The sequence below is a fragment of the Anabrus simplex genome, chromosome 1 (genome assembly GCF_040414725.1).
Source record: "Anabrus simplex isolate iqAnaSimp1 chromosome 1, ASM4041472v1, whole genome shotgun sequence".
Taxonomy (NCBI): Eukaryota; Metazoa; Arthropoda; class Insecta; order Orthoptera; family Tettigoniidae; genus Anabrus; species Anabrus simplex.
In genome coordinates this window covers 1,562,235,194-1,562,523,551 of record NC_090265.1, presented here as the reverse complement: position 1 = coordinate 1,562,523,551, position 288,358 = coordinate 1,562,235,194, and the positions used below count along the sequence as shown (strand labels likewise).

Sequence of the window (288,358 nt, the reverse complement as noted above, 5' to 3'; positions counted from 1 at the left end):
TAAAATATCAAGGAAGGTTCAACCTTTTCAATACAAAACGTGCTGTATAACATGTTCACAACATATTATTTATTAAATTATTAGAAACGGTTTCGACGCTTATTGCATCATCATCAGCTACAAAAGTCACAAATGGGCAAAGTACATATCATAAAAATGCATTAATAACTCTTGCATGGCTGAATACAAATAATAGACTGCTTTTCACCTTAAAGGCTAGAAGAAATTGGGTAAAAATATGATGATGTGATGTGACACATAAAAGCGTAGTAGTTTGATGGGTAAGTATTGTGCATAAAATTGATCTGATGCTTTGAACATAAAAGTCTGAATGTGATAATAAAACGATGTAGTAAAAACAATGTAGTAAAATTGTCCAATCTTCTCATGTTCAATTAAGACACATAAGTCCAGGTCCGTTGTTATGTGAGGTTGGCAATACCAACAAAAAGATTTTGTCGAGGCCGGGACACCTGATGTTAGCGATTGAATAAGGTTGATCTTCAAATTAGTCTCAGCTCAACAAGGGTGGTGAGTCTTAAAAGAAAGGAAAGAAAAACTAAGTTAGTGAAATGGAAGTCTAAATGGAGTCGCGGCCAAGGATGATAGGATATGAGACTCACCTTGTTCAGCATGCTGTGTGTGTAGTGTGAGAAGAGTTGTGGACAAGTGAGATGGGTGTGACTGGGTAGCGAAGGTAGAGTGAGAGGGGTGGAAAGGGGAGGGGGGAGGGGGAAGTGGAGAGGAGAGGGGTAGGGAGGCGGAGTTTAAGGTGGGACAGGAGGGCGAAGTGGTAGTGGTGTGGGACGTAAAAGAGTGCTGTGGAGAGCGCTAAAGATCGATTTTCCTCCCGTGGTTTTTATACCTCTAAAGACTTCGATTAGGAAGTCGAAAAGAATATTGGAGTTTTCTAAGATTTCGTTAAGATTTAAATTAGGGTTAAAAAAGTGGTCTAGGTGAATAAAACAGTTCTCCGTAACGTCGAGTAAAGGGCCTTTATTTATGTTTTTGAGAATTTCTAGGTCTTGTTCTATGGTAGTAAAATTATGCTTTAAGTCATGTATGTGTTGGCCTATTGCGGAAAATCTATTATACCGGTATCTGATGGCATTGACGTGTTCTAAGTATCTAACTTTGAAGCTGCGCCTGGTCTGTCCGATGTATGAGGAAAAACAGTTATTGCATTGAAAACGGTAAACGCCTGACTTTGCGTAAATTTCAGACCTGTTAACTGATTTGGAATTGTGAACTATATCTATGTTTCTATTGCTGGTTCTGTAAGAAATTTTAATATTATGTTTCTTGAAAACGTTCGTTACACTGTGTATGTTTTCGTTAAAGGTGAAGGTGGCGAATAGGGCAGGGTTAGGTCTTTCTTTGCTTAATGTTGTCTTTAGTCTATGTTTACATTTGTTAATGATGCGTTCTATGAATGAGGTGTTATAACCGTTGAATCTAGCAATGGCACGAATGGTGTTCAATTCCTTCTTTAGGTTTTCCTTGGATAACGGTATTTTTAGTGCACGGTCTACCATACTATAGTAAGTGGCGCATTTATGTGCGTGTGGATGTGTGGAGTCATTTCTGATAGTAGTCGCTGTTTGGGTTGGTTTTCTGTAGATATTGTATTCTAAAGAAGAAGGAAGTCTTTTAATTGTAAGGTCTAAAAAAATGATCGAGTTATTGGACTCGGATTCTAATGTGAATTTTATGTTAGAATCAATCTTGTTTAAGTTATTAAGGGTGGTAGCTGCATTAACCGTTCTGTCATCTAGAATGACCAGAGTATCATCGACATATCTAGACCAGAAGTGTATATTTGAAAAAGTGTTATTGGTATTAATTGCAGTGTCTTCTAGGAAATCTATGTAAATTTCAGCCAAAATTCCTGAGGCTGGCGACACCATAGCCAGTCCATGTTGTTGGTAAATGCATTTGTCAAATGCGAAATAGTTGTTATGTATTCCGAGTTTTAGGACCTGCATGAAGTGTTGGATCTCTAGTTTACTTAGCCCACTATATGTTTTTAGGTTTTTTTGTATTATGGGAAGGAGATTTTTGGTGTTGATACTGGGATACATGTTATTAATATCGAATGAGTGAAGGGTGTGAAATGGCAGTATTTCAAATTAATTCAGTTTTTCGATTAGTTCGATGGTGTATTTTACGGATTTTTTCGACTGAAATTTATAGTTTTTACTAAGAAATTTTTGTATGAATTGGGCCAATTTATATAATGGGCTAGGTCTATAGTTGATGATGGGGCGTATGGGGACGCCGGTCTTATGGATTTTGGGGAGAGCTTTAGCGGTAGGCAGGCCGCGGTTCATATTAATTAATTTCGTTTTTTCTTGGTCTTTAAAAAGGAATGATGTATTTTTTAATTCTTGTTTTAGGAGACGTTGGATTTGCTGTGTCGGATCTTTTTTGACTAAGGAGAAAGAACCATTATTGAAAAAACTTTTTGTTTTTTCGATATAATCATTTTTATCCACGATGACCGTTGTATTGCCCTTATCGGCTTTTGTGATGATAAGGTTATGAACTTTAATTTTTTCCGCGAGTTTTGTAATGTGTTCTCGTTCTGCGAAGGTTTTTTTATGTGAACTAATATTAGTGGGAGTTGTTTTGTTTTTTAGGTTATTGATTTTGTTTAAAGTTCGTTTGACATCCAATCTAACCTCATCTTGTGCGTCTAAAGGCATTTTATTTATGGCTGTTTCGGATTCTATGACTAGTGTGGTAGCGATGTTAACTTTATTTGGATTAGGCCAATTGTGTTTTGGTCCTTTTTCGAGGATCTCGTTTTCCTTGTCTGAAAGTGTTATTTCTGTTAAGTTAGCTACTGAGGGATGGAAATGTTCTATTAAAGACTCTAGGTTACGGGTACTCGATTCGTTAGGAATTATTGAAGTTGAACTATTTAGCCTTGCGTTATTCTTAAGGTTATTAAGTTTCTTCTCGTGTGTTGCTTGTTTTTGTTCAAGTATATTGAACAGTTTATCCGCAATTTTAGTTTGGAATATATTCCATTGAGCTTTAGAAAGTAAATGTGCTGTCTCAAGGTGCGTCTCATATAGTTTGTTATTTAAGAAAGATTTTTTTCTCGTATAAGAATCTTATTTCATTCTTCAGCCAGATTTTATTTACCTTGGCTTGGGTTTTCGAGTGTAGAGGAGATTTTCGTTGTATTTTTTTCGAGTTATTTTTAAGAAAGTTCGGAGTTTAATTGTATAATAAACATTGTTTTAAGAAACGAATGTCCTTGCCCAGTTTTGCGATCTTTATTCTTAGGCCCATGTATTGATGGGCTTTAAATTTTGCTTGGTTAGCTTTGTCATTATAAGTTAAAGACTTCATTTTCCCGTATTGAACTGAGATTCACAATTAAAATATCAAGGAAGGTTCAACCTTTTCAATACAAAACGTGTTGTATAAGATATTCACAACATATTATTTATTAAATTATTAGAACCGGTTTCGACGCTTATTGCATCATCAGCAGCTACAAAAATCACAAATGGGCAAAGTACATATCATAAAAATGCATTAATAACTTTTGCATGGCTGAATACAAATGATAGACTGCTTTTCTCCTTAAAGGCTAGAAGAAATTGAGTAAAAATATGATGATGTGATGTGACGCATAAAAGCGTAGTAGTTTGATGGGTATGTATTGTGCATAAAATTGATCTGATGCTTTGAACATAAAAGTCTGAATGTGATAATAAAACGATGTAGTAAAAACAATGTAGTAAAATTGTCCATTCTTCTGATGTTCAATTAAGACACATAAGTCCAGACTACCCTTGTTGAGCTGAGACTAATTTGAAGATCAACCTTATTCAATCGCTAACATCAGGTGTCCCGACCTCGACAAAATCTTTTTGTTGGTATTGCCAACCTCACATAACAACGGACCTGGACTTACGTGTTTTAATCAGAGCCATCTACAGTTAAAGCCGGAAGGTACGCTTGGCAACGCTGTATCTATCTGTCAAGCGGAGGCCGAGAGAAAAGGGGGCTTGTCCGACTTTGAATTGACTTCAATGATATTCAGCGCACTTAGACTAACAAGATGGTTATGAAAAATATACACACTGTGAAAAATGACACTAACAAACATACAAATCAAGAAATGCACTCAGTAAAGTTAGAAATACACATTTTACATGCATAAAAACAAAACCCTTTAAAGAACAGTACTCACAATGTCAATATTTATGGAGTGTTGACAGCTTCCTTCGTTTACTGATTTTATCATCACTGCTGGCATAACTCTTGTTCTTAATCTGCTTCCTATAATTATTCAATATGACGTTGCAAAATGTGGACAATAAACAGTTTATTAGACTATTATTGTCATGCCCACAGTTACCCTGTTCAAATCAGAACTGTTGATTTTCATCTCTCCCTAAAGCAGCTCTGGATAGAGAGAAGAGAACTTCTTTGTGATTTCCACAATCCAGGTAGTCTTCCTTGTAGTCTTCAGACACCAACAAGGTAAACATTCCTGTCACTGTTACACAGACACACACAACACAATCTGATGGCACCACTAACCCACCTCTCTGAAGTTCTTCAAAATAGGGGTCATCTGTTTCATTGCACTGCAAGGAGACCTAAACATGTGTCACAGCTTATCCTTTTGGATGTTACCCTTACTGCATACCCAGAAATGTATATTACACCTGACATCTCAAAATGCCCATCAGAAATGTCACATGATAAAAGTGAGTCGAACTTTTTTATCACTGCCATATTGTGCCTAATATCATCTGTCTTGGTGGAATCAGACATTTCTAACTGGCTACAGTCAAACTGCAGTTTTCCATACCTAGATGAGTGCAAGCCCAGAACACTCTTAATCCTAATTTTCTTCTCACTTTCTATAACTTGAAGTGCAGTAACATTGTAGTTACAACCACTAAGCTGTCTGTACTGACCAAAACTTCTTTCCAGATTGTCACTCTGAAACTTTCCTAACAGTAAATAATTTGGTTTCACAGTTTCAAATGAAAATTGGATAATTTTTAACAGGACAGTTGTGGTATGTACCAAAGCTCTTGAAGTGTCAGTTGTTAAGTGACCATGAACCAAATTTAAATCATCCCAACTGCTTACTCACTCACAGAAATGTTGAAGAAATTGAATGCGGTCATCATCTAGTTCAGTAAAAGGCATTTGATTGTGGTCCCTCTTGCAAATTCCTTTAGTTAAACTTTTGAAGTTTACAATACGCCACCACTTACTAATAATTTCTAAAAAAATTGCAGTGGCATTAGAATCTAGTTGACTGGTTTTTAAAGCAGCTATGGTGGTGTCATGGGACAGATTATCAACAAGTAACACTTTCTGCCTATCAAGATTGTTGGGATACACCGTTTTATAATTAAGTTTAAAAGCTATAGCAATCAGGTTGGATGCATGACTGTGGTACACATAAAGGTTCCTTAAATCATTAAAGCACGCCTTACGGATAATCTGATCTACTTCAAAATCAGGGAAAATAAAAGTTTTGTCTCTGTCTTTCTGATTCAGCCAGTTATTCCTGATGTTCTTAAATATATGTACAGGATCAACCATGAGAAATATCTGTAAATTCTTGTGTTAGGGATTTGGTACACAATATGGACTTTCACTTCCAAAAAATGAACACATGCTGCTAAACATATTCTTATTTATCCTATTGTTGTCACATATTATGCACATAACAATTAATCCTGTATTCTGAACAAGTGTCAGAGCATTCATTGTCAGGTTAAATAAAATATCTCCGGACTGTGCTTTCACTGGGGTGAGAGAGATAACTTCCTTAAAGGATCCAAATGCAGAATGCACCATGAAAGCTTGTATTGTTCTTGCTTCTTGTAAAGGGCTAATCTTGGCTTGACCAATGAGTACTCCGTTCTTGTACTCAAGAGAGGGATTCACATAAATTTCATCAAGATTAAAACTACATATTTTTCAATGTCTGATAAATTCCTTGTCACTCGGTAAAGACTTTTCCGAATTAGGTGACACTTGTAAATTTGCTGCTAATTTTTCAAGGTACTTAGGGTGTGGTAGTATCAGTGTACCACTCTCACGCAAAGAACAATAAGCAGCATGAGACTGACAGTTCAACATAAAGGCAAGAATCAATGTACTTTTTGAGTAACTCTTTTTCCTTTTAGTACAAAGTTCGAATTGTTCCCTTAAGAAAACAAGGTTAGAAGAGAAGTCTGTGCTTTCACTGCTAACCTCACAAAACTCTATGAGCTTGTCAAGCATTTTAAGTACCGGTACATTACTTTGTACACATTCAACACTAACACTACTAGCAGTGGCTCCTGTATAATTTAATAAATATTCATTTAGCTGAGACCACTTGGAGATTTTACCATCAGCTAAACATTTAATTTCCTTGAATGACACCTGATAACTATTAACATATACAGTCACATGCATATCCTGGTGAATTTTTAGTAAATCACTTACATTTGGCAAATCATCCAGATTTCATCTGTATATGCAAAGAAATTCATTACAGATACTGATCTGCCATACTGACATGTCAATTTTGGTATGAAGAAGGGATCTTAAATGATTAAAGTCAGCTATTAAGTCATCTTGAAGCTTTGATTCTTCCAAATCTGTTTTCCTCTTGCTTTCCCTACTCTTAATTTCCAGTCTCCTATCTTCAGGATCTTTTCATTTTACACTCTTTGATGACAAATATTTGGGCAAATTTGGGAAAATTGTTGGACATGCATTAGGAAGAAGTTCATTAGGTTTACGTGGTTGTACAGTTATATTGCCTTTACTATCACAAAACTTTTCCCTTTTTGAAAAACTATCATCTGTGAAATGTTTTATACACACGACTGAATCCTTCCCAGGTTCCCAATTATCCCGCTTAACTTGACGAATCCATTTTTGTTTTAATTCCTCATCAGAAGGAAACCTAAATGAGGTAACATAACCATCCTTTTTGATGTCATAGTTGCTACGACACATAGGAACACAACATTTTCTGGGCATCTGCAAATACACGAAACGTGTTATTAATAACCCAAATTCGGGCATGCCTTCACGTATTTCGATAATAGGTTCTACGTATGTCACTCAGTCACCTACCTTGTTACATATACTCGAACATATCCATGAAAAATACAAATAAACACAACACGAAGTTCACTACACATCAACATACACAGATAGCTCCCGCGCTTTCGCCTCCGCTTCCGCTGGACGTTGCCAAACTTACATGACTCCGGCTTGTAAACTGTAAACGGCTCTGGATGTGACACATAAAAGCGTAGTAGTTTGATGGGTAAGTATTGTGCATAAAATTGGTCTGATGCTTTGAACATAAAAGTGTGAATGTGATAATAAAACGATGTAGTAAAAACAATGTAGTAAAATTGTCCACTCTTCTGATGTTCAATTAAGACCAGAGCCGTCTACAGTTTACAAGCCGGAGTCATGTAAGTTTGGCAACGTCCAGCGGAGGCGGAGGCGAAAGCGCGGGAGCTATCTGTGTATGTTGATGTGTAGTGAACTTCGTGTTGTGTTTATTTGTATTTTTCATGGATATGTTCGAGTATATGTAACAAGGTAGGTGACTGAGTGGCATACGTAGAACCTATTGTCGAAATACGTGAAGGCATGCCCGAATTTGGGTTATTAATAACACGTTTCATGTATTTGCAGATGCCCAGAAAATGTTGTGTTCCTATGTGTCGTAGCAACTATGACATCAAAAAGGATGGTTATGTTACCTCATTTAGGTTTCCTTCTGATGAGGAATTAAAACAAAAATGGATTCGTCAAGTTAAGCGGGATAATTGGGAACCTGGGAAGGATTCAGTCGTGTGTATAAAACATTTCACAGATGATAGTTTTTCAAAAGGGGAAAAGTTTTGTGATAGTAAAGGCAATATAACTGTACAACCACCTAAACCTAATGAACTTCTTCCTAATGCATGTCCAACTATTTTCCCAAATTTGCCCAAATATTTGTCATCAAAGAGTGTAAAATGAAAAGATCCTGAAGATAGGAGACTGGAAATTAAGAGTAGAGAAAACAAGAGGAAAACAGATTTGGAGGAATCAAAGCTTCAAGATGACTTAATAGCTGACTTTAATCATTTAAGATCCCTTCTTCATACCAAAATTGACATGTCAGTATGGCAGATCAGTATCTGTAATGAATTTCTTTGCATATACAGATGAAATCTGGATGATTTGCCAAATGTAAGTGATTTACTAAAAATTCACCAGGATATGCATGTGACTGTATATGTTAATAGTTATCAGGTGTCATTCAAGAAAATTAAATGTTTAGCTGATGGTAAAATCTCCAAGTGGTCTCAGCTAAATGAATATTTATTAAATTATACAGGAGCCACTGCTAGTAGTGTTAGTGTTGAATGTGTACAAAGTAATGTACCGGTACTTAAAATGCTTGACAAGCTCATAGAGTTTTGTGAGGTTAGCAGTGAAAGCACAGACTTCTCATCTAACCTTGTTTTCTTAAGGGAACAATTCGAACTTTGTACTAAAAGGAAAAAGAGTTACTCAAAAAGTACATTGATTCTTGCCTTTATGTTGAACTGTCAGTCTCATGCTGCTTATTGTTCTTTGCGTGAGAGTGGTACACTGATACTACCACACCCTAAGTACCTTGAAAAATTAGCAGCAAATTTACAAGTGTCACCTAATTCGGAAAAGTCTTTACCGAGTGACAAGGAATTTATCAGACATTGAAAAATATGTAGTTTTAAGTCTTGATGAAATTTATGTGAATCCCTCTCTTGAGTACAAGAACGGAGTACTCATTGGTCAAGCCAAGATTAGCCCTTTACAAGAAGCAAGAACAATACAAGCTTTCATGGTGCATTCTGCATTTGGATCCTTTAAGGAAGTTATCTCTCTCACCCCAGTGAAAGCACAGTCCGGAGATATTTTATTTAACCTGACAATGAATGCTCTGACACTTGTTCAGAATACAGGATTAATTGTTATGTGCATAATATGTGACAACAATAGGATAAATAAGAATATGTTTAGCAGCATGTGTTCATTTTTTGGAAGTGAAAGTCCATATTGTGTACCAAATCCCCAACACAAGAATTTACAGATATTTCTCATGTTTGATCCTGTACATATATTTAAGAACATCAGGAATAACTGGCTGAATCAGAAAGACAGAGACAAAACTTTTATTTTCCCTGATTTTGAAGTAGATCAGATTATCCGTAAGGCGTGCTTTAATGATTTAAGGAACCTTTATGTGTACCACAGTCATGCATCCAACCTGATTGCTACAGCTTTTAAACTTAATTATAAAACGGTGTATCCCAACAATCTTGATAGGCAGAAAGTGTTACTTGTTGATAATCTGTCCCATGACACCACCATAGCTGCTTTAAAAACCAGTCAACTAGATTCTAATGCCACTGCAATTTTTTTAGAAATTATTAGTAAGTGGTGGCGTATTGTAAACTTCAAAAGTTTAACTAAAGGAATTTGCAAGAGGGACCACAATCAAATGCCTTTTACTGAACTAGATGATGACCGCATTCAATTTCTTCAACATTTCTGTGAGTGAGTAAGCAGTTGGGATGATTTAAATTTGGTTCATGGTCACTTAACAACTGACAATTCAAGAGCTTTGGTACATACCACAACTGTCCTGTTAAAAATTATCCAATTTTCATTTGAAACTGTGAAACCAAATTATTTACTGTTAGGAAAGTTTCAGAGTGACAATCTGGAAAGAAGGTTTGGTCAGTACAGACAGCTTAGTGGTTGTAACTACAATGTTAACTGCACTTCAAGTTATAGAAAGTGAGAAGAAAATTAGGATTAAGAGTGTTCTGGGCTTGCACTCATCTAGGTATGGAAAACTGCAGTTTGACTGTAGCCAGTTAGAAATGTCTGATTCCACCAAGACAGATGATATTAGGCTCAATATGGCAGTGATAAAAAAGTTCGACTCACTTTTATCATGTGACATTTCTGATGGGCATTTTGAGATGTCAGGTGTAATATACATTTCTGGGTATGCAGTAAGGGTAATATCCAAAAGGATAAGCTGTGACACATGTTTAGGTCTCCTGCAGTGCAATGAAACAGATGACCCCTATTTTGAAGAACTTCAGAGAGGTGGGTTAGTGGTGCCATCAGATTGTGTTGTGTGTGTCTGTGTAACAGTGACAGGAATGTTTACCTTGTTGGTGTCTGAAGACTACAAGGAAGACTACCTGGATTGTGGAAATCACAAAGAAGTTCTCTTCTCTCTATCCAGAGCTGCTTTAGGGAGAGATGAAAATCAACAGTTCTGATTTGAACAGGGTAACTGTGGGCATGACAATAATAGTCTAATAAACTGTTTATTGTCCACATTTTGCAACGTCATATTGAATAATTATAGGAAGCAGATTAAGAACAAGAGTTATGCCAGCGGTGATGATAAAATCAGTAAACGAAGGAAGCTGTCAACACTCCATAAATATTGACCTTGTGAGTACTGTTCTTTAAAGGGTTTTGTTTTTATGCATGTAAAATGTGTATTTCTAACTTTACTGAGTGCATTTCTTGTTTTGTATGTTTCTTAGTGTCATTTTTCACAGTGTGTATATTTTTCATAACCATCTTGTTAGTCTAAGTGCGCTGAATATCATTGAAGTCAATTCAAAGTCGGACAAGCCCCCTTTTCTCTCGGCCTCCGCTTGACAGGTAGATACAGCGTTGCCAAGCGTACCTTCCGGCTTTAACTGTAGATGGCTCTGATTAAAACACGTAAGTCCAGGTCCGTTGTTATGTGAGGTTGGCAATACCAACAAAAAGATTTTGTCGAGGTCGGGACACCTGATGTTAGCGATTGAATAAGGTTGATCTTCAAATTAGTCTCAGCTCAACAAGGGTAGTCTGGACTTATGTGTCTTAATTGAACATCAGAAGAATGGACAATTTTACTACATTGTTTTTACTACATCGTTTTATTATCACATTCAGACTTTTATGTTCAAAGCATCAGATCAATTTTATGCACAATACATACCCATCAAACTACTACGCTTTTATGCGTCACATCACATCATCATATTTTTACTCAATTTCTTCTAGCCTTTAAGGAGAAAAGCAGTCTATCATTTGTATTCAGCCATGCAAGAGTTATTAATGCATTTTTATGATATGTACTTTGCCCATTTGTGATTTTTGTAGCTGCTGATGATGCAATAAGCGTCGAAACCGGTTCTAATAATTTAATAAATAATATGTTGTGAATATCTTATACAACACGTTTTGTATTGAAAAGGTTGAACCTTCCTTGATATTTTAATTGTGAATCTCAGTTCAATACGGGAAAATGAAGTCTTTAACTTATAATGACAAAGCTAACCAAGCAAAATTTAAAGCCCATCAATACATGGGCCTAAGAATAAAGATCGCAAAACTGGGCAAGGACATTCGTTTCTTAAAACAATGTTTATTATACAATTTAACTCCGAACTTTCTTAAAAATAACTCGAAGAAAATACAACGAAAATCTCCTCAACACTCGAAAACCCAAGCCAAGGTAAATAAAATCTGGCTTAAGAATGAAATAAGATTCTTATACGAGAAAAAAATCTTTCTTAAATAACAAACTATATGAGACGCACCTTGAGACAGCACATTTACTTTCTAAAGCTCAATGGAATATATTCCAAACTAAAATTGCGGATAAACTGTTCAATATACTTGAACAAAAACAAGCAACACACGAGAAGAAACTTAATAACCTTAAAAATAACGCAAGGCTAAATAGTCCAACTTCAATAATTCCTAACGAATCGAGTACCCGTAACCTAGAGTCTTTAATAGAACATTTCCATCCCTCAGTAGCTAACTTAACAGAAATAACACTTTCAGACAAGGAAAACGAGATCCTTGAAAAAGGACCAAAACACAATTGGCCTAATCCAAATAACGTTAACATCGCTACCACACTAGTCATAGAATCCGAAACAGCCATAAATAAAATGCCTTTAGACGCACAAGATGAGGTTAGATTGGATGTCAAACGAACTTTAAACAAAATCAATAACCTAAAAAACAAAACAACTCCCACTAATATTAGTTCACATAAAAAAAACCTTCGCAGAACGAGAACACATTACAAAACTCGCGGAAAAAATTAAAGTTCATAACCTTATCATCACAAAAGCCGGTAAGGGCAATACAACGGTCATCGTGGATAAAAATGATTATATCGAAAAAACAAAAAGTTTTTTCAATAATGGTTCTTTCTCCTTAGTCAAAAAAGATCCGACACAGCAAATCCAACGTCTCCTAAAACAAGCATTAAAAAATACATCATTCCTTTTTAAAGACCAAGAAAAAACGAGATTAATTAATATGAACCGCGGCCTGCCTACCGCTAAAGCTCTCCCCAAAATCCATAAGACCGGCGTCCCCATACGCCCCATCATCAACTATAGACCTAGCCCATTATATAAATTGGCCCAATTCATACAAAAATTTCTTAGTAAAAACTATAAATTTCAGTCGAAAAAATCCGTAAAATACACCATCGAACTAATCGAAAAACTGAATAAATTTGAAATACTGCCATTTCACACCCTTCACTCATTCGATATTAATAAAATGTATCCCAGTATCAACACCAAAAAACTCCTTCCCATAATACAAAAAACCTAAAAACATATAGTGAGCTAAGTAAACTAGAGATCCAACACTTCATGCAGGCCCTAAAACTCGTAATACATAACAACTATTCCGCATTTGACAAATGCATTTACCAACAACATGGACTGGCTATGGGGTCGCCAGCCTCAGGAGTTTTGGCTGAAATTTACATAGATTTCCTAGAAGACACTGCAATTAATACCAATAACACTTTTTCAAATATACACTTCTGGTCTAGATATGTCGATGATACTCTGGTCATTCTAGATGACAGAACGGTTAATGCAGCTACCACCCTTAATAACTTAAACAAGATTGATTCTAACATAAAATTCACATTAGAATCCGAGTCCAATAACTCGATCAATTTTTAAGACCTTACAATTAAAAGACTTCCTTCTTCTTTAGAATACAATATCTACAGAAAACCAACCCAAACAGCGACTACTATCAGAAATGACTCCACACATCCACACGCACATAAATGCGCCACTTACTATAGTATGGTAGACCGTGCACTAAAAATACCGTTATCCAAGGAAAACCTAAAGAAGGAATTGAACACCATTCGTGCCATTGCTAGATTCAACGGTTATAACACCCCATTCATAGAACGCATCATTAACAAATGTAAACATAGACTAAAGACAACATTAAGCAAAGAAAGACCTAACCCTGCCCTATTCGCCACGTTCACCTTTAACGAAAACATACACAGTGTAACGAACGTTTTCAAGAAACATAATATTAAAATTTCTTACAGAACCAGCAATAGAAACATAGATATAGTTCACAATTCCAAATCAGTTAACAGGTCTGAAATTTACGCAAAGTCAGGCGTTTACCGTTTTCAATGCAATAACTGTTTTTCCTCATACATCGGACAGACCGGGCGCAGCTTCAAAGTTAGATACTTAGAACACGTCAATTCCATCAGATATAATAGATTTTCCGCAATAGGCCATCACATACATGACTTAAAGCATAATTTTACTACCATAGAACAAGACCTAGAAATTCTCAAAAACATAAATAAAGGCCCTTTACTCGACGTTACGGAGAACTGTTTTATTCACCTAGACCAATATTTTAACCCTAATTTAAATCTTAACGAAATCTCAGAAAAATCCATTATCCTTTTCGACTTCCTAATCGAAGTCTTTAGAGGTATAAAAACCACGGGAGGAAAATCGATCTTTCACGCTCTCCACAGCACTCTTTTACGTCCCACACCACTACCACTTCGCCCTCCTGACCCGCCTTAAACTCCGCCTCCCTACCCCTCTCCTCTCCACTTCCCCCTCCCCCCTCCCCTTTCCACCCCTCTCACTCTACCTTCGCTACCCAGTCACACCCATCTCACTTGTCCACAACTTTTCTCACACTACACACACAGCATGCTGAACAAGGTGAGTCTCATATCCTATCATCCTTGGCCGCGACTCCATTTAGACTTCCATTTCACTAACTTAGTTTTTCTTTCCTTTCTTTTAAGACTCACCACCCTTGTTGAGCTGAGACTAATTTGAAGATCAACCTTATTCAATCGCTAACATCAGGTGTCCCGGCCTCGACAAAATCTTTTTGTTGGTATTGCCAACCTCACATAACAACGGACCTGGACTTATGTGTCTTAATTGAACATGAGAAGAGTGGACAATTTTACTACATTGTTTTTACTACATCGTTTTATTATCACATTCAGACTTTTATGTTCAAAGCATCAGATCAATTTTATGCACAATACTTACCCATCAAACTACTATGCTTTTATGTGTCACATCACATCATCATATTTTTACTCAATTTCTTCTAGCCTTTAAGGGGAAAAGCAGTCTATCATTTGTATTCAGCCATGCAAGTTATTAATGCATTTTTATGATATGTACTTTGCCCATTTGTGATTTTTGTAGCTGATGATGATGCAATAAGCGTTGAAACCGTTTCTAATAATTTCATAAATAATATGTTGTGAACATCTTATACAACACGTTTTGTATTTAAAAGGTTGAACCTTCCTTGATATTTTAATTGTGAATCTCAGTTCAATACGGGAAAATGAAGTTGTTAACTTATAATTCCCCTTATTGTCAAGTCACCACTACAGCAACAACCACCACCACCACCACCACCACCACCACCACCACCACCACCACCACCACCACCACCACCACCACCACCACCATAGTCGCTACTAACTTCAGTGAAACAGCTGCAGCAGCTTACCACTCAGCTGTAATGTCTAGTTTTGCAGTCCAGTTTAAGAGGTTTTATCCACAGTCCGCTCCGGGGGAAGAACAAGCTCCATGGCGCCTTACTTTGGATCTGGAACCTGCCCCATCAACAGATATTAAAAATGCGCTGCTGCCGTCCACAGATGCCATCAATCAGCCCATTACCCCCCCATCAATCAATTCCTGTTTGCACCAACCTACCCCATCAGGAACACATTCACTTCTACTCTCCAAACTTGCCCCCGAGTTCCAATCTCCCCACGCCATTTTCTCCACCCTGTTCAGATTTAATATGCACCGTGAGGACATAGCGGACATCTGACGAACTACAACTGGAGTAATCATTCAAGATAATAGGGACACTGCGGCTACTCAACTCACCACTTCAATAGGAGCTTTACCACCTTGGGTCAAGTACCCCTCTTCAACTACTCCCACCTCAAACTCCCCCTTCCCCACCTTGTTACCGCCTTCTCAGCTGTGTAATATGAGGGGATGACCCCTGTATTACAGAAGAAACAAACTCCACATGGAAGGCATCCCAGTCAAGAAGACCTTCAGAATCGAAAACTCCACGGGTCCTACCTATATAATACAAATATAAATGGTCCGTTATTGGACATTATAAATTTTCCAGCTAACTCATTCTTGGTTGCCAGCGTTTCGCCCTCGTGTGCTAGGGTGGGCTCATCAGTTGGTACCTAGCACACCTACCAATACGCTGGCTAGTGCATACCATGGAGGCAACTGCGTAGGCTAACTGGAGCCACCGGCAGTGCCAATGTACTAAGAGACTTTGTCTCATCACTAAAAATTGATGCCTGCTTGGCCATCAGATGATATAGATGTTGATTCCCATAGGGAATCTGAAATATTTGTCCTGAATGAGTAAATTTATAATACCAATATAAATGGCCCGTTATTGGACATTATAAATTTTCCAGCTAACTCATTCTTGGTTGCCAGCGTTTCACCCTCGTGTGCTAGGGTGGGCTCATCAGTTGGTACCTAGCACACCTACCAATACGCTAGCTAGTGCATACCATGGAGGCCACTGCGTAGGCTAACTGGAGCCACCGGCAGTGCCAATGCACTAAGAGACTTTGTCTCATCACTAAAAATTGATGCCTGCTTGGCCATCAGATGATATAGATGTTGATTCCCATAGGGAATCTGAAATATTTGTCCTGAATGAGTAAATTTATAATACCAATATAGTCTCTTAGTGCATTGGCACTGCCGGTGGCTCCAGTTAGCCTACGCAGTGGCCTCCACGGTATGCACTAGCCAGCGTATTGGTAGGTGTGCTAGGTACCAACTGATGAGCCCACCCTAGCACACGAGGGCGAAACGCTGGCAACCACGAATGAGTTAGCTGGAAAATTTATAATGTCCAATTACGGACCATTTATATTGGTATACAAAGTCTCTTAGTGCATTGGCACTGCCGGTGGCTCCAGTTAGCCTACGCAGTGGCTTGCACGGTATGCACTAGCCAGCGTATTGGTAGGTGTGCTAGGTACCAACTGATGAGAACACCCTAGCACACGAGGGCGAAACGCTGGCAACCAAGAATGAGTTAGCTGGAAAATTTATAATGTCCAATAACGGACCATTTACATTGGTATTATAAATTTACTCATTCAGGACAAATATTTCAGATTCCCTATGGGAATCAACATTTATATCATCTGATGGCCAAGCAGGCATCAATTTTTAGTGATGAGACAAAGTCTCTTAGTGCATTGGCACTGCCGGTGGCTCCAGTTAGCCTACGCAGTGGCCTCCACGGTATGCACTAGCCAGCGTATTGGTAGGTGTGCTAGGTACCAACTGATGAGCCCACCCTAGCACACGAGGGCGAAATGCTGGCAACCAAGAATGAGTTAGCTGAAAAATTTATAATGTCCAATAACGGACCATTTATATTGGTATTATAAATTTACTCATTCAGGACAAATATTTCAGGCAACATCTATATCATCCTACCTATATGGTGAGAATTCTTCTGCCATCCCCTGAAGATGTCGACCGTGTTTTGACCAGTGGAGTCTCCATACACAGACACCCCCATAAAGTGGAACGATCTCGTGCCCCACCTCCGCAAGCCATCCAGTGTGAGCGCTGCCCCATCTACTATTCAGTGTACTGCCAAGACTCCTAAATGTGGACATTGCAATCAAGATCACTCTACACCCAGGTGTCCCAACTCGCATCAAGCCCCCACCCCAATGACATACCTGTGGAGATGATCGCGCAGTGTAATCTCGCCGCTGCCGTCGCTCTCCTGCACCTTCTCAAAATCAACCAGAACTCCCCCTATCAGAACCATTGATCCACCTACATCACCTAGCTGTTCCCTTTTTCAATTCATTTTGTCACCATTTCATTACTAAATATCCACCCCTACAGTAGACCCTTAGTACTCACTCACTTACAAGCCACAGCAAATCAAACATTCAATCTTCAGTTTCTAATCACTGGCCTAAATTCGCACTTAACTTTACACCATTAGACTGGGTGGGGAATGAAAAACTTTGTCTATCAGTCAGTCAGTCAGTCAGTCAAAACAGTTAGATCTTCCTTTGAAATCACAAATGGCTGTATTCTACAAGGTACTATTTTGGAATCTTTTCTCTGTCTTCTGTATGTTAAAGAACTTGTAAACTTCACCAATGTATCCTATGCAGATGTTTACTTGCCGAAAAGATAGGGAAACAATGGTACAAAATATTAATGCATTCTTAAAACATATAAATAGATTTTCCACTTCCAGTTTCCTTATGGTGAATCTTAACAAAACTAATGTGGTGAACTTTGCATTTTAAAAGGTATTACAATAATGATACAAATATTTAGTAAATGGCATGTACTGTGAAGCAAGTGCGATATCAGGTATAATTTGAAAACAATATTCTCCCACCCATGGGTAACTAATGTAGATATCGAGCTTGAATATTATTATTATTATTATTATTATTATTATTATTATTATTATTATTATTCATTCATTCAACTTCGCTAATCGGCCAACTAGGGACCACGATAAGCCTCACTTTACATTCTGGCATTTGTTCGTCTTTCGCTTGATCCACATCGTCTTCATTAGCTCACTGTGTTTAGCACGACGTTCTTCTGTCCATTTAGCACCAGTTGCCCGTTTTTCGTCCCGGAAAGTCCCAAAAGTCTTGATGGCTGCTCTGAAAAGATTTCAGTCTTGTGCATCTTCTGCTTGTAGGCCCAGTTCTTTAAGATCTTTCTTGACATTAACGTACCATGGCATTGCCGTTTTTGATTTTGCGTCAAATATACTGAAGATGCGTTTCGTCCATCGAGAGTCGATCATCCGTCGTATATGACCGTAGAAGCGAACTCTGCCTTTACGCATTGTGTCCGTGATCTTCTCTATCTTAGAGTATATTTCTTGCCTGGATTTTCTAATGTAGATGCCATTTTTGTAGTTTGGACCAAGTATGGTGTGTAAGATCTTTCTTTCTTTCCTCTCTAAATCCGCAAGCAAACATTTCTCGGACAGGATAAGGCATTCAGATGCATACAGTGATACTGATTTGATGACAGTGTTGTAGTGACGAATTTTTGTGTTCAGGGAAAAGCATTTTTTGTTGTAAATGTTGCGGGTGGTTTGGAAAGTTGAATTCCATTTTCTTGATTCTTGCTGCTATGGCCTCTTTGTCAAGTCCATTTTGCTGAATCCATTCCCCAAGGTATTTAAATTTACTAACACGGTTTATCATTCCATATTTGGTGTTTAGTTGTGCCGTATCATCTTTGATATTTGACATTACTTCTGTCTTTTGAAAGGAAATTTGTAAACCTGTTTGTTCTACTACTTCCTTCAACACATTGATCTGTTCTGTTGCACTTTCGAAATTTTCTGCCATAAGGGCTATATCATCAGCGAACGCTAAGCAATCTATTTCCACTCCATTTTTCTTTGTCCCAATCCTTACGGGTTTGTAAAGGTTTCTTTCTTTTAACGTCTTTCGCCACTCCTGTATTACCTTCTCAAGTACGCAGTTGAACAAAAGAGGTGAGAGCCCATCTCCCTGTCGAACGCCTGTCTTGATCTCAAAGGGTTCAGAGAGACATCCTTGGAATTTTACTTTGGATTTGGTATTAGTTAGTGTTGCCCTTATTATCGCCAGCAGTTTCTCATCGACTCCCATTTCTGCAAGGATATTAAGCAACACATCACGGTCGATGGAGTTGTATGCTTTCCTGAAGTCTACAAATGTAGATACATAGGTTCGACCTCTCAGCATATGGTATCTTATTATGGTTTTTAGGTTAATTATTTGTTCTGCACTTGATCGGCCTTTCCGAAAACCTGCTTGGTATTCCCCGAGTTTGTGCTCAATTTGCTGTTCTAGTCTTTCAAGGATGGATAGTGACAGGATTTTGTAGGCTACTGGCAGAAGAGAAATTCCACGGTAATTGTTCACATCTCTTATATTTCCTTTCTTGTGTAAAGGATAGATCAAGGCTAGCTTCCAGTCCTCTGGTAGTTGTTCTTTTTCCCATATATCTACAATGGTTTGGTGTAGGATGTCAATTGCTTCTTCCGGGGCATGTTTCCACAGTTCTGCAATCATGGAGTCTTCACCAGGAGCCTTGTTATTTTTCAGTCTCTTTATGTGGTGTTTGATTTTATCGCGATTTGGTGGAGAAGATGGCAGGTTTTGGCTCACTGGTTTGTTTGTTTTGATGGGGTTGGCTGGTTTTTCACAGTTTAGAAGGTCGTTAAAATACTTAGCTAAGATTTTGCAGTTTTCTTCATTTGATGTTGCAAGAGTTCTATCTTTCCTTAGAAAGCAAAGGGAAGGTGCCTTGTATCCTTGTACCTTCTTATTAAAATTTCTGAAGTATTCATGGGTCTCACCTCTATGAAAGTCTTGCTCAATCTTGTCCAGTAGTTCCTTTTCATACTTGCGTTTCTCACTGCGTATTATTTTTGCTGTTTGTGCTTGTTGTGTTTTGTACATCTTCCAATCTTCTTCTTTTTTCGAGGTGTAATACTTTTTCCAGGCATTCAGACGATCCCCTAAGGTCTTCTCGCAGTTATCGTTCCACCACGTGTGCTTCTTCCTCTTCTTGATTTCCACCACTCCTTTTGCAGCTTGTATCATCTGCTTTCTTGTGCTGTTGAAGTCTTTTTTCACTGGTTGGGCAAGTTCTTTGAATTCATTCTCTCTTTCTCTGAGCTTTTTTGTGTCAAAGCGAATTATGGTAGGTTCGTTCTTATTTTTGTTGAGAGGGATTGGCCGAAACTTGATTACTGATACATAGTGGTCTATGTTTATTCCCTTTTTTACGGTAACGTTCATGATTTCCGGACTGTATCTTCGAGATATAGCAACATGGTCTATTTGGAATTCTCCTATTGTTTTGTTTGGGCATCTCCATGTCATCTGTTTTCTTGGTAAGTGACGAAAGTGTGTTGACATCAGTTGGAGGTTGTGGTTATCACATAGTTCAACGAGGCGTTCTTGCATGTATAGCTGTGAAGTGTTACATCATGTTAGTATTTGTATTATTATTACGATACGATCGTATTGTGTGTGAGGTAATGAAACGTGTGTTGTACAGAGACATTTATATCAGTTAATGTAAATACCTGTAAATTAATATTATAATTTATTCTTACTTGTATATATAAATTGTAATCGGTAATTGTGAAACACATGTAACTTCCAGAATGGTAATAAGGCACTAGAACAATTGAGAATATTTTGTACACTATTTCTATATATTGGACACTCTGGAATATTCAAGAAGGTAGTTTTTTTTTTTGTAATGTATCTTTCTAGAAATCTGGCCAGATATATATATATATATATATATATATATATATAAAGAGACAATCTTGATGGTGAAGTTAGTTACTTAGAAGTGAAGCTTCCACGGTGTGAAGAATTATTTAATTTATTTTCCGGGTTGAACCGTGTTGTACTTGTACGCATATCACGTACAGTGTAATTTCTGCCTGGGAGACTGATTACCTCGGATCGAGTAGGGGTATTTCAGTCGCCTTGACAAAGAATACTGCAATGTATTCGAAACGTCGGCAAACTGTACGTGATATGCGTACAAGTATAACACGGTTCAACCCGGAAAATAAATTAAATAAGTTAGTTACTGTTGAGTTACTGAAGTTGTGGTTTGGAAGTTATTATTTAGTAGCACGTTGCTGACATGCCGAGTTAAGGCAGTCTCCATGTTGAATTGATTGGTAGTCATCCGTTTTCAATTGTGTTTCCAAATGTAACCTTGGTGGTATTCGGTGTCAGTTGTCAACTGTTTAAAGATGGCGTCTTTGTTGATATCCTACAAGTGAAGTGTTTTTGTTTTGTGATAGGGTGATTAAGATTATGGGTGTGTTAATTCGTGAATATGTAAATAAAAGAACTGTACCAACTGACAGCATCTTGTGTGCATCTGTGGGCTACGTTAACTGGAGACCGTGACAGGATTCTATTGAATCTATTGGACTCGAAAATGAAGAACCAGAGAACCGGGGTGATGTTTAAACAGTTCATTTCCTTGGCTAAAAACATCGAGGCCCAGGTAGGAAAACTTGAGAAGAACATCGGGGCTCGGTTGGGAAAACTCAAGGAAGACATAGGGCCCAGTTTGTAAAACTCGAGGAGAAAATCAGGGCCCAGTTCAAGACCGGATCAACGTCAGAAGAGGGAACCGAATACCCGACTGCTGGACTTCGTGGGCAGGAGATGGAAGTACGACGCAGCCCGCAGTCATGTTCGACCTGCGAGGAAGCTGTGAAAGAATTCGGCAGGCGAGACGGTGTCCACCAGCCGGGAGCTGACTGCCAAGTCCGGCTGCAGGAGGGGGCGCAGTGCGCCATATGCCGCGGGTGTTTAATGAGGAGACCAAACAACTAGATGATGCGACAGTGAATAGGCCGCACCAGCATGACATGAAGAGCGAGGTGCTCGACAGCCGCAGTAAGCTCCACGGCACCATGAACGGCCCAGGGAGGATGTTCAGCGTGGGGCAGAGATAGGGGGAGGCTCGGGCGATGTCCCAGGCGATGGAGGCAGCGATGGCAACAACACAGCCAGTGGGACCCCCTCCAGGTGATGGAGAACCAATGGTGTCCGAACCGACAACCACCAAATGAGGGTGCCACCTGACAGAAACACCAAGGTACCAACGAGGGGAAAGCCAGCAGAGCTTCGAATGCCACGCGATGACCTGCGGATCAACATCACCAGGAACGAAGACACCATCGACCGGACCAAGCAGACCCACCATTGCAAGGTTGTGGTCCCCGATGGAACCGCCGGGCTGCGAATCGTGGACTTTGACAGCGCCAACAGGAGGGCTGTGTGAGTGAGGTAACCTGTGTGTGGTTAAATAGTGAGGACAAAGGCAAAGTCGAAGAGTGTGACAGTGTGTGGAAATTGTTTCAAGTTATAGGGGGGATATTGATGCAAATGTGATATCAGGTATACCTTGAAAACAATATTCTCTCACCCATGGGTAAATATGTAGATATCGAGTTCAATTATTATTATTATTATTATTATTATTATTATTATTATTATTATTATTATTATTATTATTACTACTACTACTTGTATGTATACCTGTGAAGAGTTACATCATGTTAGTATTTATATTATTATTACGATACGATCGTATTGTGTGTGAGGTTATGTTATTAAGTATTAGTATTATTATTATTTGCGTAGTTGAATAATCGTATTGTGTGTGAGGTTACGAAACATGTGTTGTACAGAGACATTTATATCAATTAATGTAAATACCTGTAAATTAATATTATAATTTATTCTTACCTGTATATTATATAAATTGTAATCCGTAATTGTATGGTATGGGTAATTGTATGGAAGGGTATGTATAGGTATTTTAAGGCAGAAACAGGTTCCAAGAAGGACATTCCAGGAATCATTAATGAACAAGGGGAGTGTGTATGTGAGGATCTTCAATAGGCAGAAGTATTCAGTCAGCAGTATGTAAAGATTGTTGGTTACAAGAATGATGTCTTGATAGAGGAGGAGACTAAGGCTAAAGAAGTATTAAAATTCACATATGATAACAATGACATTTACAATAAGATACAAAAGTAGAAAACTAGAAAAGCGGCTGGAATTGATAAGATTTCTGGGAATATACTAAAGACAATGGGTTGGGATATAGTACCATATCTGAAGAACTTATCTGATTATTATTTGATCGGAGGAGCTATACCAGTGAATGGGGAGTTGCTATAGTAGCCTCTGTGTATAAAGGTTTTTTTTGCTATGGGCTTTACGTCGCACCGACACAGATAGGTCTTATGGCGACGATGGGACAGGAAAGGCCTAGGAGTTGGAAGGAAGCGGCCGTGGCCTTAATTAAGGTATAGCCCCAGCATTTGCCTGGTGTGAAAATGGGAAACCACGGAAAACCATTTTCAGGGCTGCCGATAGTGGGATTCGAACCTACTATCTCCCGGATGCAAGCTCACAGCCGCGCGCCTCTACGCGCACGGCCAACTCGCCCGGTGTGTATAAAGGAAAGGGTGATAGACATAAAGCTGAAAATTACAGGCCAGTAAGTTTGACATGCATTGTATGTAAGCTTTGGGAAGGCATTCTTTCTGATTATATTAGACATGTTTGTGAAATTAATAACTGGTTCGATAGAAGGCAGTTCGGTTTTAGGAAAGGTTATTCCACTGAAGCTCAACTTGTAGGATTCCAGCAAGATATAGCAGATATCTTGGATTCAGGAGGTCAAATGGACTGTATTGCGATTGACCTGTCCAAAGCATTTGTTAGGGTGGATCATAGGAGACTACTGGCAAAAATGAGTGCAATTGGACTAGACAAAAGAGTGACTGAATGGGTTGCTATATTTCTTGAAAATAGATCTCAGATAATTATAGTAGGTGAAGCTTTGTCTGACCCTATAATAATTAAGAGGGGAATTCCTCAAGGCAGTATTATCGGACCTTTATGTTTTCTTATATATATAAGTGATATGAGTAAAGGAGTGGAATCAGAGGTAAGGCTTTTTGCGGATGATGTTATTCTCTATAGAGTAATAAATAAGTTACAAGATTGTGAGCAACTGCAACGTGACCTCAAAAATGTTGTGAGATGGACAGCAGGCAATGGTACCGTATGTTGATAAACAGGGTTAAAAGTCAGGTTGTGAGTTTCACAAATAGGAAAAGTCCTCTCAGTTTTAATTACTGCGTTGATGGGGTGAAAGTTCCTTTTGGGGATCATTGTAAGTATCTAGGTGTTAATATAAGGACAGATCTTCATTGGGGTAATCACATAAATGGGATTGTAAATAAAGGGTACCGATCTCTGCACATGGTTATGAGGGCGTTTAGGGGTTGTAGTAAGGATGTAAGGAGAGGGCATATAAGTCTCTGGTAAGACCCCAACTAGAGTATGGTTCCAGTGTATGGGACCCTCACCAGGATTACCTGATTCAAGAACTGGAAAAAATCCAAAGAAAAGCAGCTCGATTTGTTCTGGGTGATCTCCGACAAAAGAGTAGCGTTACAAAAATGTTGTAAAGTTTGAGCTGGGTAGAATTGAGAGAAAGAAGGAGAGCTGCTCGACTAAGTGGTATGTTCTGAGCTGTCAGCGGAGAGATGGCGTGGAATGACATTAGTACACGATTAAGTTTGAGTGGTGTTTATAAAAGTAGGAAAGATCATAATATGAAGATAAAGTTGGAATTCAAGAGGACAAACTGGGGCAAATATTCATTTATAGGAAGGGGAATTAGGGATTGGAATAACTTACCAAGGGATATGTTCAATAAATTTTCAATTTCTTTGAAATCATTTAGGAAAAGGCTAGGAAAACAACAGACAGGGAATCTGCCACTTGGGCGACTGCCCTAAATGCAGATCAGTATTGATTGATTGATTGATTGATTGATTGATTGATTGATTGATTGATTGATTGATTGATTGATTGATTGATTGATTGATTGTGAAACACACTGTAATTTCCAGAATGGTAATAAGGCACTAGAACAATTGAGAATATTCTGTACACTATTTCTATATATTGGGCACTCTGGAATATTCAAGAGGATTTTTTGTTATTTTTTTGTAATGTATCGTTCTAGAAATCTGGCCAGATATATATAAGGAAATGATCTTGACGGTGAAGTTAGTTACTGTTGAGTTACTGAAGTTATGGTTTGGAAGTTATTGTTTTGTGGCACGTGGCTGACATGCCGAGTTAAGGCAGTCTCAATGTTGAATTGATCGGTAATCATCTGTTTTCAACTGTGTTTCCAAGTGTAACCTCGGTGGTATTCAGTGTCAGTTGTCAACTGTTTAAAGATGGCAGCTTTGTTGATATCCTACAAGTGAAGTGTTTTTGTTTTGTGATACGGCGATTAAGGTCAAGGGTGTGTTAATTCGTGAATATGTAAATAAAAAAACTGTACCAACTGACAGCATCTTGTGTGCGTCTGTGGGCTACATTAACTGTACCTTCAAACAACAGATTTTACTAAATTCTTGGGTATTATTCTAGACAGTCATATGTCTTGGAAGAATCATGTTAATTATGTCTGTAAAAAGTTAACATCTGGAATATTTTTATTATGTAGGCTATCAAAAAGCAATGGGACAGTTGTCTGGGGTTGTGTGGCAAATTAATATTTTGAACAAATTTTTATTCTACAAAAGAAAGCTTTAAGGATAATCTTTTGCATTCTAAAACAAGGTACATCTTTCATAACTCACAATATTATGACAATTTCTTCCATATATATTTATAAATCTGTTCTGTTTCTTAAACACAATAAAACATTGACTATGAGTAACAGTGAGATCCACTGTTACATTACAAGAAACAGAAATGATTACCACATGAGTTTCCACCACACTAAAAAGATGGATCATTGCCCATATGCAAAGGCTATGTTACTCTATAGCAAACTGCCTAAGGGTATACACAAACTGAATGGTAAAAAGTTTCAGGTCATTCGAAGATCACTTAATTAACAGGTGTCTGTATTCCATAAATATGTACACCAGAATGTGTGGTTTCCATTTGTACATAAATTAGAATATATGTTTTTTTTTGTATATAGGGTGCACTTTGATGTTGTCTGACAAATGTGAAATTCTATAGACAATAAATAAAAATTGATTTAAACTGAATTTACTGTACCTGCCTTTGCCTTTGCTGGCAGGACCTAGTGTTACAGTGCACAATGTCTTCTGGTATAGGCTAGAGTAATTTTGTTACTTTCATTGATCTGTCTCTGTCTTATACTTGGCTTTGACAATATGAAAGTGACTGAGGTATGATCAATGCTAGTTATGCCATTCCTTCTGCAGCCAGTCCCCGCTATGAATGGTGTGAAAATGTTGCTCATAGTGTCGGTTGGTGCATGCATTTCAGTGGGCTTGGCAGACTGATTTGTAATAGCAACTTCTGGCTCGGTGAGGAAAGCAACGGGAAACTACCTCACTCCTCATTTCCCTAGTACGCCTTTTCGGTGATGCCTAGGCTATCTATGACAGCTGATGGCAGAGCTGTTGAGGATCCAACTGGCCTTAGGGCTGAAGACTGAACATACATACATACATACATACATACTATACCTGCTCTAAAGGATTGATCATGGCATACAATGGGTATTTCCTTATGGCTTATCACTGTGAACTAGTAGCGGCGATAAAGAGGGGCGAGGGGGGGGGGGCAGTGGCCCCCCCACTTTGTGGAGAAGAATTTCATTTTTATTCATTTTAGACACCTCTGCGGAGGTTTGGACCTGCCTTCGGGCAGAATAACCCCTTAGCCACCTAAAACAAGGAATGATAAAAAAACAATGGTATGTAAACCCTGTTGTCTGTTACATAATTATTTTTAATGTCTTTAAATTTTAAAAAAATCTTTCTTTCTTTCTTAATCCGTTTAACCTCCTGGGTTGGTTTTTACCCTCAGACTCAGCGAGGGATCCCATCTCCACCGCTTCAAAGGCAGTGTCCTGGAGCGTGAAACTTTGGGTTGGGGGTATACAAGTGGGCGGCCTGCTATGCTGAACGGGGACCTTGTGAGGGAATGAGAAGATTAGAACGGATATAAGGGGAAGAGAGAAGAAAGCGGCCGTGGCCTTAAATTATCTTCTCGGCATTTGCCTGCGGGAGAAGTGGGAAACCACGGAAAACCACTTTGAGGATGGCTGAAGTCTGAATCAAATCCAATTTAAAAATTAGTAGGAATCCGCAGAACTTAGACATCTTCGTATAGTTTCCTCCCTTCTGTCATGGTATTTCTCATATATCTTAATTTTCTTACTTGTTCTTTCCTGTTTCTTCTTTTGTATTTAAATGTATTTTCCTTCGTTTATGTCATTTATGTAAATATATGTTATATAGTATTGTACAGCTTTTATTGTGTATATTCGTGTACTTTCATTTTAGATTAATATCGATTGTACATAGCTCGGATCTTTATAATTCGACGTTATGCTGTTGCTGATCCTGAATAAATAAATTTTAAAATGCCATTCGACACAGCTAACGGACTTTTCAGCGCCACAGCAAGTAGTGGAGACTCGCACAGCAGTGTGTAGAAGCGTGATCACTATCTGATGGCACAGAACCTTAGATGCGCACATTTGTAATTGTTCCTTTGATGAAAGTTTTATTGTATAGAATTGAATTAAAATGTCACAAAACTATTATTATCACAGTTAGGGTGCTAAACTGTCAGCCTTTACTTCTCTGTCGAAATCCGCTTGGAGAGCACCAAAACTTATCATTTTGTAGCTATTTTCTTTCAATTTTGATGTCTACCCCGCATTATATTCCCCAGACCACCGGTACATTTTGTTGTCTATAACTTTCCCTCCCCCCCACTTCTAATTCCCAATCACCGCTAAAGCTGTGGACTGTTTCTAAGAATAGCTTTGGAATCTTGGACAAAGCAATTCGAAGGTAAAGAGCTTGGCAGTACCTCACCTTGACCTGTTACAAGCTTCAGTATTGTCTGTGTTATCTGCCCTGTGAGCGCAAGTTTCTATGATGAATAAATGAACGACATTAAGTCAAAGAGAGAAGCGAGAAGTGTATGCTTATAAAGAACAGTATCTTCTTCCTAGCCAGCAGAACATTGTAAACCATTTTTCATTGCTGTGGGGTAAAAACTGCAAAGTGCTAAGTGTGAGAGCTAGAAGAAGCTTTGGTTATTTGGATATCCAAATTCAATGCTAAAAACTGAACTGCAACCGATGCAGTTATTAAGGAACAAGCAAAGCTTATTGGTGACAAATCAGGCATTACAGACATGGCATACATCAAAGGTTGGCTACTTCATTTCAAAAAATGCCATGGACGGACATAGGTTGTGAAGCAAGGTGAGTCAGCAGAAGTTGACCTGGTAGTTGTGCAAGAGAGCTGCAAAAAACTTTCAGCAATCATTAAAAATTGTGACACAAGTGATGTGTACAATATGGATGGAAATGCTTTATTTTATCGTATGCAACCTGATAAAACAATATCAAATGCTACTGTAAGGGGTTGCAAGAAACCCACAGACAGAAGAACCATTGTATTTTTGTACCAATGAAAGTGATGAAAAGAAGGTGACAGTGATTGGTAAGTCTGCTAAACCTCAGTGTTTCAAAAATTTTAACCCATCGGTTTACGTTTACTATAGGAACAACAGAAAGGCACAGATGGCCACTGTGAAATTCAACTGATGGATCAAAGTTTTCAACAATAACATGAGAATAAAGAATTGCAATGTGTTACTCATTCTTGACAATGTGTCATGTCACAAAATTCCAGGTAATATAAGCAACATCAGGGTGGAATTTCTTCCTCCCCAATGCACTGGATATCTTCAGCCTTTGGACGCAGGAATAATCAAGAGTTTTGAAGCATATTATAGGCGGTATCAAGTGAAAAAAATCATTCAACAGATCAATGATGGGGATTCTGTTGTCAGTTTGTTGTTGAAGCATGCTCTGTTCAACATCAAAGTTGCATGGGGAGAAGTTTTAGCTACAACAATAAGGAACTGCTGGATCCACACTGGAATTTTTACTGGAGCTGATTCATGTGAGGAAGACCAATCATTCCAAGCAATAGAGGAAACTCTTGAATGTCTTCCCAATGGAACAACTCTCACAGCAGAAGAACTTGTAGTAACAGACCAAGAACAGCCAGTGTTTTAGGAACTTCCCACTGACGACTTTGTTGACTTAGTGATACCATCAGGAATTTCACGCAACAGTGAAAATGAAAGTGAAATACCTGAGCTGGTGCATAAGAAAATCACTACTAGAGAAGCTGAAGTCAGCAGAAGTTGACCTGGTAGTTGTGCAAGAGAGCTGCAAAAAAACTTCCAGCAATCATTAAAAATTGTGACGTAAGTGATGTGTACAATATGGATGGAAATCGTATGCAACCTGATAAAACAATATCAAATGCTACTGTAAGGGGTTGTTGACCATCTACATGGTTATTTTGAACAGATCTCTTTCTCCATAGAAATGTACGATCACGTCATTGCCATCCATTCAGCTGCTTCAGCTCACAGAGAGATCCCTAAAATTCAGTCCAAAATCGGATCATTTTTCAATAGGATTTAACATGCAAGCACAGTGCTGTGTGTACCAGGTGTATGCATAAGTTTTTGCCAGTTTTTGTGGTAGAGAAAACACGTAATTTTCAAGGGAAATTCATTTTTTGTTTATTCAAAATATTGGTTGGCGGCTTCTACATACTTCGCCCATTTTTCAGGTAAGTTATGAATACCAGAAAAACTGCTTGTTTTTTTGCAGCAAACCATTCTTCAAGCCATTTTCCAACTTCCTCAATATTGCTAAAGTGCTGCTCTGTGAGCAAGTACCCCATTGATGCGAAGAGGTCGGGGGAGTACGGCAGGTGCAGAAGGTTGTCCCATCCAAGTGATTTCAAGGTGTCTTTCACCGGTTTTCCTGTGTGAGACGGCGCATTGTCGTGTAACAAAATCACTTTGCCATGTCTTCTGTCCCATTCCGGTCGTCTTTTGATGAATGCATGATTTAAATGAATTATTTGTTGGTGATAGCATTGTGCATTAATGGTTTCGCCAGGCTCAAGAGTTCATAATACACAACACCGCTCTGGTCCCACCAGAAGCGATTTGGCAAAACCATGTCTCACATGTTCTAATCGATGGAGCGTGTTCACCCTATGTTTCTACCTGCAAATGATGACTTTCCACAGCCTTTATTTTTTAATTAAATAAGAAGAGCAATTCTCTTTTTTAGGTACAAACGTCGACATGATCACTAAACTATACAACATAGACGCTAGTGTTTGGTGGACTCGAGTTGTGTGTGTTGGTAGGTTAGTATCAGATGAACAAACTGGCGTATGTGTCAAATTCACATGCTGTGAAACCAGAAAAGACATATGCATACACCTGGTATATCAGATTTATACTGCATATTCCATTGATATAATTGTTTCAGACCTGAATAAATGTACTTTACTGTGCATATGATAACTGTATACGATTTGCACGTACTCTAGTAACATCTGTCATGGTATTGCATGAACTGTACATTACCCTACCGCTCATTAATTTCAATAACCATGACTTATCTGTTATTTCAGATATGAACACAAAACGAAATTTATTTCTCCAAAAATATAATTTTATAAACTTAAGACATACAGAGGGTGCCAATAAAAATGTATACACATTTCAAGCAAAGAAAAAACTGTATTAACATAACAAAGCTGAATTCACACAAACCGAAAATGATCACCAACTAATCATTTTCCAGATACAACAGTTGCTTAAAATGCCCATCATCAGCGTTGATACACTTCTGAGTATGTTTAACTACTGATCGAGCAACGTTTGCTAAAGTGTCCTCAACAATTTCAGCACATGCTGTTTCAATTACTTGCCAATGTGCTGCCAGTGTAACTGGTTTTCTAAGAGTTCCCCATAGATAGAAGTCCAATGGAGTTAGATCCAGAGAACGCAGTGGAAATCGGACCTCTCCATCCTATCCAGTGCCCTGGAAGATTGCCATCAAGGTACACATGGACACCTCAGTGGTAATGTGGTGGTGCACCATCCTGTTGGAAGTAACATTCGTCATTTCCATAGAGTCTGCAAATGACGGATAAGACAGATGTGAGTATCATGTTCAGGTACACTTGGCCAGTTACTGTTCCTTCAAAAAAAGAACATACATACGAGTATATAATGTGTACACATTTCAAGCAAAGAAAAAACTGTGTTGCCGGGCTGAGTGGCTCAGACGGTTAAGGCGCTGGCTTTCTGACCCCAACTTGGCAGGTTCGATCCTGGCTCAGTCCGGTGGTATTTGAAGGTGCTCAAATACATCAGCCTCGTGTCAATAGATTTACTGGTACATAAAAAACTTCTGCGGGACTAAATTCTGGCACCTCGGCGTCTCCGAAAACTGTGCAAATTGTTAGTGGGATGTAAAGCCAATAGCATTATTATTATTATTTATATTATTAATAAAACTGTGTTAACATAACGAAGCTGAACCCCTAGATTCCCTATTAAGTGCAATCCACATGGTACTGTACGATACTGAAGTATGTGGTGGTAATGCTACTGGTCCATACATCCGTCACAATGTCTCCAACTTTATCTCCTGGAAAACACCCCCAAGCCATAATAGAACCCCCAACATGTTTAACTGTAGGTAGAACGCACAGCTAGGGCACCTTTTCTCCTTCACATTGGCTAACAAATATCCTCCTTCTGGTTCTAAAAATCTCAAACTTCAATTCATCTGTGAATAACACTTTCTTTCACTCTTCATGTGTCCAATTATGATGTCGAGAAAAATACAAGATTTTGTAATCCGTTTGTTGGTTATTGTTAAAAAGTTTTGATTGATGTTTATGGGCTTTAAAAGGGGTTTCCTTGCTGCCACACATCCTTCCAAGCCGGCTTCAATCAGTGTCCTTTTTACTGTTGCAACAGATATTTGTTTCCTGTTCATTTCTACCAATTCTGCACAAATTTTTGGTGCTGTTTAGAACCTATTTTCCTTACTAGTAATTTTGATGAATTTGTCATCACTTTTAGTTATTTTACATGGTTGTCCTGGTTGTGGTCTGTCCTTATTGCTACCTGTTGTTCGTCTGGAGGTGAAGGGTGTAACTGCACTCTCCCTATGGACACGCTTCACTGTTTTGCAATTTGACAAATTGATCAACCTACTTGTCTAAGTGCTACAATTGCAGCATGTTTTTCTATGGATATCTCCACTCTTGGAGCCATAATAACGATGTAGACACTGTCAACTGTTACTAAGGAACTGAAATGCAGGAACCAAATAGCACGTATCTTAGCAATTCTTGAAGTACACTGCAGATATCTCAACACTACAAGAAACAACAGAAACAACATAGGTGCGTTGAATGGGCCTTCAGTCATCAACTAGGTAAATAAACATAGCAGTTCAGTTACCTATTGTTTATGTACACAACATTCTTTTGGGGTAATATTATATCTAGATGAAAACAAACACATAAACCTAACATGTTTACAAGCATTGCACTATTCCCTTGCTTACTCAAGTGGCATTATACTGCATCAACAGGGAATTAAAATTACATGTAAATTATTACGTGTATTGAAATTAATGAGCGGTAGGGCAAATATTGAATTACTACTATTCCAGAAAATCCCTGTCACAACTTAGCATAAGTCATTTAAACTAAATTTTTAAAACACGACTTCAATTTAATGCCACCCTCTTTACTGCACCAACTACACTCTGAACAAATGATGGTGTTATAACAAGGGATAACTGTAAGCAGTTGTATTGGCGTTAACAAAGAAGATCCAATATTGAGGCAGGGAATTCTAAAATGGTTTTGCACATGGGTGTATTACAACATACATACATACATACATACATTATCATTATAGACTGTTATGCCTTTCAGCGTTCAGTCTGCAAGCCTCTGAGAATTTACTAAACGTCGCCACAATCCTCGATTTGAAACTAGTGTTGTGGCCTCATTTAGTTCTATACCTCTTATCTTTAAATCGTTAGAAACCGAGTCTAACCATCGTCGTCTTGGTCTCCCTCTACTTCTCCTACCCTCCATAACAGAGTCCATTATTCTCCTAGGTAACCTATCCTCCTCCATTCGCCTCACATGACCCCACCACCAAAGCCGGTTTATGCGTACAGCTTCATCCATCGAGATCATTCATAAATTAGCCTTTATCTCCTCATTCCAAGTACCCTCCTGCCATTGTTCCCACCTGTCTGTACCAGCAATCATTCTCGCTACTTTCATGTCTGTTACTTCTAACTTATGAATAAGATATCCTGACTCCACACAGCTTTCGCTCCCGTAAAGCAAAGTTGGTCTGAAAACAGACCAATGTAAAGATAGTTTCGTCTGGGAGCTGACTTCCTTCTTACAGAATACTGCTGATCGCAACTGCAAGCTCACTGCATTAGCTTTACTACACCTTGATTCAATCTCACTTACTATATTACCATCCTGGGAGAACACACAACTTAAATACTTGAAATTATCGACCTGTTCTAGCTTTGTATCACCAATCTGACATTCGATTCTGTTGAATTTCTTACCTACTGACATCAACTTAGTCTTTGAGAGGCTAATTTTCATACCATACTCATTGCACCTATTTTCAAGTTCCAAGATATTAGACTGCAGGCTTTCGGCACAGTCTGCCATTAAGACCAAGTTGTCAGCATAGGCCAAACTGCTTACTACATTTCCACCTAACTGAATCCCTCCCTGCCATTTTATACCTTTCAGCAGATGATCCATGTAAACTACGAACAGCAAAGGTGAAAGATTACAGCCTTGTCTAACTCCTGTAAGTACCCTGAACCAAGAACTCATTCTACCATCAATTCTCACTGAAGCCCAATTGTCAACATAAATGCCTTTGATTGATTTTAATAATCTACCTTTAATTCCATAGTCCCCCAGTATGGCAAACATCTTTTACCTCGGTACCCTGTCATATGCTTTCTCTAGATCTACGAAACATAAACACAACTGCCTATTCCTCTCGTAGCATGTTTCAATAACCTGGCGCATACTGAAAATCTGATCCTGACAGCCTCTCTGTGGTCTGAAACCACACTGGTTTCCATCCAACTTCCTCTCAACGACTGATCGCACCCTCCCTTCCAGGATGCCAGTGAATACTTTGCCTGGTATACTAATCAATGAGATACCTCGATAGTTGTTGCAATCCTTCCTGTTCCCTTGCTTATAGATAGGTGCAATTACTGCTTTTGTCCAATCTGAAGGTACTTTACCAACACTCCACGCTAATTTTACTACTCTACGAAGCCATTTCATCCCTGCCTTCCCACTGTACTTCACAATTTCAGGTCTAATTTCATCTATTCCTGCTGCCTTATGACAAAGGAGTTTATTTACTATCCTTTCCACTTCCTCAAGCCTAATTTCACTAACATCCTTTTCCCCCTCCCCATGAGCTTGGCTGTTTGCAACACCACCATGATGATTTCCTTTTACATTGAGAAGATGTTCAAAATATTCCCTCCACCTCTCCAGTGATTCCCTGGGATCTGCTATGAGTTCACCTGAATTACTCAAAACACTGTTCATTTCCTTTTTCCCTCCCTTCCTAAGATTCTTTATTACTGTCCAGAAAGGTTTCCCTGCTGCTTGACCTAGCCTTTCCAGGTTATTACCAAAATCTTCCCACGACTTCTTTTTGGATTCAACAACTATTTGTTTTGCTCTGTTTCTTTCATCTACGTACCAATCTCTGTCTGCCTTGGCCCTTGTTTGGAGCCATTTCTGATAAGACTTCTTTTTACGTTTACAGGCTGCTCTCACTTCATCATTCCACCAAGATGTTCGCCTTTTCCCATCTTTACACACAGTTGTTCCTAGGCATTCCCTTGCTGTTTCTATTACAGCATCCCTGTATGCCACCCATTCACTTTCTATATCCTGAACCTGCTTACTATCTACTGTTCGAAACTTCTCACTAATCATATCCATGTACTCCTGTCTAATTTCCTCGTCCTGGAGATTTTCTACCCTTATTCGTTTGCAGACAGATTTCACTTTCTCTACCCTAGGCCTAGAGATACTTAGTTCACTACAGATCAGATAGTGGTCTGTTTCATCGAAAAATCCGTGAAAAACTCGTACATTCCTAACAGATTTCCTGAATTCGAAGTCTGTTAAGATATAGTCTATTATGGATCTGGTACCCCTAGCCACCCATGTGTAGCGATGAATAGCCTTATGCTTGAAGAATGTATTCGTAACAGCTAAACACATACTAGCACAGAAGTCCAGCAAACGCTTCCCATTCCCATTAGCTTCCATATCTTCCCCACATTTACCAATCACCCTTTCGTATCCTTCAGTTCTATTCTCAACTCTCGCATTGAAATCGCCCATTAGCACTAATCTATCCTTGCTGTTGACCCTGACCATGATGTCACTCAATGCTTCATAAAACTTGTCAACTTCATCCTCATCTGCACCCTCACATGGTGAATACACTGTTACAATTCTTGTCCTAATTCCTCCCACTGACAAATCTACCCACATCATTCGCTCATTTACGTGCCTAACAGAAACTATGTTGCATGCAATTGTATTCCTGATAAAGAGCCCTACCCCAGACTCTGCCCTTCCCTTTCTAACACCCGTCAAGTACAACTCCTATCTCTTCCTCATTATCTCCCCTTACCCGAATATCACTTATGCCTAGCACATCCAGATGCATCCTCTTTGCTGACTCAGCCAGTTCTACATAAGCCCCATTAATATTGATAGCTCCCCATCGAATTCCATTTCGTTCGCCAAGTTGTTTCCAAGGAGTCCCTCGCCTGTCAAATGGGAGTGGGACTCCATTACTCCCATACGTCCGAGGCTTGCTTAAAGTGTTCTGAGCTCGGTAAATTCATGAAGCAGGATGCTGCCCTACTTGCACATAGTCCAAGTGAGGATCTCTCCTCTAACGGGTTATGGACCACCGGTGAATTGTATAGTCCCAGCCGCCTGAGCACAAGGAGGGCCACGACTCAGAATATGTCCGAAATGCCCACTCCCATTCCATAGCAACTGGTATCCCGACTCTCAGGACCACTTACTAGGCCACTCAGCCATTGCCCATGGTTCACGAACTAGGACGTGACTACAGTAACCCACAAACAGATTACAACAGATTAAATTAAATAATGCAACCTTTCGTCTTCTTCTTCTTCTTCTTCTTGGACCTCTCACAGCACTACATCCAGTCACTACTTTGTTCCTTTTTTTTTTTTTTGCAAGTTGCTTTACGTCGCACCGACACAGATAGGTCTTATGGCGATGATGGGACAGGAATGGGCTAGGAGTGGGAAGGAAGCGGCCGTGGCCTTAATTAAGGTACAGCCCCAGCATTTGCCTGGTGTGAAAATGGGAAACCACGGAAAACCATCTTCAGGGCTGCCGACAATGGGGTTCGAACCTACTATCTCCCGAATACTGGTTACTAGCCGCACTTAAGCGAATGCAGCTATCGAGCTCAGTACTTTGTTCCTAGAACATATTATATTTTATTTGTATTACTTGAAGCCGATTGTCATAACAATGGCGTGTGGCCTCTGGAGAGGCCTAGTGCAGGTCTTTTGTTTTGACACCCGCAGGCGACCTGTGTGTTGTGATGAAGATGAAATTATGATGAAGACGGCACATACACCTAGTCGCAGTGCCAGGGTAATTAACCAATTATGCTTCAAATTCCTGACCTCGCCAGGAATCAAACCCATGACCCCTGTGACCAAAGGCCAGCATGCTAACCATTTGGCCATGGAGCCAGACAGCAAATTGTTTCTGAAGTGGGAAGCTATGATAGTGGGAAGCTATGGACATCAGAATGGAACCTCTCCTATAACAATCTCGTCATGAAAAAACTAGAGATTTCCTCACTTCCATTTTGATAAAACAGCTTGAGTCCTGCACTTCATGAGAGAAATGTTCGTAAGATGCTGTGGTTCACACACGCACGCAGAGATTGTTGCATTAGAGACTATGGCTGCCGGTCTGGAGCCCCTCAAGTGAAAAGAATTCTTATCCCTATTATCATGTTAACTGTAGAAAAAAGGTCTACTAAACTCATTGTGATTCACCAAGGCTCTCTCTCTTGGACAGACACCACATAAAACTCTCTTAATTAAAGCTCCACATGTAACCACTTAAAACAACCTCCATGAACCACCTGAGGGTCTATCCTCATCTCAAACCACTCTTAAGTCCCATACGCTACCGAACAACCATGTGGCCACAACTCCTATCTCTTGCAGTACATCTAAATACACAACTTTTCAGCTTCAAAGGGAAATTATTTAAGCATATTTGAGGAACTACTATGGGCATCAGAATGGAACCTCTCCTATAACAATCTCGTCATGAAAAAACTAGAGATTTCCTCACTTCCAGGTCTCTACGGTCCATAGCTGAGAGGAGGTTCATTGATGATATCTTCTTCTCCTGTGGGACCATGATCCAAACCTCAATCTTGAACCACCTTAACTCTGAGTTACAGTATCTATTTCATCTGTCACTCCTCCCTTTATGTCTCTCTTTCCTGAACTTAGACCTGCACCTCCATGACAATAGAAACAACACTTTTGTGTATTTCAAATCAATTATTAACAGTACCTCTACTGAAAAAAAATGAAAATGAAAATCCACAGCCTGTTTCCAGTCATCTGACCGGGTCAGGAATAGAATGAATGAAGCCCCCATCTAGCTGCCGAAGCCTGTCACACTCCTCTGGGGCAATGATAAATGACTGACAGATGAAATGAAATGTTAATGGAGAGTGCTGGTGGAATGAAAGATGACAGGCATACCTGGCAACTTTACAAAACCAAAAATCAGGAAAAATCAGGAGATACAATTGGTCAAAACTGCATATTCTAGATGTCTTGCACAATACAGGAGTATTATGGTATATATTATAACACTTATTGTTTCAAAACCCGTCTATTGCTATACGGTGCTATAAGGCTAAAAATTACACATCTCTATTCCCTCACAGGAAGTATGTGAGTGAGATGATCGGTCTCTGATACGCCTTCCGAAAATAGTATGAACTCTTGCTTCACATGTGTGAACCCTTCATGCACTTAGATGCCATTACTTAGAAAATGCATACACTAATATACTGCATCAAGTACCCACGCGATTATGCAAAGCCCAATGCTATTTTTATCAAGTAAAAAATTAAAATTCGTCGGAATTGTCTCCAAATGGCTCCTAAAATTTGTAGAAAAGTCACTATTTGCTATCTTTGAAACTCTGTCACTAAATTACTAAAAGAGACTACAAATCTAGCAGCTAATTTCTAGAATAGACTAGACTGATGTGAACGAACAAGAACATAGCACGTGAGAATGAGAGATTCACAACATATATACAGGTTTCAATAAACATCGCACATTTCTCGTATTAATAAATGCTGATATTTCAGGTGAAAGCGGCCAATGTAAATCTCACTGTCTGTCCACCCCAAAATAGCCATTCTTTCCTTTCTTTTTCATTCTCATCTAATTTTGCAGTCTTATGGCCAAGGTTTTACACATTCCAATCTCTCAGTGCACATAGTTTGTGGAACAACAGAGTGGCCTAAGTACAATACAGAATGTCAAGCAAAATGAAGAAGAGCTGTTGTGTCCATAAAATAAAAAGGCGAAGTTTGTGATTATAATGAGTGTTTTTAAAAATCAAGTCATCAGATTACTAAACATTTTTTATTGCTATGGAGGAAGACAGTTAGTTGGAGAAACATGAAAGTAATTGTTCTGCCATAAGTTACCTGATTGTCATTACAGATGCAGTTGAATAAAATAAGTGAAAATAAAACTAGGGAGGAGACTTCAGCAAAAAGTAAAGATGAGGTACTGTCCATTTTGTATTTCTGTACAGTACTGTATACATTTTAATAGTTAATACAGTGTAAACAATTTGTTATCGTGTTCCACAAATGTTGTTTTATAATATTACAAATTAAGCATATAAGCCATATAATGAAGTAAAAAGTTTTATTTATTCTTACTTTTTTGCTAGTGGCTTTACGTCGAACCGACTCAGATAGGTCTTATGGTGTTGGAAGGAAGCGGCCGTGGCCTTAATTAAGGTACAGCCCCAGCATTTGCCTGGTGTGAAAATGGGAAACCACGGAAAACTATCTTCAGGGCTGCCGACAGTGGGATTCAAACCCACTATCTCCCGGATGCAAGCTCACAGCCCTGTGCCCCTGACCGCATGGCCAACTCGCCCAGTGGAGTTTAATATTTTAATTATGGTACTCTGATATTGAAATTTCATGCCATAAAATATACTGCCTGACACAACAACAACAAAAAAAGTTAAGCACCCAGAAGGAATGGTCCAATATTATCCCATTTTGGTGTACATGCATACCATTGATGTGTGAGTAAATGATTAGATTTACAAGGATCTGTTATGGGTAGAACGCCCACCAGAGTGCATTTGTAATGGCACCGTCCTGTTGTTGGTAAGTTGTTACCAGTCATCTGCTCTGAGTCAGACAGTTAAGCAAGACGTGCAGAGAGGACTACGTACAGTACGAAGCACCTACAATGCCTCACAGATGCATTAGACAGCCTATCTATCAATTGACAGCATTTGACAGAGGCTGCATGAGGCTGTTTGGTCGTATTGTACAATTGCCAAGCATGTGGGCCATTCGGATGTCACAGTGCCCCGTTGTTGGACTCAATAGGTACACGAGGGCACTCAATCACGTTGTGCAGGTTCGAGTCGACCGAGAAACACCACCCCGAGGGAGGACCGTGGTATGGTGCGCCAAGCATTGGGGGATCCCATAACTTCAGCACCCGCCATCCGCGAACATGTAGTGGAGACTTTTCAACATCCTGCAAGTCCCCACACAGTGTCTCGACGACTCACATCCGCCGGATTAGGGTCCTACCACCCCATGCGTAGGTTGCCATTGATATCAGAACACCAACGCCTGCGTTTGGAATGGTGCCTTGCCCGGGAGGCGTAGACAGAGGACGACTGGTGTCACATCATATTCAGTGACGAGTCCTGCTTCTCCATAACCTTCGGTAACCATCATGTGTGGGATTGGCAGCATCAAGGGCAGAGGGCAGATCCTGCCCATATTGTGGAAAGACACACAGGCGTAATTCCTGGAATCATGGTGTGGGGAGCAATAGGATATGCATTCAGGTCAACTCTAATAGTGCTACGGCAGACTTTGACGGCACAGCAATACATCACAAATATTCTGCGTCCGCACGTTCTACCCCTTATGGCACAGCATCCTGGGACAGTGTTCCAACAACATAATATACGTCCATACACAGCACGTGTGTCTATACACTGCCTAGAGCATGCTGAGGTCCTCCCGTGACCAACAAGATCCCACGACCTCCCCATCATTGAACACGTGGAGGGGATGACATTGGAAGGGGACTCCATCCCAGTACCAACCTGCAGGATCTGGAGGAAAAGCTGCAACAACTGTGGATGAACTTGCCTCAGGAGAGGACACAAGGGCATGCATTGCGGCCAGTGGGGGTGCGACACCCTACTGACCTGGCGCCAACAATCCACCTGTAACTGCCAACAGCCTTGTCTCTTTCATCCCGTATTGTAATCAGTTCGATAAAGGCACACAGTCCTTCAGCATATATAGTTTAATTCGATTTCAAACACTCCTTCTGGGTGCTTAACCTCTTTTTTTGTCAGTGTATATGACAGCACTGTAACAAGGGTTGACTGTACCATTGCACTAGCCAAATTTGAGTGTGCAGTGTAGCTGTAAGCTTGCATTCAGAACACGCGAGTGTGAAACCCACCCTCACATCCATGAATGTTTCCCATTTTCACACTACGCAAATGCTAGGGACATACAGTACCTTAATTAAAGCCAGAACTGCACCTTTCCCTTTTGTATCCCTTTGTCGCTTAAAACTTGAATGTGCTAGTGTGACGTTAAACACTCTTCCCCTCAGCCCAAAAAAACCTCTAGCCAAACTAATATGTGATTACTGAAGTATCTGCAATATCCTGGATATTCCTATCATCTTTCTCACCTGTTAAAGATTTCATTGCTATGTCCGTCAACATTAACTCCTATCTTTCCATCCTCTTGAACTTAAGAGACATCAGAGACCTTGTACATCAGTTGGTGTTCAAGTCAAGGAAAGCACCTGGTCTAACAATAACAAAAGATAACCACTCATTGTTTTCCATTCTCTTGTCTCTTCCATTCCCCTCTCCCTTTCAAAGTTTTTAACAACTTTCCTCCACTGATGAAACCTGCAGCAAGGAGTGCAAAGGATCGCTAAACATGGCTCAGTGCACCTTCCTGTGGTGCCAAGATCACTTTTCGAGATCTTCAGTAAATGTGTGTTTTCTTGACTGTTATGTCATCTGTTGGTGAAACATTCATCTTATATCAACTTGAATGTCTCTAGTTCACACTTATCACTATTGTCACTTTTGGTAGTATTTGTGGGAGTTTGTCTACACAAATCTTGTATCTAGCAGTTGTCATGTGACTGTAGTAAACAAACATGGCAGCATCGAAATAAAAAACACTGCGAACTGAATCAGATATTTTACAAGCTTTATATGAGGGTAGTAACTTTAATGAAATTGATAGTGATAATGATTCTGAGGACATTGAAAATCCAGGCGAGGCTGGAGGAAGTTTGGATAATTTCTCATATGACAATACACCATTGCAGATAACTGAGGAAGTGCGCTGTATGTGCAACGTCAGCAAAAAAGCGAGAGCGATCCAGTCATTGGTGTCCAGGCTGTAATGTGGGAGTCCATGAAACATGCTCTGGATCAATTAGATCACTTCTTCAGAGCAAGGGAACACAAAAGGAAGAAAGCCCAGGAAGAGGAAGTAGAATCAGAATAAGCTGCAAGCAAAAAGTGAATGTTTTCCCCCCTATAATTGTCTAGGAGTGCTAATTACGTACAGATTTTCTGGAAACTTTCAGGGTTATTTCAGCATTGTATGGGAAACATTTTGTATAGTTCTCTTTTTTGTTATATTGTTTGTGCAATTTCAATTTGTATTTTCAAGATAACAAAAATTCAAACCAACAAAAAGTTTGCTTTCTATAAAGGATCTTTAGTTCTATACTTTCCTTTTTATATGTATTTTTATCATAAACAACTCTTTCTGATTAAAATGGTGTATATATTGATTTATGATAATATTTACCAATTTTATAAAATATTTTCTAAACCACTACAGTTTCAGCATTAATGCATGGCACTACAGAATATAGCGTGGGCACTTGTAGGGTTAAAATGTGCTATCTCCGTGTGCTTACATTGTAAGTCACCACACTCCATCAGTTTCCAATGCTTACATGTTTTGCTTGTGTTAGCATTCTTACCATGGTTTTATTGTTCGTTTCGTATTCCCTACATAGCAATAAACCTTTTTGATGACAGAATGGGGAAAAAGACTAATGATTTGGAAATATTAAATGGATGAATGAGGAAACAATACAAAAATCAAATTACTGAATAATGAAAGGACTTGACCTGAACACCAGCTGCTGTACAAGGTCTCCAAAATACCTTACGGTCAAGAGGGTGAATGCTGATGGACATAGCAGTGAAAATTTTATCAAATGTGGTTTGGTGGAACAAGTAAGAAAGGTAATAGGAATATCCAGGTTACTGCAGATGAATGATTTAGATACGAGTCGTATGCGCGAACAAACGTCTATGTTACATTTTTATGGCATTTGAGATATTCACGGAATAAACATCTATGATGGGTCCTGGATATGTATTTGCAGGTAGTTTGAGCATATCTCAACAGATGGCTACAGTATTCCGGAAATTGTGAAGAGAAATGCACTTGAAAAATAATGGAACAAAAGTCTATGTTACATCGTTTCCCGCGCGAGCGCTCGACAATGTCACGAATTGAATGCAATGTAATGAACATATTCTAGTCCGGAGATTGTTCTGGTTTGTTCAGTCTTATATTACTGAGTTTATTTAGTTACTCATCGAAACCATAATCATGCAATCAGACGATAGTAGTGATCGTAATGTACTGTTGCAGCCAAGCAGTATACACAAGTTGACGAAAAACAGATGCAGGAAAAGGAAACGTGACCCTAGTGAGTGGAAAGATGTACGCACCAAATCATTATAATTAGGCTAAAACTTTAAAATAACAACACTATTCTCCTCTGCATGCATACATTATGTACGAATGAGTGAGCGCGTGCACTTATAAGCTGTTGGTTTACGGAACAAAAGTCTATGTTACATTCTCTCGCGTAGCCATGTCCCGCGATCAACAATTATCTTTATTGCCGTTTTTCTCAATATATAGGGAATGTAACATAGACGTTTGTTCGCGCATATGACTCGTATATTAAATGGAAAAACAAAGAAATGATGCAAAAATCAAATTACTTAATAATGAAAGGCCAATACTAGTGAAGTACTAAAATTTACCTATGATAATGAAGATATTTACAAAAAGATACAGCCAGAAAATCAGCTGAATTGATAAGATTTCTGGAGATTTACTAGACACTGGATTGGGATATAGTACCAGTACATATGTGATTACTCCTTGCATGAAGGAACTATACCACATTAATGAAGAATTGCTATAGCAGTCCCAGTGTAAAAAGGAAAGGGTGATTTTAAAAATGCAGATAACTACAGTTCGGTCAGCATGACATGTGTCACATTTAAGCTCTGGGAAACTATTTAACAATATTGTAGTGTATTGTAGTAACTTATTAGAAATTAGAGTGCTTATTCTATTATTTTGTGTAGTCTTGCAAATTTTCTACTTTCTTCACCAAGCCTCCATTATTCCCATCAGATTTTGGTGTAAGTAAATAACAGTAATTACGGAGGGTTGCCCCAGTTGATACAGGAAGCGACCTTGAGCGCATGTGTTGCTTCTGGAAGCAGCTGCATGTTATTTTGCTTGTTCTGTCTGGTCAGTGTGATTTAGAGAATTATCACAAACAGTCATATCATACCACTGTTGCCACATGGCCTGCCGAATTGCAAATATACGGTAGGGCTACATTGTTAGCCTTTCCGATGCTAATTTCTCATTACCAAGGATTCTACAACAGAGTAAACTGAAAGATCTCAACACTAAAATAAGTCATCTGTAGGGAATGTGATAAAACAACAACTTTGAAAAAACTGCCGCGGAAAAGAGTTTGATCCTCCAGGACTCCACACATCATTAAGAAGGTAAAGGCTGCTGTCCTGAAGAAAAATCCACCAACTCAAAGACACCTTGCCAGCTACACAAGCACATCTAAAGGACAGTCTACCGTTTCATTAAGAGATCTGAATCTGGTAAAGTGACAAAGCACGTGGACATGCTTTGAAAGCAAGGCACGTTAAAGAATGGTTCACCAATGCCAGAAAATTATACGAAAACTACCTAGTAGGGGATAAATGGCAGTCAGTTGTTACCCCGGATGAAGCTTTTGTTTATCTTGATGACACCAACAAACCCTGGGCTATTTACTATCGCCCAAAAGACCAAAAAGGGCTTCAAGCTTCGTCAAGGTAAACAAAGAAAAGTTTGCTAAGAGGGTCATGGTAGTGGCAGGATATTGTGCCCGGGGTAAACTCGCAATCCTCAGAGCCGAAAAATGCGAGGATAAATGCTACCTACTTCCAGAAGAATGTCATAGACCCCTATTTCGACGAAGATATCCCCCGGCTGTATGGTGAAGATGCTTCAAATGTCTGGATCCACATGGATACAGCAACCAGTCATACTGCCAGATCATCAGTCACCTACTACGAGAGAAAAGAGGCAGAGACAGGTGTCCGCGTCATATCATTTAGTGACATCCCTGCCAAATCCCTGGATGCATGGACATTGGATTTCTGCGCCTTTGATCTCCTGAAAAGCGGGCTTTCTTCTAGACATCCCACCCCTATTGAGGGTCTTTGGAAAGTGTGCAAGGACGTATGGGACAATATCTCTCTTCCTGTACTCCGTCGAAATCTTCCGCAGTGGAAACAAATGTAGAGCAATAGTCCGTGCCCATATCTATCATATCAAGCACAACCGGGTCTGGAGGAAAGGAATCACCTAGGACAAAAGGTACGTCAAAATAGTCCAATCTTAATTGGGGCAACCCTCCGTAGTCAGAAAGCTGTTTATTAACATGGTCGAAGTGAAGAAAGAAACATTTTAAATGAGTGTTTATGACTAAAATAATGCATATTTTTGACCTGAAATGGATTCTTTAACATGACAATCTAACAAAGATGTCCACACATGTAACCACACTTAAGTACCAATTAATTGCATCAGGATTTGATCCAGCAAGGAAGGTGAGTGCTTAAGCAACTGCACAATTCAATTGCTAGTCGAGGGATAAAGAGAAGGACTGTATTGGCTTCAAGAGAAACAATCTTAAAAAAATAAAAGACAAAATACACAGAAGAGTTTCAACTATATTTATTCTGAGAACTTTCAAGCAACCACAAATACATGTGGAATCCATTCACTCATGAGAAATCTCAACTTTAGCATAATAACCTCCAAACTACAGTACTTTAAATAAATTTGCATCAGGTTTTATGTCAAATATGGAAGCCTAGGAAGTCACTCACTTAACAATCTTTTAAAATATTTTAACACAGTTACCTAATTGAATTAGAAATGAATATATATGAAAGACAAACAAATAAAATAATAGATGTAATAAGGAAAAATACTTTTAACAATAACTGTACAACTTAAATGTATTTATTATTTCAACAAGCATGCACGACAAGGCATACTTTTATGAAAAGCAATATTGTTTGAACTTAGAGAAGCAGCTGGTACCACTACTTTTGCTATTTACATCTATAGAGGAATTCCACATCACATCACTATATGTCAATAAGTACAGCCAGCATTAATTATCAATCAAGTTTCATAACCTGGTCATAATTATTTATGAAGATTCATGTCAATCATCAAATCCTCATAAAAAGGATTATCACATTGATTTCTTGATACAGCTTTCTTCAATAGGACAAATACACTTGCTGACAGCAATGGGACATCCTATATACTTACAAATAGGATTGGGATATTGGAAACATTATACTTGAAGATTTATAAAGGCTATTAATAGTGAGGTATTGTGTTGATGACGTAACAGTTTATAAGCCAAGATTTGACAAATTGTACACGGTGGGAAGAAATTAAAATCCTACTAAACTACAATAATAAATAGTTATTCTCACAAAAGTATGCCTGAATATTGAATTAACAGGACAACACAGAAGTCATCTTCACAGGTTCTGCAACCACACTCTTGTACAAGCTCATTCTTGGTTGATTATAGCAACTTGATGTCCAAGAAAAAACTTCACAGCACAAAAGATATTTTTCTTCTTTGTCAGTCACAATATTAGCATTATTTTTCAGGTCACAAATTAACTTTCACAAGAAGACTACATTACAAACCACAAACAATGAATAATGTTTGCAAGCAGCTACAGTAGTTTACCATATGAAGCTCTCATACATTCTGTAATTCAAGTAGCAAAATGTTTTTCTTAGTTTTTTTTCTTTACTAATATCTATAAGAAGTGGAAAAACATATATACAAAAAAATACAATAAAAATATATGCAGGAACTAATGAATGAGAATCAATATGCTGGAAAACAAGTTTAATGCTCAATATTCACAAAATCATCACACATTAAGTCCATTACTAAACAAAGACTTCTTAACAATTCAACTTACTCATAAAGAAAATTTCAATAATCAACATATATTTTCTTGAAAAGCCTGATAATAATAATAATAATAATAATAATAATAATAATAATAATCCAGCCTTTTAGCCTTTGGTGGTAAAAGCAACAACGGATAGGTTTGAATGTTAGAAATAGGCTTTAGAAACATAAAAGTCAACCATACTTCAAATGTATTCTTTAAGTGAGAGAGTTTCTGAGGCCTGATCATTGCTGTGACACAGTTAAACAGCTATTTAAAACATTTTCTAATTATAAGCCAACAAAATCTATTTTATAAAATTACATGTCATATCAAGGTGTATAATGTAGAGTTTGAGGGATGTTTCACCATTCAACACATTGCAACAATCAAGGTGTTTCGTATTACTCTTAACATCCCAATATCAAGTTAGGGTCTATGAAAAAAGTAATTCACTGTTCCAGATGAGATTGTATAATGTTTGCCTTCTACTCTAAAAGAATAACTATAATAGGAAATAACATGCTCCTCTGTGTTTACACTGTGTGTTAAATTACCTTGAAATGGATAACAAATTTGGATGTTTACAACAAATTGAATTGCCAAACCTTTTCTTTTTAATTTAGCTGTTCTAATTTACAGGATTGCTGGAAAGCTGGACATTTAAGTCTATTAAATAATCAGAAAAATCATTTTGAGTCGGGGCTTGAGATTTGCTTTATATTTTTATGTGACACCATAATATTGCAAATATTTCATTGAATCCTCTTAAACTGTAACTTACAGCATTTCTTTTAATAAATGCCACATTAAATACCTTTTAAAAGGAAACTTTCATGATTATTTTCTTAATTATATTCAAGGAGGCATCCTATATTCAGTAGAAACAGGACAATTTAACATTACGGCACACAGTAGTGTTGTAAAATTCCATGCTTATTTGTGTGTTAACACATTTGCTGCTGTGATCGACCTTAGTTAATTAAGGTTTCATTGGCCAACCTCCCATGGTACACTATTGCTGATTAACAACTCATGGCAGAAAGTGTAGTAAGATTTTTGTTTTTCTGAATGTCTAACAGACAACACAACTTTCATTATTGAATCAAATTTCTTCGTTTAATTGAATTCAGGACGATTATTTTATTTGCTCATTATCAAAGAATTTGTGTACATGTTAGCCATGCCAAAATGGCAACAAAACAAGATGATGATTGTGGCAGAAGTAAAAATTCTAGAATTTCAAGAGGAAGAAGTTTAGAAGAAAAGGAAATGTGTTAGTTCATCCGGATTCAGATCACGAACTAATCCCATCCGATTACAGCAAGTGATACAGCCGGTGAAGGCGACAATGAAGATGGAACAAACATCAAAATGTCCAATCCTGATTAATGTCCACTTTATTGCTCTCACCCTTCTCCTTTCACTGGGAATCCAGGAGTAAATGACGAGGTTGATTTCTGTGAAGATATGACTTTTGGGACTAATTTTTACATGTTATTGATCAAACTAAACTTTGTGCAAATCAGGCGATAAGTGCTGCATCACTCCCCTTCACAAAGTATCCCATGTAACAGGTTTTGGTTACTGTGACTGGAAAAAAAAATTTAAGCCTGATGTTCATCAGTGGGATTAATCCAAAACCTAACTTTAGTAGGTTTTAGATTACAGATCCTGTACTTGAGTCGCCTAGATTTTCAAAAGTAATGCCTCGTAATTGATTTAAGATGATTCTCCTATTTTTGCATTTCAATGACAACAGTTTACATCAAGATGATTCTGGTAAGCTGTATAAAAATGAACCCATTCTGAAATTACTCTTGGACACATTTTTAGACATGTATATTCCAAATACGCAGCTGGCTCTGGATGAGGGGATGCTGGCTTGGCAAGGGAGACTGATTCTGGGTGTATAACCCATGTAAGTTAGTGAAGTATGGAATCATGATAAGAATAATGAGTGAATCCTTTTCTGGGTTCATACATTTGCAAGTCTACTGTGGTAGTGGTATGACTCTTGACAAAAGAGTTTTACATTTATTACAACCTTACCTTTATCGAGGGTATCAGACATACATGGACAATTACTACAACAGCATCGAGCTTTCCGAAGGACTACACAATATATGCTGATCGCAACTTGTGGTACAATTGGAATGAATAGTGGTCTTTCTAAACACCTGAAGAACCAGGTTCCTTCTGTTTGAAAAGGGGAAATAACATTCAGAAGAAATGGCCCGTTACTTCTTCAGTCGTACCATGACAAGAGAGTCATAAACATGGTGTCAACAATGCACTCAGCTGATATGATAGAAGTGCTAGAGAAGTAGGGCTGCAAAAAAAAGTGCTAGACAAGTATGGCTGCAAAAAGAAAGTCGGCATTGTTGACTGCGACATGCATATGCAAGTATATGCATGGCATGGACAATGTGAATCAATATCTTACTCTTTGTCCCTTCATATTAAAAACAGCCAAGTGGCCCGAAAAACTTTTTTTCCTCTCTCATCTTCTGCAATGCACACTCTTCAATTTTATTTTTATTATTATTATTTTTTTTTTTTAAGTCCAACCCAATTAGAAAGGTCCGCTTCCTCCAGTTCATGTAAGATGTATCCAGACATCTATTACCGGGAAGTTGGCCGTGCGATTAGAGGCGCGCAGCTGTGAGCTTGCATCCAGGAGATGGTGGGTTCAAACCCCACTATTGGCAGCCCTAAAGATGGTTTTTCGTGGTTTCCCATTTTCACACCAGGCAAATGTTGGGGCTGTAACTTAATTTAGGCCAAGGCCGCTTCCTTCCCACTCCTAGCTCTTTCCAATCCCATCGTCGCCATAAGACCTATCAGTGTCGGTGTTATGTAAAGCAAGTTGTAACAAAAACGACATATATTACAAGCATTAGAGATTACTGACAATGTAGCTTCACCTGCCTCAACATCGTTATCTATCACTTTCACCAAAATGTCAAGTGTAATACCCCAAAGCGAGCTATATCTGCAAGATCCTCTATCTAGGCTCGATGGGAAAATAAAAATATGTACTCCTGCATCCCCCCTCCATGAAGAGGGATAAAACTCTTAACAAAACATGTAGTGCATGCGTTAAGAAAAACGAAACTTCGAAAACAAAGGTGGTTTTGTGCAAAACATGGCATCCCATTAAATTCAGGAGTACGTTTCACCAGATTTCACATATTAAAACAGTATTAAAATGTGTGGTCTGTGTCAATTAGGAATTTGGTGACTATGTTCAACAGTTCACTTGTCAATAAATGTTTTGCCATTCTTTGTCAGTGTGTCATTCATGTAAAAAAATTTTAGTGTGAAATGTGTCGACACAGACTGCATTCGATGGATGGGGGAGGACAAGGCTGCATCTCACCGAGTATGCGTACCTGTTGTTTAACCTCTTCATGCCTGTGACACTCTTGCTTACACAGCTCAACAGCAATAGAGGTGGTTTGGCGCCCAAGCAAGCAATCCTTCGCAAACGTGCCCCAGGTTTGAGGGTTGATGTTTGTAACCCTCATGGTTTGTTTATCCTGGTTTTTATAATACTTCAAAGGGGCAACACGGGGTCTTGTGCCTGAAGAAAGTTCACCATAAAGTAGTTGGTGAGGAAGCCTGGGTCGCTCATACCGCACGCACACCCAGTCCACCAAAGCCGAAGGCCAATGATAAGAGCTTCTACACTGTTCATACATGCTTTCTCAAGAACTCCACAGAGCAATGAAGTGATGATGAATGCTTTATACACCATAAGCTTGATGCACGTCATGACTGACAGGGTCCGGGTTTCACATCCACAGAGCAACGAAGTGCTGACGACTGCTTTATACATCATAAGTTTGGTATGAACTGTTAAGTCTTTATTCTTAAAGACCCACTTGGACAGCCGACCATACCAAATGAGCAGCACAGAGTCAGTTTTCCGCATCCTCTTCTGAGGTGCATCATTTGGACAGGATGCTCCCAAGGCATGAGAAGTGATCTACCTGTTCCAGAATAATGTATGAGACAGACACATTGAACTCAGCAAGGCTAGTCCCTGGGGCAGGTTGTGCAAGTATCTTTTTGTCCCAAAATGCTTTTGAAGCTACTAACTAATTGCTGCAGGTTCTCAGGAGTACAAACAAGTGCTTCAGTATCATCAGCACACTGCAGTTCAGTTGGACAAATAAATTTGAGCAGTGTCTTTAAAAGTAGGAAAGATCACAATTTGAAGATATGGGGCAAATATTCGTTTATAGGAAGGGGAGTTAGGGATTGGAATAACTTACCAAGGGAGATGTTCAATACATTTCCAATTTCTTTGCAATCATTTAAGAAAAGGCAAGGAAAACAACAGATAGGGAATCTGCCACCTGGGTGACTGACGTAAATGCAGATCAGTAGTGACTGATTGATTGATTGATTGATTCTGGTCAAGTGAATTAAGCGACGTGGGCGAAGTCTTGTCAAATTGAAAGGACTTCTATTAAGACAATACCTTAAATCAATGCCAGAGGTGTTTGTACAGGATTAACCACAAAGTATAGTAGCCACATACAGAGCGTTGGGGCAAGTACACACCCTTCCTTCGGTTGATGTGTGATTGAAAAACAAGCATATATATTTTTCTAATAGAGAAACTGACCAGACATACCATCATGGAGTGCTCGAACAAAGCTAACAGAGTTTCAACAGTGCCTACATAACAGGCCCGAGGACAGATTCAAAGGCCTTTTCCAGATCATAAAACACTAAGTAGAGAGGTTGCTGCTGTTCTCTGCATTTTCTTGGAGTTTCCTTGCATAGAAGATCATGTCAATTGTACCTCTTGAGGCATAGAAATCACGCTGAGACTCGGGGAGAATCTTCTCAGAGATAACCTGGAGACGGCTAAGTAGAATACTTGTAAAAAGTTTGCTAGCAATGTACAGCAGGGATATACCCTGATAGTTGCCACATAAACTGCAATCGCCTTTCTTGAATATGCTATGAAAGTAGCATTCTTCAGATCACCAAGTACTCTCCGAGTTTCCAAAATGAAATGGCTAAGTGTGAAGAGTCTTGTCTTAAAGGATAAGCCTCCCACCTTGAATCAGTTCCAATGGAATGTTGTCAGGTCCAGGTGCCTTTCTGGGTTTCTTTTGTTAAGAGCCTCACAGAATTCCTGGTATGACTGTGGCACTGCCACCAATGCCTGAAGGAGCTCTTGAGGCACATCTCGGAGGAAGTCCTCAGCTATGGTAGTTGCGATTTACAAGAGTGGAGAAGTGTTTCCAGCACTCCAGGATGTCCTTGCTATCAGCAAAGGTAGTACCTTTGTCAGATGATTTCAGAGATCCTACTGAAGAACGAATTGGTCCATAAAGCTCTTTAACCCCTGCATAGAAGTTTTGCAGGTCTCTGGCATTGGATTATTATTACAACATGAAAACAAATATATACATTGCACACAACTTTGTTCACTAGGGCACTGAATTTGTGTCTTTTGTTTCATGTACACGTAGACTGTCTAGCTCTTATGAAGCTCTTTGCTTTATTTTTACTTAATTGAATGTTGAAACAACATCATGCAATACTTAATAGGACAGCCATAATTAGTTAATTACTTTTACTGTTGGTCCAGGGCTCATGTATTTTTTTGAAATTAAGAATTCTCAATAATTGTAATGAGATGTAGGGTATATTAACACCTGTGTTACATCTCTCTCAAATCTGCATCACTAAGCTGTCAAAGGCGTCTTTCTTAACTTTTACAAATAATATGAGCTATACAAATTGGTCATATACTAATTTCATTGCTCCCATTCTCCTCTAACAGCATTTCATCCTTGACCAATAACCTTCCACTTGGTTGGTGCAGTCACCAGTAATCGGATCGATGAAATTTCTGCCATGGTTTACAGTTTTGTGTGTGAATGGAAAAATTGCCCCTCCCTAAGTAGACAGTTTTGCATAGCCTCACCAACCATCAGGGTTATGTAACTAGACTATCTATGTGAAGCTAAAACAAGAGTAAATGGACAAAAATATTTAGACGTCACAGACACAAAACACTACGTTCTTTTGTACCAGCCCTGAACCTCAACAGGTAACAAAAGATAAAATGTTTAAAAAAGTACCAAGATTGTAAGATTTAATACTGATTTTGATGTTTTGTTAATAATAATATTTCCAAATTATTCCCCAAATTTACTTGTGTTTTAGCTTAAAACCATTAAGATAATCTATTTAAGATACAAGTAAGGATGAAATTTTTCAAACACTAATGTGGACCATAACACAATTTATAGATAAATATTAGAAAAAATGTTTGTTCAATTAACTAATGGAAAATATACTGAAGTTAAAAAATTAATAAGAAACCCTTACAATTCGATTTTCCTGTACTTTTCATAACATCTGCTATAAAAGAACTATACTGACATTTTTATACCATTTCTGTGCAAGTACACAAAATGACATGTAATGTTCCAAGCAGACCTGGCCAACAGCTGGAAACTGCAGATGATGATGATGATGATGATACACAATTCAATTGTCAAATCTTCATGGATACAGTTAACATATCTCAAAAGTTATCAGAATAGAAGAAAAAACTTGATTAAATAATAAAGTTTCCTATTTCAAAGACAAAAAAAAAAAAAAAAAAAAACCAATATTTTCAAGAAAATTATAAATTTAATACTGATCATTTATCCTCATGAGACCTGCCCTATATCAACATTGGTATTTAGAACCTCAGAAATCATATATATTTACTAATGCACCAAAACCGGTTGTGAACAGAAGAGGACATTCAGGGCTGACACCTGGTACAGTTTTAGTGCACTGCTTGTATTGGCAGTATTTTTTGGTCCATGTGAAGTGTGAGTGGCGTGAAAATAGCAACACGTAAAATCGGAGGTAATAAATCCATGTTTCTATTTAGTATTTCTAAATAATTCGAACAAGTATAATAATTACAATCATTTTTGTATACTTACTGCTTTGTTAAGTTAACACTGTGATTAATGATATTAAATGATAAAACTAAAATATGTCCAATTGAGGACATTCCTGAATGACATGTTTAACCTAACTTTTGTCTGTCAAAGCAATACTTCAGTGAAATAGAATACAATTTTTGTCTAATTAATGGAAGTAGAGGTAACTTGTAACTTAATATTAGGAAATCATTACAATATGTGTAGTTTGATCTAATCAGCTCACTGCAGGTCAGATGTTAAACATCATTAACAGTGGAGAAGTGTCAGATTTTGATAGTGACCTAGAGCAGGATGATACTGTGGATAACTTAGTTAATTTTGATGAAGTATCTGGAGAAGAAGGAAAAAGTGAAGACTTAGAACAGGCAGAAAGTGACATTGTCAACTCAGTTCCATCACCAGAAATACCAGTAAAAAGAAAGAAGTGGAGGAAAAGCGAATCATTTTCTTTGGACATACCTATCCATGATGAACCCATTACAGAAGCCAAAATTCGTAAGGATTGGAGACCACTACAGTATTTCACATGATATGTAAGGACTCAACCATTGATTATCTTTGAGTTAATACAATCATAAGAAGTGTACAGGAACAGGGAAAATGTTTGGCAGTAACAAACTTTCAAATGAAGTTTACTGGAGTGGGGCTTATGATGGGAAGTTCACATTAACCAAGATTCAGAACTCATTGAAGAACTGATCAGTTCTGGGTACAGCTCAGAAGAATCAAGTGATGACTCAAGTGAAGTATATTGTGAAACTAAGAGGAAGATTCAAAAGCTTCCCACTGTACATTATATAATGAAGAGAGCAAAATATCTTCCAGAAGTAAAAGAGCAGAGGTTTCCAAATTGTTGCAGAAATGAAGAATGTGCCCGGAAGAGCCATGTAATGTGTATGAAATGTAATGTATACCTATGTCTTACAGAGGACCGAAATTGCTTTGTTAAATTCCATTCACAGCAATAGATTGCTTACCTTACTTATAATGTTGTGTAATAGTGCAATTTTTGTTGTTAATCTTCCAATAAGATGATTCTAAAACCACCTTGACAGACAAGACATTTTTGCGACTTGTGACCTAACGTGCTCAATTGAGGACATTACAAAAATGTGTATTATATTCTATTGAAATGGTATACTAATTTTTAAGGTGATGTAGAACATTCATAGATCAATAAAAGATAATTTGATAAGTAACAATACATTTGTAACCAAAAAAAAAAAAAAAAAAATTCAGGTCTCAGAAGAGGATATGACCTTGTGCCCAACTAATTAATGTAGACAAGTTACATACCATTACAAAAATTGCTTGATGATGGTTGACTCTTACTAACCACCCACCAGCCGACAAGGCAAGTCAACTTAATTTAATCCATCTCTTTTCTGGTCTGAATTCTGATTAAGGAATCATTCCAATAACCACAAAATTACACAACTTATAGAATTTACCTATGAAGACCTAAATCAGAAATGCAGTGATAACCACAACTGAAAAATATACAGTTATTCTATACATAATACAAAAAAAAAAAAGGTTATGTTGGTTATGTTATACTTTACTGATTGTGCATATTACCAAAGGAAAAGTATCCTTCACGAATTTTGAACTGCATCTGGGTTTGTGTCAGTGTCCCGTATAAGAAACTGTACTCAAAAGGTAGCACTCAATACAAAAGAGCTATATGAGAGAATATCCAAGATCATATCCCATGATTTCTTGTATTCTCTACACATATACAAAATATCTTGCTATTGCATCTCCACTAAGTTTTATGCACTGCAATTTATATCATTTCTGCTTCAATGCACCAAATATTAAAAATACTCAAAAGTTATACATTTCTTTTGAAGTTGTTGGCTTCACAATTATTTTAGAACATGAACAAAATTCAAAGAAAAATGATTCACATTTTCATTATGTATATGAAAGGAACGGTAGCAACTCTGAAGACAACATGCCATATTTTTTTCAGGCTTTCTTATTCTGAATGGTTTAAAATATAACCTAAATATTTTTTTAAAAATGTAAATTAAATTGCAACAGATGCTCTAAGAGGTTTCCAGCTAAACACAATTCTAAACAACTTTTGTTTCACGTGCATGACCTAAAGCTATTCCGGCATTTTGCTGTTTAGACACACACCATCGCTCCCACAAAGCTACATTTTTTTTATTTTTTTATTTTTTCCAACTTTATTTTAGCCGTGGTAATGACTTATTTACTGAAACTATCTAAAGCAAACAGTATCAGGTTTTACCTAGATGCAGAAAATGAGTCTTATTCCATCAGCACACGACACAGATTTACATGTACTTTCCAAGACTGCTCTACAATCTTTTCAACTAATATACTTAATTAGCCATTATATAACAAAATTATTTGCAATAGCAGTATTATCACATATTACAAATGTAACAAAATTTCACTCCATGAAAAAAATTATAAAACTGAACTTGACATTATTGTACGACGTAGTCTGCTAAGTGTAAATGACGAACCACAATCCACAAATAATTCCATCCTAATTTATAAAGTATAATGTTATCCTATTCTGAAGAGGTTTCTATATCTCAAATGACTTTAGTGTGAAAGAAAAGAATGCAAGATACAGTTTAGAATACTAATAATAATTATCATAATATCTTCAAATGCAGTAATATAAATCAAATCAAAATTTTAGGTGAAAGGTTTGCTGCAACTATTACACAAAGCAATATATACATTTCAAATTACTAAAGATAATCTTTGTGGTTTTATTTTATAAATACATGCCACTTGAGTATATGAGCTATCTTCTCAATGAATGCAGATATATTTTATAGATAAGATATATATTATTTCTTCAGTTCCATTCTACATTTGGTAATACACATATGCACACACTCGTTCATAAATTCAGACACACATGGCTACAACCAAGATAAATGTGTATATGTTGAGAGCAGCTCAACTGTCCAGCTACGCACAAGCATGATCATTCAAAACAATACCTTCATTAACATCTCTCAAAACTTAAAATCTGATTGCTTTATTCTAAAATATCTTAAACCTTAAACCACAGATTATCTTAAAGTCAAATGAAAGGCTAAAAAAATGTTACAATAATTTTGCTTTATTTTATCTATGAAGGGTTTTGAAGCAATAACCGAGCCACACTTTCATGTTCTTTGCGTTTGTAAATGGAATGATAGTGACATAGTATGTATTTTTGTGTTTTGTAAAATTCAAGAGGCAAATCTATTGAGCAAATTAAATCTTGAGACTACCTGAATGACAGAATAACAAAATTGTACAAGTATGCCCAGCCCTTCATAAGAAAAATTATTCAAATTTGCTGAAACATAAGGAAATTAACTTAATAATAACAATTAAGAAAATTATACTCACAGATCATAACAAAACATGAATAATTAGTCTTTCAATAAGAAGATAAAAGTAGCTGTACTATTAACAACTAATGCTGGCACTTTTTATGAAAAAGTCTTACATAGGTTTATAGGTTTGATTGCAACACTATCCCCTGTTAAACTTTCATTTCTAGCACAGGTGATGGGCGTCAAGCCACAACTGGCTCTGGAGGGTTGAGCTCGCAAAGCTGCTGTTCAGACCCTGTAGACTGCTCGCCTGTCTCCATAGGTTCAACTGCATCACGACCCATTGTTGCAGGTTGTGACACAGATTCAGACTTGGCTGACCACTGTGTTGTGTAAGGAGCTGCCCGTGCTTCACGTCTAGCCCGCCTGCGGGCACGTCGCTCTTCCATGATCAGGCGCAGGTGTTCCATCTTTCCACGAGTCGCCTGATTCTCACGAGACAAGCTGCCTGATTCATCTGCACAACAAAATATCTCTTAAGATGTTAATCACATAAATTTTGCCATATTAAAACACCAAAAACCATACAAACTCTAGTGGCCTTAAGATCGAGACCTAAGCAGAGTATATGTAGCAAAGGCCAAAAATCAAACAGACAATAGAAATAAAAACTTTTAGGAAGTATAAAATAGGAAACATGGGCATATAACCCCAATAACTAAAATAAATAAATACAGAGATACAGAGCATCATTTTTAGCTTTTGACTGTAGCCGAGTGCAGCTACTGCTGGGCCAAAGCCATGAAGTTACTGGAGTATAACTAGAAGGTTTTTCAGTCGTTGAAGAGTCATCTTTCCAGGAAAGTTTATTCTTCAGAAGATTCCCTTGTCTGTATTAAAATCAAGGAAAATGTTTGCATTCTCCACAAAGAATTCAGTTTCGTTCTAATCTTGTGAATATGAATTAAAAGTGTGCATCATAAAGGCTGTGTCTATACTAATCGTCACACTATTATTATAATTGGCATGAACACTATTCCATTTTCAGTGGTTAGTTGAACCACTAGCCTACTGTGAACTGGTAATAACAAATTGTATTTACTCCAAGTTTGGACTTGGAGTCTGTTAGCATCCGTGCCTGAACTTCGAATTCGATGCTACTTCGCGGTAGAATGCGTAACGTCAACTAGATGCTGCCTGTACACAGAACAGTTGAGTTTTGGTCACCGTGCTGTGTGATAAGGGAAGAGAGAGAACACGGCGGGAACTGGCGACTGTGCTAGAAGAACCGAAGTCATACCCTCGTCCCGAAACAGGGTTTTGACCCTGGTATTAACCTACCGAGTTTGACTTGGTGAACTGTTAACATGTTGGATACACAATTGAATTAATTGGTGTTGTGTAGTTCATGCTGCTAGCTTGGATGTGGACTACCGACTGTAACTAGCCTACCATTATTTACTTGTTGGACTTTGTTTGATTGTGTCAATGCTTCGATATTTGGGTGAATATTTAATGTTGTTCTTGACTGAACGTTAAAAACTATTGGTAAATTTTGCTGTCGTGGTGTGTGGTGCCATATTATTCCATGACTGACTTATCGCTCGCAGCCTACGGCGTAATGCCAACGTAGCCGGATATTCTGGCAATAAAATATTGATTTTTTTTTTGCTTGCAAATATTTATTCATATATGTGGTTCCATAGTATAAAAGGATTTTGTGAAATTCAAAAGAGAAATGTAGAAAAAATATAATTAAATACTAGCCTGCAGTTGAGGAGTAGGCGTGGCATCATGACAGTTGTCACAATTTTACTTGTTTGATCTGAAAAATAAATCTGGACTTTGGTGCCATCTCTTGAGCATTCCAGGTATCTCTTGAATATGTATGTGTTCTTAAGAGAAGCAGGTATTTATTTATGCTCTGTGATCATAAGCTCTTTGAAGTCATTTGTAAATAAGCTTGTCAGAAGTGTGTTTTGGTGGTGTTATTTCTGTTACTCAGTGTTCAATCATGCCTAAAGTCAGAGGTAAAACTGCACTAAAATGGAGAGCAAAAGAAATGCTTACTAGGAGGTGATCTACGAACCACGTAGAAGAAACACCCACATGTGAGATGGAAGCAAATATTTTTAAGAGATCAAATGAACCTGAACATAAAGATGAAGGCCAGTATAGATTTGTTGATATGACTTCTGAGATCCCTGTATGCACTGTGTTGTAAATGTTTAAGGAGAGTGTACCTGCACAAATAAAAAATCTGTTCAGTTTTTTTATAAAAGTGGTAGTGAAATGTGAAAACTGTGGTTATGTTTTGAATAAAATCTACTCATGCTCTCAGAAGAAGAAATCTCAAAATAACAAGAGCATGTTTGACATAAACTAGAAAATTGTGGAATCTCAACAGGTTTGGTAGGAGATATGCCGCTGTGGAAATATGTTTGGGCATGGACAAACGCTTGCCACTTGCTGCAGCTGGTCAGCTGTCTGTTAGCTGATCACCGAAAAGAAAATCGGCAAGGAATTAAGTACTCAGAGACACCCATTTCCAATTGCATAGACAGTTTCAATTCTCTTTCAACACTTAATTCCATACATTTCTTTTTCTTTCACATTTCCTTTCATAAACTTCAGTGGAAAATTTCTAACACCCTCATTTTTCAACACATGAAGTCACCAATTCACCTCCAAAGCCCAAGAATTCAACTTTAAGTGATAATAACAACCTTTGAGAGGAGTTCCCCTCCTGGATTTTAACTCAAATATTAAAGTTTCTCCCAGGAAACCCAATAAATTTTTAACAAAAATGTCAAGTTATAGCTTGTTTGCCTGCGTGAGGACTGCCATTTTAATGCATTTCATAAGGGACTTTTTTCACAATTTATCCTCAAGATTTTCACTATCTACCAAAGGACTAAAAATGAAATAATATTTTACACTTAAGATACAACTTGTGGGGAAAAAAAAATAATTCTGATGTTGCAAATCGTTGATGATGATGATGATGATGATGATGCTTGTTTTAAGGGGCCTAACATCTAGGTCATCGGCCCCTGATGGTCCAAAATAAGACTAAATGCAATGACAAAATTAAATTCCAAAATCCTCCACTGACCAGAATTCAAAGTGAGAGGACAAAAAATGAATGGATGGATATGAAGTTAAAACAATCAGTGGGACCGACCCGCAATGCCTTAGTCTCAGAAACTGACGGAAAACAATAGTAATACTGACCAAGGGACTGCTTCTATAGCTCAATACTGAATCGATGATGCTTGCAAGCTAAAGGGGTCCAATATATAGCTCATCAGCCTCTCATAATGGTACTTATTGCTTGGAAAGTAGAACCATGGTATTTGACATGGTGCGGTACTAATCAAAAGTATCGTAGACTAGCGGTATTCCACACATTATGGTACTACTCATAGGTAATGAAATTGGCACATGTAATACAGACTTATGGTGTTTCACACATAGCAGCACCATTTACAGGCAACGCAAACCTATGGTTTTCATCACATAAGTGTACTAACCACAGGGACTCTTACTATCCCATGGTGTTTCTTATATAGTGGGTACTAACCATAGGCAAGCCAGAACCCTGGTGTCGCTCATATAGTGCTCCTAATCACAGGTATCATAAAAGCCTGACCGCACGGTGCTCCTGATTGCTACTAAACCTATTTGCTACCTAACATAGTGGTACTACGCACAAGTAATAGCGACCTATTATGTTCCCCGCGTGGTGGTACTAATCACAAGTAGTTTCATGGTTCTAATCCAATCATCCCTTAGTCGCCCCTTACAACAGGCAGGGGATACCGTGGGTATATTCTTTGTCTGCGTCCCCCACCCACAGGGGGTATGTTGCAAATCAATTTTTATCCTAAATGCATGTTTACCTTAGATTTAATAGTGCTCCACAGTGGCACATTCGACTGTTTCTCTTTATGACTAATTTATTACCAAAGACTTAAATGATAATCGTGTACATATCACGATATGTATACATGGAAAGAACATTTTAACATTGTTTTTGTACTTGATTTTAAAATAAATTTGTATCTTTGTACTATGGCTTTGTTCCACAATTGTATGTCTGAAGATGTCTCTAAATAGGAGATGAAACATCTCCCTGTATTGTTATTCTTAATAGAAGAAACAATTTGTAGTACTGTATAGGTGGGATTTTTGTCTTAAGCATTCCAAAATATTTTTGTCCCGTTCGAGTCAAATGAAGACCAACCTGAAGAAGTTGAACTTTAAAAAAGGAGTGAACCTACGAAACTACAGAACCTTACTACAAAGCATCACTGACCCCTTGATAGGTACTTAAGGCTACTGATGAACTTCTTGAAAAAAATTTGGACTAAATACCGACCTTTTCAATTCAATTATGATAGTCACATTGGGTCGGTAGCAATCTTCAGAATACACAGCTGCCTTGAAGCTTCTGTGCTTTCAATTAACTTCCATGAAATTTTATATATATATAATTATTTTGGTTATGGTACTCTTTTTCCTTGTGGCAGCCTGCAAATGACATAGGAAGATACTTAATTTTTTTTAATGTAGAAAGTAACTATAATTTTGCAATTTATTTCTTCTAGAATAAGATTATTCAAGATCTCATCCAAAAGTGAAAAGTTATTTTCTTATGTGTTTTTAAATTGTGGCAGACAATGTACAATTTAAGTAACTGGTACATAGCAAAATACGAGATAACTTCGGTATAAATTCCCTGGCACCGTTCCTTGACACAGACTAATGGCTCTCTTGACATATTGTATATTCAAAAATTCTGTATGTATTCTTCCTACTCAAAAACATGTACGCAGTAACCACTTGCAAGGAGACATTCGACTGTCTCTCATGAAGTTAGGCTGTTATCGTAGAGGCTGTGTGCTCTTATTAACTTGTAAATATGGATAAACAAAGCTCTTCAATAAAAGGAGGACACTTAGCACACAAATGTATATAACATTTCAAAAATAAACCTAATGCACAACAAACCTGGTGGACCTTGTCCTCCCAAGTGACTGTTGTTCAACCCAAAGGCCTGCAGATTACAAGGTGCCGCATCGTCAGTGAGACAAATCCTCTCAGCCATTATTTTTTGCCTTCTTGACCGGAACATTTGAGAAATGCATTCTTTCATACAGCCTCAACATACACATACCATTGATTTGGATATGTACTACAGAAAGTTTGAAAATACTGAGCTTCACCAACCCAACAGAAGGTTTCTCTTGTTTTTGGTCACCCACAGAGTTGTTAGGTGCTGGCTGGCATGTCTTACTGCATCCATCACTAGATATTGTCTCTTCCAACTTCTACCTCCAGTCTCTGCAGAACTGCCGGATGGAAAAAACTATCTGGTTCTGATATTAACAAATGGCTATGGACTAATATGAAGATGAACTCCCAAAAAGGGAAGAAAAATTGGGGACTTTGAAGAATTAGAATGCTTTGTCATATAAAATCTCTTTCTTTCCACTAAAAAAAAAAAAACCACTTCCTAAACAGGGGCTAAGTACTACAAGTAGAGGGAAGAGAATTAAAGATATTTTGAAATTAAGATTATAACAGAAAATATTTAGGTGGAAATAGGAGAGATTTTAGGCATGTCAAATGCAAAAGTAGCAAGTAGAAAATTATTGAAGAAAATAAAAATACAGAGGCATCTGCAAGAGTGTACTGTCCCCCATACTCCTCACCACAGTCAAAGATGAAATCCAGAAGTGTATAAAGCAGAATATGAGAAGAAACAAAGGCATTATTGTTCGCAGATGACATAGTGATACGAGAAGAAAGAAGTGGAAGTACAAGAACAAATTAATGTATGGATTTAGGTGATACGAGTTTTGGAACAAGAATAAAAATAGAAAAATGTCAAAGATGAGAAAAAGGGAAAATAGAAGTACATGGAAAGCCAGCAGAAGTTGTGGAAAGTTATGAATACGGTACTTGGAAAGTGTAATTACAGGAAATGGAAGATAACTGAAGAGATAGGAAAGAGTACATACAGCAAGCAAATGGCTTTTACCAGAGTGCACTTGACCTATTTTGTACAATTATTAACATAAGCAGTAGGTACATGGACAACAGCAAAATGAGAGAGTTTGGGCAGCTGGGACACAATGCCTTAGAGGTATCTCAGAAAATTTATCATATGGTAATACATCGCACACACAGTAAACTTCTTTTTGCTAGGGGTTTAACATCACACTAACACGTCAAAGGTTTTTGGTGACACAAGGATGGGAATAATACTTTAATACTTTATTAATGGTAATACCATTTTACACACAATAGAGAAAAATAAACAAGAAAACACACTAAATGGCTAAGATTAGGATAGCAGTGGCCGTGGCCTAAATTAAGGTACAGCTCCAGCATTTGCCTGGTGTGAAAATGTCAACACTGGACTTACGACAATGTTTTACTGGGTTCACGAAATAAGACATTTTAAAATATTAAAAAACAGAGTAAAACTAAACATCCTGTCTGAAAAAGATTTTTAAGTATGAGGAATCACACAGAAAACAAGAAAAGACAGATCAAAAATGAAGTGAATAGAAAGTGGATTTTAGTTTCAAAACTACACGGAATGTACATGACGGTAGAAACAAGTTAGCTGAAATGGTATGGACACATGATGCAAATGGGAGAAAACCAAGTTAAAAAGAATTTAGAAAGAAACCAAAAGGAAAGAGTCAAATTGAAGGCCTCAAAAGACATGCATGGATACAGCGAAGGAGAGTACATAGAAGGGAGAAGGAAAGAAATATTAGAAACAGGAAAAGAGTGGAGGAGAGAGAGGCAATGATAGATCCTTTATTCATAATGACCTAGGAGAGAACTGGAAACTGGTGACAGAATTTCATCAATTGTCTTTATGTAAGGAGAAAACGTTATTTAGAACAGCGGGATGACAGCTTTTAGATACATTGTATGCAACTGTTACAACTGCGCCATACATCTTGTCATTAACACCTGCAATACAAAGAACAAATGCACACAACTTACCCATGAAATCCATATTTGTCTGTGTTTTTTCAGTAGTATTTGTGGTGCTATTTTGCTTCTGTGTGTTACTGCTAGAAGCTTCAACTGTGATGGTATGTCCTTGCCGTGCATGACGCCGGTACTGAGGGGTAGCACACAGAAGATCATTTAGAATGTGGATGATAGTACTGATGTCACGCTTGGGTCGTCCAAATCGGTCCTGCAGGGCTGGATTCAGTGTACCTACATTAAACAATACAAGCATGATTGAGACCCTTGAAAGATAACTCTTTCACAAAAAGTTATAGCATAATTCTTCCTACAACTGGAGAGGTTTCTGCCAAATGAAAAATTAAGCGAGGTGTCATATCTTCAGTAAATTAAGACTTCCTGAGCAATAAACATTTTAAAATATGGTTCTTCAGAAAGAAACATTTAATAACTCACCTGAAAATGTTCCTGAATATACACCCTTGCCATGATGGTGCATCGATTCTATAATAGCACCTTGACGCCGACTCCTAGTACTATCCTAAAACACACACAAAAGAGAAGTGTTTACATGAGTTGTTAAACTTTATATAGACAACAAAACTATGAACCTACAGCCTATATAAATTCAACATTACACAAGGCTATTGTCAAGAAGAATACTGTGTACAAATCATTAAAACATACCATTTGTTTTCCACTGAATGATATACTTTACCGTAAGAAAAGGTAATTTGCAATTTATTAAAACAGAAACCTGATAATGGTAGTGGTGATAGTTTTAATGGGACAAAATAACAGGATTTTGGTACCAATTAAAATTTGTAAGACCCTGTCCAAGTCCCTATAACAGCTGCAATTTAGGCAGTGGGGTTAAAGGATGCAGAGTGTTGAACAAGTGATAAGTGGAGGAGGTACATATGCGGGTGCATCAACCGAACATGGGAATATCAATAGAGCAATATTGGTGCTCAATACAGACCAGACACAATAAATAAACATATCATACAGATGGTCTGTCAACTGGTCAAAGCAAGTGGAAAATGTAGTTAAGAAATCCTGGAGATTGTTGCATTTATTATGCGGAATCTCAAGGAAGCTAATTCTGGTGCTAAAAGTAAAGCTTATAATTACCTGCAACGGTCCTTGATGCATTCCTTCTGGTATCAAGTCATTTAAAATCATTAGTGCTAGTGTAAAGTGAAAAGTAAAAGTTGTAAATTACGGATACTGAATTTGTGATTTTCTGCTTGATTCAGATTTGTTGTACTCATGTTGTTGTGTAATTACCTATGTTTTTAACTTCACTTTATATCACTTGTAATGTGGTAAACTAGTAATAAGCTCAACCTATAATACTGTAAGCTGAAGTTTTATATAATTATTCTGGATTTAGAATGTTAAACTAGTAATATTTCTTGTAATATTTTCTGTCCATGGAATTGCTTGTACTTTTGTTGTTATTGTTGTTGGGTAATTATGTTTCAACTTTACCTTATTATCACACTACTTAAGTAACCATTGCCACCAAAATATTTCCCAATTGCAATGTATTTGTTAATAATAATAATAATAATAATAATAATAATAATAATAATAATAATAATAATAATAACAACAACAACAATAACAACAACTCTGAGCAGCCAATTGGTTTTTTCATTTCTTTCATTGACAAAATTCAGAATCCTTTTGGTCAATCTCCGATTACTCATTCTGAGGAATATGTCCATAAAATTTCAAACATCTTTTCCTAAATGTGTCTTTTTTCTCTTAGTGTTAGTACAGGTCATGAGATATCCTTATCATCCAAATTCCTCCTGTACAGACTGGTCCAAAAATTTTCTTTACAGTTTTTCTTTCTTGGTTTTCTACATCATTAAACAATGATCTGCCCCCAATGATCGGTGTTTCTGATGCATATAGTGCTTCAGGCTTGATTACAGTGTCATGTCTTAATTATGCATTTCGGGATATAGATTTGTTATTATTTCTGTCCCAAGCGAGTCTGTATGCTCTTTGCAGTTTAGAGACCCTTCAATCCTGAGACTTGTATGACTTCTCCCAGGTATTTGAATGTAGACACTTGGGATATTTTGCCATATTGGGTTTTGACTGGTTGTTCATCTAGGTACCGAAGAGATCCTTCCATGTAGTGAGTTTTCTGATATGAGATCTGGAGTTCTGGTCTGGATGCAATTTCATGGAGTTTTTCAATGGATGCAATCACATCCTGTCTGTTAATGGACAACACTGCTAAGTCATCAGCGAAGGCCAAACACTGCAAATTAATTTTGTTTCCACGTAATCTGCCAAGGGTTATTCCTTTAACTTCTTTTTCCCCAAGTCCTAATCACTTTGTCCAAAACAAGATTAAACAATAAATGGGACAACACATCCCCTTGTCAGAATCCTGTTTTAACATCAAATGGTTCAAACAATTCCCCTAAGAATTTAACCTTGGAAGCGGTGCCTGTTAGTGTTTCCATAATTATTTCTTTTGTTTTCCTGTCTAATTTGAATTCCTTTTTGAAGTCCACAAAAGTAATCACCGTTTGCCTGCTTTTACAAATTTGTAGTATGGTCCTGAAGTTAAGAATCTGTTCTGCGCACAAACTGCCTTTTCTGAACCCTGCCTGATATTCTCCAATCAAATGATTTGTTTGCATTTCAAGTCTCTTGAGTAGGAGTTTTGAAAGAATTTTGTAGGTGACTGGGCCTGTTAGGTTGAAACTTCACTGATAAGAGATAGGTGGTGATCATCGATGACACCCTTCTTGACTTTTACATTCATGATCTCTTTGGTCTATCTGAAATTCTCCTAAATGGATGTTCGGAGACCTCCAGGTTGTTTTCTTCTGCGAGCGTTATAGAAAATGAGTTGAAATTTTCAGGTCTCACAGAAGTTGATTAATCTTTCTCCATTTTTATTGGTTCCTTTATGGGCAGGGTAGAGTCCTACAGTGGCTTTGAACTTCTTTTCTTTGCCTATTTTTGCATTGAAATCTCCTATCAAAATGTTGACATGATGTTTAGGAATTTGGGCTACTATTTCTTCTAGAAGTTTCCAGAATGCTTCCACCTTTTCTGGGTCTTTTTGGTTGTAATTATTTGTAGGTGCATGAGTATTGATTAGTGAATAGGCTTTGTTTCCTGATTTGATTGCCAGCACTGAATTTTTTTTCAGAGGGAATGTGAAACTCATAACTGGACTGGAAATGCTGGTTTACCTTTGTATATTCTGTAGTTGCCTGACTCGAAGAGATTTTCATCCATATATCTGGTTTCTTGAAGAGCTAAAATTTGGATATTTAGTCTGTCCAACATGTCTGTTAATTGATTCAATTTGCCAGATTTGAGAAGTATATTGATGTCGATGGTGCAGAGAAAATGCTTTCATCATCATCATTAGTATTATAAAATTAACATAATCTGTAAAAAATATAAAAGTAATAATCAAGCAAGCATAAGCAATGGTTAGTATATTTTAAAGAAATATTAGGGGAAAAGATACATGGAAAATTAACAAAATTCAGACTGGTATACTTAGACATGTGGGGTACACTACCTATATTAGACGATCCAATAACAGGCGAAGTAGCAGACACTTTGAAAGTAAAAAAAAAAGGAAAGGAGGGTAAATCAAGTGCTGTTAATGGAATTACTAATGAATTCCAGAAAGAAATAGGTAAAAACAGTCAGATGCTAGAAATAATAACTAAAATATTTAACATCAGTTTTGATGGTAGAAAAATCCCAAGATCCAATACAGAACAATATGGGTATTACCTTGTTGGATACACTTGGTAACATTTATACAGTACCAGGATTCTGGCAAAAAGAATTATGAAATGGATGGAAGATTATTCTATACTCTCAGTGTACCAGTCAGGATTTAGGAAAAGAATGAGAACTACAAATAATATATCTGTAATTAAAACAAGAATAGATAAATACTTACAGAGGAAAGGTGGTAGACTAAATATCGCAGCGATAGACCTCTAAAAAGCATTGTATGGGGCAGAAATATGGGGCATTGAAGTAGAGAGAGAAAAAAAAAATTAGATGTAAGAAGTAACAAATTCATTGCTAAGATGGCCAGAATAAACTTGTCGAATAAAATGATTAAGTCAACAGAAGAACTATACTATACACAGTGGCAATATACACTATTAGAGTAAAGGAACAGTAGGAGAGAGACACTCAAATACTGGACTTTCAGGAGGGATGTAAATTATCACCAATATTGTCCCTACTTTTCATTAATGATGTACTGGATAATCAAGGGGAGGAGGATAGGACATGCCCATGTATGAATAATAAAATTCCTGGCCTAGTTTTCGCGGATGACATCCTTCTGCTCTCTCTAACACCAGGCGGTATGAAAAAGAGTCTCAATAAAAATGGTTTGAGTATTGCAGAATACGGAATTTGAAAATAAATATTAATAAAACAAAAGTAATGACGTAAAGAAGGAAATAAATTAAGAAAAATGAAAGGAATGGAGGTTAGAGGGTGCAGAACTAGAAGTTGTAAATAAATTACTTAGGAATTATGACGGCATTATTGAATGCAATGTGGAATGAGCAAATAAGACGTACTAAAATGAAAGAATTGGCCACTTTATCCAGCACAAGTAGGTTTTCCTATTTTTTTTCATTTTTTTTTCAGGTTGCTTTACATAGCACCGACACAGATAGGTCTTATGGCGACGATGGGATAGGAAAGGGCTAGGAGTAGGAAGGGCCGTGACCCCAGCATTTGTTTGGTGTGAAAATGGGAAAGCACGGAAAACCATCTTCAGGGCTGCCAACAGTGGGGTCACAAAGTGTTGAGAGACAGGAAGATACCTAATACTGAATGTAAGTTACATAAAAATATTTTTAATGCACAGGTGATATCAAGAGCATTGTATGGGGCAGAAATATGGAGCACTGAAGTAGAGAGAAAAGAATTAGATGTAACAAATTCTGTAAAATAATTATGGATCTTCCAGAATGCACAGCCAATAGCAGAGTTATAAGACTATGAGAAGATATAAGCATCAAAGCAGATATACAGTAGCTAGGAAAGTAATAAAAATGTTGGTTTAAGAAGGGGAGAAGGGAGAAAAATACTGAATTTGACATACCAACAACAGATGGAACACTAAAAGGATGATTACTGGCTAACAAAAGTGAAAAGGATGCTCGACAGAATAGGAACGGAAGGTTAATGGGGTAAAGAGATTCAGAATGAAGATAGGGAATTCAATAAGAAAGTAACGTTCAGAGTGAAGGATACTAATAAACAAATGATTACGGCACAATGCGGAACTGAAAGAACATTGCTGGAATTTTGTAAAATAATACAAAATATGTCAATAAGGAGAGAAAGGCTTCCAACCAGAGAAGTAAGAGGCATGGTGTGGTGGCTGATGGGGATATATAAAAATAAGAGTCAGATAGAAAGAAATAATGAAAATCGGTGTTTATTCTGTGGAGAAAAAATGGAAGAGGCACATCTATTAATATGTGGGGGAACTGACTCACTGAGAGTTAAATATCTGAGAACTGAATACAAAACAAAAACAAGAAGAGAGAGAATTATATACAATTGCAGAACTATTAAATAAAGATTGGATTACACCAGAAAGAATAGCAATATTGTTATAATCAACATAACAGCCCCCAACATTCTTATTAAAATCTCTTAAAAATACTACCTGTAATACTCTTACATTTTTGAATTCTAAATTCAATGCACTTCTCTGCCAAAGTAGTATTCGTATTTATCAGTCATATTAAAAATTATTTTGAATATTTGGTCCTTTCATACTAAAATATTCATTTTCTATAAAGATAGAAACAGACCTGGCTTACGCCAGTCTGAACTCAATCATGTAAGGATTTAAAAGTCGAACAGACTTATTAACTAAACTTCTACACCTAATCATATTTCTTAATCCAACATCGAGGTCGCAACCTTTCTTGTCGATATGAACTCTAAAAAAAAAAATTACGCTGTTATCCCTAAGGTAACTATCTTATAATCGTTATTAATGGATCAAATATTCATAAATCAATGTTTTAATTACAAAGAGTTACATTTATCTTTGTGTCACCCCAATAAAATATGGTAAAATACATATTAACAATACCACTAAACAAAATATGTATAATCCCATAAAAAGATCTATAGGGTCTTCTCGTCTTTCATATTCATTTAAGCCTTTTGATTTATCAGCTCTGCATTATCAATAATTTAGTTTGCCACTAGTATTCTATCTGTGCCAGCTTTCTGATGCACTGTCCCAATACGAGCATTAGCCTGAGGAATCTTTCCACGCGATGAATTTTGGTTAACTTCAAACCATGCTGCAAACACTGTTAGGAAGTTTTGATTAATATGGTAAATGCGATGTACATTAAATATTAAAATGATAGATAAGGTGAGGAATGAATAAATAGTGAAATATAACTCTCACAGGTTCTCTCCTACTACTATGGCGGCAACTATTCAACCAATATGATTAATAGAAGAATAAGCTATTAATTTTCGTAAGGAACTTTGGTTTAATCCTATTAAAGTCTAAAAAGTATGTGGCAATAGGAAATAAGAAAAAAAATAAGCATTAACGAAAATAATGAAGGATAAGGATAAGAAGGATAAAAGTACATGCTTGTCCTAGAGCAATGAATATAATTACTAGTAGGTTAAATAAAATATATAAATTTTTGTATTGTCATGTTTTTTCTTCTTCAATTTAATAATTAAAGTAATGCAGGTGAAATGAACAAGAACATAATTCATGAAACTCTCTCCCCAGTTGATGGTTATCCGTGAATGGGAGAGAGGACTTCAAATCCAGTCAATTCATTCATCCACTCAACCATCCATCCATTTATTTATTTATTTATTTATTTATTTAGACAGTCAGTACTTCATCAATAATGTTGGTGGTAGTGATTATTGTTTTAAGGGAAGAATAACTAGGTAACCATCCTCCACATAACACTAATCCGAGGGGAAAAAAGGAAGGGATTCGACATTTCGAAAAATGAAGATATCATCCTAAGAAGGACGAGGGCCACGAAAGGGGGTGCAAATGAGACTCTTTAGGGTTCGCAACCTAATACCGTCAGTGTCGGAAAAGAACAAAAGTTGACCAAGGGAGGTCAGACAGGATAGGTGCGCAAGTGCAACATATTAAAGAACAAGACTATCATGAAAAACCATACACCGAGATAATTTATCAAACACTTGACGCTGATTCTTTTGTACAATAACCTGCACAGTTTTTGTACCCTTAATAGCTCTCACATACTTACATTCGTATGTCCATTCATTGCAATTACGGTATTACTACGATATGAATTTCTATTCGAAGATATACTACTACAGAGAACAGGCGTAATACAACGAAATTTTCATAACTGTTTGACCAAACCTTTGCCCCAGTTTTGTACGGAATCGGGTATGAAGCAAGATGAATCTTCGCAGCAAGTTTTTACAACCAGATGCCCTTCCTGACGTAAACCTCATCGGAGGAGTTAATGAAATTAATGCCGGTGCCGGCACATAGAGCCTATTCCTATCGAATAACGCCAAAGAGTCTGTTCAATGCTAGGAAGAAAAAAAACACTCAAATAATTCTGCCTACATAGCCGTTTTATGGTTATGAATTTCGCGGTAATTGTACAGGCAAAACTGCCATTTAAAAAAAAAAAAAAACACATCTCTGGTAGTTAGTTTTAGCACAAGTCTAGGCCTCATGCCAGATTTCTGTCAATCATTATTATAATTTACGTACCGGTGTCCACAATATTCACAAATGCCAAGGAGTTTTCCGGCAGGTTTTACAATCCTAGTGCACTATTCGTTAATGGAATCTGACTGGTTCGCTAGGGAATGTAAAAGATGACAAGATATTGCACAGGAAGGCGGCGCTCCGGCTTTCCAGAAATCAATTGAAAGCTTTGAGAAGAGAACATGTTTAGCAGAGCAACAAAAGAGACTGGTAGCAGATGTGACTCGAGGAGAGAAGGGAAAGAAGAACTGAGGAGGCTCTTGCTGGAGACCCACCCGACTACATGATGGAGACTACGGAGTGTAATTTATGACCGCTCTCGCCAATGGCTTTTTTTTTATTTTTATTTTTATTTACGATATTTGTTCGAGACGTTGACCTCTTCAGATCTTTTCACCATATGATAGGAAGCTGCGTGTAAGTGTAATTGCGGAAGTGTAAAGTGTTGAATGTGACGAAAGGAACGTTAAGAACGACACACACACCCAGTCCCCAGGCTATGGATATTAATCATTTACAATTAAAAACCCCTTACCCGGCCGGGAATCGAACCCGGCGGACGCGTTGCCCCCTACACCGCGGGGCCGGACTCGCCAATGGCTTACGGCACAACTGTGTTCAGAAATGAGTTCACAACAATGCGAAATATATTCGAAATCTACTGACAACTAAGGCTTAATATCAGTGAGAACTCTTGATAGCGCTATCAGGGCCATAAATCGAAGATAAGTTCCTCCACACCACGAGTCTTCTTTATTCCATAAACGGGAGCCATACTGAACTCGCAAAGCTCTGAGAACTAAATATACCTACTCAAAACTTTCGCAAATAAAAATACACCCATGTTCATTTAAAAAACAGAACACCTTGAAAGACAGAGATAGGAAGTTCATATTCACACGACATGTTCATTGTATGTTCAGCAGAAACAATTAGTATTTCAGTCACCTAGGTTCAGCGTGTGTCCTGTTGCCTAGTAGGCACCGGGTCCTCCATGGGCACCGATAACTTATTCCATGCGTGATGGCATAAACGCGTATAAGGCGCGAATGGCGTCCTGGGGTATAGCCATGCATGCTGCATTTATCTGGTTCCACACTTCATCTTTGGTGGTTGGCACTGGGTCACAGCGCCGCACCCGTCCTTTCACGATATCGCACACATTTTCGACTGGCGACAAGTCCGGTGATCGGGTGGGCCAGGGCAACAGTCTGACATCCTGTGACAACAAGAAGGCACGTGTTCGTGCAGCAACATGTGGTCGCAGGATGTTTTTCACATAGGTCAAATTGGTAACAGTGCTCTGGACACGCACCAACTGTGATTTTTGGTTATTTTAATAGCATCCCACACCATAAGGCCTTGAGTTGCCGCTGTATGTCTTGTGTGAATGCAGTTAATGTGATGCCTTTCCCCCTTTCTGTGGCGAACCAAAATGCGGCCATCATTTTCAAACAAACAGAATCTGGATTCGTCCGAAAACACTATCTGCTGCCATTCCTGTCCCAGTAACGTCGTTCCAAATACCATTGCATTTTAGCTTGTTTATGCACATTAGTCAAATGTAAGCGGAGAAGTGGACAACGCGTCGGTAACCCAGACCGTAATAAACGGCGATGGACTGTCACTCCTGATAGTGTACGATGCGTTGCACTGTTCCGCTGTTGCACCAGAGCCGAGGACGACGCAGATCTGTCCTGCAATGTCATTCGGATGAGATTTCGATCTTCTCGGGGGGTGGTCTGGGTTAGGGATGTGACAAATTGTTACTTTGCAGTATCATGTTCCTGTGTATCCGCTACACTGTAGTATTAGGTTGGAGTATTAGAATTTAAAAGTAACATAATACAAGTTTCAGGTCAACTTTTGGAAGGAACATTCCTTACACCTGCTGTCTCTTGTAGCCCCTAACCACGCCTTAGTAAGTACTTCCAATACTTCGAAACCTTCATGTACAAAAAGCGCCGTAGCTGCTATGGACATTCGTAGATGTACAAGGATCTGTAGTTAAACAGACATTAGGACCAGACTTTATGAAATATGTTGGTGAACGAGTGCCATATACACTTCAGATGCCGCCGGAATGGGTCATGAGAAATTAGCCCTACCAGGTAAGACGTAAGCAGAGTTTTATCCAGTAACTTTTTGTTACTTGTTTGTTTACGCTGCACCGACACAGACTGATCTTACGGTAGCGATGGGATAGTATAGGACAGGACTAGGTCGGAAGCAACCCTGACCTTAGCCCATTCCAGTCTGGGCCTTAATATCCCTAACAAACGTTGCGCATAAACTTATATATCATAAAATATCGAAAATACAATATCACTTTCGTCAAGCACATGTTTGCCGCGAGAAGCCATGTCTGAGAGCTCACTGAGTGACAACATCTATTGATGCATGTTGGTCGAAAATATCGTAAATTCTCTGACTTAGACATATAATACTGCCATCTGCTTAAATAATCTCTTAACTAATACATGAAGAACCACGATGTAACCACCAGAATGCGTACATAGCTCGTTCTCGATTTTTAGTGAATTGTCAAACCTTACTACGGGCTATGCCCGCAGCGCGGCCTGAGCGTAATTTCGGCCGCTAGCTCGCAGTTAGACCGGAAAGAGTTAACTGAGGAACAGTCTCAGCATTTGTTTGATGTGAAAATGGCACACCACCGGAAACTATCTTCAGGACTGCCGGCAGTGGGGTTCGAATCCACCATCTCCCGAATACAAGCTAACAGCTACATAACACAAACAATGTAGCCAACTCGCTCTGTAAATCCAGCATAAAAGGCTCCAAAATCGGCATTTGTAATTTATAGAAGGTTGTGGATATGTTGTTAACAGTGTAGGTGACTTTTCCAGCGTTTCTTTTTTTTTTTTTTTTTTTTTCTGTATATCACTCCTCTTTTGTACTGGTAAAAAGAATGATAGCTTTTGCTGCACTGCCTCACCGGTTGCAGACAATGATGAAATTTCAGGACGCACAGATACGCGTGATGGGACTTGCGATAGCTTTTCAGGGCCTGATACTGAGTACCATGTACACTATCAGAACGATATGAACCGGTAGAATTTTAAATTCTTAAAAATTATTATTATTATTATTATTATTATTATTATTATTATTATTATTATTATTGGGTACCTTATTTCAACGCGTTTCTAAGATACCATTTTCCAGTAATTGAGTTTTTTCCCCACCTAAATCGTATAACACGGAGTGAAACTCGAGATGCAAGGTGGGAAGACCACATGTAACTGTGCCGAGGAACTACGATGCTACTGTATGTATTACCACCAGTAAGCCAAATACAAAGCACTTCGAATAACTAAATACTATCTGTAACCGACCAGCAAGTAACAGGATAGGAATATCGGTACTGCCACTAACCTGTTACAAAAGTATCGCTCGCACCTGCGCAGGAGTACACGCTAAAGCGAGCTGCTATGCTTCCTAATGCCCGTTAGCCAATCAGAAACTCTCTACCGTTCCCATGGTTTCGCTGAGACGGTTACTTTTGTTAGGGTCTTCGGATGAACATAATATTTCTGGAACGGTTTACTGTTATGGATTAGGATACAGTATCATGTTACATATGTAACTCCCATCTCTAGTCTGGGTGGTGCTACCAGGCCCATCTCGTCGTGTTCTACGGCCTTCTGTGAACCATTCTGTAAACACCCGTTGCACTGCCGACACACTTCGTCCCACAAGAGTAGCAATTTCCCAGACGGATGCATCACGTTCTCTCATGCCAATAATGCGCCCTCTTTCAAACTCTCTCATTTGAGAGTACGGTTCTCGCATACGTCTGCGAGGCATCCTGCAAGTCTTCAAGGCACACTGATCCATTATCTACGGTTTATAGTGACAACGAGAGCCGCAGGCACATTTTACCAGTCGGTGGTGGTGCGCCGAGATATCGATGTGGACCTTGAACCTGAAGGCCGACATGCTAATCGATTCTCCAGAACATACTAATACACATGTCCTGTGAATATGAACATCCTATCTCTAGTCTTTCGATAGTTTTTATGAACATAAGTGTACTTTTTATAGAGAATGTCAATGTTGAAGAAACCGAGCTACATGGTTATCAGCTTCGAATATTTGGACTGGACTAGACTGCTTCGTCAGATCGCGGTCACCATTACGGAGTTTAAACAGGAAGATAACAAATAAATAAAATAAATAAATAAATAAATAAATAAATAAATAAATAAATAAATAAATAAATAAATAAATAAATAAATAAATAAATAAAACCATTCAAGAAAATGCTAGGAAAACAACAGATAGGGAATCTGCCACCTGGGCGACTGCCCTAAATGCAGATCACTAGTGATTGATTGATTGATTGATTGATTGATTGAAGTACTTAAAATCAACTGATCTGTATTTAGACGGCAGTCGCGCAGGTGGCAGATTCCCTATGAATTGTTAAACTAGACTTTTCTTCAATGATTACTAAGAAGTTGGAAATTTATTGAACATCCCCTTGGACGAAAAAAGTCAACGCATCGATCACCACCTCCCTATCGATTCATACAACGCGGAAAAAAAGAAATTCATTTTATTCGTGGAAGAGGAGGGATTCGGATTAAAACGAGGTAATAACGACTAAAGGACACCCCCTACCCCCCCCCCCCACCCCAGTTCTAACAATGTCAAGGCTCTCGTGATTGTCCATCGTGCATTTCCCCAACTCTAAAACTTCGAGCTACTAGCACGTGATCGTTGGATCGTTATCCAAGCTACAACTACGATGGAGAGGGCAAATAATAATAATAATAATAATAATAATAATAATAAATTATTATTATTATTATTATTATTATTTTACGTCCCACTAAGTACTTCTGCGGGTTTCTGAGACGCCAAGCAGCTAGAAAGTTGTCCCGTAGGACTTGTTTCACGTGCCGGTGTATTTGAGCACCTGTAAAAACAAACCGGACATAAAATCAAGAATACTGTCGAGAACTAATCTCTATTTGAACTTGAAGTACAGAATAGTAGTCCAACAACATATCACCAACTTATGAGTTTCAAAGTGCCGTAAGATCGTCCATGTTAACGAGACGAATTCACTCATAAGGAAGTTAAATTATTTTAATTAAAACCCAACAGTGGTTACAGCCTGGAAGGATCTCCGTGACGCAAGCAAGAACTTAAAAATCAAATTGTAGGAATGGCAAATTACAATGAGAAGAATAAGTAAATGTTTCTCGGCAAGTCGATAGTTCATACAGAACGGAAAAAAAACGAGGATTTCGAGTTTTGAGATGATTTGAAGGCTGCTTGATGAACAATGAAAAAATGGGATTGGATGTTCTAAGCGACTGAATAGAGCTTAGCCGAGAAGTCGTGGCACTTGCGCAAAGGCTTAATTTTGGTCGGCGGAATGGACTCGTCAGTCACGATCGCCCTGACGGGTGTCTGTTCAGTCCCTGACAAGCTGTCTAGCTGATAACTTCACCGTAGATTACAGAGTTTGGTGTCACTCCTTTATCACTCGGGTGTACCCCCCCCCCTCCCTCTCTCTCTCTCCCCCCCCCCCCCTCCTGCTAGCCCAGCTCGCTTCCCGGACCACGACATCCTGACCCAGTTCTAAGTAACTAGCTGGATATGTAGTAAAATGCCCCGTTTCGATTCCAGTTGATTTTTCAAGGATTGGCAAAAATCTTGGCATACATGTCAATTGTTTGATACCAAGAGAGTTGGCCGTGCGCTTAGGAGCACGCAGCTGTGAGCTTGCAATCGGGAGATGTCAATGTAGAATACCTCTGGTGGCGCATTCTGCGTTTACCCGATAAAAACAACTCTCCTTTGAAACCTTTCAGAAGAGTTCCATTTCCACTGCTAAAAGGCAGTGCATTCGGAACGTCGAAACTGGTACGTAAGCTACCCAAATTGCACCGTTTCAAGTCTGCAATCCGATGAATGACTCCACAGGATCACAGCTTACCTGTTAACAAGCAAGATTTAGATGACCATACTCCGCATAAGGAAGTGACTGTTCATTTTAAAAATTCCAGAGGTATTGACCGCATTCGAACCACGGTCGGTTCGGTGAGATCCAAGGGCGTTTGTCACTATCACACCCACGCTAACCAGTTAAATTATCACTTCATATTCTCTGTTATACACTGGCGAGCAACTGAATTATATAGCTACCGTTTTTACAAAATGGCGCCGTAGTCAGTCCGGCGAGGCATCTGTTGCTATGTCGTCGGACCTCGCACTAATCGTGTGAGGTAACAGTACAGCACAGGATGGGTAAGACAAGCTCTCAACCCACCCGATCAGTCATATTTTCTGTAACAGACGTAGGAACGGGCCTTTCTAACTCTAAATAGGACAATCACTAGGCTTTTCACAGACCACTGTGTCAAGAGTGGGCCCTGAGTACGTGGATTCAGGCAAAACCACTGCCGCCAGGGTTAAGGTATGCGAAGGTACGGTAAGAGCGGATAGACCGGCTACAGTGCAGCCGACCACTCTCAGATTCAATGCCAGGTAAGTAAGTGTGGGCAACCACACCATCCAGACCCCACTTCCTCGCAATGAGGTACAGAAACCAATGCACCTCTGAGATACCTGTGCTCATCGTTCGTCACAAGGTACGACTGACATGGGTAACGGAACACGGCCATTGGACGGTCGAAACATGGAAAAAGGTCGTCTAGACGTATAAGTTTGTACGTGCGGAATGCAGGGCACAAGTGAATCGTCAAGCACACGAGGCAGTGAATCACTCTTCCCAGTAGGGTACAGTGCATGTCGATGTTAGTGGTATCCTCGTATGGGGACTGTTCATATGAGATGAAATGATACCCGTAGTACATCTGCTCACGTCCCTCCCCGCTGAACGATACAGGAACCAGCCGTCAGAACATGTCCACCCATTTGGTCAGCAGCAGCACCCTGCAGGGACCTGTACCAAAACAATCGGGTCCATCGCTCCCGAATTGCAGCCGACTGGTTCGAAGAGCACTCCACGGACATACTTGCCTGGTCCCAAACGCCATCCGACCTCTGTCCTATTGAACACATCTGGGATGTTGAGAAGATTTTACGTTCCCTGGACTCTGCTCCGACTTATATCCATGCATTATGGGAGGCTGTGTAGCAGTCCTGGATCAGTCTGGCTTCCCAAAGCTTCTGGTGTTTTGTCGAGTCCTTGCCACAACGCACTGCCACGATCAGCAGGGCGAAACAGGGTGTTACACGCTACTAGCCAGGCATCTCTAATTCAATTGCTCATCTGTGTATTTTTGTACTTGGCCTTACCATCAGCGTATAAAGCAATATTGTCCAGCGCGAAAAGGGAAGACTGGAAATTCAAACTGCCTGCGTTCTCTATTTTTTATATAAATATTCTTCACGGAGCAAAGCTACCGGTATATCCCGGATACACATAAGTTGACCAATTTCTTGAACAATCGATTTAGAAGTTCAACGCCAAAAAAAATATCACCAATTAAAGAAACAGACATGGTTCAATAAATAATTTGATTCCGACTCCATTTTTTCCATCTCTAGATCACTTATCAAGGATACCCTTCCTGCAAACCTCGACTATCTTTTTTTCTTGAATGAACGAAAATATAAAATAAATAAACCCAGTTCGTAAGCGGTGTGTTTCCCTTTCTTTTGTCGAAAAGATAGATTGCAAACCTAATGCGAAGGATGCTTCTAACAAATACTTTATAAGAAGCCTTCGCACAATAATCACGCAAGACAACAGACTGCATCAGAGTGCCGATGGTGCTGGTGGTAGTTCATTACCGGTATAAGACTAGATCTGGCCCTTCTAGACAGCAGTGAATGGTATAGGCAAGAACAGTTCTTAACTTGATTCGAATATGACAGGGTTAGTTTCATGCCTATGAGGCGAATGCATATACCCGCGTATTCGTCAAATCTCCAGAGAGGATACATCGAGGGACAGAGAAACCTACTTCAGAGAGTATACATCGAGGGACAGACAAACCTACTTGTCAATTTCTTTTGCTAGTGGTTTAATGTCTCACTCACGCAGAAATGCGAAAGGGCTAGGAATGGGAAGGTAGCGGCCGTGGCCTTAAGGTACAGTCCTGGCATTTGCCTGGCGTGAAAATGGAAAACCACGAAAAATCATCTTCAGAGCTGCCGACGGTGGGGTTCGAACTCACCATCTTCCGAATGCACCTCCAAGTACTGAGACTGCCCTGATGTATACAGAACACTACAACAAACCTGGTACATACAATTTTATATTAAAAGAGTTTACTAAAAACAGCTTTGGCAAATCCGCCCGTCCGTTCTACTGGACAGATATGCCTCCTTTTTCTTTTATTCTGTCCGGAATTACCTGCCGGTAAATCATGAGGCATTGATAGGTCTCTAAATTTGGCCAACTTTGAGTAATTCCAAAATCAAATCATTAAATGATCACTCCAATAATTGCAGGCGATGGCTTACCCTAACACGCAATACATTCTGTACTTAGCAGGTTGCTAAGCGACCTACATTTTCATTTCTGATATAGGTGATTTTCATCCTTAATAATGTATAATGTGAATGCATGCGGCCATGTTTGATTACTACCTGTGAAGCCAGAGAGCATACACTTCCCCTGATCATGGAAGAATACTATTTTCTGCTAGATACTCTTTGATTTTCTAACCTCTCCCAGCTTCGACTGATTGATTGATTGATTGATTGACTGATGTTTGTTGTTTAAAGGGGCCTAACATCGAGGTCATCGGCTCCTAATGGCACGAAATGAGATGAAATGACAACTTAAAATTCCAAAATCCTCCACTGACCAGAATTCAAAGCATGAGGACGAAGAATGAATGGATCGACGGATATGAATTTAAAATTTAAAATGATCAGTGGATCCGACCCACAGTGCCTCACATGCACAGAAGTTGGCACAAAACAATTGTATTACTGACCAAGGGACTGCTGCTATAGCACGATGCTGAATAGATTATGCCTATAGTCGAAACGGGTCCAAAATCCAGGTCGTCAGCCCCTCATAATGGTATTTATCGCGAGTAAAGTAGAACCATGCTATGTGTAATGTTGCGGTACTAATCTAAAGTAGCGGAGACTCGCGGTATTCCACACATTATGGTACTATTCACAGGTAGTGTAATGCGCATTTGTGACACAGACACAGACCTATGGTGTTTCGCACATTGCGGTGCTGTTTGCAGGCAACGCAAACCTATAAAGGCAACGCAAACCCATGGCGTTCCTCACATAATGGACTAACCACAGGGACCCGTACTATCCCGTGGAATTCCTCACATTGTGGGAACGGAACATAGGTAAGGCAGAACTATGGTGTCGCTCATATAGGCGTACGAATTACAGGTACTGTAGGACCCCCATCCTGATTCACAAACTGTCGCTACTAATCACAAACCTATTGCGTACTTAACAGAGTGGTACTACGCGCAAGTAAATGCAACCCTTGGTGTTCCCTGCGTGATGGTACTAATTACAAGTAGTTTCATGGTTCTAAGTGGATCATCCCTTGGTCGCCCCTTTTAGTCGCCTCTTACGACAGGCAGGGGATACCGTGGGTGAATGCTTCGTCTGCCTCCCCCACTCACAGGGGGTGTGCGTTTGGTCCGCGAGAGGTATTTTATTTCCCTCAAGTCCGCCGGCAAGCCGGTTAGGACCCACCTATCCGCCACCTGGGACGCGCCATGTGGGGGTATCACCTCTCCCCCTGCTGCGCCTGCGTAGCAGGTTCGTGGTCTCCCAGCTTCTAGATGGCAGAGCGTTCCTAATAACTTAGATGCTGTCGAGAGAGAAAATTGTACAGACCCCATAATGACATACGCCTTAGACATTATCCGGAAACACCTATCTAAGGGTAACCTAGCTACACTAGAAAGCGTGAAGGCTATGTATCTTAAGAGTTCTCTGCCTGGCATAAAAAACGCTCACAAGACATCCGTTATATAAGTTATAGAAGAACTGCGATTTAAAAAAACATTGCCTTCTACGACAAAATACCAAGCTTTGCATCAAGAATTGCAGGATAAAAAAGCGAATACAGTATATGGATAGACTTTTACCGAACAGACGGCATGACGTCAGAATGCATAATTCTGACTACGAACTGCAGCATTCCATAACGCGCTTCTTATTAAATGTTCATAAAACCACTGAAAAGGGAGGCAAAACAATATTACCACGAGTTATCTGACCTGTTTATAACGAATGCTGCGGAGCAGCACGGGTCCTCTCTTTTTGCTAGTGGCTTTACGTCGCATTGACACAGATACTCTTGGCGACGATGGTGTGAAAATGGGAAACTACGAAAAACCATGTTTAGGGCTGCCGACAGTGGGATTCGAACCCACTATATCCCGGATGCAAGTTCACAGCTGCGCGTCTCTAACCGCACGGCCAACTCGCCCTGTGCACGGATCCTCTAGTACAGTTTTAAGAGTATTTAAAACTACAGCCTTATTACAAATCCTTATTAATATATCCACGAACCTACTACGCTGGCGTAGCAAGGGGGGAGGTGATACTCCCACGTGGCGCGTCCCAGGTGGCGGATAGAGGGTTCCTAACCGGCTTGCCGGCGGACTTGAGGGAAATAAAATACCTCTCGCGGACCAAACACACTACCCCCTGTGGGTAGGGGACGCAGACGAAGAATACACCCATGGTATCCCCTGCCTGTCGTAAGAGGCGACTAAAAGGGACGACCAAGGGATGCTCAAATTAGAACCATGATACTACTTGTAATTAATACCATCACGCAGGGAACACCATGGGTCACTTACTTGCGCCTAGTACCACTATATTGGTTACACAATAGGTTTATGATTAGTAGCCGACAGTGTGTGCTCAGGATGTATTTTACAGTACCTGTGATTCGTACTACTATATGAGCGACACCATGGGTGAGCGACATCATGGTTCTGCCTTGCCTATGATCAGTACCCACTATGTGAGGAACACCACGGGATACTGCGAGTCCGCGTGGTTAGCCCACTTATGTGAAGAACACCATAGGTTTGTGTTGCCTGTAAATAGCGACACAATGTGCGAAATAGCATAGGTCTGTGTTACATGTGCGCATTACATTACCTGTGAGTAGTGTGGAATACCGCGAGTCTACGCTACTTGTGATTGGTACCGCAACATGATAAATGCCATGGTTCTACTTTCCTAGCGATAAGTACCATTATGAGGGGCCGATGACCTGAATTTTGGACCCGTTTAGACTACAAGCATCATCGATTCAGTATTGTGCTTTAGAAGCAGTCTCTTGTCAGTAGTACTATTGTTTAACGCTAGTTTCTGGGAAAGTAGGGCACTGCGGGTCAGATCCACTGACTTCATATCCATCCATTCTTCGTCACGTTTTGAATGCTGGTCAGTGGAGGATTCTGGATTTTTAATTGTCCTTAGATTTCGTGCCATTATGGGCCGATGACCTAGATGTTAGGCCCCTTTAAACAACAAGCATCGTCATCAAAATATATATCAAAATGATTTAAGTGATAAATCATTCACGAATATTTGTGCCAATCCATACAAATGATTCCTGAGGATGGTTATGGAACTCTTTCAGGGTGCTGATTGCAACGCCCTTTATTAGGCAGAACTGGACAAAATGTTGGGCGATGGTTTCTCTGAACCCTACCATGAGGCCAATTCCGAGGTATCTGACAGCTGATATTTTCCTTTAAAGTGGGGAATTGTAGCGTTGTAGATGCTACACGTCTTGTAAGCTTCAGCCGGTTGTTCTGCGTGGGCCTCGATCCTTGCTGTAGGGTCCATTCCATGCTGCTGTCTCGGCCCTTTTCGAAGATACCGTGGACTAGTTCATACACAGAACAGTTATTGCGCAGGGCTTCTGCAATTAGCGATCGCACTCGATGCTGTCTGGCGCTGCGCAGGGTTTCGCCAAGCGGGCAAGCTCCGAAGACGTGACCACGGGTTTCTTTCTCACAGACTGTGTCTGCAGTGGGTACCATCTTAAGGTCTGTCCGGAACGGCTCATACATTTCCTGGCGTCTTGAATGTTTCTTTCCATTCGCCGCTTGTTAAGACCTCAGCGTTATTTACCCACAAGTTAGCTGAGGGACATTCCTTGTATAGGACAACTGTTTTTGAGGCAATGAAGACCTATGCTCAAACTCAAGTTCACTGCGCAGTTTCTTAACTTCGCGGATATTGATATCACTATTTTCTGTGTCTATGCCGCTGTTCTTATGGATGTTGAGATTCTGCAGAAATTCTTGGATCTCGTGTTCATAAATCATTGTATTGTTAACGTAATTATTATTACATTCTTTCTTCTGGCAGGATTTTTATTTCCTGAAGGAAGGCTTCCCAAGACCTCTGTATTTTCTTAGTCCCCTGTGCTTGGATGTTGCCAGCAATCAATGGTCATCGAAAGATACCTACACTCACACCCGTACTTTTCGGCGGCAGAGACGCAAGAATAGTGCACCATCGCTTCGTTGAAAAGGCAAGTGTTGGCAGTTCACATGCCTAACGCTTACCTAGAAAATATCCTGGGCGACAGGCCTAACTATATGCAGATCATTGATGACTGATTGGATATACATTCTTCAGCGCAATACTGTTCAAAATCCTTGGATGCCATTATAATACCACCTCCACTCCTCTCTCCCATGACATGTTAGTAGCGTAAATGTTTAATTAGTATTTATTGTAATATTTTCTTTCCATGAAATTGCTTGTTGTACTCTTGTTGTTGTTTAATTATATTTTTATTTTATCATCACACTACTGTAAGTGACTATTCCACCGGAATATTTCCCAATTGCGAGGTATTTGTTAATAATAATAATAATAATAATAATAATAATAATAATAATAATAATAATAATAATAATAATAATAACAATATAAAACAGTTCATCTCGTTCCACTGATAATCCTGCAACAGAGTAACGTGTTCAAGAGGGACAACGCCGGCGCAACAATAACTCTGGAAGCGCTTAAAGTAATCGTATTAGTACTCCCGTCTCCTGCGTCTATTATGAACTCCAGATTTCTCACAAATGGCGCGCGCGAGGGACTTCATAGGACATCGACTCATGTCAAGGCTGAATTCACGAGTAGGCTGACTAGGCTACAGATCTGCATACTCACAAGTTAATCATGTTCCAAGTTAAAGTAGTTAACTATTAATAATAATCACTTTGAATATACAAATTCTTTAGCTGGTGGATTTTCTGCCCTCGCCCTAACAGAATAGAGTAAAAAAATTAGGAAAGGATGCATAAAAAATTCAAATTAATACAGGATTTTTAATGTTTAATCTTAAGTATCAAGCTACATATATGACGAAGTTTCAATCAATTGCTCGTGTGATATGTCATCTTTTCCTCGTTGTACTAATAAGGAATTGTTTTTCCATATCATTGTATCTACACAAGCACATAGATAATACCACACAAACCTGAACTGACTTGATACACTGTGCACAGTTAAAAGTACTGTGAAACTTTTTCAGCGGATTCATGCATTCACATAAAACAAACCATCTTCAATTTTCTATCATTAAGTTTTATTTTTTACAAACCGAAGATGATCAATAGCCAAAAACTTAAAGCCATTTCTTAGTTTAAAAAAGAGAATTGGATATTTCGTATAGGAGGGGCAGGAGGATGTGCACCACATCTTCAGCCTAGAGCCTCCACACTCCAAATCCGGCTCTGCCTGAGACAAGTAGAAACAATCATCTACGTCACGACGCAGAACTGCCATAGAACACTGTTGTTCGGGAGAGAAACCAGAGCATGTTTTGCTGCATCTTCTTATGTGCAATATTTAACTGCCGGAGGTTTATGAGCAAATTTTGGACACCTAGAGATTGTTTCTGAATTACGCGAGAACATTTAGCAATTGTTATACGTAACATTAGCCCAAAATTCATTTCATAACTTGTTTCCACTTGAATACCAAAACATGATTCTCCAAAGGATCGTTGCAGGAGTAAATGAAAAGCATTTAGTTTTCTGCTCTATATTTGAGCTTTCATGGTTTTCATATAAATCAAACCCACTGCAGCATATTGCGGAGATTCCTTACGACTCTTCGTTTTATGCCCTTTATTACAAGACTAAGCATCCTAAATACAATTCAAGAAATGAAATGCAGGACATATTTTCAAATGTTTAGTTGTAGATGTTCTCTTTCATAATTTGACCAGTTGGTATTATTTTCTTTAACATTGTCAGGTAATTGATATAAAGCGAAATTTCAACTGTTCCCATTAGAAACAATTCAATGAATACTGTACAATATTCCAGATGTAATTTTTTTTAACTTTATATCAACGAATCTGAAGGCCAACTTAAATATTTAGCTCATTCATTTTACACATGTACAAAAATCAAAAGCGGTTCAGATGAAATAATAATAATAATAATAATAATAATAATAATAATAATAATAATAATAATAATAATAATAATATCTGTATAACAGTAATGAGAGCATATCCTGGTGGCAATAGCTGAAACTAAACAGTATAGCACTGCTGTATCCCAGCAATTACTTTTACGGTTTTCGAAGCAGCTGAGATGCCGAAATTTTGACCCGCAGAAGTTCTTTAAAGTGCCAATACATCTACCGACAGAGGCTGACGAATGTGAGCACCGACCCACCGGATTGAGCCGGGATCGAACCCCGTCAACTTAAGCTCTTAAGGCCAGCGTCTGGGTTATGTTAAATAGAACTCGGTAAAAGTGAAACGTATTCACCAATTACTAATATAATAATTTTAATTATGAGAAATGCTAGGATGAACTGCGCGTGTTAATTCCCCCCCAAATTTTGTTCTATGCACATAGACGTAGGAATAAGCTTTCGACTGAACGGTGAATGACGTTTTATCACTGAAAGAACAGACCATCTTCAAATAATGATAACATCAAACGCGATTTTAATTTCGCACTTGCTCTTGTTTCAGTTGGCAGGCATGCGCGCTGACCCTCGTGTCCTGGTAACCTCCGTCTGCCTACTTCCAGATCTTGTCACAGAGAAGCGCTATGTTTAGTTTCAGCTGTTGCCACCAGGACATGCTCCCATTAGTCTCGTACAGCTAGTTATTAAATGAACATATTTATAAGACCAATTTTCCATTTATTAACAAAATTTAACACGTCTGCCTTAAAATAAAAGCAAAACACGATTTCCCTTATACTACGTAAAACTACATGACATTCATAATATTAATTCCTCTAAACAGGATTTATAAGCGATACCTGAAGTCACAGGGCCAGGTCTTCATGACACGTTTCCTGCTGTAAATATTTTTCAAGTTGACATTTAACAGAGTAATTAATAGTTAGAAAACCGTATAACTGCGGAGGTCAATTATTGTTAATCTGGAAGATTTGCATGGTATTATAATTTATTATCAGGAAAAGCGAGATTAATAGCATGAAATGTAAACAAAGATGTGCTAAACTTACCGCTGCTTTTCCTTAAAGAAATTTACGTTTACTGCTTATGACAGATACGAAATTAAACTGCCATTGAACGCACTTTTCAAATTATTATTATTATTATTATTATTATTATTATTATTATTATTATTATTATTATTATTATTATTATTAATAATAGACAGGAAGACCAGAGAAATAATACGGCACTCTCACGAATACGACTTCTAAAATGAAATTCCTTGCGGAAATTTCTGAACCTTTTGAAATATGTACGGACGTTTTATCAAGGTGACGGCATCTCCCCTATTCTGTTTAACTTTGTTCTAGACAAAGTTATTACAGAATGGGAAAGGGACGTCAAAGGTGTGACCATCGGAAACTTGGGAAGCAAAGTCAAGGTGAAAGGTTTACCCTTTGCTGGTGATCTACCAATCATTACCAGGGCCAGAGATTAAACCAGATGCGCCGTACAGAGATTACACAATATAGCATCAAAGGCAGACCTCCAGATATTGAACGAAAACCCCAGTTCATGGAAAATCTACATCAACATAGCAAAAAAACTCTGCTAGAGATGGAAAATTGCACAATTTCACAGGTGTCCTTCAAATACCTTGGTGAAATACTACCATCGGGACTAGGCAGTAGGGCCAACATAGAAAGAGCCACTAAATTCCACAAGGCGTACAGACTAGCGTAATGCAACGTAACGTATCGCGTAATACAAAATTATGACATAAGACAGTTTTGTCGGAAGCTTTATACGCCTCAGAAAAAATATCCCTTGGAAGTCACTCGAAAATTATGAAAATTGAAAAGGAAGGAAAATTCTCCAGAAAATGTATCGTCTCACGAGAGAAAATAGAATGTGGATTAAACGAACAACGGACCTCTACTCAGTAACTGACAGATTCACTGATGCCGTAGGCAAGAGACGCCTGAAATTTTACGCCCATATCTATAGAATGGACAGCGGCAGACTCACCCAAAGATTATTTAAAGTAATCGACTCAAAGAAGATCGTGGAGGCTTTAGTACAATACTAGCCAAGCACAAATTCATGGAGAAGCCTAAAAAAAGGACAACTGGTAGGAAGTGGTCCACAGAACGCGAGATGCAACACGTTGCATTCATGAAGAGATTTTGGGAGAATAAGAAGGCAAAAACCATCAGACCAGCAACCAAGTCTAAACGCGCCCTTTGAATGGGCATAATGAAGAAAGAAGATAGAATAATAATAAATCTGCATTTTTAACCAGGACAAATACGTGGGAATTGGAACTATCAATTATGCTAACTTCCCACGTAGGAAGCATCATTTCTGAAGGACATTACATTTTTTTTAATGTAAGGTAACTATCGAAAAAATGCAGAAATTTAGGCTCTATCGAACAAAATTTACTGACCATATCACCAGAATCAAGCTGTAAAAAAATAGTTTGTAATAGTACATATAACACACCCTCGCACTGTATTCAGAGGCAAGATATTATTATTATTAGTGTTATTATTATTATTATTATTATTATTATTATTATTATTATTATTATTATTATTGTATGGAGTTTCTCGCCCTTGCTGGCGAGATGTAGTGTTTATAGTGCACTATGTCTTCTGGTACGGGCTAGAATAAATTTGTTACTTTCATTGACATGTCTCAGTCTCATCCATGGCTTTGACAATATGAAACTGACAGGTTTGAACATGCTAGTGACCATTTCTTATGCAGCCAGTCCTGTTATGAATGGTGTGAAAATATCGCTCATAGGGTCGTTTGGTTCACGCATTTCAGTGGACTTGGCAGACTGATACGCAATAGCAACTTCTGGCTCGGCGAGGAAAGTAACGGGAAACGACCTCACTCCTCATTTCCCTAGTACGCTTCTTCAGTGACGCATAGACTCTTTATGACAGCTGTTGGCGGAGCTGTGGAGGATCAAACCAGCTTTCGGGCTGAATACCCAACATACATACATATATATATATATATATATATGGAGTTTCCCAGCGCTCCGAAAACTCTCAGTAAAAATCATCGAGAAAGGTTGCTCTATAGGTTCCCACTGTACAGTAATAGTACGGAAACTAATGAATAAATTTGAAAGATAATCCAAATACATATCCTAAGGCACTACAGTTAGCCTACATTCCAAGTCTGTACAAGCAGATAAACGCTAAAATGAGTCTGTGAGGAGAGTTGTGTTGACTGAATCCAAGTTTGCGGGGAAATGTCACAGTAAATCGCATTTTAATGTGACGGTAATACGTCGACACAGTCAGATAACAAACATGCATTTTTAAAAAATACAAATATACGTTGGTTGGCATTTTTAGTTTTAATGAAAATAATGACACGGGGTTAGTGAAGGATTGCCACTAATGCCGGTTTTGATTACGAATTCACTACCTCTTGTTTCAACCTTGCCTCATACATAGGAAAACCCTTTTGTTGGGAATCTACCCGGAACCGTTTGAAAATCGGTGTCTAAGAATCTAAGAACATGAGTATATGAGAGAGAGAGAGAGAGAGAGAAATGCATTTATTTCTGCTTCCCCCATTTGGAGGCTGCCAAAAAAGACAAAGTTTACATAAAATGTGGATTGAAACTACAAAGATCGTGTAAAATATTTTGTCGTTTAATAATCAGTGTACCATATTATACTAATTACTCCGTAAAAATCGCGTGAATGAATAATTTTAAAACTCATGAGGAACTCCTTATAGGACAAAGATATAGCTAAAAGTATAAATGATTTCTTATTATTGCTAACAAGCCTTTCAGGGCTGCTAACTCGATGTCCTTAATAAATTGATTATCCAGATTAAATTTCTTGCAAGTGGGTCACGGTGAATTCTGCTCAACACTGGATGAGAAAGGTGGATGATCTCTCTTTAGCAGATACCAATATGTGGTTCTTCCATTACCTATTCTCAATATGCAAGGGATTGCGTTCAGCCATACAGTCAAAAGAGTATATCGACTTATCAAAGGAGTCGATGCGTGGCCACGCCACACCTCTGATAATTTCTTTCCTTACGTAATCGTTTTTTTTTTTTCCTTCCCCCATTTCCCGAGGAAAGGTGGTCGACAAGTATTTGTACAGTGCTATGGCAGCCTGAGTCATATGTCAGTGGTTCATCATACTATTCCCAATAGCAATTATCTAAATTCGTAACTGATAAGGTGATAGGTACATACAAATGAATGGCCTAGAGCGCCACAAATTTCATCGCATGCTCCGGAAATGATAAGCAGATTAATACCGTGGGATATTGCCAAGTTAACCTTGGGCTGAACCACGATTACTCACAAAACGGCTCATCAATCTTATCGTACCGTGGAAAAAGCCTATCTACATTCATCGTATTCTGTACAACTACGATAGACTGATGAACTAATAATGTTCCCATCAATGCTAGAAGTGGAGCTATGACCAGTAGGCTTATTTTATTCCAATAGACAACATCTAAATAAATCTATCTATGCAATGCTTGTAAATATATATGGCTTTCTTCTCAAGTATTCAATAACTTTTGAAAAATTGAGTTCACATCAAATTTGTTTAGAACTAATTAGATAAAACAAAATAAAAGTTACTGATCTCTTGCCGATTTTATCGGTACTGTATACTGAAAAAATACAAATAAATACCGTGGGATATTACTTGGCTTTAAGCACTTACTAGAGTTACTCTTGCACATAATACGTTATTAAATTGCACGTTTCAGCATCATTCACGTAAGATTATTTTTAGACCAACTTTCATGGCTACACTTTTATTAAAGACTCCATCAACGTACCCCATAGATGCCCAGCGAGATTTTTAAGCTCAATCTAAGACTTCTAAGCCGCTTTGTGAATATTCCCAATCAACCACCCCTTACTACACGAGCGAGGTCCTGCGCGTGGTTGTTCAAGGGGATGTAAAAAGGTATAATGGGCGCACTGTTCCAAGTTTAAGCTACGGATTTCTATGACTTTTACTATTGTTTCATGAGGAAAAACAGTTTTCTACACCTTTGGACAACAATAAAAACTACTTTTGAAAGCATTACAGACAAACTTCCGCGTTTTACGATAGGGAGAGTAGATGTTACGTTATATCATTTACATGTATCCCAACTTATGTGCAAATCCCTGACCCAAAGTGTCTCTTCAGACCCGGTAACATACGCCAAGGACAGTTGCTCCTTTATCAGTTATCAAAATTATAAGATGATTTTTCCCAACTTAGAGTCATCTTGGAATTCTCCCACAGTACAAATGAATGGTACACGACGAATAGTGAAAACGATATTTTCTTACCAATCATTACTTTCATAACTGTCACAATAAGACGCACTTAATCCAGGATTGGGCCCAGGAAACGACCTGGGGGAGTCTCTACGAACATCTTGAGACTGGCTAGAAAAGGGGGTGTAATGCGAATATATGAATTCACCAAGAGAGTTCACTTAGCCTCTCACACCTCAATTCTCCAAATCCTATCTACGCGTGGTGCCCCTGTTAAGCTAAGCAACCCAGTGGAAGGTTGGGTTTTCAAACCCAGCGGGAAACTGGGTCAGTGAGGCAACAGGAGTGGAGGACAGTGGAAGGCAACGGGAAACCACCACTGTAATTTTCCCAAGAAAACCCCGTGGTTTTGCTCAATTCAAAATATTCCGGAGTTTCAAGTTCCCCAGTCGGATCTCCGGGGGGAACTACGTTGAGAGAAGCCTCAAGAAATGTGCAATGCTGCAAGGAACAGTACTGTTTAGGAACTTGGAATGTAAGATCCATGTATCAAGGAAAGCTGGATATAGTGAAACGAGAAATTAAGAGACTGGGCATCGATATACTGGGAATAAGCGAAGTGAGATTGGTATTGGTGAATTTGCTACAGATGAGTACATGGTCTACTATTCTGGACATGAAAACCAAAGGAAAAATGGAGTTGCCCTTATAGTTAGCAACAGGGTGCGTAACACTATAATCGGGTGGAATTTTAAAACTGATAGAATGATGTCTGTACGTTTTAAAGGCCAACCTTTTAACATCACAGTCATACAAATTTACGCTCCAACTACAGAAGCTGAAGAGGAAGATATTGACCAGTTCTATGAAGACTTACGAGAACTGCTACAGTTAACACCAAAGAAGGATGTCGTCCTCATTATTGGCGACTGGAATGCCAAAGTAGGAAATCAAACTGTAGATGGAGTAACGGGAAAATTTGGCCTTGGCACAACAAATGAAGCTGGACAGAGACTCCTAGAATTCCGTCAAGACAACTCAACTCACTGGTCATTACCAACATACTGTTTCAATTGCCCAAACGACACCTATACACCTGGACCTCGCCAGATGGTAAATGTCGGAATCAGACCGACTACATACTTTGTAGTCAGAGGTGGAGGAGCGCTGTACAGTCATTCAGAACAAGGCCTGGGTCTGATTGTGGATCAGATCACGAGCTCTTCATTTCCAAATTCCGGCTCAAATTAAAAAGGATTGGCAAAGCCAAACCATCAAGCAGATATGACCTAAATAGCATACCTCTTGAATATACAGTAGAGGTTAGAAACAGATTTAATGGATTAGATTTAAGAGATAGGGTCCCATAAGAGCTATGGTCAGAAGTACGCTGTATTGTTAAGGAGACAGCGGAAAAGCATATTCCCAAGAAAAAGAACAAGAAGAAGGCCAAATGGTTATCTGGTGAAGCACTACAAATAGCAGAAGAAAGAAGGAATGCAAAAATCAAAAGGAGAAAGATCGAAGATGTCTAAATTAAATGCAGAGTTTCAGAAACTAGCTAGAAGAGACAAGAATGCCTTTTTGAATGAACAGTGCAAGGAAGTTGAGGAAAATAACAGACTGGGTAAGACAAGAGATCTTTACATAAGAATTGGAGACATCAGAGGGAAATTCCAGGTGAAGCAGAGGAGATTAAAGAAAGGTGGAGGGAATGAGTAGGCAATTTGTATAGGAAAGATCGGAATACTCCTGATGATGAAGTTACTCTGTTGTCAGAGCCAGAACCAGATATCCTAGAAAGTGAGGTCAAGCGGGCCCTAGAAAGTATTGCAAACAATACGGCAAGTGGTTATGATGGAATCCCAGCAGAACTGTTCAAAATCCTAGGAGAGGATGCTGTGAAAGTGCTACATTCAATATGTCAGCAAGTATGGAAAAACCAGCAGTGGCCAAAAGATTGGAAAAACTCAGGGCCGATTGTAGAAACGGTATTTAGACGATGTCTACGGTTAAACAATGCCTAAGTATGGCTGCCGCATTGCAGAGACGTTATTTATCACTTAGACACTGTCTAGAACCGATGTACAACCGGTCATGTTTAAACACTACCGAGAGCACTGTTTAACCTCAAATGAGAGGACTGAATCACAATCAGAGGTTATGTACCATGAAACATATAATTTGTATTATTATGTTGAGACGATTCCGGGAAGAAAGGTTAGTCTGACGGCCTCTCTGTGGGTCGCCCCGTGCTAAATTGCAGCAATTCGTTTGACATATACGGGGAGAAAGATCTTAAAATAAGGTTTCGCTTTACGAGAGACTTGTTTCTTGAGACTGACAAAGGGACAGTTCGGTAATTGTCAACTTCAATACAATTCTTGGCAACCGATATATTTTATTATATACATAGGGTAATTTCCATGGAATTATGGGTCCCTTGGACTACATACATATCAGAATTACGTGTCCCGATCATCAGAGGGCTGTCACATACATCAACCGGGAGGGATTCATTTATATTTACTGCCAAATAAACACACAATAATGAAAACTAAAAAGTAGGTTGTATGGGGTTTATGTATGTATATATATATATATATATATAATCACATACGTTTTCGGCAACTATCAGATAGGAAAAGGCAAGTGGTGGTGGTGATGGTGGTGATTATTGTTTAAAGAGGACTGGGGAAGAAGAGTCGTGTCCATAATAACAGCCCTAGTATTTGCCTGGTGTAAAAATAAGGAAACTACGGAAAACAATCTTTAGGGCTGCCGATAATGCGTTTCGAACCTAGGATCTCCAGAATGCAAGCATCATCTACAGTATATGGCCCGTACAACACACTCGGTTACACATTACTATTACTTCATCCTCTCTTCGTCCAAGCTACCGTATTTATGAGTAGATTACACTCACTGTAACAACGCTATAATCAAAGCATCAAGGAAGGCACGGCTCTCAATTTAGAAAGACTTCGGAAAATAGTATACGACAGGAAGAAATCACGCACTTTGGTCTCTGGGGTCACGGAGAGTAGAAAGCGACTAAACGACTAACAAAAACAATCCAGGATTTAATTTCCTCCTCCTCTTCACGAATATAATCGTCCTTCCCACTCTTTAATCGGTAGAATTTGAGTTTCCTTAGCATATTCTTAGTAAGTTTTTATTTAAATCTGAAAAATGTAGAATGTATCTAGCAGAAAATCTGTCTTACCAGTCGTACTAAAAGCCGTGGAAGAGTAGTCTTAAGATGAATCCAAATATCTGTACTACTGTATATCTGAACACCAGAAGCAATTCTTGCCCATGTAAGTTATAGGTCTAAGGTTCTCAAAGAAAGTATGCATCAAATCATTACTTACGTGAAGAGAAAGAAAGCAGTGTTTAAAAAAAGCATTGTTTATACATTATAGAAACACGACTTTTACTAATTCAATACCATTCACTAAGTTCATTTTAAGATAAATGCTATACATGTGTTTCAACTCAATCTATGTACGGACATAGAAAGCCAAATATGAAAATAAAACCAATACGAACAGGTGCATTACAATTTACTGGCGACGATGGCCATTTAAATCTTTATAGTTCTGTACCGGGACAAAAGAGAATTCATGGTAGAGGAAGGATCTCTCTTCTTCCACAATTTTCTTTCATTGTCTTAATACAGAACATTCCAATCATGCTACGGAAATTACAAACAGCGTAAGACGAGGAGTTACACTCGTTCCCAAGATCGTGAAACACACACGATTTGACTGATGGGATTTGGCAAAAATACAAGCCGAGTGTCTATCTTTATTGGGCAGTTAAAAACTATACTCATGTTACTTCTCTCATTTGGTGACAACTTGTACATAGCCTCGCCTAGCCCTTCCGTAGTCAAGGCAGGAAGCATGCAAATGTTTTTCCATATTTCTAACCTAATCTGCAACGAAAACATTTGAGTTAATAAGCTTGAATCCATACAGAATAAAATCAACGTGAAAGGTCCTCTGTTTATCAAGTGCGCCACGTCAATTTGCGCGACTCACATACAGCTGATAGCCATGTAATTAGTGACTCATTAGGTAACTCTCAAGAGAGGAGTTACTTTGCCAAGTCAACATATCCCACTATCCGTTACAAAGTATGTCAATATTTGAATGTACAACGGATTAACTCTACAACATACGCTCCGAAGGGAGAAGACTTCTTCCGCAAGATAAACAAGAATAAGCTGGTAACCTGATCTTTCGCAGCCCGCACCTTTTCAAAGAAACGGTCCATAATTCCACACTACACATTACACTACACTACGAACTCATGGTAGGAGATGGCAGATTTTTGCTACTGTGATCTTGAGGCCAAATGCTATAAAAGTAAATCAATGTTATGATTAAAAGAATATCAGTGGATGTTTAATCCACAATAAAGAGAGAAACTAAGAACAAAATTTCAAATGTGTATACACGCAATACGAGCAAAATTACATTTTTGGAACATTCTTGTGTAGCCTATATGAAAATAAATACACAGTATGCAAGTATTTCATATTTTAGCACCGTAGATTAGGATATTACCGTTCACTTTTTTGGTTAATCATTAAGTTAAGAAGCATTCAATAAACTGTTAAGTGATTGATGTTTTAAGGGGCAACCGAATACCGAAACAATTTAGGTTTGGATATAATACTCGTATTACAAAATACATGTACCCATTATACCCTTAATTGTGGAAACCGTTATCATTACATGTAAAATACGCCCAATGCCGGTATATAAAAGGTTACATTACGGGTAAAGAATGAACAAATATAATCGCAAAGAAATCCTTTATCAGTGAATGAATTCATACATATGAGAGAGAGAGAGAGAGAGAGAGAGAGAGAGAGAGAGAGAGAGACGTTATCCAGCAAAAGACACAAATTTATTTTTCACATTTGTCTGGAGTAGCTGATCAATGTGAGTCTTGAAAATGAAACCCTTGTCTAGTTTGAATGACTAGGTAATTGAGATGACCATATCTTCGGATGACACATCCTGCCTTCCATGTACTGTAACTTTATTGTTGCGAGTAGCAACGAGCCATTACACGATTTCCCACACTTAATTGTCGAGCCATCTGTATTGGAAATTATGATTTTTTAACTTGTACAGGTAGGTCTAGGGGCATCCAATGTAATCCTTACCTGCCTGAAGAAACAGTTCAGACAGATTTTCGGGAAGCCAGTGGTGTTGCTCGATAGCGGAAAAGTATTTCACGTACTTTCTGGCGAGATGACAAAGGTTCATCAGTCATAGCAGCTAGTCTGTGTTTCAGAGTCTGGATATTACGTTAGGCCAATCCACTGGTCAAGATGATCTGGCGAGATGAACTTTTGGAAGACAGCTGCAGCTTTACAAAAGTTCTGGAAGTTTTCGCTTGTAAACATAGTTGCATAGTTACATAGTTCCTGTAGCACTTCTATGGTCGAAGAAGAAATGCAGACTCTGTACGGCTAGGCTCACTAGTGTGACCTATCCTCTCGTCGTGTAATACTTCGTTGGCATGTTATAATTATATATACCAAATGTGATAATATGACGATAGCTAGTCCATCGACGTAAATAATTTGAGGTTACCGACTGTGTATGCGTTCAGCGATCTGAAACCCCGTCATCTGAGAGTTATTGTGACTAAGGGAAGATAAAATGGTTTAATAAATGCAGATAATAGATTCTACTTAATGATACAAACAAAGACTTAATTTTTCAACACATATTGTTGTACAGCAGCGAACCTCTTTTTGAGCCCTGAGCTCCACAGTGCTGAATGGGAACTATAGGTGGGCCGGCACAAGGTTGCACTTGACAGTTTTTCATGTTGGTTCCACTACAAAAATGAAATGAAGAACGTCACCCGTCAATCAGAATCACCAATCTACTCCTTTTTGTCAGATAGAGTTACGCATTTTATTCATGTTAATCCGTATTTTATTCCGTATAGTGCTTATAATCTTTTATTTGATACACAAATATGAGCATTTGAAAGAAACATAAGGTTTAAGCGAGTCACAATATAAATACGAACTATTTTCAGTTGAGTGTTGTTGGCAATATGGGTAGTATAGCGGTGCCATCTATATCTAGCTTGACTACCGTATTGAAGTGTTGCCATTTTGTCTGTCGTCGCTAGCACGTGGTCAGGTGTCATTTGCACGTTTATGAAAGTTTTGTTTTCTTTGTGAGATAATTGTCAAATTTTATTTTAACGAAAGCAGTGCGATGTCACGGAAACGAAAGTTATGAACCGCGAAGTGATAATCCTTTGCGCCGTGGAGTGGCCCTTAATAGTCAGGCATCAGAATTAGTGCAGAGAACTCGTGAGTTTTACGAGAAGGAGAACAAATTCGTATGCTTGTATAGCCATCTCTCTGTTCCTGTAGATCAAGTTGTGGAACGCATATGTCAAACATTAGGGCTTTCAAAGCGTACTGCGATTCAGACAGATGTTCGCCTCCAGGAACAGAAGGAAAGAGGGACTGGGTAACATAGCAGTAGCGGAAAAAGAGCTGATAGTAGGGACTTGTTTCACAGCACTCCGGGAAAGAAACGAATTAAGCTCCTGAAACAGGAATTAATTCTTTCCAGGCTGATGCAATACGAAGACACGTGAACGATTATTACAGCTCAAAGTCCCTTTTGTCATTGTTATGGACAATTCACCTTACAACTCCGTTGATTTGCCTAGACGACGACAATAACAACGAAAGCGACGGTAGTATAGCAGTGATCTGGAGGGTATCGAGCCTCTACCTGTATGAATCAGGTATGAAAATAAGGTTTCTGAATTTTCGTAAATTTTAGAGAGTTTACTTGAAAACTTTTGTGTTAGCACCGATGTATATTATTCTAACATGTATTGGTGTATATAAAGTGAGGTTCTTGTCGACCGATTTTTTCCGTATATTCTAACATCGCGATAATAAGGAACTTCGTAGTATATGTATCTCATATCATTTTGTGATGAAATTTTTTATTGTAAACTTAATCGGTGTGATGAAAGTTCTATTTTTGTCGGCCGATTTCATTTGTATTGTGTATCATCGCGATGACAGTAAAAGAATTTCTCCCATATTTTTAAAAACTCGCGTGTCGTGCAGTCAGCTGTTGTTGCGGCGGCAACATCGCTTCGCGCGCCATTGCAGTGTGACCAACATTATGCGCAGCTGTCATGTGCATCCTTACGCCGGCCCACCTATAGGCCTCAAGAAAAGATTCGCGTACTATACACGCTCAGATCTTTATGAAATGTGCGCATGAAGCAAAGAGTCTGTAATACACAGTCTATAATAGATCCCGAATGTTAAATAAGGGAAGTAAAGGTTTAATTAGCATGTACTATGGAGTGCTATGATAACCAGATAACGCTTACGATGGATTAGTCCTTAAACACGACTTCTTTTATCATGTCACTGCGTAAGTTGCAACGATGAGGAGAAAATATGTACTTTAATAACGAAAATTATTTCGACACTTGCTAGTGGGGATGTAATTATCGTGCTGCTCACATATACCTCTAATTTCTTCCCAGGATTGCCCTAGAAATAAATTAGTCCGTATAAGGCTCGTACTGATGAACCATTTGGCACAGTTGAAGCAAAGACAACAATGATGAAATTCGTTGTTTCCGTTTTCTCCCTAGTGGTTTAATGTCGCACTAACACATCGAAGGACGCAGGGACGGGAAAGAGCTAGAATTGGCAAGTAAGCGATAGTAGCCTTAATAAGATACAATTCCGGCATTTGCCTGATGTGAAAATGGGGAAGGCACGGAAAACCACCTTCAAGGCTGTCGGCGGTAGGGTTCGAATCCATCTCCCGAATGCAAGCTCGCAGCTACGTGACCCGAACCGGGCAGGTGACAAGATACTATTTGATTTTTATATTTTAAATACAGTAGTACCATTTTTACTGAAAATGGCATTAATATGTAACGGTCAACAAATTGAAAAGAATTCGTGAACTTCTAATGAATGGGTTCGAATGACAAAATTACAATTTCGAAAGCCGAACAGGTATATAAGAGTTCACAGGCCCATACTAGATTCTTTAGTGTTTTCAATTTTATTTCAACTGCACATGTTCCTTTAGTTAGTTTCAATAATTTAAAATGCAAAATCTAGAATGCCTAGTTGATGCATGGATATCTTACCATCCAAATCTTTATTCGAAAATTATTTCCATCGGTACGAATGTTTGCGCCTTTGATAATCTTGAAGAGTCAGAAACGTCCATGCAGCAAAAGATGAATATAGCCAATAATCGAAAATGTCTATACGCAGTCTACATCTTCATTACAGATTGATCTGCCTTTTTGTAGACACGTCCTAGTTCGTGAACCACGGACAACTGTTGTGTGGCATCTCCGGCATTCTGAATCGTGGCCCTCTTCGTGCTCAGGTGGCTATTACTATCAAATCCACTGTCGTCCCTGAACCATTAGAGCAAAAGTCTCGCTGGATTTATGTGTAAGCAGTGCAAGTATGGCTACGACCCTACTTCAGAGAAATTTACAGAGCACAATCGGAATGTTTTTGGAAAGCCACGGACTTACAGGACTAATGGAGACCCCTCTTCCATTTGACAGGCCAGTGACTATAACTTGGCAAAAATGGAATTCGACGGAGTACTCCGCAAATATGCGAAAATTATAGGGAAGAGATCTGGTCTGTAGAGAGGTTGCTGAAGAGTTTCCCATCCAAATCTCCATCTCTGAAGAGTATTCCTCACAAAGTTGGCAGCGTGGGACCAGGTGTTGTCATGAGGAAGGATAATTTCGTTCGATAGCATGCCCGAGCTTGTGATTTTATGGAGCGGCTCAGTTTCTGCAGCTTTCACATTGCGCTGTGTATTGATTGTGACCCCATGCTCGAGATGAAGAAAAACTCGTGGATATCAATTTACATCGGACGACGGCGTGTGTGAATGGGTAGAGACGTGGTTCCGCCCACAGCCCGCCAGATGTTTCAAAAATGGGATTGACCATCTACATTTGAGGTACGAAATATCCTATACTTTTAGGCAAGTAACCCGTTTTCTTTTACTGACCCTCATAAAAAGAAGGTATATCAAAAATGGCTCCAAACAAGAACTGATGTACTAATCAGGGACTCAGAAATTTTCAACCGATCACTGTGTCAGAAAGTGTATCAACAATCATTCCCGCTACTTTCATGTCTGTTACTTTCAACGCCTGAAAAAAATACCCTTAGTCTACTCAGCTTTCACTGCCACACAGCAAAGTCGGCCTGAAAATATAGTGATGCAAAGATAATTTTGTCTGGGGACTCACTTATTGCTAACAGCATACCAGTGACCCAAAATGCGAGCTTAATGTACAGGATGCTAAAAAAACCATGTAGTGGAAATTTGACATTTGGAACTACGGCAGTATAGACTTATTTACAGGAGATGTTGGAAATGATGCCCTGCGGCTTCTAAGACCTGTCTACACACGACGCTTCATAATGTTGAACACTTTCTGGAGAGAGAAGTTGGAACCAGCCCTCTTGCATCTCACGCTCATTTGGAGTTGGAGCACGAAAAATTCCAGAATTTCGGTGTGGTAACGTTCTGCATTGATGGTTTCATGGAAGAAAATGATCTTCTGATAGTGTAGAGGCACTTTCTTCCACTCGTGAGGATTGTCGGTGCTCCAAATACGAGTGTTCTGGCTTAATGTATCAGGACAAATGTAACCATCATGTCACTGCTAAATTTCCTCTGTATTATGCTGAACTGCACGGTTACTTCTTGAACACCCTGTACAAGCTTTACTATATACATCATGAACTGTACTACCATCCTGGGAGAATACATATACAAAGTATTTGATATAATCCACCTGTTTCAAGTTTGCTATTATTATTCCCTACATGATATTCAATCCTCTTTAAGTTTCCTCTCCTTTCACATCATACTCAGAGCACCTCTCTTCAAACACCAAGACACTATACTGCAGAAACACATTTAGCCATTAACTCGAACCATTAAGATTAAGCGTCGGCATAACCAAACTTCTTACTACATTTCCACCCAAGCGAATCCTTCTGTGCCATTTTATACGTTTCTCTAAATGATCCATGTAAATTATGCATAATAAGGCTCCAAGATTACAAGCTTTATCTAATCACTGAAACTACTTAGAACCAAGAAGTCATGTTACCATCAATGCCATGATTCTAGTTTTCCAATTAGAAAATTTAACAAATGAACGGTACGAACTGACAAACTTCGAAATACTGTATTAACATGTTCAGTATCGTTCACAGACATGAAAGCGTTCAAATCGAAAATCTGTTTTTCTTATGTATCATTCGAGCTCCACAGCCGTGACACGGGGCTTGCCACATGAGTATGAAGTGATTCTACGAGGGTTGGAACTTTCATACTGGTAACTATTTAATTACAACTGATACAAAAGAGATACATGCTGCCAAATTTTACTGTCCTTCAAAGTACTCACCAGCATTGTGTATAACCCGCTGCCAGCGCTGTGGATGTCGTAGGATACCTTTAGCAGCGCCTGTTATGTTGAGAGTTCGAATGGAGCGGTCCACTGCCTGACGAATCTCTGGAGCAGTTCTGAAGCGAATGCCACGAAGTCACGAGGGCTTAAGTCCGGGAATGATGGTGGATGGTACAGCAATTCCCAACCCCATCGGCCGAACAAAACAGCCACAGCTTGTGGCCGAGCGTTGTTGTGCAAAATGATGGGTGGGTTCTGTAGAAAGTGTCGCCGCTTCTTTCTCAAAGCTGGCCGCAGGGAGTGTTCCAAAAATGAGCAGTAATACTGGGCACTGACGGTCTGCTGTGGAGGAATGTGATGTGTTAGGATAACACCACCACAGTCGTACACGAGAATAACCATAACTTTTCACATTGCTGGGGTTCTGACGAACTTTCGATCTTCGTCGTGAGCGTCGTAACCATTTCTGCGTTTCCGTCAAATCACGCGAAACTCATGATAAATTTTACTCATGCCCAGGCGTTTCTTCAGAATGCAAAATTATTAGGTTCCGTTGCATGGCGTCTGCTACAGTTCCAACCTTCGTATTATTGGTTTTTCCCTGCGAATTAATTTCACCGACCTCATGCGCGTGCATTACCCAGAAGTGCGTCAACAAGATTTTGCCCTCTTTTTAAGAAGATGGTCTACTCTCCAACAAATTACTGAATAGTTATCGAAGTCCGTGAAAGAAACTGAAGGAAAAGGAAAGTTAGGCTTGCTTAGATAAATTAATACTTCGGCACTGAAGACGCAACAAAACGTGTAATGAAGTAAAACCACGTGACGCTGAGAGGAAGTCGTGGGGACTGCGACAAGCACAGTGAAGTCACTCCAGTCTCATTGGAACAGAGTGGAACAGATAACTGTTTGTACAGTGTTTCCAAAATGATGAATCAGGTGTGAGAAGTCGAATCAAAGAATAAAACACATTAACCCTTATAAAATTAGCTGGAAATAAGAACGGCCTTCCGTTCACACACCTCATTAAAATTCATACGCAAGCTTCTTTTAAATCAAATTCGAAAGAGCTCTTAATATCCAACCAATTATGCATCTAAAAGTATAAAATCAGAATAATTTTACAATGATGTTGAATAATGAGCAGTTTAAAAATGTAGGCTGCCTAACCTCTTATAAATGCAGTACCTCAGAAAATCAGACATGTGTTCTGGATAACTGTGTACTTTTAAAGAAGAATTATCTAATGCTACGCCTATAACTTGTTTATTATGCGAGGAAACGGGTCCTCGAGGGGAAATTCACAAATTCTTTTCTTGAATACGAGACTTGCAATGTTAAGCTGAAGAATGATGTCAGAAGTCTTGTCTTGCTTTCAAAATAAACTAGTTTGCGAATGTTTGTGGTTAATGCTCAGAACTTTAAAAGCTGTAGTGACATACGAAGAAATGTTGGTTTACATTTAACCGAAATTGTTATCTTACATATTTCATTCACATTCTGAATAATCTTACATAACACAGGTCGCACTCAAGGCAAGTTTATTAACACGTACAAGACTCTTGCAATCATGTATCAAAAACCTTTTATATAGATACAGTCTGGAAAATATTTCCGAAGAATTCCAAACCAGAACTGTACGTTAATCTTTAGTGGCGACATGAACCCGAGCTTTTAACCATTATCTCCTTCCTCGGGTATGAACTATGTTCTATATATCAAAACTTCCCTGAAAAAAAAAAATGCTTTATAAAAATAAAATTCGTAAAGTGCAAGATGAACAACTCAAGTCGGCTTCCACAAAGCCGATTTAATAAAACCTGCAACCACACGAGCCGACATTGCTTCCCATCGTATCATACATCACGACCCTGAAAGATCATCCGTTATGAAGAAGCTTCCTAGTTTAAATAAGGGATTAATAAACACCGACCGTAACAAAGTACAATCATTACAATGGTAATAATAATAATAATAATAATAATAATAATAATAATAATAATAATAATAATAATAATAATAATACCACTTAACACCCTTACCATGAGGCGAGGTCTCCACTATATACATGATAGAGAGAATAAGCTGCAGCGCATAACAATGTAGGATGTGGGGAGAGTCGAAGAAATTCATTTTGCAAAGGATAAAAATAAAAACCAAAATACAGGCAATGATGTCGACTACGTAAGGGACCAGCCGACACTAAACTGACTGACCGAAATGGCATACGTTCTACAAGGTAGTTCTACGCGAGTTACAAGCGCATATGGTGGTTTATTATTATTATTATTATTATTATTATTATTATTATTATTATTATTATTATTATTATTATTATTATTATTATTGCAAGGAATGACAAGAATATTTACGTAAAACGGGCAAAGTAACAATGAATAGGTGTTCGATATATCCTTTCATTCGTTTGAGCGTGAAATACTGCTCCTAAAGCAATGACTACTTCACCTATATGGTACTAATATTACCATGGTATCACTAAGGTAAACATTTAATAATTACTAGCAGTTTCCCGCTGGCTAAGCCCACAATGTACAATGTATGGTGTTAATGAACGTAAGTTTTTGTGGCTCATTGTATTAACAAAGAAATAAATGAACTGGATTAAAGCCACTATATATATACACACATTTATGCCCTGATTAAGGCCAATGCAATTTGGCGGAAAGCTTGGCTTTATTATTAATAAATATATATATAGTGGATTTAATCCAGTTCATTTATTTCTTTATGTTAATGTATGGTGTTGTTCGTTACTATCCTCACGGATGTATTTGCAAAGTTCCGACTTAATGAAATAAAGCACATGATCTGCTGCGGTAACAGAATGTAATATTCTGTCAAGAAAACGTTAGAATAGGTTACTTTCCTTAAGCAGCAGAGGGGAAACATCACTATTTTGGACCGCACGGCTATGAATGTAGGTTTCTGGTAGCAACCTCCTACAATCGGGTTAAGTGACTGGCAGACCGCTGCTGACTTTCCAAGTCGGCGGGTTCGATCCCACCTCAGTCCGGTAGTACTTGAATGTGCTCAAATATGCCAGCCTCGGCGTCTTCGAAAACTGTGCAAGTAGTTAGAGGAATGTGAAACTAATTATAGTATCATTACAACCTCTACAGTGGAACTAATTTGGCAAAGGAATTTATATAAAGTTTGGTGGGGAAAGGGTGTTTGGTAACTGTTTCTAAAACGTCTGTGACCGACTGATTTAGACTAATTCGCCTCATAGTTGTCCACCTTAGTATTATGAAGTTAGCTCTATTAGCCGCCGTCCTTGGAAGCCCGAGTTCGATTCACGGCATTGTCAGAAGAGGACTGATATGTGGTTAAAAAATTGTATATGTAGTTCACCTCAAAAGCTAACGTGTCTAAGAAGAGCCGCATCACTATGGAAAGAGGAAACGAATTTAAAATTTACTTCATAGCTGTTTTAAGCACATCAATTAAATATTTAAAACAAATAACACGAGCAATTGGAATAAAAGTAAACAATCGCGAGGATGTGCATTATGAACGAGACAGAACTGTCGGTGCCGACTGTAGTGCTAATAAAATCGGCAATCTTTACAATTCTATTACCTATTGTTGAATACTGTTAACGGAGTGAGGCCGCGACCTCTGAGGTAATATCGTTCTCGAACTATTCGCAAGGAATCATTTCGTAACGTATCGTCTGCCTATTGTGTAACCCTGAAAGTATTATGCAACCCCAATTCTTATACACCGTAAACCAGCAGACATAACATACAGACCAGCCATGCAATGCTCACGGAAGACAGCAGCAAGATGTTCCGGGTGTAATTAGCGTACTGCTATTAATTTAACGTTCCATGGACTGCTAGTGGTAACAGATACCGGAGTGCTATAATTTGGTAGATACTGTGATTTTTGCATAGTTATGCACCCAAGGTGACCACATGTCCTAATTTTTTCGGGATGGTCCCGTATTTCGAGATTGGAGTATCTTCTTAGGAAGATATTCGACGGTTTCGGTAATCTATAATAATATGCTGCCCCGCTCCACAGCGAAGTGGTTAGCATGCTAGCCTTTGGTCACAGGGACCCGGGTTCGATTCCCGGCAGGGTCAGGAACTTTAACCATCATTGGTTAATTTCGCTAGCACGGGGGTTGGGTGTATGTGTCGTCTTCATCATCATTTCATCCCCATTACGACGCGCAGGTCGCCTACGGAGTCAAATCAAAAGACCTGCATCTGGCGAGTCGAACATGACCTCAGACACTCCCGGCACTAAAAGCCATACGTCATTTCATTTCAATAATATGTTACTTATGCTGCCATCTAGGTTAGAAAATTTACAACCTGGATATATGCCGAAAAATTATTGGCAGCACTGCTTGGCGCACCTATGTTGAAACTGGGTAATTTAAGTTCACATTAACGCTTAATGAAATATTCTATGCAATTCTAGAAATAATATACTCCTTTGCTGGTGAAACCTAGTCTTTACAGTGGACTAGGACTTCTAGTATGGACTAGATTATATCTGTTGCTACCATTAACCTGTCTCAGTCTCATCTTTGGCTTCAACGGGAAATCACCTCACCTCTCATTCTCTTAATAACCTACCTTTTAGTGGCGCCTAAGCCATCTATGACAGCTGATGGCGGAGCTGTTGAGTATCAAACCAGCCTTCGTGCTGAATACTCGGCATGCAGAAAGATAATGTGTTAGGAGGCTTACAGGAAAAAAAAAATATTTTTTTTGCAAGACTTGACATTTTAAAAACGTTCTGTTTTGTTTTACTAACTGAAAAACGTACCATTGCGTATATACAACAGGTGGTTATAATTAAACTGAGTGTTCAGAGTAGTACAGCACGGCTGCAAAGATTGTGAGTCTGAAACGTAGTACATGTGCAAATCAACAGGACCCGGCTTTTGATGACTTAATAAATGCCGAAAAATGACCTACAAAATTGCCTAAAAATCTTGAGGAAGACTTTTAAAAAACAGCGAGAAAATGACCCAAAAATATAAAGCCAAAATAGTAAATATAACTATGTGCATTATCCACATTATCTTTAACTCGTAACGAAGCGAATACAAATATCAAATAATAATAATGATAATAATAATAACACCTGAGAGAATATTTCAGTCCCTTTTTAAAAAAAATGCAGTTCTTACAAGCAAAGCAACTGAGAACCCACAAGTCATCTAGTGATATTCTGTGTGTCACGACCCACATGATGTTGAAAGGCAAATCTTTCATCTGCTACTCCTTTCACTTCATGTATTTCTCAAAAAGGTATCAGACTCGCCAAATTGTGACAGTTATAGCTGGTATCTAACGGGTAATCTCAGGAACTACTTGACCGGTTTTGAAATTTATTTCACCGTTAGATAGCATCATTCCGGGTAACAAAAATAATACAGGGTTCCCACGAGAACCGCGACTGAAGACAAAAATAAATCTGATAGTTTGCCGGTGTGTGTGTGTGTGTGTGGGGGGGGGGGTTGGTTTCTTCTCTTCACGTACAAGCTACTTGCCTGAAGGGACTTAAATTTGGCAAGCTTTTAGCTGTTACCTTTGCTTAACACATATGCTACTTACTATCACGCTATCTTTTAAGTGGGCTGTGTATGGAAAGAAAATTTAAAGCAAGCCAGAGGAAAACGTACGCTTGGGAATCTTATACGCTGTCTAAACGGTTAACCCTACTGAACAACGAAGCGCACCAAGAGCACCAAATGTACTTGAAATTCGATTTCCCAGGGAAAAAAAAGTTGAATTTCCTTCGTGTCTTCAATAGATAGCATTCGAGAAAAAAGATGTGTTGTGTTTTGGCGCATGCTTTATCCTGGGTTTCTGTCTTCGTTATGAATGTGTGTATATTCCAGCATTGCTCTCAACCAAACATAGTACACATATGGCTTACTATCTGAAAAGAAAAAAAATACTAAGGGCAAGACTCCTCTAACACCGTGACACCCTGGACGTCGTTTATGTCATAGTTCAGGCCCGGTCGGAATGAAGGTTGCGAAGGGGTAAAAAAAGAATATCTAAAATGGCCGAGATTATGGATGTATGTTTCCAGCATAGCTGTCAACTGAACATGGTGAACACATGACTTACTATACTATCTGGAAAATAAAATGTGCCTAGCAGAGGGGGATAACATTACAAAAGTCGAAAACGAAGGAGGGGGGGGGGGTGATAAAAGAAAATGTCAAATTGTCCGAGATTATGTATGTATTTATGTATGTTCCAGAACAGCTTTCAACCAAACTCGGTACGCATATGAATTACTATCTCGAAAAAATACTGTAGAGGTAAGACACCCCTAGGGGAGGGGTTGACATGTAAAATAATCAATCAACAACGGCCGATATTAGTGTCGAATACATAATTTTCGGGGGTCACACTCCGGATATCGTTTAAGCCATGGTGATTCAGAAGGGGTGAAAAATAAAATGTTCAAATTGACCGACATTAGTGCTGATTACACAGTTTTCGACGTCCCTCGGCTGATTGGTGACAGTCCCGGTGACAGCTGGAATCTTGTACATTATATCTATAATGCGATGCATAAATACATTATGCTATAACTTATTATTTGTCTGAAAGGATCAATTACTTCCCAGACAATCTGGGCTGCCACAAGGACTTTAATGCGAAACTAAATAATCACAACTCATAACAATATTTCTAAATCTACAAGAGAGTTCATAAACTATCAACGAACGTCACAATTAAGAAAACAAACATATCACTTCAAACAGGTAAAACAAATCCTAAAAGTAAAAGGTGTGAAAGAGAAAATGACCGAAATGATCGACATCGTAGATATATGTGCGTGCAATATCTTCCTGAATAGCTCTCACCTGAACTTCGTACAAATACGAATTAGTATCTAGAAAACATACTGGAGGGGTTAAACCCCCCCAGTAATCCTAGAGGAGGAAATAACGTACAAGAACAATAAAAAACGACCAATATTAGAGTCGAATCCATACTTTCCACGGTCGCTGTGATGAATAGTGACACTCCGGACGCCGTGGAAGTACCAATTCAGCTGTATAGGCATGGTGAGGAGTAGTGATGCGGAAAATGTCCAAACTGACATTAGTTTAATTAACGAGAAATAAAATAAGCTATAACTAAAACTTGAAATTAAACACACAACAATAACTCTTGAACAGAAAAATAGCTCTTAAAATATCAGTCAACGTCAAAATAAAGAAATATACAAAAATTCATTTCACACATAATTAACAGTTACTAAATACCTAGAAGTAAACAATCAATAACGTGTCCGGTCAGCGCTGGTTAATATAGCTAGTAAATAAATGCATAATTGTACTGCCTACGTATTTTGAGTACTTCGCTTTGTGTACAGTCGCTCAAAATTAGTATGAGCGCATGGTACTGTACGTTCCTCGCATTTGATATTTTACCAGACTTCACTTTTATCAAATATAATTCACCTCCCATATAGATATCCACAACGAACATTACAGTATATCTGTAAGTTCTAGTGTTTCAGAGAAAAGTGTATTTGAGAGGAACTTACATGATACCTTGTGCTCTTCTTTTTTTAAGTCACTGTACAAAACTGGGATGCAGTTATTTTGTACGCATGCAGTACACAGATCATGAGTACTCACAAAGTTAAATCTCACTTGTGGCAGAATGATGGCAAATGTGGTCACTGGAAAGCTGATTAGAGAGGAAGGCCTCATTTACTAATGGGTAAGTAAAGATGTTATTCTACTACTGTCACGTAAATTAATAATGAAAATGGAGAGCCACAGAGTATCCAAACAGTATGCCACGTCAGCAAGTGCTTGTAAGTGTAATTTAGGCATTTTCATCCGTAACTTTTGCTCATTGATGTATTTCCTACATTAGTGCCTGTTTCTTTTTAGGACCTGTGGTCAAGTGAAGGCGAAGATGGGAAGCTGCTCATGTTTTTGACGGACAGTGCAGCGTATATATTGAAAACTGGTCAAGCTTTGAAGATCTTCTAACTAAAAATTCTGTATGTTACATGGATTGTACATTGCATTCCGAGTACCGGAGGAAGTAAGATGCAAATCCTATTCTGTGAACAGTCTGATTTCAAGCGCCAAAAATACCTTTTGTGAAGGCATTTTCAATAGTTGCTCATCCTACACTCCCTCTACTTCATCAACCTGTGGTGACAAGTTGGGGTACGAGGCTAGTGCATCTCTCTACTATGCGGACAACATTAAATGCAAAGAAGTTTTTCTTAATATCAATAAGTAAACTTTTTATGTTAGGTGGATCTTGTGCTGTCTAAATGAGGCAATATGTACTGCCTGTTGAATCCAACATCATGAATTAGGCCTGTTAGTTTAGGTTGAGGACGTTTTTGACGCAGATGATTCCTCATATTGCCGATGCAAAAGTTTCCTTAGATGATCCCAAAGTGACTGCGGAACTTGTCCTAATAAGGACACATTTTGGAAGGATCTCCCAGACTTTAAAACAAAATTAGAGGCAAGAGCTATTACTCTTGTTACTGCTGCTGGATTGGTGGAGAAGGTTGAGTCAGGCCTTAAGGAAATACTGTACCTGGCGTATTAGGGGCGGAACTGCACAGTAAATGTGGAAATATATATTATCTGACCAGGAGCCCAGACTGGGAGCAGATGCATGAAGTTACGAAACTCTTCTCAGGTAATTATATTGTTGCACTGCCTTGAAGTATATCGACAGTAGAGATGGCATCATTGAAATACTGCCCTCTTACAACACGTAATGTGGAGAGGACCTCTCTGTACAAGAGCATCTTTACTGAAAATAGACATCCACTCACGCTGGAATTTATTGTAACATATGTGCACAAGATTAGGGCAGAAAACATTAATTGTCCTAGAAAATGACAAGGTTTTCATTCTAGTGTAGAAAACTATTTCTTTTTCTCAATGTAGGTATCCCCGATGTTAAGTTCCCCTGGGTCTAATGGAGAATGCGATTCCGGTGGTATACAATGGATTTTTATTATGCCAGGTGTGGCGTGTGTGGCTTTGGTTTTCGGATTGCCAACACAGAATATTCGACTCTGTTTGGTTAGACGTAAAGGCACGATGCGGCAGCTAGGCAAGACATCATTTACTTTTGCCAAAGGTGGAACCACCGCACTGCTGTCGTAATATTGGAGACATCCCCCCCGCCATTAACAAAATCGGGTTCTCCTGTAATCTCGTTATCCTTTTTTGTCTTCTGTGCCTATTTTCAATGTTTATTTTGCGTATTTTGCTTGATCTTTGTGCATTGGAATCCTCAGCCTACTAATAACAGAGCGGCCAATAAGCTACTTTTCCATCAGCAACTCCGATTTATGGCGTTCAAGTCGGGTACCATACTAAAGAGCAGAGTCAGCGTATTTCGCAACGCAGGTGTCTATTACCGTAACCACACGTGCCTGCTTCCTCACAACCATGCTCCAATGACAATAATATTACGTGAGCAAAGGCTTACACTCAGATAAATATACGAATGACAAATAAATAAATAAATCAAATATCAATGGCACATTACATTGTTCCTCCGTGTACCGACAATATTAAAACTTACCAGCATTGGCATGAAAACAGTACTTTCACCGCAACTGTATAGTACGGTTATCCTTGAAAATTTCGTGCTTCAACATTGTAGTACATAGGCGAAATAAATCCGAAAGACGAATATCTAGTTTTACTAGATGTGAAACGTTAATTCATATCACTACCACAATGTTTGCGAGCAAACAATATTTTCCAAACTGCCCTTCAAAATTAAAATAGTTCTCTAGAACCGCCATTAACAGGTAGTAAATGTCCCCCGATTTAGTAAAGCTGAACAATATTATTATAAAAATATCTTCATAAGAGACATGGCTTTCAGTGCTCAGTCTGCAAGCCACTATGAATCGAACACGCCTCCGCAATCGTCTATTTGCAACTACCTCTGTGGCCTCGTTCAGTTACACACCTCTCACAATTAAATCATTAAAACAGAGTTTAACCACAGCCACCTTGTTCTCCGTCTACTTTTCTTACCCTCCGTGGTCAAGTTCATTATTCTCCTAATAATAAAAATACAACCTGAGTCAAGTGACTAGCCATTTTCAACAGACGAAGGAATAGGTGATGAAATTCAAAATAAATCCAAAAAGGACGATCAACTGACAGAATAATCTTAAAATATCCACTGAACTTCATATATTCCATTCATCATATTCGCATTAACAGAAAATACTGTTGTTCAACTGAAGAGGTAAAATAAACAAGGCATTATCTCGAATCCGATTGTTCACGACCACATCAACTTTGTATCAGCAACATTCAGCACACGTCACAAATAGAACGCGCCAACTTGTTTGTATTCAACATTCGTAGCTGAATGTACAGTTCAGTCCTAACACCATCTAAAGCGAAAGAATGTATTGATAAAGCGGCTTACATAAATGACACATTTATCCCATAAACAGCATTTTATGTTAACTGGCTCCTTCAGAAAATAACATGGAAGGCAATGACGTTCTCATCTACACTGACTGACAGAGCAAATGCAACACCAAGAAGGAGTGGTCAGAACTTTATGCCAATTGCAGGGTAGACTGACGTCACTGAGGTATGCTCATGATGTGAAATGCGCCGCTGTGCTGCGCACGTAGCGAACGATAAATGGGACACGGCGTTGGCGAATGGCCCATTTCGTACCGTGATTTCTCAGCCGACAGTCATTGTAGAACGTGTTGTGGTGTGCCACAGGACACGTGTATAGCTAAGAATGCCAGGCCGCCGTCAACGGAGGCATTTCCAGCAGACAGACGACTTTACGAGGGGTATGGTGATCGGGCTGAGAAGGGCAGGTTGGTCGCTTCGTCAAATCGCAGCCGATACCCATAGGGATATGTCCACGGTGCAGCGCCTGTGGCGAAGATGGTTGGCGCAGGGACATGTGGCACGTGCGAGGGGTCCAGGCGCAGCCCGAGTGACGTCAGCACGCGAGGATCGGCGCATCCGCCGCCAAGCGGTGGCAGCCCCGCACGCCACGTCAACCGCCATTCTTCAGCATGTGCAAGACACCTTGGCTGTTCCAATATCGACCAGAACAATTTCCCGTCAATTGGTTGAAGGAGGCCTGCACTCCCGGCGTCCGCTCAGAAGACTACCATTGCCTCCACAGCATAGACGTGCACGCCTGGCATGGTGCCGGGCTAGAGCGACTTGGATGAGGGAATGGCGGAACGTCGTGTTCTCCGATGAGTCACGCTTCTGTTCTGTCAGTGATAGTCACCGCAGACGAGTGTGGCGTCGGCGTGGAGAAAGGTCAAATCCGGCAGTAACTGTGGAGCGCCCTACCGCTAGACAACGCGGCATCATGGTTTGGGGCGCTATTGCGTATGATTCCACGTCACCTCTAGTGCGTATTCAAGGCACGTTAAATGCCCACCGCTACGTGCAGCATGTGCTGCGGCCGGTGGCACTCCCGTACCTTCAGGGGCTGCCCAATGCTCTGTTTCAGCAGGATAATGCCCGCCCACACACTGCTCGCATCTCCCAACAGGCTCTACGAGGTGTACAGATGCTTCCGTGGCCAGCGTACTCTCCGGATCTCTCACCAATCGAACACGTGTGGGATCTCATTGGACGCCGTTTGCAAACTCTGCCCCAGCCTCGTACGGACGACCAACTGTGGCAAATGGTTGAGAGAGAATGGAGAACCATCCCTCAGGACACCATCCGCACTCTTATTGACTCTGTACCTCGACGTGTTTCTGCGTGCATCGCCGCTCGCGGTGGTCCTACATCCTACTGAGTCGATGCCGTGCGCATTGTGTAACCTGCATATCGGTTTGAAATAAACATCAATTATTCGTCCGTGCCGTCTCTGTTTTTTCCCCAACTTTCATCCCTTTCGAACCACTCCTTCTTGGTGTTGCATTTGCTCTGTCAGTCAGTGTATATATAATATATAAAAAGAGTTTTGTCTATGCATTGCTCAGAATTTAAAAAGAATGGTATTTCTGTATCGGTCGTATCCACAGTAACAAGGTAATACACTTTTTACTTTTTAATTGTCTGTCCGTATGTATGTACGGGCTTCAAGAAAATGGCTGAAGAGAATTTAATGAAAATCGATATGTAAAGTCAGGGAATGATGCACTGCAATCTAGGCTATAAATAATTCTATTCGCACTGAGTGAAATGGTAGTTTAGGGGAAGACATACAATTTTATTTCCCAAATATTTATGTTATTAATGGTCCTATCGATAAACACTACATAACTAAAGTTATATAGATTTAAATTTCCGATCATTCATGTTTTTACAGTACCAACTATGATAGAGATATTCGTAAATTTCGTTTTTTGTTGCTAAGTCCATATCAACGCCGAACCACGAGAAAATGGGTGAACAGAATTTAACGAAAATCGGTATGTAAAGTCTAGGAATAAGGTGCTACAGTCTAAGTTACAAATAATTTTCATTCACGCTGGAATATATGGTAGTTTCGGAGAAGGTGCCTAAAATTATTTTTATAAATACCTATCTTATTGGTCCTGTCGAAAAGTAGTGTATACTGTAACAAAAGTTATAAAGAATACAAGTTCCAATCACAATATGTCGTATGCAATTTTACCGTACCGACTATAATAATAGAATAATGAATTTAGACTATTGCTGCTTAGTCCATAAATGTTAAGATTATAAAAACAAAGATAAAGGAACGATCACTTGAAGAATAAGACAAGAGAGTTCTGAAACAGGAAGGACTATCTTTACAGAGTCTGATGGAAACTAAATGCGAAGGCCTAGAATATGGAAAGCTCATAAAACTGATAAAAATAGCATTACACTGACCACTGTTGTGATGTGACTTGTCTCTTCTGCTGCCACTCATCTCTGATGGATGGCATTACTGCTGCGTCCCGAGTAAAACAGCATTGCCTGAATATTGGCAGGGTTAGATATCTTTGCACGTTCTATAATTATGATTGTCCCGTCAACGACAGGTACTGCAGCTGGTCTGTTTAAGTTTGGGCCAATTACAGAAGTACCTACTCACGATTATGGGGCGGTCCATGGAGGAACTTTCCATTTGATCCAAATCCATGGAAACATCTTGAAGCGGACAATATTGTGCAATATTAACTAATTAGGTTTCATACATTTTATGTTTTAAAACATTCAAATATTCGTATTGGGAAGAATGTTACAGGAATCTTGTGACAAATATAGACTACACGTTAAATAAATTAAAAAAAGTAGTTTAACAAAACGAATTCTTGAATCTGCTGCAGAATTTCGCCAAGGATAGGCACTTTTATTTTTCTCTACATCAAGGACTGATGGCACAATAACTATGATGTGAGCATAGCGTCCGTCAAGGTTTCGTAAGCAGCGCGAAGCTGTCAACATGCGGAGAACGGTTAGAGCGTGGCCTGGCCTACTTTACTGACACTGAAGCGAGTACCGCTAACTGAGCACCTGTTTTCATGTTATCACTATATTGTCCCTAGTATCATCACAAGTTACTCTGGGCTGGGCTGACGGCCACGCCCAGTATAATTACCGCGGGGGCGGCAGGACAACGCCCGGGGATCGAGCGGCGGCGACGCGGCGCCAAGCGTCTCTAGGCAATCTTGAGCACAGGTTGGCACCGCCTTTCACAGGAACAGCTACGTGGACTGATAAATGCGCAACGCCGAACAAACAGTGCCCCGATGAAATCCACTGCGAGAGTTGTGTTCAAAATAAAATGTCCTGTTGCTCACACTGCCATGTGAGTGGGGAATTCGTAGATGTTAGGTCGAAAGACATTTTATATCACTACCGTACCACTACATTCTTTCGAATGAAAGAGAGAGGGAGAGAAAATTGATTTTTCTTCAAGAGTAGGCAAGTCAGGCAATGATACACCACCACCACCACCACCACCACCATGACGAGCCACCAAATTCTCACAATACACGCCCCTATTTCAAGATAAGACGGAAGTCGACCCGTTTTGTGGCTTCTAGACATGCAGTTTTCATTCTACCCTCTAAGAATATCACTTGAAGATTATTTAGAGTGGGCAAGTTTAAATAAACATTTCGAACTTTCGCACACTACTTCAACGGCAAGTAAACGTACAAGTAGGGAGGAAGTTGTTGCACTAGTTTTACTGAATGCGAGGAACAAAGGACAGAAAATTTAGAAACGCACAAGGCGCGTTAGAAGCTATCCTCAAGGTATGTTATACTCCCACGATTATATTTCGAGAGGGTAGCGTGGTCGAGGTCTCCATGTTTTCTCGTCGCCCGAAGCTGCTAAATATCTCTCTCCGGACAGAGTCCAACAAATTTAAAATATAATTTATATTATATCAATCAGAATGGCCGTGAAACCGTTATATCGAGCAAAAAGGTAATTATTTTAACTGCTTATAGTTAAATTTAATTTTTCATAATGATAAGAAAAGCCATTGATAAGTGTCACCTATACTCGACAACATTCGTATATCCAACATTCTATGAATAAGGTCATTCCATGTTAAGAAAACAGTATTGCTCTTATGGCAACAGAGTTGCCCCATCGAACAGCTCTGCTCAACAGCATCACGGGAAAACCGTGGCATATATATTGGTGAAACTCAGTACTTAAGTTTAAAATAAAATAAGGAAGAAACTACGCTCTTCAACAGACGTTTCCTTGGTTTTCCTCGTCATTGGACTAATACCGTCTATGACCAGCTGATCAGTCCTCCTCTGTCTGCATCTACTACACAATTAATGCCACGGAACAACACATTTTCCTCTTTACTCGTTCAAACCCCATTTTTACACGTAAGGTATGAATAATTATGTCCAGATAAGTAGTGTCATGGAGTACGAATTTGTTGCTTTGTTATGTACTGTTATCTACTTCCAGTTTATTTTGTGCTTTTTAGTGTACACTGTTGTACAAGGTATGCGATTGGGTTTGTAATTTTGACCTGTACTCTGTATTGGTCCAGCAATAAAGCATTTTGTTTTGGATGGGTTGGGGTATGAATACTTTTGTCCATGTCTGTACAAAACCTCAGTGTTGAAGTTCAAGGCAAATCGGGAGAAAATAAACATGTAATTTTTATAAGCTCGGGGTGCCGGGTGTGGTTTATTGAATTTAATAAATTCGCCCAGGCAACGCGGGTACTACTTTGCCGTCATATCGCCCCACGAAAAGAATGGGAACATTTAAATGCGCTTGTGAAAAAGTGATATAAATGTGGCAAAAATAAAATGCGCTTAAGAAACAAAAAAGCTAAATAACAAACCCAAGCACAGATACAAATCATAGCGAATTTCGGTACAGTGCAAGTCATGCCGCGATGTATCGCTGCACACCACAGCATCAAAATATTCAGTAATAACTGCTGTACAGTACATGAATATTAGAACACACACAAACAAACAGATGACTTATCTTCGACAGTGATAAGCTGCCGGCGATTCACAGCGTAACGGATAACCCGTTACATGTACGAAAGCAACTCAAAGGAAAATGAAGGCAACAAAGCGATGGCTGTTTCCGTCATAGTGCTTCCTCACTGCGAACGTATTTATTAAAGAGAATATTAAGTAGTTATATTAATAACTCATGGGCAAAAGCATGCCCCATCCATTTTTTTTCATAATACAATATAAAGTACAGTATAATATTCCTTAAACACGAGGAATTATGGGTGTCTAAGAGGAGGTGTGCTCACTCCTTGTAGGTCCATAATAGCAATACTGTTTTCTTAACATGGAATGAGCTTCACTGTGTTTTTCTTGTGAACAGAGAAAAACCTTGTCAGTCTAGAAGATACGAGCAAAAAGATTGATCAGTCTGCTCACATATAATCAATATATTATCATTCATATCACCTACACAGATTTTAAGGCACTGATGATTTCTGTCACATGAGCTAACAAAAAATAAAGTAAACGTGCAAGGGTTCTTTTTCTTAAAAGCAAAATTTATCATTTATAACACAACAATCTCATTTTTACAGATTTTAGTAATAACTTCAAAGCTGGCATCAACAATAAATACAATCCATGTTGAAAAATCCACAGTATTGAAAGGCAAGTCAGGATATGAGTGAGCAGGCAGGGGGTAAAAATAAGGCCTAACAATTCGCGGCAGACAATGCAATTTAGAAGCATAGACAAGATGCCGAAGAGTTAAACCGTTCATAATTTTCACCAATACCCGTACTCTTAATTAGCTACTCTTCTCCAGAGCTAGAGACACAGACTATCAAAATAAACAAGTAGATATGCAGATGTGATGTTACACGAGAAGGAATCTACAAATCTATTGCTAATTTACGAGTATTCCCGAACTAAAAATGTAAACAATAATATTTTAGCCGAGACACGCAGGGTAACGACCCTACATAGTTTACATCTTTAAATTCACGGCTCCTTCGGTGTGTGGAGATCATTGATAGCATATGCGAGTACTGTGTGATTCAAAGAGGGAAATTACTCCGAATTACTTGATCACATCAATTTCATACCTGCATACATACCATACACATTCCATAAAATTATAGTGTACATGCCTGACGACAAAAAGACTTGGGCGCAAATATCAAGAGCTAATATTTTTTCGAGTTTCACTCCTGAAGTAATTCTGAAATATATTATGAACTCACTATTTCGAACTTCATTTAAAATTAGAGATAATTCGGATTAACCCTTGATGGCACAGTAAAATGGCAATACTGTACTTTCTTCAGCTTGTCCCAGTTTATTGCTAGGATCGCTAGAGCCTCACCGACTGATTTTGGTTTTGGCCGAGGGTTTAAGACCGGATGCCCTTCCTGACGCCACGTGATTCTTGCGTTGAATTTCTTGACCCAGTATAGACCGGGATTCGAACCTCCGCCTTCTTGGTGGGAAGCCAGCAGCTAAGCCACTGAGCTAATCATTCCCCCCTTTTATTTGTATTTTCCAAAATCATTTACTATTAGTTTTGGAGTAATACAGGTACGGGGCATTATACTGGTGTTCGTTTTTTCTTCCTATGTTAAGTATTACATTGCACTACCACGTAACAAAATGCAACGGAGTGACGAGGATAAAAGGTAGATCGCAGAAAACTATGGTAAATATTCGTTCGTAAATCGGGGAACTGATGATTGTACTTCATTACCTGCAACTGTCTTAGAGCCTTTTTCCAAAAATGGACGGTGCTGCAAGAATAACTCCAGCATTCTGTAAATTGTATGTAGATTGTGTCATATTTTAAAGTAACACTCAATCTACTATAAATCGTAGTGGGTGGGGGAGGCAGAATAAAACCCACTGTATCTACCGACTGCCGTAAGAGGCGACTAAAAGGGGCTCCCGGGGCTCATAACTTGGGAGTGTGGGTTGGCGACCACGGGCCCCTCAGCTGAGTCCTGGTACTGTTTCCACTTGTGTCAGGCTCCTCACTTTCATCTATGCTATCCGACCTCCATTTGTCAACATCTGTTCTTTTCCGACCCCGACTATATTAGACCACTCGAGGCCTAGGGAGTCTTTAATTTTCACGCCCTTCGTGGCCCTTGTCTTTCTCTAGCCGATACCTTCATATTTCGAAGTGTCCGATCCCTACTATATTTACTCTTTGATTAGGGTTATGTAGAGGATAGTTGCCTAGTTGTACTTCCTCCAAAAACAATCACCACCATCACTACCTCTGAATTAAGGTGTATGTGAATTTGTATGTGAACGTGTTGTTTTTACAATGGTACCTTAAGATAAGAGTAAAAACAAACTACTTTTAAGTTTAATTCATTATCATACTACCATGACGAATGTAAGAACAAGTATCGATCAGCTGGTCTTAGGAATGATGCCAGAGTAAACGTATTGCTCCATAACTGGTAAGTATATACACTGTATTTTAAGAAACAATGAGAGATTACGATTAAAATACCACGGCAGGGGACAACGGAAAAAAAATCATACAAGGAAATAAGAGCTACGGCCTTCATCACATTTTGCGGAAAGCAAAGGTTACTGGAGTGTACATATAGAGATATGTAACACATGACTCTCAGCATATTAAAACAAACACCCATGAACTATTTAAAGGTAATACTCTACTTACAAACTCAATATGTCGGTTACTGCACTTTCGAAAGCTTGTGTGAAGATTTGGCGGATGTTCGAGATTGTAAATCTCGCCGGATTTCCTTCTTTCTGAAGAAAAATCGGCGCTTCAGATAGTGATAACAAGTCTGGGGATTATATCCATAACATGTTGCAGACAACAGCCAGCTCCTGAAGGATCGACTGAAATTTCTTCTATGGAATCCGTATAATCTTAAAAATATTTCGCCCCACATCGATTTTGAGTTCACCGAGCTCGATAGCTGCAGTCGCTTAAGTGCGGCCAGTATCCAGTATTCGGGAGATAGTAGGTTCGAATCCCACTGTCGGCAGCCCTGAAGATGGTTTTCCGTGGTTTCCCATTTTCACACCAGGCAAATGCTGGGGCTGTACCTTAATTAAGGCCACGGCCGCTTTCTTCCAACTCCTAGCCCTTTCCTGTCCATCGTCGCCGTAAGACCTATCTGTGTCGGTGCGACGTAAAAAAAAAAAAAAAAAAAAAAAAACACCATTAATTTACTTTCTCGGTCTAGAAAAGAATGTCACATACGCTTTTCGCAAGACGGGTTAAAACACTTCATTGTTGCTTGAACCATAGTCTTATTTCTGTGAGAACTGAAAATTTACTTTGATTATTCTCACGTAGAGAATGGACATAGGTCGAACACTTAATAAATTTATAAGAGTGATTAACAACGTACCCAGCCAGATGGTACACTAAACACTTTTTAATCAAAGAGTTTCGAACTGCGCTATCAAATTCAGGTACAGACCTTTCCCAGTCTTCGATATTTACTGCATCTTGAACCTCACGAGATATATCCACTTTTACCCCATTCGCTATAAAATGATCCGATTTTACTATGCAATCATCAGAAATGAACATGACACATTCTGCTATTAGGCGTTAACTCAGTATCCTTACATGGAATAGCTGGGACCCATTTTTCAAATTGATTTCTATCTTTCGGTGGTGAAAAAAATCGCATATCATCAACTACTCTACCATAGCCTGACTTACAGCCAGGCACCAAGCCAGATAAGGTAAATGCTTGAAGTACACAACACACAATGAACTGAGTTTAAGAACTAAAAGAAAAGATAATTCAACTTAGGCCTATTCACGGAAATATTTCGCACAGTAACGTCTCCCGCACTTTTCTATACCCAGCTTGCCGGAACTACTGGGGCACGTGTTGGATATAATCGTTTGCAGTGCTTGCAGTGGCGGGACCGCAAACTACCATGCTATAATGGCTGAGTCCTCACACTTCGTCTTATATTCGTCATGATACTACTGTAAGTGATCATTGCTACCGGGATATTTCCCAACTGTGATGTATCTGTTAATAATTTGAACCTGAGACAAACTTCCGACTGAGGTGTATGGGATTTACTTCGTACCGGTACTGATGCAGTCCAATGCATTTGCAGAACCATTACAACTTAACATTTATTTAGATTATATTCTGATTACATAGCGGGGTTCAAACCCCACTGTCGGCAGCCCTGAAGATGGTTTTCTAAATTCACTCTGTCAAAACTTGTATCTTGTAATAAAAGAAATGCGCTAACAAGTGAATATAATAATCCTGAGAGTGGTCTGTACTTTAAAAAAATTCAACCACATCAAGAGATACTACAGATGATAATGTTCTTAATTTTACGCAACGGTTCATCTCGTGATCATTTAACCACTGGACCTACAGGTATAAGCAGAATCCGAACCAGGGAAGTGATTCATATTTTTTAAATCCCACATGCATTGGCCGGGATTCGAAAGCCGGCCGCTTTGGTGAACTGCCAGCGAGTATGTAACTCTGATATCATGGATATGAGAAGTGAATTGAATTTATTGATAATTTACATGCCACTGAGGCTGTAGCGTCTTCATATAATAATATACAGGTTTAGGTTTATGAACACACTAACTAAATGTTTATAATATTAAAATATTAAATATTAGACTTTAAAATGAATTAAAATACAGATACCAAATCCAGTAAAATTAAAACATGCATTATATAATAAGAACACAAAACATTAAGCCTATTTATTATTTTAGACAACAAGAATCTAAAGCAAAAGCAGTGAGAAAAACAATTTTCTAATATTTATAGACAAGAATGCGAGATCTCAGCCCTTTCCGTACTCCTGCATGTCTATTACTGGGAGGAATTTGAGATAAACAGTTTTGAAAAAAGTCACGATGTTTTGGGTTGCTGGTTACCGATATTTCATGAACTAAGAATTAATAACTCAGAGCATGTATGACAAGTAGGCTTACCTCTGCTGGATCACTCCTGGACGTAAGCACTTCTGAGGAAAGTTGTTTCAGTGTCTGGGTTAAATTACGCGATGCCTCTGCAAGAGCACGGGTGTCCAAAGTTGGTTTCGCGGGTGGTTCGCACTTGCACGCCGTGGATGAACCGGTAGTAAGGGCTCCTGAACTAGAACAAGAATGGGCTGCGACGGTCGACGTCGAAGTCTGGCTATTACTACTATTACTACTACTACTGCTGCTGCTGCTGCTGCTGCTTGTAGTTCCGACCGCAGTAGTTCTAGTCAGTAAGTTAGCGGCATCCTCTAACGACTTGAGAGGCGACTGAGAGACAGGCACAGTAGTCCGTGGAGTATGTACTTGAGCTGGATCGGGCGAGGAGTAGGCGGAGGATGTGGACGTAGAAGGGGAAATTTCCTTACTATCGGTACTAGGGCTAGTTTCCATTGGCTTAGGAAGGAACGCCGAAAGAGGAGTTGAAAATTTGAACCGAGAAGAGGACGTTGTAGTGGAAGTGGTTGACGCTGCTGACACCGAGGTTCTTGTCTCAGAAGACAGCGGGATGAGCGGTGGCGGCTGTGGTGTTGTACTTGTGCTAGTACTGACGGGTGTAGACGATGGTGACGAAGACGACGACGATAATAATAAGGGACTACTACTTTTCGGTGACGACTGTTTCGGCGATGATGGCGACGACGATTTCGAAGTTGCTGCGGTGGCAGAAGTGGAACCTGTCATGACGGAGGACAGGGATGATGCTAGCGAATTCCTGGACGATGAGGTGAGGAGACTAGGTGACGAGCGTCGAGACGAGCTTGGAGTCACAGTAGACAACTGTAGCTGAATTAACATCATGTGGTCCCCAAGACGCATCGTGAGATTTAGCGGAGCCTTCCCCGACAAGAAGTCGTTCACCTGTAACCAAAAAATGGTTATCAGCAATTAATGGGATGGTGACATTATTCCACATGTTCTAAAATAATCAAAACAACAATATAGAGCAATTACATATGTGACTGAGACATTTGCAATACACTTCAGCAAGAAAACTTCTACGTAAACGTTGTGGTGGGTGTAAATTGAAAATTCTAATAGCATGATGGGATAAAGGAACACAGGGCAATTACAGTGATATATAAAACATGGCTTTAAAATATACTTAATACTTGGTTCCAAAGTTTCCGTGACTAAAAAATGCCAACACACTATTCGCGTGAACGTCTTTCTATGCATATTTCTCCGAAAGTTTATTTCGAATTCTGTTTTCTAAAATATTGTTTGGACAGGAAGATTTAATTGGCTCCATGAAAAGAAGGTATGTAAAACTCTATTTATAAGAAAGTTACAGGTAAAACTGTGGAGTATGACTAACCTCGCTATATGACTGGCTGACATCTCTGAAATTACATATTTCATACGGAGTTAGTTTACTGATTATAATTCTGTCATAACATTATTTTACTCATACAATTTTACAGACATCGATTTATTGCGGGGGGAAAAAACGGAATTTGAACTATCAATAATATTACTGCAGTTTTCTCACTTTAAATAACGAAAACTAAAATATAATGAATTAATAACTTACAATAATATTTTTAATATCAACAGATAATGGTAGCTGACTAGTGGCAAGCTGACATTGACAGACGAGCATAATGCTGCGTTTTATTTCTATTTTGTAATTTACGCCATAACCTTCTTCACTACATGTGCATGTTGATGAAGAGCGTAACGGCAACATCCGGGCACATGTCACTCAAAACTGCTGCGAGGAACGCTACCTAGTGCAATCTTTCAACGCATCACTTTATTGCCCGACAGTTTTTGTTTTAACTGCGAAATATGTGAATCTTTCTCGCCGATTGTACACACGAAAGATGTGCGTATTCTACAACATATTCGCCCAATACTCCTACATAACCATACTGAACTTTATGTGTGGCCGGAATAGCTGTAATATGTTGAAATCGTTTTTCAAGATACAGTATCTTTTTACCTATTCTATCGCAAACAGAGGTACCTTCTGAACAGTAATTTGCTTGGTCTTATTTCTCAAAAGCTTCAGCACTCTGTACCTTCTTTCCAGATTTCACAGCCACTGACGCCATTCGTTTTATTTGGCTAGTGATGGGATGATCGAATACTTTTAATAATCGAATGAGTTTCAAATACCATTCAGTTGTAGTGATGGCATAATCGAATAACTTTAATATTAGAATAACTTCCAACCGATTGTTTAGATAATCGAATAAATAATCGATTAAAATAATCGAATGAGTTTCAAATATCATTCAGTTGTATCGCATAGAATATTCGGATGAGTCATGAATCAATTTTTCAGTTTAAGTGTGACGGGGGATAATCGATCGAAATAAGCGAATAGATGAACTCTTATGAAAAATAGAAAAACGTCTTTTTCCAGACGTATCTCCAAATGTTTAAACTAAATGAGTGAGTTCACTGTCTTAATAACATCACTTTCCATTCGATTATTTCGAAAGCATTAATTCCAATACACTTTCAAATGAATAATCGAAAACATAATCTAATGGAAAATTCCATTATTCGATTGCCTCATTCATTCGAATGAATAATCGAAAAATAACCAGAGGGAAAAATCACTATTCAACTGTTTCATTCATTCGAATGGAGTTTCGAATGAATAATCGAAAAAATAATCGGATGGAAAAACATTCACTATTCGATTGCCTCATTCGTTCGAATTAACAATCGAAAAATCGAATGGGAAATATCGAATAAAATGAAATAGAATAACCGATTATTTTATATTCGATTATCCCATCACTATCTACAGCCCATTTTTCATGGTATGATTTGAAAAAGTTCCATTGAATTAAATTCAAATATGGCAGAAAGTAACGTCAAATTGATCAGGACCGGGCAAGTTGGCCATGCGGTTAGGGTCGCGCAGCTGTGAGCATCCATCTGGGAGATAGTAGGTTCCAACCCCACCGTCGACAGCCCTGAAGATTTTCCGTGGTTTCCCATTTGCACACCAGGCAAATGCTGGGGCTGTACTTTAACGCCACGGCCACTTCCCACTCCTCGGTCCTTCCTATCCCATCGTTGCCATAAGATCTATCTGCATCGGTGCGATGTAAAGCAAATAGCAAAAAACAGTATATTTATTCTTAAAATGGCTCGCTGCTCCATCAGAAAACAAGAAAACTACTTCAAGGTTCGGGACAATCTCCAACACGAGAGCAAATGACATCATCTGAACTTCGATGTTACCATTTCCTCTAAGCAAGTGGCTGGACTGAGGAGGTGTGCAGAGTATTGCAAGTGCAATGTCAGTCGTCAGTCATGGTGCCGTAGCGGGAAACTACTTCACTGTAGAAGAACATGTTCCAATGGTTACGTGCCAGATGCGACCGTGTCGGATGCGACCAGGCCATTATCGTGCCAATAGCTACCGAGTAGATAAGCATCGTGCCGCATGCGACCCATCAATCACTTACAATTGATATGCAATAAGGGCTGTCACCAAGTGGCAGATTGCTTATAAGTAGCTAACTTGGTATTTTCTAAAATAAAGGTCTGACACCGTGGTTAGCAGGTTCGAGTGCCGTTGGTCGAAAGGAAAATATAATAATGGCTTTACGTCCCAGTAACTACTTTTACGGTTTAAGGAGACTTCGAGGTGCCGGAATTTAGTCCCGCAGGACTTATTTTACGTGCCAGTAAATCCACCGACACAAAGCTGACGTATTTGAGCACGTTCAAATACTACCGGACTGAGCCAGGATCGAACCTGCCAAGTTGGAGTCGGAAGACCAACATCTCAACCGTCTGAGCCGTCTGAGCCACTTAGCCTGGATGAAAAAAATTTCACCATCAGAATGTTGGCCGGCAGGGTAGGAAAGTTGGTGGTAGATAGTTTCTAATCACTAGATTGCATGCCAAAAGCCTGGATTCAAATCCAAACCTTTTCGCAGTGTTCAAACGCAGTGAGGGGATATGATGCTGTTCATTGTGATTCGGCCGTCGGATGGAGACGTAAAGCATTGAGCAGACCCCTTGGTATTATTTGAGAGGAGTAGGCTACGTGCCGAAACCGGGTTTCATCTCTCCCTACTTCATTATCATATTCCCACATCCAGACGCACAGGCCGCCCACGGGAGTCAGGTAGAAAGACCTGCACCAGGCAAGCCGAACACGTCCTCGGACACTCCTGGTACCAATAGGACCGAGCTCGATAGCTGCAGTCCCTTAAGTGCGACCAGTATCCAGTATTCGGGAGATAGTGGGTTCGAGCCCCACTGTCGGCAGCCCTGAAGATGGTTTTCCGTGGTTTCCCATTTTCACACCAGGCAAATGCTGGGGCTGTACCTTAATTAAGGCCACGGACGCTTCCTTCCCACTCCTAGCCCTCTCCTGTCCCATCGCCGCCATAAGACCTATCTGTGTCGGTGCGACGTAAAGCAACTAGGAAAAAAAAAGGTACTAATAGGACACTATAAGTAAGTAGGCCTAAGTCGTAAATAATTTCAGAGAATTAGGATTTTTTTTTTTTTTGCTAGTGACATTACGTCGCACCGACAAAGACAGGTCTTAAGATGACGATGGGATAGGAAAGGGCAAGGAATGGGAAGGAAGCGGCCCTGGTCTTAATTAAAGTACAGCCCCAGCATATGCCTGGTGTGAAAATGGGAAACCACGGAAAACCATCTTCAGGGCTGCCGACAGTGGGATTCGAACTCACTATCTCCCGGATGCAAGCTCAGGGCCGCGCGCCTCTAACCGCATGGCCAACTCGCCCGGTGGGAAAAGACTTAAACGCATCACCATGTTTCGTGTTGTAAAACGAGTTTCCCTCAGAAGTGTTATGTAAAGTAGGGGCAGTAGCTGCTTATAGGACTTATTGAAATGGCATTGCACTTCGTTTAGCTTACCTTATCTTGGGTGATGACACAACTTATCAAGTGGCAATTTGCTTGTCAACGCCGGTCGCATCCAGCACGGTTACAAATTATGCGGTCACTAGTGGCACGAGTCGCATGCGGCACGGTCGCAACTGGCACGCCACCGTTCCGATACTATTTTGTTGATGAGGTGACGTAGGATCCGGAAGGAAATTTTATTCCCTGTGTAGACGACTTTCCCCATGTTTTTCATGAATGACTGGCTGACTGACCAGAATCTACCATAAACAAATAGTGTCCTTTCAAAGTACTAAGAGAATTAGGAAAATTATACTTTATAACAATATGCATACAGGAAAACTCTCATTTTGACATATAAAATGGCGAGGTTGAAAAAAAATACTTGTAAATATCAAGGTATGGAAAATAAAAGTTATTTGGTGCATTTCTCAGTGTGCTCAATATCACAGGATTTGATGTAAGATATGGGCTATTGCAAAATGTTTTTCCGATGTTTCCTTCTGTAATACACGAGATCTTAAACTATAAACAATCATAATTCTTTAACAAAAAAGTAATATTAACTAGGCAATTTACGCCTCGGTATGACATTTTCGTGTAATTATTCTATAATTAAATAAATCTTACCGAACATTAATGAAAATGCATACTTAAAGAGGAGGGAGTGTGGACAGAAAGAACATGGCGTGGAAAATACATCGATCAAATGGTACACAAGAAATTTCCAAGCGAAGACGAAGTTCATAATCCCTAAAACAACAAATCGCTAGGATGAGTAGGGGAAGATCAATCAAGATATCCGGTATCCGTTCTCAGTACAGTGTTTGAACCTAGACCTCCGAGAGATGCAGTTTCCTAATCCTGAAGAAAACACAAAAGATGAAGAATGGACAGTCTTCAAGAGAGAGATCAGTAGAGCTGCTGAAAAAAAGGAAGGAAGGAAGGAAGGAAGGATCAATGGATAACTCAGGAGATACTAGACCTGACTGACGAATGGTGAAAGTACAATGATGCAAAAATGAGCAGAGCAGAAGAGAATACAAGCGATTAAAGAATGAAGCAGATAGAAAGTGCAGGACAGCTAAGGAAGAATGGCTGAAGGAGAAGTACAAGGATGTTGAAATTTGTATGGTCGTAGGAAAGAGTTTTCTTTTTCAAGTTGCTTTACGTCGCACCGACACAGATACGTCTTATGCCGATGATGGGACAGGAAAGAGCTAGAAGTGCGAAGGAAGCGGTCGTGGCCTTATTTAAGGTACAGCCTGGTTTGAAAATGAGAAACTACGGAATACCATCTTCAGGGCTGCCGACAGTGGGGCCCGAACCCACTATCTTCCGAATACTGGATAATGGCCGCACTTAAGCGACTGCAGCTATCGAGCTTGGTCGTAGGAAATAGTGTTGGCTACTAAGTGTATGATTCGAAGCAGTGTATCGATTCATTCAAGTATCCGAGTGAATCGATTCACTTCAGCTGACTCGCAGCAGACAGTGCTGAGTAGCGCACTCACGGGTCAATAAGACAACACACACATGGCTCACTACCGGGACACTAGACATTGGCGGGGAGACATACATAGCCATGGCACACTAAAAGAATCGTACGCTTAACGGTCTCTCGCGCTCAGTTCATTTGAAAATACCCACTTGCATTCACTACCCTCTTCTAACAGGGAGGTTTAAATAATAGATGCATATATTTGCAGTGTTAAAAAGGTAGTTAAAAAATCCCAAGTACCTAACTTGTAAGTAGGTAGGCTATTAGGTTCTTCTATTTACCGAATTGGTTTAATCAGTATTTTGTAACTAGTTGACTTTCAACAATTAATTAAACTCAGCTCTCTATTCTACCCACCTGGCTGAGTGACTCAGACAGTAGAGGCGCTGGCCTTTGACCCCCAACTTGGCAGGTTCGATCCTGGTTCAGTCCGGGCGAGTTGGCCCTGCGCGTGGAGGCGCGCGGCTGTGAGCTTGCATCCGGGAGATAGTAGGTTCGAATCCCACTATCGGCAGCCCTGAAAGTGGTTTTCCGTGGTTTCCCATTTTCACACCAGGCAAATGCTGGGGCTGTACCTTAATTAAGGCCACGGCCGCTTCCCTCCAACTCCTAGGCCTTTCCTATCCCATCGTCGCCATAAGACCTATCTGTGTCGGTGCGACGTAAAGCCCCTAGAAAAAAAAAAATCAGTCCGGTGATATTTGAAGGTGCTCAAATACGTCAGACTCGTGTCGGTAGTTTTACTGGCTCGTAAAAGAACTCCTGTGGGACAACATTCCCACACCACGGCGTCAACGAAAACCGTAAAAGTAGTTAGTGGGACGTAAAGCCAATAACATTATCTAGCCTACCCTATGAGTCATGCTCATGACCACTCGAAAAGTCTGTTTTATATAGGGAAGAACCGCTCGGTATTCTCCCAGTTCGTATGTTGTATCATTCCACAATACTTCAATAATCGAATCACGAGATCAGCGGTGTACGGAGACAGTGAGTAAGTGATCCAACTGATGCAATAGCTTGAATAAAAAGATGTTTAATCAGAAAACCAGCGGACTACTGTACATCTCGGGTAGCCTATACAAAATGTGACAATTTAAGAAATCCTCTGCTGATAGAAAAAGACACTGTCAAAGAAGACAGAGCTAGTTAGCCGTGCGTTTAGGGTCGCGTACCTATGAGCTTGCATTCGGGGGATGGTGGTTTCGAATCCTACCGTCGGCAGCTGTTAAGATGGTTTTCCATTTTCACACCAGGCAAATGGTGGTGCTGTACCTTAATTAGGGCCACAGTCGCTTCCTTTCCACTTCTAGCCCTTTCTTATCTTTCTTACGCCATTAAGACCTATCTGTGTCTGTGCGTTATAAAGCAACATATTTGATTTATATTTAATACGTAGGCTACTTATTGTTGACAAAGGTATTTTTTTTACGTCTAATTCTGTATATATAATAGAGTTGTGACCTTCAGAAAACTGTGGTAAACCATAAGGTAGTGTAAAAAATTTCAGTTATGTCAATTATTATTATTATTATTATTATTCACTAAGGTTTTGTGCTGTATTATAAGCATGCACAGTACTGCACAAGTACCTATTTTTGCCTGCATTTCAATATTTAATTTGTTTATTTTGTATTATGAATATAACGAAATTTCCAAGTTCTTTGAAATAATTTAAGAAAAGACTAGGCAAACAACTGATAGAGAATCTCCCACCAGGGCCACAGCTCTAAATGCAGATCATAGATGATAGTGTGTACAAATATTTTTCATCTAATTCTACATAGTTATTTAATGAAGTTGTCGCTGTGAGGGGAAGGCTTTGTGACATCAAAACTTGATGCGAGAAGTCGCTGCAGGAGAAACGTGAATCTGAAAACGAGATGACGCACAGGAAAGCAGTTCATAGAATGAAGACCAGATGGCAGCAGCAAGCATTGAATGGTGTTGCTGCTGCTGCTGCTGCTGCCGCCGCCGCCTTGAGTACATACTAAAGAGGATAGAAGAGAACAGAGATGAAACTCTATAATAAATTTCGGTGCCAACCTACAAGGCGCTAGTAGTTTCAGTCCGCAATCAGAGATACCGCCCGAATTGTGTCACGGCCGCGATTGTGTGCAATACCTTACTATTATTAACAACAGATAGCGCAGAGAAGTACCTAACTTCCGGCGTAGTGATGCACATCCAGTTATGCACACTACAGCTCCTCCACCCTTACCCATAAACCCCCTCCCCCAACCGCCCGACGATTATAATGCAGTTCTACTATTTCCATTCCCAATAATTATAATTCACATGCTTTTTATTTTCACAGTACTATGTAGTAAATAATGACCTGATACCCCTAATTCGTATGGCATACTATGTTATTGAGAGCATAACCTCAACCATAACCTCTCACCTCATAGTAGCTTTACCTTGAAATGAATGACATACTACCGCAAAACTGATATTATGGCAAATAATGCATCCCTTCAAAAGCAATACAGCAGAGCACAGATTACGCAAGGGTATAATATCAGTATCCAAGTATCACATGAAAAAGAACAGAATTAATTGCACTGAGACAGGAAATACATAGAAATACACTAATATAACAATTCAGTTCCCAGCCCCTGAGGTGTACTCATACAGGAAATATAGGATTTCCGGAGCATTTCCGAAGATATACTTCTAATAAACAAGCACAAGGAACAAATTTACAGCAGACGCATGGGCACTTGAAATTCAAAAAGTGAAACAGCACCATGGAAACTATCGCTTAAAATCGATATGAATTCGATCAAATTTAATCGATTGGGTAAATTCTGTTTCGATGCAATCCAGCAATATTATCTCCATAATACTTGACGTTATATGACTAATTCTTTCTCAGAAGGGCCCACTGACTGAAGTCAGACATGAAATTCTTCACTTCGAGACAAACGACCTTTAATTATTAAAATCGCTCATCACATGCCTACTTGCCTGACGTCTACAGAACCGGCCTACAACTATCTACACATTGTGAATGACCTCCAGCGCCATCTAAAAACTGCGACTGGAAATACCTGAAGCTAGCTACAGATTGGAACCAGAAGCCCCATTGGACTTTTACCCGGGTGGTACACACCACACAGATGCAATTGGAACGGTGGCTCTCGGGCTCATTGTATCGATTCAGTAACGTGAATGGAACCAAATGAATCGATTCAGTAAAATGAATATCCCATCATTACCTGTCTATGCTAGTGTTGGCTACTGGGTGTATGATTCGAAGCAGTGTATCGATTCACATGACCGGCGAGCTCACGGCACAAAATTCAGCTGACTCGCAGCTGACAGTGCGCACTCAAGGATCACTGAGAAACAATACACACACGATTCATTAGCGGGACACTACGCACTGGCGGGGCACCAAACTTCCACTGCAGCGAGACATACAAAGCCATGGCACACTGAAAGAATCGTAAGCAGTCACGGATCAGTGACAACACACACACGGTTCATTATCGGTACACTTGACATTGGCGAGGAGCCGAACTTCCGCAGTAGCGATACATACAGAGTCATGGCACACTGAAAGAATCATTCGCTATAACGGACTCTCACACTCAGCTCCTTTGAAAGTAATAACCACTAAACAGACGGATCTATTTGCAGTGTTAGTAAGGTGGTCAAAACATAATTCCAAAGTACATATCTTTTAAGTGGGTAGGCTATTAGGTTATTCTACGCAGTTCAAAAAATAGAACATGTTTGTTAACGTATGCCATGCTCAACAAAACAATACCTCACACTCAGGTATATTACCAACTAAACCTTTATTCCTCACCGTTGAACTGTACAGAAGAACATCGATGAATTCGCGTTCTTTTTCAGGACACAAACGGAAATGTCCAAATAGGGGCGAAAACAAACTGATATCAGTCCTCCAGGGTGGATTTTTATCACAGGTGGAGAGCTTCAGTATGGTGTATGTCCTCCACGAGCATTTATCATAGCTTGGCACCTACGTGGCATGCTCCGTATAAGTCGACGGAAACCACGTTGCGGTATCAGGTCCCATTCTTCAATGAGAGCCTGTTCGAGGTCTTTGAGAGTCTGTGGTGGAACAGGACGCCCACGAACACTTCTGTCAAGCCTATCCCACACCCCCACACATGCTCGACGGGATAAAGGTCGGGACGCACTGATGGCCATTCGATCTCTTGAATGTCAATTTCTCGCAAGACAGCTCTGGTGATGCGCGCAACAGAAGCCCTGGCATTGTCGTGCATGAGTACGAATTCAGGGCCAACACCGTATGCAGCAACCAACACATGCTATAGTAGTATCTGCTCGATGTACCCCACAGCGGTAAGATTACCACGGACGACAACAAGATCCGTACGACCATCAATACTGATGCCACTCCGCATCATCACAGAAGCTTGTCTGAATCGGTCGCCTTCCTGGACATTTGTCATGTACTGTTCACTACGGCGTCTCCATACAGGGTGACGTCCATCACGCTGTGTCATGGGAAATCTGGACTCGTCTGTGAACAATACAGGTCTCCATTGGCGAAGTTGCCAGTTCACGTGGGTACGGGCAAGCAGAAGGCGAGCTGCGCAATGTTGCTGCGTTAAACGGGACACTCGAACAGGACGTCTGGGTCGTAAGGACACTTCTCTTAACCTGTTCCGTACTGTCTGGTCAGACACCGTAACTCCAGTGACCCTCCTGAGGCCTTGTTGCAGTTCTCTGGCAGTTGCTGAACGACGCCGCAGCGCACAAATGGTCAGACACCGGTCATCCTGTGGGGTTGCCATGCGTCCACGACCTAGTCCATCCCTGCTTGTGAACCGGCCTGTCTCATTGTAGCGACTCAACAAGCGCTGAATAACTGACGGAGAGACATTGAGATCCACAGCAACACGACGAAAAGTCTATCCTCATAGGATCAAAGTGACGGCCCTTGCGACTTGAACCTCGTTAAGATGTCTCATGGACTGTGCTGGATGACGTACAACGTGCTCAAATGACCGCAGCAGTCTGTGTACCTCACAACGACAAACGGACGCACCGCTATTCACTTTGTTTTGAGGGGGTCACCTGACAGTGTAATGCATGGCTACGCCTTCAGATGGAATACAACTTCGATTTGACATACCCTGAGTAGATGTCTCAAGGTATGCTGTACGACCATTGGATACCCATCTACCAAATTAACGTTCACATACCAGACGTTACAAAACATTTTATCCTATTTTTTTTAACTGTGCATTTACCGTGTTAGTTTTATCAATCAGTATTTTTATAACTAACTGACATTCGACAATTAATTACACTCAGTTCTGCAGCTTACCCGCCTGGCTGAGTGACTCAGACGGTTGAAGTCTGTCCTGACTCCAACTTGGCAGGTTCAATCCTGGCTCAGTCCGGTGGTATTTGAAGGGGTTCAAATACGTCAGACTCGTGTCGGTAGATTTCTGGCTCGTAAAAGAACTCCTGCGGGACTAAATTCCGGCACCTCGGCGTCTCCGGAAACGAAAAGTACTTAGTGGGACGTAAAGCCAATAACATTATCTAGCCTACCCCTGACTATGAGTCATGCTCATGACTACTCGAATTTGTCTGCATTATATTGGGAAGAACCGCTCGGTATTCTCTCCGTTCGTGTGCCCCACCATTACACAATACAGTAGAGTCTCGCTCATCCGACCTTCGCTTATCCGACATTCCGTGTTATCCGACACTGGTAGACTTAATTGGAACTTTTGGTGGAGACTAAATTCAGGCAGACCCGGTGTGGAGGGTGCGTCCATGGGACAAGCACTGGCCTGACCGCTGGCGGTAGGGCAGTTTTTTTTCTCTCAAGGACAGGTGCAGTGAGTCTTCAGTCATTGTTCATTGTAGTATTGGTTGGGTGCGGATGTTATAATTTTCATATCCTCTGTGTGTATAGCGAGTACATGGAAGAAACTGATTGTTTCTCTGGAAGACAAGTTGAGTGCATTTAAGTCACTGGGCAAAAATTCTTCAAAATGTTGCTTCAGATTATGGTGTTGGATGTGTTACAGTGGGAGACTGAAAAAAAAAAAAAAATCAGAGGGAAGAATTTCTAAAGTGGTGCTCTACCAGAGCAGAGAAAAACATTGAAAAAATGTGAATACGAAAAAGTAAGTGAAGCACTATTTCTTTGGTTATCTCAACACCGGGAAAAGGGCCTGCCAATATCTGGCCCCATTCTGCAGGAAAAGGCTGTGTATTTCCAGAAGAAGTTTAATTAAGGGGACCCTAATTTTCCTGCCAATGCTGGGTGGCTTGATGGGTAGAAAAACTGTACGGCATTATGCAGCATAATATCTGTGGAGAAAAGTTTCTTTTCGTAAGACATCTGCAATGTTTTCGTTCAATACTGTACAATTGAATTTATAATTCAATAAATAGAGTACCGTAAAACATGTCATTGTTTTAGTACTAGAGTATAGCCTTCCTCTTTGTTTCAGTTTATTTTCAAAGTAATTCTGTATTATCCGACATTTTCGGTGATCCGACGTACTCCAGGTCCCGTTTAGGTCGGATAATCGAGACTCTACTGTACTTCAATTATCGAATCACGAGATCACCAGTCTACGTGGACAGTGAGTAAATGAGCTGACTGATTCAATAGCGTAAATAAAAAGATGCTTAATCAGAAAACCAGTGGGCTACTGTACATCTCGGGTAGCCTATTCAAAATATGGCGATTTAAAAAATACTCTGCTGATAGAAAAATACGTTTTCAAAGACGACCGAGCTAGTTGGCCGTGCGGTTAAGGGCCGCGTACCTATGGCCTTGCATTCATCAGGGAATGGTGGGTTCGAATCCTACCGTCGTCAGCCGTAAATATGGTTTTCCGCGGTTTCGCATTTTCACACCAAGAAAATGCTGGGGCTGTACCTTAATTAAGGCCACGGCCACTTCCTTTTCACTTCTAGCCCTTTCCTATCTCATCGTCGCCGTAAGATCTATCTGTGTCGGTGCGACGTAAAGCAACTTATTTGATTTATATTTAATATGTAGGCTACTTATTGTGGACACAGGTATTTTTACATCTAATTCTGTATATAATTATAATATACTTGTAATTTCCAGAGAACTGTGAAAAACCATACGGTAGTGTATAAAATTTGAGTTATATAAATTAGTATTGTTCTGTGTTGCAATAAGCATGTATAGCATTCCACAAGCGCCTATTTTTTCCTGCATTTCAATTTTTAACTTATTTATTTTGTATTATGTACTTACCGAGAATATAATGAAATGTCTAAGATCTTTGAAATCATTTAAGAGAAGACTAGGCAAACAGGGAATCTCCTGCCTGCGCGACAGCTCTAAATACAGATCAATGATGATTGTGTGTGCAAATATTTTTCATCTAACTCTGTATACTTATTTAATGGAGTTGCCACTGTCGGGGAAAGACTTGTATGCAAAGAAGTGGCTGTAGGAGGACCGAGAACCTGAAATCTAGATGACGCATAGGAACGGAGTTCATAGAATGAAGACCAGATGGCAGCAGCAAGCACTGAATGTTGTTGCTGCTGTCTTATCAGTACACCCTATAGATGCAATAGGGTAGATGACTAATGAGCCGTGAATCGGCTCACTATCGATTCAGTAATGGGAACGGAATCAAATGAATCGATTCAGTAAAATGAATCAAAAATCCCATCACTAGTCTATGCTACAGTTGAGAGAAACGCGTCTTCACTCATTGGAAATAATTTTGTTATAATTTAACAATCATATTAATTAAGAATGAAATTTTAAAATATGAAATCTTCAAACGAGCATTATGCTAGCCGTGTCTTTTGGTATGTCCTAAAAATTAATTTTTTTAATGATCCACCCAGCCTCTGTGAGGAATATTTTAATAACTAATCTGTCCTCTTCCTTCTGACCTTTTGCCAGTTACCTGGGGCAGCACTTAGTACGGAGTTAGCCTTGTTTCGCGGCCGGATGCCTTTCCGAACACCAGCCCTCTGTGGAGGGATATATAACTATTGTATGTTTGTCGTGTGTGATGTGTTGTGTGTATTTGAAGATGCGTATGAATACGAACAGAAACCCGTAATCCCCGATCTACAGGAATTAACACACGCGATTCAAATCTCCCACTCAGCCGGGAATCGTACTAGGGCCCTCTGAACCGAAAGCCAATACGCTGATCATTCCGTGTTTGTGATTATTGTTTTAAGAGAAAGTACAACTGGCTAACCATCCTCTATTAACACTTATGAGAAGGAAAATGGAACAGACCCGACACTTCGAAGAATGAAGGCATCACCAAAAGAAAGAGAAGGGTCACGAAGCGCTGACCATTCAGCCGAAGCGTCGGAGGGGGCACATAACTGAACATGCATGGTTTATTACGATTTCGGGGAAGAGAAGCGATAATTAAGGAACAGGAATTTTGTTATTTTGACTTCTTCCTTTTCTTCTACGTTGAGTGAACTACGATGTTCCCCCCCGACAAGGAAGAAATGTTCAGAATCTCCTTAAAGTCTCTTTCACAAATGTATACATATGTATTAAATTAGTTGAACTGGTGGTCAAGCCTGTGCCAATGATACACTGAAATAATTTTCTTACGGGCTGAGTGCCCCAATTTGGCAGGTTCGATCCTGGCTCAGTCCGGTGGTATTTGAACGTGCTCAAATACGTCAGCCTCGTGTCGGTAGATTTACTGGTACGTAAAATAACTCCTGTGGGGCTAAATTCCGGCACTTCGACATCTCCGCAAACCGTAAAAGTAGTTAGTGGGACTTAAAGAAAAATATTCTTATCATCATCATCATCATCATCATCATCTTACAGCAATAAGAGCTGACTGGATTCGAAACTGATGGCCTTAAGTTTCAAGACTACCGCGATAACCATTACGCGACAGGCCCACAATTTTTCAATTGTGAAATTTATGATACTATTTAACAATACGGACCATCAAGTTTGAATGTATTACAGACCCTCAAGTTTGAATGTATTAGAGTTCCATATTTGTTGATATTGTTCTTTTCTTCTTTTTACGTCGCACCTACACAGATAGGTCTTACGGCGACGATGGGAGAGGAAAGGGCTAGGAGTGTGAAGGAAGCGATCGTGGCCTTATAAGGTACAGCCCCAGCATTTGCCAGGTGTGAAAACGGGAAACAACGGAAAACCATATTCAGGGCTGCCGACAGTGGGGATCGAACCCACATCTCCCGAATGCAAACTGATAACTACATGACCCAAACCGCACAGCCACTTGCTCAGTAATATTATTGGTTTTCCGTCCCACTAACATTCTAGTACAGTATTTGGTTGATTTCTTAATATAAGGGGCATAGAAGGTAACCTCAACACAGATGCGAGGTCATGACTATTTTAATACTTGCGGTCCTTACCAGTTCCCATGTCATTATCTTATTGGGTAATTTGTTCAGCGCATAACACTTTTCGTGGAATACAACTGCAACGAGAGATTATTTAGTGATACATTAGGTTTGTTCCAACACGAACAGGAACAGTTTGCAAACTGCCTGATGCATGCGCGGTAAGGAAATAGCGTTCCAAACAAACTTCAAACTCAAACGCGGACTGTTGAGTCTGTTGTTCCAACAGACTGTGGACCGTTCATGAACCAGTTTGCTGACTGGCAAAGCAGTTCGTGGTCCAGAACAAGAACTGTTCGTCAGTGACATGCGCAGTACACCAAAATAACTGAGCTGTACATTGTGGTCCACAGCCGTGAACAGCTGATCGATCATCATCATCCTGCGGGACACATTATGGGTTAGAGCCCTGCGCGGATATACAAAATAATATCCGCATCCGCGAATGGTTATCCGCATCCACAAAATAGTTATCCGCTGATAATTTAAATATTTAACTACAGTGTACATTACACCCAAGGTATTGAAACGGATAGATCTGTTGACAGAATACAATAGCTCTGATACCTGGCACCACAACTCCTAGTCACAGGCTTATGAGGGATTTTCTCTTGCTACCGACGTATTGACCTTTGACCCTTCCTTCCATTAATTGCGGGCAAAAGCCAGTTAGGTTTAGGGCAGATTTACGGCTTTTTGGTCTCAAGGCTTTTTATGTATCACTATTCTCCCATACCAATGTAAGGGTCGCCTAACCACAACAAAAATAAGAGTATACCTGAGTGAAAATCAATAAATATCATCATTTAGAAATTATCAGCAAAATTATCCACACTGCCATAGAGTTTGTATCCGCCAAAACACTAAATCCGCGGATATCCGCATCGGTGCAGGGCTTTAATTATGACTAGTTTACATCAAAGTTAATAAACAATGTTTTTTTTATAGTTGCTTTACGTCGCACCGACACAGATAGGTCTTATGGCGACGATGGGACAGGAAAGGCCTAGAATGGGAAGGAGGCGACCGTGGCCTTAAGGTACAACCCCAGCATTTGCCTGGTGTGAAAATGGGGAAACCACGGAAAACCATCTTCAGGACTGCCGACAGTGGGGGTCGAACCCACTATCTCCCGGATGCGAGCTTACAGCGGCGCGCTCCTAACCACACTGCATAAACAATGTTAACGAAACAAAGTTAATAAAAATTGTTAATGAAAACATTTCTGAAGATGTTAATAAACTTTTGTCAACAAACTTCTTCAACATTGTGTCCACACCAAAATAGCCGTAACATTCATTATTTTAGTGCCAAGTACAATTAGACAAAAGCACAGACGCGAAGTGTGGCAAAGAAAAACATTGAAAAAGCGAGTAGAATTACAAGTTTGGAGAGAACACTTATGTGAGAACTTTTAATTCATGATGCAGCAGGCTTTGAAAATTTTCTTGTGAATGCCCCCTCATGACTTTCAGTTCTTGTTGACAGTAATTGGGTCTGAAATTGCAAGTAATGATACAGATTATCGGAAAGTCGGCTATTTTTTTTTATTGGTATAACTAAGATTCCTAGCAACTGTTGACTCAGATTTTTCACATAGGCCTATACCATACCTATTTGTCTGGAGTATCAAAACAAACAATTTCAGTTATTGTGACTAAGGTGTTTGAAGCTTTATACAACAATATCAAGGAATTGGTAAAGGTACGACATAAAGAAAATCTTCATTTAACCTAGTTAGGATAGTGTTATTTTGAGGATATACAAGCGATTATGGGAGGTTAGGTTATTCAGCGAGGAGCGAAACTGGAAATGAAACTACAGCTAAAAGAATATCATACAGAATTAAACTTACTGGATATTAGAACTTTCGCTTGCGATTTGATAGTCAATTTTTAGAAGGAATAAGACATCATCGTATTCCGTGCCACGAATCTGCGTGCTCTAATTATATCCTTGCGCATGTGCGAAACGAAATGTTAAAGAAAACACGAAAAGTTAATGAAAAGTTTAATTCACAAAAGGTAAAGAAATTTTGTTTATCAACATGTTCGAAAAGTTAATGAACACGCTATTTTATTTATTAATATGCATAAATGTTCATGAACATTGTTTGTTAACAGTTAAACAGGTATTACAATTAAATGAAAGTACGGCGTTATTATACAATTAAATTAAAAAGTCATATTTGGCTACACACTAACAAAGTAACAGACACTAGGTAATAAGAATGATACATGACGATATTGAAGGCGATTCTGATGATTTTATGCGAAAAGTTAACTTTTCACTCCAGTGAAAATGATCTGGAGGGTACATCACAATTTCCCAAAAGCGAAAAATGATCATTATTTAGGCAAGTTATTAATATCTTTACTGGTTTGCATTTATGTTTAAATGATATGTTACAGTGAAATAAATAATTTGGTAATCAACAATCTCTTTCTCTCTATTATACACAGTAGAAGAAACAGTGCCTTGCTATGATACTGAAATGTTCAAGAAGCATTAACAAGCAGAGCAGAACAAGAACTGTTTAATTATCCTCAAACGTGATGACCACGAATCTCCCGCATAATTGTGAATGCATGCGCACTGCGCATTGTGGTTTTTCTTGACCGTTCACGAACCATTCCAAACAGGCTGCTACCGGGCGAGTTGGCCGTGCGCGTAGAGGCGCGCGGCTGTGAGCTTGCATCCGGGAGATAGTAGGTTCGAATCCCACTATCGGCAGCCCTGAAAATGGTTTTCCGTGGTTTCCCATTTTCACACCAGGCAAATGCTGGGGCTGTACCTTAATTAAGGCCACGGCCGCTTCCTTCCAACTCCTAGGCCTTTCCTATCCCATCGTCGCCATAAGACCTGTGTCGGTGCGACGTAAAGCCCCTAGCTAAAAAAAAAAAAAAAAAAAAACAGGCTGCTGTTCAGCGACGGTTCGCAACGAGCACATAACTCGCGCATGCGCTTACACCAGTCCATGAGTCGGTAAGAAACCGTACGCAAACTGCTTGTTGGAACAAACCTATCATACACAACACGCTACAAGTGGCAATGTGTTATTGAAGAGTTGGTCACACCAAGCCATGTAGGTGGCAGCTGAAAACCACAAGCTGTCCTCCGATATTGGCATATTCAAGTATTTGGTACAGCTGACCAGTAAGATTGCGCATGCATGCCTTCCCCCCCCCCCTTGTGCCACCTGTTCAGCGCTCTCGCCGTTCAGGCGGTCTTAAGTATTGGTGAGCGTACCGACCAATGAGAATAACACATTTTTCTTCAATAATTCAAATATATAGGCAATAAATGTTTATGCTTTTAAAGACACTGTGCAAACCTACAGGCCAAGAGCTTTCGTCAGAATGCTTTACGATGACGGCCGGTTCAGTCGGTTCAGCCACTCTCTCAAAATCGATGTTACAAAAATCAACCTAGTGTTTTAAACATATGGATGATAATAATAATAATAATAATAATAATAATAATAATAATAATAATAATAATAATAATAATAATAATAATAATAATTTGCATATTGAGTGGTTGTAGCAGTGATTATATGGTTATTTACTCATATGCTGTAGGCCTAATTTATTTAGGAAAGGATTATGAACGGGGAAAAAAGCAAGCAAGCTTGTAGTTTTAAGTGACCGCTGATATCGAAATAATTCACATGGAAACTCCAGTGTTACGTGGATTACGGACCACAGAGACACGATTTTTATATTTCGAGAACCTCGCATGTATTGGCCGAGATTAAGAATGAATTCTCCTTCCTGATTGCAGAAAGGGCTCCCAACATACATACTGGATAATGACAATGAAACCTGTGGACATTACACAACAGCCGACGAAGTTTGAACAGTGCTCTTAAATTACCTATACATTAGAGTTTGTAAACTGTAAAACTTTAAATATAGTTTCGTTTAAGGGCATAAGGATATAAGAGTCATTATCCTCACGTACTTGTTAGGGTTGGCTGTCTCTTTCAGTAAGTACGACAAATGAATGGAGTGGAAACAGCCAGGACAACAAGAACGCACCATAGGATATTAATATTTACAGTATCTATGAAAAAATGGTTTTAAGGACTGTCAACAATGGTATTCAAATCCACCTGACTATGGGTATTATTAGAACTACAGGACATGAACCACAGCGACGTGATTTTCCTTTTAAAAATCTCAAATTGGTCGGGACGTAACAGTCAGTGATGCCACTCCGCTATCACACCATTTTACGTCTACCGTATACTAAAAAAATTAATTCACATGAGGGAATAAATAATATATATACATGTTTAACTGGAAAGTACACGTCTAATTAAGATACCCGTCGCCTATAAATACCACAACATTGTACGATTATGTTAGGCAAGAAGCGACCTTGCTCCACTTTCTCCCAGAGAGAGCGAGCGAAGGAAACCCGCAAGAAGGCATTCAATGCGAAACAATTATCAACGAAGTCGTTTAACTAGTTGTCACAGTTAATTCATTCCTAATAAATACTGATAACACCACAAAGCAAGTAAGCACGGCGTACTACACGGCAGTGGGCATTCCCTACGCCGGGAAGTACCGTAGTTAACGAATTTTCATAAAAAAAGTAATAACCGTTTGACCAATTTTACGTCATGCTAGAGGTATCTTTATAAGGTACAGAACTATGTCTTAGATCAACAATGATCGAACAGCTTTAGTCGTGCCCGGGTTGGTTCACTTCATTATTTGACTTCCTGACGCATCTCCGTAACATTGTTCCATCTCAAAATTATAAAAATTTCGGATACAAAGTTAAAAGATGTCGATGCAAAGATGCTAAGTACAGGAGAGCTACAGTAAATCACTTTCTTATTCATACGTTTTCATATTGTGAAAAGAGCGGTATATTTTTGACATTCAAATGGATGTTATAGTATTTGTCTTTTAAGAAATGTATTTCTGGTATATTTCTTTACAATGCCATACAAAAATAATATTTACAACATACAGTACAAATTACTCGAGAATATAACAAAACATGGCCTTTTCCTACGTCACATTGTTATTCATACAGACGCCAGGTCTTCAACTAAACATATGAATGTAATGAACCATAGCACCAATCCTGGTACTTTATGGAGTAACCCTTGGCTTTAATGACAGCTTGACACCTACGCTGCACGGAATTTACTAGCCTCTTACATCTTTCATTGCTGACACTACCATTCTTGGGTCACCACTCGTTTTAACTCATCTTTGGATGAAAACTTTCTGCTGTGACTTAAAAAACGCCCATAAATGTTTAATAGGATTCAAGTCAGCAGACTGGGGAAGTGTTTAACTGTTCTGGAATGTTCCAAATTAATAACTCCTTGCTCAGAGCAGCGGTATGTTTGGGGTCGTCATCCTGTTGAAACATATAGGTCGGTAGCATTCTCAATTTGTCGGCACTTTGTTTTAACATTGTTCTTCAAAATATTATTGTACACTACTTTCTCCATCGTGCCTTCAATAAATTGAGTATTCCTCCACCTTGCGCCGACATACACCCCCACATCAAAACAGATCCACCTCCGTGTTTCACTGTGGGAATTGTATTGGCCACATCGTTGTCCGTATTGGTCTGTCTCCACACCCTGCGGGCACCATTGGAACCAAACAGGTCGATTTTAGTTTCATCGGAACAGATTACAATATTCCAGAACTCCTGGCCCTTGTTTTCGTGTTCTTTCGCAAAGAGCAGCCTTGCAGCATGGTTCTTCTTACTTAAGATAGGGCCTCTTCCTTTGTACACGGGCATGGTAAACGTGTCGATTTAAAACTCGCCGGACCGTGTAAGTAAACATTTTCTCCCCAGTAACAGCTCCCAGCTCTGCCCACAGCTTTGGAGCACTTATGAGAGGGCTGGATTTCACTCGCCTCACAGTAAGCCTTTCTGATTGTGGACTTAGTTTCTTTTGTTTGGATTTTCTTGGCACATTCTTCACTGACCGTACTTGAACTTATTCACGACATACTGAACAGTAGAATAACTTTCCTTCACCATGAGTCCTATTTTTTGCAGGGAGTATACTGTAAGTGCTAAATTGACAATTGTCTGTTTCAGCTCCTAGTCATGCTCTTTACCCTTGCCCATTTCTACCAGCACCCTCACAGGTCTAGGACGAACACAGCCAGCAACACCTCTCCTCGCACCACACCTACTTACGTAGGCCTATGCCCCGTTCAATGCTGTCTGATGACGCCATCTATACTAGTGTATGAATAACAAAGTGACTTGAAGTTTTAGGAGTGTATGCAGTTTTTATTTGTGTAAACACAAATTATTTGCACTCATAGAAAAAATTGTGCATTGAGTGGTTACGTCTTGTTATTATATTCACGACACACAACTATAACTCAATTTCCGTTAACTATACAGGCACATGGAACGCTTTATAACGAAATGGGTTGTGTATGAATAGGAAAGTGACATACTGTAGCTAGGAGGGGGCAATCCAGACCTGAAGGGCACGATATAATTGTTTTTAAATGCATACTTAACCAGGGCAGGCACTGTACAATAGGGGACGAGATGGTTGTTTGAGTCATCAGTCCATAGACTGGTCTGATGCAGCTCTCCATGCCACCCTATCCTGAGCTAACATTTTCATTTCTACATAACTACCGCATCCTACATCTGCTCTAATCTGCTTGTCATATTCATACCTTGGTCTACCCCTATCGTTCTTACCCCCTACACTTCCCTCAAAAACCAACTGCACAAGTCCTGGGTGTCTTAAAATGTGCCCCATCATCCTATCTCTTCTCGTCAAATTTAGCCACAACGATCTCCTCTCACCAATCCGATTCAGTATCTTCATTCGAGATTCGATCTATCCACCTCACCTTCAGCATTTTTTTGTAACACCAAATTTTAAAAGCTTCTATTCTCTTTCTTTCTGAGCGAGTTATCGTCCTTATTTCACTTTCATACAATGCCACGCTCCAAACGAAAGTCTTCAAAAACATTTTTCTACTTCCTATATGAATGTTCGAAATGAGCAAATGTCTTTTCTTAAGAAAGGCCTTCCTTGCATGTGCTAGTCTGCATTTTAAGTCCTCCTTACTTCTGCCATCGTTAGTTATTTTACTACCCAAGTAAAAATATTAATCTATTTTCTTTAAGACTTCATTTCCTAATCTAATACTTCCTGCATCACCTGACTTCGTACGACTGCACTCCATTACTTTTGTTTTGGACTTATTTATTTTCATCTTGTACTCCTCACCCAAGACTCCGTCCATACCGCTCAGCAACTTCTGCCGTCTCAGATAAAGTAACAATATCATCGGCAAATCTCAGGGTTTTGATTTCCTCTCCTTGGATTGTGATTCTCTTCGCAAATTCCTCTTTGATTTCCTTTACTGCTTTCGAAAATATAACCGAATGGAAAAAATAATCGAATAATCTATCATTTTGTATTCGATTGTCTCGCCAGTGCTACGAACGGCTTATTTCCCTCGACCACAATTCAATATGTAGTACACCGACCTTTGTTACGAAGAGATTTAAAGACACTGAGGGAACCTCAAAATAACACGCAGGTCGCAAGCATGTCCGTGACCTGAGACGACAGTCTGAGTATCGATGAAACGCAAGGTTAATGCCACGAATCAACAAGGTTTAACGCAAAGTGCTGACAGCTATAAAAAATACTCAAAGAGGGAAGGAAGCGGGCGTAGCCCGGCATTTGTGTGGAGAACAAGTGGGGAAGCATGGAAAACCACTTGAAGAGTTGAAGTGGGAATCGAACCCTCTCTACTCAGATAACCCCTTGTCCCAAATCTCCTGATCATTCAAATTATTGAATCCTATTACTTATCTTTAAAATTAAGTTTAGATGAAATCTATTTAGAAATAAAATGTAATCGGAGCTTTACGATTATTTGCTAACCTTAGGAATAACCCGGAAATATCGAAGTTTGAGAATGGGAATGTAACCACCTGTATGGTGATACAAGCAAGGTCAGGGGGAAACTTACTACAAACTCGCAAATGTGTGCCTGCACAAAAGGTGTTTTTCAGAATCACAAAACAGCACAAAGTGAGGGGGAGGCTGAAGACTGCACGTGGCTCCTCTATCCATTTCATTCGCTACGCCAGATGCAGGGAGAAATGTTATTTCTCTTTAAAGTGCTTTATATCATCTTAACATAAGATGTCCCGTAATTGAGAAATGACGCTGTTGATTCATTTGTCAGCTATGAACATAAATAAAGACTTCAAAATACTCTGGTAACTTGTTATGGTAGTCACTGTAGTACTGTGAGAGTCTAGGGTTGGGAATAGAGGTTTAACACTACATGAGCCATTAAAAAGTTTTGACGTTGAAAAACTTGCATGACAAAAAAATATTTCCCGAAAAGTGGTAAGGACTAAATGAGTCTACGCTAGCAAATTATTTTATTTTATTTTTGCTATTTGCTTTACGTCGCACCGACACGATAGGTCTTATGGCGACGTTGGAACAGGGAAGGAATAGGAAGGAAGCGGCCGTGGCCTTAATTAAGGTACAGTCCCACCATCTGCCTGGTGTGAAAATGGGAAACCACGGGAAACCATCTTCAGGGCTGCCGAAAGAGGGATTCGAACCCACAATCTCCCGGATGCGAGCTCACAGCTGCGCGCCCCTAATCGCACGGCCAACTCGCCCGGTCGCTAGCAAATTAGTCGTCGTCGGCCACTACTCGTATCCGAGTGTATGTTTTCCACTTGCAACTCATATACAGTCCGTTTTGTGTAAATGACGGTGATGACTCATCAGGCCAATTCTTGCATAGAACATGCGATCACATTTAGCACACCTGAGAGAAGGGGGTGGACGTGGTTGAGTGAGTTTTCTTCCAAGACGAGCCTCTGTTTGCAGTCTTCGACGCTCAGTTTCAAACTGCCATACAGCAGTGGATGTGACTGCGCGCCAGCAAGGGCGATCTTCAGCAAGTGTGTGCCAATCACTGGGGGTCAATGTTTGTGCTCTTCATTCTTCGAGCTGATCCTTGTAGCGTTACAGAGGTGCAGTACGTGGCCTCCTGCCAGAACCGAGTTCATTGTATAGTATCTGTCGGGGTAGCCTATTGTCATCCATGCGTTGGACATGACCAATCCATCTAAGCTGGTGACCAATGATGGAAGCTTCTATACTGTTAATCTGTGCCATTTCAAGTACTACAACATTGGAGACACAATCCTCCAATTTGATATTCATAATGATACTAAGCTTCTGCTGGTGAAAACGTTCCAATTTCTTGATGTCACAGCGGTATAGAGTCCATGTTTCACATCCATACAATAAAGTGGAGACGACAGCTTGGTACACCATCAGTTTAGTGGATATATTTAGGTCTTTATTAGAAAAGACTTTGCGGGATAGACGTCCAAAAGCACAATGAGCAGCTCGTATTCTATTTTCTACATCCATCTCCGAGGTTCGAGACGAGAAAATACTCCCTAGGGAAAGAAGTCTACTTATTCCAGAGATGTATCTGACATGGTAATGTTGAAGTCTGGCACACTAGTTCCTGGAGCAGGTTGTGCTAAAAACCTTAGTTTTCTGAATGCTGATAGACATGCCAAAATGCTCTCAAGCAGCCTTAAAGCAATCGACTGAAAATTGAAAGTTATCTGGAGAATGAGCTGGAGTAGCAATGTCATCTGCACATTGCAGTTCAGTAACCCGAGTGAAATAAGTCTTTTAGAGCGGAGTCTTGACTGATTAAAAATTCCTCCATCAAGTCTGTAACTAATTTCTATACCTGCACTGTTGCCAGATGTCTCAAAGCATAGCTGTCAGGTACAAGACAAACAGTGTAGGTGCAAGCATACAACCTTGCTTTAGTCCATTAGTAATAGGAAATTCTTCTGACACATTGTTTTGATAGAGAACCTGACCAACCATATCATCATGAAGAGCCCTGACTAGTCCAACAAAATGTTCGGGGAAACATTCTACAAACTCGCGAATCTGTTCCTGCACAAAAGGTGTTTTTCAGAATCGCAAAAGAGTCCGGGACAAAGCAGGCACTTTAGCAACTTGGTAAACCTCCATAAATGGACAGTGGTCTAGTTCGTTTCAACATTAACATGACTGCTGGATTTTGAACTAGAACTCCAAATATACTATGAAGTACAAACACGCTAACTTTTGATTTTCCATTACTGTATTTCATTAGCAACGCTATTTAGGTGATAATCCAAGAGATCTTACAAAAGAGTACACTACTACAAGGTCATGGACTAATAGTAACTCTTGTATCAGTTTATAATTTCTGTAGTATTGAGTCAATTAGCTATTATTTCATTAAGGAAAAATAGGGCACACTAAGCCTATGAAACCCATGTACTTTATGATGTATCTATTCAATGAGTGTACCAAGAGGTCTGCTTCACTATTTCCTGTTAACAGCTGCTGGTTCCTGGAAAACTTAATCATCCAAATCATTAAACAGGAATTAGTATATAGTAGAAACTAAATATATTTTCAGTCTTCGATCAACTGGCACCAGGGTGTAAGATGTACAGAGTGACAGGTGGTTGTGTTGGTGATTCATCTGTCACGGGAAATATTGGCGATCAGATGGCGCTCAGGAGGTCTGTCCGTGCGCACTCTGTTTTGACTCTGCAGGCAGTAACTGTGCTGAGGTTCATTCTAGGGTACAACCATGTCGCGCCGACGAGTACGTGCTCCTGTTGAACAACTGCAGCCATTTGAACGGGATCGCATTGTGGGCCTGCGGGAAGCCGCACATGTTGGGCACAATGTATCGGTGGTGCGCCGCTGCTTTCAGCACTGGTCTGTAGAACATTCCCACACCCGTAGACCAAGCTCCGGACGTCCGCACGTCAAGATCGATGCATTGTGCGAGCAGCGATGGCCGACCGAACATCATCCGGTCACATGTTTCACCTGCTGTGTCATCAAGACCCATTGGAAACCGTCTGCTAGTAGCAGGATTACCATCACGTGTGCCTCTGGCCACACCCCGACACCGCCAAGCACGGCTACTCTAGTGTTGTGGAGTTCTGTTGTCTTCAGTGACGAGCGTAGTGATAGACGTACACGTGCAAGGCGTAGGCCTGTTGAGCGGCCTATTCCAGAGCGCATTCGCCCGCGACACCCAGCTTCATGGTGTGGGGAGAGTCATCAGTTACAGTTGGTGTTTCTGCAGTGCCCGCTACACAGCACAGGTTGTTGCCCCCTGCTACTGCCATTTCTTCATCAGGGAGGTGATGTGCTTTTTTCAGCAGGACAATGCACGTCCATATACAGCTGATGCGACACAACGTGCCCTGGCCAGTACGATCACCGGATCAGACATGATGAAGCGGGAACTTACGTGCTGTCGTTTGCATGCGCGAATACACGCCTGCTTTGCCACCAGAGGAGGGTACACTGTGTACTGATGCGACTGTTTGGGCACTCTACTGTGGACGTGTGTTTCATTTGGTCTGAACTTGTAATCATATACTCCTGCAATGATGAATTGTCACATAGCTTGAGAAACCTTCACCTTGAGGATGTTGCACGTTTTTTCTTTCACTTTTTCTTTCAAAAGTGTATTTCATAAATGTCGGTAATGTCTTTGAGACTGAGCTACAAGCCAGAAGCCCAGCGGGCTTTCTTCTACACTCGTGCCTCCATGTTGTACGTGGCCCTTACCAAGGGCTGGCAGTATCCGTTGCAGCTGGAGTCTGCCACCGGAGATGAAGTGCTAGTGTTACCATCAGGGTTTCAGTTTCAAATACCCTCCAGAGCACCTGCGGTCAGTCGCGCCACGGCCCGCCGTGGCAGAGGACTTAATATTTCACACACACACACACACACACACACACACACAACTTAGTCGAATTAAGAAAATGGAAGAAAATGACGAGGTTTACCAGAAAAGGAAAATGTGGTAGGAAGAGTAAATGAAGTCCTAGAAGTGTACGAAAACTGATCTCAACGTCACGAAAGCATCGCTCAGCTATTAACAATGATCTAAGAATTAATTTGAAGAGAAGTGGAATAGATGTATCTGCTAGAACTGTAAGAACACTACAATAACTGATTGAAATCTAGACGACCCAGAAGAGCAGACACTCCAGGTATGGCAAAAAAGAAACTGGAATGGGCAAAGGGCCTGCAACATTGGTCTACAGAAGGTATGTAACATCAAAACAATAGTTATACAAAAATTAACTAATTTTATCATAGGTTTAACAATGTTCAATGAAAACTTACAAAAAAACTTATAAAATTGTTGCAATTAATGTTCCTTTATAGCTTGTAATAATGTCGACAATGCACTAGTAAAATAAAAACTTGTTTCTAGGTTTGCTTCAGGATGGATCGATATTTGAAGTAAGCGAATAAACGAGTCAGTACGTTCGTAAGAGGCCAGAAGAAGAGTTTCATCACCAGTGCGTACAAGAGACAGTAAAACATCCAACGAAGGTTATGGCCTGGAGTGTGATGTCAGTGTATGGAACCGGAAGATTATATATTATAGAGAGTACCATGAAGCAGGTCCAGAACATAAATGTCCTTCAGAAGCGTCTTTTACATCAAATAAGGGATTGGTTTGGGGAAAATCCTTGTGTCTTCATGTATGACTATACACCCTGTCATGCGGCCAACAAAGTGACTCAGTTCCTCACAGATGAAAACATGTCTGCTTCTTTTGCCTGGAAATAGCCGGGAGAATCTGAGGGCTAATGAGAAGAAGAAAATCAAGAAAGCCACTGTTACAACAATGGGTTGATTGAAACTTTGGTACAGATTTATCACCATGACAATGACATCAAAAACAGTTGCCATAACTCAATGAAAGTATACCAAGAAGGGTGAAAAGCTTATTTCAAACCAAGAGATGCATACAAAGTATTGAGGCACATGCGTGTTTAATTTTCATTTGTAAGGTTACCCAGAAAAATTAAATGTTATTTTCTAAGCTTTAGACTAATAATTTGGCCACCCCTGTGTGTAGTAAAGGGTTAAGAAGTGGATTTATGAAACTATATTTGATTTTCTTTGCAGCATGCTAAGTGTATAGCCTTTGAAACCAATAAACAGAAATGAGGATATTGTGGAAATTAAATATTCTATATTCAGTCTTCGATCAACTGACAATAGAGAGAACTATTTCATGTAGTAAGTGGTGATCTACCGTGTCTTGAAAGCTGCTTCTTTATACGACCTAGCCATTCCTATCATTTTTCGGAGAGTTAGGAACTTCCGCTAGGAAGGTTTTCTGGCTTTGTTTTCAAATACCAGAGTCCTCGTATTATTAGGGCGATGGCCATTTAGTTCCTATTCGTACAATCATACTTCGCTTCGCCAAACAGCAAGGGAGCCGTGTCATCATGAACACGTGGTCTCTCGTACACCAGCACTTTGCATTTCGGTAACATCGTGAAGGGTGAAATTCATACGTGGAACGTAATTTCAAAACCTAGAGAACTTGTAGATACATGGTCAGGGTTCTGCGGAAATTTGTTCACGCTTATCTGAAATACATTCTACAATTTTAAAATATTGGTATATGCAATAAGCCGGCCCCTCGAGAGATAGTGTGCCTGCCTCTCACTTGAAGGCCCTGGATTCGATTCTCGACCAGGTCCAGAAAACCGAATAACGGCCGAGAGGATTCATCGTACTAACCACACACTTAGTAATCTGCAAGCCTTCGGGCTGAGCATCAGTCGCTTGGTAGGCCATGGGGTTTGGTATATTAGTTCATATCCTTGTGTTAGATATTAAGAAAATAATTTGTCGCTGTGTGCTAAAGATTGGACGATCATTTACCATGTCTAGTAATAAATTGACATAAGTTAAGCCTTTTATCAGATTACACTGATTACTTTGGTATGAATGAAGGTACGGTCTGACATCCCATTTTGACTTTAAAATGTTCACCCAAACAGCAGCTGAATAAATGGTGTAATACATACAAGAAACAAAAGTATCCAGGTATAAACTCTGACCTGGCCGGGAATCGAGTCCGGTGCCGCCGGGTAAGAGGCAAGCAAGTTACCTCTACACCGCGGGCCCGGCAATGAAGCGAATATCATATCTGCTTACGTAAGCAGAAGGGGAGTAGTACGACGTCATCCAGAATGACTATGAACGTAGGAGTCAGCGGACCAACTACACCTTCCTTGTCTTGGCCTCGCAAGCCACCCACAGCGAGAGATGCCAACAGTGCTTCTCTCCGCTTTTACTTCACCTCGAACATTAAGGAACATCTTACAAAATTTCCCTCTGCGTAAAATCTCGCGCTGCAGATAATATCCTTGCGACCACGTTCTCACACACATAGCGACTAAAATAAAACTTTCCCTGTGTCCCCACTCCATGGCGTTTCTCTTTCCCCAAGTACAACCCAATACATAGCATCGCCGATCCTCTCCATAGCTTACACAACATTCAGCCCGCCGCCATCTTGTTTTCACTTTGATAAAATACTTTCGCCGGCCGCGGTAATGGCTCGCTTGCAATAGGCTGCCGAACTCTCACCTGGCTCACTAGCTTGCTAATTTCTAGACCGCAGGCGCTCAGTAACATTGAGCTGGCATAAACCAACTCTTCTTAGAGTTTCAAGAGATTCTTCACAAGAAAAAAAGAAAAAAATGTACGCTCACTACTCAATCTACTCCATGAGATAGGTAATTTTCGAATAGCGGTAAGTGCAGTACCGTATACGGCTGTAGATACACGCAGCAGCTGATTAATAAGAGTTGTACAATTAATTCGTCTGAAAATTAGACACAACATACCAATTTGGCAAACGCTCAAATAGTGATTTTGATGACTAAACATGAATCGCAATACTATGAATCGCAGAATAGTACAAGCATCGCCAGTTCAACTATATGTTGTCAATGATCTTGGAACAGTACATAAAAACCCAATTAAATAACCCAACATGACTGACTGTCATTATTATGTTGAGGACTTTGCCTTCGTTCATGGTACAACAGGAAGAAAATCCCCTCCCCCGCCCCTCTGATAAACAGCACATTGCATACATACATACATACATACATACATACATACATACATACATACATACGCCTTCCTGTCGTAAAAAGCAACTGAAAGGTGAATACTCCCCAAGAGCTCTAACTTGTGAGCTGAGATCACGGGACCCCAAGCTGAATTTGAGGTTTTCACATGCGCCAGGTCCTCGCTTTCATCTTTACTATCAGACCTGCCTTGCTCAATTCTTGTTCTCGTCTGATCCCTACGGTATTGGCTTTGCGAGGTGAAGGACGTCTTAATTGCTTGCCCTTCGTAGTCCTTCTTCCTTCGAAGGTTAAAACCAATAACATTATTATTAATATACTATTATGAGTTAAGATGGGATGGTTATCAAATTGTAGTTCCCCATAAAACAATCAGCACCATCACCGTAGTTGGGAAAGTATTACAATTCGGATGAAATCCCCACGATGATATCCGTAATAATTGCTGCTGATGATGATGCTTGGTGTCTGAAGAGGCCTAACATTTAGGTCATAGGCGCCTCCGCAATAATTCCTGAATCCTGAAACAATGCTCATGTGTTTGCATTTGTCGATGCAAGCAGGATGTACCATACCTGGCTTAAGCTTTTTTTTTTTTTTTTTCCAGGAGTACCGTGGGCCACGGCTGGGACTTACAAGTTTCAAGTTATCTACTCTAGCGTCCCCGAACTTCCTATCGTTTAAAACTTAACAGAATCACTTGAGAAAGTCCGACAGTTATGTTTCCTCCCGAAGAGAGAAATGCAATTTACTATTATGTTATTTTAATCATTTTTAGTGTACTTTTCTTCTTGTTGTGAGGCCCGCAATGGGCTGTATGCGCTAGTCAACAACAACAACAACAACAACAACAACAACAACAATAATAATAATAATAATAATAATAATAATAATAATAATAATGAAAACTGAAACTGAAAGAGCGAAAGATCCTCAGGATTATGGGTCCCATTAAAGAAGGAGATGGGTACACAATCAGGCACAACAAGGAACAGTACAGTAAAACAGAGAGCATTACAACAGCTATGAGGAAGAGAAGACTAATGTTCTATGGTCACAGTCAGGATGGACAGCCAGAGGCTCACTTCAAGGATCTTCAACACTGTATCTAGAGGGAAAGCTACAAATGCCAAATGGACGAATTTAGTTAGGAAAGACTTACAATACCTAAACATTGATCACATTGACATTTACAACCTAGATAAGTTCAGAAAGTTAATCAAGACATCTGACTCTTCAGTCATGAACAGCTAAATCACTGCGTCCAGGAGTAGGAGTGAAATTGACTCAAGAAAGAAAAGACATCCATAGCGCTAGAATGAAGGAATACTGGGCTAAGAGGAAGAAAAAAGCTCACCAGAGTTAAGAACCACGTGGTCCATCGTAGGCCTATAATAATAATAATAATAATAATAATAATAATAATAATACAGGCCTAATAAATAAAATTCCTGTGGAGGTCTGGAAATGTCAGGGGAATAGATATGATTTAAGGATTGTGCAAATTACAGAGGAATTAAACTCATGTCGCACACTACGAAGATCTGGGAAAAAGTTATTGGAGGTAGGCTTAGGAAGGAGACGAAAATTGGGGAAGAACAGTTCGGATTTATGCCAAGAAAAAGAACTACGGATTCTATTTTTGCTCTTAAGACAGATCATAGAACCGCACAGGGAAAAGCGGAAAGAACTACATAATGTTCATATCATAGACTTAGAACACACTTATGATCGGGTACCCCGTCAAGAAGTATGGAGAGGTATATAAAATGCAAGGGAGTACTAGTGAAGTATGTGCGCCTTGTTAAGGACTTGTACCAATGAGCAAAGACGCAAGTTATACTTTAGTTATGTAGTATTTGTCGGTAAGACCACTAATAACACACATTTGAGACACATTTTAGGCCTTCCCCTAAACTACCATTTCATTCAGCATGAATACAATTATTTATGGCCTAGATTGTAGCGACTTATTCCCGGACTTTACATACCGAGTTTTATTAAACTGTCTTCAGCCGATGCATGTACATACATACATAAATAAATTACGGAAAATTTAAAAGTGCATTTTCTTGTTACTATGGATACGACCGATACAGAAATAAGTTTACCATATGTTTTTTTAAACGTACAGACAAAACTCTTATTATATATAGAGAGAAGATATCTCCCAATGGGACATAACCAAAGGTCTCCGCTGAGAACGAATATCCACTGGCTGGAACCTTGTAAGGCAATGGGGGCATATAACCGCTTCCTTGGCGGTCTTATAAGCTAAATAGTTTCCCGCTATACCCATGTGGCTTGGCACGCTCAAAAACGTGATTCTGGAGTTAGCACCCCAACAGCCGGCCAGCAGGTCCTGGATCCGCCGCACCAGAGGGTATCGCAGGAAACATTCATCAATAGATTGTAACGAGCTCAAGGAGTTCGTACACAGCAGTAAGTGCTGACGCGCATTGAACAGCGCGTACCACAGAGTTTCAAGGATAGTATATAGCACTGCTGTGTACCCGCTATAGGTTTCCGGTAGAGGAAAAAGGAACCTCTAATTACCAACAACAAATACACAGCCTACTGTCTCTTCTGCCCTCGAACCATCCGTGTAAATAACAACTGAACCTGGACACCGGCTAACAACGGACAGGAAGAGCCTTCGATATATGGTGAGGCCCGTGTTCACTTTTGGGCCGGTGTGCAGATCCAGGATGATGTTGCGGCGCTGAATGGACTTTGTGATTTTTTACGTGTAGTTCGCCAAAAGTTTGCACGCTCATCCTAAAATATTTGAAAAACTTGCTCCCGTCATTTCCTAAATCTTCAAAAAGCACTAAGAATGCCCCAACCTCGTCAATTTTAATACTGATTGGATGAAACCACCGAAGTCGACTTCTTCACCTTTTCTTCAAACATCTATGCAAGACCATAAACGCTAGTAATTTACTGTGATCCATTCCAACCCGCGACGTTGAAAATAGCTGTTGAATTTTGACCTCCACGAAACAAAGCACACAGCCAACAATTTTATTTTCTTTCATTTCGTAGGTAAACATTTTTATGCACGCAAGGACATAAGTCTACCCACGTAATACACTCTACAAATCTCCTTAATTCTCAGTCACAACGGGTAGGTACGGTACATACAGTATAACAAGAAAACCGTATTCCATAATCCAGTGTGGTGGGTAAAAAAAACCGAAGTATTTGAAAAACAGTGTCTCTATTTGCTTATAAGCTATACACACTGATACCATATGCCTAATACCTCTAATACTTAAACGGAAAATATTGTATTAACGTCATTATACGGTGCTACAACGTCCGATACACTGTATACACCGCAAAGAAAAGTTTGGAAACAAGGATGCAAAGCAGTAATAAAATTACAAAATGTTTATTGTATCATAGAAACACAACCTGGAAATGTAAACTGTTACAAATTCAAAGGTTTTTTTACAACATCTGGCGCAAATAATAACAATGGAAAGGTATTTATACTGTTTTCAGTGAAGGTTGTCCCTTCCTCACACTGCCTTAGTACCGTGCACGGCCGCCTCTGGCACTGTTGTGACCTCTGACACATTGGCATGTTGTCCGGCTCCATGGTTAAATGGTTAGCGTGCTGGCGTTTGGTCACAGGGGTCCCGGGTTCGATTCCCGGCAGGGTCAGTAATTTTAACCTTAATTGGTTAATTTCGGTGGCATGGGGGCTGGGTGTATGTGCCGTCTTTATCTTCATTTCATCCTCATCACGACGCGCAGGTCGCCTACGGTGTCAAAAGACCTGCATCTGGCGAGCCGAACTTGTCCTCGGACACTCCCTGCACTAACAGCCATACGCCAGCTGGAGAAAATGTTGCCATGCCTTCTATAATAAAAAGCCTTTATAGAATTTATTTTTAGTACACCAACTCCGTTCTGTACTTTTCGTAACACGATAAGACTTAGTTATATTTAAAGTTTTTGAAAACGAGAATTTGTTTACCTCTCTCTGACCGTAGTCTGGATAACACCATTTGCTTCCATCATAAGAAATGTTAAAAGACACTTCACAAATAGCACTAACTGTAATACTGTCAAATTATTTTTAATATAACAAATGTAATTGAATTCAAAGAAAATTCTTTCTTCTTTTGAGGTATAACACCTAATGACATGCGAGGTTAGGGGGAGGGGAGGTTAGTCAACGCAGCAGGGCCAGGTGTGTGCTTTGCCTAGACAGCAAATCGCTCAATTTGAGTGTTCGGGTTTAGCTGAGGTAGGTAGAATTCGCTCAGTTCGCGTGCGCCGTTGAAATATTCCGCTCAGTTCGAGTGCGCCCCTTGAAAATGCTGGTACTTTCCGCCGCGTCCTTTTACGTCTCCCTATCCTTGGACGTCGTGTATCTGGGCAACTCTAAGCAGGTCTGCGAATGTCTGTAGAGGTTGTGGACAATCAGCCGTTTTCAACCTGTATCGTGAATGCTTAATGTATAGAATCGGTCGAAATGACCTTCATTGGGCACTATGCAACCGACTGCGTTCAGTTTGAGCAGATACCCTCAAAAAGTCGTTGAGCAATCGAAGTTGGTCTCCCCTGCGGTGTTACGCGGATATACCGGTCTTAACGTGGCCATGTCATCATCAGTCGACCTTCCCTCGGTCTGAGTCACGTCATTGGTCTCACGGTACCTTTTTCCACGTTTTTGACACTACATTTTGGGCGACTCCTACAATGCGTGATACTGCTGCGTATGTCCACCCCGAATCAATGCCACAATTCTGGCTCGAGAAAACTGGGAAATACGCATTACACATGAAACGTAAACACTAGCTACGGCTCGTACTGCACTCGTATACACTTATCAGTCTTCACCTGAAATGGCATAATTCACCCCAAGCTCAACACAAACCGTAGGCAGACATCTGCTGTATTAAAAAGCAATTTAATTACTTTTTGTTTACAGTGTTCTGTAACACATCAGGTCTACACACGCCCTACGACATAATGTGCCTAATCCCACAATATTCCAGATGAGAGGAAAAAAGCAAATGAGTAAGTTTAACACAATGGAAAATGTGAGAATTCTCTTCTGAACAGTTTAACAACTCATTTTTTGAAGACAGCGACGTGTTCATGGTGAAACCCTAGCTTTAATGAGAAAACCTAGCTTACATAAAAAACGAACATAACTTACAGGAATCACGGTTCCTGTTCGTTTTAGAATCGTAAGCCCAAAACTGATACTTTACATATACTGGTAATGCGTAATTTGCTGCACTGAGAGTCAAACAGCCACAAAAGAACTAAATGCTCGATACAAACAAAATAAATTTGTAGTAAGTTTTATCCCTGCAAGAAATACTTTGAATCAGAATACTGCATTTAAAAAAGCGTTAATATTAACTTATATAATCCTGTAGTTTACTCGTTAAAACAAGCGTCACAACAATAAAAATGCATTCGTCGCATGACGTTTCTCTATCCAACCTACACATTTCCGGCCCTTCTTCAACCTATACAAGCTAGAAGTTGGAAAACCTAGCATGGCAAGGTCACTTGCTCCACCTCCCCAAGGCTACAGTCCCAGTAAATTACATGAGAGCCGTGATAGAGTGATTCATTCCATTAGATCCAGCAGAGAATTCGAATTCACCATTTCGCCGCACGTGTAACTATTTTCAAGTAATCAAAATTCCAAAATGAATAATGAGTTATGGCTTAAACATAATTTAATATATTGAGGAAAGTGAGGTGATGAACACAGTTTTTTAAATTTAATTTCGTGTGGCAATTTCTAGAGTGCAGCCCTAGTAAGGCAGACCCTCCGATGAGGGTGGGCGGCATCTGCCATGTGTAGGTAACTGCGTGTTATTATGGTAGAGGATAGTGTTGTGTGTGGTGTGTGAGTTGCAGGGATGTTGGGAACAGCACAAACACCCAGCCCCCGGGCCAATGGAATTAACCAATGAAGATTAAAATCCCCGACCCGGCCGGGAATCGAACCCAGGACGCTCTGATCCGAAGGCCAGGACGCCGACCATTCAGCTAGCGAGTCGGACATGAACACAGTAATGCAGGATAAGTCACAATCCTCAATGATAAGAAACCAGAGCTGAAACGTGGGCGGCCCAACCCAAAAGAGGTTTAAGTAGTTAAATAACATTACAACATATCATCGCCGTCTTCAACGACGGCAAGGTGTGGGAATTTTGTTCCAGACGAGTTGTTTACATACAGATAAACCCAAGAGACTCAAGTTGAATTAAAATATCCCTAAACGCTTGCTGCATGATCCCAATCGCAACTCTGTATGGAGAGTTTGAATAAACACATTAATACACAAATATACACACCGTACTTTTATTTCTTCACTCCAAGTAACAGGCTCAATTTCCGTAGCGTTATGTAGTTTAGTTTTCCATGCATGTTTCCGATTACGAAGAGTCCGTTGACCCGGGCAAAATAATGATCAACGCCTACGGACAAGTTCCGGTAACATGGCGTGCATACAATATTACCTGTGTTCGACGAAGAAATGGGCATTTCTCCCTGATTAAATTTTTCTTCCTGCCTGAAATTAACACCGCAATGGAGGTTGCAAAGTGTTGGCTACGAAGGAATGCCGATGGAGATAAGAGAAATAATTGTCGTGAAAATCGTTTCAAGCCAACAAAAGAAATTTGTACAATTCTACTGTACCGTTTCGTAAAAGGTTTGGAAACTCTGCTCATGTCGTTTTGTTTCCTTCCGTGAGTACGATAAGACTGACATACTCTTCTGTATCGCCAACACACAAAAATATAGAACGCTCTCCTATGAGCATTGCAGTAAATAAATATTAATTATGCAGAGTAAGAAGCCTAACAGCGTAGACGAAAATCACTTAATTTGCTCATATGCCATGAGACGTTTTACAGCAAGTCATAATTACAGATAATATCGTAAATAAGAACATCATACAATTTGAAACTCGCAGCAACGTCGACACACATGATGATTATGGATATTGTTTAAAGTGGCCTAACAACTAGATCATCGCCCCTAATGTTACGAGGTGCAATGAAATGACACGATAATTAAAACTTAAAAATGTATCCACTGAATTAATCTAAAACGAATGATGAAAAAAATAACCATGAATCCAAAACAGTCGGTGGATCCAATTCACAATTTCTTATTTTCAGAGATTCTTGCTGTCTAAAGAGGTCCAAATCCAGGTCACCGGCCCCTCATAATAGTAATCGCTGGTAAAGCATAACCATTGTGTTCCTCCTGTAGTGGTACTAATCACAGGTAGCGTAGACCCATGGTATGTACACACAATGGCACTACTCGCGGGTAACACAAACCCATGGTGTTTCGCACGTAAGGGTACTACTCACAAGCAACGCAGACCCAAGGTGTTCCTTACATAGTAGGACTAACCACAGGCCACGTAAACTCATGGTGTTGCTCACATAGTGGTACTAATCATAGACAATCATAGACACGGTGTATCACACATTACGGTAACACCTACAGGCAAAACAAACCCATAGTGTTTCTCGCATAACGGTACGTAGATCCATGGCTTTCCTCGCAAGGTGGTACTAGTCTCAAGTAACGTCGACCCACGGTGTTTCGCACGTAATGGTACTAATCACAAGTAGCCTCATGGTTCCAATGTCATCATCCCTTGGTCACCCCTTACGACAGGCAGAATAGGGGGTCGACACACAGAGAATCTTTAAAATTAGGTTCGAACCCCTCTTGCTCAGCTTCCAACAATATTACTTCCTCATCAGGTAGAAAACAGCATTATACTTATTCAACACATGAAATATCTCAGAACAGGAAAACTCAATTTTATTCACTTCACAACAGACGCAAAAAGAACCTACGGCGGTAAATGTCTCATTTAGATCTTCAGATCAGTCGTATGTAAGAAGTGGGCAAGTGCTATGTAAATGCTATTAGCAGATCTATTTTCAAACCCTTCACTTCAATTTCAAAAAATGCTAAAGTAGTAATTTCTTGAGTTGCGACCCATTTCCTTCTTATTTTAGTCTAAAAAGGCACAAGTAACTATAGAAAAGCAACGTCATAACTATACTATGGTTTACCGTATTGAAAGATTAGCAAAACAAGACATTTTACACGGAAGTATACCGATCTTTAAAACTCTTATTATAGCAAACGAGAATTCCAAATAATCGATTTTCTCAACTTCATGAGATTGGTCTTCCGAGTTAAACGGCACGCACAACTCCGTGGACAATGATTGCTCTCGTCAATGCGCAAGTCACTGCTAATAGAGGCCTTACAGTACATTCATTCATTCATTCATTCATTCATTCATTCATTCATTCATTCCAAATAGTATAATGGAGTTGGTAGCATTAAAGTGGTGCAGTTACAAGAATAACGTCACAAGCGAGCTCATACACAGTCTACAGGCTTCGTAAATCACGTCATCACGCCGATGACCAAAATCAAAGCCAGCTCGCAAGTTCCTTTATAGTTTGGTCAGATTTGATGGTTGAGGAAAAGTCGGACTCGTAGGCTGTCAGTTCCAAGAGGAACGTGATCCTTTGGGATCAATCCATCTAGATCCACCGACAGTAGTTACGTGGCTTGGGTATAAAATGTTTTAACATTTATTAAATGAATTAATGTTTCCTGCAACGCCAAAATGCAAAACTTGGGAGTGAAAAATGAGATGGAGATATTGTGTACTACAATAAGCACACGCACATAATGGGAAAATGTGACTCCAAAGACGTATTTTTATTGATATTACATAATAGCCTAATTCTCGCACTCGAGCTCGGTTACGGAACAGTCTGCTTGTCAAGATACAATAAAATTATTTATTTTACGTCCCACTAACTACTTTTACGGTTTTTGGAGGTGCCGACGTGCCGGAATTTAGTCCCCAAGGAGTTCTTTTACGTGCCAGTAAATCTACCAACACGAGGCTGACGTATCTGAGCACCTTCAAATACTACAGGACTGAGCCAGGATCGAACCTGCCAAGTTGGGGTCAGAAGGCCAGCGCCTCAACGGTCTGAACTACTCAGCTCCGCAAGATGTAACTAGAATAACGCTCTGTTCAAATTCGTCCTTACTAGCACATAGCTCTCGCTTGAAAACAACTCATCCATCCACGAGAGTGAGAAGGAAATAGGGAAAGAAGACCGTTACGATATTTTAATACTACCCTTTCCTGGAATCTGATCAAAATTTCGAAAATTTGAAATGCTATGTGGTTTATTTACAGTAAACTCTAATAATACATCGAATACAGGACGAGAATATCAATGAAATGTCAACCAACCAACCAACCCTTCTCAGGTCATTCAGATCGCTTAGTTATGAAGGGAGTTCTGTGAAGTTGAGCTCTTGTGTGAGGTTCTACAGCCTGACGAAGCCCGAAAAGGATACTAAGTCTAATCTGTTAATAAAGATTTTCGTTTTTAGGTATGTTATAAATGCATGTTATACTGAATTGGTTTCGACAGACCGAAGAACGTCAGTTATAAATTAATGACGTCGATACTGAAGCGAAATTACTTCCATAATCACAAATAATAACAGCCATTTCAATGCCGACAGTCTGAACTATGTAAAATAAGTGAATCCAAGAAATTTTTCGCCCTAAGCTTTCTCCGAGTGTATTATGTTCACGCAACACCCTATGACTCCAAGTTCGGCTCGCCAGATGCAGGTTTTTTGACGCCTGTAGGCGATCTGCGCGTGGTGATGTTAAAGACACATACACCCAGTCAATATGCCAATGAAATTAACCAACTGTGGTTAAAATGCCCGACCCTGCCGGGAAATGAACCCGGGAACCCTGTGACCAAAAGCTAGCACGCTAACCATTTAGTCTGGAGTCGGACTATGAATTTAGTGTATGCTAAATAACTGAGATCGTTTCTCGGAGACCTACAAAGTGCTCGAAGGTGGGTTTGGCTGATGGGGATGGGCTTTTTAGCCATCCTTTACTTATCGTTCACACTAAAGCAATACGAGAAGGGGTTCAGAAACAGAAATGGTGGGTACCAGGAGAAAGTTAAATAAAGACAAGACGGTGTAAAGAATGTGAGAGCTGACGGGAGAAAGTGGAGAAACGGGGAAGAACGTTCACTAGCCATATTCTAGGAACATAAAAACAAACGCAAAGAAGTAGATGAATGTACGGAACAAAAATAATGCAAATGTAAAATTAATTATATACAGCTAGATCAAGTCTTTCCACATAAATTTATTGAAGATAAGAAGGTACATTCACTGCAGAGCAAGCACTGTAAAAAGTTCTCAGTAACTGCCCAAAATCGTTCATAATCTTATAATTACCGAATATTGCACAGTAAATACTAAAAGAGCAAGAACCTATAGCTGTTTCACTGGACGGTAGTCCGATAAATATACTGTACTTCAGACCGTAGTCCTATTACTGTAAACTCTTCTTACAAACAGATAAGTAAAGGTCCGGGCTTTCGCAGTCAGAATCTAATGAAACATATCTTTCAAACTATTAGACCATTATCACAGTTCTGAAACAACCAACCTGAAGTAAACCAGACGGTCTCCCTGAATTCACTTCTGTAAAGTAACACAAATATCTTCAATGAAAATTACAAAGTATGGAAATCTATTAATGTATTTGTATACACGTATTTATATTATAATTAAATAGTCGGGCGTTAAAATATGTATTCGGGTCTGTGTCATATTCATGAGCTAATCAAAACAAGCTGAACAAAGGAAGTTATACTAGATTAGAAATATCACTTCTCGCTTATAGCCAATGCTACGAATAAACCCTTTCCAAAAACCAATGATTATCTATAAAATTGCCAATTTCAATTCCATCCCGATCCACCGATACCAGGTTTTGCAAACTCAACCATTATTAATAAGTTCTACTGTATGTATATGTATTACACTCATCCATCTGTTCAAAATGTAAATGGAAGTACACGTCCGAAAGAGTTCTACTGTAGACTACTACTCCCATTTCACTATTTTTCTTGACCAAACTACTTTCGAGAAGGAAACGCTTGTCCCTCGAGAAAGTGCGAATCTCCGAAAATTCATTTCAAGGAAGTTGAGAGTAAGATTTGAATCCATTTGTCTTCCAAAAACATTGATAATGATCGCCAAGACCGACTCGAACAGCTTTAAATGAGTCGAGTATCACTTTTGACCTTCAGAGAGCTTTATTTCTCTCTTCATACTGTAACCTCTCGTGTGTCGAGCGTCCTTGTATTTTCCTTTACACCCCTTGTGAATGAGTTTAGAATATATCCACGGTATCCTCTTTCCCCCAAGGTTTCTCGACTTTGAGGGAAGATGAAGATAATAAATAGGGTATTATAATAATAATAATAATAATAATAATAATAATAATGTGAAAATTGCCCTCTTATCTAGCACTGATTGCACATATCAGACTAAAGACTCTTCACTTTCACCTTTCCTATTTTCCCCAGGTATACTTTCGTTTTCTTCCAACTACGACCGTATTAAGTTCGTGAGGCCCAGGGATTCTGTCATTTTCAAGCTTTTCGTAACTTTTCTTGGGCCGACTACTTCAATCTTCGAAGAAACAGACATCTCTTGATTATCTCGTTCGACTTCACTTTAAAACAATCACTACTGCCACCTCTTTTTTAGATGAGTTTAGGACTGCACAAGTCAGAAAAAATCTAGGAGCCAGCAAAATTTCTTAGGAGTTAGGTATAAAAATAAAATTCACTTGTTTACCTTTATAGTATTCACCAGTTCAATCTCATAACTTTCAACCGTCACCACTGCTTCCTTATTGGTTCCACCTAACCAGTCTGAAAATACCAGTGAGCTGCTGATTTTGTCGGTTCGAGTCTTCTATGTTTGGGTCATTCGTCATGAGGTGAATCATAATATGTTTGCAGTGAAAATTATATTTATATGGTTTTTAACTAATTTTTTTCGGTTTTCAGAAGCCAGTTTCGACTTCGAGTAGCCAGTAAATTTAGTTCATTGCCAAAATTGTGGAGTGCAGTTCCCACTGTTTTAATGTCGATATTTTTAAGACGTCACTGAATTAGTATTATTTCTAGAATGGAAGAATGCACTCTGACAGGCATTAGCAGTCGCTTTTGTTTAATTAGGCGCCTGCAATCCATTTTTTCGTCACCATGGCGACCGAGCGCCTGGGATATCTATCCCTATTTAACTGTATTCCCTTTAGCTTAATCACTAATAATGTCCGACTCCATGACTAAATGGTTAGCGTGCTGGCCTTTGGCCACAGGAGCCCCGGGTTCGATTACCGGCAGCGTCGGGAATTTTAACCATCATTGGTTAATTTCGCTGGCACGGGGGCTGGGTGTATGTGTCGTCTTCATCATTTCATCCTCATCATGACGCGCAGGTCGCCTACCGGAGTCAAATTAAAAGACCTGCACCTGGCGAGCCGAACATGTCCTCTGACACTCCCGGCACTAAAAGCCATACGACATTTCATTTCATCACTAATAACAGCCCACCTGCTGGCCATGATCGTTAAGGCGTCAATTTTATAAGGTCTGACACCGAGGTTAGCCGGTTGGAGCCACATTTGTGGAAAATGTCACCATCAGAATGTTGGCCGGCTAATCACTAGATTGCGTGCCAAAACCCTGGATTCAATTCCAAACCTCTCCACACTGTTCATATGGAGTGGGAGCATATGGGGCTGCTGACTGAGATTCGTCCGTCGAATGAGGACGTTAAGCCTTGAGCAGGCCCCTTGGTGTATAGTAATTGCCACGTAAGGAAATACCCCAGAAAGTAAATATCGCCGCCCGATGCTCTTCTTTTCTCTTTTTTGTAATGGCTGATCACTGCTGCCAACCTGCCTGGTTACATATTAAAATCATCAGACATAACCATAACAAACTAACCTCAATGTAAACACCGATAATGAATGTTTCCCTACCCTAGTAAATGATAAAAGATAAAATGAAATAAATCAAGATAATTATGAATATCTCCTCAATGAGGAATTAAGGAAATAAACACACTTTCTCACTTAAATTATCTGTCTTTATTTTGATATACAGTAGGCGTACTATAACCATATTCTTGAAAAGAGGGGCGTGTTAAACGATGCAATTTATTTAATAAGTCTTTGCAGTGTGATTTTCGAAAGTTCCAGACATCCAATGACTTCCCTTTCTTTTGCGCGAATATTTCCTTCTCTCTTCAATACCGGTAACCAGTAAGGAGAGAGATTATTGGGCATATTTTCAGCCTGCAGGCTGGTTATATCTTCAAGCTTATCAGGAAACATATAGGAATACTAATGTGCCAAGCACCGTGAACGGAATTTAGGTCAGCTTTCAAGTTCACTGCGGATTTGAAAATAATAATGTTATAAGTTCTACTGCCAAAATTTCGTCCCGCAAGAGTTATTTCATGTACCGGTAGATCTAGACATGAGACTGACGTATTTGAGCACTTTCATCATTTCACACAAACTATGTTATTAAATGCATTATCCGAACATGCCACAATCCTACTTACCTGGTATTAGCCAAATAGATTTACAATCCCACAGAAAAAGAAAATATGCTTTAAATATTCTCGCAAATGTATCACTAGTGACTTTAACGGCGATGCGGTGGCAACACGCACTTCACGCTAGAGCAGTGATTGAACGTTGCCAACGTGCCAGATTAACGGTAAATGTAAGACGTCGTATCGGCAAGTAGGGTCCCTAAACTGTATGGTTACCGACACTGAAAAAGACCCAACAGCAAGAAAAGTAACCATAAATCAATATCTTAATATTACAGAGGAGAAAGGGTAAGGTTGCACCCTTAGGGTACGTCCTTACACGGAGAGGACTATAATTCGACAGGAGTAAGCTATGTGCCGACACCGGGTTTCACCCTCTCCCTACATCATAATCATCATCCCCAATTCAGACTTGCAATTCGCCCATGGGCGTCAAACAGAAAACAATGCCCTCGGACATTCCCGACGCTTTATTTAAAATGCTATTCATTCGGGGCGTCGACCTATGAAGATCTTTTGCCCCTACTTGCACCATATGTGAGGAACCTGCGTGTATTATGTAAATGGAGGAAGTGTAAAGTGTTGAATGTGAAGAAAGGAACGTTAAGGACGACACAAACACCCGATCCCGAGGCTAGGATATTAATCATTTGTAATTTAAAACCCCTAACCCGGCCGTGAATCGAACCCGGAGCCGCCGGGTGACAGGCGGACACGTTGCCCCTTACACCGTGGGGTCGGACACTCCCGGCACTAAAAGTCATATGATAAGTAATTAACACAATTTCGAGATCTTAGAAGACATTCGATAATCTAATCAGCATTACATGGTACGCCAACATAAGCATACGGCACAGCATTCCCATTTAGGTCACCAAATAACTACATAAATGGCAAGCCACACATGTGCTCCGATCAGCATACAAGCAACAAAGAAATTCCTTCTCAACCAGTCACCAGTAGACCAACACAGCAGTTTTAAACTACTTGCACATCACATCAACACTGCAGTATTTCACCCACGCTCTGCGTGATATACAGGTGTACGTGAAACTTGATCCTTCAGTTAAACCACAATGGCGGCAACATTCTGACCTCGTTTACTACGAAGCTTTCCATTAGACAAGCTGTCACGTGGGCACAGATCAACAACAATACGACGTATTCAAATAGACTCTTGATTTCGAACGTCAATCTTTCTCTAGCAGCCGGTACAGTCCAGTATTATTATATTGAAGGAGATTATTCTCTTTCTGCCACAAAAACTGAGCAGACTCTTGTACAGAATAGTCGACGTCGAACTTTATATAGCTCTACCTGTTGGTCTTACGTAGTTCAATTATGTTAGGTAAGTAAAAACAGCGTTCGGGGCAATCCGTAGCGAATGTTAATTGAAAATCGTTTTAAAATTGCACCTTCGAGCATTAACTACTAGCCAGGAAATGTCAATGTACTCCTTTCTTTCGATCGTGTTTGTACTCGGAGAAGTGCACTAATGGAGTCAAACTTACGGCCTCCAAGTATGAAAATAGGAGAAGCTAACTACTTTCACGGTTTTGGGGGGAAGCCAAGGAGCCAAAGAGATGTCCCGCAGAAGTATCTTCCACGTACCGGTAAATTACACGAGGAATGAGCCGGGATCGAACTCGCCACCTCGATCTCGGTAAGTCACCTGAGCAACTCCACTTTCACTTTCATCTACCCTATTCGATCTTCCTTTGTCAACTCTTTTTTTCGATCCCGACACTATTAGGTGTCGAGGCCTAGGGAGCTTTACGTCCTTCGTGACCCTTGTCTTTCTTCGGCCGATACCTTCATTTCTGTTTCTCTGGATTAGTGTTAATAAAGAATGGTTGTCTAGTTGTAGGCCTACTTCCTCTTAAAACAATAGCCGCCGCCGCCGCCGCCACCACCACCACTTAGCTGAGTCCTGGCACTGTTTCAACTTGTGCCAGGAGCATCTTTCCTATCCGACCTTCCTTGGTCAACTCTTGTTCTTTTCCGACCCCGACGTATTAAGTTTGCGAATCCTAGGGAGCCTCATTTTCATTCCTTTGGTGGCCCTTGTCCTTCTTCGGTCGATATCTTCATTTCTCGAAGTGTCGGACCCCGTCCATCTTTTCCTCTCTGATTAGTATTAATAGAGAGTGGTTGCCGAGTTGTACTTCCTATTAAAACAGTAATCACCATCGCCACTTACGTAAAAACAAATAGCAAAAAATATATTGTTTTAAAAAGTGCACTACCACTCGAAACAAACCGTGTAGGTTCAGTCGCTGGAGTTGATTGATTGATTGGATTGATTGATGTTTGTTGTTTGAAGGGGCCTAACATCGAGGTCATCGGCCCGTAATGGTACGAAATGAGACGAAATTATATGACAAATTAACATTTCAAAATCCTCCACTGACCAGAATTCAAAGCGTGAGAACGAAGAATGGATGGATGGATATGAATTTAAAACGATCAGTGGGTCCGACCCACAGTGCCTCACATGCACAGAATCTGGCACAAAACAATAGTATTACGGACCAAGGGACTGCTTCTATAGCACGATGTTGAATCGATTATGCTAATAGTGGAAACGGGTCCAAAATCCAGGTCATCGGACCCTCATAATGGCATTTATCGCTAGGAAAGTAAAACCATGCTATTTGTCATGTTGCGGTACTAATCAAAAGTTGCGTGGACTCGCGGTATTCCACACATTATGGTACTATTCACATGTAGTGTAACGCGCACATATAACACAGACCTATGGTGTTTCGCACATTGCTGCGCTACTTACAGGCAGCGCAAACCTATGGCGCTCCTCACATAAGTGGGCTAACCACAGGGACTCGTACTATCCCGCGGTATTCCTCACATAGTGGGAACTGAGCATAGGTAAGGCAGAACCATGGTGTCGCTCATATAGGGGTACGCATCACAGGTACTGTAAGACCCACATCCTGATTCACACACTGTCACTACTAATCACAAACCTATTGCGTACCTAATATAGTGGTACTACACGCAAGTAAATGCGACCCATGGTGTTCCCCGCGTGGTGGTACTAATCACAAGTAGTTTTATGGTTCTAAGTGGATCACCCCTTGGTCGCCCCTTTTAGTCGCCTCTTAAGACAGCCAGGGGATACCGTGGGTGTATTCCTCGTCTGAGTCTCCCACCCACAGGGGTTTGTGTGTTTGGTCCGCGAGAGGTATTTTATTTCCCTCAAGTCCGCCGGCAAGCCGGTTAGGACCCCCCTACCCGCCAGCTGGGACGCGCCACGTGGGAGTATCACCTCTCCCCCTGCTACGACAGCGTAGTAGGTTCGTGGCGCTGGAGTTGCAAAACAGTGATATCTAAAATGACGAGCGAGCTATGGAACGTAGCGACATGAACTGCTCAAGGTACGTCACTTTCAGAATATCTCCCAACAATATTCAGTGTTTCTTAGGCGGCACTCCAGAGATAAAACTGATATTTTGGTCATTTTAGTTATTTTTAATGACGGAATTGAAAGGATTGAGTTTCTTTTTTTCTTGTTATGAATGAATTCAAACAATTTATCACCGTTATAATGCTTTGTTTGCCAAATGTACATTTAAATCCCATTTTCTCCCTATAATATTCTGCCAAATTGAACAAAATTTGTACGGCATATGTACCACAGCTATATGAAGAAACTTGCGTATGGAATTTTTTTGATTGCAGAATTTTTTCAGGTAGTAGGGATTTTTAAATCCAAAATTTCAGAACGTAAAAATTGCACAAACTTTAGTACGATGTATCTCAAATTACGTACAGAAAATTCGATACGTAGTGCTTTTAAAAGAAGTATTATTATCTACCCGATTACGAATTTACATTAACATGTTCATTCAATTACATGAAAAAATGGAATTAAAAATGTCAAAAAAATTATTTTGGAAAAAAATAGTAATTGTATATGAAAAAAATGTTCGTGATATCTCTACTTTTATGGTGGCGACATTCCAACAATGTTTCGTGAAAATCCGTGCAATAGGTAAAAATATATTTATCTCCAGATTGTCGCCTTAAGCGGAGAAACACAACACACTAGCATATAGAGATAGAATAACCATTTTACACGGTACGCGGCAAAACAAACGACATAGCCTATTTTTACTCGCCTGCTGCCCACGTTCCCGTAGCAACGAGGATGTATTTAGATTGTGGGATTGCTGGCTATTAATTATTGTGAATTCAGTGTTGTGTTGATTTCTACAATTTTGATTCTCACAGAGAAGGTATTTATCGCGGAACATTTGCGGTCATATGAAGTGGGGCGTCAGAATGGGCAGTTTGCTTCACGTTAGAGAACAGCACGAGGAGCTATTTAATAAAGAGGCACCACATATACACTAGTGTCCAAAGTTAAGCATAATCACTAAACGAGGCCATACCGCCTGATAGGAATGTCAGACGGATTGCTGAACAAAAGGAAGCTGACTTTCACACCATGTCACACAACTTGTCCAAAAACAGTGTCAGAAAAATTCTGATAGCTAAGGTACACCTTTGACAACTGGCAATGTCTTCCACAACAAATATGCTGTTAATAGGGTGTATGGTTACACCTAACGGCCACACATGCTTCGCAGCGACATGGCATGCTCTCTATCAGATGATACAAGAGCTCTTGTGGCAGTCGATCCTATTCCTCCGAAAGGGCAATGCGAAGGTCTTGGAGGGTCCTTGGTGGAGACTGACGGGACTCAATTCGCCTCCCCAGTGCATCCCAGGCATGCTCTATAGGATTCGGATCCGCAGACTTCGCTGACCAGTCCGTGCGATGAATGTCTTCCCCAGCCAGAAATTTATTCACCAGAGCAGCGCGGTGTGGTCGGGCATTATCGTCCAGTAAGAGGAGGTCTGGACCAACCGCACCTCTGAAGAGTCGAACATGTGGTCTCAATACCATATCCCTGTAGTTCCGAGCGTGAACAGTGTTCCTCGGACCTGCACATCCTCATGGAGGATGTGCAGGTCCGTACGGCCATTCAATATGACGCCGCCCCACACATGACGCCACCACCACCATACTGGTCCCGTTCCATGATGTTCTTGTGGTTGTATCGGCTACCCGGTTCTCTCCAGATTAATGTGCGACGGGAATCGTTCTGCAAACTGAAGCGGGACTCATCTGTGAAGAACACATGCCTCCATTCATTCAGGTTCGATGTTGACGGCTCCACAGTAAACGGGCCGGTCTCTGTGCTGGAGTGAGCGGGACGCACACCGCTGGACGTCGGGCAAACAGCCCTGCTGTTCTGAGCCTCCGGTGCACAGTTTGCCAGGAAACTGGAACACCTGAGACAGCTGCAAGCTTCGCCGACAATTGTCTTGCAAGTGCACTCCGATTTCGTCGAGCGGTTAAGGCTAGATATCTGTCCTGCTGTGGGGTTGTTACCCTTGGTCGACCTGGTACTGGCCTACGACTAACATATCCTGTACCGAGCTCGATAGCTGCAGTCGCTTAAGTGCGGCCAGTATCCAGTATTCGGGAGATAGCCAGTTCGAACCCCACTGTCGGCAGCCCTGAAGATGGTTTTCCGTGATTTCCCATTTTCACACCAGGCAAATGCTGGGGCTGTACCTTAAGTAAGGTCACGGCAGCTTCCTTCCCACGTCTAGCCCTTTCCTGTCAGGTCGTCGCCAAAGACCTGAGGCTGTGCGACGTACAGCAACTTGGAAGAAAGAAAGAAAGAAAAACCTATCCTGTCTCTCGAAATCGTCTCCAAAGCCTGGAAATGACACTAAGGGCCGGTTCTACCATCTGCTGGTAAAGTGGCTGGCAGGTGCCCGGGAGGTAAACTACCTGGAGGTGTAAATCGGCTGGTACTTTGGCTTGCGTCCAACCACCTCCGTGCAAGCGCTAGGTAGCTACCCGGAGCCAGACACCGATACACGAAGTTGGCTAGACTGATTTTCAGCGACTTCTCGCTTTCGAGTGTGGTGCTATCTATCGTCAGATGCATGAAACTCATTTCGACTGTCTTATTTCCCTGTGCTTGCGTTTGCTGATTATCACCAAAAAGCCTGATAAGGGGAGTCTTAAGAGTTATGGACAACGATTTATGTCAAGCTTTCGTGATTTTAATCTATGATCTTCAAGATCAATACCTAATTGGTATTAAAATTCTCGAGATTACATTTTCTTACGCCCGTTATATCCTGCCATGTAAGGCAGCGTTTTTGAAAAGTATTCTCGCAGTAGATTGATCAAGTCGCTCGCTCCGTAATAGAAGGTACGCAGGTTTTCATCGTATTTCTAATTTACATTTTAAAATGTATTTTCGTTCCCTGCCGTTGTTCTTAACTCTCTTTTACGCGCTTCCATATAGGCCCTACGTAGGCCTACACACACACACACACACACCATCTTCTTTACGGACTGATTACCTTTGAGCATTCTATCTGCAGGCTTCTGTGAATTGATTAAGTATCTCCACGATGGTCTATTTGCAACTAGTTCTGTGACCTCGTTTAATTCCACATGCTTCCATTTATTGATAAAGCATGTCATTCTAATGTTTAACTTTATGAAGATAAAGTTGGAAGGTAGGTACTGTAAATGTAAAGAACTAATCGGGATAAATATCCATTCATAGGAAGAGGAATTCAAGAATGGAATAGTTTCCAATTTCTTCGAAATAATTTACAAGAAGACTATGTAAACAACTAATAGGGAATCTGCTACCTGGGCGACAGTCCTATGTGCTATTAATCATAACACCACTTTCTATAAATACCGTAGCATACATATAAAGCAATTTCCTAGTAGACATGATATTGTGATTAAATATTTCAATGAAATATATTATTAACAAAAGAACGTATGAAAAGAGGAATACAGATTAACAACCCTCATAATGGAAATAAAAAAGTTTCGTCATAATGAAGACTCGAACCTGCATACCTCGTGTTACAAAGTAATATAAGCGTGTTAGCCATTACGCTACGAGGACACTTGAATAGTTAGGATGCATAAATTAAGTTATACCTCGTGTCTGAAAACTGAAAAATTAGAAAATTAAAGCCCATTTGAAATTATTTCCAAATAGATTTTGATTTTATATCCTTTTAAAGTTTCTTTACGAAAGCTTGACTTATAAAATGTGTTCCCTACTAAGCTACCGATGCGAGAGGCTGGTGTGACCGTTGCAACATAAGCGAAGCATTAATGTTCAAGATCCTGCAATACAATATCGGCCACTGTTACAGTATCATGCTTTTTCAGTATATTAAATAGCTCCCTCTGTGGATCAGTGGTAGAGTGTCGGCCTCCGGATCCCAAGATAGCGGGTTCAAACCCGGCAGAGGGAGTCGGATTTTTGAAGGGCGGAAGAAAGTCCATTCGACACTCCATGTCGTACGATGTCGGCATGTAAAAGATCTCTGGTGACACATTTGGTGTTTACCCGACAAAATTCATTAAATCTCAGCCACAGACGCACAAGAGAATTTCGGTTTACTCGGTCTGGCATCTAGTGGGGGCCTAGAGTAAAACGGAACGTCGAAATTGACGAGCAGACAGCCAGATGGCGTCGAATTGAAATGTCTGCACACGGTAGCTGAGGCCATACGATTATTATTATTATTAGTATATTAAGCTAATTTAAGTTGTATGTCACCAGAAATACAGCTAATAATGTTCAACTCTCAAAACTTGCCCGGCAGGTAAAGTCTTATCGGGCCCTCGAAGTGGCCGATAATTTACGCGCCGGGTAACCACGATTTATGCTGCCGATAGCGCTGCCTGGAGGTGGTCGAACGGAAACATCCTTTTACGCGGAGGGCAAATTACGCGCTACTTTACCAGTAGGTGGTAGAACCGGCCCTTAGTCGCACATTCAAGGATACGGCGACTTCGGTCTGTGCCTGGCCTGCTTCCAGGTGGGCGAGTATTCTACCCTGCAAAACGAGTTCCAAATGGCGTCGTCGTGCCATTATGTTGCCACGTTCACCACGAGGCTACACTCCGCACACTACAACAGGGCAAACACAACCGAGGGAATATGGGGCGCAGGGACTGGCTGTGTTTACCTTGCGGTTACGCCGCTAGTCAAAGCAGGGAACACACTTATACAGAGCGAACACGTAAGGTTGGTAGGTGCATATGTCGTGCGATTTGCGGTCTATTTCCTGTTGCCCTGCTTACTCGTAACTTATGCTTAAGTTTTGGACACTAGTGTACAATAATGCTAGCTGTCATTGACGTTCCGTCATACGTGATCAGTACGGCTCGGAAGTTGAGAAAGAATCTTTCTCTGGAGTGTCCAAAGACGAGGCCTAACTCATTCTGGGTCATTGTAGGCCAGAAAATGGTGGGGTCCTTGTTTGCCTCTTTCGTAGTTTTTTCCTTATTGGTCCTTTTTAGCCTTTTTTAGGTCTTAACGGCTTTTTTTGTAACTTCACCTTCTTTCGACTACATTTGTACTGCCAATTCTCAATTCGAGTCATGATTAGTTCACCCATCTTTTTATTTCTAGTAAATACATTTGAACTATATCTTGAGAGAAGATGAAATGAAAATGATACGAAATGAAATGAAAAATGAAACTAGTGCTTAAAAAGAAACAGGGGTATTAAGTGCAAGATAAGTGAAATATTGAAAGAAGAAAATTTTGATGTGTTTTTGGAAAGAAGATATCACTTCATGTATGAAACCTTAACATTCGTTGACAGCGGAGGTAAGTTTCTCTATGCTTCGCAACGTACTGTATGAAAACCTACGATCCTTTACACTTACGAACCTACAGATGACTATTTTGATATACTGCAAACTCAACCGAGGTAAGGTTTCCGAATTCCAAATCCAGTTTAACTAATTTCAATTTCTTTCCCCCAGGATGTCCACTGAGGGTTTTTTAGCTATGTAAATCTAAGGTAAGGTAAGGGTGTATTCTGCCCGAAGGCAGGTCCGAACCTCCGCAGAAGCGTGCCTGAGCCGGAGTTTACGTGCGGTAGGGTGGCCAGTTCCTTTCCGCTCCTCCCTTCCCTTACCACTCCAACAGCGCGTGGCAACCCATCCAAATCTTGACCATGCCCAATGTTGCTTAACTTCGGAGATCTCCCGGGATCCGGTGTTCCAACACTGCTACGGCCGTTGGCATGTCAATCTAAAAATATATGATGTCTGAAAGAAGTATTTCACTAATATTTTTGAACTGTATGTTTTATACCCCCAGAATTTTGCATTTTAAACACTATATTTCTTCATTACATATGTCAATGAAGATAAAATGATGGATGAATTTGGTTCTTCGCATTTTTACGCCCTTTTTGCCAGTGTAAGTACTTTTTGGGATATTATTAGGTCTTTCACAAGTCTTTTTTAGGTACTTTATAGGTCTTCAACTTCCGAGTCCTAGTGATCAGTCTTATGCTAACGAAAGGGAACATCATGGGCACCCGAGAACCGCCACCACAAAATAGAATCGATGACAACTTATTCAACAGGTATTACAGTCTCCAGAAAGTATTCTACGACGAACATCGCTCGAACTCAGTTTGACCGATAGGTCAGCTCGGCGGATGTTGAAAGAGGGGGGTGGATTTGCATACCGCAATCAAGTTTGTCAGGGATGAGCCTGCCCAGTTGCAGTATTTCAGTCCGGAGTTCATGACATATACAGGTAGGGTTCGGATGTTCAGGAAATGTAATTTTTTTTCTCGTGTTTCGTTTTGGTTATTTGTTGCAATTAAGCACATACTCGGGAAGTATCCCTGAAAATCCTCCGAAAGTTTGTCGGAGTTCGGCTTCACCCTGTATAGATGGCACACAAGGGGATTTTTTTTAATGAATACTGCCTTATATTTTAGTGAAATATATATAGCCTACAACAGGTAGGCTATAATTTTTCCTATTACGTTAATGCTTTGCGCAACCACATTCAACAATTCCTTCTCTTGGAACGTCATACTAGGCTTCTTTCTTCGTTTCTGGTCATAATTTGTCGTCGATTATTTGGAAACACCGAACGTTATTTAAACTTGTTTAAATTAAAATGGCGGCAGCTCGTAGTCATTTGTTTTCCGTGCGTCAATATGAAAAACTGAAGGTTCAAATTCAGACTGAAACGAAAACTTAGGTTTGGTAAAAAAGAGAAGTTCTGTGGTGAATAACAGAGTGATGGTTATCCGAGATAATGACATCCGAGTTTTAGAAATCTAAGATAATAGCAAAAGTAACTGTCGTTGGTGAATACGGGCCTTAGAGTAAAACTTGCAGTGCGGGTAATTACGTCCACTGGAATATCACCCTTGTTAACGCATTGAGAAAGGTGTAATGCTCTTCACTCCATTAAAAAAAGAAGTGATCGTACGGTTTCATGCCGTACGGCCAAAACCGTGTAGTGTAAAAGGAGTTCTAGGTGACGTTACTTGGATTCAGTTTATATTTATTTTGAGATAAGTGACGTGGAACCAAACAAGATCACAGCGCTGGTTGCAAACAGAGGAATGTGGGGGCGCTTAGTTAATTCTCTTAGGCTTGCAGACTGAACGTTAAAAAGCACAAGGGTATATCCAAAAGATGTATGAGGTAATATTAAGAATGTAGCAAGTAATGTATGGATTAGCTGCGAGTAGTTTGCGAAAGTATTTTGCATGATAAACAAGCACATTGGAAGCATCGATGAAAATCTCTCAGTCAGGTGGTAATGAATCCACTCATTGTCGCAAGGAGGGTCGTATCAGCATACGAACCCCTAATCTAGAAAATACTAGACACGCCTCTCTTCTTGACGGATGTGACGCCATGGTAAAAGAGGAACTGGGATCACATCAATAGCGAGTTCGTCACTCCAAAGGTCATGCAACGTGCAACCCTCGTGTCTGCTCCATAATTCACAAGCTCTTCACTTGGAGATTAGAGGAAGAAAGATCTTTTGTACAGAAACAGACCAGTTATTCTTCACTGTATGGGTACAAGAAGACAACAAAGGTCACTGATCCTACACCTAATCTGTTTGAAGAATTTGCCCCGTAGCCGTAAGGTCTCCCGTGCTTTTCCGGTAATATTCAGAGAATTGTATCTGACATTCGACATAGATGCAAGATATTCTCAAAACATTAGTAGCTAACAAACATCCCTCTCTTCTAACAGTAACAATTCAGGAACAATGGCAAATGAGATAACACATGGTTTATGTTCTAAAACCTAAATAAACCACTACTGTTAGCTAAACTAACATTCCTTCACTAATAATCCCTCAAAGTTCCACGTGATTTGTAGTTTCAAGTTACCATTTTTATAAGTAATTCTAGGTACAGAAGTAGAAAAAATTCTAAGAGGCAATAACAGTAAAGTAAAAAAAGAGATAATATTACATGAGATACAAAACTTACTTCAGCAGCAGAAGACATTGTGGATTCTTTTTAAATTTGTTTTTGACTATAAGCAGAAGGTAACCTATTTCGTAAGTATCCTATCGTTAAAATTAAACAACTTGTACTACTACTACTACTACTACTACTACTACTACTACTACCAAGAAAACGCTGACAAATGAAACAAAGTTACACTACTCTAAGCATAAAAGCATATATATATATATATATATATATATATATATATATAAAGAAAAATCACCTCACTGGAAACAAAAACTAAGTTTACACTTATTTCACTACTACTAGACTATACATACTATACTATTTTAATAGGTCAGCAAAGTCAGTTTTCTTCCAGTTCTATGCCTGACACGGTGCCTGCTGACTAACTACTTACAAATTCTGGTATAAGTTGCAGAACCGTAGTCGAGGTAAATATTATTATTATTATTATTATTATTATTATTATTATTATTATTATTATTATTATTATTAAATGAGCCTCCGTGGCTCAGACGACAGCGCGCCTGTCTCTCATAGCTAGGTTCCGTGGTTCAAATCTCAGTCATTCCAAGTGAGATTTGTGCTGGTCAAAGCGGAGACGGGACAGATTTTTCTCCGGGTACTCCGGGTTTCCCTGTAATCTTTCATTCCAACAACAGACTCCAATATCATTTCACCTGTCATTCATTAATGATTGCCCCAGCGGAGTGCGACAGACTTCGGCAGTCGGCACAATTCCTATCCTAGCTAGCCGCTGGATGGGGCTTCATTTCATTCCTGACTGTCGAATGACTGGAAACAGACTGAAGACTTTCATTTTCATTATTATATAAGCAGGAAGACTGTAGTACTTTTTGGATCGTAGTGCCGGGTTAGGATTCCCTCACTCAGCCTCAGCACCGAATGATTTGAAAGACTATCTTTCCTCCAAACTATTCTTGAGAAATATCTCTCCAGAGTTCTTGGTGCATTGAAACCATTTTTCTTCCTGCCACTTAAAAGTTCTCCCGTCGAGTCTCGTTTCTCAACACTAGAGACTGACTGTAGCATTGATGCAAAATCCAGAAAACTGGCACGTGTCATCTCTTTTACAACAAATTATTTCTTCTTTCCCACTGTTCGAACAAGCAGGAATCGGTCGTACAGATGTAAAATTAGATATTCTAATTTCTTGTTCTGTTTTGTTTAGATTTATTTGCCCATGATCGGCATCACATTCCATATGCGAGTGTTCACTGACGAACTTATGATCAATTATTTCCAAAGAAGGCTTGTTCTGCATAAGACTTCAAAAATTCTGCTGACACATCGAAGCTTCTGTTTTGGCCTCCACAGGCGTCAGAGAACAGAACAACTTTGGTCACCTTCGCTCAGTGGTCCGCAAAGTGCGGGGCGTCTAAGATAGGAAGTTCATATGATGATACAAACTTCTCATTTTTGAACAATTATTACTGCCATCCTCATTCTCAGTACAGTAGGCCAGACGAGCTCTTCTACTCCTATACAAAACTAATATATTTTCACGGAAACACTCTACCTTACAATTTCATAACTTCTGAACAGAAAGGCTGGCAATTAGACCCTGGCAGCACGAGTTCGGAGATAGGTGCTGTCACATCTCTTTGACCACAGGAATTACACCAGCGCCCTTTCAGATCCGAAACTACCACCCGTGGCGCCAATTTCCACCCATTATAGCCTAATGACAATATGCCACACTGTTGCTGCCACTACCCCACTACGCTACGAGAATAGATACTTCTTTTTCAGCCCGAAACTCGTAACTCAGTGCGAAGACTTGGTGAACAAAACACTGCTTTACAGGTGGATTTCTGTACTTTCCGAATAGGGGTAGTTAACGTTTTTTTAGTTGTAAATGTATAGTCATAATCCTGGACAAGTGGCTGATTCACAATGGTAAAACAGATTAAAAGTTTATTATTAATTATTTGGGCGACTGCCCTAAATGCTGATCAGAGGTGATTGATTGAAAACAAAAGTGTGCAAATATCAAGACGATCATCTAAAACTAGGTTTAACTAACATTCTTATGAATAACCAGGAACGGCCACAGTAGGTTGTGAAACTTATAAACCTTACAAGATACTTCCACACAAAACATCTAGAGCATGTGAGTAAACCTATAGACTTTCAGTGTCACGAGCAACAACTGAAAGTAAATGTCATATACCTAAAAAGGCAGCTACATTTTCTAAGAAAATACTAAAAGCATCCTTAGAAGTTTCAACTAGGACCATCTGCTGTCAAAGACCCCTAATTAAGTAGTAGTAGTAGTAGTAGTAGTAGTAGTAGTAGTAGTAGTAGTAAGACAATTTCTCGAGAGTTGGCTTTTGATGCAGTCTAATGAGCAGCAAGAGTGAAGGAAAGAAGGAAGAGGGGGAACTCAAGAAATGTTATGCTCCAGAAAGGGGACGGACATAAGTTTGCGGAGGACTGCTAGCTGGTTAAGGCAGAAAGCTCCTCATACAAACAGGTTGTGATTTGTTTGGCACCAAAGGCACCTTCTCCCTCATGCCATATGTAATATGTTACTTCTTCAGTGCCCTAATTATGGACTATTAGTGCGCTGTCGCTTATAAAATTCACCCGAGCTCGTAAGGAAAGGGATCGGAAAACTTCTTACAGGGTCACGTTTAGCAAGCTTCTTATTCTGTTTTAATTGGTACGCAGTCATCAGCCAACCGGTGATGACATTTTAATTCTACTTCAAGCTGTCCCCTCTCATCGAAGTCATTCGTGCTTTTAATTCTCATTTTTTAAATGCCATTTGTAGTAGGTATCCACTTGTGGAACTACAAAGCTGAGATTCAGTTTTTAGAACTCCGTGAATAAAGCTTTCTAGACACTGGATTAGGATTATGTTCACAATACCGGCCTTGCTAACTGCCTTATTGCAGTTTCAATGTGAAAATATCTTAATACTGATCACGATACTATTTACAGAAACAACACATTTCTGAATAAATAACGAGCGCAGAAACCAGATGTAGGAAACAAATGGTTTTCCAAATAGATTTCCCGAATTCACTTCATTAAGTCCGTTATATCATGAAGCAATGTTGCAAGGGGGTATTTTATCCCTCCTTGAAATTCTGCCACAACCAATAAATGCTTGAATATGAAAAATAAGTTAGGGCCTACTGTTTCACAGAGTAAGTATTGCAGTTCGCTCAGATTTCCCACGCGCGTGCCCTGGTCCGGCAAAAAAGACCGCAGGCGATACTGAGGGGCGAATCATTAGAATTCTACCATGGAAAGTACATGAAGTTCGATTCAGCCGTTCAGACGTAGTATTGGAATAGACTGGCATCGTTTCAGATCTATTAATATATATATATATATATACAGATAGTCAATATGCTCTTCATCAATTACAGTATTCTTAAAGTTAATCGTCACCAGAATCACAGAGACTTAACTGATTAACTGATGAGCGAGGCATGAACTATTTTAGCGTTTCGCATGGAACCTGAAATTTCTAACCCCTATACTTTGCAGCTAGTATCCCGCACAACACTTCGCCAGACAGAAAAAGGACTCGTGCGGGAAGGGGGAAGCAGTGCACCAGCTGTCGAGGGCACTGCCCAACGGAGGACAGAAGGAATGAGAGTCCCGAACGCGAGCTAATTCATCGGGGAGTAATTACTAGTCTCTTGCATGCTGCGCTCTCTCATCGATCGCACATGCTCATTGCTAATTATTTGAATGACTATTCAGGACTGGAGGTTACCCCCTACATAGTTTCAACAAACTAACAAAATGTTCCTCACTCCTTTTATGCTATCAAAATGAATGTATCGCATCAGCGTGTGAAGCAACAATGCCAAGTTTTCCTACTATAGTGTCTCCTTGTCTATTTAATCACCTATTCAAACTGCCACGAAGTAAGATTTTAGTCTTACGTGTCTGTTGATAATGTGATCATAATCACAAGACTTCTAGGTTTACAAGGAATCCCAATGACAGGAACGTGAAGTTTCATTTTAAAAACCACACATGCATAGACGGATGTTCGAACCGTAGCCACCTTATTTTAACCAAATAAAAAATTCTAAAAATACGAAATTTTACATGCTCCTAATGCAACGTTTGCCGGCTGAATTCTTCGACCATCAATCACTCCAGTATCACGAACAAGTGAAAATAGATCTATCCATATGAAACTTGCCGACTGTTCCGACTACATACGTATATCGAAACTCAATACTGAATAACATTTTCTCAAGCTGGCAACAGAGTATTCTAATATTCTAGCCAAAACGGTGAAACACTGCCCTGGTAAGCATGCAATTACTTCAAATCCGGTTCCTCAACTAATTTTTATTTCACACTAGCGTCATGGGTTCGACTGAATCGTAGCATACTGATTAGTTAACTACAAAACCTCCTAAATGCCTTATCAAAACTTACCTTACTCAATCTAGATCATTATCTCCTCTCGTGGATTAGATCACACCCTATCCTTGGATCATATTTAATGTCGTTAACGGGGAATGGCAGTTGTAACGGTAGTGGTGATTATTGCTTAAAGAGGAAATGAAACTGGGAAAACAACCATCCTCTATAAAAACCTTAAACATGACAATGTTCTTCGAAAATAGTTGTACATTGAAAATGAAAACCTACAACCTGTTTTCCAGTCAGTGGCTTGGTCAGGAAAGGGATGAATGAATGAATGAATGAATGAATGAATGAATGAATGAAGCCCCCATCTTGCGGCGAGGATAGTAATCGTGCCGGCTGCCGAAGCCTATCGCACTCATTTGGGGCGATGATTAATGACTGACAGATGAAATGAAATGATAGTGCAGAGTGTTGCTGGAATGAAAGATGACAGGGAAAACCGGAGTACCCGGAGAAAAACCTGTCCAGCCTCCGCTTTGTCCAACACAAATCTCACACCGAGTGACCGGGATTTGAACCAAGGAACCCAGCTGTGAGAGGCCGACGCGCTGCCGCCTGAGCCATGGAGGCTTTGAAAATAGTTGTACATTACCATTTACGAATATATATTTAAATAATGAAGAATGTTACCCTTTACCTTCATGGAACTCTTCTAATTCGGTTTAATAATTATTTCAGTCTTTACAGATAGTGTATCTCAGGAGTCACATCGCCAAGCCCTGGGAGATTTGGAACTGTAACGTCAAATTGTGTTAATTAGTTAGTTGTTCATTAGTTACAAATTAATGATTTGCATTTTAATGTATTATGTTTGGTGAAAATTATGTTTAATGGATGTGTTTTTACATATTCTTTCAGAAAAAGAATTTTTTATAAGTCATGTGCCGGGAAGATACCATCAATACTGCCAGTCCAAGGGACAGAATCTGACACAGAAGATGATTTAGATGGAAATGTAGATGAAGGAAGTTTACTTCAAAACAGAGAAGAGGTATATCGTCCGAATTCTGAACCTCAGGAAGATGAAGTAGACCTGAGCTGTGATACTGACATATGCAATGCCTCTGAATCATAAGTACGATTCAGTATTTTTGTTTAAATCATTGTCATTTATATGATTTTTAGGTTTAATTAATCAATATTGTAATATTTTGTCCATGTTTATAGTATATAAAGCTGTTTTAAATCGTCTGATTTGAAACCTACGTTACTTCTTTCTAGTTCGCTATTCTTGGCAATGTATTCTGTAAGATACTACTCGAAAAGTGTAAAAAAAAAAAAATCTAATTTTTCACTATATTTTTATTTATTATAACTTTTCTACAACATATTACACTAAGATACTTATTTTAATTCTAAAATTCTGGATGTGTCAAGTTTAGGGTTAACACTAATCAGAGGGGGGGGGGGGGGGGGTTCGGCCCAGCGGTGTAGGGGGCAACGCTTCCGCCTGTCACTCGGCGGCTCTGGGTTCGATTCCCGGCCGGGTAAGGTTTTTTTAATTGTACATTATTAATATCCGTGGCCTGGGGACTGGGTGTTTGTGTCGTCCTTAATGTTACTTTCCTCACATTCAACACTTTACATTTCAGCAATTTGAGCTCCTTCAAATACTACCGGAATGAGCCGGGACCGAACCCACCAACTTGGGTTCAAAATACCAGCGTTCTACCATTTGGGACACTCAGCCCGACCGTCTAAGAGTGTGCAACCTCTGGTAGTGCTCTGAAACTTCATTACTGTTGCTTCAACTCTGGTTTCATACCGCTTTGTTATCACCCAGTTTAAAGCCAGCTTGCTCTAGCTGTCAGTTTATGAATCTTATTTGAGTTTCCTTCCAGGCGTTCTTAAAATGTACTCTTGTTGAACACATTAAACTTCTTTTTTAGAGTCAGTTTCCCCCTGTATATTTATTTTACAGACCAGGTAATTAAACAGCTTTACTTTTTTTAATGTACGTGCTTTCGATTACTATCTTTCTAGATCCTCGGTAAATCACACAGGGAAATTGAGCAGTGTTCATACGGTGAACGGCGGGGGATGACTGTTCCGAAACTAGAAATAAAAACCAGTCACGAATTGTCACACAGCGGTTCCAAACGCTTCTCCACACGCTCAACATACCGAATACAGTACATACTGTACAGCGCATAAATTCCATTCATGTATCTAAATCTCTTTGAAAGAAGACTTTCACTATGCAGGAAGTGAACAGGTTCTACTGTAATGATGCGGACAGCACCTTGCCACAGTAAACTAACCCAATGTTAGGTAGCTATATAAAGTATGAAGTGAATAAAAATGGCAGAATATAACACAAGTCCTGCATTAGCTACGTTCACAATACAGAAAAAGGTAGCAGTTTAGACTAAAATATACAGACTCCTGAAAGAATGTTTTGATTGTCTGCAAATAATCGTCTAAGTTCACAAACATGCACCGAATCTTAAGACAAATGAAACCGCATTATCCTCTCCATTTTTCGAAGCAAATGTACTTCAAACTGACGAAACAAATTATAGCGACAAATAGCCAAAATTTGCACATCTCACATTATTATTATTATTATTATTATTATTATTATTATTATTATTATTTCGTGTAGCTATTGCAAGCCTGGTGCAGCCCTTGTAAGGCACACCCTCCGTCAAGGGTGGGCGGCACCTGCCGTGTATAGGAAACTGCTTTTTTGTGGTGGAGAATAGTGTTGAGTTAGATTGCAGGGATGTTGGAGATAGCACAAACACTCATTCCTGGAGCCAAGAGAGTCATTTAAGATTAAAATCTCCGACCCGACCGGGAATCGAACTCGGAAACCCTCTGAACCGAAGGCCAATGCGTCGATCATTCAGCCAAGAAGCCGGGTAATATAATAATAGGTCTAATAATAATAATAATAATAATAATAATAATAATAATAATAATAATAATTGCGGCGTGACCATTCGGGTGCTAGAGATTTAAACAGACGCCAGAGAATCGGATTTGCCCCTCATGAAGTCTTTAATCCTTAATGTGCCGAAAGATGATTTTTTTAAGAAGTACAAATAGATATACTTCCACAATATGCCAATGAACTCAAGAGGGGATCGAACCCGCTAACTCGAGAACAGAAGGACGACTAACTGACTGCGTCACTAAGGTCTCGGTCTCTTCCCACCACCCACATTCCGCCCTACTCAACGTCGCGTTATGCCACAAATATAGCCTTATTGATCATGAGGCTTTCTCCATTTTCACTTAGGCTATATAGTGAAGACAACGGCTTCAATATTTTACTATTCAGCATTTCTAATCATTAGATTGCGTGCCAAAAACCTGGAATCAATTCCAAATCTATCCTCACTGTTCATATGCAGTTAGGGCATATGAAGCTATTGATAGAGATTCGTCAGTCGGAAGGATACGTGCAGATTCCTCGAAGGTGAGGTTTAGTACACAGGCAAGACGAGTTAGCCTACTGTTTCATATTCTTGCCAGCGAGTGTACTTGGTGAGAGGTGGGAAGAGGTAAGTTGGAAGGAAGTGATTTGAAACAAAGAACTGTACTCTATCTCGTCTTAAAATGGGAAGAACCGCCCCTCGCACAGCTAACTCGCCCAGTGAATGTATGAGAATATTCTGGTATCTTCATAGCGAGATTCTACTAATTATATGAAATACATTCCACCGCCAACAAAAGTCGCAAATGTGCCATTTCAAACTACAAATCCAGAATGGTCCAGAAAAAGCGAAATAAAGTAAAAAACCAATTTTCGGAAATACGGAGCCAGCGTGCATACTTTGAAACTCATCGTAGTCTTTATAACTTGCTCCAGGCCACAGGCATTCCTGACTGAAAACAGGTTCAAGCTAGCCGACTATTTTAGAGGTGTAAATGAAAGATGCGTAAGCCATGTCGTTTCAACGTAGTTGATAGCTCTTTATTACACTCCCATTCATTGAACATAAATGTATAAAGTAAATTAAACGTGGATATGAATTAATATGAATATCTCTCTGCTACATTTTACTTTGTTCCATAAATGACAGGTCCAATAAGAATAGAACACCCTATGGGCCGGGACTTGGCGCAGCGAGCGACACAATTCCGTCTCCATGGTTACCGCACTGGGAGCCTGTGCAGTGTGCAGGCAAGCCGGCCAGCACCCTAACAAAAGTGCTAGTGACGTCACAAGAGGCCTGCATGAGGGAGACCACATCACGGTCCTTATCATGGAGCCCAAGCGTGTTCATGAAAAGGCAAATAGATCGTCGTCCAATGACTGGCGCCACATGATACAACTAGATAACGACAAAATGCTGATGTCACCCCCAAGTTCCACGAGGAGGCAATAGGAAATACACAATGAGTTCAAGGACTGTTTGGATGTAAACTTTCGACTAATTTAAACCAACATACCTGACATTGCTTCCACTTGTGACAGGCTTCTCTTTTTTTCTACACTACCTGCCTTGTTCACCCCTTGTTCCCATCCCGCCCTCTACGGTATTGGATTTATAAGACACGTAGGATGTCTTCCCATTTTCACTGCCTATTGTGGCCCGTCCCTTTCCTTCTTTCTTTCCCCACCGGGCGAGTTGGCCGTGCGGTTAGGAGCGCGCAGCTGTGAACTCGCAGCCGGGAGATAGTGGGTTCGAACCGCACTGTTGGCAGCCCTGAACATGGTTTTCCATGGTTTCCCATTTTCACACCAGGCAAATGCTGGGGCTGTACCTTAAGGCCACGGCCGCTTCCTTCCCATTCCTGGGCCTTTCCTTTCCCATCGTCGCCGTAAGACTTATCTGTGTCGGGGCGACGTACTTTCCCCCCCCCCCTCCATCTTCCCCTTAGTGCAGGGGTTACGTGGTGCCAGAAGCGACCACATCAAAATCGTGCCGCTAGCGACCAGTCAATCATTCAATCACCACTGATCTGCATTTAGGGCAGTTGCCCAAATGGTTGATTGTCAGTTGTTTCTGTTTTGAAATAATTTCAGAGAATTTGAAACTTTATCGAATATTTCCGTTTGTAAATTACTCCAATCCCTAGCTCCTCTTGCAATAAACGAATATTTGCCCAAATTTGTCCTCTTGAATTACAAATTCATCTTCATATTGTGATCTTTCCTACTTTTAAAAACACCACACAAACGTTTTCGTACAGACCAAGTGGCCGCGCAACTTGCGTCACGTAGTTATCAGCTTGCATTCGGGAGAGATAGTGGGCAACCCGTGGTTACCCATTTTCATACCAGGCAAATGCTGAAGCTGTACCTTAATTAAGGCCAAGTTCGCTTCCTTCCTACTCCTACGCCGTCCCTATTCCATCGCCGCCATAATACCTACCTGTGTCGCTGCGACACAAAGCAAAACCTTAAAACATAAAAATTGAAAAACGTATTCGTGTACTAATATCGTTCCATACCATCTCTCCTGTGACAGTAGGAACATACCGATTAATTTAGCATTTCGTCTCCTTTCTCCCAAGTCTTAGCGTAACGGTACAAGCTACAGATCTGAAATTTACGGCAATGTGATCCTCTCCGTAAGATCTATTACTTGAGTTAATTTCGTGCATGAGTTACCTTTCACCTGTATATATTGGAATGTGCTTTGATTGTGTAACATGGTCTCACGAAACTTCTAAGTATCTGAATAAATGCTACCACTTCTTGAGATTACCTTGAATGTTTTCAAATTTTATCTTCTGGCGCAGGAAAGGTCCGAGGACATGCTTTTTTTCTTTTCGGTACACCCCCCATGGAAGTGCGCCATGTGTACCGCTGTAGGCGTTTTCTCTGCGTGTAGGTGTAATTGTTCGGGCTAGGAATGGGAAGAGGTCATCGCCATGAAAAAAGTACCATCCCAACATCCGGATTGTCACTATTTATCTGAACCATCCCGAAATTTGGCTGGAGATGGAAATGGAAAACAAGAAAAACATGTTTTCGAGGATGAACGACGGTGGATTAGAACCAAGACGTCTCCTGAAGTAGCCGTAACGTACTGATATCACCTGTTTGGTACCTTCTCCTAGACATGGAAACAGTCATGTACATTCCCCCCACCCCCACCCCGAATATAAGAAAAAAAAACCTTCATCCATTGCCTTCCTGTATCAAAAATCGGAAGAGATGATAATGTAGGGTCCAAATAATATGCTCATGGGACACTGACACTGATTCTTCACCGTTTTGCAGTTGAGGTGTTAACACGTGGAGAGCTGGCTTTTCATCTTTGATGAATGTGTATATGGTATGACTGCTGCCAAGATGCGTGTGCCACGAGCCAAATGTCACGGGGAGCTGTTGGGTCAACCGGACACGAACTTCGCCAGTTACAGCAGTCATGATGAAACTTGCATAATTAGGTCCCTGGGGCACAATATTCCCTCCTGCTCAAGTTTTTTACCACCAATATTTAACAAACGAAAGACGAAATGCTGTGTATTATCCAATCAAGAAACAAAACACGGAGTACCATTCATTACAATTCTTAAGGATGACAAAGCAAGCAAGATTTGTAGCGGTAGTTTCGACGTGGAATCTTGAACCACAGAAATTACTGGATTACATTATTTCGGAAGTGAAATACTCGGATTTGAATCGCATCCTAGCTATCACTTCAATATATTGACATGGGTTTTACAACAACTCTTCATCTCAGCTTCTGGTAATTTGTTTTTAGTTCGCAACTTATCGCCCAGGATCCATCTTTACTCGTGTCCGACCTCCATTATATTCAGTTCCCTTTAAAGCCCAACGTTTTATTCATGTGCCTACTACCTTCTCGGCAATTATTGCCCTTTTTCTCAAACCTTTAATAGGGCTGATTTTAAAAATCCATGTTAATCGAACACTGATCATTGTGATTTTTTTTATCCTTATCAACTGTGCTCGATGAGTTTGCCTATTCTTGTTGTCTTCCATAACACCTGTAAAAAATAAATGTGTGTTCGCCAGATAGATTAAGAGTTTTAGTACGCTGATCCAACCAACCTAATTCGTTCACACAAATTATATGGTACACACTCCATTGAAACATAAAGCATTATTAATTGGTATGAATCATTATCAGTCACATATCTATTTCTGGAGGGAATGTACGATTAACACAGAGAGAGCCTTGGCCTCGAAATTGTTCCTACCTGAGAATCGTTCAGACTTTCCAAGGCCTGCATGACGCTCTGCTCCGGCCGCTGCGCCTAAAACAAAGAAGTAAACCTTGTTTAAAAACTCAAACCTACAACATAAAGAACATCACTTTTTTTTTTAGAAAACATTAGTAGACTCAACGGCAAGACGTCTCTGTTACTCTTCGAGAAGAAAATTATTTTCTTAAACTAGTAATTCGAGGAAATGAGGAAGGTGTTCAGAGGTTCTAAAAGGACTGGGAACTGGTACGTCGCGAAACCGTGTGCCTGTGCCATGCAAATGCACCAAAAATTAACTCATTTAAACGGTTAAAATTGTGAACATGCAGGTCAGACGAAAAGTAGTATTTAGTAATTATCTTATTAACCCAAGAGGAAATAAACAATTGTAAGACCATTCACAACAGATTCCAGACGTTTTAGATCATAGACACATTGTTGCAAAAATGTGATTCTCGTCCAAAGAAGGAAATCGACTCTGCGAAGATGCGCGAATGCCGCGAAATGGACCGGAAAACGAACAGCGTAAGTAGCCTCTCTCTGGTGTCCACGAAGTAACTATCGGCGGGCGAGCGAAATAGGTTATGAGGCTTTGCTACAGGCCTGCTGCTTGTTACACGCTTCGTAGTGTACCTGCAAAAGAAATCAACAAGAGAAACCCATCAGAATTAAGTACGTGTAGCCGTTCAAACATGAAAAATTTTATTGGAGTCATTGCACAGGATTCCAGGGTGAATTAAATATACATTTTATTTTGACAGAATTTCCAAAATTGAGCACTTGTTACTTGCACAATGATTCTGATATTCGTCCCATGTCTACATTATTCTGAACGTCTGCGAAAATCAACCAGAAGCAAGCTTTAACAAGTCGAAATTATTTTCGAAAATGTAGTTTAAAGGGGCGTTTATTTAAGATTCACTTAACATTTTCAAAATAAATGACTTAATGATTATAGTGTAATGAAGCCGTGAACGAAGGGCAACAGCACTTACCGAACGGTTTTGTTGTAACAGGTAAATTTTGCGAAAATGAGCATACAATATAAATAAAAAGTGAAACGTCACGTTAATCAAAGCTTTAGTTAGTTTGCATGATTTTACGTTTCTCTATAAGTAGTGACACGAAATATGGACGAAGGAATACATTTCGAAATATCCCTAGCAGACTACGGGACTTAAATCAAAATTACCAGTCCAATAAAGAAAATAACACTGATATGTTGAGGTTAGAATTGCTGTTTTTTTTTTCTGGGAAATCCCATGCATGTCTACCTACCATCGCACGACCAATAACAATGTTTCCATCTCGCCACGAACACACGGCCTGCTAAGCGATTAGTTCAGACCAGCTTTTGTTCGGGAATATGGTCGTGAGAGCATGACAAGGCCGACACTCCCCTCTAAATTAACACTGCGGAACGAAGACGGGGAGGAGGAAAGAAGAATACTTGATTATCCGACTCCGGTCTTCAATACCTAAATATATATGACGAAGAAACTATTGTTGAGAAGGGGACAATATAATATTTGTTGAAAATAAGATACAGTATATATTGATAGAATACATTTTGGGACATCCACGGACTCTTAGTTCTTGCAGCGAGAGTATGGATGACGATGACGATTAAGATGATCAAAACACGTCTATAACAAACACCATAGGAAGGCATGGACAACTCCATTGAGATTTTCAACACATTTCCTATTTCTTTGCAAACATTTAAGGAAAAACTAGGAAAACAACAGATAAGGAATCTGCCATCTGGACGATTGCCCTAAATGCAGATCAGTAGTGATTGATCGAATTAGTCTATACACTGACGGCAATAACACACCACGTTATCCAATATAAATACATGAAATGCACTAAATTGCTTTTTTCATAGAAGGAACATGATACACTAGAGACCAGAAACCCTGTACAGCGCCTGCTCGAATGTCACTAAAACACAAACGAAAGTGAGGTGATGTGGTTTGAAATGGCTTATACAGATTGAAACCTTTCATTCATTTTATTAATGCAGCGTTAGGATTTACTTATATTAGATGAACTGTTGGAGGTTACCGAGTTATGATGATCCACGGCATTATCGTCAGATATAATTAATGACATATTAATGGTGTGATACTGTGGAAATGAAATAAATAGGGTCTTCGATGGATAAATAAAGGATATTAAGGTGACATTATGTCTTCAGATAATCCAGGTTAGAAAATTTAATATACGTCGATCAATAAGACGAATGAAGGTGGGGCATGTCTTCGATTATATTATGCAGGAAATGATTGCTGCTTTGAAAAACCAGTATTTATACACGTTATTTGGTCATGTCGACATGATAGAGCATGTATGTTGTTTATGGCTTATTTGATCCAGAATTATAGGGTTACGACTTCTTTTCTGGTAATAAAGCATTTGAATCAACAGCATGAAAAAACCTAGCAAAGCCAATATTCCCGGTAAAATGCTTCTACGTAAATAAGATAAGTAGTTAGCGTATTTCATCTTGATGGTTATGCTTTATTTAACGTATAGGTAGGGACCTGTATTTTTAGTTTCATTTTTTGGTGGAAATCGGGGTTATTTTTGAAGAATTTCGCGTTATTTTGAGTCATGTTATGTTTTGGGATTTGAAAGGTACTTTTTGATGTAAGTAAATTATTGAAGAACAACATGTAATTTCATTTAAAGACACATTTTTATCATTCAATTATCCCTGAAGAAGGCATAAAATGAAAGAAAAATACATTTTTTTTTTCCTGTCAAAGGAGAACATTGTAACTTTCCTGTTGCAACGGCAGGTCGCCTAAAACTCCTGAGAAGCAAGAAAAGAAAAGTTCACAGTCAACGTTAGCACATGGTTACCACAATGGTTGGAGAGTTCTGGCACCAAACTCAGAATGACTGTCAAGCAATCATAACTTTCATAATATTTAGCCTATTTATTTTCACCCATTTGATTGGTTTGTTCTTGAAGTTCACAGTATCCTTTTGTAATCACTGAATCATTCTCATTTTTAAAGAATGGAATAAACTTCGCTTTTTGCACTAGTGCTGAATCGACATTTCTGTTAATTATTAATACTGGACTGAACACTTATGCAAAGAAAATTTATAAAGTAGACATACTTGCGTTATTGTCTCATTTCGTTTTATTTCGCGAAAAAAATCTGTCCAATTTTCGAACTGTTAACAACGTTATGTGTAGGTAACTGTTTCCCAAACATTTCAGGGAATATTGTTTAGAAGTCTGTGTTATCGCAAACGCGAAAAATGCAGATCCCTACGTATAGGACAAGCATACTGGATGTGATTTTTGGCATTTCTTCGTTGGTATTTGAGTTAGGTTATGTCCATGCGAATTATAAACAACGTTGAATACTGAAGTGTGTTGGATGATGTATGGAATATTTCAGTTTCATTTAATTTCACATAGACCATAGAGCTTAAATTTCCTTTTAAGTATTTGTATGAATAAATAGATATTAAATAAGCAATAAATGGATTCCCAGAACGATAATTTCATACGAGATAGAATTATTTTAATGTTCGGACGGTGCGAATAGGAAGATCCCATGCTGAAATATTTTTAGACAGACCTTGCTAAGATGTGATTATTATTTTTAAAGTGCGCTGCGTATAACTGAAATGTATTTAAACAAATATTAAATGATCAACCTAGTAAATCGGAAGCACAATACTATCTCGTTATGTCAAAATAAGCAAGTAATATCTCCAAACAATCTTAAGATTTTAATCAATTTAGATACCGTATTGTTTTATATAGAAATTATCGGTTGAACAATTAATTAGGAGATATGTAATTTCATCTTATAACACGATAATTAGACTCTGTAGTGATGAAATAATTTTAAATTACACTAATTACCTGTCATGAAAATACCTGAAATGCCTAATAACTGTACGCCCGGGGTAGATAGTGTCTTATGCTCGTGCACATTTTAAAATAGCAGCCGCGGAAATTTCATTGTTATAATACCAGGTATTTTCATTAGTATTATCCCACGGAAAGCAATGAGACAGGTACTATGTATATGACCGAAGGTATTCTTCCAACTCATCACAAATACATCCACCAATTACGACTGTGAAATTCTCCGCGAGCATCACATGCTCATGAGCCAGACTAGATCCTAGAATTAACGGTGTCACTAACATTAGCGTGACACGACTGACCGAGCTAATTCTGGCCTTCCACCCACGTCCATGTTTTCCATAAATGTGACGCCCACGTTATAGTTTTGTTTCCAGGATCCTTCCAGTTTCTAACACACAAGTGATAAATGTTACATTGTTGACGAGTACATGTCGATGTAGTTTCGATACTAGCCTGACAAGGAAGTCAAATCCAATCGACCGACAACCCTGCACTTCGAGCTTCCTAGTGACGTATGACTGCGTGCTAAGCGACGAAGCAGGGTAGAGGCTGCGCTCGTGCCTGTCTGCGTGTTTAATACTTCCAACAACAGGTACTCCTGCTGTTTGGTAGAGTGACTATTTGTCCAGTTCAGATAAGGTAAAGTAATTGTCTACTATTCGACACAGTCTACTCTGAATGAAGTAACTGAAGTTTGGGATGTTTACGAACGTTTTTTCTCAATTACTAATGATGAATGAACATGTATGTTGTATGTTGGGTATTCAACCCGAAGGCTGGTTTGATCCTCTACAGCTCCACCAACAGCTGTCATAAATAGCTTAAGTGTCACTGAAGAGGCATACTAGGGAAATGAGGAGCGAGGTAGTTTCCCGTTGCTTTCCTTGCTGAGCCGGAAGTTGCTATTACTGTACATATCAGTCCGCCAAGCCCACTGAAATGCATACACCAACCGACCCTATGAGCGATATTTTCACACCATTCGTAACAGGGACTGGCTGCATAAGGAACAGTATTACAGTACTAGAATCGCTCATACCTCTGTCACTTTCACACTGTCAAAGCCAAGGATGAGACAGACAGGTCAATGAAAGTAACAAATTTATTCTAGCCCATACCAGAAGACATAGTGCACTGTAAACACTACATCCTGCCAGCAAAGGCGTTGAATGAACATAAATATAGTTTAATCCCTTGAGTAAACTAGGTCTCGAGCGAAACGTCATGATGCATGTAACGGACGGAGTCTCCAGTATGTTGAAAAGAACAAACTACTGACAACAGCTACCTACTCGACACGTCTGATGACCAACGTCTGCAAGCCCTAGGAGAGTAGTGTAGCCAAAAGTAAACGTCGAGACCAGAAATGTGATCATTCGTGCTAAACAACAACCATCTGCCCTTACAAGGCCACTGAACACTGCTAATAAATTCTTACATCTCGAAGACAATTCTCCAGGCAGTCTTAGGCCAAAATTATTTGCAAAAAAAACTACGGTACACCACTATCAGAACAAGAGTTGTGTGCATACAAATCGCTAAAGTAGGAGTTAAAAAGTGTGGAAAATAACTAGCTCTTGAATAGTGGCATCGAGCTGTACAATATTGGGTAAAGCAAGTTGTTAGTACACAGTTAAAAAAAAAGGGGGGGGGGCATGTTTTTGAAAGTATGCCATGCTCCACAAAACATCACAACCGGGTATATTACCAACTAAACCTTTATTCTTTACCGTTGAAGTATACAAAAGAACATCGATGGATTCGCATTCATTTTCAGAACACAAACGTAAATGTCGAAATAGGGGCGAAAATAAAGTGATAACAGTCCTTGAGTATGGTGTATGTTCTCCACGAGCATTTATCACAGCTTCGCACCTACATGGAATGCTCCGTACAAGTCGCTGCGGTATCAGGTCCCATTCTTCAATGAGAGCCTGTTCGAGGTCTGTGGTGGAACAGGACGCCCGCAAACAATTCTGTCAAGTCTATCCCACACATGCTCGATGGGATTAAGGACGGGACTCTGCTGTCATTCCATCTCTTGAATGTCCAGTTCTCGCAAGATGAGCCCGGGCATTGTACATAAGTACGAATTCAGGACCAACACCGTACGCAGCAACCAACACATGCTGTAGCAGTATCTGCTCGATGTACCCAGCAACGGTAGAATTACCACGGACGACAACAAGATCCGTACAGCCATCAATACTGATGCCACCCCACATCATCACAGAACCTTGTCCGAATCGGTCGCCTTCCTAGGCAACATTTGGCATGTACTGCTCACCACGGCGTCTCCATACACGTTGACGTCCATCACGCTGTGTCAGGGGAAATCTGGACTCGTCTGTGAACAATACAGATCTCCACTGGCGAAGTTGCCAATTCACGTGGGTACGGACAAACAGGAGGCGAGCTGTGCGATGTTGCTGCGTTAAACGGGACACTCGAACAGGATGTTTGGGTCGTAAGGACACTTCTCTTAATCCGTTCCTTACTGTCTGGTCATACACCGGGACTCCAGTGACCCTCCTGAGGCCTTGTTGCAGTTCTCTGGCAGTTGCTGAACGACGCCGCAACGCACAGATGGTCGGTTATCGGTCATCCTGTGGGGTTGTCATGCGTCCACGACCTTGTCCAACCCTCCTTGGGAAGTGGTCTGTCTCACTGTAGCGATTCCACAAGCGCTGAATAACTGACGGAGAGAGATCCATAGCAACACGACGAAAAGTCCATCCTTCCTGTATCAAAGTGACGACCCTTGCGACTTGAAACTCGTTAAGATGTCTCATGGGATGTGATGGTTTGCATACAACGTGCTCAAGTGACCGCAGTAATTGTGTACCTCACAACGACACACGGACGCACCGCTATTCCCTTTGTTTTGAGTGGTCACCTGACAGTTTAATGTATGGCTACGCCTACAGATGGAGTATAACTTCGATTTCACATACCCTGCCTGAGTACCTACGTTAAAAAACATGTTCCCCTATTTTTTTGAACTGTGTAGTACTTCTTAAAATACTTCGTGTTCAATTTATATTAAACCACTGTTGCGGTAGTAGATTTTGACGCTTGACACTTGCTTACTACCGTATACAAAATAATTTTTTGAAAGCGGAGGCAGTTTTCCTGTTTCCTATACCGGTATCTTTCATTCTATAAATGAAATATCTTTGCCAAAACTGCTGCTTCCAATGCAGCCACTTATTTTGAGAGTAGGCTATATCATCAATTCCGGATACCTTTACTTATACCTCTCAAATGATCATATCATACGCTGAACTCAAAATAGTCTCGCATCTCATTCGCATTAAACCTTTCCTTTTCAGTACATATATTCTTTTTTTTAAATTTATGCTCTCACGACTCGTATTAAGACTTAATAATAGTGTATTTTCACTGATATGCCTGCACTGTTTTTCCTGTCATCTTGTCTTTCCACAGATAGCTTGCTAATGAATGAATTGATTAATGCCTTCCTATTTTCGGATCTACACATATCGACAAAGAATGAAAAGCCGTAACCAAATTGAAATATTCCTTTTACTGTATACGTTAAGCAATACGGACGATGCATGATTTTAGAAACTGAAGAAAACAAGTTATTGTGTAACACATACTATCCAATATCCGAAATGGGCATTTAAATAACGTTGGGGGAAGAATAGTCGGGATGAAGGCGCCATTTTATTATTATTATTATTATTATTATTATTATTATTATTTACCACTCAATTAACAACCCTTTGAATGGCCTTCCTGAAAAGGCTGCCACCACTTGTCGGCAAATCTAATTTTTCAGTACACTCGATCGCGTAACTTGGACATGCAAAGTGTTTGATACACAGCCAGTTAAAAAATAGTATTTCACATAATAAAAAACAAATTTTCAGCGCAATCGATGAAAAAATACAGTAAGACCATGATCTAATCAACAATGACGAAGATAAACTCAGTAACACAGTCTATTAGTAGTTGTCCTGATCCCCACGATAGTGTGTTCGAACCCTTCTGACGCCAGCAGCTTTTGAAGGCGTTTAACCGAGTGCCGTTGACTACCTGCATGTTAAAGACGAAATTCTGTGTCTTGAAATCCATAGACTGAAGTAGAATAAAAAACAAACATAATTACACCGTAAAACAGGGTCAAGGTATGTACGCCATGCTCGTCTCTACTCGCCATTCAACCAGTGCATTTAAGCCTATAAAAGATACTAACATTTGTAAGCATACATACATACATACATACATAATTATGAACTGCTATGCCTTTCAGTGTTCAGTCTGCAAGCCTTTGTAAATTTACTAAATGCCGCCACAATCCTCTACAACTAGCTCTGCGATCCCTTATCTCCACACTTCTTACCTTTAAAATATTAGAAACGAGTATAACCATCGTAGTCTTCGTCTCCCCCTAGTTCTCTTATCCACCATTACAGAGTCCATTATTCTCCTAGGTAACCTATCCTCTATTTGCCTCACATGACCCCACCACCTATGTTTGTTTATGCATACACAGATTCGTCAATCGAGTTCATTCCTAGCTTACCATTTATCTCCTCATTCCGAGTACCCTACTGTCCTTGTTCCCACCTGTTTGTACCAGCGATCACATTACTGTAATGTCTGTTACTTCTAACTTATGAATAATAAGATATCCTGAGCCCACCCAGCTTTCAATTCCGTGAAGCAAAGTTGGTCTGAAAACGGACCGGTGTAAAGATAGTTTCGTCAAAGAGCTGACTTTTTTTTTTTTTTTTTAACAGAATACGGTTGATTGCAACTGCGAGCTCACTGCATTAGCTTTGCTGCACGTTTGATTCAATTTCTTACTATACTACCATCCTGGGAGAACACACCCACATACTTGAAATGATCTACCTGTTCCAGTTTTGTATTCCCAATCTGACATTCAATGTTTTTATGGTTCTTCCCTACAGGCATAACCTTAGTCTTGCAAACGCTAATTTGTATATCACGTCGAATTATTAAGTTACTGAGTATTTGGCACATTTTGTCTTGGAGAAAGCTCAATGGTTCTACTCAAGTGACGAAAAACAGCTAAAAATATATTGCAATTTTACACATTATTATTAAAAAACAAATGCGTAGAAAAACAAATGCATAGAAATACAGGTGGAGATGAATTTGCCGTATACGTTATCCTTCTTCCCTACACCATTACTTAGCATTCTGACTATGGTTGTACAGTTCATTTAAAACTAGTATTTGTACTCGTTCTTCCCACGGGAATTTGTAATGGATTAGACGTTTCCTTCGTGAATTTATGCAAGTTACATGGCTGTATTCAAACGTTTAATACGGCATGTTAAAGTGATATTTTTCTACGAAAGCTGAACGAAGTCGAGACAGAATGAAGACTACAAATGGAATGGCGTATGGCTTTTAGTGCCGGGAATGTCCGAGGACATGTTCGGCTCGCCAGGTGCAGGTCTTTCGATTTGACGCTTGCAGAAGACCTGCGCATCGTGATGAGGATGAACTGATGATGAAGACGACACATACACCCAGCCCCCGTGCCAGAGAAATTAACCAATGATGGTTAAAATTCCCGCCCCTGCCGGGAATCGAACCCGCGACCTCTGTGACCAAAGGCCAGCACGCTAACCATTCAGCCATGGAGAAGACGACTACAGAATTTATTGTACGGTACAGTTCTCAGTTATATGTTTCTCTGACCAGTGGAGTGGCGCTGTGACTGATAACCTCCCTTATTATCTGTTCTATCGAAAAGAGTAAAATGGCCCTTTAGTTCCTCCTGTTAACACACCTTGAAGTGGAGTGTTTCCCTGGAGTTGGACTAAAAATCCAATATTTCGTAAGGATCTCCCTTATTATCCGTCGTACAATAAATATGTATGTGGCATAAGATAACGGAAATAACATTCTTAAACGCACGTCTTTTGATAGACCTAATTTAACGAATATATTTGGGAATAATCTTCCTACAAACACTAACTCCAAGCGATACTTTTACGCCACATGCACCTGATAAACCCTGAATTAGTAATTACAAATCGGTAGTTTGTTTGAAATATGTCTAGCAGTTTTCCAGTTTTAGGAACACTGATAATCTCGTTGCCTTCCACCAATCCACTGGATTTGATTCTACCTCGGTTCGATGGCAGGTGAACAGCTGCCGCTCGTGGAAACCTGGAAATCTGCTAAGTTCGTGTCGGTAGATCTACATTTACATAAATGAACTTTGCGGCAAAGAATATTCGGCGTCTTTGGGAACCTTGGGACGTAATACAAGATTATTATATATATATAATCCGCATTTATGTCTGTCATTCACAAGGATACTGAGGAAACATGAAGGTTTCAACAGCTGAAATTATTACCAGTTCTTCACAAGAAAAATACAATGGGCCTCTCACGACAACTTCTGTACTTTTTTTTAACGAAAAATACATTCGAGAGACTGAACAGGTACCAGTTACGGGTTACAGGAACAATGATGACCACCACGCTTGAACTGTTCAATGAAAAATGAATTTATTAGTGAAGTTAATGAATCATTGTTTTCCATTCTGGGGTTTATCTCTATCGATAAGCGCGAGATAAAGCAGTTTACCTGGTGGCCATGATCATTAACGCGTTAAGTCTGACAACGTGGTTGGGAGGTTCGAGTCCCTTTCGTTGAAAATAGTTTTACCATCAGAATGTTCACTGGCAGGGTTAGGGAGGTGGTGAATTTCTAATCCCTAGGATGCATTCCAAAAGCCTGGATTAAATTCCAAACCTCTCCACACCGCTCATACGGAGCGAGGGCATATGACGAGCTACATCTGCACTCAATATGGTTTGTAAGAAAAGACTACAATAACTATTTTGATTCCATTCGAATGTCGTACAAAACCTGGAGAGTAACTTTTATTCAGAAGATGTATTCACAGTCCATTTAGAATTTCCAGTTACTTTATAGATAGTAATTTCGATTGTCGAAGACATGCTTACAGTTCGTACTAGTGTATCATAAAAGCGAGAATTCTGAAATAATTCGCACATTATTGAACTTTACCGGGCAAAGTTCTAAGCTGAAATATTTCACCCAGCGATTTTAGTGGGTGCAACGACGACATACAAATATTTGTACGTAGTAATAAGAATTTCATTTTACTAAGAACAAACAACGCCAATGAACAGAAACAATACTTTCTTACATAGACGCATAATCGTGTCGAAATATAAGATGTTCCCAAGTGTGTCGTGGTGTGACAGTAGCAGCCGCAACATCAATCAGGAAAGAAAGACGGAGGACCACGGGGGCAGACCGGGGCGTAGCCACCCTACCCGCCCGGCCCGCTCGATAGCCCCGGGGCGCTGGCTAGCCAGGCAGCTTGGGATTTGTACCGGTTGGGCAAAAATGTTGTTGCCTTCCTCTAGGCTGCAAACAGGGCCTAACTTCTATTCAGAAAATGGCATTTTAATCCCAATTATATTCTACATGACAGCTGCAGGCAAAGACTGGAATGATTTTTATTTTAGTCATTGATTGTAATGTCATGTTAACATGCAGTTTCCCTTATTTCCCATTTAAAAAAAGATACAGTAAATTGAATTTCTTCAATATTTATCTTTCAATCCTTTTCAAGCCAGTGATCAACACAAATTGTTTACTTTGGTACGTTGGAGTATGCTATTGATAGTGTATAACGTTAATTTACATTTTATTTTCAAATTCACGATTCGATAAACGTTTTTCAGGTAATGTTTTCAAGAGTCGTCTAATCGCAAATTATCTATTAGCCGTTACTCGTCGCTCCACACACACCGCCCGTATGCTATATGTTGTAGGGGAACCCGGGGTAATTAGAACATTATCATATAAGTACCAAAAGGTAACTAATTATATTTCTGTATTCCCACACAGTGTTAATTTGTGCAAGAGTTTTTCTAATTACCCTATCAATTTTGTATTTTACTGTCCTACATAAGGTATTTAAATGGTAATGTTCTGATTACCTAGTGTTCTAATTATCTCGGGTTCTCCTAAGACAAGTCCATACACTCACGAATGAAACCAGTAAAGAAAAAACTAATTCTTATCTCTACACAGGATAAAATAAAGTATTCGATCCTGGCTGTTCGTGTCTGTTAATCTCAATGGATTTTGATCTGGTTTTCACCGTTTTATAAGGAATTCGCGAGAAAGGTTTATGTTTATAAACATTCATCTGTGACCAAAGGAAACTGAGCAGTAACGATTTAAATGAAACAAGTCGAAGTAAAATCTGCCGTCCGTGCGCCTTTTCAGCTTACGACGGCTCAACCGTTAAACATACATTTATACCAGAGGTGCTCAGCTGGGCGCCCGTTGAGGCTAGCCCAGTGCGGCCGGACTGCCTGACGTAAATGCGGGCATCTTACGTAGACAAGCATACGTCACAGTGAAGCAAGAGAGCACACACACTTTGCAGAGAAGCGAGGGAATATTGATGTTCGATTGTGATTGACGAAGCGTTCCTCCAGTACTCTCGGCGAAGTGTTAAGGTACATTATTTAAACTCTACAATCGCAACAAAAAGAACCTGACCTTTTCGAGATTCCGGTTGGATTTATACTGCGCACGATATAAACATTCTGTTTTATTTTCTTATACTGATTCATTCAAAGAAACCACCGACACGTTATAATTTCTATATCACAATCTACAAAGATACATGGTTTAAGCGTACAAGTTACGATGTATGATTCCTTGCATGGGAATGACAGTATGAGAGTAAAATTCATGTTATTCATTAAGCGAAAAGTAATATAATTACATAATGCAACAATGATTTTGCACAGTGTTGAAGTGTTGTGTGACTTTCCCTGTTCACTGAATTTCTGTACACTAGTATTTAAAATTTAACAGGCGTCCGGTGATGATAGCTAACCTCTAAACGGCGAGAGGGAGTTTGATCATGAGTGAGGACATACATATTTACTGTACAACAACAATGTAAATGTATCCAGCAATTATATGCACAGCATGCCTTCAAATAAATAACCTCACTGATTTTATTTCTGATAAGCATGATTGGATTGTTGGTAAGTTTATCAGATATTTTAAAGCCAAACAACCACTAGCCACAGCTTAACTCCGTAATATTAGAACTGTTTCTAAAGCACATCTTAAAATGTAACAGTGAAAAATGTAATTTATTACGTATATTATAAAAATATTTAAGGTTATAGGCCTAACTTTTTTGTATCCGGTCAAAATACATAAACCGCAATGAACATAAATAACTTATTTCTTACAACACAAATTGAAAATGACGTGGATTTCTGCCCTCTTTATTTAGTTATTTTCTGTCTCAATTTCAAACTCGGGTATCGCAGCAGTGATCGAGAGTGACTGGGAAACTTCGCGGCCTACGACAACGTCAATGTGGCTCAATAGCATTCGCTCATCGCCTGCCAGCCCGCCCACTTACAGTGTTGGGGGCCCGCGGGACGGAATGCCACGCGTGAGCACCTCTGATCTATACTATGAGGTCAAGAATCGTTCAGCATCTTAAGTTATACAAAAGAAGTACGCGACAGCATACATCTATCCTTAATACATAACCCACTAAAACTTTGTATGTTACCGTTTGCAGTACAAAAAATGTCAAATTTTAAAAACTTTTTAAAAATAATCAGTTACTCCACATAAAATAACTTAGTTTGAATTTGGTTTTTATTTCAGGAAATTAGTGTTATTTACTTAAGGTGTATTTGCTGTATATTATCTTTTATTGAATCATCTTTAATTGGGGAAATAACCTGTTGATAAATAAATCTATTCTATTCTATAATTCACCTAAAGTAACTAACGTAGATTGAAATATAAATTAAAGAATATAATGTTCATCTATGCTTTCGGAGAGATCGTAGAATTCACTTTCCCTTGCAATCTCCATTCTAAAATATTAAAATACAAATGGTCCGCTTCAAAGCGAGTGAGCAGATTGCGAGCCAGCGGGAGAGCCTCTCATACAAGCTACGGGGAATATAACAAAGTGCCGTCCACGGCCGACTGCATCCCTCACTGCGCTCCTTATACCGGCCTTGACAATCGCTTGTGAAGCCCAGCATAAAGCTGTAATTGGAAAGTTTCACCATAATGCCGTTGGAGCGCTGGCCTCCTAGTCACTGACAGGAAGCTGCATACCGCAAATTGCCGCATTTCCAGTTTTATTTATATTATTTTGCTATCGTAAATGGCAATGTGTTCACAATGAGGCACTTGTTGGCTTGATATTGAGAGCTGATAGTTATACGTTAGTGAGTTCAATTTTTTTATTGTGTAGTGTGGCGATTATATTTTTTAAATTGTTTACAATTCTTGGAATTTGTGTTGCTGGCGAGATTTAGTGTTTATACTGCACTATGTCTTCTGGTATGGGCTATATCAAATTTGTTACTTTCATTGACCTGTCTCAGTCTCATCCTTGGCTTTGACAATGTGAAAGTGACTGAGGTATGAGTGATGCTAGTAATACCCTTCCTTATGCAGCCAGTCCCTGTTATGAATGGTGTGAAAATATCGCTCATAGGGTTGGTTGGTGCATGCATTTCAGTGGGCTTGGCAGACTGATATGTAATAGCAACGGCTGGCTCAGTGAGGAAAGCAACGGGAAACTACCTCACTCCTCATTTCCCTAGTACGCCTCTTCAGTGATGCCTAGGCTATTTATGACAGGTGTTGGCGGAGCTGCAGAGAATCAAACCAGCCTTCGGGCTGAATACCCAACATACACACTGTGCGCCTTTTTGTACTTCGAGCAGAAATTTTCTGCAAACAAGAACAAACGTAATGAGTGGCTCAAAGTGATTTCTCGCTGTAACCTCGTCCTAAACAAGAATTTTAAGGTATGAGCTAATTCGTTTTCTTTGTTCTTTTTTTTTTTTTAATGGTGTAGAGATTTGCTTTTCTTTAACTGTGTTTGGAAATCTTCGAATATGTATTGTTGTGTCTCTTTTTGTGTTTCGAACAGGAAAAATAAAGCAAAGGAACACTTCATTTCACGAATTCTCTGTAGACCAGGTCAAAACTACGGAGTGGCTCAAAGCAGTTAGCACTTTCATCTTAAGTCTTCCGTTTCTATTTCGGGTATTTATCTTCTTTCTTAATCTGTTTACGCCTCCAGGGCTCAGCGAGGGATCCCACCTCTACTACCTCAAGTGTAGTGTCCTGGAGCGTGAGACTTCGGGGGATACAACTGACAAGTATGACAAGTACCTCGCCCAGGCGGCCGCAACTGCTATGCTGAACAGGGACCTTGTGTTGGGGATGGGAAGATTGGAAGGGACAGACAAGTAAGAGAGAAGGAAGCAGCCGTGGTCCTTAAGTTAGGTACCATCCCCCCATTTGCCTGGAGGAGAAGTGGGAAACTATGGAAAACCACTTCGAGGATGGCTGATGTGGGAATCGACCCCCCCCCCCCTCTACTCAGCTGACCTCCCAAGGCTGAGTGGACCCCGTTCCAACCCTCCTACTACTTTTGAAATTTCGTGGCAGGGCCAAGAATCGAACCCGGCCCTCGGAGTATGGAAGCTAATCACACTAATCGGGTATTTTTTACCCCGAAATTTTCTTTCATTGAATGATCCTTTAGGCGGAGTCGTATTTGCCATATGACAGCAACACAACACATTTTTACCCAAGATAATCTGAACTTGAACATTTAAACACTGACAAGTAAGAATCATTAATGTTATGACGGTAAGGTCAACGTATGAAGTGCCATAAGCAACGGTGGGATAGGAAAGGGCTAGGAGTGGGAAGGAATCGGCCGTGTCTTTAAATAAGGTACAGCCTGATGTGAAAATTGGAAACCACGGAAAACCATCTTCAGGGCTGCCGACAGTGGGGTTCGAATCCACTATCTCCAGGATGCAAGCTCACAGCTGCACGGCCAACTCGCCCGGTATTTAAAATTCTAGTGCAAGGTATGAACGAAATGTTATCTGAAACTATAGGGTATATTGAAATTAAAATTTAAACTTGTCTGAGTCAAAATATTTATGTTATCTATACAACGAATATAGAAAAAAGTAAGACTTATGTTTTGTCCAACCCTTTTCCCGAGGGCAGCACTTGACGAATTTTAAAACTCTAATTGAACAATTACTTAATCTCAAGATTAACATCAGAAGACAAAAGTATTGTGGTAAGTTCTGCTATGTATCTAAATGCCATGATAATAAAAGCGATTACTGTTATTCCTCACGGTTAAGGCACGTCAGTTGGACTACTCCATCTCTCCGCAGTTTCATTTCACGACGTTATTTTGGCACATATCAATGGAACTAGCCTTTAGGATTAATCATTTTAACAGTATTAGTCAATGTAACATACTCCTTTATTCTCTAAATTAAGATACATCGGCAATCAGAGTCAATATCAGAACGTCAGCTGGACTACTCCCTCTATCCACAGTTTCATTTCACATTATTTTAGCAAATATCAACGAAAGTAACCTTTAGGATTAATCATTTTAACAGTATTAACCTATATAACAATCTCCATAACTCGTAAATTACGGTAAATCGACAATCAAAGTCAATATATTTTCCATAAAGAAGTATGCATTTCATTTTGAATTGCCCTGTAGTTAGGCCGCCAGGGCCACGTGTCGAGCTGTGTATCGACTCCGATTACAGTGCATGCACCCGATTGTCAAGGCCGGTAAGGAGCTGGCTAGAGCGACCCAAGTCGGCCGTGGTGCCGCCTGACTTCGTTCACGCGTTCTCTCGCGAGATGGTGGTGGTGATTATTGTTTTTTAAGAGGAAGTAAAACTAGCAAACATCCTCTCTCTCGCGAGATGGCTCTCGTCTCCTTACTGGTCCCAAAATTCCCTGCGGCAGCGGCCATTAGGAGACTAGAACTCTCCACTGCCTCCACTGTTCCGATGACGTCATACGAGGCGAGCCGTTTCCTCCGTCTAAACGGCGCAATGCAAGAAAATGATAATTATTGTCTGTGCCTTTTAGTTACAAAATATTCACAAATGCTGCATTAATACAACAGGTGAAAACAAATCCTGTAATCGTTTCATATGTCGTAAGTTAGGTCTATGGAATTTTAGGAGAAGTAGGTTTGAAGTGTGGTTTACGCGGTCAAAGCACAGCGATTGTTTTACACGTCAATGCACCCAACAAATAATTATTATGCATTAATAAACATATGGAGACACCGAACGCATAATATGGTAATAATAAAAAAAGACTACCTCAATACCTCTAGACGGCCATAAACACAGAAGATTTCGTGGGTTCTTCCCTTGAAACTTCTGGCACTATCCTTCAGAGACTATCTTGAGACCATTTCTTCCTCACAATCAGGTTTATAATTTTTTGTGTTCTGTTTGGCAATAGCCCATATTTTCCCGAATGTTAATGCACTGACCAGCAAATCTGTTTGTTGCTTCCCACATTCACGGAAATTGCCGAGGAATTAAGTTGCACTGGTTCTAATACCTAAATGTTATCTACTAGCAATAGTAGAATTTTAAAATGTATGCACAATAATGCCAAAATCATTAAATAGAAGGTTAGGTTTTATAAACTGCATTCAGTTCAGCATATTTAGACTGGCTTTTGCTTTTACTTCTCATTAACTTTTGAGGGAAAGGCAGCGCGTTCTGAACCTAATCCGTCGCCTACACAATACTGCGAAGGCCGGGAAACGGAGAGGGTTTCATCTGTAAATTGTGGTTCTATGTTTTCCCTCAACCCGCCGCTAGGATCGCACGTACGCTCCCTATAGTGCAAGGTCTGGTCATGCTCCCAGAATTCTTTGTGGCAGCGGCCATATTGGGTTATAGACCGTTCCAAATTGTAGAAGCCATTCATGTAAAGGGACTACTAGGCTATTTAGATTCCCGAAAGATAACAGGAGAGCAAAACTGGTTCAAAACTGCCGACGTCAGTGCCATCCCTAGAGGCCCGGGATCGACTCCAGGCTCTGGTAGGACTGGAACGGAGTCCATTCAGCCTTGGGAGGTCAACTGAGAAAAAAAAAGGGTGGTCGATTCCCGCCTCAGCGATCCTCGAAGTGGTTTTCCACTTCTCCTCCAGGCAAATGCCGGATTGGTACCTAACTTAACACCACGGCCGCTTCTTTCCTCTTCCTTGTCTACCCCTTCCAAGCTTCTCATCCCCCGACAAGGCCCCAGTTCAGCATAGCAGGTGAGGCCGCCTGGGCGAGGTACTGATCCTCCTCCTCAGTTTTATCCCCCGACCCAAAGTCTCAGGCTTGAGAATACTAACTTCGAGGCGGTAGAGGTCGGATCCCTCGTTGAGTCCGAGCGGGGAAAACCAACCCCGGACGGAAAACAGATTAAGAAATGAAGAAATAAGGTAAAATTTGCTCAACTTATTCAACTTATTATTATTATTATTATTATTATTGTATAAAATTTATATCACCCAGCAAGCGGCTGCGGGTCTTGGGTCACGTAATTATCATTTTGCATTCGGGAGATCGTGGGTTCGAACCACACTGTCGGCAGCCCTGAGGATGATTTTCCGTGGATTCCCTTTTTCACACCAGGCAAAAGGTGTGGATGTACCTTAATTAAGGCCACGGTCGTTTCCTTCCCTCTCCTAGCTCTTCCCTCTCCCATAAGATCTATCTGTGTCGGTGCGACATAAGGCGAATTGTAATAAAATGTATTACATTTTAACAATAAACTTGTGTCGTCATCCCGTGGCGGTGCGGCTCTTTTTTCTCAGGCACACCCGCAACAGATGTGAACTGCATGTACCATTTCGACCACATACCATTCTTAAATTTCCCGCAGTACCTTTCTTGTCATTTGCTTTACGTCGCACCGACACAGATAGGTCTTATGGCGATGATGGGATAGGGAAGGCCTAGGAGTGGGAAGGAAGCGGCCGTGGCCTTAAGGTACAGCCCCAGCATTTGCCTGGTGTGAAAATGGGAATCCCGCACTACCGGGAATCGAACCCGGACCCTGAGGACGGCAGTTAATTACATAATCCGTTACACCACGAAGGCAGTTCTCTAATATACGTGTTTATTCCTGTTACTAGAAATGTAGCCTAAATTGCTGGCGTTAATATATTTTATTATAATAGGCCTAATGTTGTGTTAGGCCTTAGGCTCTACGTAATGATTTAATTTTAACCGTCCACACTTCTTTGATCATTATATTAAGGCCTACTGGCTGAAAAATTGATAATTTTGTTATATAGTCTGTTCTTAATACCATTGCAACTACTCATAATATATGAAAACTGAGTGCTTATAGGTGACAAAATATATAAATTAGCATTATTTCACAATTCGCAGGTTATGGTAAAACGATTAATTATATGTAATCAAAGGCAAAAAACGAACCTTAACACCTTTTTCGTTCTTAAGTCCATTTTTAAATCCGAAACTCGCCTGTATCCAACACGGAAATACTGTGGGGAACGCCCAGACTTTGTCCCAATGTGGGGGCTACTTGTGCGTATCCTGACCTGTGTATATAGACCTTGTTATAGTGCACTAATCGGAAGCCTTGTTAGGTGCTTTAACCATTTGCTTTATCTACGTGCTTAGTAGTGCTGTCGACTCTGAAGGCTACTTAATGAATTTCTGCCCTAGGTGGAAAATATCCTAAGTAATTCTGACAGGATCGAGAAATTCACAAGAAAAACATATGGTGCCTTAGTCCTGATTACCCTATCTACTGTGGCCAGCCTAAATATTTTATCAGAACCATTTTGCATTATGTCCTAACAAGGAATTCTTCAGCCATTTAAGGCATAAAGGGGATGATAACGATAAGACGGATGTAAGGTCTTGTATATATGCTACTTAGTCTATAGAAGTGGAGGAGATTTGTAAAACTCAATAAGATGGAAGGCTTTAAAACTTCAGTGAAACCTTATCGGCCAAACCAAGAAAGCGGAGCAATTTCTGTATATGTATATGAAAGGTATGCAGCCCTAATTTGTCATCCGTTTACCCTCCAGGTTTGGTTTTCCCCCGGACTCAGTGAGGGATCCGTGTCCTCTCAGAGCTCACGAGTCGTAAAACTCATGAGTATCAAAATTCACGAATTCCAAGAAGAGGATTAGTAAGAGGAGGTTTCTTTAATGGGACCAGTTTCAAAACTCACGAGCTGAGCCAGTTCTTTGAATGGATAAATGCCCACCCTTCCCACATAACGACTGTAGATATTTGAAAATGTAATCGGAATTGTGTGAAAAGGTCCAGTTGTAGCACCAGCCGAAATGCGTGACCTCTGGTAATTGGTACCTCTCTTCGAGAGGTGGGCTTGGCGTGTAGCCTCGCACAAAGTATACGCGACAGGAGGTTGAGAAACTCGTGGATATCAGATACACACTGGTAGACTGTTTCACTTTAAACGCTATTGTTACTTGCAATTATAAGTTTATTACCGGCATACGCGGACGACATTCTTTTATGACAAAACCATACTGTTCCGTCCGTTTTGTTTTCTCTCTGCTTGTTAACCCTATAACCATTGTAAATGAAATTTAGTTAATCCATTTTGTGCACTGCTCAACGACACCATGATGAAAAACTGAGTAAAGGTGGGTGGTATACTTTGAGAATTTGGTCTATGGTAGGGTAATAATTCCTGTTAATACATGGGATATCCCATTCGAAAAGTGGGTGGACAACCAGCGGTTGAAGGGCAGCGTGAGTCACTGCGCACCTCATCCCTCCTGCGGTCATCCCAGGGGCCTGATACTATTTTATGCTAATTTTAGCCCGTGAGTTTTGAGACTTAACCGAGGGATCCCACTCTACTACCTCAAGGGCAGTGTCCTGGAGCGTGAGACTTTGGGTCGGGTGATACAACTAGGAAGGAGGACCTGTACCGGAACAGGGCCTTGTGCAGGGGGTGGGAAGATCGAAAGGGATAGACAAGAGGAAAGGAAGCGGCCGTGGCCATAAGTTAGGTACCATCCCGGCATTTGTATGGAGAAGTGGGAAACCACGGAAAACCACCGCCCCCTAGTCAGTTGACCTCTCGAGGCTGAGTGGAAACCGTTCCAGACCTCGTACTACTTTTCAAATTTCGTGGCTGAGCCGGGAATCTAACCCGGCAGCTAAGCACACTAACCACTACACCACAGAGGCCGACAACTTGGCATATACCATTATTTATTTATCTACTTTCAGAAACCTTGGCCTGCCGAAGTTGCATGTTCAATATGACAGATGAGGGGATTTTAAGAAATTAAAAATACTTGATTTGAATGTTATCTTTATTAAGTAGGAAGCTTACTGCGGAACCTGGTGAGCGAGTGTCGAACTATTCGCTACCGCCCTCCAACAGCTGCTTATCTGCCGCACTGCCTTCGTGATGCACAGGCCGTACTGTAGGAAGCGCGCCAAGCCCATCAGCTGATCGATTAGGGCGGTCTAAATCACGGACATAAAACTAGACTGGCAGCGCTGTATCTCCCAGCATTAGTGCTAGTGAAGCAGCAAACTTGCGGCCGCCGCCATCTTACGTCACTACATATCCACTGAAAACGTATGTTATTGTGTTACGAGCAGTTTTTGTTTATGTTGTTTTTATAAACTTTTCACTTTATTTTCGGCAAACTATTGTGTGGTAGAATGGTGAACACCTGCGTAGTGTTTGGGTGTGGTTTTTCCTATGTACGAAGAAAGAAGAACGAAGGACCAGGAGTCTCAGTACACCGTTGAGTGGCTCACATGTGTTCATGTATACTTGTTTAGTTATCAATGCTATTAAATTCACAATTAAAGATGCCTAATTATGTAGGAGACATAACTTCCTTCCGATGTATATTTGTGGGCGTTAGCCCCCTTGTGATGGAGTGCTGAATAATAATAATAATAATAATAATAATAATAATAATAATAATATTACTGCAACACTGTTATAATCGAGCTCGATAGCTGCAGTCGCCTAAGTGCGGCCAGTAACCAGTATTCGGGAGATAGTGGGTTCGAACCCACTGTCGGCTGCCCTGAAGATGGTTTTCCGTTGTCTCCCATATTCACATCAGGCGATTGCTGGGGCTGTACCTTAAGACCACGGCCTCTACGTTTCCATTCCTGGCTCTTTCCTGTCCTAAGGTCGCCATAACACCTATCTGTGTCGGTGTGACACAAAGCAACTTGTAAAAAAATCAACTTGGTTACAGGTTGAGTTTTTGTTTTGGTTATATTAGTGATTATATGATAGTGGTTTTGGTCTCTTCTATTCTTTAAGGGCATGTTGAAAGGATGTCAAAATTGCTGTTACAATTAGAGTGGAGGCATTAGTAAGCTTGCGTAAATCGATAGGTGTTAGATTTATTATCACAGAATATTACTGAATATTTCTCAGGATTTGTGGTAAAGGTGTTAGTCATTTCTCTGCAATGTGATACCGGTACTTGTAAGGAAGCAGCTGTACAAAACTAAAATCCTTATCCATTCATTTCTTTGAAGAATGGGGGTAATCGTTATGTTCCTACGAACGATGCTGTTCATGTGTGAAAACTTACTGAGATGTATTTTAGAGAGAATGCATGTAATAGTTTAAGCTCAGTCATGAAAGGGAACATACCTAATGAAGCCACAGCTCATTTGTAAGAAAGAAATGTGTTTTCAAGATTAAGCTCACATGATTTAGGTCTAAACCCAATTGACACGCATGTCTATCGCCTTACTAACATAATTTAATCACTGCTCTTGAAAGTACGTGTGAATCATGTTGTAAGAGTTGAATGGAAACATATGACCATAGATCGGTCTTAAGAGGATGGCGATTTTTAAGCATTTCTAAATGGGTACACCAATGTTTCTTTTTTAACAGTAAAATAAACGAGCTAATAGGTCTAATTAATCAGTATTATTTCGATGTGATTTTAATTATTTTCTCTTTTTTTGCTAGGGGTTTACGTCGCACCGACACAGATATGTCTTATGGCGACGATGGGATAGGAAAGGCCTAGGAGTTGGAAGGAAGCGGCCGTGGCCTTAATTAAGGTACAGCCCCAGCATTTGCCTGGTGTGAAAATGGGAAACCACGGAAAACCATCTTCAGGGCTGCCGATAGTGGGATTCGAACCTACTATCTCCCGGATGGAAGCTCACAGCCGCGCGCCTCTACGCGCACGGCCAACTCGCCCGGTAGGCGAATTATTTTCATTATCTCCTGTCCAATATACCAGTTTCGCGTACTATTTTACATTAACGCATCGGGATAGTGTAGTGATGTAAGATGGCGGCAGCCACACGATTCCGGCTTCAGAACCCTGCTGCTCATTGCTAGTCTAAATCGACATGTCTGGTGTAACTGGATGTTTTGAATTGTACTTGTGAAAGTAACACAGTTATTAAGAGCATTATGTTTATAATATTGTGATTGTTGAAAGACAGACTTATGTTTAAGCATACTGCATCCTTTTTCTCTAAATTTATCAAATCAGGATTTATATAAATAGATCTTGCCGAGATATGACCTCATAGTTTAGAATAGGTATATTGTTATGTGATGAGTAATGAAAATTCAAGGGACGTAATGTTTCTCGTGGAATATATTAATTGAATTGTTACCGTATACCACATTTAAGGAAATATAATGTTAATAATTTAAATAAATTGCCACAATGACAAAGTTGTGCACATCACGACGAATATCCAGCTATACAAGTGACTATACACATCCTTTTCCCGAGCTGTGGATGAATTCTGCTTTTGACTTTCTTCTTGCTATATACATTTACGGCAGTTCGTTTTATTGTTGATAAAGTGCAATACCAAAGTAACACAGATGAGCCTACATGTGTTATTTCTTGCATAGGTAATACTGAAAACGTGCAATATGTTATTTCTTGCATAGGTAATACTGAAAAGATGCAATAAAGACGAAATCCAGTCCAAATTACATATATCAAATAAAGAGTTTCGTCAGTACATTGCTCAGAATTTTAAAAGGATGGTATTTCTGCGTCGGTCGTGTCCACAGTAACAAGGAAATGCACTTTTTAATTTCCCGTAAATTCTGTCTGTTTATATGTACGCGCATCACAAGAAAACGGCCGAAGAGAATTTAATGAAAATCGGTATGCAAAGTCGGGGAATATGTCGCTAATCTAGGCCATAACTAATTTTATTCCCGCTGAGAGAAAGGGTAGTTTAGGGGAAGGCCTAAAATTTAATTCTCAAATATTTGTTATTAGTAGTCCTATCGATAAATACTACGTAACTTAAGTTATATAGTATTAAATTTCTCGTTTATATCTTATACATTTTTACCGCACCTGCTATGATAACAGAGTTATTCATGAATTTGGTTTTTTGTTGCCAAGTCCATATCAGCGCCGAGTTACGAGAAAATGGGTAAACAGAATTTAACGAAAATCGGTATGTTAAATTATACTATTGGTAGTAGACAATATTTAGGTAATGCAAGCAATGCAACCTAATTCCTTGAAGAATAGTGCCAGAATTTCCAAGAAAAACCAACGCAAGCTGCACTGTATTTAGAAAACACCACGAAAGCTGCACTGTATTTATGATCATCTAGAGGTATAGTGGCACAGCCTTATTTTTATCTGTGTACGTTCCTTACCTCCATATTTTTATTAATGCACAATAATATGATTTGTTGGGTACATGGACGAGTAATACAATCGTTATGATTTGACAATTTGATCACACTTCTAAATCCACTTTCCTAAAAATTATCCAGACCTCAGTTAAGAGATATCAAACGATTACAGGTGTTAATGATCGCGCCTGTTTAATACAACATTTGAGAATATTTATTAACTACAAGGTTCAAACATAGCATGTGCTTGTATTACGCGGGTCGAACGGCGAAAACTGTTCGCTTCTGTGTGTGACATCCGAGCTACCGTACGGCCACATATTTCCACAAAAATGTGCTATATGGTAATAATTCAATGATAAATTCCAGGATAATTATCATTTCCCTTGATTTTACATTACTCATCACGTGAAGATAACATGCCTAACCTAAACTATGAGGTCTCATTAGCTTAACAGCAGCTGTTCACGTAAATCCAGAAGTAATAGGCTACATTTAGAAAACAAGCATAAAATATACTCAAAAATAAATGTCTGCCTCTCAACAGCCACAATTCTCCAAATAATGCTCCCAATCCTTAAGCATTGCATTCACAGCATTCACAACTCGTAATATTCACTTGGCTCGGCTTAATCGATCAGCTGATAAGCTTGGCGCGTTTCCTTACAGTACGACCTGTATATTATGAAGGCAGTGGCCCTACTTTGTCGTTCGCATGTTATCCAATGGAATGAGACTGAAGTTACAATGGGTTATTGTGTCGCTCTAAATTGTGAAAGTCGCTCATCTAAAGGGACTAGATTATTTAAATTTCCGAGAGATAAGAATAGGAGGGCCAAATAAGTGCAGAACTGCCGAGATGAACAGTGGTAGCCAACAGAACATTCACAGCTATGCGAGGTTAGTTAAATTTTGCTAGATAAAAATTTAGTAATCACCCAAGTGTTCGCCTTCATAGCGTAACGGTTATTAGCTACCGTCTTGGAAGGTCCTGGTTCGATTCCTTGTACTGGCAGAGATTTTAAAAGGCAGGAGAGCTGGGATGTGGTAAAAAAAAAAAGTGTATGAAGTTCACCTCATTGGGAGTGTGCCTGAAAAGAGCTACAACACCTCGGAACGAGGACGAGAACACGAATTTTGTCCCGCTCCGCGGTCAAATGGTAGGCGTGCTGCCCTCTGGTTCACGATGTCCGAGGGTTCCATTCCGGCCGGGTCGGGGATTTTAACCTTCACTGGTTAATTCCGATGGCTCGGGGACTCTGTGACTGTGTCTGTCGTCCTCATTAGAATTCATCATAAGTAGGGCCCCATCTTCACAGACGAGCAAGTCGCCCATAAGGTATCAACTCGAAAGACCTGCACCAGACCTCTCCGAAGGCCACACTCCATTATTATTATTATTATTATTATTATTATTATTATTATTATTATTGCCCAAGTCTATTATATTATTGCTTCATCTTGAGGAATCAATTCGAACTAGAGAGAGCAGAAGGAATACCATCTACAATTTTTATATTTTTACATTTACTGTCATTTGTTTAATTATTTAATGTTAACCGTCTACACTTCTTATCAACAGTACATTATTTTGTTCATGCTTATGCACCGTAATTTAGGGCTAATGGAACGTCGTCTAACATCTGTAGAAGTTGGAAGATTGAGATCCTTTTGGGAATCTAGTGTTCCTTCTATGAAAAAAGGGACTTTGAGCTGATGGTTCACTATTTCACACCACACATTTAAACTACATGGACAATGGCGTTCCACCTGACGAAAGCAAAGGGGATTGTTTGCTGACTTATAGTGCATGCTTCAGAGGTTTATCTGACCATGATTAGTGGGCCTATATGTTGCCTTATCACTAAATAAGATACATGATAAATCTGGTGTATCTTGTCTTAATGTCCACGTACAAAAGTAAACACGATTCTCAAAATCGTATCCATGCAACTCTTGGAGACGATACGGATGTAACTTACGACGCTGGAGAACGCTTAGTACATTTGCCTCACACATGCTACTTCCCCACGCACGGGAACTAACTTGCGGATCTACGGCAACAGCAGCTAGAACATTAAATTCACCCTCTTCTCCAGTCACTAGTTTGTTTCTGTTATGTTTTCTAGGCGTTACACTTCCAGTTTCACGGAATTTGTTGAAGAGGTTTACTTATAATATTGTCGATACGGGAGATATCCATTGGGACAGTGTTCTGCGTACAGAACGAATAGCATTCTCCATACACCTGTAACATGTCTGCTTTTTCCGCACTGGTAAATAGTCTTCCACCACGTTATCCTTCTTTATGATAAAGTGAATGACAAGGAAGTCGCAATGCCATCAGTGTACTGTACAGGAAACAAACATAAGAACATCATAGCCTTATACCTAAGCAGTTGAATGAAGAAAACAATGGGAGCTGGTATTTACAATTTTCAAACTATGATTGCTCGTCAACTACTCGTATTAGAATCATAACCAAAAACCACTGGCATTCTAATTTACTCCATTTTATAATTTTGTTAATGTCAATAGGCATTGTTACTTTTAAAAAAATATCCGGCTCCATGGCTAAAAATGCGTGTTGGCCATTGATCCAGAGGGTCCCGGGTTCGATTTCCCGCTGGGTCGGGGATTTTAACCTTCATTGGTTAATTCCGAAGGTTCGGGGACTGGATGTGTGTGACGTCTTCAGCATTACAATTCAACATAGGTAGGGCCCCATCATCGTAGACGAGCAGTTCGCCTATACGGCGTCGACTAAAAGGACCAGCACCAGACCTCTTCAGCAGGCCACACGCCATCATTTAAAAAAATGGAACGTTCTAAAATAATGTGTATGTTCAGTCTTCAGCCCTAAGGCTGGTTGGATCCTCAACAGCTCTGCCATTAGCCTAGGCATCACTGAAGAGGCGTACTAGGGAAATGAGAAGTGCGGTAGTTTTCCGTTGCTTTCCTCACCGAGCCAGAAGTTGCTATTACATATCAGTCTGCCAAGCCCACTGAAATGCATGCATCAACCGGCCCCATGAACAACGTTTTCACACCATTCATTGCAGGGACTGGCTGCACAAGGAATGGCATTACTAGCATCGCTCATACCTCAGTCACTTTCATATTGTCAAAGCCAAGGATAAGACAGAGACAGATCAATGAAAGTAACAAAATTGCTCTAGCCCACACCAGAAGACATAGTGCACTGTAAACACTAGGTCCTACCAGCAAAGGCATTCTAAAATAATACACTTTCTAATAATTATTCAAATCTGCGTATGGGCTACAATTATGAGCCATTTGTTACACTTCACGTCCGTGAAAAACAGCACATCAATAGCACCTCGCATTTCAGAAATATTTTGCATTTTTAAGTGATTCACCCGTACATGTACAATACTGTTTACGTTGCCTTAGCTTGTCAATGTCCACAAATGGGTGATATGAACTAGCGTGACAAACTACATAAATACTAAATGTCTGTTATAGACACTTGAATAGGTTTGAAAAAAATATGTACATATTATATGAGCATGTTTAAAAGGGATCAGATAAAATATGAGGATGTTCTTGTAAAACGAAACATGTCATTCAGTTATGGGTTCTTTTACAGATAAGTTACAGTATTATACAATTAGTGTTTCGTATATTAACACGGGAAGTATCACAAAGGAAGCATATGTCAATGAACGATTATTGTATATGTATACATCAGTCTTGTAATTCACCAATTGAATCAGACAAGATTCAAACTTGAAATGAGATTGTTACATTTCGAAAATAGTGGGTTCGAACCTCATTGTTGGCAGCCCTGAAGATGGTTTTCCGTGGTTTCTCATTTTCACACCAGCTGAGGCTGTACCCTCATAATTAAGGTCACGATCGCTTCCTTCCCACTCCTAGCCCTTCCCTATCCCATCGTCGCCATAAGACCTATCTGGGTCGGTGTGACGTAAAGCAATTTGAAAAAGAAAAATTAACCCCCACCCTATATCTAACCATCTCAGATCAAGCTGTAAAGAAAGTGTTCACACTATATTCTTGTATGGGCTAGAAGAATTTTGTTGCTCTTATGGAGATACTTCAGGTTCTTCTGGCTTTGATTGATTGAAAGTAACTGAGGTTTGAGCGATGCTAGGAACGCCACTTATGTAACCGATTCGTGTAATGATGTGCAAGTTTCGCTCGTAGGATCAGCAGGCGTGTACATTTCATTGGAAAATGGCAGACTTACATGTAAGAGCATCTTCTGGTTCGGCGAGAAAAGTAACTGGAAATTACCTGAGTGGCTCAGACGGTTAAGGCGCTGGCCTTCTGACCCCAACTTGGCCAGTTCGATCCTGGCTCAGTCCGGTGGTATTTGAAGGTGCTCGAATACGACAGCCTCGTGTCGGTAGATTTACTGACACGTAAAAGAACTCCTGCGGGACTAAATTCCGGCACCTCGGCGTCTCCGAAAACCGTAAAAGAGTAGTGGGACGTAAAGCAAATAACTATTATTATTATTATTATTATTATTATTATTATTGGAAACTACCTCGCTAATTTCCCTTAGTACTCTTCAGTGATGCCTGAGCTTTCTGTGTTAGCGTATGGGAATCCAATCAGCCTTCGGGCTGGGGATTAAACATCCACACTCTAATTGGCGACTTTTGAAATGATGCTGTACCATATTTTTTTTTACACAGGTACTCTGTAATGTTGAGAGAAATGATTTTTTTTTTTTATTATTTTTTTTTTTTTATGGCGTTGGACGTTATCCGAGCGTTGCCAGTAATGCAACGATAGGAAACTCGTATAAGTGCTTCTCTCGGTGCCTGTCGCTGCCGTGCCTGTGGCCTGACTCATTTATCGGAGGAAGCTCTGAGAACATCCGCTTTAATCCCCGCCCGTCTGCTACGGCAGCGCTGCGTAGTGGCTTGAGGTAGCATCGTTGCCGATTCTGCTTTTGAAAGCAGGAGAGCGCACGAAGGTTGTGTTGGCAGCGGTGTTAATGTACTTCCGTTTAATGCCCTCTTTTCTTGGCATTACGTTTTCTGCTTGTCCATATGTTTATTAATCGTCATTTTGTGTCTTGAAACATATTTTTTCTATTGAGGTTGGAACACTACCTTCTACAGAAAAGGAAATCAATAGTTTTTTGGGGGACATCAACGGTTTATAAGGCCACTTTCACAGTTGTCTAATGTATACTTTTGGTATGAATGAGAACAGTGCTAACAGCACAAGAGCTTGTTTTCCAAGAAGTCCTGGACCTCTGTTCTAGCTCCTATTCTTAAATAGTAGGTATTTCCAGTACTACAAGGGTCATAACTTGGGCAATCGAACCCGGACCCACCGGGGGTGGCAGCTAATCACTCTTAACCACTAAGTTCGTGCCTGAAACGGTTTCGGAAGAATGGATAATGTGTTTTTGAGTCACAATCACCATCTAAACCCCTTAGGGGAGAAATATTTTGAAGTATGTTGAACGGTTTTGGAAGGATGAATAATTTCGTTTCTGGAGCGAACCTAGGATTTAAAATATATACAGCTGTTTGGAATTTTATCTTCGTACGTTAAACGGTTATGTAGGAAGGAATGAATATATTTGTTTTCGGATCTTAAACCCCGTTTAACTCTCTGAGGGTTTTAAACCTTCTGTCTCGCATCCGGGAAATAGTGGGTTCGAACCCCACTATCGGCAGCCCTGAAAATTGTTTTCCGTAGTTTCCCATTTGCACACCAGGTAAATGCTGGGGCTATACCTTGATTAAGGCCACGGCTGCTTCCTTCCTATTCCTAGGCCTTTCCTGTCCCATCGTCGCCACGAGACCTATTTGTGTCATTGCGACGTAAAGCAAATAGCAAAAACACATTTAATTGTGAGCTAAATAAAACTTCCATTATATATTGAGCCTCGTAAAGTAGTAAATATTCAATTTCATAAATATTATATCGGAGGCCCAAGCTATAGATATTTTAGAGCCTCATTGAAGATGGCAGCAATATGCTATAAATCAGTTCAAGTTGGAATTTCTTGAGGCATTGCGCTTGCGGTTGCTGTGAGAACTGCCGAAACCTTTTGTCAATGTGGGTCCAGCTCGCTAGCCGAATGCTAACGGCTTTCTAACTGTATCTACAGTGCACTGTCTGTTGACCTCGGTAACGGGGATGACCTGGAAGTGAGCGTTTTGCACTGTCGACGGACATTTCTGAAGTGTTGAATGTGCGATTTGAGAAGTTCACGCTATTTTTAGCTGCTCAATTTTTGTGAACGTTTCAAAACGTATGGACTTCGTATTCTGTTTCGATGTCTTAAAACGCCATCTGTTCTTTAATCAGTTGGTTGTGGTTATCGCTGTAGATGTAGTTTTAAATTTCCTTCTCCCTCATTTCAATTTTCTTCATATGATGAAGCCGTTCTTCCCGATAATTGCGCTTGGTGAAATCTCGTTGGTTAACCCCCTGTAGGTGGGGGGCGTAGGCGAAGAATACACTCACGGTATCCCCTGTCTGTCGTAAGAGGCGACTAAAAGGAGCGAACAAGGGATGATGGATTTGGAACGATGAAATGACCCGTGATTAGTGCCATCACCTGAGGAACACCATGGGTCGACGTTACCTGCGTTTGGTTATTCCGTGGTTTCACACTCCTCATACAGGCATTAAGGCCACGGCCGCTTCTTTGTCTATCCCTTCCAATCCCCCCCCCCCCACACACAAGGCATCTGTTCAGAATATCAGGTGAGGCCGCCTGGGCGAGGCACCGGTCCTCCTCCCCAGTTGTAATACCGACGCAAAGTCTCACACAGCTGCCGCTCTTCGAGGCTCAGCCCCACTGCCCTTGAGCGGTAGAGGTGGGATCCTTCGTTGAGTCCGACGGTAAAACCAACCCTGGAGGGTAAACAGATTAAGAAAGAAAGAAAGAAAAAAGAAAGAAAGAAAGAAAGAAAGAAAGAAAGAAAGAAAGAAAGAAAGAAGAGAATTTGAAAATCAGACATTCGACACGTGCAAGAATACTGGGTACCATTAATGGTATAGTCTAAGAAAAATGTTCCTCCAGTTGTGTATTAAATTCGAGTTAGTTTCAGTTAAACCCCTGAGTGTTACAATTATTAATTTTTTTTTCAATAAAGAAAAGGAATTGGAAATTCTGTCGAGTACCTTGGCTGTTGTGAAGACTTAGTTTTAGAACATCAACAACTTCTACAAGGTCCCAGTCCTTATATACGTGAAATATTTTGAATTAAAATCATATTCGGACATCTACGACATCCAAAGTTCTTGTAAAATTACAAATTCATATGTCCTACAGTTTGGAGGGATTAATAACTTTGAATAATAACTTTCAGTTTAGAACAGTAGCGAAACACGGGTACGGTATCTTGCTGGTCATATGTAAAACCTGTACGAGTATGCATTTTAATATGATTTAGAAATTATCATCAACAAACAGGCCATAAAGACCAAAAGGCAGGGATTTATACAAGTGGAGGCACATGCTTCCCCTAGTGCACCGTCACACTGCATTGTCCTACATAAGTGGCTTGCAATGGTGTCGCAATGGCGCACTAGCCGCCAGCGTCTTGGAATGGTGTAAGCATTCCAACTGATGAGCCCACTGCTACACTGGGACGAAACGCTGAAAATATCACGAGTGAAAAAGCCTGAAGAGCTTAAATGCTTTTAAACAGAGACCTATTTCGTAAAATCGGAAGGATCGTGTTTTTAAACAGGGATTTCTACAAGCCCCACACCTATTCATATTTTAAAATGACATACCTAGCTTAGTTCTGATATTGCCTTCTGAACACTGTCGATTAACATTTTCCGATTTGTTGGGAAGGAGTCCGATAATATAAATATTTTGAATAATTCGTACTGAGAATAACTTCTTGATATAAATAATGCAAAGCGTCACGTAAGAATCTTGTCATGAGAAAATGCCGCAGTAAGACATGTCCAATTCAGAAATGGTCTACATGATCACACATGATCATCTGAGTACCTATCAGTGCACACTGACAAAATGACAAGGCATTCAGAAATAGGCTCCACAAAACAAAGTTGTTTCGAGTTTAGGCCTACTGTGCCGAAAGGGGCGTTATATTGCTCACTTCTAAGGTCGTTGCTCAACACTGCATCGTGCTATAATTATTTCCACAGCAATGACACCAAATGTGGAGATGCAAGTGAGGTTTATGGGTTGGTGTAGATCAATTACAGGTATTTCGGCACACCACCCCTTTTAAGCAGATTTCGAGCCATTCTGCGAGATGTCGGTAATGGTGTACAGTATGTATATTCATTTGTACACAGCAGCCTGCTATGTTAAGTAACTTATAGAGAGAGGATTCCTACATTTTTATCCCGCTGAGTGGTTATAATCGTAACACCAGACAGAAGGTTTTTTTTTTTTTCAAGTTGCTTTACATAGCACCGACAGATTGGTCTTATGGCGACGACGGGATAGGAAAGGGCTACGAGCGGGAGGGAAGTGTGTGTGGCCTTAAATCAGGGTACAGTCCCAGCATTTGCCTGGTATGGAAATAGGAAACCACGAAAACCATCTTCAGGGCAGCCGACAGTGGGGTTCGAACCTACTATGTCCCGAATGCAAGCTCATAGCTGTGTATCCCTAACCGCACGACCCAGTCAATATTTTGCCTGTCGAAGTATAGAAAGTCCATAGCAATTCCCGCTTGTTCCTGCTCTCTACAAACTGGATATCCGACATTTTTCACCCATTGAAGTTCCGAGAAGTCTGAAGACTTCAATTTTGTATTTATTAAAATGGAAGAGAGTTTCTGCTCTGTGAATGTACATTTTAAGGATCTAATCTATACATTAAAAGAGTTTACTAAAACAGCTTTGGCAAATTCGTCTGTCCGTTCTACAGGACCGATTTGATTCATTTTTGTTTTATTCTCTCTGGAATGACCTGCCGGTGTATCATCAGACATTGATAGGTTTCTAAATTCAGCCAACTTTGAGCAATCATAAAATCAAATCATTAAATGATCACTGCGATAATTGCAAGAGAAGGCTTACCCTAACCACAATACATTCTGTACTTACCAGGTTGCTAAACTTTCAGTAACATTCTGATCCTCAGTATGCCCTTGCATGCAGCCATGTTTGATGGCTACCTGTCAAGTCAGAGAGTACGCACTTCCTCTGATCACGGACGAATGCAATTCCCTGCTAGATTCCTAACAACTTACAGGCTGCTAAGAGAAAAAATGTCTACGTACAAACAGACCTCATCATGACTACGCCTTAGACAATCTGGGAAGGATAACCTAACTACACTAGGAAGAGCGAAGGTCACGTATCTTAAAAAAAAGTTTTCTGTCTGGGAAAAAAACGCTCTTCGAGACTAACCTAGGCTCTTACAAGACAATTGTTCTATATAAAAGAACTGCGATTAAAATGCCATTGCCTTCTACGAACAATACCAAGCTTTACATCAAGAACTGCCGGATAAAAAAATATGGATTTTTTTTTACAAAAACAGACGACATGACGTCAGAATGGATGAATTATGACTAAGAACTGCGGCATACCATAAGGTTTTCCTTATTAAATGTTCATAAAACCAATGAAAAGGGCAGGCAGAACAATATGACTAGGACAGGCACATCAAGACGAATTATCTGACCTAACGAACGCTGCAAAGCAGCACGGGTCCTCTAGTGTTTAATTACAATTGTTAGTGAATGTATATTTTTCTATTTGTGTTTATTAGGCCTGCAGGATCAATAATTGGAAGTGGATCTTGTAGATGTCAAAAATGCGTCCACTATAGCCTATGATAAATGCTAATAACGAATTCCATGGGATTTTCTTCTTACATCGTTTTTAATAATAATAATTATTATTATTAATGAAAAGATTTTATGATGCAACACCTTTCCAAAAATATTACTATTTTCGGGCAAATAGGTCAAAATAAGTATTTGGAGATATGAAAGCAAGCAAAGTAAATAATTTGTTGCTCCTTTTTGTGAGATTACGTACTACCTTTTACACACACACACACACACACACTCACTCACTCACTCACTCACTCACTCACTCACTCACTCACTCACTCACTCACTCACTCACTCACTCACTCACTCACTCACTCACTCACTCACTCACTCTCTCTCTCTCTCTCTCTCTCTCTCTCTCTCTCTCTCTCTCTCTCTCTCGAAGAGATTTTTAAAACTGTGTTTAATCAGAAGTCAAAAAATAGTAAAAAATAGTCAAATATTCAAATATAATTTATGGAAACCACCAGTAATTCATGTTCCAGCGAAGAATGCCCAGTCTGCAGCTGTGAAATCAAATTAAAATTTAAACATTGATGCTACAACAGTTTAAACCAAGTTCAGTTAGTATTGGCATGAATTTAACCATCGATTGTGTACCCTCTCGTTGGCCGTGTTCGTGTTTTGCCAGTTCGGATCAAAACGTATTTTTCACAACATAAAATCATGCCGAAGTTTAAGAAGGAGAAGCTGTATGATGCACCTTCAGAAGAATTCAAGATGCAATTTATTTAAACTGATGGCTCATTCTTTGATGTGCCGTCTGTGAAGTAAATATTGCAATCAATAACAAGAATAAGCAAGTACATCCATTACAGCAACATATAAAGAACACTGAACTTTGCAAGTCGAAACCTTAGCAAACTACTGTACTCTGATACACGCCTTCACTTCAGGATCTGAAAAGCAGCTGTCATTGGACGAGTTAAGTGCGGATCTTGCCATGGCATTAATCCAGTCAGGAATTCCAGTCCACAAAGTAAACTATCCTGCATCTAAATGATTCCTTGAGAAGTACAAGCAAAGGTCAATACCAGATGAGAGCACTCTGAGAAAAAAAAAAAATTACAAACAGCCAATTTATGAGAACACCTTCGAGAAAATAAGAGACGGTTAACAAAACATGAAGTGGGGTTAATTTTAGATGAAACTACGATGATCTACAAATATATATTTTTAATGTGTTGGCATTTCCATTATTTGGTGAATGGATGAAACTTGTTTTTTTCTTAATGTACCAATGCAATCATGCAATAACTCATGTATGGACCTGAGGCCAGGAGGCATACAATTTGAAAAGGTCAGGCTTGTGGTGACTGCTCGAGCACGCTACAGGCTTTCGCCTTTCCAACAACTGAAGGGCATGCACCCCCAACCACAGCCATGCGACATGTATTGAACACTGACTACTCTTGTTTGTGGAAATATCAGGGAGATTACAACAGGATAAATTACTTCATTGTTGCTCTGAAGAAGCACCCAGTCGTCTTTTGTACCACGAAGTGACATCAAGTGCTTCATATTTGCATTAGACTCAACGGACGCAGCAGTCATCAAGCAGGACAACAATATTACTCAACAGCAAGGACCTAGAGTTGAAACTTTTGGCAGCGCACGGCTACAAATATTAGTCTGATGTGATTCAGAGTTTGGAGGAAGGTGGTGAGGAGGAAGAGGACGAGGAACAGTGGAATAACCTTGATGAATTTGCTAAAGACAAATTCGAATTAAATTTGAAGAACAATCCAGATGTGGAAACCTTTGCAACTTTGAACTCCCTTTACAAGTTCTGACAAGATATTCTGCAATTGTTTCTGTGGATGTCGACAGGAGATTCTATATAAGCATTTACCGAGTTCGAAACACCGGAGACTTGCTTTCCAAAACATGAAATATCGTTTGTAATCCTACATAACAAGTTTATTGATTATTAGAACCCAGTAAACGGGATAAAGAAAGTTAATGTAACTGGTTTACACCTTGATAGAGATTCATCAGCCTTTTTTTGCACCTTTTTTGTAAATATTTTCAGAACATTCCCCACCACCTTATTTCTCTAACCATACTTTCCATCTTAGAATCCTTTTCCCAAATAATAATAATAATAATAATAATAATAATAATAATAATAATAATAATAATAATTTCTACTAAACGCTGAAACGGGATAAATTCTATTCAGAATAGTACATTATATATAGTCACTAAAATAAGACGATAAAACGAATGAGCGTCCCACTAACTAGTTTTCGGAGACACCGAGGTGCCGGAATGAAGTCCCGCAGGTGATCTTTTACGTGCCACTAAATCTACCGACAAGAGGCTGACGTATTTGAGCACCTTGAAATACCACTGGACTGAGCCAGGATCGAACCTGCCAAGTTGGTGTCATAAGGCCAGAGTCTCAACCGTCTGAGCCACTTAGCCCGGCAATCACAGTATTATCACAACATTAATTCACCACCCATGTAGATACAAAAAAAAACTTAATATACTCAAACATATCTACAGGTCCAATTGTTTGGAAAAAAAAAAAAAAAACTGTACATGGGAGGAACTTAACAATACCATGCGCCCATTCTTCTAATTAAGCAACCGTATATAACCTATCCATACACTACATAATTCTAGTAAACTCTTAATATAAATCATATTTAGGTGTTCCAATAACTCACGGGTCAGATACTTCCATTGAGTAGTTTCTCTGATTCACTGGGATTAGAGAAATCATGGAAGTACTTCCATGCCTTAATGCTAAGGTGTCAAGGGGAAAAAGAAGAGCCAAATTTGACTCCGCTTTACAATGTATACGGACCTCTAACTGAAGACTTTATACAGTATTTATGTTGGGCGGTTATCTTGACAAAAATCATTACGAAGACATTGTGACTATGTTTTGTGAAATTTAGCCATTTTCATTGAGAGAATAGCATGTGAAGTCGTTTGTATGTTTAATATACAAGAGCCATCAACAAACGCAAATGGTAACATTCGTATGAAAATTTCTTAATTATATCCTTTTTGGAAAGTAAGCTGCAAAAAAAAGAATCCTCTTTCACAATCACTGTATATTCTACCTAGCTCTGAGTAGATCACCAAAACGTCGAAGTCGCTCTCAGTTTGCAGTAGCCTGCTCAGCTGTATTTCATGGACTTGAGAAACAAAAACAACATTAATCGAACTGAGGAAGGTAAAAAGTGTGAAAAGCCTACTCTCCACACCTCCCGTAGGCGTCTATTGCTAGAAAGAACCCTTCGCTACCGCATTACACAAATCCAATCAGACACGCTTAGTTTTTTTTTCCTTTTTACGTCGCACCGACATAGGTCTTACGGTGAAGATGAGATAGGAGAGGGCTAGGAGTGGGAATGTACCTTAAGGTACAGCCCCAGCATTTTCCTGGTGTGAAACTGGAAAACCATTTTCAGGGCTGCCGACAGTGGGGTTCGAACCCACTATCTCCCGGATGCAAGCTCACAGCTGTGCGCCCCTAACCGCACCGCCAACTCGCCCGGTAGGTGTTTTGTAATTCATCCGAAGTAACAGAGTTAGGCCATGAATGTAAACAGGTTAAAATCACGTTTGACTCAAGATATGTAAACCAAAACCAGAGTACAAAATACAGAGTGGTACAACAGGAGAGTTGATTTATCACATTTTGATGTAGTGATTTTTTTTCCCCTCGAAACTTGTATCTACTTTGGGAGATGGCTGATAAAACTGTGTACTTTCTGAGTCTGGAATTGGGAAACAGGCAACCGTTGCGCACGAAAACATTTTCAAACCTGTCTGGGAAAAAAACAGTGTAGAAAACAAAAATACCAGGACGATTGGTAGGCATTTGATTCAATAATTCATAGGTGTGCTTGAACCGATCAGCGCAACAGCACTATCCAGCGTCTCCTGAGGGACAAAGGCAAATACAGAACAAGAAAATCAATTATTCGTGTGCCAGATATTTACCGATATTTTACTTTTTTTTAAAATTTATGTTCCAATGATTCCACTGTGAAACTAAGTACACCTATGACCAAATGATTGTCCATTATGAAATTAAGGTAGATTCATATCACGATGTGGTGGTTGTCCCTGGTGTCGCCCGGTTAAGGAACCAAAATTTCTTTAAAATGCAGTGTTGGATAAGCATCATTCCAAATAGTCACGGAGAGCTTAAAATACGTTTGGAGGCGGAGGACACGCGATGCCCTCATGCCCCGCTGAAGGTTGTATCACTCCTTATACTCTATCCATCCAGTCATAGATGACGACATACACAAGCTCGTGACGCGATTATGACTAATGCTGCTACGCCCGCAGCAGTAAGGGACACATTGCACTCTGATACGTATCATGTTGCAGGATACATTACAATACGTGCCGAAGTACTTTTTTTTTTTTTTTACAAAATGCTTTACGTCGCACCGACACGTCTTAATGGCGACGATAGGATAGGAAAGAGATAGGAGTGGGAAGAAAGCGGCCGTGGCCTTCATTATGGTACAGCCCCAGCATTTTCCTGTTATGAAAATGGGAAACGACGGACAACCATCTTCAGGGCCGCCGACAGTGGGGTTCGAAGCCGAACCCACTATATCTGAATACTGGATACTGACCGCACTTAAGCGACTGCAGCTATAGAGTTCGGTAAGAAAGTACCACAATCTTGCAAAATTCAGGTTCAAGTGAAGGGAAAGGATAAATAGTAACCCCAGCCCAATCGTGCGCTTCCAACAAAATCCCTTGTGCTTATTGAACACTGGAACTGCAACTCGAGGTATCCATGACAGCAAGATCATTAGATAACGGGCACCATCCCACCGGCCTGGATTGGTCGATAGGACAGACGCAATATGATGTCCATTATACTTTTCAGCCATTAGGACACCCTTATTCAAAAGTTGCAGATGGAATAACTCTGTTTACTAAAGAATTCTTGATCAACTAAATCACAAATACATCCAGGAAAGATATACTTCCAGGAAGACGAGAAAACCAAGAGACCTGAATGCTTGTGTAGAGAATACAATCGCCGGCGACATTGAACATGGTTTTCCATTTTGACCTCAACCGCTGAGGTAACTCAATTTAAAACACACCCGCTACATTCACCGTCTTCAATCCTAACTTTATTGGATACTTGTCTGTCTGTAACCTGGCAGCAAAAAAATAAATTATATATGGCTTTGCTGGCAGGACGTAGTGTTTCCAGTGGACTATGTCTTGTGGTATAGGCTAGAGCAATTTTGTTACTTTCATAGATCTGTCTCTGTCTTATCCTTGACTTTGACAATATGAAAGTGACTGAGGTATGAGCGATGCTAGTAATGCCAATCCTTATGCAGCCAGTCCCTGCTATGAATGGTGTGAAAATGTTGCTCATAGAGTTGGTTGGTGTATGCATTTCAGTGGGCTTGGCAGACTGATATGTAATAGGAACTCTGGCTCGGTGAGGAAAGCAACGGGAAACTACATCGCTCCTCATTTCCCTAGTACTCCTCTTCAGTGATGCCTAGGCCATCTATGACAGCTGATGGCAGAGCTGTTGAGGATCCCACCAGTGTTAGCGCTGACGGACTGAACATGCATACATATAAAAGTATACAAAAAATGTTCTCCTGATGTTAGTCTGGGTAATAAAAACGGATAGAAAGATCATACTAATATTCCCCTGAAAAAGGCTCTATCGAGAACAAATATCGAACAACATCCTTTAATTTTAACCTTGAACATTAATTTGTCAATTTTTCCTCCTACAAGTTCATTATTTTTACGGCGTCAAATTCTATCAAGTACAGACTGCCGTGTGCCTTTGCCTTATGAGTATGACGAGTGTTCCAAGGGGAGTAAAGTGAACTTCAAGGGAAACAAGACACGGACCACCCCACAGATGTGTAAGAAATGACTCGATACAATGAACACAAGATTACGCACCTCGTTCATATGACTACTTCATAGCGCTATCTGTGTATCTTCATAATAAGGAATTACGTAAAGCTGCTTAAACCTGGAGCAGGCTCGTGGGGGACACGTGTCACCAACATAGATTTTTCTCTATTTTGTTAATTCACTCACTCCAGGCTCGTGCGTCTTTCAGTACCTTTCGAGGACACTCTTACCAATAATATCTTATGATTAGACTGTGAACATCGTAGGGTGAAGGGTGTCCCCCACGTGCCTATACCTGTTACAACTTTTATTTTTAATCACACTAAGTTTTATATTTCAGACTTACCGAAAACAGCCTCTAAAGCATTAGGTTATGCGGATGACTTTGCATTTGCAACGCAGGGCAAATCTATGGAGAACACCGAAGATACCCTGACAGCTGATCTCGCCACCTTAGATCAGTACTTTAGTAAGTGGAGACTTAGGCCAAATTTGAGTAAAACTGAAGTCTTGTGTTTCCATCTCAACAACAAACTGGCCCACCGTGAACTTAATGTCACATTCCAGAACACTAGACTTCCTCACAACAAACACCCAAAATACCTCGGAGTAACCCTTGACAGAACACTGTCCTTCAAGGAACATCTGAAGATGACAAAGCTAAACTCTAGTCACAGAACAATATCATCCACGAACTGTGTGGCACCACCCGGGGTTCTTCTGCTTCGACCTTACGAACTTCAGCCCTTGCCCTTTTCTTCTCAACTGCAGAATACTGCTCTCCAGTCTGGCTCAAAAGCTGTTACACAAAACTGGTTGATACACAGCTAAATCATACTTTGCGCATTATATGGGGAACCATAAAATCTACCCCCACTTCTTGGCTAGCATATTCCTCCACCTCACCTACGGAGAAAGAATGCCTTGTTGCGTGAGTACCAGGAGCTGTCGAGGAATTCCAATCTGCCAATTCATGGAGATATACCCTACGCCTTGAACAACAGACTTCGGTCAAGAAATCCACCAATAGGGACTGTCAAAATCCTGGTTGACAAATTCCGCCTGCAGCAGGATTGGATTAGAATGGACTTCTATGGCTCCAGCTGAGTATCAGAACTTCCCCTGTATCACAAGTATACCAAAAGGATTTGACCTACCTCGCAAAACCTGGACAACCCTCAATCGTATCAGGACAGGCCATGGAAAGTGCGCTAATTTCCTCTATAAATGGGGCAAACTTCCCTCCCCGAAATGTAGCTGTGGTGCCCCTAAGCAAACAGTTCGTCATATAGTGGAACATTGCCCCCTGAGTGCTTATCAGGGTAGCCCAAAAGACTTTCTTGACCCAAATCCTTCTTGTATAGACTATTTGCAGAGCTTGATGGTGAAATTGTAATCTACATAGTGTACTGTATATTTAATTTGTGATTGTGCGTTTTTATTTATATGTCATACGCTAAATAATAATAATTATACTTATTTCACTTGATATCTGTGGTAAGTTGAAGGGAATGTCTACATACCCAACGTAATCTCATCAACATAAACTCTGTGGGTGTTCTTTTTCGGAACCATAAGCTCGCATGTTATTGCGACGGCATCAGCAATATTCGTACAGCCTATCATGTCAACACCTATGACGACGAATTCTGAATACTGTGGAGTCCTCGGCCATACGTGGATGGTTAAATTAATAATTTAGTGGTGAGTAGGAAATTCCTTTCGAAGATGCAGAAAGCAGAGAATGAGTTTTCGTGACCATGATACGGAACCTGAACAGGAAGAGGATGAAGAAGACACACCTGATGAAAGGGGGCAGAATGAATTGCTGAGATTTTATGTTGGAAAGAGTAAAGAAGAGTGGACAAAAGGAAACTGATAACTTCATTATTAGAAACGGTACATACAATGCCACATGCATCAGGCGTAGGGGGCGCTAAGTTCGAGTTATGGGATGTTTGTTAAGAATTTTAGGGCTTTAATATATATATGACACTACGTATGTTTTTGTCTTAAAGTCTACATAAACATCTAATAAGTCAGGTTATCCATAAAGGAATACACACATTAAACCATCTCGTTGCGAAAAATACCATGAGCAATTTGGGTGACACCAGTCCCCCATGCGACCATTCGTGTTCTCAAAATGCACGTGCCTGCTGTAGGGTTAAACGAATAGGCGCATGGTAATGTGCAAGTTCCTCGCAGGTACACTTCACAGAAACAACTGAATCTACAGAATTTTACATGGTAGGCGAATTATATTTTGATAATTAAGATAATTAAGATGAAGGCTGATAAAATATGAAATGCGAGGAACATACAATAACGAGCGTTCTTTAGCGACTATACGGAAGTAGATTGTCAAAGGAAAAACTTCTGCGTTTATCAGTTAAACAATTTCTATAGACCAAGAAGCTTCTTTCCACATCGGATGAGGTTAATGGAGCGTAAGTGAAGAGTCCTCCCGCGTTGTCATTTTAAGCCGAATGCCCCATCTTATCGCTTCAGACTGAGGGGGAAAAGGGATACCCGGTACAATTTCCCTGAATTTTAATATTTTAGAAGGGGAATCGCGATTTTTAAGATAGTATAAAACAGTCTATATCGCTGAATTAATCACGAATTACCCTATGAAGACCAAGTCAGATACAGGGTTGTAGACTTTGTGCAGAAGCAATTTAGTTCAAACACAGCCCTCTTCTGATTTTTCAACAATCGTTGCAAAATGGTAAATACGTATTTACTGAACTTGCCCATGTTTTTATCCGCTGATAATCAAGTAATGCGCAAATATCACGAAAGTAAAGTCCAGCACGTGTACTTAATATTAAATTTTCTACAAAAAGATCCTACGCATTTTTTTTAAAATATGCTGACCCCCTCTCCTCCTCATCACCTTTGATTACTCAACTACTTCCCCTCACCGACCTTGCAATGCCCGAAACCCCTCTAGCTACAGCTGATAGTCCGCCACTGCTGCCTGAACAGGTACTTAAAATCTAAAAGACATTAACTTTTTAAATATTACATTTCAAGATGTCTGAAAATGTTTTCCCCATAGGTTGCTTACAATAGACCCTTGCATCACCGGTTAGAAGGGCGTGCCTTATTTCAATTACACCTTGCAGATCCTTCCACTCTTTCGCCCCGCTTACCTGCGCTACATCGTGATAGCTGAAACGCACAAATATCTCGCTGGCGTCCTTCCACTGGCGAGTCTTGCACCCATTCGCAGAACACAGATCTTGTGCAGACATGTACTGGGTGACAACAGCATCATTAATTTATTTAGAGCCACCAAGCATATGAGTGATTTGCTGTCATGGATGGCAGTAGTGATATTTATATATAAAATGAACAGAATGGATCCCAATAATAACCCAAAGAACACCTGGTCAGGAAGTACCGATTCAATAATGGTCGACCTTCATACATGACAAAAAATCTGTCCGACAGGTAATATTGCCAGGACAGCTCTTCCGACCACATACGCTCCGTAGAGGCGATCTATGCTATCCTGATTCACAGAACGTCGTTCAAAAAAAATACTACTTGAATTACTAAATATTTATTTTCCTGTGTAGGATCTAAGGGTCGAAACGAATAATACATAATACGAAATTGTCGAAAACTGATTACTTAAAAGCATTGCATACAATAAAGGGCACCTAAGCATGCGTTTCTCTGGAGATAAGTTAGCGCTCTGAAACGGAACATACTCCCATCGGAGCCACTCAACGTCGTTTCACAGAAAAGCCGTATCACGTCACCAGTCTCCCGGAAGAAGAGTCAAGTTTGCAAACCTCTCGCAATTTCATCATGCCAAGATACAGACTTCACGACTCTCACGCACAAGCAGGTGGGTCAGAATCCCGCTACGGAGCTCAGTGCACACAACAGACCATCTCAAGCGTGCGGAATGCTCACATCACCGTATTTCACACATCCACGGTTTCTAGGTCACTGGATTCAACTCTTATGGACCTCTGCAGGTTTTTGGTACAAATATGTAATAATTGAAATATTTCAATACAAAACTTTCATCTGTTCTTATCAGCTTAATATCTCATACGTCGTGCATCGCACGGCCAGCCGTAATGAATGTTCGCTCACAGGACATTACACCTATCACCGACACAAATAGCTCCCTCCGTGGATCAGTGATATAGTGCCAGCCACTGGATTTCAAGATCGCGAGTTCAAACCTGGCAGAGCCAGTCAGATTTTTGAAGGACGGAAAAAAAAGAGCCATTACAGTGGCGTGCACTGAACCCCATCTACCCCAGCGCTTCTGGGTTAAAGAACTTTGTATTAATATTTTAACTGTTTATTATTCCCTAGAACGCGTTTTATAATGTTTAAAAAATTGCGAACATCCAAGCCAGCACAAAAAAATGTCTCGACAATCCGGTCGCACTACCGCAGTTCAGCTTCTCCAACGAACTGGGTTTCCTTGTCGGCGCAAAAGAGCTGCCCCAGCGAAATTTAAGTTCGCTTGAGTGACGCATGCAATTGAGGCTTCCTTGTCCTGGGAGCGGTGCGGAGCTGTAGTCCCACCCCGACAGCAATTTACGGCGACAGGCTAGCTGGCTTAGGCAAGGTAATGTTACTTTTAATACTTTACACTCGAAGTCTTCAGCGTCACACACTAGAGACTGCAAGAAAAATATCAACATCTTTAACAGTATAGCCACTTGTACATCGTCTTGCTAATAAAAATAGAGCGAGTATATGAAATCAATTGTAATATAGAAGAATATACTTTAGCCTTGGGTTTCGGCATGTATACAGTTTTTTCGAGCAATTCATTGATGGTACGTGTAGAGTGTGTTCCGATAGCCGTAGAAAAATATTTAGGTTGCCCAGCAAGAACAAAGAGTTAAGCGCGAATGGTTGTCTGTGATGGTGGTATATAGGTGAAGGTTTCGAGAGTTCTGTGGCATTCTTCATGAATATAACGTTTATTATACGTCGTGACAAATATTTTCCCTCGTTTGTCGTTGATGCACGTACACTCAGTATGCGAGTGTGAAACTATAAAACTTCAGCGACGGTAAAATACCAGTTACATTTTGCTCGTTAGTTTAGATTAGGCTTTTTAAGTAAAAAAAAAACAAAGGGTCCCAGCGCATTTTTGTGAAAACCATGACTGTACTATCACGAAGCGTCACCGGATGAAACCTAGTACATTGTTTAAATTCTGCTACGGTATTGATTGAAGTTATGATGGTGTCGTCACTGCCGAGGATATCAATTTGGAAGTATATGCGAGCGTGTGGTTGAAAATATTCTTGAAAGATCTTTCTAAGCTAGACTTTTCGACGAAAAACGCTGCCTTATAAAATGGTAATGTCGACTTTAGAGAGTCTAGTGGGTCTACGATTGTTTATATTTAAAAACATTTTTGCTGCTGGGGTAATGAATATGTTCACCGCACGCCACTGATCCATTACGCTCTACATGCTGTAAGATCTGCGGCACATTTTTGGTGTCTACCCGTCAAATTAACTAAGATCCGCTTCCCGAGTTGCAGAGGCAAGCTTAGTCTAATCAAAATATCTCCACACTACAGATGAAGCTACAAATTATTATTATTATATATATATATATATATTGCGAATGAGCCCATTAGGACTACGCAAAGTACTTAGAGACAGGCATTTGCCTTTCTTTGTGCCCACACTTCCTTCATTCGTTTGCTGTGTGCTTCTTTTCTCTCTTGAGACCATGTTGTTCCGGTCTTCTTCTTTGGTTTTTCCTCTTGGTCAACTTGCCACTTATGAACTTTGGTTCTGAAGATAACCCGGCTTTGGATGTCTTCAGGTGTAATTCCTGCCAGTTTGAGATCTGTTTTAATTTCGCCAATCCATTTTATTGTGTCCGTTTTAGCTTTACTTCGGTTTTCATAAAATTCAACTATTTGCTTGGTAAGTCTATCTGGGTTCATCCTTTTTATATGTCCAAAGAATCTTAATCTGCGTTTTCTGATGTCGCTGTGAATGTTAGAAAATTGTTTGATTTCCTGTTTCCCTCTAAGGCGGTACTGTTCATCTACGAGTTTTGGGCCTAAAATTTTTCTAATGATCTTGCGTTCCTTTTTCTGAATATTTTCTAGATCAGTTTTCCTGTTCAAAATTAGTGTCTCTGATCCATAGAGGCATACTGGTTTTATAACTGTATTATAGTGTCTTAGTTTAGCATGCTTGGAGAGACACTTTTTGTTATAGATATTTTGGGTGAGTCTATACGCAGTTTCCATTTTTTGGCATCTAACTTCATTGGCTTTTGTTTCCATTCCATTCTCCTGAATTATTTCACCGAGATATTTGAATTGCTGGACCCGTTTTATTTTGCCATATTTTGTCTCCATGAATTTATTATTATTATTATATTATCATCATCATTAAAATAAATATTCCCTAGCACATCATTGCTGCACTTTACACAAAATGGGAATGTCAAATTTAGTTATAGTCATTTATGCATATAATAATAATAATAGTGTAATGTCCGAATGCTACAGAATTTGAGACGCACCGAGGTATCTGAAATTTGTGCCGAAGGAATCCTTAACGTGCTAGATGCCAATGGCAAGGAGTTGTCGCCCACAAATCCCATCAGCAAGGACCGTCTCCGCTATTCTAGGAACTAACAGACTAGTGGACCACGCCACTGAGATCGGCTCAATGCCTGTAACGTCTGTCTAGCATGGCGCGCCGTAAAAAGGTATCAACATAGGGTGCATATTAAAATGTAGCCCTATGTATTCACCCTTCGAAATATTGGTCCTCATATTAAAAATTACCTCTACTGAGAGAAAATATTCACTCTTGGTATCAGCTCGTTTTAAGGACAAGTAAAGCATGTATAGTTAGGCGTATTAAAGCCGTTATTGTAACTGGATAATCGTTGTATAGGAAATCCATCAATAACTAGTCAGCAAAACGAAATAAAAGACGAAATGATATTAAGATGCAAAGTTAGTTCAGCCCAGCACAGTATACGCAGTATAACTCGAACTCTCAAACTATGAAGGCGTTAAGTCTCTACCATTACACAGAGAAGGTGGCAATAGTTTGGGTTGTTCCGACGTCGATTACTGGCAGTTTGGAAAATAACGTGCCTCTCCCCGGTAAGAGTACAGGGCGCTGATTCCACATGCAATTAAGTACAATGAAGGTCTGTATCAATTTGTATTTTTAACAGATGCATGAAATGGCCTTCATATATGACTGAAAGAAGTTTTTTTCTAATCTGCAGCCTTTTAGTTTTCTTTAGAATACAACAATGACAAAAAGAAAAATTAATAAGGACCGTCAAAAGTGTATATAATTACTAAGTAATCGTTAATGCTCCTGGAGACAGGACCGAACATTACACAAAATATTTTGGAGATAAGATTTAATGCAACAGGTGGATAACGCAACTGGAATAGTAAAATGATCAAAGATGCCACACACAAGAGCAACGCCCGCGCAAGAAAAGTTAAACCCGAAAGAAAAGAAAAAAATAGCCACGTCGAACACTTGTCGAAGGCTTGTGCGGAGTGCGGCATTGTGTGAGACACTGATAAAAATTACACCAGAAAGAAAAGAAGCCTTTGAAATGTGGTGTTGCAACAAGGTGCCAGGCAGTCCAGCTAGCGAACGGTGACGTGGGCAGGTGGCCTTGCAATGGACGATAATGAAGTCAGTTTGCTAACGAAGAACGATTTGATGATATCTGACGAAGGTATTGATGGTCACAACTTGAGACACCCAGACGTTCAACGGAGAGGAGGGGGGAGGTAGAATGACAGGAGAAAGCAACAACAATAATGCCTTGACACTCAGAGAAATCAGAGCAAATATAATTATAACGAGAAACGTAACAGGTTGTCTGTGATAATTAGAGATGCAAATATGTTACCACGTAATAAGAAGGCAAGAAAAGCCCATCTATGTACTGATAACTCAAATAATTACATAATTAATTAACTGCATGGTAACAAGAGTAGAAAATGTCGTAGGAATATATAGTATTATCGGACACAGCACCTTGCAAGAAAGATTGATATCCCATTTAACACGCGTCATACTGCAGCAATCCGTGTCCTGTCAGTCACCAAGACTCTCATCGCCCCCTCTCCCCAGTCGGTCGGGTCGAGCCAAGGCCTCCTTCCCCGCATTGATCCGCCCAAGTGCGTACGAAAGCATGGCAACAGCGCAAAACCTGCTACTCCCAGCTGACTCGCTAAAACCGAAGCTCGCCTCCTCTGATCACCCATCCTGGCTCCCGTTCCACTGGGCATAACAACTGGATGGATTTAAAGTAAAGGGGGAAAAAAGAAAAAAAAGCAGAAAGAGCTAGATGGGGTCACATATAACCAATGACTGAGGTAATCAAATGGGTAACGACTTGACTAACTTACAAGAAATTCACACGATCCCGCACCCTCTCGATTAAAAAAGTTGGCTTTCGGGTTTTATCATTTGATATATATAGTAAAACAACGCAATGAAGTAGACAACTATAATGTTTAGGTTAAAAACGCACACACGCTCGCGCGACAGTGGAATTAACCAATTAAGATCAAAATCACCGATCCCAGGCCCCTGGAATCAAAGGTCAGCGTGCTAACCCATCGGCACCTTATAAATAATACCAATGGCAAAAATCTTTTGATTTCTGTTTTTACTGACGGTAAAGGATAGTAAAGTAATCATTCACCCCCGTGAGAAATAACGTAGATGACACCTGTAACTTGCTGGTAAATTCATTTCAAATTCTCCGACGCGGGATGTGTTTACAAAACTTAGGGCGCTTCCTTTCATGTTTACCTTCACACGACTATTGGAAGTATTCTTAGCTTGTGACGTTTAAAACAAAAACAGAACTCCAGGAAGCTCGATTTCTCAGCTTTAGTGATGTTTTAAAAAATAAAATCCATCGAGAATAGCTCGCCCTAACTATGTTAACAGTACATTTATACACCCGATGGAAGGAAACCATGCGGATAGGATAATAGTCACACAAAAAAAAAAAGTGCATGATTTAAAAAGAATTTTAATGAAATATTCAAGTAAACAAGCAAGCTGGATTTTGAGAATATAGCCTACTTTTGGCACAAATAAGCACAGTAACTGTCAATGCTGTCTCGGCAAGCATTACATTCCGCAAATGCTGTCTGGACTTCAGCGTCGTGAAGATAGCAAGGTTCTGAACACAACTGACTTGACATATGGCACACAATTGACTCTTAGAAAGTGTTAGGCCTGTTTTGCATGGAATGGCGCAATCTATTAGCACATAATACTTTTATAGATTGGTGCTTTTATGGCTCCGAAATACATACGATATTCGTTCGGGTTTAAGCAGTGAAAGAACCGGGAAAGACTTCCGAGACACTTTTCCCTGCAATTTGGTCTTGTTTCGCACAGCATAAACCCAAAAGAATATGTATTCATAATTCCGCATAAAACAAGTCGGCATACTACAAAATTTATACACACATAAGACACCTGGTGGAAATGTTCTCTACTTGTCATTTTAAAGAATTATCAGTACATTTTCCCTTTTCAGCAGTAAAACTTAAACTAAAAGGCAGTTGGTAGCCATCACACGGATTTGATTTGTGATAGAACACTCCCCAACACCTATACACTCCACCCCAATCCCCTGATATTAATTCCACTGAGCATATACGAAGCCCTTTGAAAAACACACACGAAAAAGGAATTACGAAAGAAAAAAAAACTCAAACATGCTTTGCTGGCTGAATTCCCATTTGGTAACTGCACATTGCGTGTACTCCATGCAACGCAGACTAAAAGCGATAATCAAAGCTAAAGGACATCGAACAAAGTACTGAAATAAGAGTGTATTAAGATACATCGTGTGCTCAGTGTCAGATTACATTTAACGCGCGAGAAAAAACAATTATTTCTTTACTTCTTTCTAATGTTGGTATTTCTGTTTTTCTTACTTTCATGAGTGCTTCATGAAACTATGTGTCCGACATTTTATATGACTATTCAAGCTTACATAGGAATACGGTCACTCTACGAGTTAACTGCCTAAGAAACTTGCGGTGTCCGAATACTTTTAGTTCTCTCTGTATGTAATGTTCATTTGTTCATCTAGTGAAAGCACTTGACAAAGATTAGTGGTACCTGTACCAGTTGTTTCAAATGCTAAGAGAAGCAGGAGGCGAGTACAGGGACGGAGGAGTCGTCGTCGTCGTCGTCGTCGTCGTCTGTGGCTGTGATCAGATGTGATAGATGATGATATAAGAGAAACTAGAGAAAAGAGGAGGGATTAAGAACCAAAGAGAGAAAATATATGAGCTTAAGTTTGCTGTCGATGTTGCTGTAATAGCGAGTGAGGTGGAGTTGAATACAATGTTGGAAGTAACGGATAGTACCTTAAGTGGGTACAACATGAAAAATAAATACGGACAAGAAAATGATACTTGTGGCAAGCAGGCGCCACATCGACGCCGAAATAAATCCGCATGGGAAAAATGTCAAAAACGTGAAATGGTTCACTTACTTAGGAATGAAAATAATAGTAGTTGATAGAAGTAAGAGATCTGGTTAGCAGAATTAACCAAGCAAAGACATCGTTCAATACGAAAGAAGCTATTCACGTCTAACATCGACTTGAGACCAAGGAAACAACTGGTCAAGACGTGTGGAGCGTGCTCCTCTATAGACCTGGACGCTAGGCGTGAATGATACAAGAGACTATGCATTCCAGTTATGGTGTTACAGAAGAATGTTCAAGGCATTCTGGACAGCCAGTTAGCAACCAAGAAGTACTGAGAAGAGGGGAGACGCCATGCTTGACAAAGTGCATAAGGAAAAGAAGGAACATCTAGACTGGGCACACAATCAGGCATGGAAGTCTACTGGCCACGATCTTCGCGGGTACTGTGGAGGGGATAAATTATAGAGGCAAGGCTAGACTGAACTATATCGAACTAATGCAGGAGCTGGGCTACCAATCCTACGTGGAGCTTACGAGACTGGCGCAAGACCGCGACTCTTGGAGAACTGCGGCCAACCAACCTCCGGGCTGACAACCTTGGAAGAAGATAAAGGAGGATCACTGCCCGTGGTAGAGATTTTATTATGGTATATTATGGTACACAGGTTCAGAACGTCCACTCCGTTAAAAGCAATCTAACAGTGAAGTAAATTATGGACAACAGTTCTAGTCTTTCTACCGGCCTAGAATGTGCTCATTTCCCAAACCGCTATAGTGTACCTACAAATTCAGCATTACTCGTCGCCAGGAAGGTCCTTGGTAGGATACACTACTTTTTGTATTATTCACCGGATAACAAAGCTGCCTCACAGGGAACCTGTAAACACAGAATACAATGGCTAGTCAGGCCAGCTGTGCACTAACAATAGACATCTTCGAAGGGACCACTGAAAACCTTCCACCACTCTCATTCACTAGACCTCAAAAGGTGCCTGGTGGCATCTGTATTCCACCATATATCGCACACCTTATTCCATAACAGTGAAATAGTAGTTCATACACGAAAGTAAAACAACTCGTCTCTCTCCAATAAATTTATATTAAGAGTACACGAAAGAGGGGTTCCGCAAGGCAGTATTATTGGACCTTCATGTTTTCTTATACGAGTACAAAACTGGAATCACAATAAAAGCTATTTGCGGATGATATTATACTGGATAGATTAATGAAATAAGTTACAGGAATGTGAGCTACTGCAAAAAGACTTGGACAATGATGTGATACGGACAGCAGGTGGTAAAATGGGTGTAAACAGTAGCGTGCTAGCCCAACGGGACATGCCCCGGTGCGCCCTCCTCCTATGAGGTAACCGTACCCTCTCGCCGTTGGCCTAATTACGCAAAATATTCACACTGGAGTTATATGTTTTGCGCAAATAAGACTAAGCATTTGAAAACAAGGGTCCGAAATTACCGTTTAAATTATTCGCGTATTAAAAAGCAGATTATATTAACATATTGAATAAATGTGAGGCTAAACGATACGATTAATTCTCTTCATATTTCAATCTGTTTTAAGACGCAGGAATTTAGAACGAACGTTTCATAAGTAAAATCTGGACTTGCCGATCTCAGTTTTTAAAATAAATAAATAAATAAATAAATAAATAAACCATAGTCGAAGAAATCGGACGGCTGTCGAGAACAGTTTTGGGTGTAGGAAGTGTAGGAAGATCATAATACGAAGATAAAGTTGGAATTCAAGGGGACAGTTTGGGGTAAATATTAGAGGTATTAGGGATTAGAATAATTTACCATGGGAAATGTTCGATTTTAAGAAAAGACTAGGCGAGCAATTTACTTAATCTGCAACATGGGCGACAGATGCAGATCAGTAGAGATGGATTGCTTGATTGAAAATTGATTCTCGATCATATGACATCTAAAACACAAATGGAAAAAAGAAAGAAGTTACATTCGAAAAGACAACCATTCTTCGTGCATAATCATTGTAAACATTACTCAAAATCGATTATACAATGCTAAATTGTAAGACAGCTCCAGCGATTTCTCGTTATAAAGTAATTTGCTGAATGTTGACAAGTACAATACCGTGTTCTCCACGAAGGATTGGCCATAGCACCATATATTAAAAAACAGGGTGGACTGGAGTATTATACTTGGGCCGATGACCTTCCATGTTAGGCCCCTTGAAACAACAAGCATCATCTACTTGGAATTGTAACAGTAATAAAAGGAAGAATTCAAGCAATGCTTGTTGATAATTTTAGGGAGATCACAAAAACTCAAAGATGAGATTTCAATACCAGCCGGGACACAAATTAAAACGGGCACTTTGACGAAATTATAACTGACAGTAATTAGACCAGATCTCATGAAAACTACTAACATTCTTACAGAGGCCTGGCCAATCGTAGATGTTGATAAACTGTGAAGCCAATGCATCTTTCCAGAAATAAGGAGGAAACTTATTTATAAACATCTGTGTTGTGAGAAAGCATTTTATAGGGTTATCTGGAAAGCTCGGAGTCCTTTCCAAAGTTTTCTTTTTTCAAATGCATTCTTCATATTCTCAAACACAACTACTTGCAAGCTAATATATGGCACCATTAGTAAGTTTGGTCGCGATCGGAAGCTGTTAGCTCGAACGGAGAGAATTTAATAATAATGTTATCGGCTTTACGCCCTATTAACTTCTTTTACGGTTTCTGGAGGCGCCGACGTACCGGAATTTAGTCCTGCAGGAGTTTTATGTGCCAGTAAATCGACCGAGGAGACCGACGTAGTTGAGCACCTTCAAATACCACTGGACTGAACCAGGATCGATCTCACCAAGCTGTGGTAAAAAGACCACAACTTCAACCGTCTGAGCCACTCAGCCCTGCAGAAGTACTCCACCATGGAATTCTACGAAGTCATGTGCAGATATAACAATACCCAGAATTGCCTTGTTTTCACATTACAGAGATCAGAACTTGAATAGGAGGCAACACTGTCTAGCTTAACACTATCATACAAATGTCAATCTGATTTCCACCGGCCATGAAGTCGCCTAGAAGCATTAAGACAAACATCTTAAACGTCAGCCGCAGATTTATTTATTTTTATGCTATCTTCTTTTCTAAGTCCATAGGACAGACTCCATTGTTTCAAAAAAAAAAACGGAGTGTTTTCAAGATAAATTAGGCGACTGTACTGCATTGAGCATATTCCAACGCCAATTGTTTCACACACCAGAAAGATTTCAATACCGAATGCTGCACAGAATTATGGTGCCTTCCTCCGTCGTATGCAAGAGGATATTGGGCAAGGCTGTAACTGTAGCATTTAAATGCAATGTGCAAGCTTCCAACATCTTCCCTAATAATGTATGGCAAACACATGAAAGTGACAAATTGGCTAATCTGCAATTCAGAAGTTAAGGTCTACATTTTACTATTTATTTACTTAATATTTACCCTCTGGTAAAGTCTCACAGAAGCAACTCGCTTTGTGTGCCTAATACACAAAAACCAACCATAAAGATACACAAACTGGACTTACACGAGAAATCACAACTTGTTTCAGCTCTCATTTACTGACAATTTGAACTTCCGTTAGTTCGTTACGAATGTTAGCTCGTAAGTTTTGAGACTCGTCAATTTTGAGACGTAACCGCGTTGCCATGTAACATGATGAAGTTCCACTAAAATCTCCTCGTATCTGTGAGCTGTCAAGACTTCCACTGTCGACGAACACAAGCACCGTGCGCATCAATCCTAGACTAGACGACGACAGAGCCTCCACACTGAAAGGTGCCCTTACAGAGAAAGTGCAGGTTGAATAACGTTTCCTGAGTCTTCTCTACTCTCCCTTCCATCCGACGCCCTCAAAACAGTATTTGGATTCATTCGTAAACAGCACTAAGCTTCACTACTCCACAGTTCAGTTTCGTTAGGCGTTGGCGAATTGCATCAGAGAGGCAGGGTACCCACGTGTAAGCAGAGGTCCTGTGGCGGTAGGGTTGCCAGGTGTACTCTAGAAAACTCACCTCAGTTCAGCAAGTTAGTTAGTGGAGACACTAGGTTTAGAGGAAAAGTTAAATATGGATGATATTCAAACGGCGGTGAAATTGTATTAATCTGGGGAGGGTGGTGCTGGTAAAACAATACCAAAGAGTAGGGTATATATCACAGGTTTAATTGGCCCAGAAAAACTGAAGACCATCATCAGGCAACCCTATGTGATGGATTTCTTGGACTGTAAATCCGCTTCATAAAACCCCTCCTTACGGTCCTTCCGCTGATGTTCATTGCCGGCACTTGTTGCAAAAATGAGTTCTGGCCTCTACAACTCTTGTGTGTCGATTACGAAGAACTTTCATTACGAGAAAGCGATCATCGCGCTCAGCAGTGTTACGACCAGAACCGAGCTCCTGGTATCCTCTATGTACCATTCAACAGTACTGTGTGTACCTTAGAACAAGAAGTGTGTATAACGCCTACCATTAGTGGCCTTTGCTGAGTATTCAGAAGAAAGAGCCGTTATAAATTGACTTAAGAGAGACTTGTGTTACAGGAAAACCGAAATGTCCAATAATACGTGGCGTGAGAATTCACAGCAATAAGCTTTACGGGAGCCGTTTGCGGTTATTCTTGTCCGAAGGAGGGATTGGCGTTGTGACTCACTACCAATAATGTTAACCAATAACCGCGCTGAAACTTCTCGAACGGGTTAATTAACTCATACTGCCATACTGTTGTAATGCAATTTGATTTATACAAGATTTGAAACAAATCAACATTAAATTTCATCTGAAATGTGTAGTTTTTCGCTTTTTTCTTTTTTGCCGGTGACGTAGTTTAGACGTTCCAGAACTGCAAACCATTTCTTTGTTCGTTTTAGGAGGTTCCATTTTATTACTCAGAACTCATGGCTACGTACTCTAACTCTTGTAATCTAACGACATTATAAGAATGTAATCAACAAAATTGTCATTATAAGCCGAAATTACATATTTCATAGTCCGTTATGCTTCGTCCATTGTGGAAACCTTCAACTTAAGTTTTGTAAGAAAACAAATTTATTAGGCCTATTTTTGACTGCATCTTACTCCATGACCAATGCTAATTTTCTCCCAGAATTCTAGACAATCACTTGTGTCCACTTGTGCTGAAAAATCTACAACTCAAGCACTATTAACAAATAAAAATACAGGTTAAACTTTATGCACTAGCAAGTTACTTCAGATTTTGTCCAACCCTAGAGCAGACTGGTTTGGCCACGAGCACACGACGACTTGCGTGCACCGACAAAAATAGCGTGCACGAACGGGAAAGTCGATTTGTCGATTACTAATCCGGGAAGATCAATACTGCGACGCAAATCCCAGTATTTCAGGAGTCTCCAGAAACACACCCAAGTAATGAATACGGAGCAGAAAATGAAGCATTTCGTTACGGTTATACATACTTCGTACAGCGGGAACTCGTACATTACAAAATTAACCTAATGAGTATGGATAGATATAGACATTAACGAAAAAAAAAACCCCACCGTAAAACAAGCCGATTTTAATAAGGTACCATACTTGAGTAAAGACGAATACTGAAGTCATAGGGATGAAATTTTCCATCATTTAAAGCCCTCTAACAGCTGGCAGTAAATGGACTACACTTACAAAATTAAACTCCAGTGAATCAACACAGACACGGCATTTCATTCCTTGTCTGTACCGAACATGCGGAAACAAAAAAGGAGCAATTCAACTGGGCAGTAGTAAGTCTACATGTTAATCTTTTACGTAACAATGAACTACCAACATTTAAAACGGCTAAATGTAATAACCGTTAACACCGAATGTTGAAAGTTACTGTCAATTACGTAGGTGGTTTGAAAAGTTCTCGGAATGTACTAGAATTAAGTATCTCAACTCGGTGGAACTGCTTTCATTTTTCAACATAGTCTCCCTGTAGACTAATGCATTTGGTCCAGCGATGTTCCAATGCCTTGATCCCATCTCGAAAATGAGATTCTTCCAGGCCTGCAAAATACCTCTCCAATTCGGCTGTCAGTTCTTCCCTTGTAGAAAATCTCCGTCCACCGAGGAAAATTTTCAGCTTGCGGAATAGATGAAAGTCTGATGGTGCCAAATCAGGTGAATAAAGTGGATGTGGCAACAATTCGTACCCCAGTTCATGAAGTTCTGCCATGGCAATAACACTTGTGTGCGGCGCAGCGTTGTCCTGATGACCTTTTTCCTTGCCATTCCAGGCCTTGTTTCGCGTATCTTTTCTTGTAGTTGGTCTAGGCGGTTTGCATAGCATTGCCTTTGCTTTCTTTGGTGGTGGTGAATCAGCATGTTTCCACTGCTTTGACTGCTGTTTTGTTTCTGGGGTATAGTAGTGGACCCAAGTTTCATCTACAGTCACAAACCGGCGCAAAAAAATCTTGTTTGTTGCACTGAAAACGGGCCAGACTTTCTTCGGACATTTCCAATCTGGTGCGTTTATTGTCCAATGTCAACAGCCGCGGCACCCATCTTGCGGATAATTTGTTCATACCGAGTTCTTCGGTTAAAATATAATATACCCGTTCAGAAGACATCCCCACAGCTTCAGCAATCTCCCGTACTTTCAGTCGACGATCCTCCATGACCATTTTATGCACTTTTGCGATAAATTCTGGGGTCGTAACACTTTTTGGCCGTCCACTACGCGGATCATCATCCAAGCTCTCCCGACCAAATTTAAACTCGCTGGTCCACTTGGCAACAGTTGAAAATGAAGAAGCGAATTTCCTTTGCTTTCATATCTTTCTTTACGAAGCATTTAATCACTGCTCGAATCTCAGTTTTTTTCCATTGTCCCAAATCACTACGCGGGAACAACAACAAAGAGTCGTCACTACCACACTCCTGCAGCTAGAGCACTGACGCGCAACGTGTTCACTCACAAAGGATGTGTGATTATTGCGCGGGAATCTCGTTGCTCTAGCACTGACATCTAGCGGTGATTCCGAGAACTTTTCAAACCGTCCTCGTAAAGCGTGTCCGAAAAGAGGGACTAGAGTTTTTGAGCGTTAGTTCTCCCTTTCTTGAGCGAATTCGAAAGTGAATGACCAAAACTCAATCATTAACAAAACTGAGGTGGACTTAACAGGCACTGAAGGGAATCTCGTTCTGCACAGATAGAGTATGAAGACTTAAGGCGCCCGCCTCATCCTCCAAGTTTCTGACCTTGTTGCCAGTATGTTGAACGTCAATTAGGTATCATTTAATCATCTTTACCTTTTCTCAATCAAAGCCTCTTCTTATTCCGACATGCAGATATTCACGAATAGTTGAACATCAGAACCGCACATTTCACTACTAAGATGAATGGCAATGCTTAATTAATCGCTCCTGCTTTCACTTCCTTACGAACTAAGCCGTCGATCTCAAGAAGCTAGCAGGCTCTGGGACAGATTATGCATGAGCAACTGGTGCAGTTCACTCAGTCTACATTCAACAGGAGACACACACACACACACACACACACACACACACACACACACACACACACACACAGAGAGAGAGAGAGAGAGAGAGAGAGAGAGAGAGAGAGAGAGAGAGACCCCTTGTCTTAATACATGGTCGGGGATGATGTGAAATGAATGTATATGGTACGATTTTTACGGTCGGATGCTCTTCCTAACACCAACCTCCGTTCACGAGCTAGTGAAAAGGAAATGAATGATTGTGAATGAAATTGGGTAAGGAAGTGGAAGGAATCTGCTTTCGCCCACGAACCCGCATCTGACTGGAAATGAAAATGGGAAACCACAGAAAACCATTCTCAGAACCGTCGACGGTGGGGTTCGAACCCACGCATCTCCCCAACGCGGAGATTGGCCCCATGGCCGTAGCGATTTTTCGTCATATATAAAGCTCACTGGACAAAAAAAATAAATAAAAAATAGTCACGCTAGTGCGCATGAACAGATGGATCGTTAAGTCTATACAGATGACGCAGCGAACGTGTCCCGTGCTCAAGTGCACGCACACTGCATCTACGTGAGCATAAGGAAGTAGCGATCAGTGAGACATTGATGTTTCAAGCGAACAGTGAACGTCAACATGGGATGCGACAAAATGGCAAAAAGGGGCAATCGTGTATGGCCATGTCCATGGCCTTTACGGTGCGTGAAGTTGCTGGATTTGTTGATGTTTCGCAGCGGACTGTTCAACGTGTCTACAAGCAGTGGTGTAACACGTGGCCACGACACACGACGTAAGAATTGTGGTCGGAAAAAGATCCTGACTCAGACCGGAGACATATTTCAAAGGTTGAGATCAAAAACTTTTTTTTTTTTTTGCTACTGGCATTACGTCGCACCGACACACACAGCTCTTATGGCGACAATGGGACAGGAAAGACCTAGGAGTTGGAAGGAAGCGGCCGTGGTATAGCCCCAGCATTTGCCTGGTGTGAAAATGGGAAACCACGGAAAACCATCTCAGGGCTGCCGACAGTGGGATTCGAACCCACTATCGACCGGATGCAAGTTCACAGCCGCGCGCCTCTAACCGCACTACCAACTCGCCCCGTAAAAAAAAAAACACTTCTAAACCCGACAGAAATTGCTGCAGTCAGTGAAGGAAAGTCGATCTCAATCTGTTAGCGAGAGAACACTGCGATGGGAAATGCATGAAATGAACATTTGGAGTCTGTCACTTCGCTCACACACGCACATAAGCGTGTCTTCAATGGGCTAGAAATCACCGAACGTGAATAGTAGCAGACTGGCTGAACAGAATATGGTCTGACGAATCACGTTTTTGCCTGTATTTCAATGACGCACGTCGTCGAGTGCACCAAAGGCCAAATGAAGCATTTCATCCTGGATGTGTGCAAGGTTAGATTCAAGCCGGAGGTGGGCCTGTGATGTTTTGGGGGTGTTTTTCATATCATGGATTGAGCCCGCTCACTGAGGTGAACACTAACATTAAAACATTCTGGATGATCAGGTGTTGTCTTTCAGTCGATATCTGCATGATGAGTATGCTACTGATGCCCCGATTTTTCTAGATGACAACAGTAAAGTTCATCGAACTGAACGCGTATGCGACTGGTTTTATGAACACTCGATTGGCCAGCAAAACCACCTGACTTGAACCCCCTTGAAAATCTGTAGGACAAGTTGGAACAGCAGATAAAACGCCGACATCAGTATCCCCGCAATTTGGCGGAACTGCAGGATCAAATCCTCAGCGAGTGGCTTAACCTGGATGTGACGTACCTGCACAACCTTGTGGACTCCCTTGCTAACCAAATCCAGGCGGTTATCAAGTCCAGAGGCGGAGTCAAATACAATAGAGACAATATGCGACACTTACGGATTTAGCCTTGTTAAAATGGGAGACAATTCGACGGTGGCGCTCCTAGTTACTTGACCTGAAAAGTCGCGCTAAATTCAAATATCAATGGAAATGCATATACGAAAATGGATAAATAAATTACCTCTAGAAAGAAAGTATTATTGAGATATTAACTTTGAAGTTGCTAAAGCAATTCTGGATAGATGAATGAAGAATTTAAAGACTGAAATTAGACATACAAACAAGATGTGAAATAGACTGCTGTGAAATGGGTTGATCTTTCATTTATGCATTACTTTTTTTGCATTAGCATTCCTCCCTGAACTTTTACGGTTAGATTTGTCTTTTTTCTCATTTAAAAAACACTGTATCACATAAAGACACTTGTCAATAAAATTATCGGCACATTCCTTACACACATGATGCAACGACACACTTAAAAGCTGGACAATTTTCCTACTAACAGAAAGACAATCTATAAAATCCCGGCTTTAATCTGAGAAGAGGGATAAAAGAAAAAAAAAGTATGAAAATGTTGTTGACAGTGATGCTTTGTGGAATATTTACGTACAATTAGAGTAAAAATGTAACATACCCTTGGCTGTATAGTCGAGGATTTTTAAAGTCGCCGGCGTGGAAATGATCTAAACAGATCTTATAATTCTTATAAAAGCGTACCGTCCCTTCCTTCTTGTACACCTTATCCAAATCACTTCTGTGACATTTCAAAACCCACAGATCACACCTACAACAACACATCGGTATGGAAGGTTAACTGCTGCACTATACAATAAAATATGCGTATTATATTTTAAGCCAGTTAAAATATGGGTCGGGCGGATCAGAAGATTATGAAGTACTATACAAATCTCTTTGTCACTGGAAGAATATATATGCAAACACAATATTACCTACATTTTCTTGTCACGAGAGTAGCGAAAGAAAGACCGCGCATTCTTCTCTACATCATAGTTACTGCAGCCAAACACAGCACATACCTTTCCCTTCATGTTGAGAGGAGATATCAAGGAACGACACACGCTACTTTAATTATGTCAACTCACTGAAAACGCATAAATAACACCAGAAACTTCACACACAAATACGCGTGCTCTTATGACAGAATCAGTAGTTCTCAGGTCTACCCGCTAGAGAGAGCTCCAACAGCTGCCCCTCGATATCTCGCTGAGTGTCTCGCATTGTCTCCACTGTATTTGGCGGAGTTGCACGGTATTAAATGATGCTCTTAATGATTTCTCCAGGGGTGACGAATATTTTATCCGGTGAGCTTATATATATATATGACCAGCATTAGAATTTCGGGTGAGAACGGAATCGGAACCGTTTCGGCGTGGATTCTGGCCAACCTGAGCATGGAAGAGAGACTAGCAAGGCAGTGACACGCACTCGTCTTGTGTCGTCAGTGACTCATAATATGCTCACAAGTCACTCCTACTCGATTGGAATTTCCCCGGGAACTGATTAAAATGTTCGGTCTAGGGAGCCAAAAAGATTCGTGCTGATCCCACGGCACCTCATAACCTGCAGGCCTTCGGACTGAGCAGCGATCGCCAATAGCCCTTCGGGGCTGTTGCGCCATGGGGTTTGGTTTTGATTAAGTAATTAATATTCTGGCTATACTGGCTTTTCGTAATCAAGAAAAACAATTAACTGTAATTTCATTGTGAAGAAATGTGTACGATATCATCCCACCCCAATACGTATGGCATTGAAGTGTTGGATCAGCACTGATAACTCCATTGGGAACGGTTTTCCAAACATACTTGTGTCTTCCATGATTATAAGTATTCTGGCATTAAATATTGCATATTTCATGCCAGATTACTTCTACTTTGGATAATAATAATAATAATAATAATAATAATAATAATAATAATAATAACAACAACAATTACGCCATTTGGGAAATAACCTCAATAGCTAATTAACATTCCATGCCCTATTTATTTTACGCCTGTTTTGCGTATTTTTATAAGGGAATATATCACAGCCCATCTTGAAAGGTAAATCTAACGACATTTTTCTTTTAGAGCGTAGGGAATATAATTTATTACGTCACTACCATGCTAATATTACAAAAGATAAGGTTAGGGTTGCGAACGTGTTGCGGAATGAAGTTAGAATTATAATTTTTGAAACATTTTGGGAGCGTATAGAAGTACCCCACTTTTGGCTGTAAAGATCACCCAGTTCACTAAACTACAGCAGGTATTATGGCTACTTATTCTTTCTCAACACCTATCCAAGAGAGTATATTTCCGTAAAAGGCGAAAAAATCACCGGGTCTTATTTCCTGCAAGTCAAAGATAAGATGCCAGTCAGCGATAATATCATCCATATATAGCATGCTATCTGTTGAGCGAACCCTGTCTTTTCTTCATGGGGCCTCTAAATATTAGTTCCTAATTAGCGTCGACCTCTAAGATCTTTTGCTACCATGTTTTTCCTTCACTCCCACGTAAATATACCTGCTCCTTTCACAAAGCTGCAGGTTGTTCTTATTGAGTCTTCTTGGATTTTTTCTCTCTTCACCTGGTAGTTCTAGAGTGGAGAGTCTGATTCTACACAGCACCTCACATACGAAAAGTATGTGTTCAGCTGATTCCTCTGCTTCATTGCATTTCCTACATATATTGTCTCTTATTACTCTAATTCTATGTAGGTGCTTTCTCAGATGGCAGTGTCCTGTCAATAGTCCTACTATCCATCTTATATTTTCTCTGCTGAGTTTCAACAGTTCTTTGGTATGCTTCTTGTTTGGTCCTTTTATCAGCTCCTTTGCAAGCCTGCATCCTGGAGTATTCTTCCAGTTCTCCATTTGTTTCTTTAGTACCCATTTTCCTATGTAGTGTCGGGCTTGTCCCGAGGAAATCCCGGGCCTACAAAATATGTTTCTGCCTCTTTCCTAGCCAGTTTAGCTGCCTTTTCATTTCCTTCAATACCTGCATGCCCTGCTACCCATATTATCTTGAAAATGTACTCCGTACTTTCTGAGCTTCAGGAGAAGTGAATGGCAATACCAGTCAATTCTGGATATTATCCGGACTACTTCTAGTGCCTTAATAGCAGCTTGGCTGTCCATAAAAATGAAAAAGTTCTTATTCCTACAGTTCATTTTCAGATTTCCTTCAAGACATGTCGTGATGGCTATCACTTCAACTTGAAAGACTGTAGTGAGTTTGTCCAGGCTCATCTGGATTGATCTCTCAGGTCTTCCCCCATGGATCCCTCCCCCTGTGCCATCGACAATCCTTGAGCCATCAGTCCACTACAATGTATCTTCTTTTTCAGTATTCCATTTGTTGATATCCCAGTCTTCTTTTTTTTATTATCTGGGTCTCAAACGGGTTTTCAAAGTTGTACTTAGGTATCATAAGAAGGCATGTGTAGAAATTCCTCTGTTATTACTCTTAATTTTACAGATTTTGTCTTTGTGCATTCCAGCACTCTGATTGTGCCAATCTATATGAACACACTCTAGCCTGTCCTTTTATGAAATTGCATAGTGATGGGAGGTCTAGTAGAGTATTCAAGGCTTCTGTCGGCGTAGTTCTCATAGCCCCAGTTATGGCTATGCATGCCATTCTCTGTAGGCTATCCAATCTACTGCTGACTTTTCCTTAGCGAAGCCTGTACTACGTGAGGAGTGCAAATTCGGTGACTAGTTAATTCCAAAGATTTTTCAAGCGTTTCTAAATACGATGTTACTTTTTATTTATTTAAATGGTAAATTTCAAAATGAACATCCCAGGAAAAGAACGACACTACGATACTTTCATCTTTTATGCCAACATACAGTCTATTGAATAGTTTAGTGTTTACTTTCTGTAGTTTAGGATTGTCTTTACACCTGAAAGTGGGGTATTTTTATACGTTCTTAAAATGTTTCACTTATTATAACTCAACTTCATTCGATATTTCAACGGTTATTTTTCCTAAGATGAATATTAACACGAAAGTCACAAAATAGTTTGCAGACCAATTCGTACAATGTACACAGTATGTACGACCAGGAGTTCATTAAAAGGTTTTCGCTGGTGGTTAAACTTATGTTAGATACTGTATGCGCAGAAACTTGGGCTGTGAAAACAACAGACCACTGCAGGATCAAAGCTTTGAAAATATGGTGATACAGACTGTTATTACGAAACGAATGGACAGACGGCACACCATACTAACGTGTCGAACCTGAGACAACTCTGTGTGAAAACGAGACTGTCTACTCTTATGAGCCAACAGTTTCTGAAATACTACGGACGCATTTCCAGGAGACCAGAGGCTATGGAAAAACTTATTTTCGACGGACAAACGAATTCAAAAGCCTAACCGTAGAGTCTGCAAGATCCGATCCAACCTGCTCACGATAGAGAATCCTGGAGAACTGCTGACTGCATCACGGTTGTTACCACACACTTACATACGGTTAGAACATATCCGAGACAAAGAAAGCAAATAAAACAACAGAAGAAAACTTGCACAAAATAAACTAAAATGAAAGAGACAAAAGGGTACCAGAGAAATACAAATATAATTAACTTGAATATAACATTAAGGAGGAAGGCTGCTTACACATTTCGAAAGTCAAGCAAGCAGATTCGGGCAAAATGATTGTAATATTAGTCTCTTCCAGGCATTTATTTTTTAATTCTGTCACACTCATATGTATCTTGAATTTTAGCTTATCAGCTGCTCCGTAAGCAACTGATTTCATTTTCGGTTTTGCTTGTGTCGAATGAACATGAATACCGCATGGTTCAATTACATCATCTGACCAAACTAAAGTTCGAACTTAATCATGTGTTGATCGACTGAGAATACAAGATCCCTCTCTTTGTCTCCAGACAAATACAAATATCATACAAACACCAGACTCAGGTTATAATACAAGATCATCCAATTAACTCAGAACCGCAGCTGAGGCATCGGCCGGGCAATACGAGAACAAGCTAGACTGACTGGATGATAGGCTAAATGAAGAGGTTCCACATGGAGCAGATTAGTTTTTTTTTCGGCACTCAAATATCGGCTGTTTTGACAATTATGCGTTCCCACGTAAGTGAAATCACGCTTCGTCCGAGAAGAGAATGAGACTGGGATCAATTTCTCCGGCATGCACTTTATTCAAAACCCATTCACTAAATGCAATCCTGCACACAGAATCACCCGGTTTAAGTTCTTGCACCACAGTACAGTAAAAAGGACTTTAACTTAAATCGCTTCGTAAGCCCTTTGTGTGGAACCGTAAGAAATTACAGTTTGCTGAAAAATACCGCTAAAAGATTTCTTAAGATAATGTTGTAGCAGGTGTTGTCCAATGTCTTCCAAGATTTTGTTATGTTAGCACTGTCCGTAACTTTCTTGGCTTCTTATTAACATTTCCTGTTTCACGAAATGTATTTACTAATCTATGAATCATCCCAAGACTTGGAACTCAAAACGCCTAGGAATTTCTCTACAAATAATTTAATTGCACGAAGGGATTCTGTATGGGCATACGAATCGTACATAAATACTATGTGGAACAGAACAATTAGGTTTATTTGTTATTCTCCATTTATTCCCACTCCGCACACACTCTCGCTGAAACACGAAACTAACTGCGATGCGAGACAAAGACAGAACCAGCAGACCTGCAGGCTCACCTACCTCCCTACAGCTTTCGGCTAGGCTCTCTCAAACGCCGCGCTGCTCAGGATCAAAGAAAATTTGATGTCCCAATAACTCCTACGCACACAGTAAACAGTGTTGTAGACAACATCCTAAGCTAAAAACAATGATCTTGATCTTACAGCCTCAGCTACCTTGTGCAGGCATTTTAAGTTGACAGCATCTATGTTGCCTGCGCGTCTATTTATATACTTTCCTAGATGGATGAGTTTTAATTGTTTCGTCGAGGAAACACCGAGTGTGTCACCAGAGATCTTTTACTTGCCGACGTCGTACGACATCGGGTGTCGAATAGACTTTTTCCCGTCCTTCCTCCTGGTTTGAACCCTCGATCTTTCGACCCGGTGGCCAACACTCCACCATGATCCACAGAGGGAGATAATAATAATAATAATAATAATAATAATAATAATCCTACTACCCAGTAACTACTTTCACGGTTATTGTAGACGCCAAGGTAGACCAACCGGAATTTTGTAGCGCAGTTCTTTTACTTGCTGGTAAATCTCCCGACATGAGGCTGACGCATTTAAGGATCTTCAACGCGTCGGTAAATTTCAATGTCTTACAAGCCACTCGACTGCGCCAGCATTCGATCCCTTAACCGTTAAGACTGAAGACTGCGCCACTCAGCAGGTCGAGATAGAAATAACCAAAGAGACTAGATGCTCGTATTATTTTTTTAAAAGAAGCTTTTAGGAAATGAGCTGATATCCAATCCATCAACCAATTTTAGCAATCTCGAAAGTTCAAGCAACTTTTAAAATTAAATAACTTCGGCAGTACTACGGAAATAATAAAGGAAATTAATGACCTGTGTCAGCCCCATCAGACCACCATACTTATCGTTAGCTTACAGTGGCAAATAGCACACTCGCACGTACACTCCCTTGTTGATCGATGCATACAAGAAACAAAGGAATGATTCAAAGGATACGATGACCTTTAGTAGCAGCACGTGGGACGAAACATGGTGGACAAGGACATGCTTAAATCAGGAAAGCATGGCGCCATTACGGCCTCCGTAATATATATATGTGGCTTAACTGGAGTTCGATTCAGTTATCGAAGGTAGCATTACATTAAACCGCTTTAAAACCGTTGATGAAACTCAAGAGAAACACATTCAATATAATCTGAAGGTGAAATAAAAATAAAAACTTTGCATGATAAAAATGATATGTACAGGATAATTTTGTTAACGTGCGTTCAAATAAAAACAAACTTTTCGTCTATTCTATAACACAGTTTCGACTATAATGGTCCAACAATGGTCGCTTAACCCAAGGCTAGATAACTTAAGAGTAGAGAGAAAGAGGTCATCCGGTGTTGAGGAACAAAAGAATTCCACAGAGATTCAAAGAAAGACGATAGCAAGAGAAAGCACCGGTATTTTTTTTTTTTCCGAAGCGCTGGAAAACTACTGTGTAGATGCACGTGAAACTAGCACCAACTCCCACAGGCAACGCCATGACGAAACTAAGTTAACGTAACTCGACCACCGCCTGCGTGGAAACTTTCATTTCGAGATAGAGTGCTGCCTCGTATTTGCAGGGTTTCTCCTCGCTGCTATAGGCCTACTCTGAGCACATGAATCGTTCTTTCTTTCTAGCATAATTCCCTAGCAACAAATAGCTCGGTAGGTTATTTCACATAATTCATTACCTAACCTGTAATTTCAAAAGATGTCTTTCTCGATCATCATTCGAATGACTGACCAAACTAATGTAAATCTCAATGTGTCCTCGTGCCGAGGTGATTCAGCTCTTTTCAGCCAATCTCCAATGAAGGTGAGCTGTATATACAGTTTTAACCACATTCCAGCTCTCCGGGCATTCCAAAATTTCTGATAGTATCGGGAATGGAACCCAGGGCTCCGACGATGGCAGCTAATAGCGTTAACCGTTACACTACGGCGATGGATACGAAACGAATAACCATTCTTTGAAGTAAAGCTAGCAAACATAGGGTCAATCACATAACTGCAATGTTGAAATCATGTTTCGGAAACTGGTTTCTCTCGCAATAGTTTTTTTTTCTTACGCCAACATCTTGGCTAAACGGCAGCGTTGAGCCCTTCGACACAGAGGGTCCCGACTTCGACTCCCGGCCGGGACGGGGATTTTAATCGCGTATGATTAATTCTCCTGGCTTTGGGACTGGGTCTTTGTGTTTGTCACAATAAATTCTGATAACACACGACACTACCAACCCCACAGAAGCACGCAATAGTAATTACATCCCTCCACATAGGGTTAGCGTCAGGTAGGACATCCTGCCATAAACAGGGCCAAATCCACATGTGACAATTTGCATCCGCAACTCCACAAGTGTGAGAAAAGCGGTGGAAATCAATGCCTGTGTTTACTGCTTTTAGTGCCTATAAATTTTTTTCTTTTCTTTTTTTTTTTGCTAGGGGCTTTACGTCGCACCGACACAGATAGGTCTTATGGCGACGATGGGATGGGAAAGGCCTAGGAGCTGGAAGGAAGCGGCCGTGGCCTTAATTAAGGTACAGCCCCAGCATTTGCCTGGTGTGAAAATGGGAAACCACGGAAAACCATCTTCAGGGCTGCCGATAGTGGAATTCGAACCTACTATCTCCCGGATGCAAGCTCACAGCCGCGCGCCTCTACGCGCACGGCCAACTCGCCCGGTCCCATAAATTCTAACCCTACGTATAAAACTGAAAGACTCTTAAGAACCTTGGAATAACTTTCGATAAGCAAGTTGGCCAGAGCACGGAAAAATATATACATTATATATAAACTTGTTTTCAGTCCATTACACTCACTGTACAAAATGAGGAACTTCCTGCCAGTCAATACCAGGAAATGGCTCGTTCAAGGACTAATACTACCAATATTTGATTATGGTGAAGTAGTCTACAATAACGCATAATGCCTGCATTCGATTCATTCTAAATGTTCCACTCCATTCCCATATCAGCTGTCTTGGTCAAGTACCGGAAGTACCGTGCTGTTTCTCAACTGCATAATATACCGCAAACAGGTAAACCAGATTACCTCAATACACTTCAACTGCAAGAGCCTCTGCGGCTCAGGCTGCAGCGCGCCGGCCCCATCACCGCTGGGTTGCGTGGTTCAAATCCCGGTCACTCCATGTGAGATTTGCGCTGGACAACGCGGGGGCGAGACAGGTTTTTCTCCGGGTGCTCCGGTTTTCCCTGTCATCTTTCATTCCACCAACACTCTCCAATATCATTTAATTTTGTCTGTCAGTCAATCATTGCCCCAGAGGAGTGCGACAGGCTTCGGCAGGCGGCACAATTGGGGCTTCATTCATCCCATTCCTGAGACGGCCAAATGACTGGAAACAGGCTGTGGATTTTCATTTTCACATTCCAACTACAGTAACCCCCCCCCCCCCATTACATAGAGCATCATCAAGGTCATCAAATGATTCTTGCTGCCCATCCCCACTCATCACAGAAATACGTATAACAACTCATTTGTACCGTGGACCAAACGTTCCTGGAATTCTATCCCGGCTGAAATTAGAGATATAAGTACCCTAAAGCTATTCAGAAGACAGTGCTTGAAGTTGTACCTACATTGAGATTAATGACACTGACAAGCATCCTCAAAAGTGAAGATTATTAAATACATATGTAAATGTAGTCCGGCTCCATGGCTAAATGGTTAGCGTGCCCACCATTGGTCACTGGGGCCCCGGGTTCGATTCCCGTCAGGGTCGGGAATTTTAACCATCATTGGTTAATTTCTGTGGCACGGGGGCTGTGTTGTCTTCATCATCATTGGATCCTCATCACGACGCGCAGGTCGCCTACGGGAGCCAAATCAAAAGACCTGCACCTGGCGAGCTGAAAATGTCCTCGGACACTCCCGGCACTAAAAGCCATACGCCATTTCATGTAAATGTAAGGTTAGTAACATAGTTTATTTTTTAAAGATTGGTTAATACTGTACATTCATTTAAATAATTTTAAAATTAGTTTTTATGATAATGTACATTGTAGTTAAATTAAATTTTAAGTTAATTTTAAATTATATTCAATTTAATTTTAAGTACGTATAATACTTAATACATTATGTTTATGCAGGTAATATGGTTTGGCATAATAGCAGGTTTTGTAGCCTGAGCCCCGCCAAGTACAGAAAATAATAAAATACATAACATTAAAATGTGCCATACCTTGTTACTGTGAACATGACCAACGGGGAAATATTCTTTTTTTTACATCTGAGCAAAGAACAGACAACTTATTTTACACACACACATCAGTGCTGATTAGTTTTGATCCGGGATCCATCCAGCACCGTTAACTTCTCTGCTTGGGACCGAACTAGTAAACATTGTGCTGAAGTACCAATAAGTAGTCTGTCGTCAGCTACCGGATCGCGGACCATCGGAAGCGGTGCCACTGACGCGGACCGCGTTCCCGGAAATTCTCTCTAATGGACACAGCGTCACCAGGTCTTTAGTATGCCAACAGTGACAGTGACCCGATTTTTCCCTATCTTTCAAAAATTCACTACCTTGGCTGCGATCGAACTTGCGTTCTTCAGAAAACGAGCATGACACGCTATCTCTGATGCACCAAAAACGGCTTCCAAAAAACATGAATTAATATTGAAGTCGTCATCCACCAGTTTGCTAGAAATCAAAATCATAGTAACAACATCCAGCGGAGGGCGATGCTTAGTTCAAGTTGATCAATGGTTCCTGTAAGACTATTCCCTACTCTCTACCACACAACGAACTAAATATAGCCCTAAGTACACATTAAAAGTCTCGCCAACAAAGTTTAAACCGTGAAGTTTAAAACGACAGTAAAATTCGGCCAAATATGCCAGCCATTAAAAACAGTGGAGTAAATCCAACCAACACTCAACCACTGGAACTCTACGACGGACTTCGGAACTCAAAAGACGTTAAAAATCAATTATGGGTTTACTCTTCAAATGGATCGTTTATCCAGCATTCTTGAATTAGCCCAAAACTGTTCTGGGGACAGAACATGCAGGTTTTTGGATGGAAAATAAAGACAAGAGTCGTAATCTGTTAATAAACAGCTTCTAGAGTGTTTGCACGGAATACCTCAGAACTGATGATGTTCTGTTATTTAAAGGGGCCTAACATCTAGGTCATCGGCCCCCAATGGTACGAGTGCGACGAAATTAAACTGATTAAAACTTCAAAATGTAGCCAGCCACTGACTAAAATATAAGACGAATGGTGATGAAAAAATGACCATGAATCCAAAGCAATCAGTGGACCCAATTCACAATGCCTTCTTTTTATAAAACGAGGTCCAAAATCCAGGTCATGAGCCCCTCATAATAGTAGGCTTACTAAACACTGGATAAAACAGAACCAGGGTGTTCCTCATACAGTGGTACTAATCACAGGTAACAGACTCCTGGTGTTCCTCACATGGCGGTACTAATCGCAAGTAACGTCGACCTATGGTGTTCCTCACGGAATGGTACTAATCACAAGTTCTAACTTCATCCCTTGGTCACCCTTTTTAGTCGCCTCTTACGACAGGCAAGGGATACCGTGGGTGTATTCTGCGTCCCCTACCCTCAGGGGATTACCGCAGAGCTGTACATAGGTTAGGTTTCTGTAGCAAAAACAGGCGCCCCTCAAGTATTTGTGGCTATTGTACTATAGCATGAGCTTTAGGATGAGTACAAGGTACGGAAAACAACATACAACAGTACCGGTAGATAGTGGCGTTATTTTGCAAATTACTGTTTTATACTGCACACTTCCAAATAAAATCTGAGCGGATTCTTGTAGAGAAAAATTAGCATCTAACATCGTGTACCCCGTCCTTGATTTACTCTCAAAATACATCCCTACACATCGGTTTGTATGGCGTCATGAAAGGGATTCGGCCGTAAAACTCGTGATGCTGACCCCAATAAACTCGGGAGAAGACCCAGAAGACGACTCAAAATCTGGGAGGCAAATGGAGGATAACGTAGCAAAGGGAGGCCAACGTGGCGATGGTTAGTCGCGTTTTAACTATTTAATGGCAAGAGGTTTGAAATTAAACAGAGCCCCCAGAAAGAGTATTAACGAACTTGACCATTTTCGGTTCCTGTTAGATCCGAATTGACTATTTAACAACCCGTGAGAAACAGGGCAAGTTAGGGTCCGCCAATCAACACAACTGATTTACACATATTAGTATATGGTGATTAATTGGAAATGAACTGAATTGAAATTAATTAAACTAGTAATCACTATTTATTAACTGTTTAAATCAATTTTATTAACTGGCGGACCCTTATTAGCCCTGTTTTCTCACAAGTTATTAAACCCATTGAAAGAGACATACAAATAGAGGATTGAGGAGGTGCTTAGTTAATTCAGAGGCTTGCGGGCTGAATACAGAAAGACAACCCTACAACGAAGAGTGATCGCGGTCGTGACAAACATTTTGATGATATACTGCCGTAGTTCTATTATGTAAGGGAATCGGCAGTGTTCAGGCAGTTATTTAAACTCGCTTCAAAAGCAGGAGTGCACACTTTTATCGGCTAAATGTAGATAAACCTCCTGTATTAAATAAACAAGATATCTCTATGGCAATATGCCCTTCCTTTAAGTCGTGCTTGCACTCGGAACCGAACATTTTTTGCCAGGAAATGTACACCCGCTCAAAACAAAACTAAGGGGATGGTACTGCATAAGTTTCTCGAAGGTACACTTTCGTCAGAAACAATTGTTATGGCTATGTACATATAGTATACAGAGGTCATTATTCAAATGTCAAGATCACAGTGGCATTACGCACTTTCTCCTAAACGAAAAACAATATAATCAAATTCAAATATTAGAGATCTTCACAATGTCCATTCACAAAATAATGTATCTGTACCAAATATATTTCTCAAAAATGAAATACCGAAATTCGATGAAAAAGAGTTGAATTATGTTCTCATCAAGTCTTACAAAATATCAAATGTAAGGAACATACAATACCATGCTCTCAATCTCTCACTGAGCGACTATACATTATCTCAGCATACTGTGCATCGTGCTGTAATGGTACGTATCCTATCTGCAGATGAATGGGAAAATCCTGATCATGGTCATATGGTGTGTACATTCCAAGTTTATCCTATACCTAGAGCTACAATGGAAAGCTAAGCTACTTAATTCCAAGGAAAGGAGAATTCCAATAAGTTTCGTCTTCCAACATCCGTAGTAGGCAGTGACTGCTAAGACGGAACGTATCAGGTTATTTTAGTTGAGGTTTCTCCAAAAACGTTTTTAGATAAAGTTAATGTTCTGCATACTTTCCAAGAACTAAATAATGTTGACGAGATATAACACGCCATAACAGGGATGTCGCTTCATAGAAGCCCTACAATTATTTTAATTAAAACTCAAATATAAGAATAGCATGGCGATAGCTTCTAAAGTGCAATATAAAAATCACGGCAGGCGAGAGGAACAGAAGACTTCACTCACTGCAGAGGTAGTAGGTAATTGGACTGAAAACAAAATGATGACCTTAATGCGGCAGGAATGTTATCTAAAATACACGTCACACACATACAAACAAGATCACAGTACGATTTCTTAAATGGAACAATGAACACTTGCAACCTGTTTAAGGATAAATGTTGAAATACAGACAAAGAAACGGTAACGTATTTATAAGTACAGATTTGAGGTTCCTCAAGATATTTGCGTTAAATCGTCTGCCATAGATGAAACACACCATCAGGATATGAATACGTCAGTCAGCTAGGGAAAGACGCTAGCAGGAATCTACAGCAATGGTTCAGAGTCACTGAGTTACGAAAATTACAATTAGACAGCAGAAAAATACGGATATGGATGCACAGTCAGCTTTTAAGAGTGAACAAATTAATGGGCTCTTTTACATAAAAATTCACGGAAGAAACAGCTTAGGCTTAACAGACCCCATAGCTGCTCGAGGAAGAATGACATTCACAATTGTCCCTGTCACCGAAGTTCAGCACACAACCAATAAATTTCGCTTCCCTAAATCATTTTTAAAACGTGCCATAGTATGAATGATCGTGTATACAGATGTCCGGTCTATTGAATTACCAATATTAACGCCAAACTACATCGCAGTGCCCATATCAATTCTTACAATACTGAATTAATACGACAATATCAAAGAGACCAAGTCTCATCAACAGCCTTCGATTAATAACGCACGGAATGAAAAATGTACACACAGCAAAAAGATACTAACATCATTTCACTTATTTCGGCCATACTGTATTTTAACCGAAGTATAGGACGCAAATACCAGAACCCGTTATAATTCTGTCTCCAGGATAGAAAGCGAGCAAGCGACCGTGTTTGTTGCGCGGGGGAGTAAGGAAGCGTGGCAACGTTGCACCACACAGGCTGACTGTCCGTCGTGAGTACAGGTGACTGCAGGCAGTGAGCGGCGCGGCCTCGTTCCGTGTACCAATGCACACAAGGCTCAAATTCCACACAAAACACATTCATCCTCAATTCTTATCATAATCTCATTCCGTAGAGGTTTGACGTAGGCTATACCGAATGGAGACTATTGCATGCATACCAAGGAAGATATTTATGCTTATGATTTCTGACAAGAACAAAAATAAAATACATGTTTGATCATACTTCCACGTCTATGTTTCAAATTAAAATCTGAGGAAACGAATCCCCAGTAGCATCTAACATTAGGCTAAGTACTAAATATTTATTGTTTAGTGTACTCCATTTCTTACGAGCTTGAAGACCTGCTTAAACGGCCCCCTTATCACAAATACGTATGTTGTGTGTGTCACTGAGAGAGCAAGCCTGAGTCACTTAACTTGGCGTGTCCTTTTAATGAAACAATGAAGGAAAATAAATTGGCAGTGGTTTTGAGAAAAGCATTGTATCGAAATATTCGTAGGAAGGAAATTCGGAAAACAATTTCCAAGACAGCGAATGATTGAACTCAAACCCACTCATCTCCATAGATCCACAGCTAGCACTCAGTGTGCCGAGCTAACCTGGTCAGTTTTATAAATACTTCAGCCACACACGACACTAAGTAGCTGACAACACAATTACGACGTTCAATCTGATGGCTAATAAATTATTCACGCTGATAGTCATGGCAATTAATCATCAATGAGTGTGAGTAATAAAATGCCAAGTATATTATTCTACATATTTGGATTAAGCTGTTACAGGCTCATTTCCAGCAGCTTAAAATAACACCATGTAACTTAAGCCTGTAGTCCCAATAAGACTAAAAACAGCGTTCCTCCACATGTTGTACAATCATTACGGGTATGCTTTATTGCATTGACGTATTTTAAGATGATTTACAACCTTGGTGCAATAAGTTTAAAGAAACCTTCGACTTCAAAACACATTTCAGTCACACAATGGAGCAACTTGAAACAGATTTGCAGGGGCGGAGCGTTTCCCCTCACATGTATCGAAGTTGGATCACCGAATATAAAAAGCAATTATGATTTACATTAAATACATAGACTATACAACAAATATACAAGGAAGACTGACTGGGCTTGCAGTGTTCAATCACAAAGACTGATCGAAAAAAAAGAGATTCCAAATTCCTTCAGAGTTAGCCCCGATATGTTTCTCTTCTCTTGTCTGCCTCGAAATAAAAATCTACCGATACTCCCCTCTCTCGTATATCCCTTCTGCTCCTAACAATTAAAAAAAACTGCTAATTCCCGTCGATTCACACGCATACACATAGTCTCGAGTATATCTCCAGCCACAATGCTCACGGTTACTAGCGTACAGTAATAACCGCGACAATACCCACTTTGCCATGCAACCAAAGTTCACGTCTTTCCCGTAACGTGTAACTATGAAGAGAGACGCCGCTAACCTATGGCCCTTTATAAAGGCAGATATCGGATCAATAAAGGCCAACACATGAGGGTGAATTTAATGATAAAATACCTTGCCATTTAATCTCAAAATAAAATTGTGGTACGAAGAGGAAATGTCTAAAAGTCAACAACAGAGGCCTGTCTGTGTGAGGTTTGATGAGCAAGAAATGAGAAAAGCAATATTTTGATTCCTTTGACGAGACCCAAGTTACTGAGTCCTTACGTATCCGATATCTGCTACGGCGGTTACCCGTTACAGAAAGTATCAGCCAGTGCTTGTGTGTATTCCTGGGGACGATTCCAATCTCTTCCCTCCTGCGAGATTACTTCTTTCTTTGTTACACAAACTGCTTTTCTAAAGACTTGAAATGAGGGTTGCACTCTTTTTTCATATTTAAAAATATTTTGGACTTCTTATAGTTGTTTAGAAATGATCGATTCGATTACAACAGATTCGTCGATAAGTACTGCTTTACATAGGTACATCAAAATTCATGTCATTCACATCATAAGATTAAATTTATTTAAAACACTAACTTCGTTACTTTTAGTAGGGAACATATGGGAATAACTGGACTTAATTCATCGTCTTCATTAACATACGATTACAAAACTGTAATGAACGAATACCTGGGTACTAAGAGAACCAGCTTGTTAATAAAATAGTAACCGCGTAACGGACAATGCCAGTTCTATCAAAGATCGTACGTGGAACAGCTTCACAGCATACCTTTACCTGTCGGGTAATCACTGCCCTTCAATTCCAAGATGGAGGATTCGATCTTGGATGAAGTCGGTGGCGCCTGACTGTATTTTAATGCAACAGCTCCGTGTAGTTGGCTTATGGCACGTTAAATAATTAAAAATTTCGACATTGCGGCGTTTTCTAACTATGTTAATAGTAAATAATAATATCCTCATGAGACTAAGAAAACTGAATACCAGTCCAACCGCGAGATAACCACTGGCCTAAACCGGAAAGTGAATGCGGGACTTCGGCATACAAAAACCTACGGTAACGTAGAGACCAGAGAACCTCCGTCGTTGTCCTGTTCCTAAGATAGCGGATTCGATCTCCTGACTAAGGTCAGTGGCATTTGAGTTTTTTTTTATATACCGATGGCTTCTGGCACGTTAAAGAACTTCTGCGGTATAAACACCGGCTTATCCCAGACGGTTTCATCAAATTTCTAGCAGTCAAGATTTATGTACATCACTTCACGGCAATGACGAGAACTGGCACTTTTTTTGGTTCCGCTTAGTGATCTTTTCTTGCAAAACTCAAGGGACAGAATCGCTTGGATTCACAAAACCACGCAGACGTGAGCGGAGCCACGAGTGGTGGCGGTGGTGATTGTTTCTAAGAGGAAGTACAACTAGGCAATAAACCTATACATAACACTAATCAGAGTAAAAAAAAAAATGGATCCTATAATTCGAAAAATGAAGGGTGTGAAAATGAAGGACACCCTAGGTCTCGAGTACGCTAATACCGTCGGGACATGGAGAATTGACCAAGGGAGGTCGGATAGAATAGATGGAAGTGAGGATCCTGGCACAAGTGGAAGCAATGTCGGGACTCAGCTGAGGTCCCCGTGATCGCCAACCACTTCCAAGTTCAGAGACCCTGGGGCCTCTTCAGTAGCCTCTTACGACAAGCAGGGGATACCGTATGTGTCATTCTACTGCCCCCACTCACAGGGGGAGCCACGAGTAAAAACTGGTGTTAGTATAGGAGCAGAGAGAACAAGAACTACGATGGTTTCAAAACCTAATATTTAAGATGTCATAGTATAGAACTGCTGGCCCCGCAATGAAGGGGGAGCGTGCCTGCCTCTTACCCGGCGGCCCCGGATTCGATTCCCGGCCAGGTCAAGGATTTTTACCTGGATCTACGGTCTGGTTCGAGGTTCACTCAGCCTACGTGATTACAATTGAAGAGCTATCTGACTGAGATAGCGGCCCCGGTCTAAAATGCCAAGAATAACGACCGAGAGGATTCGTCGTGCTGACCACAAAACAGCGGTCACTTGGTAGCCCACGGCCCTTCGGGGTTTTTGTGCCACGGTTTGGTTTCTTAGTATGGAACAACGGCAGCGATGTCAAGATAACGACTTTTAAAGGAGCCAAACAAGGTCATTGGCCCCTCGTTATGGCAAGGGAGCTGAGTCAAAACTATAAAAGCCCCCCACATTATGACATACAAAATATATGTTATACAGATTATATAGCAGTTTTAATATTAACAAACCCAATAATGCCTTTAATATCCCTCAGTTTTGGAAAAATTGAATACTGGCACCGAGGCATGGGGAAGGCAACAGTTTGAGGAGATGGTCTTGACATCTGTCCGTAAGCGACTGCTGCATTCTAACATTTCATGTAGACTAAAATGAAAATCTAACAAGTCCAATAAAAGCAAGAATCTAGCCACATAAGATGTACAACGCAAGAACGAACATACGTACGTCGTCAAATTAATTTCACTTCAGCCGTGCAAACCACTGAGAGCTTATAGAGCGCAAGTTCGTATCGAGAGCAGCAAGCGGGATCTATTCCACCGTTATACCCTTTCCACGGTCGAGAAAGCATCCCGGATCGATGATAACGGTCCCCCTCAACCAGCTAACTCAACCTCTAACTTACATCTTTAACGGATGTGTCTGTAATCCCTACTGGCGTGGGCCTTTCTCGGGAAAGCAAGTACTCGTTTATATAGTCAGAGAACGATTTACTGTAGAGTAACGAGTACCTCGAACTCTATTATACACCACACCGTTAATGCAAGGTACGGAAATAGTAAACCACGTTTTTTACTGCCTATCATTTATCGCGAGCGAATCATGAATTAGTGGTTCGACAATCCCATTTTCCTATCACACTAACTGCTCGCAAACGCTGGGATGGTACTTCATCTAAATGGCAATAGCACATGAAGAAAAGAGATGCAACCTTACACCTGGCGGACTAAAATGAAAATTGCAGGTACAAAATATAACAATGACGCGTGTAAACGCATCTTTTAGCTGTGAGCTATAAGCGTAGCGTATCACTTGGTAAAATTGTATGTACTCTTTGGAAAAAACTGCTATTCCCATTAAAGCCATGTCCCATCATTATCATGCAATCATCGAGGTTTTAAACATTCCCCAAACGCTGCATCACTATCAATTTGTAAGGAAAACTTTTACTAATAACAAGGCCATTAATTTAGATTTTTTTAAAAGTCGTGTCCGATGTATTGTATTGTACAGACAAAATTACACAAGAGTAAACACAGTTAAAGAGAAATTATGTGCACTACTCTACACAGACATGAAATTATCAGAAGATTACTACATGAACATAAATCAAAATAATACAAGAGTTATGAACAGATATTTATGTACAACTTTGAGGTGATGTTGTGTAGGCTAGCAGTATAGTAAGTTAAATGTCCTTTGGCCAGTGTCGGGCGACATCAATAGCATTGGGGGTGGCTGCCATTGGGTGTTCCACAGTGAATGTTCACGGCCACAGGATACATTGATGAAGGTGCTGAATTGTCACTTGCTCTCCACAATCACGAAGGGTTATATCAGATGAAAAACTGCATGCAGAACCAGCTTAGATATACCAACTCCCGTTCGAAGTATGTTTCGTGGATTCCATATTTAACCAACTAACTTTGCAACCACAAGGAAGGTTCTCCTTTGGTCCCATCCAATTTTAGAGAGGGACAGTTCTTTCCTTCCACATTTCGATCCTATAGCGGTATCTACGTTCCCTTCAAGGTTGATGGTTGTTATAAAGATGCTTTTTTTTAGAACTACGCATGTATTGAGCACAGAAGTGTAACTAAGTAGCGTATTCTCTCAATGGGATGGGAATAAGATTTCAGACAGCTAGTAATAATTATGCAGCCTTCAATGAGAGCAATGTCAACCTACTTTGTATGACTTATACCAAACTGGGCTGGCTTATTCGTCTGCGAGAGTGTTGTTCGTGGTAGTGTTCCCCAACTGGTTCCTGACAATCAATAATTAAACAGATGTCCGTTAAATTAAAGAGAATAACAAAATATAAATGCGACCTACATCTTATCCCAACTATTTCCGTGGACGCGCCCAGTATGGCTCGTAACAGGGAGAATCAAGGCAGGAAACAATATGATTCTGGATATAAAAGTATCACTCTAAACATAAGGATTCGAACCTCTATCTTAAGGCTGGAAAGCTAGCTGCCGAGTCACTGCACCGTCGTGTTCCTGAAAAATGAAACGAGAGAGGAATGCAAATCATCTCTCTAGAGAATACAAAATATTTCAGTGAAGTACAAGAGTGAATAAGCGACAACTTCGTTAATTACCCCTTCAGTAGTTCGTAAATTACCAGCGATGTTACAAGAAGTCGATCTGAGAACTATTCTTTCTCAGAATAAGAAAGATCGCGAAAGAAATCTGAGATGGCATCACTACACCATGATTAATTTAATCAACTACCGTGTCACTCTGTAAAAATAAAAAACCCGCATATTCCAAGTAGCTGAAACGTTCTTCCTGTGTCCTATTCTTCCGATCATTCATTCGGTCTACCTATTTATTTTGAAGCTTCAACGTAGTGGTGGGGATTGTTTTCAGAGGAAGTACAACTGGGTAAGCATCCGCTGTTAACATTAATAAGATGGAAACAATAGAAGGAATGACACTTCGAAAAATGAAGATATCAGCCAAAGAAAGACAAGGGCCACAAAGGAAAAACTCCCTAAGCTTCGAATACTCTAATACCGTTGGGGTCGGAAGAGAAAAAGACAAAGAGTTGACCAACGGAGGTCGGATACGACCGATGAAAGTTACGAGCATGGCACAAGTAAGTAGAAGCAATGCCAGGACTCTGCTAAGAGCTCCGTGGTCGTCAACCCACGCAACCAAGTTAAGAGTTCCTGGGACGATTTCAACATATTCTAATGCAAGCGTTCCATTCCAAGGCCGAACTGTGTACATATCCACCAATCATACCAACATTTTACGCATTAGAACAATCCGTTTAAACTTTGAATGGTTTGCTGAAATATGTTGGGCAATTTTAAGGCCGGTATTTATAAAGGTATAATAAGCTTAGTCGAGACTCTACTTTCGAATCATTTGACAAACTTGATGTAAACTCTCTTGTCGAATGGTACCATTGTTGATGCATCCACCTACTCCATTCATGCATAAATTACAGACAAGAATGACTGAAAAAGCGAATTAGTATAAAAGACAACCATCCACATAAAGGACCAGCATCGAACATGAACGGCATAGTTCGAAACAAATACAGCCACTTAACGACCTTCGATGTTCAACTGCAACGCTGAGTGGTGATTGTCACAGAGGCCCTGGAATATGTTGACGAAGACGAGTGGGGAAAAGTATGTTCCTATTTCATTATACACATACTGGCTATCTACGTTGATCAACGTAGAAATACGTCAAACCCGATACTTGGGTGTGTCTATAACATCGAAGTTCACAGAAACCAATGAATGCACCGTCTACTTCGGTGCTGGTCCGCTCACTGCGTCCGTACTTGTTAGTTGGCACTGGCAAACATCATCGACGCGCTTTTATTTTTAACTTAGGCCTATGGGTGTGTCACATGCATTGCCCGGTTCTGCTTTCACCCGCTGGCACACGTGCTCACGCCGGCCATCACTGGAAACTTTGAATCCAAAACAAGTGTAAACGTAATTGAACGTCATATTTAGAACAGAAACAAGATCGTAAAGTAATGTCCACGGCAATAAGGGAAGGAACTACACTTATTTATACAAATATGACCAACAACAGTGACCGGAAGAAATAAACTGCTGCAAAGTTCTCCAAGGAGCTGGGTATAAAGGAAGGGGTAGACTGCAAAGGAAAATTGTGTCGAACTTTTCCATAGTTTCGGTCTACCAACTTCGGAATATCAGCTGCTGAAGCGACACCCCCTGCCCGAAATTATTCTAGACCGTATTGTCCATAGCATGGATGGATCATTTACTGAAAGGTATAAAATAGCAGGGAGCGATCCAAATGGGTGGAAATAAAATGTAGTAAGCATTTTGCCTAATGGCAGACTATGTTGAAAGCATGCAAACTAACATCTCGGAGCTTAAAAGAGATACACAGAGAATGACACGAAAATCAGAGTTTCGAAGTTAAACGAGATATCAATTGAGACGAAACAGAAGAGGTCTGAATATCATGACTGTGGAGAGTACAAAGGGCGTGTATTCTCCAAGGATAGTAGTATAGTAAGTAAAATGTAATCAAGATGCAGCAAAGCTAATGCGGTGAGCTCGCAGCAGTGATCAGCGGTAATGTGTAAGAAAGAAGCGAGCTCGCGGATGTAATTATCTTCACATCGAAACCCGTCCAAAGCATGTGGTATATTAAAATTAAATACACTACTACGTGAAACGGGGGATTTGTGACGACTAAATTATAATGTAAAGTTGCAAACTTGCGTTGTACCATTTGGATAGTAGAAAAAGGTCCATACTTAGGAAGTCACTCCACTATTTTACAAGAGGGAGGACGGCTAGCCACCTTCCCCAATTATTAGTCCCAGCCTAAAATGACTGGTAGCGAGGCAAGCGTGACTCTCCTGGAACTGTCGACAAGCATTGTACCCACCATACACATGTCGTAGCTTAGAAGAACGGAAAACCGTCCTTGAACAGATGAAAGGCTCCCACCTGGCAACATGAACCAGGTGCAGGTAGAAGGGAAAAACAAAAACAAAAAACGTAAGTCCATACAGAATCACTGAAAATTTTGAAAGCCTTCCATGGAACAAACTGTCTTTTGCGGTACATCCTTGAGACAGTGCATGTCAGAGCCAAACAGCTAAAAAAAAATTGTTATTTTTCCATTCCTGTTCATGTCTATTTTGCTGTTTATGTATTTTGAATTTTATCAGAGAAATTGTATATTTTATATAAACTACAACCCAAACATACCTTATGGTAAAATAGGGATTACAACACTTTGGAGATTAAATAATAATGTGTAAACACATCCATGCCCAAAAACGAACCTTTCATTTTCAGTAGAAGCCACATGGAGGTGTGATAACCTAAAGACGTGATCTCACCAGCAGAGAGAGAAAGCTGGAAAAAATTGCTTTTCATGGGAAGCCACTCCAAAGGCTGTCATGAGCTGTTAATAGCAAAAGCTAACAATATTATACTAGACATGATAATATGCCTTTAGGCTTTTGATGTGACAGAAAATCTCGTCTGGATTACGGGCCGTGAAAGCATCAATCTATATTATACTAGGCTGCAGGTTGTGTATAAATAGCCTACGAGTAAGTGTGCCAAACAAAACTCAACAACGGTAAGAGACTTAATACACTAGTGTCCAAAAGTTAAGCATAATCACGAAACTAGGCCATACCACCTGATAGGAATGTCAGACGGATTGCTGAACAAGCGGAAGTTGAATCACACACCATGTCACACAACTTGTCAAAAAAAAAGTGTAGAAAGGTTCTGATAGCGAAGGTACAACTTTGACAACAGCTAACAAAACTTGGCAACGTCTTCCACAACAAAATATGCTATGTATGGTTACCCCTAACGGCCATACATTCTTCGCAGCGACATGGCATTCTCTCTATCATATCAGAAATAAAATGGACATAAACACATGATATTCTAAAGTGACTGCTCATGCCAATACAGTGACTTTTGTTTAATACCCACTAACTTAACAGAAAGGATTTCCTATGGGAATCAACATCCATATCATCTGATGGCCAAGCAGGCATCAATTTTTGGTAATGAGACAGTCTCTCATAGTGCATTGGCACTGCCGGTGGCCTCCACGGTATACACTAGGCAGCGTCGTGGTAGGTGTGCTAGGTACCAACTGATGAGCCCAACCTAAAACACGGGGGCAAAACGCTGGCAACCAGGAATGAGTTAGCTGGAAAATTTATAATGTCCAATAACGGACCATTTGTATTGGTATTATGACTGGATAAATGTTACTATCAATGAGAAAGTACAAGAAATAATACTGTAGGCCTATATGAAATACAGAATGTGCAAATGGACAAAGGGAGGTCAATAATGCTCGATAAGGACCACCTCTGGTGGGATACAGTGATCAGTGTGCACTACAGCCAATGGTACTTTCATCTATGTCTAATGGTTTCAGTCTTGTCCTTTGCTCTGACAATTAAGATAAGAGGTATGAGCAATGCTAGTTAACATCATCGCTTTTGTATCCTGTCCCTGCAATGAACGTGAAAGTGTTTGTTGATGTAAAGATTTCAGTGAATTTAGGAAAGGGATAGGCCTATGAAAGACCACCTTCAGGCTTTGAGAAAAAAACAGGGAACTACCTCACTTTTTATTTCTCTAACATGTCTCTCCAAAGCTGCCTGTTCTATCAGAGCTCAGGGTTGAACATACATATATACAATAGCATTCTTGAGCTTTAAGTTTGATCCTGGAGAGAACAGAACATAGCAAGAGTAGTATGTTTTTTTTTGTTAATAGTAAAAGGCCCTGCAATTTCCAAGGGATATGCGGGAAATCTACAACACTTGAATCTTGTAAGGCAGACACAAAAGGAAAGAGCATTTGTTTAAAAAGTCCAATAAACATAATCAAGGATCACCCTGCTACAAAATTTAAAAAATAAAAAAACACATACACAAAAGGTGATCTCAAAACAAGTGGGAAACAATCAGGGGATGGACAGTACACCCCAAAACGACACAAAGTCCCAACGAACATTGACGGCTCCAAGTATTAATATCGTAACTACAGTTATAATTTTATTTATGCTATCATTCTTCTAGAAGACATTAAGATCTATTATTGCTGTTAAGTTTGGGGCGCAAGAGATTAGATTTTTATACAGGAGAAAAATACTGAAGCAATGGCTTTGGTGATAATCGTAAATCACTTTTGCTATTCTTGGACTTACGGTGTTAATACATGGAGACGTCTATATGGCTGTCGTTTACAAATTACACTCTTCAACTATGTACGGGCAGAATTGATAATAGACATATCGTGCAGATGAGTAGACGCCTCCATGTTGGGGTACCAGCAGGCATAGTGCATTGTATATATAAAAGTCCTCAAAATGTCAATTGTGCACCTCAATGAAAGCTTGAACACACTAACTCGATTGTTGGCATCTCCAAAAACTACAAAAGTAGATAGTGAGATATGAAAACCAATAACATTATTATTACTCAATTGTTGGACACGTTTGTACACTCCAGGCACTGCCCAACTCTGAACTTAATTCTAAATACAAACTATCTCCCCATTCCAGCTAATAAATAGACAAGGCATAGCTCATTAAGAATCTACCATAAGGTGTATGTTCATAGTAGGGTTACCATATTTCAGAATGAAAAATAATGGGGTTTTACCATACTGTAAAGTTTAAAGATTGGGGGAATTCATATGCAGTGGTTTATTTTATGTATTTTTCACTGGCTTAGACTTTTTAGAGAAAATCCATTTTAGAGATAATGCTGTCACAGTACTGTACACATGTTACATTTTTCTTGTTGTACAGCAAGCTTACAATCAACATTTAGCAACTTTACATTTTCAACATAGGGCCTATTTCACTTGTCAATCCACTGAAAATTTAGAAAAAAGAATATTCTCTCTACAGCTGCATTACATATAGATATGGCAAAATAATACTGTATCACTCAACGTTCCAACATTTCTGAACAAGTATTGGTGCCATTTCTGTGCAACCCTTTTCCTTATTAAAGTCCTATAGTTCATCTTGTAGTAAATTCTGAAAGCACTCATTTCATCAAAAGTACAGCCTCATGAATAATAATGTTAACACCCTTTAAAAAAACCACACTTCTTTCCAATGCTTGCCAGGATGGCTCCTTTACAAGAGTTAACCAGTGAAAATCACAAGTAGCTTCTGCAACATAGTGATCCCATGTACCGATTGCCAGGAATCAAAATATATTAAGATGATAAATATTGAATAATTTGATGGTAGAGGGAAAAACCAGGGCATCGATCAAAACTGAACGAAGGTTGGGGGAACGGTATCAAAACTGGGTGGTCCCCTAAATCCAAGATTATTCGGAATGTGTGATGTTATATTCATAATATATATAAGGGTCTGTTCTCTTCTGGTACTGTTGGAACAGTACCTGCGTCAACTGTATTTTTCTTACGTCAGGCATTACGAACAATGTACGTGTTCAAGCGTACGGTAGCTCAGGGAAAAAAACAACAACAAGAGTGCATGGTACTGTGGAAGTTCCTCGTCTGTAATTGGTTTAGAGCCTACTCTGTAGATGATAAATATATTCTATTCTAGTTACACTTTTCTCAGAAACAACTGAACCTATAGATATGTTTGTTGTGGGTATTTACAGGCTTTGTACCTACCTGGCAGGCGAATCACATTTTGATAATTAAAATTAAGCATGATAAAATATTACATGCAAGGAACATACAATACCACGCGCTCATTTTTCTTTTTCGCGACTATACCTAACAAATTTCACGAGGTCCTTGATCCCGACTGAGGATACCGATTTCTGTCATGATTTGCTGCAACGCTCGACCAAAAACTTAAGAACTGTCCCCTTTCACGGCCCGGCCCGTAATAATTGACATAATACAGCGAAATCCAGAAGTTATAGGCTATATCGCGTTTGTTATTTACGTATCGCCGTTTACACACCTCTTCTTCAACAAAACCACAGCGCATTGATCGGCGTGGTGAGGTCCGGGCTTCGTTGGGGGCCATGGCTATGCGGCAGGAAAGTCTTCTGATCCACGTCCGTTCACGCGGTTCGGAAACTGAAGATATTCAGAATAAAATGTAGCGGAGCACCATCCCGTTAAATGTAACGAAGTCAGCTATTCATCTGGCCGTTAATTACGGAAGCAACCACTCGTCCACTCATTTGTAGGCAAGTGTGCTGACTGACACGGCAAAATAATCGGACAAAGCAGATGGTCAACTGTCAGATTTCTTCGTAAAAGGTGTGGATTGAGTTGTGCCCATACCAAAATTGTGTCACGATTTTGTTTGTAGGGAGTTGCTTTACGTCGCACCGACAGATAAGTTTTATGGCGACGATGGGACTGGAAAGGGCTAAGAGTGGGAAGGAAGAGGCCGTTGCCTTAATTAAAATACATCCCCAGCATCTGCCTGGTGTGAAAATGGGAAACCACGGAAAACCATCTTCAGGGCTGCCGACAATGGGGTTCGCACAAACTCTCCCGAGTACTGGATACTGGACGCACCTATGCCGCGACGGTGAATGCTTCCCGAAACGCACAGCAAAGCCCCATGTTTCCCATTGTCTTATGTGTCGTTGGACGTTCGTGAACGCGCACAAAAGCCACTAAACCCTCAGCAATGAATTCACTTGTGCCCGCCATGGTATTAATCTCACGACTAAACCAGAGGAAATAATGAACAATGAAATCCGCTCTCGACACAAGAACATCGATAATGAAAAGGACTTTTCGCCCGCCCGGTAGTTAGTGAGTCGTAAAACCAACAATGCTGCTTTTGTTAATGTTATAATAATTAATGTGTCCTTTCTTGAAACAGACTGGCGAACAGTGCATACGTAGGGCCTGCTATACAGTAGTTTACGAAACATACAATGAAGTTGAATCTATATGTCTACCTGGTGTATAACCACGATGAGGAAGCGAGCGAGAGAGAGAGAGAGAGAGAGAGAAAAAGAGGATCTCAAAGGAAGAGCAGATCAAATCGTGCTGAGACAAGTCGACTAATACGTGAAGCAGCACAACCTTCTGAGTTACCATTACTTTTTTTTTTTTGCTAGTGTTTTTACGCCGCACGGACACAGATAGGTCTTATAGCGACGATGGGATAGGAAAAGCTAGGATTTTGGAAGGAAGCAACCGTGGCCTTAAGATACAGCCCCAGCATTTGCCTGGTGTGAAAATGGGAAACCATCGAAAACCATCTTCAGGGCTGCCGACAGTGGGATTCGAACCCACGATTTCCCGGATGCAAGATCACAACCGCGTGCGCCTAACCGCACGGCCAACTCGCCCGGTAGTTACCATTATTTACCAGCTAACATACGTCAGTAGGCCTATTGCACGCGTCTCCGAAAACCGTAAAAAAAGTAGTTAACGGAACGTAAAGCAAATAACATTATTATTATCATCCTATTGCACGTGCTCTATCATGCACAGCTATCGAGAAAGGCCTAGGCCACTTTTCGTAGGAGGAAAAATGAGTCATTGAAAGTACATGGACGCTAACCAAATGACGTCACTCTACCGTAGAGAGTGATACGAGTCAGGACGAAGGATATATTTCAAGCACGGAAGAAATCTGAATGGTAAAAAAAACTAAAACCAATAAATAAGTAGTAACCTGCAACAAACACGTAATAGCACTACATTATCATTATAGACTGTTTTGCCTTTCAGCGTTCAGTCTGCAAGCCTCTGAGAATTTACTAAACGTCGCCACAATCCTCGATTTGCAACTAGTGATGTGGCCTCATTAGTTCTATACCTATTATCTTTAAGTCGTTAGAAACCGAGTCTAACCATCGTCGTCTTGGTCTCCCTCTACTCTTACCCTCCATAGCAGAATCCATTATTCTCCTAGGTAACCTATCCTCCTCCATTCGCCTCACATGACCCCACCACCGAAGCCGGTTTATGCGTACAGCTTCATCCATCGAGTTCATTCCTAAATTAGCCTTTCTCCCCTCATTCCGAGAACCCTCCTGCCACTGTTCCCACCTGTTTGTACCAGCAATCATTCTTGCTACTTTCATGTCTATTACTTCTAACTTATGAATAAGATATCCTGAGTCCACCCAACTTTAGCTCCCGTAAAGCAAAGTTGGTCTGAAAACAGACCGATGTAAAGATAGTTTCGTCTGGGAGCTGACTTTCTTACAGGATACTGTTGATCGCAACTGCGAGCTCACTGCATTAGCGTTACTACACCTTGATTCAATCTCACTATATTACCATCCTGGGAAAACACACAACCTAAATACTTTAAATCAGCACTATTCAGAACAAAAATTTCGACGATGCACTAAAGAACATAACACGACACGTGTCGGTGTGTGGGCACAAGACTTAATTCAACAATTTTCGTTATTTCAGTGTATTCTTGCAATAAGATTTGAATCAAAATGATAAACTGGTAGGGAAATAAGTGTATGAAATTCTGGGCTTTCTACCAGCATTATCAATCCAAATGAAATGACTAATATTCTGGGAATAAATACGAATTTCGGCACGGTCAATATTATTCACCCCATCAGTACACTATTACAAAGCTACCACACAAGCCAGGTTTTCATAAGATAGACTGTCGGCGGTACTCGATTGGCAACGAGCTAGAAAGTCTTTTCAAATAATAAATTGAAGTGAAGACAAAACAAGGATGACGCCAAGCTAACCAACCCGTAGCACCGCGTCAGCACGCGAGGTTCGACTTGCGTCACCTCAGGGTCATCAACACTATTACTGGCGTCCGGCAACCACGTCGCTACCAGCAGTATACATGGAATGTCTGAAAGCTTCTGGCAAAAGTGCTGTAATGCCAGAAGACTCATGTACACGCTTTAATAGGTTTTTTTTTTTAATTTTTAACTATAGAATGGCCATAGTGCTTTGTTATTGATTTCCAACTATAAAGAGAAACGTAACCCAACAAATTCAGCCTCGGCCTAGTAGCAATAGGAAATCTACAAACAACGATTGAGGAAAATAATTTAAAATATGCGGCAGAGAGGCATATGGAGTGAATCGATAGGATAGCATAAGAAACTATTTATCTTACACATATTCGGGTGCAAAAACCATCATGCCATGTTTAGTGTAAGAGAAGGCCTAATGGCCTTAACTACGCCAATAAAGACATTCATCTATCTATCTATGTGCCGTAAAAGGAGACAATTCCATCGGTGATACTTCCGAGTCTTCCTCCATTCGCTCAAAAACAGTCCCTGTGGAATGTCACGTCTTAATTCAATCTCGTTAGAATGCCCTATGGACGAAATGTCAGTATACTTAAACGCAAACATTAGGGATCGAGTGATTTTAAAGCAGAATAGATTGGCTTAGCAAGTAGTGACCAACGATACACTTAAAAGGCGATAGGCGGTGTGCAAAAATTAAGTCCCAACTATGGTAACAAGGCTCTTTATAAACAAGTATATGGATATCTGCCTAGTTATACCTCCCATTGCATATGCTGCAAAACAAAAACCTTAAAATTCCCAGTAAATATGAAACTCCAGTCAAACAATGGGAGATGGCAATTCGTTACGGCCATGAGGTAGTCGCTTAAGAATCGCCAAGCCTTTAAATAAAGCGTAACAGGGAGGTCCTCGTGCGCCGTCCAGTCAGACCCCAGACGACGCTACGTCCCAGGCTAAGAATCCCAAATGTAAACTCGTGTCTACACACACGTAAGAGAGAAGGGGAGGAGGGGAGGTCCATGGCTAGGCGGCGTGCAAGCTCTCCCAAAGCCCACAGCTTAGCAACAAAGCGCATAGCATCATACAATATGTGGCAACACGGCTTTCGTATTTTAAAAAAGGTAACAATAAAAACAACACTAAGCATACCACACAGTATAAACCCAGATACTTGTAGGTTTACTTCAAACGCTATACAACAGTCAATATTTAATTCTAGCAGTACGTTCTTTGAACTCCGGAACTTCATAATCCAACAATTTTAGTGCCAGTAAAGTATAAAAATATATCGCTAATAATTCTCCACAGCAAAACCAATGCCAATGGTCACTACTTGCTAAGATAAGAATGAAAGAAATTAGATTTACACTTCTTAGGAAAGGTAAGTAAGTCAATATCTAAACAAAACTACAACATCGCAACAATATACAGAATAAAATTACTCCGCCTGTAGAACTAACAAAATAGAACTCATGACCCACAAACAACTGGTTCATGCGGAACCTCTATCAGAGGGGCCGATCCTAGCGGCGCGTTTATCCACGTTGAAACATCCATGATCATGAGCATGTGACCTCAAGAAAGCTAGGCTACATCTACATAAACCGTTAGGTCCGCAACCGACAAGGAGAAAGGGGGTGGGGGTATAACCTCAGCTTATCGCTAATTATAGTACATATAATTGAAACAAATAATTAAGTTACTCACCAATAAACCCGTCTCAACGCTAGGTAACAGCGTTAACCTGCTGCCATCCATAAGTTGATTTTCTTGTAATGTCCCATCCCGTAGTTGCCTGCAAAAATGAAATGCAGGTCAGGCAAAAATCCATACCTAATTATTAAGCAAGAAAATCCTAAAATACGAATGCTACGAAAATGTAATTATCAACTAACTGTCTACGAAGAATATTTTTTGAAGAGAATCATAACTGCAAGTAATAGTATTTTTCGGCCATTTTACGGCCTCTACGTCATCACAGCTGATATACCCAGCGTTGCCACACTTCCCCAAAATAAAATCTGCCTCGTCCACCAGCACGCTATTACATAAAACAGCACACTCACCTGTCCCTGTGTAATAAACATATCCTCTCTTTTGGCACTTTCAGTTTCTTCGATATAATTTTTTTCAAGTTTTCTACACTTTCTGTTTTTGCTACTTGAAGATCAAACTGGCCCCCAGTAGTTGGAGTGACGCGAACAGTTATGTTACTTGCCGAGGCACAGCCACACCCCGGGAGAGAATTTGTCGCAGTCTCCGCTGGAATTGGTTTGGCAGAATCGGAAGATCCAGCGTTTCCACCGCCACTATCCATGGTGATGGCTTAAAAAAACACCACCACACTCACAAAATTAGAGAATCTTAAGCGTTACAAATAATCCAAAGAGATAGGGGAAGAAGAGGAATACAAAAACACAAATATGCCACTATGCCACTTCAAACATCCACACGCAACCACCTCCACTCCTCGACTGAACGTTTCCTTCCCAGCAAAGCATTCTCCAAGCTGAAGATCGACGTGCGGAAGTACAGCGCTCCTACCGACAGTACACTGTACTAAATGTAACCCCGCTTAAATTCAAATAATTTACGACTAGCCTTGGACACTAGACAATGTTTACGTACAAATAAATTGTAAAAACAACAAGAAGTGAAAACAAATAGGTAAAATTCAAAGGAAACCACACCAGGATGATAAAAATGACAGAATGTTACAAATCTACAATAGCATTTTAAAATGCTGAAATTCTTTCTTCCATTGTATCCAACAAAGTACAAAGTAGGCTACCCGACCCAAAGATATGGAAAACATGCTGCACGTATGAAAGAAATATTTGAAGAAATATTGTTATTTATCGGTTCTAATACTTTTGAGTGTCCGCCTCTGTGGTGTAGTGGTTCGAGGCCCGGGTTCGATTCCCGGCTCTCCCACAAAATTTGAAAAGTAGTACGAGGGATGGAACGGGATCCACTCAGCATCGGGATGTCAACTGAGTAGAGGTGGGTTCGATTCCCACCTCAGCCATCCTGGAAGTGGTTTTCCATGGTTTCCCACTTCTCCTCCAGGCAAATGCCGGGATGGTACCTAACTTAAGGCCACGGCCGCTTCCTTGTCTATCCATTCCAATCTTCCCATCCGCCCGCAAGGCCCCTGTTCAGCATAGCAGGTGAGGCCGCCCAGTTGTATCCCCGACCCCGAGTCTGAAGCTCCAGAACACTGCCCTTGAGGCTGTAGAGGTGGGATCTCTAGCTGAGTCCGAGGAAAAAACCGACCCTCAACGGATAAAGAAGAGTAAGAACTTGAAAACCATCTTGTCAACATTCACCGCTTGATACACAATTTCCCACATTCAGTGATGAGTACCCCAAAACATTTCTGCCATTTATAATATTTGCTGCCTCTGTGGATCCCAAGATAGCGGGTTCAAACCCGGCAGATTTTTGAAGGGCGGAAAAAAAATCCATTCGACACTCCATGTCGTACGATGTCGGCATGTAAAAGGTCTCTGGTGACATTAAATCTCAGCCATAGACCCCCAAGAGAGTTTCGGTTTACTCGGTCTGTCATCTAGTGGGCCTAGAGTAAAACGAAACGTCGAAATTGACGATCAGACAGCCAGATGGCGTCAAAGTGAAATGTCTGCATACGGTAGCTGAGACCATACGATGATTATTATTATTATTATTATTATTATTATTATTATTATTATTATTATTATTATTATTATTATTATTATTATTATTATTATTATTATTATTATTATTATTATTATTATTATTATTATTATTTATAATGTTAATTCTTTAATGCAGTGACTCATTCTCTCAAAATTCATGTATCAAAACTTACATGATATCTCCACTATCTCCACTAGATGTGTCCCCATAAGAAAGAAAATATAACGTACACTCTAATCAAAACCATACCAGCAGATCCTATGGCATCAAGACACGATTAACTCATTATTTCTTCAACAATGTTTACGGTTATATAATCTAATACCGGTTCGAATCCCGTTGGTAGAAAAAAATGGTCACCACCAGAATGTTGGCCGGCAGGGAAGGAGAGGTGATGGTATATAATATCTAATCACTAGACTGCGTGCTAAAAGCCTGGATTAAATTCAAAACCTCTTCGCAGTGCTCTTAATTTATGGGGTGAGGGCATATGACTCTGTAGATGCTGATTCGTCCGTCGGATGAGGTCGTAAAGCGCTGAGCAGTACCCCTGTTAGTATTCTACAGGAGTAGGCTGTGTGCCGACACTGGTTTTCCCTTCCTACAATCATATCACGTCATTCATTGCATCTCATTAATTCCTCCGATGGCGTTGACGTGAAGAAGGGCATTTGGTCGTAAAAACTCGCTACGAAGATTCATCTCACTTCATACCCGACCCCGCAGAAAAACGGGACAAGGTTTGGACATTCGTCTATTTCGTTCTTGTCACAAAAACTGAGATAACGTGCACCTCACGGATGTATGTGACGAAAGTAACAGTATACCCATAATTTCTAAATATTCTCCTAAATATCAGACTGTTTTGCAACAGTTTAGTACAATGGTCATAGTGAACATGACGTATACTGATGGTGGTGATGGTGACTGCTGCTTTTAGGGACAAAACAGTGGGCTTATCAGTCCTAATGTGAAGTTACACGAACCTTTTTTTTTTGATAGTGCCTTTACGTCGCACCGACACAGATAGGTGTTATGGCGACGATGGGATAGGAAAGGCCTAGGCGTGGAAGGAAGCGGCCGTGGCCTTGATTAAGGTACAGCCCCAACACTTGCCTGGTGTGGAAATATGAAACCACGGAAAACCAACTTCAGGGCTGCCGACAGTGAGATCCGAACTCACTATCTCCGGGATGCAAGCTCACAGCCGCGCGCTCCTAACTGCACGGCCAACTCGCCCGGTGTTACACGAACCACGATACAGTTCTTAGAATACGGCACTTCCTTCTATAGAAGTTGGCTATACAGAAGCTAGATTTGATAAGCGAGATAAACAGTTACGCCAATTTATTAATATTCAGGCATTAAAAACGCATACAAATGAAGTTTCTACGGCCCTTAACACCCCCTTCTACTTTATATAATTTTTAAAAAGGCTTCGCTTCCCACTAACGGTTCAAATAACCTTGTTCGCAATTTCGGCTAGCGATACAATAGTACTATTTTTCTGTTGCGCTAAATTACTATGAATGTTCAATTATTGAAAGATACAATTGTTGATGTTCCAAGGTGGGGAAGACTAGTGTTCTAAGACAGAGTTTCCCAAACAGAACATAATACTGCATTCAGTAAACAAAAAAACAGAATTTTTGTAAATGATATCATGTTTGATTTTATTCGCATAATGTAGGACTAATATTCACTTTATTTGAAGTTTAATTTAACTTACTTTACATAAAGAATCTTTATACATGCACAGATATTATAAAACAGTGTTACACTTGGCTAATAATATTACAACAGTCTGGATCCGGAAATGTATTTGAAAACATTCACTCGTTGGGGTTGTTGGCTCAACGGAACGGATTGTGCTGGTTTTAAAATCGTAGTCATTCGAACCGAAGATCAGTCTCTACATTACCGGAAAGCTCTGTTTCTCTATTTCGTTTTCATTTGTGTGAGAGAGCAGAAAAGATACATTCACACGGATATGATCTCATGAAAGACTTTAAACTAGTATTTTTCTTTCTAGAAATTGTCGGTTATAAGGGATGTCACTGACACAAAAGTTCATCAGAGACGTGAGTTGTGATACATTCATGGAACTTCCTGGAGCTAAACATGCCACTTCATCTGATTCTCAGCCCATATCTCACTTCAGTTTATTCCTCAAGGGAGGGCATTTCATGTTCAGTTTCAAAGAAGGGATTTCTAATCTAAGAGATTCTCTCAACCAGAGGCAGAAAATATGGTCTGAATGTCGATACTAGCAATTCCAAGTGCTCACAATTACGTACTACTCGCGTAACTTTTAGTAATAGATGGACACCCTAGTGCTGAATCAGTAGACGCCGGCAATGTTCGAGATTCGTATTGGCAACCTTTGAACACAAACTATGATCGATTATGCATCGCCGTTAGACATCTGGAGTACACTTTACTTACTGTTACGGTATTGTTTACACAAAAAGCCAAAATAAAGATAAGGAGTGAACATGAGTGCGGAAAATCCTTGGAAAATCCAAGTACTTCTACACGGAAACGACCGTCAAGGGCTATACACGGCGAGGGACGAAAAATAATAGCCCAACTTGTAAAGTGCTGTGCTATGGAGAAAAAAATAAAAATAATGAGCTGCTCTTCCCCCATCAACAAGTCTATCGACGCGCTGCCGCGTAGACGGGAAAATCTGTTGCAACTATTCATAGGATTAAGGTATTTTCTGCCTCTTACCCCGGCGATTCTCTATGCGCCCTTGGTAAAAAGAGGTAGGTCTGTCTAACCAGTCTACCTAATCTGGAGGCACGACGGTGTCATGGAAATAGCCATGGACGAGATTATAATTAATAGGCCCCTAGTACAGTACTGCAGAGAGCAGTGACGATTGTGAAAATGATTTGTTTGTGAATTCATGTCAATGAACTTGTAGCAAATACATATCGATCGATCATACTATCGATTCAATTCAGATTTCATTTCTATTCAGTTGGCAGTATTGCGGACCCGGGCTAGCTGCCTCCTTATTCCTCACCTCGTACAAAGAACTGTCACTAAAAGTTGCGCGAATAGTACTTACACTGCCTTGTAGTACTTCTCCTTTTTCCGTTGCTAACTTATACTATCTATCGGCCAAGTTAAGAGTTGTATATACTCTATGTAAGTTATGCAACTGTATAGACGTATACTAGATTTAGTATAATGGTCTATGAATAAAATGTCGCTCTTTAAGTACTTACAACTTACATTATTATTGAGGACACCTTGGAATATCGTCGCGGCACCCAGAGGTCCGCGTACCACAGTTGGCGAATGGCTGTTCTAAGAGGAAGTACAACTAGGCAACCATTTCCTCTTAACAGTAATCAGAAGTGGAAAAGTGTGAGGTTCGATCCTTCAAAAAATGAAGGATAGGCAAAGAAAAGAGAAGGGCCATAAAAGGAGTGAAATTGACCACGGCCTCTCAAACCTAATAGCGTCTGGGTCGGAAGAGAACAACAGTTGATCAAGGGAGGTTAGATAAGAAAGATGAAAGAGAAGATTTTAGGACAAGGAATGCCAAGCAATGCCAGACTCATCGACATCGACATAGTCAACCCACGCACCTAAGCTCCCACAATCGCCCATTACGACAGGCAGAGATTCGGGATACCGAGGACGTATTCAAAACCCCAACCAAACAGAAATGGAGTGAATGGAGGAAAGTCGTGTAATTAACCCGCCTTTCTATGCTCTTTTTCTTCTTTGTTCGATATTTCCTGTCTTTGAAGTGTGAAAATTGTCTTCTTCTGCTTTTAAAAATTTTTGTTCTTCCTTAGTCATGAGTTGAGATGACTAACTGGAAATACAACGCCAATGACATATTTTCCGCAGTGAAATAGTAAGTTACGTCTAAAGCAAGGTTTAACACAAGTTTCAAACTAAGCGCCAATTTTTGATGCTGTCAGATGTCGCGTTATAACTGTGAGATTGTGAGCATTTTTCACGTAATGTTTATAAATTAATCCTATCTCCTTCACCCTAGACTTCATAATTTATTCTAGGATTCCAACAAAGACGTCGAGGCTGATAACCTGGATGTTAGCCCATTGAAACAACAGGCATCATAATCTGTCATTGGCTTCATTGTATTTGTTTGAGCCAGGCTCGACATGCTTTAGTTAACTCCTTCTTCTTCTTTTCTTCTTTTTTTCCGACCCGAGAGTGTTAGACTTGCGAACTTAAGTATTCCATTTTCCCACCCTTCTTGATACAGTACTTCTCTTTCTTTACTCGATATGTAGGTCATCAGAATTCTTCTCCGTTCGGTTATCATTACGGTTATGGTGGTGATTATTATTTTAAGAGGAAGTACAACTAGGCAACCATCCTCTATTAACATCAACCAGAGGGAAAAATGGAAGGGGTCTGACAGTTTGAAAAAGGTATCCACCAAAGAAAGGCAAGGGTCACGACGGGCGTGAAAATGTAATTAATAATAATCTATATATTAAAAAAATATATGAAAAAATATATGAAAATATATGCGAACCATGTGACCTTGCCGCGGTGGGGAGGCTTGCATGTCCCAATGATGTAGATAGCCGAGCCGCAGGTGCAACCATATCGGATGGGTATCTGTTGAGAGACCAGACTAACGAATGGTTCATCGAAAGGGGGGTAGCAGCCTTTCGCTAGTTGCAAGGGCGGCAGTCTAGATGATTACTGATACGGCCTTGTAATAATACTCAACATGGCTTAGCTGTGTTGATACTGCTACACGGCTGAAAGCAACGGGAAACTACAGCCGTAACTAACTCCCGAGAACATGCAGCTCTCTCTGTATGATTGATGTACTGATGATGGCTTCCTCCCGGGTAAAATATTCCGGAGGTAAACTAGTCCCCCATTCGGATCTCCGGGTGGGGACTACACGAGAGGGGGCGATCATCAGGAAGATGGATACTGACATTCTGCGAGTCGGAGCGTGGAATGTTAGAAGTTTGAATCGTTGTGGTAGGTTAGAGAATCTGAAAAGGGAGATGGATAGGCTAAAGTTAGATGTAGTTGGTATAAGTGAAGTATGTTGGCAGGAAGAACAAGATTTTTGGTCAGGCGACTACCGAATTATCAACACAAAATCAAACAGGGGAAGTGCAGGAGTTGGTTTAATAATGAATAAGAAAATAGGGCAGCGGGTAAGCTACTACGACCAGCATAGTGAAAGAATTATTGTCGTCAAGATAGACACCAAACCAATGCCCACTACAATACTGCAGGTCTATATGCCTACTAGTTCAGCGGATGATGAAAAAATCAAAAGAATATACGAGGAGATAGAAGATTTAATACAATATGTAAAAGGTGACGAGAATCTAATTGTGATGAGAGACTGGAATGCAGTGGTAGGCCAAGGAAGAGAAGGTAGTACAGTAAGAGAATTTGGATTGGGACAAAGGAACGAAAGAGGAAGTCGGCTGGTTTAATTCTGCACTGATCATAATTTAGTCCTTGCCAATACTTGGTTCAAACACCAAAAACGACGGCTGTATACGTGGACGAGACCTGGAGACACTGGAAGGTATCAAATAGACTTCATTATGATTAGGCAGAGATTCAGAAACCAGGTGTTGGATTGCAAAACTTTCCCAGGAGCAGACATGGACTCTGACCACAACTTGTTGGTCATGAAATGCCATCTGAAGTTGAAATTGAAGAAAGCAAAGAATGCAAAAAGATGGGATCTAGACAAGTTGAAGGAAAAGAGTGGAGGGATTGTTTCAAGGAACATTTTGCACAAGGACTAAATGAAACGGCTGAAGGAAACACTATAGAGGAAGAGTGGAGAGTCATGAAAAATTAAGTCAGTAGGGCTGCTGAAGAAATGTTAGGAAGGAAGAAAAGATCAACTAAGAATCAGTGGATAACTCAGGAGATACTAGACCTGATTGATAAACGACAAAAATACAAGAATGCTACAAATGAAGAGGGCAGAAAAGAATACAGGCGATTAAAGAATCGAAGTGGATAGAAAGTGCGAGGTAGCTAAGGAAGAATGGCTGAAGGAGAA

The 288,358-nt window shown here is 40.1% G+C and overlaps 1 protein-coding gene across 2 annotated transcripts; it reads right to left on the bottom strand.

The window, feature by feature from the left end:
- Positions 1–45,454: 45,454 nt before the first annotated feature.
- LOC136880707 (midnolin-A) lies at positions 45,455–281,090 on the bottom strand. 2 transcript variants are annotated; one of them, XM_067153319.2, is made up of 7 exons: positions 280,698–281,090; positions 280,339–280,426; positions 189,633–189,689; positions 122,408–123,316; positions 64,478–64,562; positions 64,052–64,273; positions 45,455–57,539 (listed from the first exon to the last, which is right to left on the bottom strand). In XM_067153319.2, exons 1-7 carry the CDS (start codon positions 280,946–280,948, stop codon positions 57,265–57,267), a joined length of 1,887 nt encoding a protein of 628 aa, XP_067009420.2. In that variant the 5' UTR covers positions 280,949–281,090; the 3' UTR covers positions 45,455–57,264. The 2 variants fall into 2 exon arrangements, with proteins under 2 accessions (XP_067009420.2, XP_067009421.2); XM_067153320.2 differs by lacking the exon at positions 280,698–281,090 and adding an exon at positions 280,527–280,599.
- Between the last annotated feature and the right edge of the window lie 7,268 nt (positions 281,091–288,358).

What these genes read in the sequence shown, in the direction of transcription:
- LOC136880707 (XM_067153319.2), bottom strand. Translation starts at nt 280,948, where the DNA reads ATGGATAGTGGCGGTGGAAACGCTGGATCTTCCGATTCTGCCAAACCA. An exon ending in AAAGTCTGAACGATTCTCAG is followed by an intron (nt 123,317 to 189,632) that starts GTAGGAACAATT and finishes TTTTGGTTACAG; the next exon opens with GTGAACGACTTCTTGTCGGG. An exon ending in CCAGGAGTGATCCAGCAGAG is followed by an intron (nt 64,563 to 122,407) that starts GTAAGCCTACTT and finishes TGTGTGTTTTAG; the next exon opens with GATAGTACTAGGAGTCGGCG.